Here is a 244583-nt window from a genome sequence, read left to right as displayed (position 1 = left end):
CTACGACATGCTTTACCTGCATATGGTCTGATTTGCCGTACGCGCATTTCGACAATTTTTCGACTTTTTTTTCGACCTTTTTGCGTTTGCCAACTTTTTTTCGGACCCTTTTCTACCTTTTAGGGACCTTCTTACTACTTTAAGACACATTAAATTTGCCTTATCTAATTTCTAGGTTCTTTTTACGACAGCTGTTATCCTGCATGATGTTCTGAATTTTGCCGTTTACGGCATTTTCACATTTTTCGACACTTTTTTTCGCACGTTGGGCCGCTTTTGCGACTTTTTTCGAAACCTTTCTTCTACCCTTTTTACACCTCTTGCTAACCTTTCAAGAAACAACAGAAATTGCCTATCTTACCAATTTTTTTTAGGTCTTTTACGACATTGGATCCTGCCAGTATGTTCTGATTTGCCCGTTTTAACGGCTATTTTCGAACATTTTTCCGACTTTTTCGACCTTTTTGGGCTTTTTGCCAACTTTTTTCGACCCTTTTCTACCTTTAGACTTCCTGTGTACTTTCAAGGAAATAAATGGCCTATCTCTACCCTAATTTTAGGTTTCTTTTACGGGAACATTTGGTTATTCCTGCCATAGTCTGATTTGGTCGTTTTACGGGCCATTTTCGACATTTTTTCGAACTGTTTCGACCTTTTTGGCCCTTTTGCAACTTTTTTCGACCTTTTTTCACCTTTTAGACCCTTCTTCTACCTTCAAGACACATAAATGCCCTTTATTCATACCTCATTTAGTCTTTTACGAACATTGCGTATCCTGGCATATGTTGATTTGACCGTTTTACGGCATTTCGACCATTTCTCGGAACTGTTTTTTCCGCCTTTTTGCGCTTTTTTGCAAAACTTTTCGGACCTTTTTTCTACTTTTTAGACCTTCTTTACCTTCAGACACAAAAGGCCTTTATTTCTACCTATTTTAGGTCTTTTACGACCATTGGTCTCATCCTGGCATATGTTTTTGATTTTGCCGTGTTACGGGCATTTTCGACATTTTTCGACTTTTTTCGACCTCTTTTGGGCTTTTTGCCAAACTTTTTTCGGACCCTCTTTCTACCTTTTTGGGACCTCTTCTTACCTTTAGACACTAAATGCATTTATTTCTACTTATTTGGTAGGCTCCTTTTACGGACATTGCGGTGTATCCGTGGCATTTATGTCCGATTGCGATTTTGACAGGCTTTTCGACATTTTTCGAGCTTTTTTCGAGTCCTTTTTGGGCTATTTGGCCAACTTTTTTCTACTTTCTACCTTTTTTAGACCTTCTTTTCTTACTTCAAGACACTAATGCCCCCTTTATCTCTCTACTACTTTAGGTCTTGTACGACATTGTATCCTGCATTATCTTCTATCTACCTTTTCAAGGGACACCATTAAAATGTCTTATTCTACCTACCTTTAGCTCTCTTTTACGGACATGTTATTCCTGCTAGTAGTCACTGAATTTACCTTTCTTACATAGCGGCTATTTTCGACATTTTTTCAACTTTTTTTCGACCTTTTTGCCGGCTTTTTGCGCCAACTTTTTTCGACCCTTTTCTACTTTAAGACCTTTTTGTACCTTTCAGCGGACACATATATGCCCTTATCTAACCTATCCGTTTTAGGTTTTTACCGACATTGGGTTATTTCCTGCCCATAGGTCTGATTCCGTCTTACGGCCATTTTCGACAGTTTTTCGTACTTTTTTCGACCTTTTGGCTCGTTTTGGCCAAACCCCCTTTTTCTATCGACAAGCTTTTCTTCTACCCTTTTTAGACCTTCTGCATCTACCCTTTCAAGGAATCACTAAATTGCGCTTTTCTAATTCCCTACTTAAGCCGTTCTTTTACGATAATTGGTATTCCGCAGTTACTGCGTCTGATTTTGCCGTTTTACGCCGATTTTCGAATTTTTTTCGAACTTTTTTCGACCTTTTTGTTAGGCTCTTTGCAACTTCTTTCTTTTTTCGACCTTTTCTACTCTTTTTAGGGACCTTCTTCTTCTACCTTTTAAAGACACTCCATAAATTGCCTTATTCTATTTAGTCTTTTAAAACGACATTGCCTTTTATCCTGCTATGTGCTGATTGCCATTTTACGGGATTTTTCACAGTTTTTTATCGATCTTTTTTTCGACTCTTGGTTTGGGTCCTGTTTTGCCAACCTGTATCTCGAACTGTTTTTTATACTACCTTTTATAGACCTTCTGCCTCTACTTTCAAAGAACACCATTTAAATGCCTCCTATCTTTAACTACTCTAGCCTCTTTTACGACATGTCTATCCATGCATATGCTCTGATTTGGCGCGTTCTTACGCCATTTTCGACATTTTCGGACTTTTCGACCTTTTGCGGCTTTGGCCAACTCTTTTCGACTCTCTTCTACTTTTTAGACCTGTGCTTCTACCTTTTTCAAGACACATAAGTGCCTCTTTATTCTCCTATTTTAGCGTTTTACGGACCTATTGCCGTTATCCTGCATCATGTCTATTTGCCCCGTTACGGCGATTTTCGACATTTTTCGATTTTTTCGACCTTTGGGATTTTTTCACACTTTTTTTCGGGAATCCCTTTTTCTAAACCTTTTAGACCCCTCTTCTACCTTTAAGACACAATTAAATGCCATTACTATTCCTACTTATTTAGCCGTCTTCTTACACACTTTGTTTCCTGCATATTGATTTCTGATTTTGCGTCTTACGGCATCGACTTTTACGACCTTTTTCGACCACCTTTTTGGGCCTTTGCAAACCTTTTTTTTAACCTCTTTTTACCTTTTAACCTTTCTGTACCTTTCAAGAACACCCATAAATGCCTTATTTTCTACCTTACTTTTAGGTCTTTTAACGACATTGCTTATGCTGCATATGTCTTGGATTTGGCCGCTTTAACGGCATTTTCGACATTTTTCGACGTTTTTAACGGGCGGACCCTTGCGGCACTTCTGCATCACTTTGTGTCGACCTTTCTACCTTTTTAGACCTTTCCTTTACCTTTCAAGACAACATAAATTGCCTTATTCTACCTATTTTACGTCTTCTTACGACTTGGTTATCCTTGCCCATATGTCCTATTTGGCCGTTACGGCGATTTTCGAATCATTTTTTTTCGCAACTTTTTCTCACCTACTTTGGTTCTTGTTTTTGCACTTTTTCGACCAGTTTCTCTTACCCTTTTAGACCTTTCTTTACCTTTTTCAAACACGATAAAAATGGGCTATATATTCTAACCTATTTCTAGGTTCTTTTTACGACATTTGGCTTTATCCTTGCCGCATAGTGTCTGATTTGCCGTTTACGGCATTTCGACATTTTTCGACTATTTTCGACCTTATTTGGGGCTTTTGCAACTTTTCGCACCTCTTTTCTACCATTTAGGGACTCTCTTCTCTACTTTTTAAGGACACATAAAATGCCTTATTTCTACCTATTTTAGGGTCTTTTTACCGGGCATGGTTATTTCCTGCAATGAGCTTCTGATTTGCACGGCCTTTTAACGGCATTTTCGACATTTTTCGACTTTTTTTCGGACCTTTTTGCGGCCTTTTTGCAAACGTTTTTTCGAACCTTTATCACTCTTTATAGACCTTCTCTCTTACCCTTTTCAAGACACATAAAAGCGCTTTGATTACCTATTTTAGCCTCTTTTTACCGACATTTGGTATCCCCTCGCCACTCATGCTCGACTGGATTTTGCCATTTTACGCCAATTTTTCGAAACATTTTTCGACTTTTTTCGACCTTTCTCTGCGGAGCGCTTGTCCTTTTCTGGCAAAACTTTTTTGCACCTTTTTCCTACCTTTTTAGACCTTCTTCTACCGTTTTCAAGACACATAAATGCCCTTATTCTTACCTACTTGTTAGCGCTCTTTTACGAACATATTGCGCTTTATTCACTGCCATCTGTAGGTCTGATTTTGCAAACCGTTTTACGCTATTTTCAGCATTTTTTCGAACTGTCTTTTCGACCTTTGGCGCTCTTTGGCAAACCTTTTTTCTGACCGTTTCTTACCTTTTATATGAGAACCATTTCTCCTCTACCTTTCAAGGACCACCATTAAATGGCCTTAAATTTCTCTACTATTTACGCTTTACCGAAGCCAATTCTTGCATCCCTTTCAGACATCGCATCTTGTCGTTCTCACCCTGATTTGTCCTTTTACGGGGCCCGGAAGTGCGAACGATTTTGTTCACTGTTTATCGCAACCCTCTGTTTTGGGTTTTTTGCAGAAACTTTCATCGACCTTTTCTTACTACCTTTTAGACTCTTCCTTCTTACGCTTTTAGACCACATAACTGCCTATTCTACCTACTTGAGGTCTTAACTGACATTCTGGTTTATCCTGGCCCATTATTGTCTGATTTTGTGCCCGTTTTACGGCATCTTTCGACAGTTTTTCGATTTTTTCGTACCTTTTTGGTGTTTTGCCCAACTCTTTTTCGGAACTTTTTTCTACCCTTATTTAGGACCTCTTCTCTAACCGTGTCGCGTCGACCCGACGAATATCCAGTTCGAACTCAAACTGAGGCGCAGGGGACCATACACAGGAAATGGACCACAAGGACAAGAATTCACCCTTCAACAAACAGAAAACAATTAGATAGCCAACAAAAACATAATACTGATAGCCGGCAATTCAAAAATCAAACATGCCACACTTTCTCACCAAGAAGCACAATATAGATCAAGCGCGAAAAAATATTCCAAACATAACAAAAAAATAGAAAATAATAAATAAGGGACAAATCAGCTGCCCTTGCTGCACAGGCGAGTACTCACGTCAGCCGTCATATAACAAATACAACACCCCGCATGCCCATCTGCGGGGTGACAGCTTTAAGAAAGTCCGACTTGAAGCTGTCCGCAGAGCAGCCAGCCCCGACCTCTGGCCTTGCATTGCCCGTCTAACGGACGTACCCCCACCCCTTCTCTCTTCTCGTTCGCAGAATGCGTATCGATTTGGTTCTAGCCGGCCCATGCCGCCTCGGGCTTCTGCTCGAATTTCTGCCCCCCCTCTAGCGGTGTCCAGTCGAAAGGCCTTTCCGCCCACACTGTGCAGCTCAGCGGGTCGCGAGTTTCCCTCGCCCAACGAGATATTTGATGGATCTGCGTTCAGCGGATGCGACGCTCTGAACACGATGTTGCGAGCAGGCCAATGCGAAACAAAAGATGTGACAGACTACACCTGGTGGACACGCAAAGGAAGCAGCCGGAAAATAACAAAAAACAGGCTGGGATAAGAGTTATGCAAGAAAGAACACGAAAAAATAAGCCCAAAACGGCCGCGATGTGTCAGATCGGCTCGATTATAGAAATTTGTGTGCAAAAACTCTGGATTGTCCATGGCCACGCGTCCCAAGCGCACCGTCGTTACTCGGATGACGGGACTTACCCATGACGTCAAAAGAAGCGAAAAAGCCTTTAAATACCGCCATCAGGAAGCTGTTGCGCCGCCGCGCAAGACGTACAGACAAAGAGGCCCGGGACAAAAAGCGTGAAGGCAACAACAGCCTAACGATGGGCTGCAGTTGCCGGCCTCGTATGCGAGCCATGCACAGAGGATGACAGGCACAATCGCTGACACGCCGACATTATCCCCTTCCTATGAAGCTACGCGAAGTTCAAAAAATCACTCGCCGTGTCAAAGATTGAAGAAAGAGCCTAAACTTGGAAGAAAAACCACCCACAGAAAAATATCCCCAACTACGAAGCCGCACGCCCACAAAAATACTGAACAGAACTCTCAAAACTTTCACTCTATTAAAACCATGCAAGCACGCTCCTGTAACCGCTTGTTCTTGCCCGGCAGCAAGGAAAGCTAGAAATGGGGGCTTCGGGAATGACACGTCGCCTAGCTAAAAGGACGACGGGATAGGGAAACAAGCGGAAACGGTCAGTCTGAAAGGGAAAGAACGACACTTGTCTGCTCAGGAAAGTCTGCCTTCCATGTTGCTCCTCCCCCCTACGATGGCCTACCTGCAGACGAGAGTCGCTTTGCTCACTTATTGCCGCGCGCACCATTGGCCCTTTCATTGACAACATGTGCATCTCCTGTTCCGTTTCCAGCCGTGAGACGTCTTCGCCGCTTTTTCGCCGCCTGGGCCACACCCTTCTGACCATTAACCGCAGTTGGCGTTCATTGGACCACAATCTTGTCGAGGCTTATTTCCTCTTTCCAATTCCTTCCTCCACGTGATTCAAAAGCATTCGGGTTTCTTCTCTGTTCTCCTCCTGTGGTTCGCAATTCAAACCTCTGAAGCACAAGTCCTGTATTCTATCCGTCCTGCTTTGTTTTCCAATTTCTTCATTCGCTCTTGCCATTTTCTTTTACGGCAAGAGCGCCATTTTCCTCCAGCGCAATGCGGGCCCTTTTCGAACTACTGCCTGGACAATCCCCATCTGAGCTGCCAAGCCTTTTTGTACTGCTTAAGCCAGCCATCTTCCTTCACTTTGTGGTTTCATCCTCCACTCTCTTCTCTAAGCCTGCAAATCCTTTGCCAACTTACTCGCCGCAAGCTTTACTGCTTTGCTCTTTGCTTGCGCACCCATCCCGGAAAGGCTCCGCCTTCCATTCTCTATCTTAGCACAATGTCTTCTTAGACTCCTCATTCCAGCTCCTCACGCTTACCAGCGCGCCCAAACATTTCACGCCGTCATACCTTGAGCGTTCAGAGGCCCTGCCCAATTCCCTTCCAAACGCAGTTTCGCATCTTCTCTGCCTGACGCTCATCTTCTAAGTCTTCTAGCTCTCGGCCGGCGCTGCGAACACCTACGCGGATACACCTCCTCTTGAGGATTCATCGGGTTGCACGTCAGTTCAAAATCTTGGTTTTATTTTCCCTAACTTCCCTCCCAACTGATCACGTTCAATATCTAACCCTCAGATATATTTTTTCTTCAGCCTCCTTTGATTTGTGCGTGGCACGTGTCGCAAAGACGCACAAAAGCGCCGGACATCTTTGAACATGCCGGCCAGTAAAACTCACACCAGTATTCTTGGTCCGCGTCCCCTTGCCCCAACATGTCCCACCATGGGCCTCGTGGGCCACACTCGATAGCACTTCGTGCCTTAAAGGCTGGGGAACAACCAACTGTTTGTGATCCTGTCCCCTTCCTTCCTATGTAGACCCGCCACCAACAGTCTTCTTACGCCAGGAACGAAACTCTCCCCGTGCCTCGCTGAGATTCACCTGACCGTCTCTCGCCAGCGGCGGACGCGTTGTAAAGTGTCGTCCTGTTCCGCATTTGCGCATTTCTTCCCTGGCCCCACATGAAGCAACTCTACTGCACTCCTTGTTATTGACACCTCTCATCCCATGTTCTTCCGTCAGCTGAGCCCTGTCTGCACCAGTGTTCGAGCACCTGCCCTGCTCTCTTCGATACACCGGCACCTGCAGTTCTTCGCCCAGCCTCTCCTGAGTGTGTTACCGATACCACTTCCGTCCACAAGCCTGGGATGAGCGCCTCCTCTGCTTTCCCACGGGTAATAGGGGATTTCCAAATTAGACTAAGCCACTGGGCGGTACATCGACCCTGAGTTTGCATAGCGTATCAGCCGTTTACGACCCGTGAGGCATGGTCGGGGTGATAAAGGTTGCTCCGATGCACAGCATGTCTGCCCCGTGTCTCGCAGCGCATGGCCCAGCTGGTGTCACTCGAACGGCCTTTCTGAAAACTGGCCGTCTTTTACACTTGGGTGCCACTCTGTACATAGTGCTAGCCTTCCCTTCATCGATGATTTGATCGTTCCGTATTGACGGCCTCTTTTGTTGTCGGCGCTCCAGTATCCTGCTCCACCGTGGGCAGTCCTTTCCTGATATGCCCATTTTTCGCAATGAAAAACAGGTTTGCGTTCCTGGCTCTGGCCATAAGAGGAATGACGATACTCATCTCGTCGTTCCCTTGTGCTCGCCGCATTCCGGTGTTGGGCATGATGTGGTTAGGTGTGCGATGCCACCGGCAGCTTCCCTTGCCTCCGAGAACTGCTGGGCCAGAATTGCCGCATCTTCCACGCTTTGGAGTGCTCGCTCGCGGATGAATGTGGCTAACTCGAGGGGCACGCCGTTCTATAAGCTGCTCCATTAGTATCAGTCTCTGAGATCTTCCACTGTAGCGTCTTACCGCCAGCTTCAACCCCAGTGTTCAAATATAGCCGGGCCCTGGCACATATTGCGGGAAGGTCTTCCCCCTTCACGCCTTGAGGTCACGAAGCTTCGCCTGTAGGTTTCAGCTGAATTGAAACCTGGTCAGCAGGGCGACTTTCAGTTTTGCGTAATCCTGGGCGTCTCGTCATTAAAGCCCCACGCAAACGTCCCTGCCTTCCCTTTGAGTATAACATTGCCAGCCTTGTCGCCCATGAGCTGATATCCCATCTCTGCAGCTTGGCCACACCTTCAAACTGGACAAAGGTAGGTTTCGAGGTCATCCTCCTCCTCGAATGGCGGCATCTTAAGGCGCATCGGTTGAAACTCCACGTCTAACGCATCTCGCCTCTCGCCATCGCTTCTTATTTTGGCTACATTCAACTCGTTGCAGAGTTCCTGCATCCGAATTCTTTCGGCTCTCTCACCCTCTTCCCGTCTGATCCTCTCCTCCCTTTCTTCCTGTCTGATCCTATCCTCCCTTTCTTCTCGCCGGGTCCTTTCCTCCCTTTCTTCTCGCCGGGTCCTTTCCTCCCTTTCAGCCTCTTCTCGCCGGGTCCTTTCCTCCCTTTCAGCCTCTTCTCGCCGGGTGGCGAACTCCACCAGTTCCCCACCCGTCAGCCCCGCCTCTCTACCAAGGCGCATATACCCTTCTAGCACCGTTTCCCCGGACTGACCTTCGGGCGACGCAGACCGAGAAGGTGAAGCTCGATGTTCGGGCGACGCTTCATTTTCAACCTCGCTGCTCGAAGCCACATGTCCACGCGTGCGTGCAGCCACTGCCCCTCTCCCCCTGGCATGTTAGAATAAAAAAGGACAAATTTAACCCGAACAAAACTTCGCGGAGACGATCGGGCAAACGTTCTTACCTACCGTTTGAGCTGTCAGATCAGACAGAAAGGACAGCCCACAGTTCCAACAAATATGTGAAATACCACACGGGCCAAACCCGCGCAGTCCGCCACGTCGTCGCAGCAACAATGATCGACCGACCTGATAAAAACACAAGAAGCTTGGATGAGCGTGCGAAGATTCCACACCACCAGCCCGCCCGGCCCCGATGGAAATGACACAGCCGTACAACCTCACACGTTGCGCACAGACTGCGCACCACACTCCAGCTAAGTATACGGACGCTACAAGACAGGACAAGTCCACGCTCAAGGTTCGAGGATTTTAGGGTAGGGTTGTTATACCCCGCATCTCCACCATTTGTCGCGTGACCGCGACGAATCCAGTCGAAAACTTCAACTGAGCGCAGACCATACACAGAAATGACAAAGACAAAATTTACGTAATAAACAAAACTAATTTAATAGCCACAAAAATAATACTGATAGGAATCAAAAATCAAACATTCCACACTCTCACATGAACAAATATAGATCAGCGCGAACAATCCAACAAACCAAAAAATAGATAAATTAAAATAAGATAAATCAGCTGCCCTGCGCACAGGTGAGTCTCAGCCACCGTATAAACAATACATCACCCGCATGCACTGCGGGGTGACAGTTTAGAAGTCCGTTGAAGATGTCCACAGACGGCAGCCCGCCCTCTGGCCTTGCTTGCCGCTCTAAAGACGTACCCCCACCCCTCTGTCTTCTCGTCCAGATGCGATGATGTGGGCCGGTCACTGGCCACGTGAGCTCCTGCTCGAAGATTCCTGCTCTAGGTGTTCAGTCGAAAGCCTTTCCGTACACTGGTGCAGCAGGGTCGCGAGTTCACTCGCCGATGAGATGATGATGATGGTGCAGGTGGACGCTCGACACGATGTTCGGACAGCAATGCGAACAAAGATGTGAAGACACGGTGACACGAAGGAAGAGCGAAAAAACAACAACAGGTGGAAGATGAAGAAGAAACGAAAAAATAATAAGCCCAAAACGGCTTGTGGCAGATCGTCGATACAAAACGAAAAACTCTGACTGTCATGGCCACGGTCCAGCACCGTCTGTTACTTGATGACGACTACCATGACGTCAAAGAAGGAAAAAGCAAAATGACCGCATCAAGGAAGCTGTGCGCCGCGCGCGCAAGACGTAAGACAAAGAGGGGACAGAAGCGTGAAGAAAACACCTAACGATGGGCCAGCTCAGTATGGGAGGCATACAAGGATGACAGCACAATCGCTGACACGCGACACTTCCACCTCAAGGCGATTTCGCACTATGGCGGAGGAGGGCCAGGGATTTGCAGGGGAGGGGAAGGCTTTTGAGAGGGTAGGTGACGGTGGTAAGGAGGGAAAGGGAGTGGGAGAAGGGTTGCCGTTTGTTCGTTTTTTTTTTCCACAGATGTTTTCTACTGGTGTTGGTGCCCTTTTGCCATCGGAGTTGCTGTGCTCGTTCTGTCCTGGGGTCCCGGCAAGTCTGCAGTGGTGGTGTACTATCCGGGTTGCCACATCCTTTTTGTTGCCCTATTTCTATATCCTAGGCTTTTATTTGAGGTATTACTTTTTCTTATGCTGCCCGCTTCCCCCTCCCTCCTTTTCTTTCATATTCAGATTTTTTCACCTATGTATATAGAAACTTATGAAGGGTTAGGCTTTGGCGTTTTCTGAACTATTTATATGAGTTTAGCATGCGGGTGGCTTGCCACCGTTGTTACTACTAAGGTCAGTATGGAGTGCAATATGTCTTTTGGTGGGTTCAGACAGTTGTACTGTTTAAGGCCAGCCAGTGTGTTATTTAAGACCTGACTTGATACCTCTCTTTTCATCTTTTGTTTTTCATGACACTCCAAAAGCACATGTGGGGTGCTAAAGCCTATCTCCACATGTGCATTGGAGGGTCTTTATAGTGTAGTTAGATATTCTCCGCTAAGCCTCATTCTAGCTATCTTGGGTTGGTGGGGCCTATTTGCGCCAAAGAAAAGTAGAGTATTACTGGGTTGTTCGTCTAGCAGTCTCCTAGTTCCTTTACCTTCACTTTTGTATTTCTCTTGCCACCTTATGTTTATTGCTGGTTTAATTGCTATTCTTCTCTCTGCTGGTGAAATAGCGACGTTTAGGGTGGTGATTGTAGGATTGCTAGTTTATAGCCTGGGATTGGTGTTGGCCCACGGGTGAAGTTTACTTCCTGAAGCGCTATTACATCTGGAAGATTACTTTTGATGAAATTGAATACTTCATGTTTGTTACTACTTAGCGCCCTGTAGTTCCACTGCATAAACTTCACCTGCGTGTTATCCATTTTAATGCAATAGTAGGTGCATTAGTCCTGACAGGGTTTGCAGCATAGCTATCAACACTGGCATTTCTCTTTCTTTTAGGTTCTTATTTTTCATGATCTTGTTGCTATATTCATTTATTTTCCTCATTAGCGATATGACTACAGTTGAAAGATTGTCACTGGTCTCTGCGTATTTTGTCGAGTCTGCTGTCTCAGGTGGGTGGTTGTCCTGGTTATTGGTCATTGTCTTTTTTGATATTGTCTGGTTTTCTACGTTGTGATCAGTTACTGGCTCTGTCACGGCTTCTTCTATGCGCTGTGTGGCTGGGGCCCGTTCTTATGATGGGGCTGCTGTCTGGGTGCCGGCGAAGGCAAGGTTTGCTTTTCCTTCGTGGGCTCCTTAGTGGGTGCTGTGGCCTTTCTGGTCCAGTACCTTTCTTTGGACGAGTTCAGAGCGTCTCTGTACGACATCTGGCCAGTTGCGCTGATCTGGCTGGCTTGTCTATGGATGACCCTGCAGGGGCAGCCTCCATATCGAGCGCTGTGTCCGGTGGTGCCACAATTTACACAGGCAAATTCCTTGTTGTCTTGGATTGTACATGATCTAGTATCATGTCCCTCGCCGCATCGCCCACAGACAGCCTTGAGTTTGCAGTTGAATGCGACATGTCCAAATCTGTTACAGTTGTAACATTGTCGTTCGGTCTGATTAAACTGTTCTACGCTGTAAGTTTGGTATCCTATTTTAACTGAGGAAGGCGTCTCGCTGTCTTGGAATTCGAGGAGGATCGCCCTACTTGGGGTAGTTTTGTTGTCCTTGGTTCTGAGATTGAATCTTTTCAGAGCTCTAACTTTAGGGCCTTTGTTATTTGCTAGTAGTTGGTTAATTTCTTCTAAACTTTCTTCTAATGGGATGTTTTTAACTACGCCTAATCCTTTTTTTTTAAGCCACCAGCGAAAGGCGAAATGGAATCCAGTGGACTATGTGAGCCAACTAGACGACCTTGACTTTGCAGACGATCTGGCACTCCTGTCCCACAGCCACCGACAGATGCAAGACAAGTCATCAGAGATCCAGTCAGCCTCGGCACAAGTGGGGCTGACACATCCATAAGGGCAAGACCAAGAATCCTGAAGGTCAACACTGGTACTGTGAAAGAGCCAGTCAGGTTGGATGGTGAGCCGCTAGAAGAAGTGACGCCTTTACTTACTTCGGGAGTGTGGTGACAAACAGGAGGTGACAGAACGCGGATGTAAAAGACGAGGATTAGCAAGGCAAGAGGCGCATTCATCGCAGCTTAGAAGGGTCTGGAAGCTTCGGGAGCATCGGCTACACGACAAAGATCCGTCTCTTCAACTCCAACGTCAAGTCAGTCCGTACTATAAAGGAGCAGAGACGTGGAGGACGACCAAGGGCACAACGAAGAAGATCCAAACGTTTGTGAACCCAGTGCCTGCGTAGAATCCTCAGAATTCACTGGCCAGAGAAAATACGCAACACCGACCTGTGGCAGAGAACAAAACAGCAGCCTATGGAGGAAGAAATCCTCTGCGGAGAGATGGGGTTGGCTAGGGCACACCCTACGGAAGCCAGCATCCAACATCACGAGACAGTCGCTGACATGGAACCCTCAGGGAAAGAGAAAGCGAGGAAGGCCGAGAAACACCTGGAGACGGGACCTCGCCGCCGACACCAAGCTCACCGGACTTGGATGGGGGCAACTGGTGACGGTAGCCCAGGACAGGAGGCGTTGGAGGACTGTCGTCGATGGCCTATGCACCAGGAGGGGCCTAACTAATCCTTTTTTTGGTCTGTCTTTATAGGTGTATTCCGCCCTGGTTGATAGCATGTTACTGCAAACCCTAGGAAGGATTTGAGAGTTGTAGCTTCCTGTTGCTGGTTTTTGTTCGAGCAGCCAATGATTAATTTGTTTGATCTAGCGTTTGGCCGTATTTCCACTACTTTGCCTATTTTGTTTTGGACCTCTGTGGTTAGTTTTACAGGGCCAGCTGTTACTATCGCCCTGTTTTCCTTCTGTACAGGGGCAATTACTATGGGGAAGTGTAGCTCAGGCACGTTACCTTTCCTCTCTTTGGGTGATGGTTTAGGGAGGAGTTTCTTTTTCCGGTTTTTACTCACTACGGCTTGGAATTTCTTCGTCCGAGTCTGTGTCGGGGTCATCGTCTTCTATGATGTTTTCGAACTTTTATTGTTGGTCAGTCTCAGTTGCCAGTGAGTCGTTGCTCGTCTCACTGACAATAAAGTCTTCCTCAAACGCCATGTTTCTTTTTGACAGACTTCTTGTTACTATTTTAGCGCAATGGTCATCTTTAGTTTTTTTTGTTTGCTGAGGGTGGTCCCCCATTGCAAACACGTGGTTGCTTAAGGAAATTTAATATTTAAGTACAGGTCACATTATGTACTTTTATGTTTTATATATATATAAAAAGAACAGCTTATCTTTTAGGGAGTACTATGCTTGAAATTTGATTGTACTTTGAGATGTTAATTGGTCTCTGAAATTTACTTATTAATTTACCTATTCACTATTTATGCAATAATTCTTTTAATAAAAAGTAAGAAATAGTAATGCTAGGGCAACAGCAATAGAAGTCACTCACCGGTGTTCTCCACCACCCGACTGTGCCTTGGAGCAGTCGACTATGGCAGAGTTTGACCACGTGCTTCTGGATCAGACTTGCTGAAGTCTCGATGAATGAGTGTGTCTGCTTGAATGCTGATCGAATGTGCTGTCTGCTGTGTGAATGCCTCGAATGGAACGCGTGGGTCGTCTGGCCCTTATATTGTGCGGCGCCTGAGAGTCGGTATATAAGGCGAAAAAAACGCCCCTGCCGCAAGCATTCACAAGCAGCGCTGAATTGCTCGCTCTCTTGTTTACTTCTCGCAATTTACTGACGCTCGCATCACCCGGACCTGCTAGAGCAGCTTTACAAAGCGCGCACAAGCTGCCGATCCACCAATCAAATGCAACGTAGTTTACGCGCTTTGGCCACCAAGCTGGCAATGTAACCTGCATTTTCCACCGTACTGCGTGCTTGTGCGCGTTCGTGTGCCTAAAAGAGACAGACACACACAGAAAAAAAAAAAGAGAATACGAACTATTTTTTCTTAAAGAAATCAAACGATTCTATGGCAGACCAAAAAGAAAACCATTTGATGGGCTAAAAGCCACTTGCTAGAAATTGCTGCTTCTCTAATCAATATTATGATGTGACCCTAAATGCATACATGGTGGTAACAGCTAGGAGACGAAAGCCGTCAGCACTACTCAACATTTTAACCATTTGCTGGCATACGCATTACTACTAGTGACCACTTTTCCCCAAACAACAACAAAAGCGTGACTGTCGTGCTGCTGGTGGAACATGTTTTTTTCATCGTACTAATGTAATGATGCTTTGTCATGTTGAGTGAGCGTGCCTGTCCCCAGTGCGCTGTCGGCACCTACATGTTTGTCTATACTTTACGATCTCTTTGTGCTCATTTATTGCTTTGCTACTTTTTTGTATCTTGTCAATATAGTCTCAAGCGCTAAGAGCACGCTCCTTACGACCGTGGGGCTGCATTATCTATATAACCATATAGATAACGTTGTTGAGCAAAAACAATAATGGCGTAATCAGCAACACTCCTTTTGTTAGCTACGGCCAACATTAAAGGTCTAGGTACAGTCAACCAGCTTGCAGCATGTAACCTGATTTCTCTTTGCGTCTTATGTGTGTGCACGTTTCGTTTACTTTCAGCGTCTGCTGGTTATGTTTAGAACACCACTGTTAATCATTGATGACCTTTAATGGGCACCCCTTGCATATACAGTAAGAACGGCGAAAAAAAATTAGCTAAATGCATATACGGATAATAATTTCAATTAAAAGTATTACACACTTAGGATTTACTTATGATGAGATATAGAGTGCTAAATGAGCTCACCGTCCCATGATCACAGTCACAATAATGCTAAACAATGCTATGCGGTGTTGGCTTTCATTTATCGCGATAATCCAACGCATCCTCGTTTCCTCTTGGTGAGTGAGGTGTACACCCCTGGTCCTGCTGCATCTTACTACATTTATAAAGATTTTTTTGGGGGGAAGATTATCTCACCCTGCTTGTACAAGTGCCTCTTTCGATCTTTGTTTACTTCACACACTATCTTATCCCCGCAATGCACGCCACCAACACGATTACTCCCCTTGGTTTCGTGCCAGATATCGCTCATTGAAATTGACATCACGCTAGATTGACGTCATCCAGCATTGTCGTCACGGGTAGAGACGTTAATATAGATTAGAGGAGTTTGAATAATAATAATAATAATGGGAACGTACAACGACGCAGCATCACGACCGAGATAGCTCTACTCTCTGAGCTGACCAGTAAAGATAACTGAACGATATAACAGCCAATAGACAGTGAAGTACGTATATACACCGAACAACATAAAGATAAGGTACAAGAGTAGAACGTAAAGAAATGGATGAAGGTATGAAGGGCTGTAAATACTATAAACAGTGTAAGGTGGAGTCGTTATATGATGGTTAGCATGACATACAGTATTGCCAGGGTTAGTACTTTGTGAACACACGAACTAAATATACTCCTGAAAAAGGAGTGGTGAAACGGCTTCAGTCTGAACACACCGCCGTGGAAAGCAATACTGCAACAACGACACACAACGCCATACTTGACATTATATTGTACCCGGACTAAACACATTCAACAGAAAAGATCGAGGCCACGGCATCATTTAAAACTAACAACACTGCGGCCCTAGTGCCAAATCAGTCCTTTCCTCTTTGGCTCTCGTTTGTCGGGTGCATTATCTAATATACATCGCGTTGTGTCCTTTTTTCTTTTTCATCCATTACACGACCGCACTTACCCGACTTTGTAATCCAAAAAAGATCCTCCGTTTTCCATAACAAAAGGTTTTTTTCCTCTGTTCTGTTGCTCAGCTCAATGATCTTTATATGTGCTTCTGCTGTACCCCAACTGCTGATGACGTCACATTTGTTCTAATGATAGACGTTCATCTTTCACGCAATGATATACGTACGACATGCTCACATAAGTAAGTAAATTTAAAGACATAATTTATTTACACACACACAAGTACTATGTCTATTCTAACCTATCTACCTAGCCTACTAAAACCGAACACTGAACTCCTTGGGGTGTGGAAAGAGGGGAATTGAGTGACGTGAGCCGCTTTCCAGCGGGACCAAAGCACTTTGCGGCAAAATGGAAACTTCCCTCTGACGCAGGTGATCTTGCTGCTTTTCCAAGAAAGACCAGTCACTTCAGAAACAGGTGGTAGCATTGAATTTTGCCTGCTATTTATACAAAAGTATTTGAGTACCACGTCACCCGCTGTGTTGTCGTCTGCCTCGCTGCGCCGCTCGCGCAACCGGGTCTAGGGTAGAAAGGGGTGCAGGGTGGATCGAATAAACATGACTACGAGACTATATAGGGTTCAGTAGGGAACCCAGTATTCACTGGAAACACGTCTGGTCTTACATCATGTGACCGTCATGACGTCAACGGTCTTTAACAGTGACTGTGTGATGTAAGCGCGGTTATACCCCCCCCCCCTGCTTCGTTGTTCTGACGGTCGCCTTGGCTACGTGTACGCTTGTTTTGTGAATAGAACAGACGTGCAAACCCACACTATAGCTCTATCACCACTCTTTCGTGACAAAGGGATTGATGTATTCATGAGTTTCAACTCCACAGGATGTTTTATAGTGATATCGGTCTGTTAGATAAAGTGTTTAATATGATCATTTGCAGTTAATACATACCAAAGAACTGGCTTAAAAAATAAAGAAAATTAATTTAAAAGAATAACCTGGTACAACAAGAAAACGCTACTAGGCTAGTAAGAAAATTTTATTGACTACACTTCACTTTGACATTCGCGCGAACGCTGGCCGTGTAACGGGACGGAGAACTTTATGGGACATAACTGCGTTTCGCACAAACCTATGAGCAATCATCGATCACTTAGCTCGGAGCGTAACGGGACAGCCCAGTGCACATGTGCAGTTGCCTGCCTGTAGTAGGGCCCTCTATTAGCCTACAAGCTGTGCAGATTGGTTGCGAAATGATGGTTGGATGTTGCCATAGGACATCGATCTAAACGAAAGACCGCCATTGTCTCGTGTGAAGGAAGTTGTCAAAACAGCGTCTGTATCTCACAATGGCACGTACCAAGCAAACCGCTCGTAAATCCACCGGAGCAAGGCGCCTCGCAAACAGCTGGCCACCAAGGCCGTCCGCAAAAGCATCCCATCTACAGGAGGTGTGAAGAAGCCCCATCGTTACAGGCCAGGCACTGTCGCTCTTCGTGTAATTCGTCGTTACCAGAAGAGCACAGAGCTGCTGATCCGCAAACTGCCCTTCCAGCGTCTGGTGCGCGAGATTGCACAGGACAAGATCGATCTGCGGTTCGAGAACTCTGCCATAGGTGCTCTGCAGGTGGCTTGCGAAGCTTACCTGGTGGGTCTGTTTGAGGACACCAACCTGTGCGCCATTCACGCCAAGCGTGTCACCATCATCCCCAAGGACATGCAGCTGGCCCGCCGTTTCCGCGGTGAGCTCTGAAGTGTTTACTTGAGGGAATCCCTACTAGAAACCCGTTGCCATTTTGGTAGACGTGGTCGAGTAACAAAACAAGATAACAGCTACATACAGACGTTCTGACTTCGTTGAGTCCTAGAAGAACAATGGAGCAGAACCAGAAAAAAGACAATATAGTGATTATGCTATTTGTTTCAATGGTGTCGTAAAAATGTAGATTTTCAGAGAAAATCGCGCTAATATGCTGCATTGATTCACACGGAGTTGACTCAGAGTCGAAATATTAAACTAGAAGTTCGTATTTTTTTTCGCTGTCAGCACACCTAACAATCTAGTTGTAATACTTTACAGAGGTGACACAAAGTGAAGAGATACTTGTTACTATCCTGCACCCTTTGTATTATTTTCTCACTGCAGATTTGGCATCCCGTGATACACTTTGTTGATTGTTGAATGAGTATAAATTTTCCCTCTTGCGATACATTTTCTTGCATTTTTATGTCCTTTAATTTTATCTTCTCTGTAGTATTTCACATCAATTTCTTCTCATTGTGATGCTCCCTTTGATTATCATTTATGCCATTTGTTGGTGAAATGAGAGGGTCTGGAATTTGCAATCTTTGGGATTGCATTATCAGGCATATTTATAGCTGCTGCCTAATATGCTAAACATCATCAAATGTTGATTAGCATTAACTGAAATCTACAAATGAGCTAAGGAAGGTGAGATAAATATGATTCTGACAGATTATCACTTAGAAATTAATGCTTCTGTGAAGTCTTAATTAAAACGTATGGCATGGAATATAATTTTAATGTAATTCCAAATTCTTTTGTAAATTTTAAACTTAGAACTGCCTCATTTTATCCTATAACCCCAATAATTGATTTTATATGATGGTCACATCCAGGTGTGACAATATATTGTCCTGCTACAAGTAAGAATTTGTGAATTTTATTGTTTGTATTCATCCTTCCAATTGGCTCAGACTTCATGCAGGCAGCATGTGACACCTCATACTCTTTCAATCAGAAAAATACAAACATCTGTCGTGTCTTTCCAGTAAACTTATGCTTTTCCCAAACTAAAATTGATAAACTCTTTTCTTGTTCTTACATGCCTCTTCCTGGAAGCTCTTTTGTACCTGCAAATGAATTTTAGTATATAATAATAATCATTGTCATATTAATGACATAGGGTTAGCAAACTGATTGAGTGAAACAGATGATGTGATTATGCTGTTTCGTATAACTCAGCCCCCTCCTCCACTATTGTGGCTAGTGTTTGGACCTGTAAATGTACATTTATTTGTATGTATGAAAAAGTTAATGTTTGTATTTACTTTGGTCACATCCACTTACACGTTGCTACAGTCATTGCACCTAACAAAGAATAAAGATGTTTCAAAGTTTATTACATCTAATTGTGCCTCAAAGCTTATTTATTCCATAAATACTTCTTATAACTATCATTTTTTTCTATTCACTTCTTATTTTGTAACTTATATGATATTGTTTGTGTCACATTTTTTATATCTTGGTTTCTTTGTGAAAACTGAGGCCGATTTCACGCAGCCATTCTTTCCTTCATCAGTTGATTTCTAAATTCCTCATCTTTATTTTCTGTGTGTGTTTGACTTTTGGTAGTATCTTTCAAGAAGCAACATAGAAGAAGTAAAAGAGGCACGTTCACAAAGTCTACCAAAATGGCGATTTCCCGACAACCTCTAGTTTGATGACGTCACAACCCTTTCAAAACACTTCACGATGAAAACCCTAATATTTTTATTATTGTAGTTAAAGTAGCAGGGTGTGTTATTATTAGGAATATCTAGGGATCTTGAGACAATGAAAGATAAACAGAAGATAATATCCGAGAAAATGGTAGATATATAAACAATTGGGGTTAATATTTTATTTTGTAGAGGCTAATGAAGGACTGGGGATTACCACTAAACGTAGCTCAAGGGCTAGCAGTATTGCACTGGAGGCACTGGACAACAGAAGCGACTTGACACCACCATGAATCTTTAAACATTTTTGACAACATTTAATGTATGCAAATGCAGATTAGGACATCGTATATATATATAGATGTATACCTTGTATACATATATTCATACCGGAGCTATGTAAATATACACAAAAATTACCATTATTTAACCACCATTTAATCAGTAGCAATCAAGCTTATCGGATAAAATTTTTATAGAATAATATACATTTATTGTATAATCATTGTAAGAGAGATACTTGTTAACTTTGAAAATTCAAATGTGAAAATAAGTTTGAGTTTGAAGGATACTGGTGTGAACATTTATTATTCTGTTTTCCTACCTATACAGTTATGCTATTTGCAGAATATTAAAAAACAAAAACTAGTCTGTGGTCTTCTGCACCGATTGCTTCAGTCTATTAGCATGCTCTGCTCTTGTCTATTTCAGAGAATTCTGATGGAGTGTACAATCAGTCCTCCGACTCAAATGTACTTTTGTTTCTAGGTTCAAGATTAGTAAAGCAAAGGCAGTGCTCAGACAGCATTAAAACATCTTATAAACGTTTCAAAAAACGCTAGCATGGTTCTAATAACGTTAAAGTTTTAGATGAAACATTTATCAAATAAACATTTTAGCTGAAACATTTTGCAAACATAATAGTGGAATGTAGGTTGGAGTAGGGATGGAGGGTAAGGCAAGGAGAGTTTGTTTGCATCAAACGCCATTCAAGTTTCTATTAGCAGTTTTTGTTTGTCTCGTTTATTGTTTAAATCAACCGAGGGACTATCGGATTGTTATCCATGCTCACATCGGAGAAGATAAGTGCCTTAGTGCCTATATATATGAGTGAGAACGTAGCTCTAGAAATACGGTAACGTTGAAGACAGCAACTGCAGTCAGAATATCAAGTAAGCCCTTACAGGTATGGCGACATTCTACACTGAAAGCGACTTGAACTCCTTGCTATGTTGCCAAACCCGAATGTCATGGAAAGCCGGACGCTACTGTCGTCCATTGCGTGTGTTACATGTCTCAATCAGAGACAGAAAAACACTCATCATAGCAATAGGTCCACAAAGACTAACCAAGGAAATTAAGAGAACCATAGCGGAGATAGAAGAAGTACGACCTATGGTCAAACAAAACAAAATAATACTTGGATGCAAAAACCAAATCCAGTAAAACAAAGCCAGCGAACTTCAAGAGTTCCTATTCCATACACTGTTACATCCCAGGACAAAAAGAGAACAAGCCAAAACAGAGAAAGGTGCTGGGAGTGATTCCGAAGTGTCCGAGAAGACAAAACCCTAGACTCCCTAAACGAGATGCTAGCAGAGACTGAGGATGCTGGCGTCAGAGCATTGAAAAATTTCAATGTAAAATCCAAGGACAAGACAACTCCCAGCACAACAGTCCTGTTGGAATCCAGAGATAAAGAAACATCAAGGTCGTTCAGAAATGGTTTTCAGGTGTATGAGGTATACCAATTCAACCAGACCGAACGATAATGCTACGATTGTAACGGCTTTATTCACATTGCCGACCAATGCAAACTGAGAGCTGCATGTGGGCGCTGTGGAGGACCACACGACACCAGAATATGCAGACTAAAGGACTACCAGGAGTTTGTCTGCTCCAAATGCGGACAACCCGGACACAGTGCGAGATATGGCGGATGTCCACACAGGCTGATTCACAGAAAAGCCATGCAGTCTGATGAGCGCGACGCGAAAAATGTCCTACAGTGATGCACTAAAGAAAACTTTTGGAATCACAAGGAAAAGCAACTTACAAAGCAAAAAAAGAACCAGTTCAGGAACCAACAGTGGAAGAATAGACAGCCCCAGACCAACCCACCACATCAGAGACTCCCACCGGATAAAATGACCACACAGATACTAGGACAGCAACAGGACAGAAACGCAGGGTTGTCCATGGGACATATTTTTCTGTCCCGTCCCATCCCGTCCCATGGCAATTTATGCCTGTCCATCCCGTCCCATCCACGGGATGTTTCCCATGGGATTCCATGGTATTAACAATCTATGGACAACACTGAAAACCACTTTTTCGGCTTTTGTTCTATAATTCCTGCTACTTCACATACAATAGATGATTCAGAGGAAAGATTTAAATCTTGATGAATGAATAACAGTAAATTTATTTTGCAATATCAAGTATCGACTACCATGGGAAATACAAATGTGTGCTGTCCCATCCCATCCCGTCCCATGGGACGTTTCCCATGGGATTCCCATGGGATTCCCATTCCTATGGACAACACTGCAGAAACGCAACAAAAATAACCACCCACAAACACTGGTGACAAGACGACACCACCAAACAACCTCGAGCTGCTGACGAAAGAAATAATGACTCTCATGATAAAGATAAACGACTATGTTACCCACTTTCACACATCAAAGACATACAGACATTCGACACCGAGCTTGAAAGAAATGCTAAGCACGCTCTCTGAACTACTGACAATTGTCACTAAAATGTGTAAGCAAGGTGTAAGACTTTTACAATGGAACTGTAGATCACTAAACTAATAACCCTACAAGAAATAAACTTCACTAAACAGCCAATACAGATCCCAAACTACAAATATGCCCCCAGTATAATCCCCCAATATATAAATCAAGACCCAAACCACATAAAGGAGGGGTAGTACTCTACATTAAAAACAAGTTCACGGCCTCGGGAATAGGTCAGAAACCCATTGCATTGACAGCCAATTACTACTACAAGATTCAGTGTCTTCCACCAGACCAGCCAGTCCGACAGATTCATTTACAACCCCACAGACACAGAGCAGGCCGCCACACCCCTCAACCCACCATGCAACACATCCAAGACATAGAAAACAAAGAAACAAACATAACAGTCCCTTACACATCCAACAGCATGCAAACACCACCCTGGACACTTCCACAACCAAAGATAGACTTTGACCTCACAAACTATATCAAAGAAAAACACCAAAACCAAATGTGTGGATAATTTAGTTGATATTGCCCAAACAAAAGTTAAGCTAAGAACCACATACAAAGACTACGCACAAATACAGGTAGTCCTCGACTTACGACGCTGATCCGTTCTACGCGGCGACGTAAACCGAATTTCGACGTAAGTCGGATCATACGTTCATACAGTACTGTACCATAATAACAGTACAGTACTGCAAAAACGTAGCCTATCCAAACACGTATCCTAACACAGTACCCTACATAATTATCAATAAACATAAGTACAGTAAAATATTGTGCAGTAAACTACGCTTTGTTATCACTGTCGCTATCATAGGAGCAGATCCTTTCACATGTTCAAGGATGCGATCTTTATCCTTGATAATCGTAGCGACAGTCGAACGACTAAGTCCTACTGACCTGCCAATTTCTGTTGCTGTTTCCCCCTTCTGAGATTGCCTTATGATATCCACTTTATTTAGAGTGATCGAGAAGAAGAAGAAGAAGATATCCACTTTCACCTCCATGGTGATGGCCTTCCTTTTCTTTGATGCACTGTTATCAGATGAGTCTACCTTTCGTTTGGGAGCCATAATGAAGGGTGTTATGGCGTGCAGGAGACTCGTTTTCTTCGTGTAACTGTACTGGACTCTATGACTTCCGCCGTACGTGGAATGAGGCCCACGTACAGTTCGACTTACGATGCTAAACCTCGTAAGTTGGAATGAGCGTCGTATAAAGAGTCGTAACCACGAAACGACGTAACTCGAGACCGTCATAACCCGAGAACTACCTGTACATGCTGACGGATCTCACCATCCAGAAACACACGCAATGGGATTAGGAGTTTACTATCCCAACATTATCATCTCCAGCAGAAGCCCAAAGCATACCTCAATATTCACAGCTGAACTAAGTGCCATAAAATGAAGAACACCATGCAGCGACAATACCTACTAATATCTGATTTGCTATTTGCACTCCAGGCACTGAAAAACAAATCATCCAACAGATTAGACATACATATAGTATATGTATATACATATGTCAATCATAACAAAATTAACCAAGAAAATATGGACATTTAATTTCTTTGGGCTCCATCTCATTTAGGAATAAAGAAGTTGATAAAATAGCTAAACTGGCAACAAAACAAGAAACAAACCTAAAATCACCACCCTAAGCATATCTATTTCACCAAACAGAGAAAAATTGGCGATAAAACCAGCAATAAAAATAAGGTGCAAGAGAAATATAAAAATGAAGGTCAAGGTACTAGGAGACTGAAAGATGATCACCCTTATCACAATCTGAAATTCTTAAAGTAAAATAGCTCTAAACCAGTGATGCCCAACCTTTTTCGGCCTGCGGGCCATATCCATTTCGGACAGCCGTGTCGTGGGCCACTTCACCGCAAAAATACAAAAAAGAAAAAAAAATAGAGCAGATACCATTTTTTATTAGAAACAAGTTGTACTTACCATTAATTATGTAGTAATTAATGAGATATTTGAAGTTGTTTTCCCGAAACCAACTTCTGAATGTCCGGCCTCATCGTAGAGACACCAAGTCGGAGCACTGAATCGAAATGTTCGTCCATCGAAAAAAAGATTGGGAAACGCCCCTACGTGGGGATAAATACTTCTTCCCTTTTTTCGTTTTTTTTTTTATTATTACTAACATGCCGATTTCCTGCACTGTGGGCAGAAGTTTCGCGGGCCGGATGGCACCGCGTCGCGGGCCGGATATGGCCCGCGGGCCGTAGGTTGGGCATCCCTGCTCTAAACAAACCAAAAAAGCTAGAATGAGACTTAATGGAGAATATCTAACAAGATACAAGGACCCCCTTCATGTGCATGTGGGAATAGACTAAGCCCCACACATGTGCTGCTGAAGTGTAATGAAAACAAACTAGAACGGGAAGAACTGTGCGAAATCACTGCAAGGTGGAAGCACTTTCCCTCCAAAATCAACAACAGCGATCGAGTGTCTCGATCGCTTCTCGGCCTTTTGCTGAGATCAAAGTGTAGTATATCTGTTTTTATCAGCTTAATATCTGATACGTCCTCCACTGGAGGACTTCGATATGAAACGAAATTTTCATATTCCTAGTGATATCAAAGAAAGTTAATGAACTCAAAACATGTGAGACGGGGGTATGCCCTTACGGCTTACGATATCTGTCTAAGTATTCAGCCGGATCAAATGAAGTGGCTAAAATTGACATCAACTGTACCTAGAAGTGGGGTAAGCTTTCATATCTCAAGTCAAACTTGAAATTAGTAATACGTCTCTGTAAAAAAATGAACTATTGAATACTTAGTCATTTTATTTATAGAAAATGTTACGTGATTCGATTACTTGGAAAAAAAAACTTGCGTGAAACGGCAAAGTTTGTTGAATGTTTCGCTTGATGTTGAGCTTAAGCGATTGTTATATTTCATGAACATTTACAGATGTATTTGTATGGTTTAGCAAGGAAAAATGAAACACTATATAGAAAGCTTTAGATCGAGGCATATAACTGTTTTAAGATAATTGGATCAGTCACATAGTCCATGTTGAAATCAAGGGTATTCATCTTATAAAAGCCAAGGTGAAAAAAATTAACACTATTATATTTCCTGTATCATTTAATGAATATTATAGGAATTTGTGTATATTAGCAGCTATTATGTAAATATGTATGTTGTAAAACAAAAATTAAAATAGTGATGATCGTTTGGGACTGGTATTTAAAGATTCTAACTGATGAACAGCCATCAGGAACAGTCCAGAAAAGATACATGTAATATGAGATCAGATAAAATGAGTTTATAATGTAGAGAAAATTGCAAAGTCAACTGTCAGAGTAAAAGTGAAACCAAAGACTGTACCGAGAAGCCTTGTAAATAACCTACGACTCGAGTTTGGATGACTGTACGGATGTCCTCCCTAATTCTATGGCCAGATGCACAGGACCTCCACAATTTCTTGAAGAGGGGCATTTCTTCTCATCAGTTTGTTTTTAGGCATCTTGTAGTTTTTATATCTGTTTTCTTATTTACTGGAATTTTTCCTGTTTGGCTTTTTTTAGTTAAAATTTAAATAGGGGTAATTAGTTTTCAAATTTTTTTCTTGTTTGCGCTTTTGCCCTAACAATCAAGAGCGAACTTTTATGGGGAGAAATATTGCCTACTTATAAACGAAATGAAAACAATGTGCAGTTGTGACAGTAAAGCACAAACACTTCTTCTGGAAGCTTTATTTTCAGAGAGATTTTAGTCATGAGAGGGGAGAAGAAAAATAGTCCTTGAATTTCATCTATCGGATTGAAAGAAAGTAAAAATGTTTAGTTAGCAAGAGTGAGGATTTTAGATTTTGGCATGTCTTGCAAGTGTACAGAACTGGCTGTCAATGGTAATGTCACAGTGAAGAACAATAACTGGGTGCAGAGCCTAAAAAGAACCGTAGATTTAACACCTCCACAGAGAATAAAAATAGAAAAAGAAAGTTGTCTTAATTGACTTTTTTTTTTTAAAGATTACTATTCACTCCACTGACACTGCGTACTTCTTCTTGTGTTGGACTTCATTAATCTGTTCATTTCTGCAATTTTTTTTATGCATCCAGTCTTATTCTTTCTCACTATAATACTCCTAGAATTTCCTCTCTGATAAACAGTTGTGTTTAAATCATCCATAATTATTGTAATTATGTTAATTGGTTGTAAGACTAAGAAAAAAAAGAGTAAATCAAATGCAGCCAGGAAATGAAGAAAAAATGTTTTAAATATACGTCCTGATTTCAAAGTAAGAAGAGTGTATTTTAAAATTACACACACAAACCACTGTCAACTTAAGCCTGAATGACCAAGTTTAGTTTTAGTTTACTCCTCGTTGCTCCTTTGAGGAGCATAGGGCCGCAACAATACCTCGCCAGTGGACCCGGTTTTGGGCAGCCCCATTCAGTTGGGCCCATGTGGTTCCGACATCCTTTGCCTCTCTACTGTTCTTTTCCAACTGAATGACCAAATCATCTAAAAATGTCTGAAAAGTCGGCTTTACATATATTATGTATTTAATATATTAGTGTTATTGTTTTTCACACTAGGATGCTTTAGTGACATGCAAGTCTGAAACTAGTTTTTTTAACAGTATATCTGTGTATGAATTAAAACATTATGCAAATGATGTGTGGTTGAATGGCATTTCATTCTTTATGACTACCTGAGAAAGTCTGGGTCCTCCCAAAAGAAGTCTGCATTCAAGCACACATCTCTCACTCTCTACAAGTATATTTTACATATCATTCTAATCAACAGTTCCAATATTACTTTAAACCATCTTCATGCAATCAAAGAATATCTTCTTCCTGCTTCAAAATTAGATGCTGTATCACAGTTTGTAATGTCAGCATAGTACGGAAGCCACATACACGTAAAAAGCTCAATGGAAAAGGAGGATTTTGCCTTTGCCCTTTCTCTTTTTATTATAAAATGGTAGAAGAAATAAGCTTAGAAAGAAACCTTTAGCAGGGATCACTCAAACTAGCTGGGACCTCTCAGAAATAAATAACAATTCTTATATTGCGCCTGGTTTTTACTCACCATACATCCACCCACCCACACACACACACATGTATGCGCATTCAAAGGAGTCTATCTGTTAAGTGGTTGACACATTCACATTAGCACACTGTCATTAATTTTTCTTGAGGCACACTTACCAGAAATGCAACAATAAGTGTTGAATATGATATGAGCAAGGAACAGTAAAATTATCAAGAAATCTGTATCTATGTAAACAGCAAACAAGCATTTAAGAAGCACCAAATGCTTACATCAGGATAAAATTGTATGTGTGTATATACTATCCGTCCTAATCAGCACAAAAGTAGTCTCTTCTCTGAAGGTTTTAATTCTACCCATTTTCACACACTTGGCATATTTGGCAAAGAGATGGCTATGTCTTTGTGCCGGAATGTAGGAACCCTTGACTGTCTTCCACACCAACTGCTTCTGTAGACAATGTATTTGATCTTAAGGCAGGATCAGTCTCAGGAGAAATACTTCCTGCATCACTCTTAGGAAGTAAAAGATGTGGTTCTATGCCAAAGACTGTGCAGTCTGGTATCATATCTTCCAGAAGCAGTACCATCAATCCAATGTCTTTTACATTTGGCAGACTGCTCAGTTTCAGACCTCGTAGTTTCCTGGGTTTAAAAAAAAAAAAAAAAAGGATACATATATATCATGTAGATAGCAGGCTCCTAGAATGACTTCCTTTTTCTTCATTTTTTAAAGTGCATTTTTATAAATGTCTAGTTTTGATGCTTATAGCCCAAAGGTAGAAGCAAAATTCATTTAACTCAAAAACCTTGTCCTTAAAATCTACAAGATGCAGCTGCTCACTCATCCATCTTAAGATTATCTGCTCTAAGCAATGCCCCTATTCTTTTCTATTTCAGTCAGAAAGATTTAAACAAACATTTCTTAACAAATTCTGACAGGTTTATTCTAGTTTCAATGCAGGCATGCACTCATTCAACTATTTTTAAAATAAGAAATATTTCTTCAAACATACATAAAGTTTTATTTTTAAATTGTTGTGAAAGAGGGTGAGTAAGCAGATGCAAAAAGTCAGAGAAGGGTCAAGGTAAAACATTGCTCATAAAGCTTAAGAGATAAGCATTACATTTTAAAAGATACTAATTTATTGTCTTTTGCTCTGTTAGCCATGTACATTTACAATTATACTGGTAACCAACCAAACACCTGGGGGAAAAAAGCCATCAGAATTGGAATTTTGTACATAGATTTCCAAACTGTAAATGATGTATCCATCGCGCTTAGTCATCAGGTCAAAGGGAGATAATTTGGAACAAGGAAAACATGTTCTGCAAACCTTTAAACCCATGTTGCACCTGTATTATTTTTACTGCCTGCAATTACAAATCAAAAATTGTGACTCTTACTTCAAAAATTAGAATTTTAGTCAATCCATATGCAAGATTTTGCTCTACCTCTACTCCCTTCCTCCCAAAGTAAAAAAAAAAACAACACACTTTTGAGAAACCTGCAATTACAATGTTTTGCTCCATTAACCTGCCTCCTTGGTACAGATCGAGTTATCTAACAAAACTTACCTCATATGGTGTAAGCAAGCCAAACCATTTTCTGTGACCTCATTGCACTCACTTATGTCTAAAAATTCAAGAGTGTCTTGAAACTGATAAAGTCGTGCCATGCACCAATCACTGAAATTCTGGCAACCACTGAAGTTAAGATACCGCAGTTTTTCAAGTCAACTGAAATGTGAAAGATATGTCAGTGGTCTTGCTAACTACTTGAAAAAAATTTGTTAATTTTTTGTGTTCAGAAATCCAAAAGACTAAACTTAAACATAAATTGAGTGAATTATAAATACAAACAGAATATACCTGGCAATGTCAGCATGTGTGCCTGCATTTTAGCCACTTAATCAACATAGGTCACACTTTTGGAGACAAACATTAACAATCAATATGCACAACGCAACATCCTTAATGTTCTTATGGTGTTGTATACAGTTAAGGAGAAAGAAAACACACCAGATTAAACAGGCAGGCTATGGTAGCATGATGGAAGATGTATGGTCAAGTCTGCTGGAAATACTGTTCACAGTTTATGACAAAAAGAAGACTACTATGAGGGAACCTAAACAGACTATACAGCAGGATCATGTATTGGAACACAGTCTACCTGGATACTTGAAGAGCTGAAATAGCCTCCTATTAAATGCTAATAAAAAGATTTAGACATACCAATAAGTATTTTATATATTGTGAATTTTGCACACTGTTCAATTAAGAACTTCAGAAATCTGTTTATGTGATCACTTGATAATGCAAAATTTTCCCTAACAAAAGTAAAAGAAGAATAATTTCTCTAGCTTTCTGGCCTTTATACAAACACTATGCTCACAACTGAAACCCCTTATTCTTACTTTCTACTTTTACAAGTTCAAAGTCTTTCTATATACTTTTGTGCTTAGACATTTTCTACATTTTTTTCATGTGATTCTTTCTTAAATTGCATGCTGCATAAAACCTCAAATCATCAAATTACACTAACTTTTCGCACAGATTTGGGACAGGATGAATATTTGATGTACATGTACCAAGATGTGAGAAATATCCTTATAGATAACATGATTTCAAATCTGATCATATCTACTTGAACACTATGGAACTAAATAGAAGCAGCCTGTGATCGTCACAAATATACAGGTTAAAGGAGTGATGCTCAGCCATCTATATCAGGTATCACAGATATACAGTTCATGGATAAAACTGATTTTGAGACAATATTACATTTAAAAATTTTTCTGTCATAAAAATCAGTGCTACTCACTCATATTGTCGAACGCGACATATGACATTTCCATTCCAGAAGCATCAATGGCCTCGAGCAGCATATTAGGAATAAAACGATTGGGTAAATACATGTGACCATCTTTATCTTGTTTGAACCACTGATCCCTTCCAACAAACTTGACTTTTGCACCTCTCTTGACCATGAAATGGGCTGTTGCTAAATCAGGACCCAAAATGCTGTGGCGTTCTGTAATAAACCTTGATGGAATAATAAAAAAAATTTAGAATGGTTAAATGATCAAAATCTTGGTATCTAATCTCAATTAGCGGCCCGGTGGCGCAACGGTTAGCGCTGTTAGCGCCTGTCACCAATACAGTGAAGGTTGGCTGCCCTGAGTTCATTTCTCGTCTCGGGCCCGCTGTTCTTTCTCTGCAAGTGGCATCTGTTTACAGGGCTGGCCGCCCTCCGCCAAGGACGGTCCCAAGCCCGGCTGAAAAAGAGGAGGGTTGGGCGTGGGGCCAGCACCCCCACCCCGTAAAACAAATCCTTGCTACCGAAACATCGACAACAGTTAAGACTGTAGTCGATGGCCTATGCCCCAGGAGGGGTGAAAGGGCCTAAAAAAAAAAAAAAAAAAAATCTCAATTAAAAATGCACATAATTGTCTTGACACAGGTATGCTTATATTTAATTTATATAAACAATTATTATATAGCAGCAGTAGTACCATTTTTAGTCATCTAATCAATGGTGATTTCACATATTTTGCAATGAATTTGTGAAATATAAATCTTTATCATAAAACAGTGTTCAATGATAATGCAATTACAAAAATTTAAAGTAAAAGCAGTCAAGTCCAGTATGACAAACTTACTTGTGATCCTCTTTCAAGGCCTTCCATTTATTTTTATCAAGAATAAAAGAAATATTCTTTGGGCTCAAGTCAATTTCCATGTGCAACCACTCCAAAATGTGGCGAGGCACACCCTCCTTTTTGCTGTAAACCCATTTCCAACGTCGTGGTACTTGTGACTGTATGAGGCACTGTAGGGTTAATGCTGCCTGCCATAGAAGAAACAGCTTTGCATTAATATAGTAATAGATTAATAATAATTAATAGAAGACAAAAGTTATGATTCCCCAACAATTGAGGATTCACAATTTGTTTGCAGATTCTTGCAAACTCGAAAACATAAATACATATCTCTTCTTGATAATAAACAACACTCCTGGAATGATCTTTCTAAATATCTTTAAGTCAGTGATTTTAGAACTACCCTTACAATATTCTAAAAGTAAAGCAGTGTGGCAATGTGGTTTATGTGTGGTTTAGGTGCCTGACCAAATCCACACTGATTCCCACTAAATTTGGCAGAAATATTCCTTTCACTTATAGGTAAGTAGAAAGACGTTTGGTTAGTGTGTGTTGTATCAGTGCATGTTTATTTTTTATGACTATTTTCTCCATTCTAATAGGTCACCACTGGCTCCAAATAAGAAAAAGCAATGCCGAAAATATTGCAACATATTTCTTATACACAGATACATAAGACAACAAGAATATAATTATAGTAGAGGTACTAGTAGTAGGGAATGCAGTTAGCGTTTTCCTAGGCCTCGCGGTCACTTGAGTATTGTTTGGGTCTGAGTTTCATACTATATTTTACTGTCAAAATATGCGTAAAATAGTTTCCGAATGCTATCTAGAGAGTTAAATGTTAGTCGGAAGTGAGTTCCAATTTGCAGCAACTCTGTGAAAAGTAACATTTGCGTTTGATAGTAAACTCTGTATATCAGCTTTGACAAAAATTGTAAAATTGAAATCGGAGTAAACTATATAATCTTTGATATGAGGATGCACTCTGCAAAATGAATTAGCTTGTGTTAACATTAGACTCCACGGTACAGACCTTGGTCGACCTCACGAAGGCCGCCATGCTTGCAGTTTGGGTTGTTTCCCTTTGAGCCGCTTAGTACTCCAACAAGTGACCTGGGTAGAAAATAAAAGAACATATTAATGGCAATGGCAACATTTCATAGAGCCATACAATATGGAGAGTTTGAGGAAATGCCAAAGATAAATATTTCTCTCAATATCGGTACTTTGCAATAAAGCTAGTTTTCGTTAGTATTTTGTTCGTACAAGTGTTTTCGTTTGTCCCAGCATGATCATGGTGTTCACTACAGTCTGGGTAGATTGCATTAATGCTGTAGTTAGCATGTCTTTCCATCAAAGATTTAAAAATCTGTGCTAATTATTCTTTAGTTTAAAATTATAGCATACCATATATGTTTACCATCTCAGCAGTGTGTAATTTAAGACGGCTGGTATGCCTTTTAGCTGCTTTAGCAGACGACGCATATTTCTCATCTCTGCTTAATTCTTAATTCGTTGCTTCGATTTGCTTGTCACTAGAAAAAATCTGCACGGATATCAGAACTGAGATATGCAGCCAAAGTTGTACAACAAACGAGACCATTCTGGGCCTGGCTTAATTCCGTGTTTAACAAGTAAACTCTTGACTCCAATTCTGCGCATTGACTTCGATAAGTATCCTTATTATTTGATTTGGTGATTTCAATTCATTGGGACGTGCACCAGTAGTATGGGATAGGGAAACGACAAACGCTGATAAACTAGCTAGACTGGCAATAAAAACAAATGCCAATCTTATTCTTAAAGTCATCAACATTTCTATTTCACTAGCAGAAAGAAGAATATTAACTTGGTAAGAGAAATACATGCAGAGATAGAAGGCAAAGAAGCCAGGAGAATGGTATAGATAACCGTCCAGGTAGTACTCTTCTTTAAGTGAAATAGGTCCCACCAATCCAAAATGAGACTTAATTATAAGCTTAAACTAATTATAAATTAAGACCCTCGTAGATGCATGTGTGGTGAAAGATACCTGACATGTACTGTAGAGGGTAATGAAAACAAGAAAGAAAAGAACTGAGACAGGTCTTAGACTGGCATTTATCATTAACAGCTGCCTTAACCCACCAAAAGACCTCGGGCATGATATGCTGTCATGAGTCGTAATGATAGTGACAAGCCATCCCCACTTTTAGATTAATATAATCGAGTAGATAAAGAGTACAAACTGAATGACATATCCTCTTGAGAAACAATAAAAGTAAAACAATAAATAAAATTATTACACATAAAATGATATGACTGCTAGTATAGCCTAACCATCATGGAAATAAATTTAAAATTTATAAATAAATGTTAAAAAAAGTAAAAATGGGTTTTTTCATTCTTCCATAATCAGAATTATAACCAAGTACATGTTAGGGGTAACTAAGAAAATAAAATAAAATCTTAAACCAAAAACTATACATAAAAATCTATATATCATAACCAGTTAGACCAGTGATGCCCAACTTTTTTCGGCCTGCGGGCCATATACATTTCCGACACGCGTGTCACGGGCCGCTTCACCGCAAAAAAAAAAAAAAAAAAAAAAGAGCAGATACCATTTTTATTAGAAACAAGTTGTACTTACCATTAATTATGTAGTAATTAGTGGGATATTTGAAGTTGTTTACCCGAAACCAACTTCTGAATGTCCGGCTGCATCGCAGAGACACCAAGTCGGAGCACTGAATCGAAATGTTCGTCCATCGAAAGAAAGATTGAGAGACACCCCTACGTAGGGATAAATACTTCTTCTTCCCTTTTTTTCGTTTTTTTAGACCTTTTTTTTAATTACTAACATGCCGATTTCCTGCACTGTGGGCAGAAGTTTCGCGAGCCGGATGGCACCGCGTCGCTGGCCGGATATGGCCCACTGGCCGTAGGTTGGGCATCCCTGAGTTAGACAATAGGCATAATTAAAAACAAATTCCTAGGCTAGGAAACAGGAACAGTGCAGCATAGGGATCTGGCAGCTAGAACAGAATGCGACCACTGGGAACTTGGACCCAATAGCAAAGAGCAATCAGTGAAAGAGGGCGTCACTTACATTAACCAACACCTGCAGGAAAATGTACCAGCAACCCTTTCCTCTTCACCTTCATGACTTTCCCACAGACTCCCCATATCTTCCTCCTCCCAAGAGTGTAAAATTGTCTTACAGGGGAAGCACGTACATCCCACCAAACCTCAACAGCAACAATACATATGCACAAACACAGGCAAACACACACATGTGGTGGATGAGCCATAAGAGTGGCCTGACCTAGGGCAGTATAGCTGACTGCTCAGCAACTGTGTGTCCTTGGCATTGATTGTCTGTGAGCTTAGTGGTGATAGCTAGAGGGGAGAAGGTCAGCAGGAGGGGTTTCAGTGGGGCATGGCTGGAAGACTCATTGGTGGCTGTACAGTGTGTTCTGAGTTGCTGGGAAACTGTTTCTTTGCTGGTACTGTTGATAGGACTGGAATAAAACACATGGACCCTTGATCGTTTTATGTTGTTAAGAGGAGTGGAAGACTCTATCACTCCCACCTGTTACACACCATGATACAAGATTACAAGAAAAAATGTGTTTCAGGGTAGATGAAGAACGTGTCAAGGAAGTTGGGCCTGATCGTGCCTGTGCAGAATGGCTTCTACGTAGTGGAGCAAGGGTAAAATGGATGGGCATGGAATACTGGCACACAGACTACAACTCTCTCCCTCCAAGCAATTTTGACCGATACAAGATAGAGGAGATTGATGCCACTGGTTCATCTATCATGGGAATTGGGTTTCCACATCTCAGTGAGTAATAGAAAGGAATGTAAGGTTGTATATTTATTTAGAAGCATTACGAACATAAAGAAGAACAGGTGACACACACTTTAACACTGTCAGAAATGCATGCTTTGTATTGTGCACACCTCTCCAGCAGACCCGGTTTTGGGCAGCACTCCACAGTTGGGCCCATGTGGTTCCGGTGTCCTTTGTCTCACTCTGCTGTTTTTTTCCAAGTCTGCTTTGGTCTCCCAACTTTCGTCTTCCCCTGAGGATTCCAGTCAAGTGCCTGCCTGATGATGGCATCAGCTGGTTTGTGCAGGGTGCGTCCTATCCAGCCCATTTGTGCTTTGTGATGTCTTGACTAGCAGCATTCTGGTTGGTTCTTTTTCACATTCTGCTTTTTTGGAGATCTTTTCAGGCCATCTTATTCCCAGAATATGGTGTAGGCATCAGTTGGTAAAGAACTTGTTGTTGATGTTGTTTGTCACTCTCCAGGTTTCAGAACCATACAGTAGGACAGCTTTCACACTGGTGTTGAAGATGCGAGTTTTACTGTGGAAGGATAATGCTTGGGAGTTCCAGTTCGGGCATAGGCTTTTGAAAGCATGTCTGGCCTTGTTGATGCGGCTTTTGATGTCATTGTCTGCTCCAACGTCCTTGTTGACGGTGCTCCCCAGATACACAAAGCGGTCTATTTTAAGGATGTTCTCTCCTTAAGTTGGATTGGAAGTTCCTGCTTGTTATTGGTTCTCATCACTTCAGTCTTCTTTCTGTTGACCTTTAAGCCAGTCTTCTCTACTTCATCTACTAGCTTACTCAGTTTAGTTTGTGCATGTTGTTCCTGATGAGGTAGGAGACTAATGTCATCTGCAAAGTCTAGGTCCTCTGTTTGTTGAAGGTCCGTTGGATGCCGGTGTTGTTGTCTTGGGTTGTCTTGTGTATAATCCAGTCTATGACCATCAGGAGGATTGTTGGTGACAATATGCAACCCTGTCTTACACCGGTCTTCATTACGAAAGGTTCAGTGAGTTTGCTATTGTGGATAACTTGGCAGGACGAGTCTTCGTGCATCCCCTGGATAATATTTATGAGCTTAGGTGGAATGCCATCAGATAACGTCCCTGTCTACGCTGTCAAATGCTTCTCAATATCTACAAAAGTTATATAAAGAGAGCAGTACATCCTACGGTTGTTTCCCTGTATGGAGAATAACAAAACAAATGCAGTGTAAATTAGTAGTCTTAAAAACATGTCAGTATTTCTTAATGTATTGTGCATCAAGAAGTAACATGCATTATTCTGTTTTTGCAGAGGGACTGAGGCATGTGCGAAGAATAATTTTGCATGACTGCAGATATCTGTATGATGATGCTTTGGAGTACTTGCCTCTAGTTAAGGATACTCTACAGTACTTGCAGCTCAGCAACTGTGGAGATATCACAAACAGAGGTCTTGTTCCACTCACACAGCTCAGGTGAGCTAATACAGTTTCTTCCTAGAAGGCAGCACAGTGTCAACAGACAATAGTGGTTAAACCTTTCAAGAATCTTATTTGAAGCTTCTTGCATATGACTTGTTAATTGCTGCTGTATTGTGATTTTTTTTTTTTAGGTGGCATGCTTTAGAGTTTCAGATGATTACAGGTTTGAGGGGACTAGCTGTCCGAATTGTTTTAGATTTTGTTACTTTTCGAATCTAAATTTTGATTTTTGAGTTCATTGTTGGACCTGTTGTGATCCTATTAATGTGCTGGACTGTGTTTCTTGATCATAAGATTTTTTTTTACTTCTACATCTTCAGTTGATCTGTTGACTAACTGTTCTTCCACATTGCCATTTTCATCTCAATCCAGATTCTTGTTTGTGCATGTTGACAGCGTGGTTAAACTTCTTGATGACTTGAGGCAGCAAATTGTCTACAGCTTGTGTGACCTGCGAAAGATTTGATCTGTTCTTTCTAATAATTTCTCTGATGATAAACAATTGCAGACCTAAACTCTACGTCTCTGACAGTGAAATTTGTTGCCAGGCCGATTAAAAAAATCTGATGCTGATGCTGAAAAATGCCAACTTGTTTTTGAAGCCTTTGACCTGACTACTGTACTTTAAGTCGTTCTTTCCAAAACTAGTGCTGGTTAAGTTCATAGATTCAAGAATGACAAGAGTGTAAAGACAGACAAAAGTTATGTCAGACAAATCGGTAACAAAGCATTGTGCTTGTTCCAAATCTCAACTGTCTGATTCTCCACCAGCAAATAAGCCTTATGACTTCACCTCCCCACCTCTGTCAGAAAACATAGTGAAGGTCATTCTCAACATCAATGAGTCATTATCAGAAGTGGTCATCATAGTTTGACAGTGTGGCCTGTGCTTATCACCTATATTTTGTGATATGCAAAGGTCACAAAGATATAATCACAATGCATCTAGCTTGGCACTTCTCTTTTGTAACTTTTTCAGTCTTCAAATATTGAAATCCAAAAACATATTTCATCAACATCAATATATTTTAAATCTAAAAAATTTAATTATTCATGTTTGAACAAGCAGCTCTATTTCAGGTGAGGTCAGTGTATGATTTTTTTCTTGTAGTGCCTTGTACCCCAAAAGCATTTAAAAAATTGTACATTTTATCATTTTGTTATGTTCTCTGAAATTTTTTTTAAGAAGACTCATTACGCATGACTTTCCTATTAACTGTTCCTGACGTGTTATTCTCAAAGCTGCTGGTGTGATCAGCAGATCTTGTCAGTTTGCATGTAAGCTCAGTGATAATTAAATTGATTGCAACTCGGAAATTAATTCACAGACATATAACTGGTCAGTCTGTCAAATACTAATGTAATCTGAAAAGAGATTTCTTGTATTTGAATTTTTCATATTACGATGCTAATTTATTCCTGCAGATCACAGTAAAAAAGCAGTTTAAAGTAAATATTGTAACCTTTTTTTTTTTTTTTCAGCAATCTGAAACAGCTTATTTTATTTCAACTTCCGGAGGTAAGAAACAGACAAGAAGCAGAATGGATGCTACAGAAAGCCTGCCCAATTGTGAAGTGAGTTTCTCAGAACATCGACCTATCCCAGAAGAACACAAATCTTAAAAATATTTGTGTATAGTCATGCTTATCTGGAAATCATGACTTAGGGGACTGAAATAGCATGCATTTTTGCCTATATCAGCAGGTCAAGCTTCTATGTCTAAGGGGTTTGACTGAACCTCACGCATAAGATGGAACTAATTTTGCAATATTTTTGTATGAATACCACAGAAATTTTTTTAAATTGCCTTACTAATTGTACATCATGTTTGCTGAACTGGAACAGGATAGCTGCTCATGCTTATTGATATGGCTCCATGGATAGAGAAATAGATAAAAATGTTTTTCTAAAACAATGAAATATATGTTGTACTAATGATTGAGCAAAAATGTGAAATAAAACATTTTTTGTTCAAACGTGTTTTTTTTGTTTTGTTTTGTGTAAAGGACATTCTTTACAATAGTGTGATAGCTTTAATAGAAAATTAACAGATGAAATATTTCACTATATTCAAAAACTTGCAGTTGGGAAAAGAAATTTTAATGGCTATGTATGTTTTAGATGAGTATGTATTTGCAGTAAAGTCTGCATGAGAAGTTTGCATTGCATCCTCACCACCAAACCTTCCTCTGTCATCAGCATCTATGATGGTGATGAAAATATCTAGTCCCTTAGCCATAATTAGTCTTAGGGACACCTGTCAATATTACCAATTAAGTTTCTTGGTTCTCTCCCTTTCTCTAGGATGCACTAAATAAGATGCGTCCACTCCTGTATGTTGTTTACCTTTCCTTCTACCTGTAGTGTTCTCTGCAGTATCATCTTTGTAAGTCTTGGTTGTCTCAAAATGTGCCAAAACTGTTTTACCTTGAAACTTTTCACTGGAAGTCTTCATAAGTCTAAACTATTTGTAACTGTTTGCATAATTCCTTTTCATTTTTGATAATGTGATCTTGGTAGGAGATTTTAAGAATCCTCCCATAGGATCTCCATGGACTTTTTTCTCTTTCGTAAATTTTCATGATGCAGATTAAAACATCTTCCGGTAAAACATCCATCCTTGAAGTACATAAGTGCACTAATTTTTACATGAAGCATTTGAAACAGCTACTTGTCTTGGGGAATTATTTTGTTAAGATAAGTGTGGATAGTAAAGAATGCATAAAATTAAAGAGCTCTTGGATCAGTCATGCAATTTAAAGCCCCCTTTCCCTCATTGAAAGGGCTTGATCTGCATGCATGCAAGTGCCTCTCTTTTCTGCCATGTGCTTTTAAACTATACAGGTCATATGATCTATAACTTTAGATCATACATTTTCAGGAATGGTGATGAAAAAAAAAAAAAAAAAAAGAGAAAACAAGGAGTGATCTACTGCATAAATCCACCAAAGAGTAACAGCAAGAAATGTTTTGCTTCCAAATTGATCAAACCCCCTTCCCATTGAACTGGGTAGTATTGTTTGAATCTCTTTCTGTTTTAATAAATCATCCCAGACTTCTTAATTTATCCGGCAGTCTTTATTGGATATAGTTCAGCAAAGATGGCACCACTACATCGGCATTATTAAACAAGCTCATTATCTGATTTATCTTCTTATCTGGAAATGTTAGCCCAGTATAATGAGCTTTCTACAATGTACCAAACTAAAATTCTGAATGGCTTTGGCAAAGGAGAAGTAAAACCAGAAAACTAAAAAAATGCAAGAAGTCTACAAGACTTGAGACTGGCACGGCCACTTCGTATTACACAGTCCCATAATTTGCTGTGATATAATTTTAGTCTGTCTCTGTGATAGACTGAAATTCATAGAATTTAAGATACGTGACTACGTAATAAAAGGATAGAGCGTCAGTCTCAGTCCTCTAGAAAATGGGTATCGACAATGGCAATAACAAGTGTAAAGAATTTCCGTCGATTAGTCAAGAAGATAAATAAAGGGTTATGATCTTCGCCAACCCTTTACCACAAGCTATACATGCGAGAACAGGGGAAGATAATTCTAGTTTCTTTTCAAAAGTTATCCCGAAACATGCATCCGGTTTGTGATTACTCGGGTGGTTTCTAGAAATATCGCGTGCTTACCAACAGCGCTTAATACAGCTTTCAGCCTCAGAGAAAGCCAGTGCTGTTGTTGAGCTGCTGTGAAAGAAAATGGCAAAGTGGGGTGAAGGAGACCCACGCTGGATAGTTGAAGAGCGTCCCGATGCGACGAACGTGAATAATTGGCACTGGTAAAATATCCTTTTGAACCGGTTTGTTTTTGCAGTTGATGCAATAAAATGAATAACAGTAAAAGGGATGTGAACAGCAGTAACAGGATATATTATTGCGGAGTCCTAGGCAGAGGCAAAAACAGGGTACCAAATGTATAAATGAAAACAATTATGAAGAGGGTTTTTTTGTCTGTAGACCAAAAACTTTTTTTTTTGGACACAATTGCCAGTTAATTTTCTATAATTTGATATAAGTGCTAAATCTATAGCTAAACACAGTGCCGATCTTTTGTTGTTTAATTATCTCTGATCAGTGTAAAAACTAGTTAATTTAAGTCACAGCATACAAACATGCAAAGGCTTCACTGAGTAAATGACTACTGACATACAGTCGTAGAAATGTTTATTCAACTGGTAAAGTACCCAACATGTTGAAGACTGATAAAACTATCAATATTTCAATAACTATTTACATTATTTGGTTGAAACCACAAAATGATTAAAGGGAGGAGAAAAATCTATATTTTGACCTTTTTCAGGGTGGAGAAAGATGCCACAGGGTGGTCCAGGGACAAATTGAAGGACTTGTTCGTTGGCCTAAAAATTGAGAACGAGAAAGGTATGTTTCTTTGAAAGCATGCCATATGCTTGCACCTAGTGTTAAGCTATGTTTTGCCAAGAATTTGAAAGCCAATGTTTGTTTTAAGGAAGGCTGGAAGACATGAGTCATGATGGAAACATTAAAATTTATAGTGTGCCTGCACACATGCAGACTTATATGTGTGTGCATTTTAAACTTTTGCAAAGTGGTAATATTTCTAACAAGTTTAAATTTAAGAAAACCTGATAATTTGTGGCAGTTCATTTTTATGTGCAGGTTTTTGTGAAATATTAGAACTTACAAAGACAGAAGGTGAAGCTTCAGCAAACAACAGAAAAGCAAAACTGATCTTTTTCTATGAATGGGTTATTGCAGGAACTTGGGAAGGTAGGTCACAGCCTGTATTTTAGAGATTAACTGAAAGAAAAATGGTTGATTCAAACCTTACTGACCATTTCAGTGGCACTTTTATTTACAGTGAGGTTACAGTGTGCATGTTCTGCGTAGGGACATGCAATCAATTATCTGTGGAGAAATAAATTGCATAGAAAGTCAAAGCATAAAGAGTAGAGCAAGTGAAAAAGGATAAGGAAAGATTCCTCTGAGTTTCAGAGAGATTGAAAGAAGAATTTTTTTTTTAAAGCACAGTAAGCTACCAGAGATTGGTATCTGAAAAGAGCAAGAAACAACCAAACTTTTAATGTCTAATACTTTGGATAGAATAAATGGGTTTAATAAAGAGATATGGTAAAGTTTAAAAGGGCTTCAGCTATTCAGATAGACCACAGTTATATGCTGTAGCATTTTTGCATATTGTAAATACAAGCACAAAGTGGAAGCCAGTGTAAAAAAAAAGAGCTTAGGTGGTTTCTTAGGCAGTTGAAATAACATGAAATTAAAATAGTCGATGTAGACATTAAAATATTCGATAAAGTGAAATTTCTGACAGATTGATAAAGGCATTCACATTCTTAAGGTTTTGTTCAGACATTGAATATTTTCTGTTTAGTTTATTTTGAATTTATTTATTTAAAGGCATCCAAGTTTTAACTGTTTGGTGAGTGATGGCAAAGATTTGGGAGAGCTGAAAAGGGAAACAATGCTGTCTCGATCTGTAAATGTGGGATTATGTGAGCAGCTGTACAGGAGCCTATAAATAGTTATGGGGATTTCCCTAGCATTAAACAACCTGAGACATACAAATGAAGACCTCTTTTGTTGAGGCAGAAACTTTGTATTGAGTAGCCCGAAGCACTATTTAAGTGTATATATCTTGATAAATACCATTTTTGTTTCAGTGTAACATCATGGCTTGTATTTATGAGAAACATTTACTCAGCCTGTTAGCCTGTATGGTAGATTAGCCAACAAGAGATTGTGGCTCAGACCCCATACTCATAATTTGTGGACTTTGGGTAGACCTTCCAAATCATTTTACCAGCCAATATTTTCCCTGAGATGTCCACTGTTGATAACCTTCTCCATGCTGGCACAATTGTGACAGAGATTGTGACTGATTTAGTCTTGCCAAAGTGAACCTTGAATTATTCTAGACCTAACAAATAAACTAGACAGATATAATAGCACAGAACTATGCATTACATACTGTTTTCCATAGTTTCTTGCTTGCTTTTTCAAATTAAAAAAGTGTTTTTCACTTTAAGTGTAAGTTTTCCTCCTCACCCTTTGACACAAAAAAGTGTTTACCATAACTTCATTTTTCATGAATTCCTGCTACACCATATGGTTAGGTAACTTTACCTCCTAAGTGGTTCATGAATCAGGAGTTTTCCTGTTTTCTTACCTATGTTTAGTGCTTTTGCTCATGGGTAAATTGCTGATGTCAATGAATAAAAGCCCATATTTTTTAGAATTATGTAATAGATGTATGTTGATTCATTTGATGTAAAAGAACATTTGCTGCATAATGACTTGTGTATTTTCAGGTAAATTAACAGATAGTCAGAAAAAGATTAAGGGAAAATTTGAAATTCCAAATCTTAGCGAAGAAAATGAACCTTCTGAAATTGATGTAAGTAAAGATAATTTTACTAAAATGCTTCATTTCTGTGCGTTTTTCCATTTAAGTGGAGTCACGGCATTCTCTTTTGCTAAGTTCTATCAGCATGGCTTTTTTTCTTGCTTTTTTTTTAATTAGGTGGGGATGGGTAAGTGGGTGGCTTAAGCATTTGTTTCATTGGTGAATGGATCAGGTGTCTTATGAATTCTATATCGGTGATGAATTTCTTTAACCATAGTTTTTATCATTTGTTTTACACTCTATGGCTACATGAATGGATCTTCTCTTGTATTAATTATATTTGAAATATCATGTCATATTAATCATATCTGACATAACTTGTTTGTGTGTGGACCTGTAAAGGACTATTAATGGTTTTCTCCTCCCCCAACTGCTATTGCAGATAATGATCACAACAGAAAAGGAAACACAGGAGGCATCATTAGTAAAAGAGATAATGAGGTCAACTGGAGTAGAGATCATTCGAATGCAGATTGAAAAATATATCAAAGATCTTAAAGATGGTATGATAACCTAGTTTTATAAGACTGAAGGAGAGAGAATATGTGTGTGCATGTGTATGGATGTGGGGGAGATGACATATTAGTGTTGTGTACATATTATATATGATATTTGCAGGGTATCTTTGCGCTATTTGAAAGGTCTAGTGGGGTTTAAAATCCCCCCTCCCCCAAGTGACTGGGTAAAATTCAGTATAAGATACAATAAAATCTCTTTATTGAGAGTTTCCTGATTACAACCTATCTTAGTTACAGCCCAAAACTTTTTTCACGGACATCACTATATAAGCACCATCTCTTTTACAATTCTCCCCAACCTGACTTGGGTGGTACGGTGGCGCAACAGCTAGCACTTGTCGTCAATGCAGTAAAAGCTGTCCTGGGTTCAGCTCTCGTTTTGAGCATGCTGTTCTTTCTCTGCTTGTGGCATCTGTTTACAGGTCTGGCAGCCTTAGTTGCTGGTTCAGCATAAAACACCAGTTTCTACCCCCTCCAAACTTAAGACCCACAGTTTGTGCTGTATTACCTTTTTTTGTGTGCAAAAATTGCATTTTGAAACAAGTATATTTTAAAATAGCCTACTTCTGGCTGGCCGCCTCGCTTACCCTGTATTATGATTTTCTGCAGAAATATGTATAATAAGAACATTTTGAAAGAGACTGCTTGTCTATGGGTCACTTGTCATTTCAGCCCAAACCATATCACTCCAGTCATAGTTACAATATAGTCCCAATACCGAAAGTCAAATCCATCCAGACTCAAAAGATGAATCTATCTCCAGTGACGGGAGTAGCTATTACCGTCAAATATTATCAACAGAGCTATGTGTTCAAATAAGTTCAGCTTCCATTGTACTAAACAAAAATGGCCACTCTGGATACACGTTTGGAGAACAAATCACATGATGGTGCGTAACATGATTTTCTTTTAAATCTTTTTTAAGCCTTTTTTGTCATTATTCTTTATTTTGGAGGTTCTTATTAAATGTCTATATGCAGATGTTTGTTTAATATGAAACAGGTGTTACTCCTCAGGCATTCATTTAGCCTGGGCCTGGTTGATTTGACTTGGGGTGCTGGGACGATGTGGGTGATGTGGTCATGCTGGAGTTGATTTGATTCAGGTGGGAGGTCAATATAGCTGAGGTGATATGGGTTTTGGATGAAATGATTATGCTTCATAAACATTATTTTGCAAAAGTATCTGTCTTTAAAAATAAAATTATCATGACCAACTCCTTTATTGAAATTTTTTTGCAGAAATCATGTTAAAAATATAAACAGTGCATTTTAAGAGTCTTTGTGAACCATGGTACATACGCAGTGATTGCTCTTACTTGGAGTGAGCTACCCTATAAATCGCCAATTCAGCCTGATGGCAGAATAAGCAACATGCACAGAACCAGGTCAATTGTGTGTCATCCCATTTATACGCAAATATGCCGAATTAACATGTGGTCTCAGCACTCCCATTAGTTGTGTCCTTCATAATGTAATCCATGTACAATCCTGGTCTGTGATGATGACTTTTTTTGTATATGGTTTGTTTCTAAGCTTGTATCTCGAGCTTTACCCAGTCATTTGAAACAAAATTTTGCAACCCACTACACCTTTAAAGTCCCCTGTGCAAGACCCATCATAATTATAATGGATGCTGAACAGTGTTATGACATACATCTTTTCAGTTTTTCTTGGCCATTTGTAAATAGAGTAGAACATGTAAGCCATGTCAACCTTTTCAACCACTGACATTTCTACAAAGAATAGCAGGTTTTTAGTGCCTTGTAGGTAGTTGCAGATGGTGCAAGTTTTTTTTTTTTTTTTTTTTAAAGTGCTCTGTTTGTCTACTTTATGCAGAATTTTGTTTATTGTTATTTTGGAATGCTAAAATACTATTTCGTAGGCATTTTCTTTTTAGTTTGATTCTTTCAATTGATACAAATTTATTCAATTGTTTAATGAACATATTTTTTTTATTTTTAGAGTACAGCCAAGGCATTATCCTTCCCTCTAGAAATGGTAACATTGCACCTGCTGTGGTAGACACCAAAAACAAGGAGGTAAAAAGCCTGTCAGGCATGAACGTTGTTTTCTCGATGAGCCATCAGGGCTGCATAGCAGCTATCACACCTATGAGAATATTTTAGTTATGCATAGGCATTTGTTCCTTTTCTGAGGATAGGGTATGGGATGTAAAATATTTTGTGATATTTAAACTGAAATCTTAAGTTAAAGTTGATTGTACCTGTGATTTTATAATCTGTCCTTATGCTATTTTGCCTCTGCCTCCATACAAGTTGGAGTCTAAATCCTCATTGCTTAACTGTAGAATGTAGAAGTTGGTGAAATAAAATATTAAAAAAAAATTTTTTTTTTTTTTAAGAACACTGCCAAGGCAGAAATGAACAAGGTTGTGCAGACCTCAACTGGAACATCAGGCAGTTCTGCTGGAGTTCGAATCCCAACAACCACAGTTACCATGAAAGAGAAATTTAAATGCACTTTAGCAGATTTATATCGGGCTTTGACAGTCAAAGGGGTGAGCATCTGGAAGTATGATTGTTGTTCCCCCCATCTCTTGGAAGAAAAGGGAAAGCATAAATAAAAATTTAATGCCATATGTGCCTGTATTTTGGGAGACTGTTACATTGTTCAATGTGCCACTGTGTTGCATTAAATGGGATAAATTGTGGTAAATTATGATCCAGATTATACTGTGAAACATTTCTGATCGTTCTTAACTTATAAATTTACCATTTAAGAATGTTATCTTTTGCTATCTTCTTTTTTTTTTTGTAATTACATATTGTGGGCTTGTTAATTATTTTGAGCCAAAATCCTTCCTTTGACAGCTTGTTCAAGTGTACTGTGGCAGTGACATAGTCTTTGAACCTGCCAAGGGTGAACGCTTTGTGCTGATGGGCGGTAATATCACAGGGGAATTTATAGACCTGGTATGTCACATTGCATAACATTTGTTTGTTTAATGTCTTCATGGGCCCCCACCCTCCACATTTTTTCATGTCATTGTTGTCGCAAAATGAAATATTTATTTGCATTGTGACTGCTATTTTGACAATCGCAGTTTCTGTTCAACATTTCTCTTAAATTACTTAGAACAGCTTTTTATAGCAGCTTTTCTACCTTTGATAGTATTTTTTTTTTTTCTTTTGTCTACAGATCCCAGAGAAGAAGCTGTCAATGCGCTGGAGAATGAAAACATGGCCAGATGAACACTATTCTGTGGTGACAATAGAATTAGAGGAGGCAGATGACTGCACAAGACTGACACTTAAACAGACAGGCATTCCTGCTGGGGAAGTGGACAGAACGAAGGAAGGGTGGCAACTCAATTTTTGGCAACGTATCAAGCAAGCGTTTGGCTTTGAAGCACGATTATACTGACAAAGTAGATACTGAAAGAAGTGATATAAGTATAGTTAAATTAATGACCAAGGATTCCTGGTACCAGAATGGTTTCCATGTGTGTAACCAAGTTGCAGCATGGTTCCAACAGGCAAACATCCACTTGTCTGAAATTCATGAATAAATTTGTGACCTCATTGATATGGTTTTTATCATGAAAATTTTGCTTGACTGTTGAATTGTTTTCCCTTCCTGAGAAACATGCGGCAGCACACATTAAACAAGTGTTGAGCAAAGTGCAACACATCTGGAACAGTGTGAACATTTTGAAAATAGTTTTTCTCTTTGTCAGAAAGATAGCAAAAATTTATTATGAAGAGATATGAATAAGACCCAAGGTCATGCAACTGGAAGACTTAATATATTTATTTAAATTAAAGCACCAATAAGTGGTTGTCCCATGTGTGCAGAAGCTAGGACTAAATCAAGATGTGCATTTTTCACAGAAAATGTTCATTAAATATGTAATAACATGCTATAGAACATTATCTCTTACAGAGTAAACTGTGAAAATCAGTAGTTAGTATGTGGGTGTGAGATAAGACAAAGGATCGAACTATGCAGTAAGAATATCTGAACTGTTGGTTTTAACTTTAGGAAGCCTTTAATGTTGGCAGTCCGAAAGACACTCAACACGTGGCACTGTTGTGCGACCTTTGATCATTGCATATTAATATAGCAGCAGTCAGAATCATTCAATCACCACCGTCCAAGGAGTTAAAATCTTCAAACTTGTCAGGTTTGTGGACAAAATTTTCTTGAAAGGGTTTTAGGGTGGAAACAGTGACAGGTGGCATTGAATATGTAACAGCTTTAAAATTTTGTAATGTTCTGTTGCACTCTAACATCTACCGCACAATGCAAATAGCTGTAAGGCATACCTAGACAGTGCTGTAGCAGTAAAATTAGGCCATAAAAATAGCCTTTACACTCAACATATTTGTTCACCCATGCAGGTGATATGAGAACTATTGTTTTAATCAACCAGCTGGCAGTTATAGCCTGTATGCACTGTCCACTTGAATTCGATGTTTTTTTGGTTGATGAGTCTGGAGATCTCAGCTATCACTTAATGTGAACCCCATTTCATGATGGAAGAAAGAATGTTTAATGGTTGCAGACAAGACATGATGCAATGTTCTCCCCTTTCCAATACATCGAGGGTTGGCGGTCCTGGGTTCTGCTCTCGTCTCAGGCACGCCGTTCTTTTTTTGCTAGTGGCACCTGCTTACAAGGCTGGCTGCCTTGCCATGATACAGCCTTAGTTTTTGGCTTGGCATAAAACATCAACCTCACCACGCTTTCCAACTGGTCAGGATCAATGGAACAAACACCTCTCAAAAGCCAAAACAACAGCAGAAGAAGTCAGGATGTGTTGGTTTATTATGAGCCGATGAACAGCTGCAATAGCACATACACGCCAAAAGGTTTCACTCTATCATCTCTCTCATTTTAGCATATCGGACTCCTCTTTGCAGTAGAGAGCTCTAAAGTGATGAAACAATTTACACAAACTGAGGGAATAAAATACATCAAATGATCAGCTGAGCATATGCTCGATTTTAGGTGGGGGAAACAAAAAGATCTGCCCTCAATGTTCTACAAATGTATTAGGAGCAAATTGCATGCACACAGAATTATTGTAACCTAGGACCTAACACTGGTGTGTTTTAAACAGTGTTAACAAATATTTCTCCTTAACACAATGCTGGGAAAAAAGAAAGCCCTACTGATTATATCTTTCATTAGACAACCACAACCTTGGATAGATAATGAGCCTTTATTTCAACCATTCATCTGCCTTTGGGAACACTGAAAGACTAAGGCTGGGGGTGTGGGGGAGAAATACGACTGGATAACATTCTTTGAATACCCTTCTCTCAGGTACCCCAAGCTTGTGTTGTGAAAGTGTTTCCATCATCTTCACCATAAATAAAAGTGCCCATATACTTAACACATTGCCTATAAGCCATCGTCACAAAAGGCACTTTTATGAATAGAAAGAAGATACGAAATTTTGTACAATCCCCCAAGTACAAAAGCAGAATTGATGTTAGGGCTCCTGATGCCATACTTCACACTGTGGGCTCTTCAGGGAAAAACAAAGGTCAGTACCACTTATCTAAAACTAATAGACTCTGGCTGGTTCTGCATGAAGCCAATTAACCACCCTATTGGAACTGCAATGGTGATAGTGACAGTATTTGGAAGATCCTTTCACTGTACTTTTTTTGTGAATTGTCAATGCTGCATACATTTTGTTTTCTTGAACTACTAGTTCTTGGCCTGCTTTCATTTCCAACATGAAGAGGTGGGTGCCAATTTGTTCACAATCCATGCCAGTTAAGGGGACTGGTGGTGTTAAAATGGTTATCTGGTGGCTTCATCCAGTTCCATTACAGTACACAGGCAGGGTCTATCAAGCAGTATTAGCTTAATGGTAACCACAAACTACTCTGGATACTAATCATGCTAAAAATATACTTGGGTGCTAACAGTGGCAGCTCATTTCTTGAGCCAGTGCTTTAATTCCAAAAGCTAAATAAAAGATGCACATTTTGTAACCATAACCTCACCGAAGGAGTTTTGCAAGCCTCACTGAAAGTTCACCAATGAAATAGTTATCCTATGAAACCACACTTTCTGCAGGTGAAACATACATAATAAACATAATTTACAGCAAATGTACATGTTCATTCTTTGCCAGAGACATAAATATACAGTCTGAAAAGTTCACTTCAAGCAGCACAAACTTTGATTTTTTGGTGGGGGGTAGGGATACACACTCAAGAATCCAAAATGCTTTACTCACAAAAAATGCAGAGACAGTATAGTAAACCACAGCGGATTAATGTCTACAACTTATGAGGCACAGTTACTTCAGGACAAGATTGCAAGAAAAGCACATGACGGGTACTTGTGTAGTGATCCTATAAATAACACCAATACTTTTTCTGTGGAAAAAGTCCAATGCTTGTTTCCATGCACATCTCACCTTATCTACTGTACAGCATCCTTTAACTTCACTTTCTTAGCCAGCATCTATCTTTCACAAATACAAGCGTTCATACATAAGAGCCTGTCTGATCCATCGACAGATTTATTTCTCTAAAGACATTGTCTCTAATGCAAGGAAATGTTCAACAAACTGGTGTTATACTACTCTTCTCTGCAAAACACGAAAGACAAGGGCTATCACTCTTTTTCTTTTCATGTTTAAGTCACATTATATAAAACAGTGTTAGAGCTGCTTTCTCTGTGCTTGAAAAGTTTATTTAGTGCATAATGTACACACAGGCATGGCCATACACAGACCACGAAGCATCTGCACAGGAAATCTCTTGTACAACATAATGTCAAGTGATCAATAGTGGTTTATGGTGCAAAATGGGAATTATACACATATTTTAAAAAGCTCACATTCTGCCTCTCAAAATATCCCCACAAAATAACCCTTTCCAAAAACAAAAAAAGAAGTAAAGTTGATTCATTTGCTCCTCTATAACTTAAACATGAAAGCAGAAAAAACCTGACTATTTGTACTCCTATCAACGCTTGGTTTCAAAGCAGTCACTTGTGGCTTCCTATGCTGATGATTTTGTGAATGAAGGGCAGAGATCAAACTGTGCACACGACCTGATGACCCACTGTGCTGCTTTGCAAATCTGTTATCATTCTGTTTGCTACCAATGCAAAACTTCTTATAACCCCAGGAAGAAATTTTCTCAGTATTTTCTATCTCTGTTTGCAATCTTATTCTTATTATTTGCAGACACTTATATCTCAACCCCAAAATATTGCTCCTTCTTTCTCTTCAAAACAAAGAGAAATGAAAACTTGTTTTTCCTTTAAGTTTTAAAACAAATTTTGTAACTTTTCAAAAAAAAAGTTTATTTGAAGGGCAAATTCCCATATGCTAGCGGTCTAAGGGACCATGAATTTCTTTATTCAATGTCTGTGCAGTCAGAGCCTCTTGACGAGAGGTGTGAATGTCCGCACCCTTTAGCCATGTCTTCTTGCATTTTGCAGTGTGGCTAAGGGTAGGTCATGTGGAAGGCAGAGCTCTGCACTCCCCCTTTTGCTACACTTAACCTGTACTGAAAAATCAGATGCCCATTTGCTGCTAGGCAGATTTTCCCAGCTGCTGACCCAACCAAGTCCCACTACCTAGAAAACTGCTTTTTGATGCTTACATTTTAATTTTTGGTATTCCCATGCATCAACAATTTACTCATAGACAAACATTTGCAACCATATTTGCCCAGTTTATTTACAAGGTCTCTAAATTCTGTGTTCACTTTGGTTTGATTTGCTACCTGCAGCTAGCAGATTTACCCAGCCTGGGTAAATGTGTTTCATAAATACAAACCCTGAAATACTAATGCAACATTGTGGTCAGCCTGCTCTGACCACAGACTTCCAAGGATCTTTGACAGTAGCAGTAAGATGATTTTGCCAGGTTTTTGCATATGGTTGTTCCAGTTGGTCTTACAACATATTTCTTTTGCATTTGCAATATCTATAAAGTTTTCTATCGGAAGGAACAATTCCTACAAGAAAGCAAACTTTATATCTGTGTGGTCTTAAGTGTCTCTTTCCAAGATTTACTTGCACTAAACACTTAAGAAAAATGATCCTGGGAAAAACTGAGAGCTAATGCTTTCCAAAATACAGTGGGGAATCAAATTAAAGTTCTGGAGCCAAAGGCATACCAACATTCAACCCTAACATAACATGACAAAATTCACACAAAACAGTGAATCAGTGGGTCAGCAGCCAGTGATGTTGGGAGAAGACTGATGCTGGCCTTTTGTCAATGGAATGCATCAACCACAAGGGCAGATGCCACAGCGTATTTCACAAGATGCTTATTCACTAAGCAAGTTCACTTAATTTGTGTTTCTTACCTGAACAGAAATTTTACATTTTACTCCAGCACATTTGCTTGGGCACACAAAGAAATAATATCTAAATAGTTTTAATAGCTACAATAAAGACAGAACAAACATTAACAAAGGGGGGGCATATACAATCAAGATACAGAGGCTCAAGGATCTTGTACAAATATCTAACAGTCCCTGCAATGATGAGATGATGAATGTGCTCAAATGTATTCTGTAATATTCTGACTAGCACTTATGCAGGGAGAGCGGAAAAAAAAGTTATCTCTCCCTATTAAAATCAGGGGAAGAGGAAATGGTGGTCTTTGTGTACTCAGACACAAGCTAAAACACAAAAAAGATGTTTCTTGATATTTAAGGGCATTTCAAGGCTTTGAGCAACTACAAGCCATGCTGCTTGTTTTTGTGCTGTAATCACCCAAAAATACATCAAGTTGTGGATGATCCAGCAAAGTCTTTATGATTAGTAGTACAATGAAGTGCTCCCCGAGAAGGGCAAAGCATGCTTAACTGTAACATCCATACTATATATTATAACCTCACATGATAATGTTCTTAAGATTTGCTTGTGTCACTGAAAAGAAATACCCGCTTTATAATGTCCTGCGAAGGCAACAGGACCCCCACCTTTTGTGCACAGATAACTGCCACATTGACACAGCTCTTTAACATCACAACCACTTGGTCACAAAATGTGGCCCCCATTAACATGCTCGAAAGAAAGGGGCTGCCACTGGCTGCTATAACCCACTCACTCATCAAGATGTCCTTTCCAAAAAGCCTAGTAGAGTCTCAATCAGATAAGCCACCCGATCAAACATGTCACCATGGTTACGGCTGCTCACAGTGCCACTGCCTGATGTACAGATTCCTTCTTCCCCTTCCATGCTGGTGGCAGCTTGATCTATTGATCCTCCGGAGGAGGTACTGGGGACAGGGTCTTCAGGCGCAACATCCGGTTGGCTACAGGCCCCTGATGGGGAATGGGCTAGGTCAGTGGGGTGAAGTGCATGACCTCTTCCACTGGCTGGACCCTTCGATGTTTCAGAACTCTCTGGACCCGGGCTGTGTTCTTCACTGGACTGGCCTAAAGGGGAACTGGCCAGTGGTTGTGGGCTAGATCTAAATGGTTGTGAACAGCTTGACTGACCACATTCAGGCACCTCTCCTGCACTGGGGGCAGGACTAGAGGCGCTGTCTGCTTGACAATGTTCCTCTTCTTTAGCCAGTGGTAAAGAAACATTCCCCTCCTTGTTGCTTGGCTTCTTTTCTTTCAAAAGTTTTGGTCGCTTTGGGAAGGGTTCGCCCTCCATAACTGAAACAAATATTTGTTTTTTATCAGTTCACCCCCCAACAACTGAAAACAAACGTTTGTAACGTATCAGTACCTAACTCTACATGTCCACACAAGCCTGCTTTGCCGGTCCATATAAGTTATCCATGAGAGGTACTTAATCCTTCATGTTCACATTTGTTTTTGCCTCTTCAACACTATTATACTACACCTATTCCATTTCTGTTCTCTAATCTCTTAACTCTTTGCAGTCTACTTGAACATGCACAATTGAAAAACCAAGATTTAGCAGCTGAGCAAGAAACTGCAGAGATTTCTTCAACCAGATGTGTTAAAGTCAATGCTATTAAAACAACAAAAAAAAAAGTTTCCATCATTTCCTCTTTGTTTTCCCTAATTCAACAGTTCTCTACCTGCACACTCACCCTGCGTGTAATGATACGCTGCCAGTGCTTGGTCTAAACTCTTGTATATAAAACTTCTATTTGTCCTGTCCAAAATTCAAACTTTTTTCCTTTTGCTTATTTTTCACCTTCACCACATCCTTATTTCTACAATATTCTTGTGACAAGATACCATTTTTGGTGGTAAAATTCCTTTTCTTTGAGTACTTACCAGGTGACATAACTGGAGTTCTCCTTCCTAGCTACTTTAATTCCAGCTGTCCAATCCTAATTGGTAAAAGTTTACCAATGAACAGGGAACACCCAGACACTTCATTAACAGGCTAGATGCTTCACACAACCATATGAGAGGCACATGGGCATTTGTTTTCAATTAATTCCTGCCAGAAGCTTTTCCTGTCAGTGTCTTCTCTGGTGTGTGGGCATTCACGTGCATGTACCTATATGAAGAGATCAGTGCTCACATGCCTAGCAGAACTGGCTAGACAGGATGCAATAGGGGTGTGATTTGGTTTAGTCTGTGTGTTCCTTGTTTACATGTCAACTTTGGCCAATTGGGAGCAGACAGATGGAATTGAGGTAGCTAGTAAGGTAAATGCTACAGTCATGTCATTTGCTAAGTACTTGAAGAAGAAATTGTGTATCTACAAAATGTCTATTGTTTTTATGATTACTGCACTCTTGCATATGCAGCAAACAAAAAATGTCCTCAACCCTCCCTTGTCTTTGACCTAAGGCTACTCACAAATGGATGCTTCTCTCACAGACTTTAGCACTTCCACATGATGCTATTTTCTAGCCATCTAGCAAGTGAACCCACTATATCCTACATTCTAATAATACTATCCTAAAACTGTTACACAGAAATATTATTTTACAGACAAATCTTACTTTTCTCTTATATAAACTGAATAACTCTGCATAATGTTTATCCTAAAACACTTCAAGTCTGACATTTTGCCCACATTGATGACATTTGTCAATCAGTCTCAAACGATCACTTTTCCTGTTTGCCTATGATCATTTCTCAGAGACCAGATAGTCTGGAAAGGGTGGGTGGGGGAGCAAGAACAAGAACGCGGACACTCACTGAATTTTAAAGCAGAAATTTTGTTTTGTTGGACCAACCTTCAGATCCTACAATGCTGGAGATGTGTCTTTTTGTGGAAGCCTCATCGCTTTCATCAACGCTGTCACTCTTCTGCTCTAGTTCCATCTCTCCACCAACTGCTGGTGTAGACCATACCTCCACCGACTCAGATGCCTCACTCACATCTACGCACACTACCTCTGATTCAGAAATATCCATCTTAGAGACCAAGCATTCTCCCTGAGACTCGCCTGAAGTGGAATGGGCCACTTCACTGTCTTCAGCCATACCAGGTGGACCACCCTCACTCCCAATGGATAGCTTGGCCCCAAGTTGCTGATCACCCCCAGGATCAACACTGATTTTCTTGTTCCCAGCTACCTCCACTTCTATTCCCAGTTCAGAAATGTCATTGTGGAGTTTGTTTCCCCCTCTAGCCTTTTCTTTCTCCAAGCTCGACCCACTATCGTCCTGTAATCTGGAATCAACAGATCCCTCTGTCATACCACTGGAGGCCTGCAGTGATTTTCCACTGGAATCAGGACTTTCTTCTTCTGAACCATCACTCTGAGATTTTGAGCTGTCTGCATCAGTCTGACAATCATCAGCTTTACTGCTAACAGTGTTCACACCTCCCTGATGCTTGCTGGATTTTAAGGCATCGGCACCCATGCTAGCCACAGCAGCTCTCTGCTCAGCCTGTGCACGCAGCTGTTGCTGCTGGCGGCAGAACCGCAGGATGTAGCGCAGGCTTTGCTGCAAGACTGGACTAACAATGTTGGGATGCTGTACTGAGAACATCAGCAACATGGTGCGCACATCCTGAAGAATGTAACAAAAGCATCAGAGAATGCACATGACAAACAACAACAAAATATCATGTCTAAAAGTAATGTGTCAGAATTTACAAAAATACCTAAGATGTAAGCTCAAATAATTTCTTTCCACAGCCAGTCTAGCAAGTTATTACTAGCAGCCCCTTTGAAGACAAATTGCCAATAGCACTTACCATTCTTCAAAATTGTCTCACCACAAACAAAAAAAAGTGAAACAATGTTGGGCACCTCATAATGTTGCCTGCTTTGGATTTCTGATTTTAAGGGCCACGTGAATTAAATAAATCCTACCTTAAGAAGTAAATTAAGCACATACCCCACTGATCCTGTTGAAAACTGATATCAGTTCTTTTTCAGAGCGGGTATTTTCCAGGGCTGCCTTATCGGCAGCAGTGGAGGCAATGAGACTGTCAATGAAAGACCGTGTCTGGTCCTGTAGAACCTGCTGGTGCACCTGCTCCAAAGAAAAAGAAAGCCTTTTGTTCTCTTTTCTTAAAATATTAATTTTATCATAACCAGCTAGCCTGCATTAGTGAAAAATCCATAAGCTACGCTGTATAAATGTTATTTCTGGCACAAAGCTATTTTTCCATATAAGGTGATATTTATGCTCAGCTTTTATCCATGTGCACGCATCCAACTCATGACAGTGCAAATAGACATCTCCATATGCATATTTCAAATCTCAGTTTTATTCTTATCTTCATTGCCTTCTCAGCATGAATCATTTAAGAGATTATAGCTCACACAGATTTATGTTAAATGATCTGTCACATTAATGATGTGCAAGCAAACTGCCATCATACAACTGACCATGGCATGGGCAGTCACGATACTAAATGATTGTACCTTAGGGAAGAATTTTGTGAAAAAAGTATAGATGTGAGGGTTGTTTAGGGACTGGCGCTCATCCATTAGCACTGCCTCACAGTAGTTAATGAAGGGGCGAGACTTGCACAGCATCTGCACCAAGCTGTGATCAGGGTCTGCACTCTGTTACAAAAATTTACATCGACTGTCAGATGACGATACATGACAAAACAGAAATATCGACATGGCAAGGCATGACAACAAGTCATGTAATTTCATTATCAACAACTTCAAGAGGATTCTAAAATATATTTTCACGTTTTGTACTGTAAATCCACATTAAAATGAGCATCTGAGAGCTGTCCACAAAATCAGGTTAGACCAACCAATTTCTGATACTTCCAAATGCAACAAATTGGCAAGATGCTTAATTCAGTTGTTAAAAAAGAATTATTCATGACAAAATGAGCTCTGAAACTATTAAGGGATGGTTTCCTTATTTAGCTATGTAAGTTCAGGTGAAAAGTGATGTATTTTGTCACATGACCAGTCATGAAAAAAATACACAGATCATTCATGATGCAGCCTTTGTCATGCACATATAAATGTATAAAATAGGGAGTGAGTAAAGTGATCATGGGTTTTATTAACAAAGAGAAAGGACAACAATGGCACTTACATCTGAATGGTAAATCTCATTCCAAAGCTTGGGGAAGTATGGGGAGTGAATGGCGACACCCTCATAGGCAACCATTGCACCTGAAGACAAAAGCCAGCAGTCCATACTTTTAGCATTGTGGCACTGAGCACCAATATCTGATTTGACAATACCCTCCTCCCAACCACCTTATCACAAAAATTAATCTGGGTAGCTTGAAAAATTAACTTCTCGCACGTATTACCAGAGCTTGACATATCAACACATGCATTCAAACATAATGTGGTGGAAGAATATTCATGCACACATAATCAATTGAAATGGCCTTGTCTAAAAATTGTAATCAGAGCAAGCGTATCAGCAGAAGCAGCACCTACCCAGATTGATAAGTGGCTGAGTGAAGCTGCTGATGTTAATGGCCAGACGTGACACAGTGTCTATCAACTGATGGTAGCTGACAAAGTAGTTAAACACCTGTGCATCATAAGCCTCATCCACACCCTGAAAACAACAGACAGGTTTCTTTTGAAAATGACTTACAGAAAACTTCTCAACATCCCAAGTGCACCCTTCCACACAAACTACAGCCTTCTGAAGGAATATCATAGATTTTACAAAATTAAAAAAAAAAAAAAAAGACAGAGAGAAGCATCAATTGATAAACTAAAAAAAGTTAAAGCATGCAAGATAGTAATCAAATGCACTGGCTGATAAGGTCACATGGAAAACACACATCAAAGGCAACACACATATCAGAACCAAAACAAGAACAAAAAAATATCTAATATGTCCCTTATGACCAATAACAGGACTTTACAAACAAGGTCCAAATGAAGTCTTTTCATAGGTGATCGTGTTCCACCTTCAGCAAAAGCCGCATTTTCCTGCAGAAGATGAACCAAATGACCTCACCTTGGCAGCTTCCAGAAGGCCTGGGTGAAGCAGCATCTGAAACTGGGGGCGGGGAGGACGAATACTGGATTTGCTGAGCAAAGGTTTTTGCCCTCTTCTTGGAAAGTATGGCCCAGAGTGGACTACAACACAAAAATGTATGAGTCAGTAATGTATGCAAAAACTTTGAAAACATGATTATTCTTACAACCTTTAGCTTATGTGTATGAGCAGTTATTTCTGCTAAATTTGCTAATAAAAACTCACATGAAATTACATTTTTGTGATGCTTTAGTTATTTTGCTATTTAAAAAAAGAAGAAGAAAGAAACAACTCCACCAAAATCTGGTGACCTGAAGTAGACATTTTTGCCACAAGGGGGATGATCACTATAAGGAAAGATCTCCCCACCTGCTCCCACTGCCTGGGTAAAATTTAAAGTTTCACGAACTTGAAAAGTATAAACTTTTTCAACATTTACAGCTTCAACATGTAAAAAAGGTTTAAAAGTAATCAAATATTTACATTTAATCATTAATTACTTTTGTATTCAGCACATATATACTCACCAAGTGACTCTTTGTGCTGCCCAAACTTTCGTGCTGCAGTAAGAAAGTAAAAGATAAACATAAAAATACCATGATGTGTCACTTAATGCCAACATCATCTGACACAATCCAGATAAAAAAGGAAAAAAGTGCAAAAAAAAAAATAATTAAAAAATCAAAAAAAAATTCCAAGTTTGTCTTGGAGATGAAATTAAAATAACCAGACAGGAAATGGGACGAAAAAAAAAGAAGTGAAATAACCACAGAAAACAATGAACTGAGACCTTGGCCTTTGATTCTAATACCCAGGTACACATGTATTTGAAGTATTTTCCAAAACAAATCATAAAATTGTATTTCCAAAATTTTGATACAGACTTATGCATAATCAATTGTTTCTGTGACGTTTAGTCCGTTTATAGTGAATTTCAATGGTTTCACACCATATAAAAATGAATGAACAAAACTTATGATGACTAAGGACTTAAGTGTCAGAAACAATTAAAAAAAATTGCTAGCTGCCTTCATGTGTGCACTCATCATCCTTTTTGAAAAGAAAATTACATCTGGAAAAATTCAAATTTACAAATTATCATCTTCCTATTCTGTGTTACAAGATGTAACTCTTTAAGAATGTGATTTATCTAGCCAAATGACTGAATTTAGTTTTTTTAATGTAATTTTCTAGTAAAAATGATAAAATAGGAGAGACACCTGTGGTCTGCCCAGACTTAATAGTTGCTGATGGGGCCAGACATATTTGTCTTGCCTGGTCTTGATGAGTTAAGAAACAGCCAGGCATTCTCACCATTATTTTCTTGAAAAGCAGTGTGAGCCTGTGACAGGAATGGAACCAATAAAGAAATCATCTCTGGCTGTAAGGTGAGCACCATTTGCTTCAGTACATCTGTAAAAAGTCCAGACAATCTCATACAGTTATTGATGTCCTTTAATGTGGAACAGTATAATACTGAACAAGAAAAATACAACACATGTCACCACAAATGAACTGTCAGGCTCATCTGCAATGCAAGGATGAGATAAAGCTAGTTCCCCTAGAATGTATGAAAATACCCCCTTTTTAAAACTAATAATAAACAAATTATGGGGCAAAACAGATATCAACTTTTCCTATTTTCCTGAACAGTTTTGATAAATCCAGAAAGAACAAGTCCAATGGAATATTGAAAAAATCTTCTACACACAGTGAAGCACAAACTATGTCCTTCTCTGACAGCCTTGTCCTGCAAGTGGCAGATCTAAATGGTCACACATTAAGTAGAGATGAATAATTATTACTCATGGTGATGAGGCAGCTATAATGCACTCAACAGCTCCAGAACGATAATAAAGACAGAGATCTAAGCTGTTGCCTGATCATGTGCTGCTGTATGACCACAATGTATCAGTATAAGCACAGACAGCCAACCACGCATGTTCGAAAGCATAAGAATGAGTTAATGTTTAATTTTCTAATGCTATCCAAACTATTCTGACAAAGAAGCACGTGATACCACATCGACAAAGCGTTGCAATGAACCACAGTAATCACCATCATTTAAATTTTTGTAAAGCTAAGCAATGGATAAAGGTCAGGTATGAACAAAACGTTGAACTGACCAAAGCAGATCTGCCGAACTTCAGGCGGAGTGTAGGAGTTGAGAAGTGTCAGCAGCTTCTTTACAACCTCCCCACGTTCCTTCCAGTTAAGTAAGAAATTTTTAATCTCACTGGAACTTGGTGCTGCAACAAATGAACAGCTAAAGGAATCAAGATCTTCCTTCCCCACTTTTCCATAACAACAAATCTTACCTACATTGCATCTTCTTTACCTTAAAAGAAGAACGAAAAAAAAAATTCACCCCATGCTCAAATGAATGCATGCAAAATTAAACAGCACATTCTACAAAACCATTACACCCTCAGCAAAAAAATAAGGTAATAATTTTCTCAGATGGTATAATATATAAAAATGCACAATGTACATTTCAGCAAAGAAATTGTTTTATTACAATTTTGTTCTGCACGTGTTGTAAGACTGATAATACCTATTAATGAATTAGTGGCACTAAATGTAATTTAATACAGAGGGCATGCTAAGGTTTTGTAACATTTACCTTTTGTGTCCATGCATTCTCGGGCTGTCTTGAGAACTTGCAGCAGTAGAGTCAACAGGTCTATGATATCACCCGTCACATGACACGCTGTTGCTTCATGGTACATTACATGAAGAGTGAAAAATGACTGCACAGAAATCAATACTGCACATTGTTAAAAGGATAAGACATTTTACAAGCTGAGAAGAGAAATGCAACAAGATATGCTTACAGTACAATCTTCAGAAAGAAACTAAAATAATATGAAGACTGAAGTAAATGACAGAACATTAAACTTGAAAGTGTGTACTAGCAGGCATCAGAAAGAGAGTTCAACAGTTCACCTCTGATAGAGTCTGCAGGCCATTCTGGTAGATCAGGAGCATGCACTCCTCTGTCCCATCGATGAGAATCTTGAAAGCTCTAGGAGAAAGTCAACAGATGCCAATCAAACACTGTCATTATTTTACCTCCACCATTTTTAATCATAACTACACAGCACGAGCCATCTCTGGGACTAAAATGCTGCAGTGTGATAATGCCAAATGGCCAGTTTTTAACTCTCTAAAAATGGTACACATGGCTTATGGCTTTCTTCCTCTTGACTTAGTTCTCTTGCTCATTGTGACATTTGACTCAGTCTATCCTAATTTTCTTACAACCCCACAAGTAAGCCCTGTGTCTCTACTTACGAGATTAATGTCTGCCAGTGGGTTCGAGCCTCGAGGTCATGGATATACATGCAGATGGTGGTGCGGCGGAAAGTGTTCACTGCTCGTATCTCTTCCTCTGAACTGTCCGCGTAGCGTGCAGCCATCAGCCGCATCATCTTGTACAGTTCATCCACAGCCTGTTTACATAATACCACACAGTAGATAATGCATGTATTCTCAGATATGCATGTGCGCTTATGTAAAAACAGATGTAATAAAACCTGCCATGTGTAGACCATCTAATAAGAGTTTAAAAAAAAACCAACAACCTTCCCTTCAATATCTTTTCAATTGTGTCTAATATTTTTGTAAATACATGCTGATGCCTCTCTGATAAATAACATATTAGTCTTTCACTGAACTTGTCATAAAAATGCTTTTATTCTTTCTCATGTCCTATTTTTGATGTGCTGTTCCTGGCTTTGAAAATGTGGGAACCTCTGACAAGCATTCACATGTCATGTACAGACATATCCTCATTATAAATATCTCAGCACTGCACATTTTGAGTTTTTCTCACGGGATCAGCCTCTATCATACATAAAGAGAGAAAGAGGAGGTATGGTGGGGGTCCATATCTTGATGACACAAGAACTGTAGAAAAACTAAAAATTTTAAGATGGAAACTTTGGTTACTTCAAAATTAACTGATATATTGTTGCATATATGCAAATATAAACTAATTTAACTTAAGCAACTTGTTGATACCAACAACCTGCGATGTCATGTAACAATATTTTCAACATGCAAAATATCACCAGTATTCAAGAGAGGTGCCTAGAATGGCTGCTACTCACAGCAGTGTACTGTGAAGGATAGGGTGTGATGTTCTTGAATGCCCACTGAATGTTCTGATGCTGAGCCAGCTGACGTGTGAAAGCTCGAGAAAGCTGACAGCAGATTCGAAGCAAGCCATAGTACGAGGGGAGCATACAACGATTAAACATCATGATATCCTGGTCCTCATGGTCAGCCCTGGGGAAGACAACATGGAAAATGGATCAATACAAGTCAAAAGCTTGTAGAGAATAAAATGCATCAGCTTTTAGAGAATAAAATGCACCAGCTTTCAGAATGATTTTAAATGCATCCTTCTCTGGACATGCAATATTAACAGCATATCAAACAAAATATTTGATCTAAACAGTTTTTAAACTGAAATGTTAAAAGAAGTGTACAATAATCTAGTCTGCTGTTAATGGCACACAAAATATTACATCAGGACTTATATTAGCATCTTAGAGACTCTCTTTTGTATACAAGCATGCACCTACACACAGACACACTTTCTCTCTCATAGATATAAGTATGAGGAATATTACACACAAAAATGTTACTCACAGAATATAATTGAAGGCAATGTTTTTACAGACATGTGGATTAGAGACAATCAGCTTGACATTTTCAGGGCAGTCCACACATACTGTGTACCAGAAAGTAAGAAGTGCCTGCAAAGAAATAAAGCTGTAGATTATACACTGAAAACTGCCGGAAAATTACCAGCCATGAAAGTTAAAAAAAAAAAAAAAATAAATAAAAATAAAAATAATTACAACAAATTACATTATACTGGCTGCTTTTTATAGGTAACTAGGGAAATGAGTTCTATTTAGGTGTGTGGGTGGTGGGGATGGGGATGGAATTAAAAAAAGACCAAGTAATTTGAAAAAGGAAAAGAACGAATTTTAGCAAAGATTCAGGAGCAACGATGGCATTACTACTGTATGACATTCCACTTTCTCCACAGAACCTTGCATACACAGCACACGAGCATTACCTGCTTGTTGTGGTGCATGGCAATCTGGGGTTCCAACAGCTTAGGTTGAAAAAGTTGCCACAAGTCGAGAAAATACTCACTGAACTGAAATGTTCATATATATGTATATATAATCAATATACTAAGCGCAAACACAAACATGATTCTCAAAACCAATGTAAATGCACCTAAGTCCGTGTAAAGTTATGCAAATAATCCCCCCCCAGCTCGTTTCATGCCATATAAAAAATGAAGTTTTCCTTGGAGCTGTATTTTAAATGGCTAAAGAGGAATTGTGCCTCTAAGCTCCTGATACTGGGTTGTTTGGTAAAAATAAATACAGACTCCACTCACCATTAATTTCTCAGTTTTTGAGATGACGCAGAAGTTCATCACTGTAAAGTACCATACCAGCTTGGTGGTGCCATGCACCTGGGGATCTGCAATAAACCAAAACACATCTCTCCATTATGTGATGCTCCCCTGAACCAGAAATGTTCCCTATAAAATATTTTTGGGCTCCAAATTTCAAAATAAGCATGAATTCATTTTTGAAAGTCATGCTGTGTGGTTTATTTTCAAATCAATGTTTGCTATAGCAGTTTATTATTGTCAGGATGGTCCCGTTATGCTGCTTGTTGCTGAAAACTCAAATTAAAAGGGTTACAGGTTATTCACTAGCCTTTGATTTAGAAAAGGGTAATGAGAAGTCTGATTAACAGTCATAAAATTCCTCAGATCTGTGGTTGGCTGCCTATTCCAGCTTGACAGCATTAAGAGATTAAGGTACACTTCTTCATGGAATCTGAGCACAGATCAAGAAATTTTTTGCTGCAGGGACATTCATGCCTATAATTTATCTATTATTACCAGAAAGTATTTGCTTACACAGACACTTCAACAGCAGACAAAACGTGCTCCAGCTACAGACTGACTTACCAACATACAGTCTTGCTCGTGACAGCAGACTCAGCAGATGTTCATAAATCTGAGAATATCAGAAATGTTAGCCAGGTTAAATGAAATGAAGGCAGAGACATCATATAGTTATTATTATAATTAACTGTTAAAAACCCCCATTATAGTAGTTGCACACATGTATATGCCTGCTATTGTACACTTACCATTTTTGAACAAATCTCAAAATACGTACATTTAACTCACATTTCCCCCCTCCCTCCACTACAATCAGTTCATAAGCCAAACTGAACCAACCTCACTTTATGGCAGGCTATCCTTAAACATTAACCCACCTGATGTAGAGCCATCTGTGCATCTGTGCTCATCTGTTACAAAATTTTATAGAAAATATTAATTAGGTATTCAATTAAATCAAATCACAAAAATGCAACTTTTCTGAAGAGTGTTGTAATGCAGATTAGATGTGAAGAGGTGTGCTTGTGAGTGTTGCAGGGGGAGTTAAATGAGTAGGTGATAAATGACTCAGATTTCTAATCCTTTAACTTACTAAGCACTGGAACTTTATTGCATAATTCTGTTATTACACTAATATGGAGCGAGTAAAGGTGACAACAACAGTCATATGCAGAGCTCAGAATGTTAACTACAACAGTCTCCTTATGTGATGTTTCTTGTCCCATATTATATCATTGCAAGGAATGATTATGAAAAATAAAATGAAGCCAATCACATCAACTGTTAGGACATATAAAAACAAAACATACCATTATCTCCTTGTGTGCACTGAGGTTGCGACCAGAACGGAAACTTTGACGGAATTGATTACAAGGCACAAGAGCTACTAATAAGTAAGCAGCAGCTGTGGAGACCAGAAAAATGATTACCATTACTAAAAGATATCATACTGTGGATGGGTGGAAATCAACCAAATACTAAATCCAAGAACTGATAAATATGAGATCCAGGAACAAAAGAATTTCTACCACATGTGACAACACAGAAACTAAAATGCATTATGTTTAGTTTGCTATGCATTTTACCTTACAGACAATCTTCTTCATAAATAATAAATGCAAAATTTGTAAAGTGCATACTCACACACCTAAGAGCATGCTCTTAGCGCTTAAGAACAAGAACGAAACATGGACAGCATCCAAGGACAAGATAAAAAACAAACAAAAAAACTTATGAGCTATAAAAGAATAAACAACAGTACTAACAAAGAATAAAATCAAATACAGAAAACATAAAGAAGAACCAAATAACAAGAACAAGAGCTAAGAGTAACATGATATTGCAAAAAGAAGGGTGTGAAAAAGGACTAGCATTATGGGAAAGGTTGTTAGGAGCAATGTTTACAGAAGAGGTGCGTTTTCAGTGCACATTTCTGGTGATAGGAAGAGTAAGAAGACGATCATCAGGCAAGGAGCAGAGTTGTCTACCTGGGACTTAAGGGAGGAGCAGTTTAGAGAAATAATCAGGGCAGGTGCAAGCAAAGAAATAAAAACAGCATGGACAGTTTGTACTGGATGCGAGAACTATTCCAATGTAAGAGGCTACCATGAAGATCAGAATGTTTGCTCCATTCTATGGAGCGAGAAAAGGGTTGATCTCAGCACTTACAGTTTCTGACACGAACATTATTGTGGCTGATCAGATAGTGTTCCACCCAGCCATCCATCTGGTCCAGTGTCCAGGCCTGTGCAATCTTGTTACGGGTCACTTGTGTTGTCAGCCACTCCAGACATGGCTGTGGCGCAATTTTTGTGAGCTGCAATAATCACCTAGAATAAATACTAAGTTTTTCACAAAGATGGTGAGTTTCTGAGTAAATATATGCAAACAGTAAACTAAATATGTTGTTTGAGCACCTTTAATAAAAAGTGCATGGTATTACACATGCATAAACACACACGAAATTAAGGTTGTAATACAAAAATACCTTTCTTGTGAAAGATATTGCTGAACTATAAAAAATGACCTGATGCATATAATGATTCCCTTTATGCCAAAATATGGCAGCTTTTAAATCAACAAAATACTAAACCCCTTTTGATCAGGGCTTTAACAAGTTTTGTCTTACCTCCCAGAGACGATGAAGAACATACTGCGTATAGGGTGGCATTCCAGGTGGTCCCCCAACAAACTCTACTAACATGGATAGAAGCTTGAAAAATGGCTGTGCATGCTGATAACAGTCCACACATGCACATCCAAACCAAACACACGCACACACACAAAAACGTGTTAAGATCTGACAAGTCAGCATAATAAGGAACGTTCAAAGAACTAAGAAACTACTAAGCAAAATGTCTTGAAAATATAAAGCATTAAAAGCATGCATGTCTTCTTTGAGGCATTTAAAATATTAAAGGAAAAGTCAAGTGATTCAGAACGTTAGCATTTACCATTTAAAACATACTTGCTATTTCACCTGCTTCTTAGACATGTGTCTAATATTCATTAACTAACCTCTGGACTCAACTTCCTGATTGCACTGAAGATCATGTTCACAATCTGCAAATAGATGAGTATATATAGATATAAAGCTTAGCATTATTTCTAAAACCTTCCTCCCAGACTCCTAGAAATCTTGTCTGTAAAGACAATCCATGCTGACCTCACCAGTCATTTCTTCTCACTTTAAGCTAGCAAATACTCAAATTGTCAATTTAGTTTTCAAAACATAACACAATTAGCTATTTTAAAAAACTTGGGATTATGTATATGTGATTAGTAATGGGGAAAACTCACAGCCATGGCTAGAGTATCATTCCATCGGGTAAGACTAAAAATAAGGTTGCACGTCTGGCGAATGTTAATATTGTCACGGATCTGGTTGACCAGGAAGGGGAAGCCCTTGCTGCCAATGATAGCGTTGTAGTCACGCTGGCTGAGGTGAAGCTGTTTTTCGTTGGCCCTTGACTTCTCCACTAACAGGGCTGTCAGAGCAATCATCTTTTCAAGTGATGTAGGTCGATACGCCTCCTCTGCCAAAGTCAACACTTCCTCTTCTTCTTCCTCATCTGAGAGAATTTCCACCTGATGATGCAAAATGATAGGTCGTTACTGACTCACATCATCAATTGCTATAAACATCAAATTATTCTTGTCATGATTTGTAATTCAATGACACAGAGTGCAACTATTACTTTATAAATGAGTGTTTTTTGATGCTGATTTAAAGAATGAGTGAAGTCAGTATTTAAGAACACTATTCACTGATATGCTTTTCTAATGCTTGACACTTACATAGCTCTCTCCCTGAGCCTTCTGGCCCATATAGAAGGAAACCATGGTGGATATGGCATTTATGTTGATCAGGAACATGCATTCCTCCTCCCCATTCTTGGCAAACTCCAGCAGAAAGGCAAAGTACTCTGTCAGATGCTTGCTGTGTGGCCGGACGCCATGTTCAATCTGTTTGGACAAGTAAATGTCAAATATTAGAAATTTATTTGCAGGTCACTGCTATGGTTTTAAAGTCTGTTGCATAACAAGATTTTTCAGTAAAAATGATAGAATTACAATGACAATGCTGATAGGAACAGAGCTGTTCTTGTGTAAATAATTATCATTTTCCTCTTTCAAGAGAATGCAAAAAAAAAAAAAAAAAAAAGTGAACAAACAGCAAGTTGAGGACTCTCATACTAAGACCCATTGCTAACACTATGTACTGTTAGTCTCCTTACTAAAATTGCTGGATAAAAGATGTTTTGTCTACAGTACAATGACCAAAGACTGATTAAAGACATCTGCTAAGGTACTATGACCAAAAGCTGACAAATGAAAACTATTAACAGCTCCCACATAATTACACTGTAACTATCTGCTGACAATCATTACTCACAATTGTCAACATCTTCTTGACAAAGCGTGTGACACAAGAGCGATTACCCAGTTCCGAGACATCAATCTCTCCATCCTCCCTGTACAGAAATATATAATATTACATATAGCTAATATGATGTAACATTACATATAGCTAATATAATATGTTACATGTAATAAAGTGTTAACATATTTTGCGGAATGAGCATGCAGAAATACTAGCCTTTTATGAAGAAAACAAACAAAAATAAGGCGGCATCTTCAAATATGAAATCATTTTACCATAATTTAATAATCATGTTTAACATGAACAGCGTTATTATTTTTTTGACACCAACACTATTTAACACATCCTTTCCAATGTTTCACAAAACCATTTTCTGATTAGACTGCTGATCAAATAGATAATCTCTTTACTAACCCTGCTACTATTGGCTGCATGTACAGATCCACATGCTCGTTTCTTAGTTGTGTAATAACATGAATGATGAGTCGTTGAAACATCTGTCACCAAAAAAAAAAAGTCACACTTACAGCAGTTGTGCCAATACCATGCAAAATATAGAAAAAGTGTTTTAATAAACTCATGTGTTTTTAAGGAGCACAACGTTTTCCCTTGAAAACTGTATCACTATTTAACAAATGTTCATGAACTGAAGGCAAGATTGACAAGCACAAATATCAGAACCATTAAAAATGGTTTATGCTGATTTTAAGATACCTTTTGGTAAAAAGAATGGTTCAACCGAGGGAAGGGAGGTGAGGGTATTGTCAGGCCAGATTGAAACAATTAGTGAAGAATAACCACTAGGGTAACCAGCACTTCTCTCCATGGGTCAAACCATTCTTTACTGCAGTAAGGTGTAAGTCTGGCCTTTAAGTAAGAGAAGGGGGGAAAAAAAAAAAAAAAGAGCTATTCAGAAGCTCTTCATCTTTTGCTCCGCCAACCACGTTGGTCAATTACTTCCTCAAGCTTCCTTCAAACCCTATTCAGCTTTCACTAACCTGTCGCACCACCTGGTTTGGGCATTTGATCAGAATCTGCTGTGGCCACCAGTCATCATTAGCCATGTGGTCTAAGAACCACTTCAAAATTCAAGAAGGAACATACATGAGACACATAAATCACACAATATAAATGCTGAACAAATAATAGATGAAATGCTTGAGGAGACAAGAATACATAATACTTGATGAGCACATGACTATTTACCACACTGCAGAGGAATTCATCTATTCACTTATACATATATATCTGATGTGAAACAACAAATGTGTTGAAACTTGTGAAGTACTATAACTCCAAACCCTAAATATTTAGATCACAGCCATTAGGAGCAAATTAGCCCAGTCTGTCACTTACTTCACAGGCAGCATGGCAGGAGTTAAACTGTTTGGTCAGTAGTTCAATCCACTGCAGCATGGTGGGCTGTCAACACAAAACATGCACTCAAAACTATTTAAGATCAAAGGCACTTGCTGTTGTAGCTCAGTTAATGAAAATGCATGCCAATTTTGGGATTTTTTGTGGGGTGGGCGGGTAAGAGAAGACACACAAAGTAGGGGATGGGGGGGACATAAAACATAAAGGGAAGGAGGGGGAAGGAGGGCGAATGGGTGGATGGGGAGGGCAAGAGGGGGAAAGGGGAGAGAATTCAGAATCTGGGTTATCAAGGAAATTAGGATTCCTAAAGAAATTGTTTTTACTGGAATAAACTAGTGCAAAATATTATCTCAAATGTAAATTTCCTTTGACCGTTTTTCGTTTTCTTATCATTCTTACATTTTTAACACTTTTTAGTAATATTACTGACAAGCTTAAAGCAAGGCAGCATAATGGATGTTTATTTATCTATATTTTCGGTCTAAACTTTCTGCTCATGGTAATAAAATAGACAACTTAAAAAAAATACCTTTTCTTTTGAATGAATCAGAGTCTCAAGTACAAACGATGTTGACAGCTGAGCTGCTTTAAGGGATATAGTCTGGTGGTCATCTTTCGGCAGCTGAGTAGGAATATAACCACACACCTGCCACATAAAACTAAACAAACACGCACACACATGTATGTCTGTACACTTTCTGTGATTTGTTACACTTGTTAACCAACATTTCTCTGAAGCATTTACATAAATAAAGAAACTAATGATTATTGTTGCTTTGGTGCATTAAATGCAAAAATTTTTAAATGTTATATGAAAATCTTATACACTATAGTAAAAATCTTGTGTTTACAAACTAGAAAGGACCACAAAGCCAGGACAATACACCAATGCTCAGCCCTTCTCTATCTAACAGTTCTAGACCTTGTTAATAATCAATGCAGTAATCTTAAGGTATTAGACAAGGGAGGGACAAGGAATGGTGTTCTTTCACAAGCAATGGACAAATATTTTGTATGGGTGAGCATAAGGTAAAGCAGAGTGTAAACTGTAACACATTTGTAGAATATCACTCAGAAAAAAAAATGTAAACATACGCAAAGTACGAATGTTCAAACAGATTTTTGTCCTGTAGAAACTGCATATTGTCCTTCCAAATCCACTGAAACATACAAGAATGCAAGTGTTAATAAATATACTAATTTAGTAAAAAGAATAGAAAAAAATGTAACTGCAAGAAAACTATTTGTAGTATGTATACCTACAGATTGCCAACTCCCTATGGTAGATTCTGATTGCATGCAATACTAACAAGACAGAAGTCCACCAAGCCATACAGCTTCTTGATGCTGGTGTGTGTGTGTAGTGAATTATGACTGTACGTGGGGCTGATTGGTATGTGGTGGTGGTGGCAGGAGTGTGTAATAGTGTTGATGGTGTTTTTCTATGCAGGTTTCACACTAGTAACTCTAATACTTTTTACACTTGAGATCTGACCGAGGTGGCCACAGCTATTTACGAATTGCACCATAAGAAACCTCTCTGAGCCCTGTGCATGGCTGATCAAGCCACTGTTTTCTTTTTTCAAAGTTTATCCCTATCAAATGAAAGGAAACAGATGAATATTTTTATATACATTATTACAGAACATTTTAAGATCTGAAACTGATGTATCAGTTCCTTATGTCAAGTGAAACAAATCATCAATAACTCACTTCTGCAAGCTCCTTTGAAAGGTCGAAGTTAAACTTGCACTTGTCTTCAGTTTTAGCTTCTATGCTATTTTTCTGTGGCAGACATCGTTCATAGAACAGCATGTAGGCACTGTTGGTCTACACAGAGAAGTTGATGATGGCTAAGTACATATTCCAGAACAGATGCCATGTTTAGAAATTCCTGATAAAACTCCACTCAGTTAACTGATACTGAAAAAAAAAGTCAAACTCACCTTTTCAAAGGAAAAGTCCATGAATTTATCAGTTACAGAATCATAGGTTTTACTCTGAAAATAATAACAAAAAAAAAAAGGCATGAATAATGTAAAGTGCATATAACGGAAAATAGGACACTGAGCACAGATGGAGTGTAGGGGGTGGAGAAAAAAACAGAAATAATATTCCTCAACAAAAAGACCATAACAAATTTAATTAGGTAACCTTTATCCATGTGAGATTTTCACAAGACATTTCACAAGTTAACATGCACAAAAAAACATTTGACAAGTATATTACATCTCAGTCCCTTGTGACTTACTGTCATCTCCCCACCAAAGCACTCCCCTGCTATTTGGCCTGGATCGAAAGGTTTCACTTCTGCATCATTAAACAGGAACCTGCAAATTCAAAGGTGAAGAACTGATCAGGGCTTCTGCTAAGGCTAAATTCTTTGGGGTCCCAGGGACCCCTTCCTCAGATTTCTAAGGGGTCCCAGGCTAACTCTAAGGGGTCCCTTTACAATGTAGAAAAAAAATCAACATACTTTGTTCAACTGCCTTTCAGGCACACAAAGCACTGTAATGTCTAGTCAGAAACGGCGAGATTTCTGTGCCATGATGTCTGTGCAAGCATCTGTGATGAGCGTATGCTCATTGTACTTGGGGTGCTCACTTTCTTTCCGTTTCTAAGGCAATGAATTTAACCACGATGTCAACGACATCTTTGAAATAAGTTAAAAAAGCTGCACCTGGTGGTGGATGGGAGAGGATGTATGAAAGTATGAATGCCTCAGATGCCATCAGTCAAGAGGAAGTTCTCGACCGTAACCTGGCAATTAATAAGTTAGTGAGAACTAGAGTTGTAAGAAACATCAACGAGAGGTGGCACGTTGCTAAAAGTATCAAAGTTGGGATAAAAAAACCTGGTGCAAGGTAGAAAAGCGAACCTCGGCAAGACGTGACGCCCACAGCTCAGTGACATTCAGTGGATTCTGAATGTTACGTAAATCATGAGATGAAGGGGGATCGAAGCTAGGTGTTTGAAACTGTACAAATAAATGAAACGAGTTTCAGTTGCAAACTATATTTAGCAATAAAACGCCTTTCTCAGCCGACTAGTACTTTATGTAGGGTCCAAGAAAAAGTGAGGCGAAACGGCTTCTATCTGAACATACTGTCTTTCCTTACATCTTTCTTTACTCATAAGAGGGGATAATAATATTTAATACTTTCAGTTCATTCCTCCTGATGACTGACCTAAAGTACACCTTGGTTTGAGTCCAATCTTTGAATTTTTACAAATGGCCAACAATTCACGACTGCAACATAGCGCCCCCACTGTGTCTTTCTTCGCTTATCTAACCCGACCATTATGCGATCAATTCAGTTGTTTTTATGTTTGTGTCATTTGCGCTGTTCATTCTTCTCTCCTTTTTAAATTCTAGTTTTGTTTGTTTGTGGAGAATACAGTCAGTCCTAACCACGACAGAATGTTCAGACAGAAGTCGTTTCGCATCAACGCTCAGACCCTACCGCAAGTACTGGGTGAGGGAGATGATTTATTGCCAGGCTAGTCGGCAGTGCCTGTGATGTCCACCCCGCCTTTTGTCCGGGTAGTAATTGAAGACGACTGGCCGATGGCAGTCCGCACCTCGTGTACTCCTACCTTCCCTTGCACGGACGATACCACTCACTTCCCCCCGGTGGGAAGATATCGGCCTTTAATAGAACTCTTCTTGGTAAGGGAAAACAAACTCAGTGCAAGGGAAGTTACTCTCGCCTTGCAGCAGACGACAACAATAGGTTGGTCTACGATGTCAGACACTACACCTACTCAATTTTATATCTGTTCTTCGCCCAAATTTGAAGGGGTCCCCTGGGACCCCATTGATGAAAATTGAAGGGGTCCTCCGAACTTTTAATGCGTACTGTACGCAATTTTCTGCGTAATCAGAAGCCCTGACTGATAATGCAGAACATGAAAGAGAAGGTGTTCTTTGACATGATGTGAGAGCAATGTCTGATCAGTTTCAACTATTACCTATGTCACCAGCTACTAATAAATATTTCAATATTTAAATGAGATCTTTAACCACATGCTCTTATTTTAAGTGAAAAATATGCTTTCATTGCTCAAGATCACATTTTTTTGAAGAAGTGAAGGACGGGAAGATATTTTAGACTGACATCTGTCATTCATGTGCTAGCTAGCAAAATTTGAATGAAAGAACCAAGGAGGCACCAACCATTTATCCTGACCACTGTCTGTCGGATGCAGGCGATCCCGAATGAAGCTATAGTAATGGCCCCCATCCGCTGTGCCTGTGTGCACTGTTACACCCGTCAGCTCATACTCATAGCTGCTCTCAGCATCCTCGGGCATCTCACTCTCAAAGCCGAAGTCATCTGTGTCACACTCTGAAATTATGACAATGACAATGATCAACTTTCTTTGTCCCAGTAGGCAATTAGAATATGGGAAGGTGCTCTAGTTACAAGTAAAAGAAATAAAAGTAAGAATAAAGTTCATTGCAAGGCGCAGCATTAAAATTAGCAATGAAAAACATAAGGCAAGTGAAAATTATATATATATAATATAAAACAAACAACTTTATATCAAGAATAATCATGTGTGCATCTACAACATCAAACACACACCACTGTCACTTCATATGAGAATCAGCAGCTGGACCGCAGATGGCACAAATGATTTTAGGTGTCTATTACTTTTACATACTGGCATGGAACAACGTTTACCTGAGCTTAATAATACAAATTCTCTCGTTAGTACAAGTTCAGGTTATGACAGCTATGCCTGACAGATTCATTCTCAAAGGTAAAGTCACGTACACCACACTCGTAAGCATTGACTATAGACTTCAGTTGCATAGCTTTTGATGCTTGTTAATGCCAAATGTGTTTGGCTCTACAACAATATAAAATGCTTTCTGTCTCTTTTTAAAAATGTTATTAAATTTCACTTTAGCATACAGATAAAATTACACTCTGACAAGACTCTTAATATTAATTCAGTTGCAACTCAGTCTTCTGCCTAAATTGACACAAGTTGATTATAGGTACTCCAAAATGAGGAAGCTGCTGTGACTGTGATGCCATTTCAAACAAAATCCTGCACCTTCCAACACACTGTACATTTGTATTGTTTTGAACATCACTCACTACATGGAAAAAAATTGTGGTATTTTTTTTTCTGTCAAATGGTGAGATTTATTTTAGGACTGGATGCTGGAAAACCTGTTTAAGCAGCAGATGAAGTGAAGACTTGCTGCCAGGTGTGCCCTTACAATAAGGAAAGAGGCCGCACATAGCAGGCCTTATCAGAGTGCAAAGTCTCAAGGCTTATTCAGAAGATGCATTTTGAAGAAACTTCATGCGCCACCATTAGGTCAGCTCTGTTGGATCAGATCAATTATCACAAACTTGTCTTGAACCAGAAAGGTGCCTTGAAGTATCTGGGACTGCATATACCCACCCCACTGAAGTCCAAAATGATGATCTTGAGAGTGAGAAATCTGATAACACTATCAGCCATGCTGTTCACCTTTTGTAGCCAGCTAGCTGTTTACCGTAACCAACACATGTACCATGATGGACAGGTAGTAAGCATTTTTTTTGCCTAATTCTGCAGTTCTCCAGTTTTTTTCAAGGACATCAAAGAGAAATCTATTTGTCTAAGTACTTTCATTTTGCTCATAAAAAAATTCCCCTTGGAACACCTACTGACAAATCTAAGGTTCAGCTCACCTTTTAGTTTGTCCGGGCCCAGTAAGTTATGCTCCATATATGGACTCATGTCGAGTCGTAAAGGGAAAGAGAAGTGCGTGTTCACCTTCTCCTTCATCATCGTCACCATATTGAATGTGTAGCGCATTGTATTGAAGCATAGTATTCGTGGCAATCGCCGAAAACATGCCCTAATAAAAAGACAGAGAAAGCCAGCCCTAACTTACAGTTAGCACTAATCCATAAACTGAAAAACAGGAAAGACATTCAACAAATATTACTTTTAAATGAGCCCTTTCATTTCAAGAAAAGGAATAAAAAATATTTAAAAACACTGATGACATTGAAAAGTTTATGAAACAAATTTACACATTGCTGCTTGCAAATCAGCACTAAAGATCATTAAATACTGATCATTATCAATAGTTGAAATTTGAATTAATGCGAACGTAACTAGAGTAGAAGGAAATAGACATCCTAAACATGATTCCAAACCTTTTTTCTGCACGGACTTTCTTTTGACACTTGGAACAGGTGTACATGTTGTCACCCTCTAGCATATCTTTCACAGTTACTTCATCAAGAGACTCCTGCAGACCAAAAACCAGTTCATCTATGAACAGCATCAAGCATTTGTCACTATAACCCAAAAATGAGTGAACAGAGACAAAAACTGAACAGGTATGGAGTAAAATCTTTACTGGTGTTGAAGCAATAAATTGCAATTCTAGCATGGTGAGAGATTCCAGCCTTGTAAGCTGATGCCACATCTTGGGACAGTTTAGAGTGCTGGTCCAAGATCTCAACCCACCCCTTCCCAGCATGTAGGTAGGGTTGTAAAGCACATTATATTCCACAACTGAAATCGCTTTAAGTTGTAATACATTTTCACTGGAAAATCTATATTAAAAAAATAATAATCAGCATATTTATGAGTGAGAAAGGTACCAAAAAACTTACAAATAGGTCTTTCATGTCTGTCACTTGGCAACGGACTGTGTAGAACTCTTCAAAAGTCCTGCTCACATGAGGACAATCCTGGAAAAGTGTTAATAACAATTGAAAACAAAACTAAAAGCAAATGATACAAAGCCAAAGACATAAACAAAATCGTTTATAAATAAAGAATTCCTAGTGAAAGCGAAGAACATCTCTATTAAATTCTTCCACCAGACTCCTTTTCCTACCAAAGCCATCCTACAAGGGGCTGTTTGACCCCTCGGCCGGCTTCACTTGTCTTGTAGTGATGCCGAGGCAAAGTCAAATTTTGTTGTACGAGAACAGTGGCACAGGTGAGGCAGTGCTCTCCATTTCCTGTCCCTTTCACTGTCTCTCGAAGTTATCTTTCAGAATGTAGGGCTTGTAATAATGAATACAAGAATGTGGCATATTTAGTATGGCTCTATTGCTTACCAATGAAACAACATTGTTGGTGATAACACCACCAAACAGATCCTTGATCTTGGTTTTCTGTACAAAAAAAAAAGCAACAACAGCAAATGTATAAAAATTGCCACAAATATTGACTTGAAATCAGAATGTTTAACATTTATAGACATGTTGTTTTGTAATTGCGGTTCTTCACTACCACTGACACCTTATAAACAGGATCACTGACAATTTATGGTCCTGATTTGATGCACTAAAAGTGACTGGCCACCAGTCCCACATTAACATTCCAGGTAAATAACCGATAAACAATATCTGATGCCTTATGTTTAAGCCTTTGTATCCACACAAAGAAAGAGTGTTTATATGCATGCATGTGATGGGAGATAACAAACAGATAAAAAGACATATAAAAGAAGTGCAAAGTACCTATAAGCTACTACAGATGGCATGCCAGCAGTTAGACAGTAATAAGTGTCTAAGATCTTACTTATAAGATGACCAACTGTCTTATGCCTCAACAGACCAGTATTATCCCAGAAGACTCATAGACTATGCACTTCTCACACTTAAACAGACCACCACCACTTCACAACACCTACACACCTTGCTCTCACAGAGTTACACCCCATTCAGGTCAATCACACATCTCACTTTTATAGACTTATGACCTGCTCATGCCACTCACATCTTGCTCTCACTGACACAACCTAATCACGTCACTCACCATTTCAGGGGACATTTCCTCCATCTTGGTGATGAGGTCTGTGAAAAACTCAGTCATGTCCTTTTGTTCACCTGTGTTTAAAGGCTGTTTATCCATCATGTATACTTTGCAGAAACTCTTGGGATTGTAAGCTTTACGCTCACTTTCCTAACAAAAGAAAAAAATGGCTTTTAATACTTGCAATATTGTTTTTCTAATAAAACACAAGGAAGTTAAAAATTTGTTTTAAATAAAGAACATTCTTCAGATTAAAACATATTTACAAATTAAAACTGAAAAAGCTGTTTTTAAGATGTTAAGGATTTCTAAAGCAATACACAGAAATTTCTAGTGTCCATGCATGAAGGAAACAAACATATTTTATTGACTGCAATACTTTAGTTGAATTGTTACTTTGCAGTTTATTCCTCTACCTGAAGGTAAGCAAACATCTTCTGTAGCTCCACCAAAGTTCCTTCATGCTTTGTATACTCTGAACACTGAAAATGATGAATGAATTAATCTACTTTGTGCAACAATGAATCACACAAAAGAATGAGAAAATGACTTTCTTGACTGGAATGAAGATAAAAATTGATCATGGTTATTTGCTGGAGACACTCTTTAACCCTAGCTATGGCGAAGTTATAGTTTGCTTGTCACCAATATGGGCCTTAAAAAAAAAAAGAAAAAGAAAAATGTGACTCAAGTTGTGCAGTTCATAACAACTCACTCTCACAGTTGTTTACTCATTGCTGATTATTACAAAGCACAGATGCTACGAAGTTCTGCAGCTGCTTTGTCTTAACATAATAAACATGCTAAACACCAAATGATTAAAAACTGCAGAAATGATTTTTATCTGATAGGCTGTCACTGATGAGATGTGACTTGTCAAAAGGAAAACTGCCACAAGGACATCAATTACAAGACTAAGGTGACAATAATTTCATATCAAGGCCATAAACAGCACACCATATAATTCCTGAGTCAGCCTGAGCATATGTACATACTGATCAACACAAATTTTTTTTTAAGGTCATCTAAGCTCAATCCCTACTCCCCCCCCCCCCCCCACCACACACTGAGAAATTTTTTGCAGTTTTATTGCTATATGTGTAGATGTAGATATAAACGTGCAGTCTTATTGCTACATGACTGTTACCTTAAGTTACAACAATTTTGCAATTTCATATGCATACATAAAAAAATTGTCTTCTTTTAAATGGATTATACAAGGGTTTTAAAATTTTTCCATAAAATTTGCACATTCAAAGAACTTAATGAAATATTATTTACTTTCAATCATACAACAATGGTGGGCACTTGACACACAAGTTACCTTTGCCTGCAGGACAGACTCTCTAGCCTGTGGAATCATGTACAGATGTTGCATGCAGGTAGCCAGATAACACGTGGCTCCCAGGTTAGTCAATCCTACATAACCACACTTAGAGCGTCCATCTTCATGGGGCCAGTAATCCCACTGATAGGCAGCATGCGAATCTGATAACATTTGATCACAAAGATAAGCATATCTAAGCAACACATTTAAAAAAATACAAAAATATAACATTTAAAAAAAATCTGCAAGACTGCCACTAAAACTATAGTCATTGTGAATACAGCAATAATTGCAATAAACTTTACCTTTGCTGTGCTGTGACATCATTTTCAAATGAAGCAGATAATAATTTTCTTTGCAGCCTTTAGACAGTTCCACCAGCAGATCATAGCCTGCGGTGCGAGAAGCATGACTCTTACATCGTGGGTAGTATCTTTTTGATGGTGAAGGCAGAGCAAACAAACACTGAAATGTCTCCTCCAGCAGAGCCTGCACAAAGCCATAGCATGCTTAAGTGTGCAGAGCTTGACATGTAGCATGCACAGAAGCATTCACTGCCTTCCACACTTACTATTCTGCTAATCATAAGCCATCTGAACATCAGGTTCCCATTTCACTTGACCTAAAGGCCTCACCAAAACGACTGTTCATCTAGAAGGAATAACACTGATACTTTTCTCAAATGAGGGAAAAGTGAAAAGTATACAATCTGTCCTGCAAAGTTTATATGCATGGTGAGAGTGTCTACAAACTTGGGTGTTAGTACTTTGGATTACCACCAGTCACTACAACCAAAAAATCATGACACATTCCATTATTTTCACATCCATTGATGATCTTATTTCCCTTCCCACTGAAAATACTTTTGATATGACATTCCTTTTGTCTGCACAATTTGGTAATGTGGAAAAGAAACATGCTTAAACCAGCCCTTACCCTGCCTTCTGGAGAGTTCTTGAAGGGTGGGTTGTGTTTCAGAATAGCGGTGCAAAGGTTAAGAAGGCCGCACAAGCCATCATCCTCCTCGTAGCCTTGTCGTGTCTCATAGTATGGTCGGGTCACGATGTGGTTTGCTAGCTGTCCAATCAAGCTGTCAAAGTCCAGATTTGTGTCCTACGGCAAAGGAATTTAGATTTAATTCTCAGAAGTGATAGTGAACTTCCATAAACTGAGTGCTGATACAACTGAGATACGCAATAAAGGCAAAACAAGAATCCATGATAATCAGACACCTTAACTTTGTTCTCCCTGGTGCACTGACTCAGCAAAGCTGTAATGGTCTTAACTGGTATGTTGGCCTACCAGAAGCTTCCAAAATAAGGCACCAAGAGCAATGTATTATTCAGGTTTTTCACATGATGGTGTGCGAACAAATTATAACACTGAGTTTTGCTCTTAAAGACTGCAACATACCAACTGAGAGCTGACCTCTTCCTTGCCCATGGCATCAACAAAATGGCAAATCAACCAGAAGTAGTTGCGACACCCAGGCCCAAAGGGTTCTTTCTCCTTCCCATCAACCTGAAAAATTGAAAGAAACTTAAGAAACTTTTGTTGTTATTTTTAGACTTATTACTCTACTTCAGAACCTCCTGCACATGCAGGAATTCTCAATAGAGAACAGAGACGTTAGAGTCCATGTGCCTCTCACTCTACATGCAATGCTTAAAATAGCCAACAAACTATAGAATAGCCGAGAGTTCTGTGGCACAAGTTTACAAAATGATAAGACCCACCTCACTGTTTTTCTGTGGTTTGAAAAGCAAAGCATCCGTGATGAAACTTAAAAGGCAGGACAGGATAGGCTGGAGAAAACCATGGCCATGCTTGTTGTCAACTGTGCACCCCAGGCACAGGCGGTACAGGCCCATGCATGCCTCTTTACGCACGTACGGCTGAAGACAACAAAGGAGATACAGTATTTCCACACTTCTGAGAACACAATAACAGTACAGATGAGCTAAACAAATATACAATGAAGCTACACGACAATGACAAAACTTTAAAAAAGATAACACCAGTGACATACAGAACATATACATTTCCATGCTTGACTAGTTATGAATGACGTTAAGATTAACATCAAAGCATTAACCTGAACAATTATTATACATTTTAAAAGCTTATTTTACAAAAATTTAAGTTACATTGCAATGCACAATGTACTGTTAAACATTTCCTGTGTAAACATTTCTTCTCAATGGAATTCACTGCTTTTCAGTTTTAAAATAACAATATCTCCATTCTATATCTATTGTGATTTCATCTGCGATTACAGAATTCCAAAACACAGTAAAACAAATTATATAGTAAAATGGCCTAGCTTTATGCCCACATTGTAATGGAATGGGACGACATGGTGGAGTTCCTCTGGAGAAGTGGCTTCAGAACTGCTCACCTCGGGGGCCTCAAGGGTAAGGCGTTTGAGCCAAGCTGCCAGGTTTGGTGCTGCCACCAGCAGATCCAATACCTCATCGCATGAATAAGCAAGAGAAACTAGCAAGGACAGTGCACAGCGCACCACTGCAACAACAACAAATTCCAATCAGTTGCTACAGCATGCTGCAGTGTTTTATGCTTGTGCATTGATGCACACTAAGTTGGAAGGACACAGTGTGTAATCCAAAACGGCTTAATCTTCCTAAATATTCAAAGTTGTTCAAACCAGAATTAAGTAAACCTAACTAAACATGACCACTATCTGAGGATATACCAGAAGTCGTTATTAATTTATGTGCAATCATGTGCTAATTTTATTTGCTGCTCAAAACAAATATTCTTAATCATTCATGGTCACAAAATGGTCTGCCTACCTTCAGCTCTTCCCCAGGAGCAAAGGTACAGCTGATTTGTATCGCTGGAAAATGCACGTTCAAGTTGTAAGCAGTGAAAATACAGCATTGTGCATTTAGATTTCTTGATGTAACTTCATCAAAGTGACAGGAAAATAAACTGTGGTGTACTTAGAACTATACAGAATTTAATTAAATGCAGATAAATATCAACACAAACAGATGTCTGACAGAAATCAGACCACCATCCTCCCCTAAAAAAGGGAAAATGTGCAGTTTAAATTAGTCTCTATGCTTGTGTACAGAAGCAAAATCTGCTTTCACTTGTATGTCCCAAGCTAAATTATAAGGAAAGCTGACCATTGACCATGTATTTGCTGAAAATGAACAACATTGAGATATTTACTTACACTGGAAGGGCAGCATCGTAGAGGATCTGCATGAGAATTTTCAGAACTGCTTCCACGTTCAAGACATTAAGTGTTGACTAGGAAAAGAAACAAGGTCTAGAGTTTACTGACCATCATATTAAGTGCCTATGAATCATCAATGTTTCCAATTTCACTCCAGATCTACCTTACTCCTCCAGCTCATAACATTCAAAAAAAAAAAAAAGGGCTGACATGAACATGTCTGACAATACAAAAAAGATGAATAGATTATGTTGTGACAAAGTAAGGAAAGCAGTCATTATAATAGCATACTGCTAGCACTCACTCTGGTGAGTCTGGGGATGATTATTTTTTCCTGCATGCCACGGATCTTGCGAATCTTCTTGCGAGGGGAATCGTGCACATCGTTGGCTTCTTCTTGGCTATTCTCGACATCCTGCCGTTCCACTGAAAACTGTGTGATCAGCCGCAGCAAGTATGCCAAGCACTCTTGGTTCCACTGGAATAGGGAAAAAGAACTCCTGCATAATAAGCCCTTTTGATGCTGGTGAAAGCAACCTCCATGCTTTTCCCCCCCACTGATGGTGAATATGTGAGGAGAAAGCCATTCTTACAGAACATTAAGCCTGTTTCATAAACAGTCCATATATAATGGGAGTGCCCCTAGAACAAAATGCTGCTTATCTCTTAACTTTACCTGAATCCAAGCATCCCCTTCTTGAGGCTGTAGTGTGCCATTCATAAAGATACTTAGAAGATGTGATAGTCCACCTTTGGCCACAAACTTGCAAAAAAGGACATTACAGCACACAATGAATTATCAGCAGGATGTATCACAACTTCATAAACTATTAAAAAAACAACAACAACAAAACAAACAAAAAAAAACAGGCAGCAATGATTTCAAGAAAAAAAAATTCTTGTTTGAATAGAAATGACTCCTCAAAGCACTAATGAGATTAAAGGTTAGAATTCTATTCATTAATAAAATTGATAATATGTGTACACCCTACAAATATAAGCAAGTGGTGTCCTTCTCTCATCTCACCTTGCTGCTCCAAGCAGAGTCTGATGACTGTGTATTATCTTTGTCGGTGTTTTCTGAGGCAAAAGCCAAAGCATCCCCACCACCTGTTCTCACCTACAATCAAAAATCATCAGAAAAATGTCATGTCACGAAAGGCATGTACTATATCAGGCACACTATACCAGCATTAATTTTTGTTTCACTTTAAACTTGCACATACAACTATTTATTTATCATTATCATTTAGCATAATGCATCACATGTAGAGATTGTGTTTGCCATGTATTATAAAAGTTTGGATTTTTGGATTAACTATTGTGACGAAAATAAAACTAAACAAAATTAAGATAGCAGCATGAAAGGTAAGATTGTTGACAACTCACCAATGATTTTTTCCGAGGCTGCATACCATAAGCCAAGGCCTCCACAATCTGTAAGGAGTAATATAGGCGATGGGGGCTGTGAGGGGGAAGCAACTTCTGCCAGTCTATGTTGCTGCTGGCATCCCCACTGTCTGATTCCTGTCAATGACCAGTTGAACATTCTAAACACTGACTCTCCTTTCTGTCAATGACCCAGTTCAACATTTTAAAAACTGTGCTCATTCAGAAAGTTGATCATTTATGATTCTCCTTTCTGTTTGTGACCAGTTCAACATTCTAAATATGTGATCATTGAGGAAGTTTGTAATTTTTTGCTTTAAAGCTTACACTAACATGGACTTGCACCAAATCTGTCAATCATGTAAATAGCAGAACTTTCCAACGTCTGCCCAAATCAGGACTTAACTATTGACAGGTATCTTAATAAGCATGTTAAGCATTTTGCTTTTATTACCTTCATCATTAATCAATACTAATGTGTACCCTGTGACCTTTGATGTCTGTCTAGCTCCCCATGTCACTGTCTTCGAGACCTCATCCCCTTTCTGGGTACTTACCATATTATTGACAATATTCTAGATTCCCCCCACCCCCAAACACACGCTCACTGGATCACTGATGATCTTCTGAAATCCCTCCACATGGCTCTCACTGGTAGGAAGAATCATGAGTAATTCCCACACATTACGTGACAGACGTCGTGCTTCTGCCTGAAGTCGTGCCTGTTCCTGGCTCTCCTATTTGTGAAAAAAAAAAAAAAAAAATCTACTTCTTTATACACATAAGCACACATCAAGATAGATTTTCAACAATGAAATGAGACAACTACAGTTTATGGTAAATGCAGTGCTCTTTGCAAAAGCAGAATGTTGTAAAACAGGCTAAAATAGGAGTAGCAGCATGCTGTCTGGAGTTGCCAGGAAAAAGACAGTACAAGAGTTACTCATGCTCTGCAATGCAAGAAACAAACTGTAAGCAGATTTTCATTGTTCTGCATTTGCAATCAGTGCATTCAGATTCACATGGTTATCATGTCTCTCTCTTTCTAGTGCTTATATTACCTAAGAAATAACATGAAAGATACACACAACATCTACATATACAAGAGCACACACCAAATCTTGAAGCTCAATTGACATGTCACTGAGTTTTTCAAGCAAGGTGAACAGGTTGTCAAAATGTGGTTCCTGCAGAAGCAGCACCATAGGCAGCTTATCCCGGGCTGGTACTGGTAAACATGATGAAGGCACAGATCCATCTAGCTTTTTGGGTTGCCGACTAGCTCCCACTGATACAAACACCAACTGAAAATGCACAATGAGGAAGTGCCAATAAAGAAGACGATTTCGGAAATATCTTGCCTATTTGTCTAACTTTGGATGTTAAAGGAAAAATAATGTTAAAATATACATAGTCTTCAAACCCTAAGCCACAGCTTTGACAGAAAGCATGCACTAAAAAAATTAAATCTGTGAATTTCCAACAAAATCTGGATTAGCTTTTCAGTGATATTTTTATTGATGTTCATAGACCACTGATAATCTTAACACTGGTCCTGACAAACCAAATAACAGGTAAATGCTATAATAACTTTGAGAATCTAAACTAGAATTTGAAACCTCACCTGCATGTCCTTGAACTGCAGTTCGCATAGAGTTTTTTCATCCATATCAACTGTCAACTCCTGGCCCAAAGTGATCATGCGGATTGGCCCATCTCCCAGCATGGCCCCAAGTATAGGTGATAAAAGCCCATGCCCATGGTGGCTGTGAGCAGAATCAAGCTGTTGTCGTTGCTGCTGCTGCTGACGCTGAAGAACCTCCCACCACCTGGTCACCTCAGCACGCAGCTCAGAAACTAGGTCTGTGGACAGCATGTCCAGCTGTGTCTGGAAGGGTATTAGAATATTTGAGCACACAAATTGGTTTGGCCTCCCTCTCCCCTTGTGTATACCCTTTATTTGGAAGATTACAGCATTTTAGCACACAAACTGCTGTGGTCTTCTTTTTTTCTTGTATCTTGTGTCTTGTTATTAAGGTATTTTAGAGAAATTTTTTTTTTCCAATTTTTATCCTCCCTATTTTTATCAAGAGATTGAAAAGTATGTGACAAGCAGTGACGATGACCAACTTTATTAGTCCCCACTGGGCAATTTAGACATGGGAAGGTGCTCAGTTACAATATACATGAATAATAATACTTATAATACACAATAAGCTCTAGGTGAAAAATATGAGCAAGTTGGAGAAAAGTGTGAGAAATATGAGCATGTGGGAACATGTGAGCAAGTGACACAATCTTAAAAAAAAAAAGACAACAAAAAAACTTACATCAAGACTATTCAAATGCACACATACAACATCACACACAACTGACAATTCATCTGTGATTGAGCAGATGGTACAAATGATTTATACTGCCTATTGTTTCTACATACATGCATAGCATTTACTTGAACTTAATAGCACAAATTCTCCCTTTAGTATATGTTTAGGTATTGATAAAATGCGGGAAACTTTCCTATTTGTTGATCATAGAAAGAAGCTAAATCTCTTTGTTTAATATCAATTATCTTAGAACATATATGTTGTTCAGACTATTACTGTCATGGTAAGACAGACTGCAAAAGAAAAGCAGCATGCAAATGAAAAAGACAGAAGACTCAATAAACAAATGGTAGAAATACCCCAAGATCGCTTTGGTAACTGAAAAACTGTTTAGCTTATGCAGAAGGAACATTCCTTGCTGGCCACGTTTAACAATATATTCAGTGTTCATAGTCCATTTGAGCAGATGACTAATAGTACTTCCAATACGGAATCTTTAACTCTTTACATTAATACACACTTGTAGCCATAAAATGGTCCAGTTCTGTAATGGTAGAGGCAAGAACAACTGTCAAGGCTTCCTGCCAAGGTCAACACCAATGGTGTGATTAAAGGATTTTTTTGAGCAGATAAGTTTTTTAAAAAAAAAGTTTACAGTTGTTAAAGTCTTCCTCTAAAAACTAAGTTTACTTAGCATTCAGCGAGGATCACCCTCCGGAACCATCAAAGAGCATACAATTGTCAAATTCTCATGTCCTAGAAATCTTTGCATAGGAAGTCGCTGCCTACTACTACACAGGAAAAACACTACATCAACCTAAAAACTTAAAAAGACTAACCTTTTCTGTAATACCAGTGGTCTGCAGTAAAATGCGTATAGGTGATGAAGTCTTGTCTGCTAAGTGAGCCTGGTGTGACACAACACCTTTTCCATCCAGGTGCCAGGTACGAAGGTGGAAAGCGTAGCGACGCCGAAACATCTCTAGATGGTTCTTCAGCAAAACAAGGCCTCGCTGCATCCTCATAAGGTAACGTGCTGGATCCTGGTGAAAAGATTTAAGTCTATCCTTAGTGAAGCCATTTTACACCCAGTCCATGTTCATCAAGAACAATTAGCAAGATCCCACAAGCAGTACACACTTCATAAATACATTAATAAATGTATTCATAAATACATCAGTACTATGTCTCCATGAGCTATATGGGCAGCTTTTAAGTCAAATGTAACAAATAATAAAATACTAAGTACTGTACACTTCAAGCTATGAAAATGCTACCATCAGCTTTACAAGTTCAGATGTGTGAAGAAGGGACGCTGGCAAAGGGGGTTGGGAGAAGCGGGATGAATGGCAAAAAGCTATTTGCAGCTTACATACACACACAAGCCTAAGTTAATTCTTCCAAATTATCTGGACAACAGTTCGGCTTTAAGATTTTACAAAACAAAAGTCACAGAGACTAGAAATTCCACTGCAATGGAAAATTCCACATTACCAATTTTAAAGATTGGTTCATTGATCTAGGGTGGATGATGTTAACGACTATGGCTGCTAAAAGCCCCATTGAGGAAGTTTGGTTAAAGAGCAGTTGTAGTCTCTAAGCTCCTAATAGTTGGGTCATCTGGTAAAGCAAGCGAAGAAATAGTAAGTGTTAAGATGTACCTGGTACTGACCTCTTTGATTTTGCTAAGTGTAGCCATGAGGCTAGCCATGCAGCGGGAGACAAACATGTCCTCACGATCAAGGAGACCAGCACCATGGTTGATGTAGTAGTTGTTCAGGAACTGAGTGGCTGTCATGCTCACATCTTTGTTATCTGCCTGAAGTGCTATTCGCCATAACTGGTCCATACCGCACATCTACCACAGAATTGATGGGATTGCTGGAAGGAAGACTTCTCTAATATCTTACTTATCAGTTCTGCTTGTGCAGAATTAAATGCAACACTAGCTTAATGTTTTATTTTGACAAGCTACTGACTGTTCCTCTCTCTGCAGTTTCCCTGTTATTAATTGCTACCATCTGCATGTTGATGGCATGAGAAAACAAAAACAAACAAACAAACAAACAAAATCCATTCACTTCACAGAGGATATGCTTTTCATACTGCTTTTTTCTTAAACAAAATGTCTGCTTGGATGTTAAAATAACAATGGCCATGCACTATATACTCTACAGCAGTATTGCTAAGATAGCCTTTTGTCCTCAACAAATAATAGATCAAAATCTAAACATAAGCACTCTCTGCTATATTACATGGTCTGTACTACTATGGCTAATACAAAATACTGACTTTTTCCCGACCTTTCCTGGATAAACTTCATTCATCCAGTCCACACACTGATACCACAAGGATATTTCAGAACTTTCAGGAATAATCCATACATACTTCTATTTGTCCAAATGTACAAAATTATTCGTGCACTTTTTAGCATCACTATGGAATACCACAGAAAACAGAATTGGAAAAAAAGCTAGTTATAGTTGTCATTGGCAATGATTTTTCTGACAGGAGTCTTTCATGTCTGCTGTTTTCTATGGGACTACAAATGGTATCAATACACATGTTCGAAAGTTTTCCCTTTTTTGCTGCAAAAATCATTTATATTTGACTTCTTGAAGTCACAGCAAAAAGTTATATATTTTTTCATCTGTAAGCCACAGATTATTAAAGTCTGCTCTGTCAACACAATAAGAGGATGATGATGTCAGAGCAAATGGTGAGTCAAAGCAGCAGGGAAAGTTATTCTACAGCCACAGGTCAATTTCCAGCTCATACAGAAAAACAAACAAGCACATTTAATCTATATATATATATAGTTAGTGCTTCACAAATTTAGCATAATCAATTTTCAGCAAATATTTTTTACTTTTCCCTGACCTTTCACGGCCTTTTAATGAATGTCTTAAAATCCTGACTTTTCCAGGTACTGGAAATCATTTTCAAAATATACTGATTTTTCAAGTTTTTCCTGACCTGTATGGACCTGAATATAGCAACATTCAGACTGGTTCAGAATGACCCTACCTGGTCTTCCGTCAGCTGGGTGTTCAGAGAAGTGTTAGACATGCGTGCCAGGTGGGAAAGATGTTGGAAAAGATTTAAGCCAATCATTGTCATCCTCTCTGGACTCAGCTGTGGTATCTGTATAAATATTTTTAAAAAGTTGTGACTTTACAAAAGATGCTTTGGCCCCTGCAGTAGCAATAAAAAGCCTTCTGCAAAACTGAAATATAGATCAACACCAACTATATTACTTCTAAAGTTTAATTTGTGTATTTAGTCCAGGTTTAACTTTTGGGTCATTCATAGTACTCTCCTCCAAACATAGAATACTTATAAAGGCTATTATTAAATTCCTTTAAAACCCCAACTCTTTCTGTAATCCTTACCTTTCCTTTTCGCTCTTTTTTTAATATTTTCAAACTTTTTTCATCGCCAAACAGACACTGCATATTTTATTCACAGTTAGGCAAGCTTCCTGGTGCACACTTCATAGCCCACATCTGGGTTTTGCCATCTCTACCAACCATCATATGCAAAAATGCACATATAGGCTAACCCAGAAGAGCACCTACTGAGCACCTACCAACCCCCTCCATCCCACGCACGAACACATGCTTGCACTCCACAAAACCACTACCTTTTCTAAAAAGATGTGTCTGAATGTCTCTAGACCCAGTGCATGGTGGTCTTTGCTCTTGGCCTGGTTTAAGAACCATGAGAGACAGTCATCGCTGGAGGCTGGGTCTGTGGCCAGACACTTCCAGAGGCAGTCCACCTGCTCCTGGTTGAGTCCTGTGAGAAACATTTGCAAGTGATGTTACTGTCAAATACATCAGGTGCTGTGAACTATTATGCTTTCACAAGTAACAGCAACAATGATTTTACAGCAATGAGTTCACTGTTCTACTATCCTGGAGCTATAGTTAGGAAGCAAGGGTTATAAAGCCCCAAGGAAACATGGGAAAATATAGCTGTAAATTTATGTCCAAACCCCACAGACTTTGCTTTATGCTATGTTACCCTGGATATATTCTTCACTGCTTTGCAACTTAGGGGGTCTGGGGTAAAGCAACACCTGCAGGGTCTAGACACTGCTTCATAACAACAGAGACAAGACACTTGTCCTTGATTTCACCATGCCGTCCCATGTTAATAACATATCCCTGCTTTAAAACTATGGTCCCATTTGGATAAATATTTTTATCTGGCTTGAAGGCAAGAATGTTTCCTTTTTGACAAAACTGGACTGTTGGACCATACATACATGCAACAAGACTTAGAAACTTAAGCTCCCCTTACCCCTAACTGGGCTGGCTGTCTTGCCACAATATAGCCTTAGTTGCTGGATAGGCATAAAATACCAATTACCCCCACCTCCCCCTAACTGAAAAAAAAAAAAAAAACATGCTTACTGAAATTATCTGGTGAACCCATGGAGGAGAAAACATACGTCAGGAATGTAAGACGCACTTGTACCTCTTCTCTGTAGCTGTATCTGGAAAGTATATTAAACAAAAAAACCCCTATTATTACATCAGAATTGCAGCCCTATGCTCCACTGGGGGACACAACAAGAATTACATCAGAATATCTGTGAAAAACATATTTCCCATACAATTATTAAGGGTCCTTAGGAAACTATTCCAATCAACTGACAAGAAAATGACCTACAGAGAGCTAGCTGGCATGTTGTCTGCCTTTCTGTGTTCTGTGAAGTGCACCAGGTCATCGAAGAAATAGTTCATCATTTTCAGCTCCAAATCTGCCCACCTGCATTATACAAAGAAGAATGTAGCAAGAAATCTAAAGCCTCCATCTAATGCACAGCCTTCTCACTTCAACCCCCTGAAAAGCTGCTTATTATAACTTTCTCAATTATGTGGTAAATATTTACTTTCAAAAAAAGAAAGAACATTCGTGCCAGAATTTTTCGAATACTTACAAGATGACAGAATGCGGGTCATTGCCAGCTCGGTATGTTTGGAAAGATGCAAACAATTTAGGAAGCAGACGTAGTGAAACAACAACCGATCTGCAAAAATACAGTACATTTGTGTCTGATCATCTCTTACAGACATTTTTCTTCATGAGAGGAACATGGGAGACTTGTGGTATGGCGTCCCTTGTCATGATTACATGGCTTAAATGAGAGCATGGAATGACTGACAAACACTTCACTGCAGTTAAACAATAGTCAAATACAATTAAAGAGAAGATCACTTTAAATTACAAAACAAAACGCTAAGGCATGGCTGGGAGAGGGAATCTTTCTGGGACTGAATATTTTCTGAGACAAGCCACCAAAGCATATATGACATGTTGCTATTTTCACAAATGCAACATCATTTATTGCCAGTCATAAAATGCCTTTATTCATTCATAGATTCAGAACTGTAATACAGCTTATTATATTCAGATAATGCCATTCCTAGCACTATTATTATATTTTTAAGTCCCTTGATAAGCATATTATAAACTGCTCTCCCTATCTGGGCATGATCCCAGAAGACTTTTGTGGGGAATCTGTCAGAATGCTGTCAGTTTGCCCTGCATCTATTGTTTTGTATATTCTTCTTGCTTCTTGGCAGTCTCGTGTTGATTCTACTTATTGCTTGACTATCTGCATTGAGTCTATTTGTCTCCCAGCAGTCTGTGCTGATTCTGCTTGTTTCTTGGTACTGTGCATGCATTCTTGACTGGACAACATTCTTTTGCCACAAGCCAATTTTCTTTTTTACTGTATCTTCTTCAAGAAACCATCCCCACTTCAACTTATTTGCAGTATGATCAATTTTTAAAGCTGTGGAAAAGTTTTGCCTTTTCCAAAGAGTCAAATTCTGTAGAAATTTTTAAAATGAATTTGAAAGACCACTAAATCTATTTCTGCAAGGAACACAACCATGATAACTATTCCTACTGGTATATTGTAGCAAACATGACATCAAATCGCCTTTCCACTTTTATAATTCCAAACCCCTGGTTGTTCTTAATCAGAAGCAGTTTTATTTTCCACCCCAGATGCCCTGGATGGAGAACTCCCGTCCATGGCTAACGATATCCCTTACCTGTGTTTGGCCATGTTATTGATGCAGGCCTCAATGAACTTTGTCTTGATGCAGCGGTCCGTGGAGAAACACACAAGTGAGTATAATGCTTTTTCAGCCTCTGCTGCCAGGCCTTCTGGTAACAGATGCTGTTGGTGGGAAACGAAAATATTGTCTTGTGTGAGTCAAAGAATAAGAATGTGTTACGGAAGACATAAAGGAACAGAGAAAATACATAGAGATGAAAAATCTTAAAACTTACAGCAGTATCTTCTTGCACAAGGTCCCAAAGCAAGGTGTTGCCTTGCTTACATACATCATCAAAAGTGAAATCTGAGTTGGCAATACTGGACTTTTCCCTTTGTTGTGGACGGTGATGGATCACAGCTGAGAGAAAAAAATGTGTAACATTTTAAATTGTTCTTTATTTTTTTTTTTGCTCTCTCCATGACAAACTTAAGACAAAGAAACAAAACAGCCTAAAAAACTGAAACATATAGATTTCAACGGGGCAGAAGAATGTTCAAATAATAATTTAAAAAAGAATCACTAAATGTTCTCGCCAATGCACATTAAAGAGTACTACCACAACAATGAACTACCAAACATACAATAATTCCATACAACTTATAAAGACGTACAGCGTGGAAGATGGGAATGGTACAAAGAGGCCATGGAGGAGAGGTGCTGGGTCATATGTGAGCCACTGAAGTGAGCATGAGCGTTAATCTGGGACAGCTCTTCTTCGCTCAATGCCTCCTCGCCTTCAAAGTCAGCCATGTTCTTCTCAGACTTGGTGCTCAGGCGAGAACTGTGACAACTGCCATCATCTGGACTTAGAATGTCCTCTGCATAGTCACTGAAGAAAGAAGGACTGTTGTTGGACATCAAAATATTACAGTGGCAGCTGCTTTGGTATTATTATAATATTAACATTTGAACTTGAATATTGCATTTCCCCATGTAGAGGCAAGCTCAATGCACAGTGCATGAAATGCAATACAGAAATTAACAGTTAACCATAAAACAAAGAAATATAAACATAGCAAACTGACAATGAAGAGCATGACCAAAAAATGAGGGATTGTAGTGCAAGTGGAAGTGTCTGCTGGATCAAGAAAAGCATTTATTAAAAAGGTGGATTTTGAGGATGGACTTGAAAACTCTGAACTTAAACACAGTTCAAAAAAGGAAGAAGCAAAGAATTCTAATAGTGAGGACAGAAAGATGAGTGTTTAAGAATTTCTCATCTGATGCTTAGTATAACTATAAAGGTGGAATGTATCAACTGACAGGCTGGGATGCAACACTTTCTCTGCTGCATCAATGTTACATTTAAAGCAATTTTAACTGTTAGTTAACAGACCAGCATCTGACGTATAGGCACTGCCTCTGTCAAATGGACTTCAGACCCTAAGTCTGGATAGTCACAACACTACCACAGATGTTAATATATTCACAAATATTTGCTATGCTTCAATTTCTACCTCAAAATGTAAGTGTGAATTAGTTGCAATACCGAGGAATGAGTGCAAGACTTGTTCTTTCATTTGTTTCTGCATGTATTGTGCCATACAGACCCCATAAATCAGCCAATACTGTTCAGTAACAAGTGGTTGGATTTAGGCCTTGGACTTCAATGTTACTATCATGACTGGAGCGGTCACAGAAGAAATAATACTGAACAAGTGTTGTAAGGATTTGTGAGTGTGTGGGTGTGGGTGTGTGTTTTTGTGAATATAGTTTTAGTGATGTTTCTTATTTAGTTGGGTTATTTACATGGACTGTAGGTGTTTGTGTGAGATGATAGTTTGAGTGGAATTAAGTTTTTATTATGTTCTTATTATAAGCCAGGTCAAAATGCCTGATCCCCACCAAAATCATCAAAAAATGTGCTGGGTTGATTTTGCTTTTGCCTTTTAGCTGAGGACTGTTGCTCACCTGACCAATGGAGCGCCCAGCACACACAGCTTGTTTTTTCTCAATTACAATTACAAGTGTAATTGCCAGTGAGACACCTTCAAGGGTTCAAGAGCTATTGTGACCCTTTATCTCCTATGATTATGTCATCTGGTGAAGTCAAAGAAAGAAAAGCCTCTACAAAAAAGTTTGAAAGAAAAGGATTTGGAATAATCAATGAAGAATTAGAAGAATTTAAAGACTGCTCCTACCTCTGCATCATTCTGTTTCTGTGTGAGGATTGCATGTGCTGAATGAGGGAGGAACAGTCATAAATCTCCTCAGTTTCCACAGCTGGCTTGCTGCTTGGACTCCCTTGTCCATGACGGTGTGGAGATCGTGAACATCCCAAACAAGTCCCAGTGCTCTCCTGCTTAAATGGGATAAAAAAAGAAAATCCAGCTGCATGAAAAAAAAACCTGAGATCACTGAAGTTCATTATGAAAGAGACAAATACGTATCACTCAACAGTGAACTGTAACAGAAGATTTATATTTAGTTTTGGAGAGGACCTGTGATTTGAAATTTTTGTTCTGTGCAAACGAAGTCTTTATGTACTTGTACTACAGCTTGTGTTGCAGCTAGTTTTGGGTCTACCTGTCCACTATCTAATCGGTAAATTTCCACACTTAAGCTGAGAGAAAGGGAGACTTGGAAAAAAAAAAAAAAAGAAAAGAAACAAAGCTCATCCTCTGATGTTCATATCCTTCTGTACTTGTTCGGAAAATAAGGATAAATAGAACATTTCATAATTCAAATCTCTACAGTCCAAACATGGTTAATGTCTAAAATCTATGAACTCTCATCACCATCACAGATGACCTCAAGGTGTAACTAAGTTGGAAATTAAAGCAAAATGAGGTGGGAGGCGAAGGTAAGATTTATGTCTCTGACCATCAATCAGCCTCTCATGCCCCAGAACTCGAGCAAAACTAAAGCAAAAGATTAAGCCTTTCACCACCTTGTCTGGCTTCAGACAAACGACACCTTTCATCCCTTGCTGAGCCAATAAACATTCAATGAATACCTATATGAATATATATTCAGCAATCTTTTTTATCAACCCAAAAAGAAAAAAAAATTGAGAAAGTCACATCAGAAAATCCAAGGGAAAAAGAAAAAATGAGAGAAGAAAAACTGAAGATACAAAGTTCAATCAATACACAGTCTTTTCTTCATTCAATAAAGTTTCTGCATCATATGAGAGAGTGGCAACATTTGCTTTTCTGCTTTGGATTTTGCCGTCAGTAGCACAGTTGTCAGGTATGACATGCATTTATCCACAAAAATCATACTAAAACTTTAAATAAAAATAGAAAAGGCACAAAAATTTGCCAACAGCTCTGGGCAAGCCCATGGCATACCTGCATTTCTTCTGCGAGCTGCATGAGGGGAAGCTTGCTGGGGCTTCCTTCACTAGTGCTGGCTTCTAAGTGGTCTCTGTCTACATATTCTCTCTCATCTTGCGAGTCTTCATGGTGAGGTTCTGGTCCCATGCTGACTCCCCCTGCTCCCTCCTTGGCCAGTCGGTTGCGGCGATGCTCGGCCACCTGAAGCCCCAGTTTCTGCCGCAAAGCAATGTTTGCTGCTTGCTGTAGCAGGACTGGGGAAGCCCCCTGCTGCTTTTGCATCTGTGACAAGAAAATGTAGAGTGGACAGTGCATTCAGCACACGAGCCTCCCATTTCTTGTGCATGGTATGGTTTAATGTCCACCATTGCTGTTAGCAGACCAAATTCTACTTATGAACATGCAAAGGTAAATTACTCAATTTTCTGGTCATGCATATAAGTAGAAAGCACTGTACTTTCCCAGAAAATATCTACATTAAAAAGTCTTCCTGTCAATTACGGTGGTCCAATTCTATACCAGTAAAATTCTTATCACCATGACTGGATTATGGGTCATGATTTAACATAATCCTGGCATCCTACAATTTCAGTAGTGTCTGTGTATTTGATGCTGAACCACTGCTGGACAAAGCAAAGTGTGAATTAGCCTGCTTAATGTGTGAAAGAGTCTGGCATGACCTTTCTGTCTGACTCTTTCACCTTTAACTGTATGCTGGCCAAGAGAAGATTTATCAGTTGCTACTACTGTCAACAGTGACTAGATCCTGAGCAACTGAATAACTTCACGTCAACACCAGCCCTCCCACTAAGACAGAAATAATCAAAGCTATCAAAAGCATGAAATGTGGCAAAGCAGCATGCCCAGATGGCATACCCCTAGAAGCATTAAAGGCAGACCCAGAAACTACAGCAACAATTTTACATCCCCTCCTACACAAGATCTGGGAACAAGAGCTAGCACCAACAGACTGGAAACTAGGCCACCTGGTCAAGTTACCGAAGAAAGGAGACCTCTCTCAGTGCACCAATTGGCGGGGGATCATGCTGCATTCCATCTCCAGCAAAGTCCTGACAAAGGTAATTCTAGAGAGACTGAAGAAGGCACTAGACAAGAAACTGAGACCAGAACAAGCAGGGTTTTGCCAGGATAGGTCATGCACTGATCACATTGCCACCCTCCGCATCATCACTGAGCAGTCTATCAAGACGCAGTCCTCCCTCTATGTAACTTTTGTGGACTTTGAGAAGGCATTTGACAGAGTAGAAAGGGATGTCATCTGGAGGCTGATGATCCATTACGGCATTCCACCTAAGCTCAATAACATTATTCAGGGGTTGTACGAAGACTCGCCCTGCCAACAACAAACTCACTAAACCTTTCATAATGACCTGGACTTTGCAGATGACATTAGTCTCCTACCTCATCGGCAACAACATTCATGAACTAAACTGAGTAAGCTAGCATAGGAAGCAGAGAAGACTGGCTTAAAGGTCAACAGAAAGAAGACCGAAGTGGTGAGAACCAACAATAAGCAGGAACTCCCAATCCAACTTCAAGGAGAACACCTTGGAAACAGATCGCTTCACATATCTGGAGAGCATTGTCAAAAAAGGATGGTGGAGCAGACGATGACATCAAAAACTGCATCAACAAGGCCAGGCATGCTTTTAACAGTCTATGCCCCATCTGAAACTCCCAAGCATTATCCTTTCGCAGTAAGGCCTGCATCTTCATCTTCATGCATCTTCATGTTAAGGTAATGTGATTGTATGGTTCTGAAACCTGGAGAGTGACAAACACCATCAGCAGCAAGCTCCAGACCTTTACCAACCGATGCCTACGCCATATTCTGGGAATAAGATGGCCTGAAAAGATCTCCAACAGCAGCCTGTGGAAAAGAACCAACCTGAATGCCACTAGCCAAGACATCAAAAAGCGCTAATGAGGCTGGATAGGACACACCCTGCGCAAAGCAGTTCACACCATTGCCAAGCAGGCACTTGACTGGAATCCTCAGGGGAAGAGAGTTGGGAGACCACAGCAGACTTGGAAAAAAACAGTAGAGAGTGAGGCAGACATTGGAACCACATGGGCCCAACTAAAGGGGACTGCCCAAAACCGGGTCTGCTGGCGAGGTGTTGTTGCTGCCCTATGCTCCTTGAGGAGTAACAAGAACTAAACTAACTACTGACAACACCTTTCTTTGAGTACTGCGAGTGTATACTGTGCATGAACTGAATAACTGATGAAATACCCTCGTTTATGTGGAATGAGCAAGACCTGCAATTCCTAACACAAATCAAAATAAAAATCTCACATCATCAAACACACATTTTCTGTACCTGATACTGGCGTTTCATGTCATGCAGAACTAAAGACTGTTCATCTTCCATTTCCTCGAAGTCTGAGGAGTCATCACTGTCACGACGGTAGGAATGTTTGAGATGAACTAGCTTGGCTTCCTTCATGAGTTCCTCGTCATCCGTGTCCAGATCAACCTCAGAATGCTCCTACCATAGTCAAGTTAAACATTTAATAGTTTACTGCTCAATGGTTTATGTTGTTTGGAATTTAAGATTCCATTTTTTGTGATGATTTACCTCTATTAAAATTGAGCCTCTGTTTTCAAGTAAACACAAGACATGATGTAGCTCTGATAAAGCAGATGCAGAAAAAATCCTGTGGCTAGCTTATAAAGCTGATGTACACATGCCCTTTGACTAAGTGCTATTGATTGTGATTAAAAAACAAACATTTCTTCAAAATTTCTTGCTTTACCTTCCACCCTCCCCTCTTTTTTTCTTAAGCAATAAAGCCTACACAAAAGTACCCAACAAGAAGCTGTATGTGTACCTGGCAATGACCACACACTTCCAGCTCTGAGCTGTCGTTCAGTTTCTTTTCCGCAGCTGCCAACTCTTCAGCTTTTTGCTGCTCAGCCATCTTCTTGCTTGCTTCTGCCAAGGATGCCATGCGGACTTTTCTGGCAATCAGACGTTCCTTTACATGCTTTGAAATGGTCTTCTCCTCTTCCTCCTCCTCTTCTTCTTCCTCTTCCTCCTCCTCATCATCCTCGTCATCGCTCGGAGTCACTGCACTCATCACTCTCCGTCCCCTGCACGTTAGGTGCACAAGGGTGGTGAGCTGCGGAATGTTTGTGGAACTTGTGTTCAGGGGTTATTTTAGCCACATCCACTGGGTGATCGCCCTGTTCAACAGTCACAAGCTGTAGGTGAAGGTGGTGAGACTTAAGATAGCACAACCTTCAAAAGTGCCAGGGTAACACAACCAGCAGACAGAATTACTGGCCACTTCACAAAAAAGCAAGCACCATTCACAACATCTGACAAAAACAGGCTGATGCTATGCACACCATACACCCACCCAACTCCATCGAAAACGATGTTAAGGGGCAGAAACAACTGTGTCTATCCTACATTTTTAAAAATAAAAATAAAATAGGTTAATAATTTTGTTTAGCATGTTTAGAATCTTTTATGCCCAAAATTTTAAAAAAAGAAAAAGGGGTGAGACTTTGCTGTTTTTGCAGGGAGAAGAAAGCTTTGCTGCAAATCATGTCAAAGCTCTCCTGAAGAAACTTAGAAAGGGGCACAAAATGTTGGCATCTCTGACCTGCATGCTATCCTCACTAAGGTCAGACGGTACGCCTAGGCTACTGTCAGACCCAAAGCCGTCGTTAGGCAGGTGGCGGTGGTGGGCGCAGCACTGCTCTTCGCTTGTGCTTTCATGCCCTTCCCTCTCTTGCACCCCCATACCCGCTCCACCTGCTCGCTTCTGTGGGAGTGAAAGTAATATGTTTGACTTGTCTATGCTGTCCACCAGTCAGGGACCCATTGAAGGAGATATACACAAAGATCACAACCTATGCATTCTGTTATTGTATAAAGGAAAAAAAAAAACATGTTTTTTTTTATACTGAATAACAAATTTTAAAAAAAGCAGACATACTGGTTACTGATTATGCTGCACAAGATAGTGAGGAGCCCAGTAAAACAACAGCTGATCATTAAAAAAGAACTAACCAAAAAAGAGTACAACATCAAAACCAGACAACAAAATTAGTGACACATAAAAATAGAAAAGCTGCAACATGTTAATGCAAACAGCATGTCAACTTTCTTCATAAACCAGATGATCTGAAAATGAATATTGTTAACTAAACCTCTGAAGTAGAATGATAATATCCACACATTTAACATTATTATTTAACTTTCATCAAGCAAGAAAAAAATCCAGCAATTCTTATACAAATACGTTTTTAATTTAATCACTCTTCAGATCTTTTGGTAGTTTAAGGGGTAGGGGGTTAAGAGTTTGCACAATGTGTATATAATTTGGAGGACACCTGCATCAAGTCTTTGTCTCTCCGTGCACCGACACACATTACCCCCTTAGTTTAAGTATCTTCTATTTACATTTTTGTTACGTAATAGCTTAAGTCACAAGTGTAGCATGCTAAGTGATTTCAAAATTGTCACCTCTTTAAGGAGTGAATTAAAAAAAATAAAAATATGAAAACAAAATTTCTGATTCTTTATGTAATGTTGTAGAGAGATTAAAAAATGAAGGGTACTGAGCTGACTGATGAAATATAAAAACAGTGAACCTGATGACTTAAGTAGATCCAGAAGCAGAGCATCAGCTTTGATATGAAATTACTGACACTGTTGGAGATGAACATGGTTAAAACACAATCTTCAGCTTGAAAAAGAAACTCTTTAAAACTGCAAACTGTCTAAAACTCAAATCTAATAAACAACATACAATATTTCTACCATAATGGGAACATTAAAGTAGCATAGTGACCTGTTGTATGATGAACTAAAAAACATTACAGAAATGATCACAAATTTTCTTTTCCCTTGATGCCAGGTGAAACTGTAAAAGAACTACGCAAAAGTTCCCGATAACACTCTCAAGATATATAGATATCTCAATTTTAGTTAAAAGTTTAAAAAAATAAAAAATAAAAAAACCCCCATTAAAATAAGTGAAACAAACATGAAAAGCCATTTACATTTTACATAAAACCATTTAGATTAAAAACTACATTTTAGAATTTTTTCTTCTCCGTATTATTTTCCAAAGATTTCTGCTGCATACACTAAATGCACCATGTACCACGAACTACTATTTGATCCTGTAGAGACTAGTCGAAATGTTTTCAAAAGTCCCAATGTTTGCACAGAATGTCTTCATGTTGTCCACCTCCTACATCCCCAAAACCAAATCCATCCTTGACCAAAACATGACAAATGAGATATCCTTACAAAATAATAAATAAAAAAAGCACGAATTTAAATAAGTTTTGAAAAATAAAAAAATACCATGTGCAAAAATAAGCCAAATGTGCATATAAAGATATGGTTCTTCACAGAGATATTCCGTACCCACAAGCACCACAGCAGCTTTCTCACCTTCTTTGGCAGCTTAGGGCGTGGTCTCTTTCTATCGTCATCATCAGGCCCACTATCTGTGCTACTTGTCTCATGTTTGTCTGTTTTACCTGTGCCACAAAAGATAAATTACTTCCTCACAAATAAGGCAAAAAGAAAACTCTAGTAAATGATGGGATTTGAGGGTATAGGGATAGCAATGTAATCATACAATTCTGCAGTAGAAAAAAAATGACATCAAAAACATTTAAACTGTTTCAGTACATTTCCTTTAGCACACACACACAAATTGCAGTAAAGCAATTGCTGTGAGGTGGCATAGAATTGTTGCTAGATTCCTCACCTTTAACATCAACACCATCATGCTTGAGGGCTGTGTATGACACAAGATGTGGTTGCAACTGTTGCTGCACAGCTGCAACATGCACATGGCTGTGACTACTCAGACTCATGGCCCAGATGCATTTTGTTAGTGCTGAGGCTAGATACAGAGTCTGTGACAAAAAAAAAAAAGAGGTGGCAGGGTGAGGAGACAAAATAGAATATTTAAACAAAATCAAGTAGGTTTTCCTGGTAAAAAGGTAATATGTATTTTCATAGAAGAAATACTAGACGTACTGCAGAACTATTGTATGAAGTACAGCGTTTACTTTTTAATCATCTTCCCCCTTGTTTACACAATGGAAAGAATATATGGGGCAAGGGAAGGTTTAGCATTAAAATCAAAGTAGAGTGCAATTTTCAATGAATTGGGTTGTTGGAATTGTCATGACGTATTTTCCTCTTTGCTATGCAAATGTATTTAAATAAAGAGCAAATATTGGTTAATGATATATGGCCCATTTTGATTGATAACATTTTTCCATTTTTCAGTTATATTCATAATTCCTCATTCATAGAAGGACCTGTCTTTATCGGCAAAATATTGAACAAACTGTTGATTTAGGGTCTCCTCTGAATTGAGCATTATAACCCACAAGGAGTTTTGAAGTCAAAATCTGACAGCCCATTTAGGCAAATATAGTCGGTGTGGCATCTTTATAATCTCACCACAGTGACAGCATAACCTTCCTCTGAGGAATATCTGCTTTCAATATAGTTTGAAGAGAACTGTCATGTCGGGACCAAGACCCATCTTTAACGTTGTATCCAAAATTCAACCAACTTGCTAAATTTTGTTACAGAATGAAGCTATAACTGTCAGCTGTTAATTGATATGCAATAACATAGATGCGAACGACTCTAGTACTTCTAAAAATCAACAAGCACTATCTACAAAAACGCATCATGACTTTTCTGGCAACCCATTACCATCATTCTACTTTGTGATAATATTTTCTAGAAACCCTGCTGCATGAGCATTCGGAACTAAATGTCCAAAATGACAGAACGAAGATGAAACTGCATGATCTGGCCCATGGCATGCTGGGTAAATCTGGATAGGATTCCCTCATCTGCCGTAGTGCAAATAGTAATTTTTAACAAAAAACTGTTAATATCACCAGGCATTCAATTTTCTTTTCAATGACACTTATGCAAAGGCTGACCGATTCTGTGTGAGCTGACGGATCAAGGGATGACACCAGCTCCAGGAGATGGCGGTTAGGCTGCAGTTCCAGATTTTTGATGAGAGGAATTAGGATATCATACACCTGTTTACCGCAGTGTTTCAACTGTCAACAAAGCAGAAGAGATGTGAAAGACATGCACATGAAATTACAGGTTTTCCAACCCATCTCTGAATCAGGTATATGCAACATTAAATGGAAGATCATGCGTGAACATATGCGCACACACAGACACAATCATATTAAGTAATTTTTTTAAAAGTTATGCTCTTTAAAAGAAAAAAAAAAAAAGGGAAAAAGTAACCCTTTCAATTTAAAATCTGCATGTCTAGTTTTTCTCAAAACTAACCTGACTGGCTGCCCAGATGCAATCAATGTGCTCATTGGTGATGCGTCCCTCCATGGCCAAGAATGCCAGAATTACCTGACTTTGCTTTATTATCTAAAAATAAAAACACATTATACCCAGAGTAAAGTAATACTGTAAGACAGGAAGGTCATTTCCAGACTCAACACCTGAAACTGCCACCTATGATTTTACAGCCATTTTTTTCCAAAGCACATTTGTGTCAAGCATATTTCAAAAACAATGAAAAATTCACAAGAACTGGTCTTTACCCACCTCAACATGCAGATTAGGACCAAAAATGTGTTCCACTATTTTCTTGTCCAACAGCCATTGGGCAAGCTCATCACCAAATCTGGAATTTTTAAAAAATACATTAATTCCACCATGGTGTTTGCGTCACCAAAATCACTTCCATATCTGTCATTACATATGGACTGAAGAAAGTGACACCAGTGACTTGTTTGTCTATCACAGTTATAGGGCTTATTTCTGTTGTCTCTTATACAAGTTGACCACATTTCATGTATGCCACTGAGGTGGTTGCCTTTAAGGGCAGTGGCTCTGGTGAGTTCATACTATAGATAAATCTATCAGAAACTTAAAATTTAATACTGTCAGCAAAAAAATATAATGTAAACTGAGATAAAGCAAGGAAGACAAGACTGTTCTCGTTCCCTAGGGAAAGCTTGTGGAACCAGGAGATTAAAGAAAAAGTGATGACTTTCAATGAAGGACTTATAGAGCTGAGAATGACATTTTCCAATATCATGCACTATTTCACCTGAAAAAATCTTAAACGCTAGAATATTTTGGAAATTTCAGTAATAGCAAAGACAACAACATAAAGACCTACCTCTCAGCATCCACTACACTCTCGTTGTTGCAGCTCTCATTATACATGTTTATTTGGTTCTGTAAAACAGGTCAAATTTCTACATAAGTTTTTTGAAAGTAGTCCATTAGCAAAACGAAGACAAACTCAATCACATCTATCTCTAAAGGATATGATCTGCTTTTATGATACACAACACCACCTAAGAGGTCAACATGTAAGGCCACACCTTTTGGCAAAGTTCTGTTTATGGACTGGGAACTTAGGCTTACAGTGACACAGAAGAAAGACGTGCATGCACGTGCCCTCACACAAAGTGGCAGTAGCAAAGCACACAACTGCATACAAAGGTTTAAAACAAAACTTGAAATGTTTCACACTTGTAACTTTTCTTATACACACAACATTTTTTACACTTCATTATATCAAAACAACTGAAGAAAGTGATTGTGACATATTTAAACAATATAAAAAAGTAGTAACAAGCCACTTACATTGATCTGGGTAATTCCTGTAAGGCGGATTGTGAGAGTTGAGCATGTGAAGTACTTATATGCCAATGCCAGTCCCTCACGATCAAAAGTAAAGTGAGTGTCCAGAGGCTCCTTCACAGCCGCCCACATCAGGTCAGTCATGCTGCGGTTGCCAGCCAGCCGCAAATCAGCATCAGAAAGCCGACACATGTATCTAGAAAATACAACATATAAAGAAAGCAAAAGCATGTGTACATTAAAACACATGGGGAGAAAGTTGTACGATGAGTCAGCTACTAAGGCCAAGCAGCCAGGCATGTAAAACAGGTATGTTTAACATGTTGGCAGTTTAAAATTACAAGTTTGATTAGTCAGGCATGTGGACGTGTATACCAACAAAGCTGCTGAAAAACACAAGTATATCACCTGAAAGATAACTACAATTATACTATGGATACATTTTTTATGGTACTGAAGAGTATGAACACAAATTTAATGTGACAAAATAAATTCTCAGTAACAATGCTCCATCTGCAGCTCACATATTCTGACATGCGGATTTTAAAGACAATATTACAAATATGCCAACAAAAGCATATTCCTGGACATACCTGATGACAGACGAGCGTAATGGAATGATATACTGCAATACTGTGGGTATGTTCATCCACATTCTCAACTGAAAATGTACAGAATAATTTTACATTTACAAGCATATCTGATAAATTCAGATCATCTAATAAGCATTGAATAAAGCCACGCAGAGTCAGGCAAAAGATCTTAATGCCACTAAACACTTTGCATCAGTCATGTCAAACTGAGGGTCCCCTGAGCACCACATTTGTGTTGTCTGGAGAGCCACACATGACTACTAATTTCTTTATACTTAAATTTAGAAACATACAAATAGTTTAGTGGCTAGCCACTTTGATGAATGGAAAGTAATGAATTATTTAACAAAAGAAACAAAAAAGAAGAAATTTGAAATGGCAACATAGACTTTTATGCAACAGCAAAAAATACATTGTACAAAAATTACCACAGTTCAAAATGAAAATTTATTAATGACTATTATTACTGTTTTGTCCAGAGACTTGACACCTCATTTTAATGACAATTTTTGCTACGTCTGACCGAATTGCCTGTGCAGTTCTGACTTTCATCAGAGATGAGAGGTGTTGATCAGTCTTGTTATCTGAGAAGTGTTTTTTTATTTCACAAAGGAAAATAACTGTTCACACATAGGTAGAACCAAACAATGCCATAGTCCTTGTGGCAAACTTCCTAAAGTTTAAAAACTTCAGGAAGGTACGAAAAGACCTATATAACAGATTTTGCCAATCGCTACAGTGTCTTTTGTGTGCGTTGCATGTGTGCTTACAATGGGCTGTTGCAGCCTGTGGCTGTGTGTTTGACATGCCTGCTTTAGATCATATTTTCTATACTTTTGAGCTACAAATCTAACCAATCTTAAAGCAAAAACCATTATGGTAACATCTACAGAAAAGAGGCATTTGAACAAGCAAACACGTTAAGAGGAACCCCACTCATGACAAATATCTGCAGTACCTAACTAGAACAGTAAGGCATGAACAAATATTAAATATGGAAAAAACACTGCAACTATTCATCCCCAGTCTGATGACCATATGCTCTCTATCCCTGTCAACAGAACAAACCCACATGGTCACTGTGCTGCAAAAACAGTGGAACTCTCTCCCCTTCCATATGTGCCAGCTACCCACAATCAAATCCTTTAAGCAAGCACTACAAATACATCTGCTCCAATAGCATTACTTCTTATACCAATCCACATAGCTGTCAATAGTTGTGATTATAGTCAAACGAAAGTCCGCCTGCTTGTCTTTCTTTGCAGATTTATGACACTTCATCCTTATTGTTTATTCCTTGACTACCCTTTGCATCATCTATATTTAACACTCTCCCTTTCCATATCCGCCACCTACCCACTACTGAATCCTTTCACGTGTACTGAAAACACAGCTCTTTCGTAAAAATTACTCTTAACAACCTTTCCCATAATGATAGTCCTTTTTTCCATACCCTTCCATTTTGCAATATCATGTTACTCTCAGCTCTGGTTTTTGTTATTTGGCTCTTCTTTGTGTTTACTGTATTTGATGTTATTCTTCGTTTAGTACTGTTGTTTATTCTTTTATGGCTAATTTGTTATTTGTTTTCCTGTCCTTTGTGTGCTGTCCATGTTTCATTCTTGTTCTAAAGTGCTAAGAGCATACTCCTTAGGAGTGTGAGTTTGCCCTTTACAAATTTTGCATTTATTATTATTACTATTTATTTTTTATTGCTTGTCTACATTGTTGTTTCTCCTTCCATCCTTCATATTCTGTCCACGCCTTCTACTTGTCTTAAGCACTGAGTGCATGGTCCTTCATGAGTGTGATTATATCATATAAATTACATATTTATTATTATTAAGGGACTCAGGGCTTTGGCCTCTTTGAATAAATGTTGCTTTTTTAAAAAATAAAATATTTGTTGCTTGAATTTGATAGGAGTTTTCTGACTTCAAGATTTTCCTATGGATTTACACAAGTAATAGAAGAACAAGAGCATGGAAGTACAATTAAATGGTTGTTGATGTTGTTAAGAGGAATTTCTTCTAAACTGTATGCTTGGGGACCTCCTTTTTTTTTTTTTGTTCATCTAGATTTCCACTCCTTTCCCAATAAATGAACCAGCTCTCTTTTATGTAGATTTACATAAGAAAAATAATGAAAGTTCTTTCTTACTTAAGGTGAATAACATTTATGCTGGCAATATTATTCAACTTTATAGTTGTGTAAACCAGAAACAACTGTCCAATGGGGTGGATGTATCTACCATGTACAAAAAGTACAGGTACCAGCAGCAATAGCACATAAAGGAAAGCTAATTTGGTTCCCTCTCTCCTAACCAACCAAAAAACCCCCAAAAACAAAAAACAAAAAAAAAAAAACTACCCAAGCCAAAATCTTACATTCATGATAAGATCTGGCATAATTTAGAAATAGTCTTACATTGGCAATGAGATTGATGAGAAGATGAGCAAAGTTAAAAGGCAGAGTTTCTGGTACAGCATTTTCAAAGCACTGACGAAGAGCCTGGATGCCATTGCTATCACACAGGAAGCAAACATTTCGCAGAAGATACAATGGTGATTCGGGATCCTGAAACAAATATATTGAATACCACATACAATGAGAATGGCAGTTAATAAATTGCAAAATTTATTGAAGTGAAATACAAACCATTTAGTTAATTTAATTCATATATAATGTACAAGAATAATTCTTCCCCTTTCTTATAGTTTTTTGTTTTGTTTTTGACCAAACACAATCTCTTAGTCCTCCTGCCATGCCCAAAATCCCACACAAACTACATACCCTCAGTTCACCTATTAGCAAGTAGTTTTTTCAGAGGATCTTTTCTTATAAGACCAAGATCATGGTGAACCCTAAACTTTTGGCCATTTTAACATCAGCCTTTTCATATCAATGTATGATGGTCTTGCTGCCTGTATCTGCAGCATTACATCCAGTAATTACATGACAGTAGGAAATGCTCAGGTCCCTGCTTCTATGCAAATATCAGCAGCAGTATCCACAAAAATAAGTAATCTACAATATTTTTAAAAAGGATCCACTACAAAGATGACTGCTGGGTCTCACAGGCATAAACGAAACAGGTTTTTTCTAGGTGAGAAATTACTGTCATCAAATTTTATGGACAGTAATCCTTCCATGTAAATTACACAAGAATACTGGTATTAACTTAGCACACTATTCCAAAAACTCCCTTATTGCAAGCATAGAAAATATCTCTAATACACAGATGTCTATTCTCCTGGTGGTACTTTGCTGGCTCAAGGTCCTCCATCCCTGTACAGGTTTTTTAGGGCTAGGCAGGTAGTAACAATAAAATAGTAGGCATATAGATTTTTTTTTCTATTTTCTTCAAAGAGCAGCTTCAGAAACTTGTAAGGACAACTCTTGGTGGCTTTGTCAGTGTCATTTAAAAATTCACACTAGGGTCATTTGGTCTTAAGAAGTTTGTTAATGTAGTCATCTTCTGGGAGTCCCTTTCTCACATGTGAATCTTGTCTAGATTTGGAGGCATCTTTAGAGGCAATTTTATAACTCATCATGAGTGTCAATGAACTTGTCTTTGAGATGGGTGTTTCAGGGGAATGAGAGAAGAACCACTAAATTTAATGTCTTTCATTGATCTTTTGATATGCATAAACTGAAAATAAAAATTACTAATAAACATTTTTTAATTCTAATTGTATTCTGTTAAGGTTATTTTTTTTGAAAAAAGAAAAGCATAAAAGAATCAAGATATCCAATCAACAAAGTTAATAATCCACTAAAACTAGTATTATAAACAATAAAATTTGAGAGTAAATGAAATAGAATTTAATCAAGCAGTCCTCAAGAAAACTCATAAAATTAAGGAACATAAAATGATAATACAGACACACATGCTCCACCCATGTTCAGTCTCCTACCCCACCCCACAATACATAATATAGTAGCCAGGAAAGAAAAATAGATTCCTTCATGAAAAGTTCTTTATAATATGTACTTGCTGTTATGTAAATGACATAGGGTGTCCAGTCGCTTAATCCCCAGACACTTCATCCCCGACACTTTATCCCCTAGACTTTTAATCCCCAGACACTTCATCCCCGACACTCAAGAACAATTTTCATATCATATTGTTGAAGAAAATTAAATTTACTAGCTTATATGAACTTTAACTAATGTTGTAGATGTTCAAATGACGTTGAAGTTAATAGCATGATTTGAATTTCAATTAAATTTTTTGCTGACTTCATAATTTTTATAGTTAAGGATTTAGTTTAGGGATTAAGTGTCTGGGGATTAAAAGTCTAGGGGATGAAGTGTCTGGGGATTAAGTGACTGGGAACCCTTGTCTAGATATGAATGTAAAAATTGTAACAAATTTAACTACAATTTTAATGTAAATATCAATAATTAATATATTCTCCAAACTGGACATATTTAAATGAGTACACCTCATTAAAAAGTTTTAAAATTTCTGCTTCTTATCAACACTATCTTAAATCTCACAATTAAAAGCAATTAAAAATGGTAGGGGTTGGGAAGAATGAAAGATGTGAGAGAGTTATAAAAATTGAGAAAAGGAAGAGGCATGACTTAGATTAACTCTCCAGCAAAGTTAACTATTTTCTTGCATATCTAAATAAATTATAAGTCCTATTATTTTTACACAATTATTTTTTTAACATATAGACATTTTAATTAGAAGAAAATAACACCACAGCACTTTCTAACAGAGCAGACTATAAAATTTTTCTTCTTTTAGGAAATGTTAGAGAACGTGCAGGTGGGAGCAGAGGAAAGAGGATGCAAAGTCAGGTTAAAAAAAAAAAAAAAATACAGTACCCACAAGATGTTGATTAAAAAAAAAAAATTGCTTTCCTCGTTCTGATAGCAGTTCTCGTACCCTCTCCCTTATTTAACCAACAATTTAAAAAAATTGAGGACTGCTTACTGTTAAAGCCAATGGTGAAACAGACCTACAACACTACCAGTACAGAAAATGCCGAACAGTTGAATAGTCAGTGACTAACAAGCCACAAACACCAGAAGTTACACAAAATGTCTAAGAATACTTAAAGACAGAAACATGCTTGAAGACTGAGAAAGGAAAGTGTTAAAACTTGATAGAGTGGGCCACTCTACTGCTCTACAGTGAGCAGAGCAAACACAGGAATACATGACTAATGAGTATGAAGATTGTGTGTATATATATATACATTGACAAAGCAAAGAGAGCCAAAAACTCACAGCAATTTCACAGTAGTTATTCAGAGCACTGGTTTCATGTTGTGAGAGCTCCTGGAAAAGATGGCATTACATGCCAAGGTAGTAATCACAAATGATGAATTGCGATTATAAAATCCTAAAGTTTACAAAAACATTTTGCCTGCTATATGACTATTATTTTGAAACACCTCTTGATGAATAAAGTGGCAATCAGAATTTTCAAATTATGACATCATGCCTAATGACTTTATATCACCGATCACACTTTACTTTAAAAAGTGTGGTTCACTGAATCTGTCCTTAAACTCACCTATACCAAAGAGTTACTACTGCTATCTTTATAATGTAGCAATAATGATCTCACAATTAGCTAACAAACAGAATTCAACAGCAAATACCATGCTATACTATGAGCTGCTATAGAGAACATGGTGGTAATAAATTAACAAATATATTAATATTAAAAAAATAACCATAAATGTCAAAGGTGTTGTGACAGCCAGTACTGAGAACAAAGATGTCACAGATGTCCTGTGACAAGTCACCATATCCCAGCATTTTCCATCCATTCATAAGCTGCAAGAGGTTTTTGGGGATACCCAGGTAAAACAAAAACAACTTTAGGTAAAGATTTGAACCCCAGATAAAATTAACTGATTTTTATTTATCAACAGAAAAAAGTACACATTAATGTATATGTGCTACTAGTATTACAATTTGACCACAGATGTCAAGAAACTGCTTTAATTTTTAATGGTTTCCCCCCCCCTAAACTTTGCCACTAATATTTGATAGCAATAAAAAATATCAGCTTTCATGTCTGATTTATTACAAAATGTCTAATGCAATGAGACCTCCAACTTAATTTAAGTTTTCTGAGTCCCTGCAAACTCTCTACATTTTGTCTCCTTTGGCAAATTTTCTTTCTATGACTTGGAGGTTTTTTTGTACATGATTTATGAATGTTTCTATTTGACTGGAAACAATAGCTGTCCTCTGTCTTAGTTTATAAGCAAGTGTAGATTTCCCAAACTTAGTCATACACTACTAATTTTGTGACTTTATATGAATACGGAACTTCGGCAGCCTGAGAAATGATGAAAAAAGGTGACCAAACAGACTTTTTATAGTGACTGACCTCTTAACAGTTTGGCAGATATTTAACTTCTGGGGGTAATAGTGACTTTTCCCTAAGGAGAGCTCTGCTGTCAGCTGAACAATCATTACAATATAACTAAAATTAAATCTGAATCTTTTAGGAAATGCATGGACACAACTTTCAAAAATGCATGTCACACGTTCCTCTGCTCGTCATTACAGGAATATTTTTTGTCTGAACATTTACTCTGTTTGACAAATGTCTCTAAGTGAAGCATTTTCCTATTCTTTTATAATTAATTTTTTTTTAAAACTACCCCCTACATAATTAGACATTTAAAATGGCTATTCACTGACAAGAAACACACCACACAACATCAGTACAAAACTTTTCCTCTCTCAAGCACATCCTGTAAATGACTTATGATGATAGATTATATTGGTTGAGTAACTTTCCTAACTTAAACAAATAAAGGCATCAGAAATAAACTAGAAGACAATAACTGAAAATTGCACTGACAAGGACATGGTGTAGAAATTTTGATAAATTCTTTATTTATTAACAGGGACTTAAAGCAGCTTTGCCTTCATTCAACAGACTGTTTTCCTTGTGTCAAATAAAAAAGCTTTGATGTCAAGTACATCATGCAAAAATAAACAAAATATTTAGTTCGAAGACACAGCAATTAATTGTATGTAGATAGGTGATTTAAGAACCCTGCCTCAATGTAGTTTCTGAAGCCAAAGAACCTTCTAAGCACATACTTTTTCAGACTGAAGGAATGCAGTTTATAATGTACTGGCTTTGTCATAAAAGTCTTTTAGTCTATCCTAAGTCAACAACCCCTGTTGCCCAGGTTGACATGAGATACATGACATTTTGAAGCCCTAAGATAAGACAGCAAGTGCCTGCAGATGGTATTTTAAGTATACATTTCAAAACTTTCACATGAAGATAATGCATTCTGTGGACAACAAACAAGGAGAACAGCATAAACCATTTAAAGCTGTTCAGTTCTTTGTCAAAATCAATTATTTACCCAGTCCACAACATTCTTTTCCAGTGTAAAAGCTCTTTTTGATCCGATTCAACTTCGAACAAAATCTAAAATTATCTTTCTTTTTAGATGGGCGGATGGGTGGGGAAGTGTATCATCACTAAACAATGCTCCATTAAAGTGTCTCACAAAGAAAAAGGGAAAGACATCCACAAAGGATACATACCTCAAGAGAGTTGTGCACAATATGTTTGTATGCTGTATAGGAAGGGAAATTCATAAGGAAGATCTTGGTGACCAGGTGAAGCAATTTTTCTTTCTCATCTGCACTCCAGTGTTCCTCCTTTGTTTCTTCTTCCACATCCATCTTAGACTCCTCGCACTCTACTTCCTCTTCTTTAGTAGTCTCTTCATTTTCACATTCTACCTTTGCTCCATCTTTGGATCTTCCACCAGCACCTGCAGATTTTTCTTCTTCTTCTGTTGGTGGTACATTCTGTCGTTCTTTGGCAAGATCTTCTGGCAATGTTTGGATAAAGCGAATAGCCACTGTCAAAATAATCTGGATGATATTGTTAAAGCGTTCAAAGTTTTTGAAGTCTTTGAAGCAGCACATACAATGCCTGTTTGGAAGGAAAAAAATGCATTTGGTGAATACTAGAAGGCTTAACTGTTCAAAAAGAACAGGAAGACAAAAGAACAAAACTTTGGTGCATCCTAGAACTAAAAAACACCAAAAGTAATCCTCAATGCATATTATAGGACCTGTAAAATTTATAGTTTCATAATTCTTACGACAGTAGCAGAAATGGCCCCTAAAAACCTTGCAATGATGGTTATTATTAAGTTAGGCAACATTTTGTTACTCCTCTATATGAATGATCAGGCTTCTTCTAATCCTTTAAACTTAAAGATTAGTTGAAAAAATAATGCATCTCAAAATAATTCAATAGCAATCATAATGCCATCACACATTCCTAGCAAAGACAAAGGATAATAATGAGGATTTATTAGACACCTTTCCAAAGATTTGCTCATAGTGCTTTACATAAATTATACATAGAATATAAAAATTATGTTTTCCCATGATTTTCACCTCTGAGGCCAAAGTGCTGTAAACTGGATAACTGAGTGGATTTCTGCTTTGGTGAGTTGCAATCCTCCTGCAGCATGCACACGGTCATCATCTGCAAAGAAAATTTCTTTAAAATTTAAAGCAAACATATCTTATATACAGCAAGACAAGATTTTCACAAAACAATATCACCTGAAAACTTCTACATGAAAACGCTTACCCAATGGTGTTGCAATATTTTCAAGTGTTTTGATATTTTACAACAGCCAAATTCATGAAGATTGTAGATTGTTGGCTAGCCACTTCTTTTACAAAGTAAGGCTATAGTGTTCTATAATTTTACAAACTGAAGTATACAAGAATCTGGTTGTGGATACATGTACTTAATAATAATAATAATAAAAAAAAATGATAACACAGCATCACATATAGGAGTGTATCCCAATTTTATATATAAACCTATACATTCAAAAAGTTTAAGTTATTTATAATTTTTGTGATATGCTGTGAAATGACATTTATGTACAGATATTTAGTACATTTTAAAACAAAGAAATAAGATAGGTTGTTTAGATGAAAACAGAATGTTGAACTTTAAAAAAAAACACACAAAAAACCCTATCTGTATTATGTTAATAATTTTATGCAAGACCTATTTAAGGGTGGTTTTTTTTAGCCAACTGAAAACAATTAAAAGAGAATTTTTGCACATACTATTAAAAAAAAAAAAAAAAAGCAAAACTAGTGTTAAGAGTTATTTTTGCAGAATATTCCAAATTCTGGTAAACGCACATATATCATTTCTACTTTACATACGTTGCATATTTATCAGATCATTTTAATCGTTTTACTATATGTTAGTGTCATTTTAGGTTTTGCACATTATTTAGTATGAGTTGATAGGCTATTATGTTGGTCTTGAAATGTTCCAAAAATTTCCTCCCCAATCCCCCAAAAGATTTTTGCCTTAAGTCATTTCAGCTTATTAACAGTTTCATAGGAAACCAATAGTCTGTTATGAAATTTTCTTCTCAGGCTAGGGGGCAGTTACCTATCCTTATGTTCTGCTAAATTTTGCATTTTCTGCACTAGTGATGGACATAATTTTCTGTAAAACCAAAGTGACTGCCACACCAGATAGTTTTTAGATGTGGCCTATAAAATATTTTCCAAGCAGTGATCCCCTATGTTCCTGATCACAATCGACTGGGTGATGAAGCAAGCCTGTTCTGAGCCAACTAGACGGACTTTGCAGACGATCTGGCACTCCTGTCCCACAGGACAGATGCAAGACAAGTCATCAGAGATCCAGTCATTACACATCCACGGCAAGATCTCCTGAAGGTCAACACTGACTGTGAAGAGCTCACCACTCCTTTACCTACCTTGTGTGGACAACAAACAGACGGCGGATGTAAGACGAGGATTAGCAAGGCAAGAGGCGCAGCTTCTAACTCGGGAACTTGCAAGTCAGGGAGCAGAGACATTCTTGTGAACCAGTGCCTGCGTGAGAATCACTGCCAGAGAAAATACGCAACAGACCTGGTGGCTCTGCTGAGTGGAAGCCAGCATCCAATGTTCTGACATTCTCATCCGCGACTTGGGATCTGTGATCCCCTACTAGGGCACATCCAACCCTTTCCTTCTGCCCATCCCAATTCTTCTTTAAGTCTACTGCCACCCAGTTAAGTTGCTATTAACGGTTCTCTATTGAGTCAGAACAATGGCAGGGAAGCTCTGTTGCTCACTAGACATGGATATTTCGGACACTTCCTGCATCGCAGCGCAACACGGCTCGGAGACAAGAGCAAATGGAGAGGCAAACAGTTGCAATAAGACAAAGTAACACAAAATAATAGCATATTTACATTTTGTTTTAATATTTACATCGTGTGATCATCTTCTGCGAACACTTATTAACAAGCTAAGTTGCTACTTGCTCATTGTAACTCTATTTTAAGAATGTTTATTTTTGTCTGACCATTGCAGTAAATGTTATTTTTTTAAAATCTTTTTATCTTTTGCTATTTTATATTAAGCTGTAAATCAGGTTTTTTTTAATCAAATATTTTCGCTTGTCTCCGAACCACATTGCGCTGAGATGTAGGAAGCGTCCAAAATACTAGCGATCAATGGAGCTTTGAAGCGAGCTACACAGTGGGTCCCTGCCATCGTTCTGACTCGCTAGAGAACTGGTAAAAGCAATGCGAACCGGGTGCTACCGCACAGGCATTGAAATTTTCCCAGCTACAGGTCCAAGCAGACCTTAAACCATCAACTATCTGCTTTCTGCTGGAGCCATATATAATTTCAAGAATTCTTGTGAATAGTTCTTGGCATGCTTATACTGTATCTATCCAGGAGTGAGATGCATAACATGTCTTGGAAATATACAAGAATAGCATGACAGTTATGTCTATGGATGTGTATGATTACATTCAAAGTCATATTATTTGCATGTATCTCATTTATTATTCACTATTAACTGTAATTTCAGATTAAGGAATACAGTGGAACCTTGGCTAACAACCACAATCTGTTCTGGAAAGTTGGTCGGTACCCGAAATGTTCAGTATCTGAAACAATTTTCCCCATAAGAAATAAAGGAAATAGATTTGATTGGTTCCCAGCCCGTTGACTAGCTAATATATGAAAGTTACAGCTAGGCTATATAGCAGCACTTGTCCCTGTGGGTTTCCTTTTGCAAATCTTCGTAGATTTGCAGCGCCTTGTCACAAATGAATGACTCATTGATACCAACACCTTCTGTTTCTCGTTTATATACACAAGCAACAACTTTTCTTCTTCCATTATTTGAGGCCTTTGCTTTGTTAAAGTACTCACTCCTTTCAAAACATTAGCTTCTTTAAGACTAGATTCTCGACCGACATGCCATATTTGACAGCGATGTCTGACACATGCATACCTCCTTCATACTTTGAAATCATTTCCTTTTTCAATTCAATTGTTGGCCGCTTCCTTTTCATTACCTTGCTACCATTGCTCTTAATCTTCTTTGGAGCCATGATGGAGGGCTATATTATTAAAATAAAGCACAAAAATCACTAAATAAGAAGGATGTGCACAGATAAAGATAACGAATGACCGATTGTAACTGTGTCTTGAGCGCAAGTGATGCTTGGTCTGAGATGCTGGTTGGCCATGGGTGGGTGACATGGCTGTTCGGTATCTGGTACAAATTTCTGACAAAATTTTTGGTCATTATCCGAAATGTTCGCTATCTATGGCCGAGGTTCCACTGTAGTAGTAATTCTCAGCTGGTGCTTTACATATACTTTCTTTTGCTAATATTGTTGACATTTAAGCAGCATTTTATCTATTACAAAGTTTTTTAAATTACAGTTTGTTAAAAACTGTACATTACATTAAAAATTTTGTCATTACATTACCTACCGTCATTTGCGAGTTACTCTGATGTATTAGCTTTTACAGTGAAACTTCAAATTCTGCTTTGTACCAACTTACAAGCGAATGAAAATGCTGCAAATTGATAATCCCGATATTCATTAGATATTGAAACTCTGTATGAGATTAACTCACACAACAGCTTCTAGTTTTTCAGACGCAGGAAAACTCATTCAGGAGATGGTGTGCAAGTAAGCAAGAACTTGCACAGTTGCTTTTGCAGACCACTTTTCCTTTGTCATTTGTGTAAAGGTATTTATTAAACGAATCATGATAATATATGCACGAGTGCGAAATAACAATAAGACCGGGGTATTTCAGTAACACGCAACATATATCGAGCTTTAAAAGAGAAGAAAACCCCTCCATCTAAGTAGCATTTTCTTTTATTTTTAAACTACGAGATCAGAAGGCGCGCGAGTTCAATATTTACATGTCTACTTACGGTTCTCCAAAAGAGCAAGCACCTCTGCACAAACATCACACATTGTGCTAAGTGGATCAACACCAGAAGAGTACTACTGCTTCTCAAACTTCTTCAAACTGCAATTTCGAGTCCGCTAAACAAATAATTTTCTCTCCATTCTACCTCAAGCATAGTATATAATCCGCCATGTTGTGACTGTGATTTCGAGGAGCAAAAGTATTCGTTTGATTTCTTCAAGAAAACATTTTTTGAAAACCATTTAAGGAAGCTTTCTGGGATAAAGTTATTTTCCTGGAATTTCATTCAATTTATCATTTAAAAATTTATTAAAATTCAATGCTTTTCTCGTAATGTCTCGCCATCACTATGACATTAAGTTGTTTCCCCTTTACTGCGCAATATCGAAGTTTGGTGGGCAACCGGATTTGTACGGTGTTTGGTGGAAACGCTTCGTCACTTCGAAGGCAAAACATACACGAAAACACGTACATTATTTTAAAGCATATTTTTTTATTATTTGTTAATAATTATATTTTTTATCTGTTTTATTTGCAGACAATTTCTGCATACGATCAGCACAATCTCGCCATCGCTTTATCACGGACGTTTACAGATTCATGGCTTTATTCATCTCCTAAAGGGGGCAGCCAATGAAATATTTCTTTTAAAATGTTAATGTAATGCTGACAGATACAGCAAAAAGTGTCGAATGGGACATTGCATACATTTATTTGCCACAACTGCAGTTGTAACGTACTCAAACTTCCCAGCATGACTAAACGTCTCAGTTCAAGATGGATTAATAAACATATTTATCAAAACAAGCTCAAAGCATATTGTGAGTTGCATAATTCTGCTGTCGCAAAATGCCAATCGAAGATTCACATGACCGATATAAGCTTTATTTTTTCTTCGCTTCATGACGAGTCGTTTGGTTTCGCTGCTGTGCCTTCGAACTGATATTTTCAAAATATCATCGAACGCGAAACATTCGCGGAAGTTTAACTGAGACGTTTAGTCATGCTGGGGAAGTTTGAGTACACACAGTTTATGCGCGTCAGTTTGTCAATGTGGCATAATTTTTGTAACTATTGATTACTGTTTTCAATTTAATGATGATTTTTATTTAAATCATAAATTTTGACCTCATCCTACGAACGGTGCAAGAGAGAGTGAGAGAAAATAACAGCAAGGGACATAATTCGTCCATCCGCTTAAAATATTTTCAGCGATTGTATCCCTTGCTTCATTTCTTCACGGTGTACTTTTCCAAGGGAGTTTCCTAGTCACCTAGTCGTCCTAGTGGATAGGACAACGGAGTCTGAACCCTACGGCGCGATACCAGTGCGGTCGTAGTATATAAAGTTGCGAAATGGATATCTGAGCCTGCACAGGAAAGATAAGGCAGCGGAGAGGAGAAAGGCACCGCTTTCACAAAAGCTTTCCCCGAGATAAATGAGAGCTCTTTTACCTACACGAAATTCTATCTGTTGCCGTGAAATTTGAATGTGTATATTTGAGCCCAGTTCTCCTGTAGATACAGTGAGTATAGCCGCATTCATTCGTCCTTTGACCAGTACCTGTCGTACAGGATGGAGAGCACACGGACAGAAGGGACTCTTTCCTATTTAAAAAAAAAAATATATAAATATGTTGGATGTGTTTCTCAGTACAACACTTTGTGGAACAGATTGTTGGGTTGTTAAATTTCAAAATGAAAACATCACCCTCATTTAAGGAGACTGTAGGTAGTCCTGTAACCTTTCGGTCTTAGAGAAGTGAGATCCGGCAGGGCCAGGTGAAACCTCAATTACCTCTTGGCCCTTGCTGCCTTTCCTAATCCTCTAAGGGGTTAGGTGTCAATTTAAAAGCTGGGTTAGGAGGGGGAAAATATTAAGCTCTAGCGAGTATCGAACTGGTTTCCACACCTTTGACCGTCGACTACGGTGCTTTCATCACTTGGCTAGCCGCATCCTAGGGGTGATATGAAGACAGAGAGAGACCACGGGCTCAGGTGTATGGTATGAACATCCATGCACTCTGCATCAACTTAGAGAACTACAAACGTTTAACGCGCTGACAAAAAATCACTAGTTGAGCGCATTACAAATCTCTCCAAATCTGAGTGAATAGCTCCCGCCCTTCCATTATCTAAATGCAAGCTTACAAACATCATTAAAAAAAAGTACAAGTCAACAAAGTCGTTATGAATATTTAGGAACATGCTTTATTAATATATATCAGTTCTCCCTTTGTTGTAACATTGACACTACACATGCATCCATTTACGTTTGTTTAATGCTTCTTTTCGTTCATAGCAATGTTTGCCTGCAGGTAGAGAGTGTTTAGAGCACTAACTTCCGAACCCAGACCCGCGCCGGTTCGACACCTGTGTAGCGCAGCGAACTTCTCGCAGTCGATTCAGCTGTCAGAAATGGGTACCTGACTTCACAGAGGGTGGGGGAAGGGGATATAAAACAGTGAGAGGTAGGACCGCAGTTACCAAATTTCTGGCCCCGAGAAAAGTAAGGTCTCTAACACAGTTCAGGGGACGACTTTTACCTTTCCTTGGGTTGGAGAAAGGGTAGGAGGCTTACTCACTAACATGTTGAGGATGTACTATTTTGGAAATCAAAACAGTCCTTTAGGGGTCGAGGGGGGTACACACTCCATTGGACCTTTAAATCAAGATGGAATTGTTGGCATCGCTGACGAGTCATGCTGTGGAAAGCCCTCCAAGAAAATTAAGAGACGCGTCACGTCGAGAGGCTTCCCAGGACTTTCTTCGGGTCTTTCTTTCCTTCGCTCTCTCTCTCCCACTTCCCATTTTGCGTTCATCGTGGCACGCCCTTGTGTGGTTTCTTACGAGCAGTTGTATTTCAGGTAATGAGGCAATCGTATTTCAGGTAATGAGGCAGTGCGCTTTCAGGTAATGAGCAAGCAGAGGGTCTCTCGAAGAACTAGAAAACTAGAATCGATGACATTCCGTGGAGGCGACAGATCCTCTTGAAGCGATGCCCAGGAGTGAGTCACGAGCACCGGATGACGAAGATTTAAAAGAGCATTTCAGGTAGCTGAAATGAGACAATCGCAGGTTTTCATACGAACTCAGAAGCAAATACAATTGCTTGTGTTTGTTAGTGGGGGATGCATTAAAGGGAGGGCGGGTGGTGGAGAAAGAGTCGGGGGAGGGTTAGTTATTTCTGTTCGCAGTCTGTAATGCTTTGAAGGCTACTCCCACTGTTTCAAGCACCCTGAATTCCTGGCGTTATCATGTAGTCAATGTAAAACTATCTTTCAGACTACTTTCTCCTCTTTCTCTTTTAATGCTTTCTTGGTGAATAGTCCTGAAACTGATATTAAAGAGTGACTTCATTGGCAGGTGATTACAGTTTGCTGTATTATGCCCTCGAGACATCGGGTCAATATTAATGAAATATGATGAATGTTGTGGTGAAGAAGATGATGATTTTCTTATTTGTATAAAACAGTTGGAAGTGCTTTTAGTAATATTTTTTGTAAACATATTTAAACTTTTCATTTTACAGTTGATAATACTAAATAATGTCAATGTTCCACTCCTTAATTCTAAGGATGTCAAAAGAAAACTTAGATTTAAAAGACAGTAGTAAACTTGTTTATTTTTTAAAACCCCAAATAACTTAATTCTTACCAGTCAAGAGCAAACAGACACACATACATACGCGCACTTCGCTCATAGGCTCGCGCGCACTCGTGGACATAAGATATGTGAAGGAAGGGGAGAGCGGGGGAAAAAAAAAGAGGAACCTGAGTACTAAATAAACACGCGAAATGCAAAGAAAGATGAAAAACTGATAGGATGCAAATATATACGCCATCGTTAAAACTTTGTGCATTCAGCTGCGCAAGTCGTCTATCGGTCGATGCGAGAAGTATCTTTTCTAAATGAACTCTGGGGTCGAGAGTCCGTCGGGCTCCAATCCTATCATGCATTAGACTTCGGAAAAAAAAAGACAGCGCGCGTCCACCTGAAAAGCAGGCGTCGGTTGGCTTAAGCTGCTTTTCTGAGTCCTTTCTACACAAATAAATACGGAGACAGAAAGACAGAGATACTCTCACCATGTTCACTCTCCTTCCCCCCAAAGGACCGAAAAAAATCAAACGACTGCTTGTGTGAAAAAGCCAGAGGGAATTATCATGAGAGACAAGAAAGGCCGAGAGAGAGCCATGCAGTGAGTCATTTCAGCTGGCTGTTAGTCATCTGCCGTGAAGCACGACCGAGCAGCAAGATAAGGGTGGGTGTGTGTGTGCGCGTGCGTGCGCTTGCGAGGATGTGGGCGTGCAAATGCGCAAGTAACTACTTTTGAAGTGGTCCTGACGTCGCACGCCATTTGAAGCGTTCTGCGGCGCAGCCATCTTGCTGTACTTCGGCCACAGATTATGCTTCGGCCTATTATACGATTGATGGGAAAACTGTTGGTGTGTGAAAGAAGGCCTGTCATGAGCAGTGTTCAGCTGACTAATCAGATCAAATCGGACATCTAGCACTGCCTGAATCCCTGCAGCCTGCTATTAGCTACAGCTTTTTAAGACATTGTTGGTGTCTTACAGAGAAAAAAAAAAGCGGATTCCGAACGTTTTTCTAAACATAAACAAAAACCCCGTTGAAGATTTTTATGAACATAAAAGTAAAGACATTTGATTACTTTTTATCGCATAGAGTGTCCGAAGTTTGGTACCACCAGCTAGTAGTTTCTCAGCACTTCTTTGGTAATACATGTTCTACAATGGCAATCGACGGCAAAGTAGTAGTAACATCACCCGAGCGTCTTCACTTCTGGTCGGGCACGCTTGGAAGTCGGGTGCGCACGGAGGTTGCGCACAAGGAACTTTCTGATACCCTTAGTGCTGCGACCTTTCTTCGCTAGCGAAAGCTTGGTCCTCACGTGGCAAAGACTTTATTATGAAGTTGGCGGACCATTGTTAGTTGCCAGACTTGATCATGTATGTTGAATGACATTCGGGGTACATATGGCACCACTTGTAATCGTAAATTATTTTCCCAGTATATAATGTGACTGAGACTTTTCTTTAAAAGCCACTGACCAAGACCGGGCCCCCTTGACAGCCGCGGCCCGGGTATTATTATACCTGTTGACTTTTCGATGTGGCAGTTGTTAGAACTCTAGTTAGCTAGCGCTGGCATTCCCGCTGGTGGCACTCCTGGCTGGCTGACTGTCGTTGTCTTGCTCCTCGTGCTTCTGTCCAGGCTCCTCTTGCCTTGTTCACTCCAGCCCTTGTCGACTGGCTCTCAGGTTTTTCTCTGCCCGTCGTTACAGCAAAGTTTATATATATATTTAATATATCGACTATGATTAACATTATCTGTATATTTTTCTTGGGAAAATGGCCAGAATTGCGAAAGAAACTAACAAAACAAAACAAGAAAAACCTAAAAATGTTGGAAACTATAAAAAGATGTGACCGTGACTACAATGACTTCTGATAGCATCGAACCTTTTCTGAAAACAAAATAGCTTTAGGTATTATTTAAATATACATTTGAAATGTGTAGGCCGATAGGTAGTTTCAAGGGAGAATGGAGAGTGGCACACCAAAGTTGTGTCAGCTTAGCTTTCTCTTAAAACAGTTCTATATTCTAGTCGATCCTGTGTAATTTTGTCTGTTTCGTTAATATAACACTTCTTGTATGTATAATATATTGTAAATGCATTGTATATAATGTTTATACGATATTTGTTTGGTGTAATATCAACATGATAAATGAGGGCTTGTTTTCGGAGGCGGCTAACAAATCGGTCTCCGAGCAGCGATATTCTATTTTTAAAGTTCCGCCTCTCTCAAATAAAGACACATGTTCTTATGATTTTTAAGTAGCCGCACTATAGCAATGCAAATGTATAGTCTCATGTTAGTCTGACTCATGTAATACGACCCCCGTCCCCACCTGCCTCCACAACCTTCCACGGGGAAGATATCTGTACAACGTCGGCACAAAACCTTTCCACATACTCCATTCCTCCCACCCATCAGCAGCGTAAAGTGCGTACCAGAAGTAAAAAAAAAATATATATATCGCACTTGTCCTCCAGTCAGTAAAGATAGTTGTAGCCCTCCCGCACTCCCTCCATCACCGCTTCTACTCGCACCCTCCTGGCTCCCGTCAATGACGCGGCAGCTCGCGTTAGCTGACGAATCAAGCAATGAAAGTTGAAGACTCTCGAAGTGAGTTAAGCTGGGAGGAGGGGTAAAGAGGTCACCAAGGGTCTTAACTACCGAGGGATGACTACTCAGCCTCTGCACATCTGGCATCACAACGTGTGTGTGACTTGAGGCCTTATTTACATGGGAAAATCTGGAATCACATCCTCCAGCTTGGCACGTGCGATGAGAAGCGAGAGCAAATAAGCGAGAAGAGTGAGAGAGGAGTCATCACACACAGACGGCGTTACACGTAGAAATTAAGGGTGATGTTACTGTCGTTGCTTTTCAGAACAGAAAACTATGTCATCCAAAGAATATACAGTCAAAACTAGACTGTTTAAGATGCAGTGACAACTTGGTACGGCGCTAATAACAAAGAAAAAATTACTATTATTTAAAAATAATTATAATAAAATTATTCAAATTAAATGTTAAAGCATACGAAGAGCGGATTTTAAAAAAAATGTGGACTAAAAAGTCAACATTTGCGGCCTTACACAGCATACGCAAAAGTTTGAACTGAAATACTAACAAACCGAACACGAAGTCTGCGGGCAAAAGCAGTGCCTAAAAAATAATTGACAAAAGTTTTGTGGGGCTGGGCTTGATGGATCTCGTCGCCTGCGACGATGACAGACACCACAGATTGAAATCACCTGTTAGCTGCGCATATGACATAGAAATGTTTCGAGTTGCTGTGCATATTTCCACGACATCACGGCATGGTTCATGTTCCGCTTTTAGAGTGTTCTCGAGTTTCAACGACCAGCAGCAACTACCGACGTCCGTTTCCTGCAGGTGGCGCTGCAATAAACGGCTCGCGCCATGTTGGCAAGAGAAAGCTGACTTAAAGGCAGAAGATTATCTTCTCACCAAACATTCGCGTAACAGCTGGGCGCCAGCCCTAATGTGACAAAATACATGCAACTGGAACTACTTATTACCTTCGAAGGAAGGTTTCGTGCACGTTTCATCGGGTGCCTGCAAAGCTTTTCTGCTGCTGCGCCGGGTGTGCACTGCGAGAGTGGGAAGGGGGAGGTAACAGCGTGTGCTGACGTCCCGGCAGGTCTCTGACTGGTTCTCTCCCCGTTCTGAACTACTATTGAAGAGCTGTCGTATAAATACTTTGTTTATTTTGCCATTCTGACACTTCACACAAACGAAGTGTAGGGATCGGGTGAACAATTCGCTGTCCAATTTAGAAAAGATTAAAAATCTTCTCTCTCTTCCTTGACTCTCTCTCTGCGGAAAAAAATGTCTGTGCAACATTAATGAAAGAAAAAAAAAAAAAAAATCAACAAAGTACTTATTTACCTGGTGTTGTACCCTTTTCACCTTTTTTTTTTTTCCAAAGTGAATGAGAACCATTTTGGGGTGCTCAGGGTCAGTTAGAAGGAACCGAGGTATGGTGGTGCAGTGTGATGAGGCGTGAAAGTGCTCAGGGTTGTCATTGATGTGCTTGATCAACACGATGGTGGGCAGCAGTCCACGGTAGAAGGGAAGGGGTGCTTTGGTGCTTGGTTGGGTGAAGGTGTCTGGACGGCAACGCCGCGCTGATGTGTATATCTCAAACACAAATTACACCTACGACTGTGTAAGAGCAACCAGTCTACTACTTGCGGTTCTTAAAACAAATTAGTCCAGTACTTGGGATGGTTGGAAGCCACTAGTCCAGTACTTGGGTTGTCTGGGACCTGTGCAGTACTTGGTCGTCTGCAAATAAAAGTTTTACTGGTCTTTCAGAGGACAACATTTCATCTTTTTCAAACGACCGAGAGTAATACTGTTAATGTCATTTTAACCGTGAAAATTCGTCGAGCGTTTAACCAAGTTTGTCCATGTTGTGTGTAAAGGTCACAGAAAACAAGTGGCTTGCAAGTGGGAGAGTGTGAATGTCGACAGATTGGCACTTTGGTCAACATGCTGAGCTAACATGACTTGTTTGCCAGTGCCTTGCCAGTAGTTTGCCAGTACTTTGCCATTTCATTTCTCATTACAATGGCACGTCGGAGGCCTGACGCTTCGTCGCTTTATCCAGTTATAAATCTCCTATTATAATAAACTGCATTATTATAATCAACGCTACCTCTAATGGAGAGATAGGAATGTACGCTAATTAGATGTAACGGTGCACATTGGTGACGTCATGCGATCCCTGTGTGCGGTGACGGTTTGACAACATAAGGAAGGAAGGGCGGTGGGATGGAAAGTCATTCAGCACGACGAGAACAACAAAGCTGTGTCCTTATGTAGACCTTTCAAGTCAAGCAAGGGTCAAGAACGCACACAGTCTCGTCACAGGCAGACGGTAAAAACGCTCTGACGTTGGTGTTTACGAAAGTCGGTGGAAAAGTGACACAGCAGTACAGGTGATGCTATTTTGACGTAATCATCCCACGGTAAACAACAATACTCCCACGATTGTTGCGCTTCTTGGCACAGGAGGAACACCTCCTCAAGGCTGATAACCGACAACTTAAAAAAAAACAAACAAAAACTGCTGTTCCTGCATTTCCCAGCTTACGTAGGTTTTCCCCTCTTGCACGGCTGCGATGACGTATGTAGTGATGGTGGTAGGGAGAGAGGGAAGAAAAAAAAAAAAACAAGACGTGGAAGAACGGAGCGGCATAGCTGGTTGACTGTTGATGTGCTGTTGTATTCCAGCTCACATCTCGCTCACCTAGCTTTTACACCTGGTGACGTTGCTAAACTCGCTGATGCTAAACTGAGCGGGCTCTTGCAGGAATATCCCAGTTGCAGGTAAATTTAGCCCTCTCTTGTGCACACCCGTAGTAACCACCACCCTAAAAGCGATGGGGAGATGGAGAAGAGGAAGAAGAGAGAAGGGGGAAGAGAGAGAGAGAGGGTTGAGTCATTTCACGAAGAATCCAGTGCCAGTCTCTCGATCTTTCTCTCTTTCTTCAATTAAAAAAAATTATTATTATTTGCAGGGGTGTTACAACGAGGTCTGTGTTCTTCCATTTCCACTTTTGGCACCAGACCTGGCGCTGGAGAGCAATCGAGAGCGAGGCCAGACTATGTCACGTGACCGGCATGTGGGACTGCGCAGGTCGGAAGAGGAGCATTCCTGACCGATGGATGGCGCGGAGCAGAGGAGGAGGCTGCGACCAAAATAGCTCCCTGGGAGCATCACCGTGGGAAAATTGTCTCTGCCAGGTCCTGCCGTAGGTTCTGCATGCGCCCTGGTGCCAGAGTAGATTAGAGAGGGAGATAACTTTCTTTTACTTACTTACACTTGCTTCCACCTCCTGCTGCCGATTCTCCAAATCTGCCAGGCGCAAAACGCTTATTTTTATTTTTCGGTCGGTCGTTGGCTCATACGGCATCTGTTCGACAAAACCATGGCTGTTGAGATGATGTGTGTTCCGTGGCCTCGTGCCTAACTGGCCATTTTCCAACATGTGTGGGAGGAAGAATAACAGTTTTTGAAAGAAACGACTTACGTTTCAAACGTCTCTATTTAAAGCTCTCAACTGAGAAAAAACCCATTAGATTTGCTACAAATACAGCAGAATTTCTTTATTATTATTGCTGTTGTTGTTATTATTGTTGCTGGCGGTGTTGGTGTGTGTGGGTGAGAGAGAGAGAGAGACAAAGAGAGAGTACGATAGATATATGTGTACATATGTCGGCGAAAACTGTGATTTCTGCTCTTTAATGAATCGACGTACATGAATATTTTGTAGCCATCATTCTGTTCATTACATCTACATTGTGGCATAGAGCTCTCAGACACGCAAATAATCATAAATTTCAATAAATTACTCTTCATAGGAGCTTGGGATCAGCCCTGTATCGAAATTTGCCATTTATATTGGAACATGCATATTCAATCACTTGTAATCTAACAGAAATTTGCTACATATTACACTACTGCAATAAAGTAGAAAAGTTTAATGCACTTTAGGAAATGAAAGAGGGCAATTGAAAAAATAATATATGAATATATTTATTTGTGAATTATACATTAAAGGTTCTCGTAAACTATTTTACTGATGTTTGAATGTAAAACAAACACTTACAAATGTACAAAATACTGATGTCAAAGTAAGGAAACTTTGATTGTATCTCTTTTGATTTCCCCTATTCAATCATTGGATTGATTCATTGTTCTTTTTAAGTCAAATCAGTTTGCTTTGTTGGTCCGACATTGTCAGGCGGTTTGACTGCAAAATGATACTCAGCTTTAATCATACGGTCTTTTCTTCTTATTGTTTGTTTGTTTGTTTGTTTTCGTTTGGAATTTGCGGGTGGCCGCTGTCATTTGTGTTGCTAACCCTGATGCAGTGTGATGCAGGGGTTCGTTTGCATTAGCTTCGTTGTCTGTAGCCATTTCCGGTGATGCGCAAACTGCAGATTCTCTTTCTTGGAAGACCCAGCTGCTCTCCTCCCTTTGCCGCAGACACGATTCCACTCGCTCCGCAGAAACGCCATTTAAAGAGTTTTAATTTCAGCAGCTGCAAGCACTTAAAATTCTTATGCCGCTCGCTTGTTGTGTTGAGGTCTGTTGGCCTGCACTATTTTTTGCTTTTTCTCTCCGAACATGGAACAAGCAGTCAAGCTTTCAGGGAATCTTTAGGCAGACTTGGAAAAAAATGTTTTGACGCTCCTTTTCCATCTTGCCTCCATCAAGTATTGTTAAATTATATCAAACTCGAGCGCACTCTCACATTCAACAGAACTCAATCCTGTCTCTCAACTAATTGCTGGCAGTTCCCCATCTTGGATTTTTGAAACGGTACGTCAAGAAATATTTAGAAGTGTGCGCACTGAAAATGTAGTCCTCTGATTCTTTATTTGATTTAAAGTTATTGAACTCAAGTAATGATATTATTTTTATCTTCAATTTATATTTACACGTTTTACTTGTACATTAATATAAATTTTTATTAATATATATTTATTAGTAAAAATGTTCAGTTTGTTCATGTCTGCGAAGTTGTGAAAAATCTCTTTCAAGCACCCACGCACTCATACACATTCGCACACGTAAAATTTCTGCGACAATAGTCAAATACAGAGACAATAATCATTTGACTTTTTATTATTAATCAGTCACATTATCTTACAAAACCACAGGCCATAATTCTCACACTCCACGGTACAAACATGGTAGCAATCGTACATCATCACAAGACGTTTGAATGAAGAAAAAAACTTTCCCTTTCTTATAGATGATTAATAATAGTCACGTGTGATAATGATGATGAGAATGATGAATGCGTGTGGTCGTGATCGGGAAGCAATGCTGGAGAGGCAACCAAAAAGAAGAGCAAAAAGCTGCTGAGACAGGACCAGTATTTTACTGTGCAGATAAGATGCATCATGACAAGCGGACATGAAACACCTGGAGCTGGTAGGGGGGAATACGCAACAGAATTCTAGAGAAAGGAAACCATTTTGAGAAAAAGAACAAAAATATTCATGAGCATGATATAGCAGGGATATAGAAAGGAAAAAAGATAATTGAAAGTACAAAATAAATAAAATAGTCAGTGCCCAAGGTTACAATAACGGGCTCACCCTGGCCACGTGCACTGACATGAAAGGGCGCAAGTTCAAGGGCAGCTCGAACTTTTTGACAGGAGGCAAAGATTTTGCGTGACTTAGTGCATTAACGGACACTGTGTATATAAGGACAAAGAATCGTAACATTAGACAAGCAGAGATGAAGCAGCCACAGGAGCAGAGATGTGGAGCCCACAGCCTTACAGGCCGACAGGTGAGCTGCAGGGAGAAAGTCCGCTTCCGATCTCTAAATCAGGTTAGAATAGATGTTTAAGACAGGGTTAGTGTTCGAACGCTTGTGTTTGACTGTTAGCGAGTGTTTGAATGAATAAAATGTTTGGATGGGTTATGGATTGTTGTCATTCGCTGCTTATCCATGCTTACTTATCGTCCTTTCCTATCTATCCACTTTCTGTCCTTCCATATGACTGAGCATTGCGACACCCAGAATATCGGGGAAAGAAGCATCCGTTTATGTCTGGTAGAGAGGCGCCCAGCTACATTCTTTCCTTCTCTCTCTTAAATTCTTATTCTGTAATCGAGGCACTTCTTCCCTGTGCGATAGATCGAGCCGGCTCCAAACAATTAGTGGGGTTGATACCCTGGAAACCGATTCCAGTGCCAGAAGTCGTCCCGTTAAACAGTCACAAGCAGGTGAGGAGCGAGGCAGACCTAGCATGCAATGCAACTTTCACTCTCACAGCTTGTGTCCTCTGTAGGGTTCGTCCACCACGCCCCGCTCTCCTCAAACTGACCTCACCTAGCACTAGGATGATGGGATGCAGTGGCTGTGATGGACAAGCGGACACCTGTTACACTAAACATGGCGACGAAATGTTGGTGTACACCGCTTCCAATGCCAAGCGACACATTCGGGTAGGTGGCAAATGTCAATGAATGGGATGCTGATAATTCACAAACTAGATGAACGAAATACGACTGGTCCATAATGATCCCATACAAATCGTGTACAGTACGGTCACACGTACAAACTCGTACAAAATACGAATCCAATAAATAAATATCTATTTACACTTGTGTTCTAATACTTCCTCATTCTTTGTTCACGTCGCCAGCACAGCTTCTAAATAATATTCTGACCCGTTCAGTGCTTTTTTGGCGGCCACCATGCAGGAAACTACCGTCTGCGCAAGCACATCGTGGTCACGTGCATAGTGGAGTTGAAATGGTTAACGACGCTCGTGATTACAGTTTGAGGTTAACCAATGACAGCAAGAACCGGGCTTCGTTTTTAAGTCCGATTCCTGCCAGAGTAAGGCAGAGCTGGTGATTATTGGGACACAGGGGTGAAGCCATTTTCAGAGAAGATATTGTTGGCGGCTATGTCAGGCAAGAATGTCAAAATTAAAAAAAAAAATAAAAAGACATACGAATGACCAAATTCACATTTCTGTATAAAATAATGAATAATCATTGCACAACCTGGAGTGGACCAGCCTATCAGGTGAGCTTACTTCAGAACGAAATCCCAGCTCTCGATCTCTAATATCTAAAACATAATGTTTCTTCGTGACATTTTGGCTTAATTATTCTGATACAAATCATATCTGCGCTGCTGTACTCTTGAATTAATGCGATATATATATAAATAGTGGAAACATATGGGAACGAAACCTAATGTAATGCTGAAGCACATTTAACAATATCTCTAAAAACCAATCTCTTTAGCTGCCTATAACCCTTTTAATGAAACTGTATTATATTTTGCTCCTATATACCTGCTCACCTTCTCCAGTAGGCCGTAATAAATTTGTCAGAAATAGTTGGGAAGAATGGGTTTTTTGTCAACACAAAAAATTTCCCCCCAAATACACCAACCGCCCTACCTCCCTCTCCCAAAAAAAAAAACAAACAAACAACTCTTTTAGGTCTCGTCCCTGAATTCTTTCGATCTGGTACTACTGGAATGCGATGTCACATTAGTTGAAGGCTCTACAATCGCACCAACTTCCCACATCTCAAGGAACCTCTCCCCCCACACCCACCAGAAAATCACTGATGATCGTACAAATAAAGTTACACATATGTATTACGAAGTATACATTATGTCAGTATGTGAAGTCAAGGAATACACAGTGCTGTCGAACTACAATATTTTTAGACCATGATGAGGTTTTCGACAGACCCAGAATAAGCTATATATCTCACAACGACTCGAGTAACCACCAAAATGTATTGTTTGTCAAGAAAATAGAGAAGTATGTTGATATGCTAGACCAATAATTTAAAAAAGTCATCTTCGAGGACATAGTTTTCTTGCCTTGTGACCTAGAATAATACCATAATATTTCACGATACTAGTGACCTCAGGAGTGCGGACACACACACATACACATCAAGTGCCTACAGTGAAACAACCACGATCGGATTAGACTGATTCCAGAAGGTGCAAACGATTATCACTCCATATAACTGTAAAAAAATCATGACAAATATCCACATTTCTTTAAAAGAATCCAGACCGGTAACACAGAGGAGGGAGAGGTGGGAGGGAGTATAACGTTGTTTACGTGATGTACGTCCGGTCGAGACACTTTTTCCAAAAACGCTCATCGGCATCAGACCCATAAAGACTAATATGTAAATACTTCACCATCGAGCACTAAATATGCGCATAAAAATGACATTCATTCGTTATACCAAAAGATTTATGTAGAAAGTTCTATATACCACTTTCAATTTGTAGAAATAATTTAAATCAAAAACGGGTTTTCTTGTACACAACCACAAACATAATTATTGTATAAATAACTATCTATTCCCTTTCTGTCAAGAAGGCCGAAGGTCTGTACATGCTCCGACACACTGGGAGCTGGTGGTATGGTGGGGGTTGCTGGTAAGGGAGGGAGAAAAGGGGAATCCGGGTGTAGCGATGTGAGGCCGTACTAAATAATATTGCACACTGCATTCCCTCTGCATCTGACACATATCTCTGTCTCTCTAGTGGCAGTTCTGTGTTTGGGCAGTTCATGTGCACGCACGCATGCAAACACACACACATACACACTTATACAAAGGCAGGGCCACAAAGGCACGCATAAACGCACACACACACACATATTTTAAGTTTCCAAGTTTGATTTTCCTCTGAACAGGGCATGGTTTCCAGACGAGTCAAAGGGGAACTCAAAAACAGTTTCAGGGAATGTAGAACGGGTGTTTATTGTTAGCCTTTTTTCTTTTTTGCAAAAGTTTTGATCCACGAACCAATACCTGGAAGCACCGCTTCCAATATGGCTGCCTGAGAACAGTCCTCCAGTCGGTAAATAAAAGCTGAGTCGGCAATGGCAATAGAACGTGCGAGAACTTCTAGCATAGTCTTTGGAGTCAGGTATGGCTGTCAGCCACTGAATGAAAAGGACTGTTATTTTAAAACAAAATGCCTAGACAGTGCGTTGATTCCTGAGAAAGGTGAAGGCCGGTGTCGTTAATGTGAGAGATAAAGATAAATAAACAGCGACGACTAACACTTTGCAGACGATGTCGCGATGAAAAGTCGGCTGTGATCAGAAGTGTCATCAGTATGATCTCTTTGCATGCCAACAACGGCCTCAGGAAGTGACAGCGATGAGGGTTGACGGTGAAACGGCGATGGGAAGGGTGGGGAACCAAACTGCACGCAGCCAGCGGACAGGGTCTCGCCACCCGTGGCGACCATTTTTTGTGTCGGTGTGTAAAGACCTTTGGAAAGTGTGAAACCAGCAGAAGAGGTGTAGTAGACTCTCCCTCTCTATCTTTGTCTCATCCTCTCCAAGTCCTTGCATCATCTGGAACACGATCACAACTTTTCCACTGAAATTTGCTTTGAGTTTCAACGTTCCTAGAAATGTTCACTTCACCAAGTAGCATCGTTTTCCAGTCTCTGTGATTACATCCGGGCACCTTGTCAGCTGTGGACCAAGGTGTATCGTGCTTCTCTCAGTTCACTCCGATAGAAGGACGTGAAATTGTGAACGTGTGATTTTGCTCAACGCAGAAAAAGTCTTTGTAGTTTGCGGCCGAAAGGTAAACTGTAGGAAGAAGGATGACTGCCCACTCCCCAACCAAAAAAATACACCCAAAATTAAGATACCTTCAGCGAATCCGACTCAAGGGTGAAGAAATGATCCAGAACAAACTGACGTCTGCGAAAATACAGAGATTCCGTTTTAAGTTTTCTGAATATTTTCAGGTGGTAAACGGGTTGGGGAGGTGAAGGCCGCAGCTAGGCCGACGTCACACGGTGGACTCGAGGCCCTGCAGACGAGGATTGAGGATGCGGGGCGAGTTGCCCTGGTTGAGGTCCTGCTCGAATTCCAGCAGCTGGCCCATGAAGTTGAAGTTGGGGCAGATGATGGAGCGCTTGCCTTTGACGTATTTGTAGGCGTCGCTCATGGCCATCTTGGTGTGCTTGAGGATGTAGGCGATGGTGATGGTGGCCGAGCGAGACACACCCGCATGGCAGTGAATCAGCACGCAGGCGCCGTTCTGCCGGGCATCATCTGTAACGAGAGGTCAGAGGTTAATGACTGAAAACAGTAGATAGGAAGATAAGACAACACAACTGTAAGACCTTATCAAATCAACACAAGCAGTAATGACGAAATAATAATTAAAGAACAAATAAAAACAAAGATGACATTTAATGAAATTAAAACCGATGAAGCTTAACGAACAAAAAATAAATTAGAATATTCTTTTCTAAAATCAAATCTGACAAAAAAACCAAACAAAACAACAACAGTAAAAATAAAATAATCTTTAAAAAATTTGATGGTAAGGGCAACTAAACAAATATATATAAAAAGCTACACACAAAAAACTCTGAGAAATAACAGACTTAGAAAAAATTTAAAGAGCAAAACCAGGTGACAACGAGGCTTGAAATTCAAAGGAGTAGATTATTATTTATTTTAACATTGTATTTTATTTAACATTATAATTGTATGCAAGGCTAAATAGTAACAGGAGATGTTTCTCAATAAAAAGGAGGAGGGTGCTGGGAGGAACTGGTCTCCAGGCTAGCAGCTTCTGCTCCTCGATCAACACCTGCTCGTTTTAGTTAGCGGCGCTTAGCACGTCACTAAGCTGTGACGCATCGCTCGGGCGTCGTCACTCCTAGAGGCGGCGCTGACGGCGGCTTTGTGCTGGCTGGGCCAGCCAATCGCAAGCCAGGGGGGCCAGCGCCTGGTCGTAAAAGGCAGCCAATGATCAAGAGCTTTACAACCTGCCGCTTAACTACTCCTGTTCCAACACCTGTGTAATTGTAGCCGTGAGTCACGAAACACCACCAGATGCTCGCGACGACCTGATTTTCAAAACAGCACAAAGCCGGGGTGGATGGAGGAGGGTATGAGGGAGAGAGGAGGGTGTGGGTGGGGCGCGCCATTATCTTAACGGCTTTTGTACAACAAACAAGACAGCAAACGGACTGGCACACGGCAATCGGTGGAGGATCTGAAGATGAAGATGCTACGCTTCCAGTGCACAGGTAACGATCGGAAAGCGCGCGCAGGGGGATGAGGTGGAGGGCACCATGACAGAATCAGTGCGAGTCAAAAGCGCATCGCTCGAACGGTGAGCTAAGAGTGGAATCAGTGAACATTTCTCCGTTCCACCTCCGCACACACACCGCCCTATCAGTACCACTTTATCGGCTCCAGCACGTGATGCAATCACCTGCTGACCTACATTCTGCAAACAGGTGGAGGGGTGGGGAAGTGGCAGAACTCGCGAAGATGGGGTGGGGGGGCAGTGCATGAGTTTGGAGTAATGTCTTAAAAGTTGTGAACAGTTGGTGGGAACTATTCCTTCTTGAAAGAAAAAGAACCTGATCGGCCAGCAGTGAATAAACAGAGATATAAAAGGATATGCCAGCTGATTAAAGGCGGAAACTCTTACGGAAGTGGAGGGCAGAACGTCAGAGCCAGACATTCCAAGGAAATGGAAACCAAGGCTCGCGAGAAGCTGAAAAACATCGCAAGGGTGACGCAAACCGGAAGCGGAAGATGTACCTTAAGCATTCTCTGCCAAAAGCGCTTATTTACATCACCTTGACTGTAAGTGTATGAAACGGGACCGCTTTCAGGAGCTCCTGCCATTTGAACAAAATGCAGCTGCAATAAAAACGGTTAATGAAAAGGGGCAGCAGGTCACCCGGAGCCTTTCTTGTCGAGAAACTTCTCTCTGAAGTAGTCGTGATCTCGGAAATTGTAGGGACCGAAAATAAAGAAAGAGAAATAAAAGAGAATTGGGAGGATGCGGGAGGAGAGAGTCCGTGAAACAGACAAGAGACCAAAAGCGGGATGAAGGGGGCGGAACGGCACGCGCGAAGACCATGCACGCACGCGCTGGCGAGTCGGGATGAGTCATGCGGTACTCAGTACCTGTTTTGGCAGCTGGTTACCAGTTCGCCAGAAAGAGGCCTCTGTCAGACCCAGCTCCAGCAAAAGTTTCGCTTCCCATCATATTCATCATCAAGCACTCCCTCCATCTCTCTCTCTTTTCCGTTCGCTCTCACAAATTTAAAGGACGCGCGTGAAAGTCCGACTTCCCGTCCAACCACACTCCACGCATTCACGCGCGCGCATACATTATATCTCTTAACATACTAAGCGCCATCGGGTGGAAGCCCCACCCTTCGACTATTCTTCCGAACGGCTCCTCTTTCCTGTCCCAACGGCAGTCACCAATCGGTTGCTTTTCAGCTGTCAGCTCAACAAAGACATCATCCCTGCACAGGTAAAAGCCAGCGCCGGGCCGCCTCCCGCATCAAGTCGCCCTTCCCTCGACTCCCAACCGACACGTACATTGTGTTTCTATGACAACCAGACACGGCAACCCCCGCACACGCGCTAGCGCGAGCGAAGCAGAAGCGAGGCGAGGCGAGGCCAGCTCGGGCGGTGTGAGTCACAGGTAAGGTACGGTTTACCTGGCCACGTGCAAAAGAAGCGGCCTCCTAATCCATACATGGAACAAACACGGCCTAGCTGCCCGATCTAAGCACACGCTCAGTTTGCAGATGGCAAGCCAACTGGGAATCAATGAAAGGCTGTCTTGTTCCACTTTGCTACCCGCGCACGCGCGCCCGCGGGATCAGCCAGTACCCAGCTTGACACCGTTTAGCCTCATTGTTGCTGCTTGGCCGCTTTGCCAGGCGTCTTAAGGCTAGGCACCTGCCAAAAAAAAAACTTTTACGTTTCACGCGATAGCGCGGATTTTTTTGTATCAGCTATTTAGCCCTTGACTGAAGGTTCAAAAAATAGTTTTACTGCACTTGTCACACCATCGGTTGCCATGGAAACAAACCAAAATGGCGCCCAAACAAACATTTTAAAAAATACAAAACTTCGTCAATTTTGTGAGTAGACTCGAACTTTTTATTGAAATAGTTACTTAAAAGACAGATCTACATTTCTATGAAAAGAGATTTGCAAAATCGGCTTAGGTTTTTTTTTATGAATTTTTGTTGTAAAACACTGTGTTAAATTTTAAGAAATTTTGATTAAAAACAGTATAACTACCAAACTACTAAATATTTCTTTAAAATCGTTCATAGAAATGTTTATATATGTATGAAGAATTACTCAACCAAATTGCACGACTATATCTCTTGTCGATAAAAAGTTTTGTCCTTTTGAAGTAAACAGTCTGTACCCAAAACAAGAAACTGAGAAAATGAGGAAAGAAAAACTGAAAGTTTAGTAACTACTAAACTACTAAATATTTTTTTAAAGCGCCCTCATTTAAATGTTGACATGTATATAAAGAAACTCTCAACCGAATTTCATGACTATATCACATGTCAATATTAATTTACAAGCTTTTGAACTAACCAAGCTTACCAAAACAAGAAACTGAAAAGGCAAGGGAAAACAAACCAAAAGCTTAGTAACTACTAAACCACTAATTAGTTTTTTTAAAAGCTCTCATGGATATGTTAAGATATGTATAAAAGAAACCTTCAACCAAATTTTAAGCTGTAGCACATGTTAATATAAAGTTATAGGGTTTATAAATAAACAAACTGTAACATAAAAGGAACGGAAAAAGCGAGAACAGAAAGTTCAAGCTTAGTAGCTTTATTTTATCTAAGCCTTTCATGTAATTTACCTGTTGAATAAAAACTATAACCATCTTTCAATGTGTTACTACACATAACTTTAACATTACTAATAAAATTAATTATTTTGTTCATTTTTAGAAAAGTCAACATGGTTGTGTTGTGTACCCAAATGCTGACTTGGCTTCAGAGAAATACACAGTAATAAAAACAATGGTGTTTGCAAACATTGAGCAACACAGTTATAGGTTTAGTTAGTTATATAGAAGTTCAGTGTCCACTAGCTTCATGGTTTTATGCCATCTATGGTCTTTTGCTCTCTAACATTTTGTGATGCTGTCTCACATATTGCTTTCAATTTTTGTAAGCATCTACTGAAGTAGCAGCATTAGTAGGAAACACTCTCATCTTTCTTTGCCTTCAGTTGCAGAGTGATGAGATGAACATCAAAATATAATTCTTTCATTAAAGAAATTATTTCAAAAGCTTGTAGCAGAGTATAACCTATTCTTGCGGCCCTATATGCTCCACTGGGGGGCGAATAGGAATAAGAAGAAGAACCTGTTCATGAAATCTAGAGATACATCCTTTAGTGTACCAGAATTTGAGCAGCTGCTCATGTTCTGTTCCTCTGTATGCTAGGATTATTTTATGAATTACATCTGTAGTCACATGGATTAAAGATGTTTGATTTTTGTGGATAGGTGGTTCTTTTTTTCTGTCAAAAATTTATGGGAAAAGCACCAGCTGTCTGGCCTTTTAGGGGGCTGACAATGATGTGCTCTCTAGACACTGAATGGCTACAAACTTGACTAGATAGCAGTTTTCATTCTATTTTTTAGGAATGTTATTCATAATTGTCTTCACACATTCTGTTTGTGACATTTGGTCGGAGAAAGACAATCCAATCCCCACCCAACCTTTGTTATCTGTGCAAATGATGTAAGCTCTGTTTCCCTACATTCCAGACAAAGTACATAAATAACTAGCATTGCAAGTTGACTCAAATGTGTAAATGTTCACATCTAGTCCTGATTACTACCGAGCTTTGCAGCAGAAATGAAAACTTCGCTTTATTTTCAGCTCGCTTACCACATGACTGTTGGTGATTTCGACAGCCGAATTCAGTTCACTAAGTTACTTTTTTTAGCCGCTACGACGGTCTAAGAATGTCCACGTGGTTTTTATTCTTTCGCACGTGGTATTGGGAGAAGAAATGAGCGTCTGACAGGCACAATGAACATTTAATATTAACGTTAATGTCCCAGAAAGAAAATACCCCAGCATTAGCTTTGAGTTACTCTCGACCTTGTTTACATCCGGAGGCCATGACAGTTGCCTTGTGGGATACCCGAACACTGCCGAAGAGTGTTCGTGTGACCTATGACCACGTCGAGGTCGGCGTTAGTGAATTCTGATTGGCTATATGCTAAGTATGTTACGCATGCATCCATATAAGGAAATTTCCGACCCTTTGTGTCGTCTAGAAAAGACCTCGTATCATAGCGTGGGGCCTTCTATGGGCCTTGAACCAGCCTTTGTTTGAAAGTTCATTCAGTGACCTTTCGACCGATATACGATGTGACGATGTTTCGCACGTGGTCGAGTGTGTTGCTATGTCCCAAACATTCTCTATTCTCGCTAATTCTGCGCTCGGGAAAAGTAAATAGGATAGAAGTAGATGTTTTCATTGACAAAATAGACATATTTCTAGATTGTTTTATGAAAATCCACTCGGTGAGTGAATAGAACAGACTTTGAACTTTCACAATATGCCATAATCTCAAAATGGCTAAATCTTAAAATTTTCGACAATTTTTACCCAGGTGCTTGGCCTTAACAGGATTCCTGCAAGAAAAATCATTCTCAGCTCTCAGTGTCACCGACTCGTGACAAGAAACGGTTACCGATCTGAAAGAATCACACCGTGCTGTATATCACCAACCGCTTCTTCATACCTAGTTCTCTTTTACTACCTACTTTCACTACCTACGGAACACACTATTTGTATAATTACCTATATCTTGCTTTTCAATCTAATGGTTACAACTTTGAAAGCTTTCATGCAGGTCTTTCCTTAATCAGTGTGGGATGGTCGTTACGAATCCACCCGTAGAAGGACAGGTATGATATGAGATATACAGGTGACTCGTTTTAAGTGAATACAGACACCAAAGAGATTTAGGAGAGGAAAAGGGAAAGGATCAAAAGAAACCACTACACACACTCCTGTACTGTGTGCGCGATGTACACGTATTCGTACGGGTACGTCTATGTTTATGTGTTCGCGCCCTCGCTGGCATTTAAGTGAAAAAGAAGGGAGGGGTATGTGTATTTGTTTCATTTTATTTCATTTTTAAACTAGGAAGAAAATCGATCTGGCAGAAGAGACTAGCTCTTGAAGGAATGGGAACGTCAAACACCACTCATGCAGGCGATCTGTGGAAAGGTGTCCTGCGCACACACACGCGAGGCCAGGGAAACGAGAAAACGCCCTTGTACACCGAGTGATTCACCGGCACAAGACGTCGACGCGCAGGGAGCAGCGCCGTCTAGCGGAGCCACTCGCTTTTGTTGGACATTGCCTCCCCTCTCCCCCACCCCGCTAAGCTATACTGTTCACTGGTCTTTATTTCTGTAGGTATTGTTTAGTACTTAATTCCCCCTCACCATGCAGGTCCTCGTATAGCGCTGCGTGTACGTAGCAATGCGAGGTGGGCGAGTGGATGCAGACTCAAGACGAACTACCTCCATCTCTGATAAGTAACTCGTCCGGCGCAATCCACCTCCCAGAGATATTTTTGGTCGGCAGCAAAAGCTATGCGAAAGTGTGAGGTACGCATACATACAGTTTCAGCATCGAAAATCGAGAAGTACAGAGCGAGAGAATTGACCGTGTTAGCACCAGACCGGTAAACGTGGGCAGAAAGTCACATCGCATCCTTCAAAATTCTGACAACAGGAAACAAAAACGTCCTTATCAACATCCTGGTCAGTATAAACAATGATGAACATTTGCTTCGTCAGTGTAAATATAGAGTAACGGCTCTTGGGAGTGCACGCGGTCCACTGATAGGGATCGTGACGTCATCCACGCCAGAAGAAGGATACTCAAACAGCGGCCATCACAAATCTCTCTTACGTCCGTTAATAATTTTTTTTAAAATTCTAGTAGGCTGTAAGCAAGCCATTCGCGGTTGCATTGGCTGAATGTCCGGCGAGCAGTCCTTCAAAAGAAATCGCGATAAAAATCAATGGCGGTCGCGGCCAGTCCTCAAACTCGACTACTGCCCGGCCGTCGCTAACCACGCTAAAACAATGGCGTGACCTCTAACCCTGCGCCTCATTATCGTCTCATCTGCATAACTATGACAGTAATCACGGATGACTCAGCTTCATTCTGACGTCACAGTCACTAACCAGGAAGACGATGCGCTTAATTAGTGACAGGAGAGAGGGGGAGTAGTTGGGGTCTCGGGGTCAAAATGGTGACATCCTATAAGGGAGGTCGGTCTCGAACAATACTGGACAGCAGAGTAGGGGGTTGGGGTGGGTGGGGGAAACACGCTGACCAGAAGTATTAATGGACGACGGATGTAGAGGGGGGGGAGAGAGGGAATGTGGGATGGAGGGACGGTTAGAGGAGGGCTGAGAAGGGGAAACGGACGTAAAACTCCGACCAATTGGGTTGGCGGTTGCTGACTAAAAATGATGGCCGTTTGAGCAGATCAACGCACGAACGATTCGTAACTCTTTCTCTCTCGCCCGCTTCCCTCTTTCAACCCCTATACCCCCTTTCCCTATAAATAAACTGTCCGAACAACGGTGAAATAGCAACTGTCCTCACTTCGTCATGGCTGTCCAGAAGGTCATTAATATCTGCAATCAATCTTCCACAACAGGAACTGCAAACACATGGTTAGCTTCCTATAAGAAGGCCTTAACCACGGGTCATCACATCCGCGCCACTAACCCCTCCCCTTCCGCCCCTCCCCCAGCGCTGATCTTGCAATTGGTTGCTAACTGCTCAGCTTGCTACAGTGACAAAGGGAGAGAACCACCATTCATCCCCAAACGGGTCGAGCGTAATCCTTTAACATCGCATTAATTTGAGTTTTTCCTCACGATCCTTTTCACAAATTTGTTTCTTTCACGCCAGACTGTTCAAGAAAGAAAGAAGTGATCAACCAATGAATGAAGGAAAGAAGAAAGGAAGAACGAATAAAAGGCATCGACAATGAGTGACAACTTTGCTTCACTCAATAATGATGTCGTATAAGAAACGGAAAGTTAGATATTTAAAGAATTTCCTTTTAGAACACATTTCTTTTCCTAGAACAGGATCTGGTTCAACAAACACCGAGACCATGTCATGGATGACGAGTACCTGCGAGTTAACAGCTGTATCCCTAGCAACAGCAACCTTGTTAATCAGGTTTGTGCCTCGACATCCCCATACCTGTAAAATTACAGGTTACCTATCGGAACTAGCAGAATTCAGCAGCAGCCAAAATCAAAGCGAAACAAAAGAAACAGTAAAATAATAAAATAAAATAAATGTTTGTAAACAAAACTACAATAACTACAACAACAATAACGTAGAAGCGACGTAGTTAAAACTGACTTACCTATATACTCGATGGCTTCCTCGAAATACTGTTTGAGATTCTGCTGGGCACTGTCCGAAGCTGGGATGCGTTTGTAGCGGATGCCGTGCGCATGCCAGTACTGCGGCACGTGAGCTGTGACGTTTAACACGTAGGTAATGTTGTGACGTCGTAACCTCTCCAGTTCGGCGGCGTCACGTTCGTTACCTGCGACAACAGCGCACATATACAATGAAAATAAGAGTTATTTCCCTTCTCGAGGAGAAAAACAAGAAAGCAGAAGATAAACACAGTAAGTAATATGATAAATATGAGTTTAAAAAAAAGATAGTGGAGGATATAATGATGAAATATTTGTTCTCGGCTGTTTTTCAACACGTGTTTGTGTGTGTGTGTGCGAGTAAGAAAGTAAGTTTCGTACCGAGGTAAAGGAATGGAAGGACCTGCGAGGCGGTGGCTGTCTCGATCTCTGGCTCCATGGTGTCATTGGTAGGACTACACAAAGGCCGATCGGGAACGTCCTGCCGCCGAGCGCTCCAACACAAGTCCGGATACTCAGCCTCGAACTGCTTCATGCCCCCTGCAAGTGCAACACGCAAACAGCATGAACAGACTGATACACATCCTATGACGTCTACTGAACAAATCTGGCAGCTAACTCTGCAACCGCCAGACAACTACGCCTCGCACAATAGGCTGGTCTGGTTCCCACCCTCAGACCCAAGTTTACACTCGAGGAATAACGGGGGCAAATCAAACTGTAAGGAAAAGTGTAATCTACAAACCACAGCCCATACCACCTCTTTCGAATTTTAATTGTATATCTTGTACATGTATGTTTATGTTAGATATTTTCTGTCGAGGTATCTGCCAGCAGGTCATGCATGATAAATTGCAGATCATTGTCGATAGCAATAAGAACCGCAACTGCTGTCCCACAGCTGCTGATACATTTTTTTAAACTTCACTAATTCACTAAGTGAATGACCTTGCCTGTTTCATCTGACCAACCATTTTTGTTGTTGTTGTTGTTGCTGTTCCCTCATCTGGAACCACTTTACCTTACTCAAAACCTACAAAAGTTATAAAAGATTTCGTAGTGAACAGCTACATTCGCAGAAGTTTTCTACTAAAGTTATGAGAATCAGTTATACCGGAAGTTCTCTCTTTTTCTCTTCCCAGTTCTTGCTACGTCACAAAACTTCCCGAAAGTGAGTAACTAAATTTATAGCGAGCATCCCTCTTGAAACTGTCGTGTGAAACGCCGGGTTTCTAAGAATGTACGGGAAGTGAAACGAAGTACTTATCCCAGCTAACGTGTCGATAAGATTGCTTGTATCATGTGACAGCCACACAACACGTGGAAAAGTCGCCCTCTCTGTGTTTGTGGGGAAATGGGGTAGGTGTTAACGTCTTGGATCTGCGACAAGGGGGGGTAGGTTTCTTTGCTGGGAAAAGCAAGCATACCATCATAGATTGTTGCACTCACACAACCCTCTCTCTTCCTGCTGCGTACAAAAGGCAGAGAAATGGCGAGAGAGATGATGTTGAACAGCTGTCGCCCAGCCTTGAGCTCCATTGTAAATAGTGATGATTTATAAATGAATCACCTGTTACACACGAGTTCTCACGGTAGACTGAACACGCGCACGCCCCCACAACACAACTGTTTGAGACGGTCCCCTTCATGACTCTCGTCACAAGAGGTGAAAACCGTTGGGGTACTGGCTCTGTCCTTCCCATAGTTTTGTCACCCACGTGGTGGGAGACCCGTCGCTCACACCAAGCAGGGAGCGGTTGACATCAACTACTTTGTCATCGCAACTTCCGGAGTCTGACGTCGGCCTGGTTAAACGCCCTCGGTGCCGTCAGCTTTCTAGTAATCGCTTTGTTTTCCTTTCTTCCTGATAGCTAAAAGGTTGGAGGAGGGGCGGGGAGCAGCCCATAACAACTAAGCGCGAATAGTTTAGTCTTGGTGTCGTCCATGTCAAGTTCACATTCTTAGAGTTTCGACACGCTTAAATTATTAAAACCTACAATCCCTCCATGTTTGATAATGCTAGGATTTGTACACGGACCACTCCCAATTTCAGAACAAGATGACTCGAAAGAATGAACGATGAATGCCTAATGATAAATTGAAAAAAAAAAAAAGAAACAAACAAAAAACTACTTACACATCAACCTTTAAGGCAATAACTCCTAACCGGATAAAACGTAGACGAACACTTGACACGCCCTACCGTAACAAACGGATTTTCTCTTACTATCCCGTACTGTATATCGGTATTCTAGAGTTTTAAGTCTTGGAAACTTCTTCGACAGACGAAGTTTCAAGACGACGAGCGTGAGGAAAGGAGCGAAGGGATGGAGTAGAGAGAGAGAAGGGGGGAAGCCGTTTCCGGTGCCGTTCAAGAGGTCAGTCGGGACGGGACAGTGGAAGACGGCAGCGTGCATGCTGAGCCAGTGACTCACGGGCCCACAAACCGACGTCGCGTGGTTTCGCAGCCCTCCACACCCCCTTGTAAGGCCTCCTCCCCATAACAACACACCTTCGTCCGCCATACCGCACTGCCAGCAGATGGACAACAGACGTGACCGGCTCAAGAATTTAGTCCTGTGTAAACAACTGTTAAGCATTCTTTCAGAAAATAAAGAAGTCCAGATTCTGGTTGCTTATTGCTCTTCTTATTTATATATAGTCATCCATTCAGGTAACGCTTCTTACCTGTCTGTATTTGTACCTAGTCAAAGATGATTTTTCTACTTTTAATCTTAAACAAGATTGCTTAGTCAAATTATTACGCGCGACAAAAAGTTTATGAAAAGTTTAAAAACTTGTAACTACACATTGAAGACTCGACTTAAAATCAGGAAACGATTTACTTGATGATGTTGTGAACTGTGAGGCATTCAACAGACAGTTTACATCTACGCTTGCTCTGGAACTTAGTGCAAGCAAAAATTTTTTTTAGGAATCGCACGCGCAGAATCTCAGCGCCCACTTGAACGGACGACAAAATGCAGGTCTCCACAGACGCCAAGTCATCTGCGAACCAGTCACGTGGAACGGTGATGAGAAGATGTCAAACAGTGCCGAGTACTCTGATTTTTCCTTAATTGGACTCATTCGAAAATGTGTGACTCTTTCAATCTTGACATGATCATGAGAAGTGCTGCACAGACAGGCGATAACAAGTTGCACTGGTTAGGGCTAGCTGAGACCGCCGTATGAAGCATGTGAGACAGCCGAGACACACCTCTCTGTAGAGTACAACTGTAATCTCACAATATGCCCCCCCCTCTCTCTCTCTCTCTCAGAAAACAATGAAAGGAAAATCAGATCAGGAAATTAATAATGACGCAGTCACATAAAAAAGTACCCGGCGCAGTTGCAACGAAAATAGTAATGCCCGCGCACAGATACCCCGAGTGGAGTTGGGGGGAATCCAAACCGTTCGTATCAGTCTTGGCTCAACAAGTGTCTTCCCGCTAGAGATTTCTTTAGCGGTTTGGGGGTTGGAGGAGAGTCGGGATGGAGGGGAGATGCCAAGCCAGCCAGCTTTGCCTCAGCTTCCAAGCTAATGAATGGCGCAGCCAGGAGATGCCACCATTTTACGTCCACACTCTACAACTTCGTGCACTTTAGTAAACAACCGTCACACGGTCAAAGGGCATCGCTACAAGTCTTTATATAGTCTCGACCTGCATGCACAGTAACCACAGCCAATAAAACAATGGATACAGTGCACCTGACTTTTAAAAAAAGCACTGGGTTTTATGGTAGTGGTGGGAGGTAATACGACAAGTCGGTGAAAAACAATGTTAACCTCTTCAACTTTTCTCCATTAACTGTGTCTACTGTTGTTCTATAACTAAACTGCTAGTTTACAGGTCTACTTATGCCCGTTTCTGTTGGGGAAGCAAATTTGTGTTAGTATAACATGACATTCTCAATGTTATAATGTTAAGTATTTATCATAATCACACATCCATCATTTATGCAACATTCCTCGATCGTCTTGACAACACCTCAGCTAACAGCAACCCAGCATATTATATTCGTTCTATTGTTATCTGAGTCGTCCCATAATTCCATACTGTGAAAAGACTTTAGTGGGGAAAGGGTCGGGGTCAAGAGTTCAGCTGAGCTGTATTTCCTAGTTCCGCATTGATACTTCACAGTCCCGCTATGACGTAGGTCCGTGGAGTAACCACCACATCTGCATTACATCTGCGTGTGCGCACGTCCGTGTGAGTGTGTGTGAGAGAGAGAAAGAAAAAAAGAAAGAACGAGTACAAATTGCGTATATTAAGAAAGGGTTTGTTCAATCTCATGAAGGGGGACTTAGTGCGTATTAGCCTTTCATTCCTTTCCTTGTTTAGCGGAAGGTGGCGGTAGAAGGGGAGGCCAATCGATAGGCTGGTAGTGGAGCAAACATATAATTCTCCGCAGTTGTCTGCCTGTCGCCGTCCTGCAAGGACAAGTTGACGTAAGCTGTCCTGAGCTAAATATAGCACAGACCTGCCGACAACAACTCGACGCCATTGCTTTTCTCCCTGAGCACCGAGCCTCTTGTCTGTCATTTCCAGCTACACTACACTTAACAGAAATCTGCTTGTTATTACACTATCTTTTATTTGAGCCGTTGTTTAGTTTAGCGGATAAGTCAATAAAGTAAATAACAGAAACAATTTGTTGTCGAAAAGGAACTGAGCACATTTTTTTTTTTGGCCAAAAATTTCGGCACAATAATAATTGGAAAATCTGAGGTCAGTGTTAGCTGATGATAAACTCACACGAATTTATAACTGAAGCATAAAGAATTGAATAAATGCTTGCCTACAAACACAGGGCGGGTGTGACTTGAAATAATTTATTTACTATTGGGAGATAAAATCCGACCCTGGCGATCCACATGCTTAGGCTTTAAAAAAAATAAAACACCCTTAAATATATGTGTTGTGAAGACTATATGTTTGAGGATTCTCAATGAAGGATGGACAGATAAATGGATGAATACACGTCCGAGTGATTTTGGCTGTAAAACGAAACTACGCATAAATGCGAATATTTATACTGTTGATATTCATTTAGAAAGTAGTCAGCCAGGGAGGTGGTGGTGGTCATCTAGAAAAAGGGAAAGGGTTTGTTTATGTGAAAAGTTCTAGAATGACAAGGACAGAAAGTGTATGCCGAACCAGCTCGCCAGGTCAGCGGCACAGACTTATTGGATATATATACGCGCTGTGCACGGTGTCCGCCGTCTGCTTTCCACGTGCCACAGGCAGGCAGGGCTGAGTCATCGCGACGAGAACAAAACTGGGTCACTGGCCTACTTCGCCGGTTGCCGTGACTAAACAGCAAGCAACGTATGGTATAGGTCTGCTGGGCAAACGCTCTGTGTGTTGTTTACACAAGAGTCCTTGTCTCTCATACGTAAACAATAAACCTCACTTTTAAAAATGACTTACACGGAACGAAAACGTTTTCAAGCCGATCAACACAAATAAACAACAATAAATTGAAAGAAAGTAAAGAAAGACGAAAAGGAAGAGATGTCTGTTTCACGATTCCAGACCTTTCGAGAAAAGTAAAGACGTGGGGATGCTTGGTCTTGGTCTCACCCACAGGACTGCCGACAAGGTTCAAGCGAAGTTCTCTAACTACCCCAAAATTAATAAAATAGAAGGATGCTAATGAGATGAAATAAGGCAAAGAAAGTCGTTGAGAGAAGCTTGTGCATACGTCATATGGCTGGCGTTTGAGACTTTCCCATGCAGCTGACTGGGGCCCACACCCTGTCTCCGGTATTTGCTGGGTCCGCGCGCGTGCGGTTCGTGTCACGGATTTCCTGAGTCTTAAGCGCGGTGCCCACGTCACGCTCCTTAACGCTTTCATGCAAAATCCGTCTGGCGAGACAACTTCAGTGAAACCACATAGTCCACTCAGCAGTTGGCTTAGGAATTTTTAATTAAAGGCGTCAATTAAAAAGGGTTTCACGAAAACTTTGATTGCAAAATGTACAACCAACAGCTGAATCTTTTAGAAAATGAAATCCGGCGAAACTTTTCAGTTCAATCCAAATCTTTCCACAAAAGATGACTGGTTTTGGTTCACTCTTCCTGGTAAAGTATTTACAGTACATCGGGACCTTACTTCATTATTTGGACACAGTTTTTGGCCAAGTAAACAGCGCTGAACAGGAAGGAACCGAAATATGGTTGTAAAAGCTTAATTAATCATCAAGGACCAATCATCAAGCAACAGATACTTCACTTCCCCTATGACAGAAATTACTGAAACAATCCAAAGGCAATTAACATAACAGTAGGATATGTGGCTGCCGCAAATATAAATTCATGTATTTGTTGGTCCACAAAACTTAAAATCGTTTCAGGCGATAGCCATTGTCAGAAAAAAAATTCGTAGCAGCGAGTGGACACGTGGACAAACAGTCCAATGAGAGAACATCATCCACACTGTATTTCTCTACAGACCTGTAAGCTAATGTGTTGGTTCCTTCTTTCCTGCTTGATGTGTCCAGAGGGGAGTGAAAGGAGGGAGGGGAGTTAAAGACGACGATGGACATAGACATGTGTAAGATGGGTGATTTGTTCCTCATCACATCTACCTGAACATTGATATTGCACGTCCATACCTGACAATACGGCAAGGTCAATTCCTACTCAAAGAACAAATGTTTAAATGTCAGGAAAGTTGAACTGTCATCGAAAACTGTAAGAGATGTTATTTCATGGTATACTTATTAAGAAAAGGTATTTTAGTACAATTCTTCACTCTTTAAAAAATTTTGCAGTCCATGTTATTATACTCCTTATACATGAAGTTTTAGCAAATAATGATGCTAAAATAATGATGCGCCTCTGCTTCACTGATGACAGTTATTACCCTGACAGTTAGGGACTCGCGTCACCCAGGTGATGACGAGTCGTCAGCACGTGATTATGCATAACGTAGGCATGCGTGCGAGCGCGAGACCTTCATCATCGCCGGCATTAATCTGTACCCACGTGTAAGCATCACCATAGGAGGCCGCTGAGTCATCTGACACATCTGCTCCACGATAATGTGGTACGTGTCAGCAAGAGGGTCGACGACCAAGAAGCTGGAGCGGATAGATAGGCAGCCAGACATACAGACCGACAAAAAGGACAGACTACGAGCTATACACACCTAAGCTAAACGGTTGTTCAGAGTCAGCTGAGTTGACAAGAATGTGAGTGGTGGTGGTGGTGGGGGAGAGGTTGTCTGAAGTTGAAACTCTTTGTCTAACGCGATATCAAAGCTGCACTGGCGGTTGAATTCTACTTCTACTTTACATGCAAGAATCGCATTTCACATTTTATACGAGAAATCGATATTTACATTTACTGATCTTAAACTCTTATACATACAAGTTATTGTCAACATAAACGCTTGGCTAGGGCTGGACCACACTTTTTCGCTGTTACTCGGTGGAACATACATAAAAGGTAAATAAAAGAAGACTTTGTCACCCTTCTTGTTAATATGTAGAAAAGCTCTGATATAGTTATTCATTTGCCTCTCAGGTAAATAAAGTAGGTACTTTTCATCAAGGGTTTGAAACGACTTTTATGTCAACTCTTCAATGTTATAGTAGATAAATGTAAGCCTAGTATTCTTCAGATGTTATAATACATATTCATTTTATGTGAATGCGGAAACGTACGTCAGACATTTTTGCTCGACTGATGTCATCCGCTAGAGCTCCTCCCTTTCCGCGTGTTTGTGTGTGTGTGTTCGCGCGCGGGCAAGCATAGTTACTTGTACACAAGTAGGAGAGGAGGAAGGAAGAAGGAAGACGAGGCAGAATAAATAAATGGGAGTGGGAGGGGAGTGACAGGTAAAGCTCACCTTGTAATACCGCTGGCTGCCGACCCTCTCTGAGCAGTGTTGTGAGAACGGTGTGTAGGGCGCTCTCCCCGTCCAGCTGGTCTTGACCATTGCTCCGGCCATCGTACAAGACGATGTCACGCGCATGCTTGCGCCGGAAGTGGTCCTTGCCGTGCGCGGCCAGCAGGTCCATGACACCCACTTTGCCCTGCTGCAATCGCCGGCGGTTAAAACGGTCAGTGCAGCTGACGTTGACCGCGCCTTGCACGTGATGCAGGTTGTAGTCCAGGAAGGATCGACAGTCAATGACCAGCACGGTCCGGGCCTTCCTCAACTTGGCTGCCAACTCGCCCGCGGCAATTGTCCTCACAGAGGCCGGAGGGGTACTGGACACCTCCACCAACTCATCGGGGCTGGCGTCGGTCTGTTTGTTCAGGCAGCTGCTGCAGCCCGTGGAGGTGGTGGTGTTGGCGATGTTGGCAGTGTTGATAGTGTTGTCGGAGATCTTGTTGGGAATGTCCAGTATGGGAGCTGTCAGCAGCTCCAGTCGGAGCTTCTTCTCACCACGTTCCCTGCCACTGGGTGTGGTAGTCAGGTCCAGCTTGAGGTCGAACCTTCGTCGGGAAGCCAGGTGCACTCTAGGTGGGGTCAGGATGTCAACGTCGCCCGATTCCGGCATTGTGCTCACCTCTGGACTCCCCGTTGCGGCCAGTTCCTCCTCGACCTCTGACCTTTCCCGCTTTGGTACTCTACAGTATCATAACGTCCACCATCGGTCAAGTCTGCTTGCGCGAGACACACAACAAACCGCCACAGGGCTCGACAAACAATAATACTGCCCTCCCCTCGAGTTCTTACCTCAGCAATGCTTGCAGGCGGCCGATGGAACAATGAAGTTAAACCGTTGGCTTGTTTTGGTTCTAGCAGCACTGCGACAACAGAGCGCCAGCACACTTAGCTGGCAGCAGACGAGAGAGAAAGACGCGTATAGCTGGAGGCTCTGACGTCAGCGATTCTCGGAGTATCCAAATGGTTGAACGTATCCGTCGCAGCAGACGACAGTCGAAGAGAAGACTGACATCGGAAAGGGATCCACTGTCGAATGAAAAGGTGATCACACACTAGCCGAAAAACTACGACTAGCGGGTTATCGAAGATGACGACGATGACGCTCACTGAGCGAGTTTTCGTTCTCTCCTCTCTCACAACACACACACGCCAGTCGCGCGCAGCCGCTATGAATGAACTAGCTCGCCCTCCAGCCTGCGCACCGCAAGCCAACAAGCGATGAGATCACCGTTTCCAAATTTAGCCGCCCTGGGACTCTCCTTGCGCGGAGCCGCTGCGCACAGGCTGCACCGCGTCACAGGCGGTCAGCGCACGCGTGGCACGTCATACAGCGAGGGTAAAGTGGGGGGAGGGGCGCGCGAGGCGCGTGTTACGTCCCTTGTTGCTAAGGGGCGCCTAAAGCGGTTCCTCTGATAGCTCACAGTTTTACGAGTTTACACCAAATCTCATAAACACACGAAGCAAACCCAACTGACTACTTTTTTTTTAAAGTTCGGGTATCGATGGTGTACACTTTTATTTGCTGTCTATCGCTTCAAAACATGACGACCACGCAAATTGTCGGTTGACTAACCCTCACGTGCTAGTCCATGCGTCAGCCGCATGACCATGAGGCGGACGGACGAGTCACTGGCCGACATTGGACAGTTACGTTCCACGTGGCTTCGTGAGATAACATGCAAGCTTGTGGTACGTGGCCTAGCCGATTGGGAGCCAGACTTATATACCCTTAATCTCGTAACTCACAGTTTACTCACTGCGGGCGCGAGCGTGAGTAAACGAGATAACACGAAACAGGCGCGCGCTCGCGATGGCTGTCATGCGAGGAAGGTGATTAGCCTCGTTAGATATGATTCGCCCGCGTGCAGTATCTGCGTAAAGGTTCTGAGCTACGTTACAGTAACGTTCGTCCACCTCCACCCCACAAAGACACCATCCATAAACTGCGGAGGGCAAATGGGATTTACGTATTCAACCCAGTCAATACCAGAATGAACGCATTTGACGGCTGTAATTTAAGATGTCTTACTCATACGCATTACTCATACACCTCATCTATGGATACGCAATATTGCACCAAGACTTACCTGTTTATGTAATTATATCTTGAATTTTGAAACTGCGAAATATACAACAAATAGAAACATAGCACTTCAAACAAGTACACTAAGTTTGAATCAGTACCTATAATTTTAAGCCTCGCACATTAAAAAAAGTTCTTGCAATATATGTCCTCGTTTTGTGTAAGGCATGTTTACACACCATCAAATAGTCCTTTTTTCTTACAGGGATTGCCTTAGCCATTATTTTTGTTTTACAATTTTATAGTTATTTTTTGGTCACTCAAACATTTCGGGTGTCACGACATTCAGCAAGTAAAGAAAATATTTTTCTTGGTTTTTTTCCTTCAAAATTCTCTTCACTTGTGTTTTTTCTCATTGTGTCTGGTATAATTTATGAAAAGTACATAAATAAAATAAAAAAATATTTATAAAAATGTCTTTCCCGATTTTACAAGCATCAAAGAAGTGCTCTTCACGCTAGTTTCTCGCTGTATCCGGAACATGTTGCAGTCATAGCGTGATTTCCCGATTGTTGAAGGAAAAAGGAAACACTGTGTGTTTGTTGTTGTGTCCAGCTCTTCAGATAGAAGCTAAAGTGCTGCTCTTGTTGTTGACATCGCAGTACCACGACCATCAACATCACGTGGGTGACGTTTCCGCCTTTTGCAGGAAACGGACGCCAGTTCGCTATCTCGAGCATGCACAATGCACCAAACGGAGACCAGCTTGCATCGAGAAGCTGATGTTGGGTGTTGGACTCTACGGAGCTGGATGTTCCTGTGTTTCATTAGGAGGATTCGAACTTGTCATCATTGGAACGATGCTTCTTCAGTAGCTATGAATACCTCACTTCATTTTGTACACGCCCCATATGACTTGAGCCACCTGGCACGCATATACGCCTTCCCACCCCCGACACACACATACCTTCCGAAGCAGGTAGGTATTGGTCATCAGGGGAGCAGAAATGGCAAAGGATGAAGCTACGCCGGACGAGGTGGTTGGTTGTATGGGTAGAGGTGGAAAGTTATTGGGGAAGGGGTGATAAGGACAAGATAATGGTCAACGGATTATTTGTGATACGGGTGAGTCATAGATGAAGTTCACATAACGAACAGTATCTCCAGACAGGACAATGACCGCCTTGTAGCCCCTGAACCCCGCCTCGCAGACGTTAGGCACGTGCACGTCCTGGGGCCTCCAGCTCCGCACGTCTCCTGCAAGACAGGCGTGGGAAAATCCCGCTGTCATGAAAAGAACTAACAAGTCCCTCACTCTTCCCCCTTCTCTGCTGCTTATACCCGCCACACCTCTTTATCTCTCTTCCATCCACTCCCCACTCCCTCTATCCACACGTACGTGTGTGTGTTTTGTGCGTGTGCATGCGAGTTTTATATTTGTGTTGTTATAATTTTTCGCTGTATTTTATTTTCGATGTTTTAAAATTTCTTAAAGGACAGGATAATAACTTAGAATTTCTAGACTTATACACATACACACAAATCCTCTTCACAGTACTCGTCATGCTGTGGTCTTATCCACCAGCGATAACACTGATGGCGTAAGACGATAATGTTATGCAAGACGACCCTCTCTTCTTGATATGACCTCGGACTCTCGGTGTACCCAGCAACGACAGACATAGTGAATCTTTGTACTGCATTTAGATCGCAGCAGCTGTTGAAACCAGAAACTCTGTAGATGTTCTTGTATGAAATATAGATAGATGCATTGTTCAAGCTGTCCAGCGAAAAATGTTCAAAAACCGATTATAACTTCAAAAAGGGAGACTATGGACATTGGACATCTTCTAGGTCATGAAACTAGGTCGCACCTGGAGTGAGATCACATGTAGGGGACAAATTGTGTATATCTTGCTACCCCTTTCCTACCCTAACGATTATATTACTTGACGATGTTGGCCTATTCTCATGGTATGAAGCCACCTCTGGGTGGAAACATTTTCTTACCAAATAAACCAGATTTCCGTCGCCTGCTAGGAACTGTAAGGAAAGTGTGGAGTGTTAGGTCAAGTGAAGCTTGACTCAGTGGGCGTCCAGTCGGGGTGCAGGTGGTCAGTCTGTCAGTCTGAGTTCCTCTGATCCCCAACTAGCAGGGAACTCGCCTGAAGGCTGAGCTCTTTAGCCCTGTGGGCGCAGGGCCTGCTGTGTATCTCCAGCGAAAATAAGATAAAATAATATTTGCGAGGTCTGCACACCGCTTTGCAGCTTTGGAGACAAGACACTAGCCCTTGGTTTCTCCATCTTGAACTGCCGGGCAACATTTCACCTTGCTTTAGAACTACTTTTCCAGGTGGTTTAGCAGCTGCCGGGTCATCGAAATCTTTGGGTTGGGTGCACAGTAACCCACTAGTTCGCAGCCAGGGAAGTAGGAAAGTGCAAGAGAAGGGAGGAACAGGAGAACCCGGAAAAAACTCCGACCCCAATTCATGTGAGTGTGTGTTCACATAGAGTGTGAACACTGTCAGCTAAACTGATCACATTGTATCAGGATTTAGCTCACTCACAGCTTCGCTTGTTTCTGTTTCTGAAACTCCGTGTTGCGCGTGTTTCTGTTGTTAGTCGAAGCTTGAGTGCGAGTGCATTAGTTTTCGAGTACCGCAGAGCTGTGATAATACCCACTTCTCTTTAAGCCCTTTCCCCAAATTCCGCGAATTTGAATTAACGGCAAGGAGATTAATATATCGATCACTTTTGTTCACTTCGTTGAACAGTCGGTCGTTTTCCCTGCACAGCACGCGACGATGACTGCGCATGTCAGTGACCAACGGCTGATGGCACGAGCGCATCCTGTGATGAAGCCTCCACAGAGCATGTCACGCATTCATCTGCCGTGACGTCACAAATTGGGACGGTTTACTCATCCTATCCTCTTGCCTGCTGAATATATGTAGCCAGACACGACAGCACACTCGCCAAACGAACTGTCTGCTTCTTGTGTGTGTGTAACAGGTGTTCACGGTCTGCTACAAAAAAAAAAAAAAAAAAATGCAGATAGCTGTCTCAGGAGAATCTCTGTGGCCTGTCGATGTCTGTGTGGGTCTCTCTCTCTCACTCCATCAACAGATGGCTTTTCTCACATGCTGGTAACTGCGTTTATGTGTATGTAATCTTTTTCGTATATGAGAATGGAAGAGATTAAGATGATGTAGAGATCACAAACAAGACTAAATCCCAGCAAGCACCCTTCCGCAGTCGGTAAGAAGCTGATGGAAAAGAAAATCTTCTTAACCCCCTCAGTCGTCGACGAGGATAGAGGTTAAAGGTATACTCAAGGCTGTGATAAGACTGTGGTGACGATCAAAACGTTTAAAAATTATATTTAGTTACGATTGCAGTGCACGAGAGAAATGCAGAAGAAATAAATGATTCGTTTCTCACTTTATTACCACTTATGAGCACTATTTCGGTTACCGATGTTTATAAAAATCGAAAATATCCAGTGAAATCGACCGTTGCGTCCTTCTTCCGAGTAACCGCGATATAGTCCAGAGACGGTTAGCAGACGAACTTGTGTGACGTAGGACCACGACGGACAGAAGGTGTCAGTGATCATTACTATGATTTGAACTCGTGATCGGGATGTCTCGTTAGTTGGATTAGTGATATCCAAAATTAACAATCAAGATAGGTATGAGTAATGTCCAATCACGAGTTTGAACCAATAGCATCAGCTCACACTGTCATCGACTGGACATCATCGGAGGACGAGGAAAATGTTGCAGCAGTCGAAGGACAAAGCAGGTAGGACTAATCAAGTCATCTTGTGTCCACAGAAAGAGAAAGTGAACGAATGCTTTAGATTCAAGCACTTTAAATAAACATAATGCACTCGAACTCCTTACACTGGGCGTTGCTGTTAACGAATTTACTTCATAGTGTATTTAAAGAATCAAATTACATTTGGCATGCTAATTATTTCCTTATGCACACACACACACGCACCGGAATACTCACATTGTATGTGATAATTTAGGTTTTAAAGCGAACTTTTCAAAGCATAGTTTTAAAAAGTATAGAAAACTAAGCAGTCTTGATCATATGTCATAAGGTCACGTGACGGAGAACGACATTTCTTAGAAGAAAACGAAAAAGTCCCTTGTAATTTCTCTTATTAAACACAACATTCTACAATACCTTCAACTTTTCACATGACCAGACACGAAAGTAGACGAGATTCTAACCAGCTTTATTTTGCCTTTAAATTCCCTTTAAACATGACGCTGAAGGGACAGACAAGGGTAACAACAGGCAAACACCCATCACCATCAGTCAGAAAGACCGGAGAACTCCACAGGAATGACTGGAAATACCAGAAGGGCTTTCGGAACTTAGTCACTCACCAAAGAATCAGATTTCTTAGAGAAAGGCAAGACTTTGTCCTTGACACAGACACACAGCCACGAAAGACGGAGCTGGAAACAGTCATCCACCTCGGAAAGAGTGTAAGGGCGCTTTCAGCTGGGTTCAAAGGTCAAGACGGAAAGGTTCCTTTGCCCGTGACTCCACGTAGCGTTCCGCTGGGGGTCAAAGGACGAAAATAATGGTCGCCATATGGTGCACTCGTTCAAGGGAGCGTCGCCTTGACAACGCCGCTTAACACATGTGCTCGTGCTGTACCTCCGTCGGCGAGGTCTGGAACCTTTCTCTCACAATCTTTCAGTTTGTTGCTGAACCGTGACTACGACACGTTCGCAGGAACGATGGGGAAGACGACCCCTCTGCCTGTTGAGGAATATTTGATCGTTGCAATCCTAGAGACATCAACATAAACAAATAACAACAACAACAACAAAACCGCAAACTTTTAAAGGTGCTTAAATGTTTAGTTTGTAGTTAGGGGCAGCACTCAACACACTAAGCATTTACACGGAGAAGTCAGATGAAAAACTCCTGTAGCACTGCATACAACAACAACTACAAAACTTTGTTTATATAGCAACGGTTGTAGAGTTCTTATGTTACTTATTTTTCAGTAGTGACGCACACACATAAAGCCACCTGCAATCTAGTCAATGATCAAACAACAACACTGCGCGAGCTCCGACTCAGTCCACTGACTCACGCCCACGTAAGTTCGGTTGTCACGATACCGGGAAACAGTTTTTTAAGACACAATTAAAGTGTCCCCAAGCCACCCCAAGACGCAGTACTCTGAACTGAACGCACGTGTGTGTTCACTTCTTCAGTGATCCTTCCCAAGTCACATTGGCAAAATCAAGAAGACATAATATAAGGGGCTTGAAATATCCGGTTTCGAGAAGTTGGAGAGACTTTGTGTCTGTCAACTTATAGCGTACAGCGTAAAGAGAGGGAAGAAAACAGTGTCGCCCCGGGTCGTGACCTATCGAGCGTGTTAACAAGCTCTTGTACTGCAAGCAAGTTGTTGCTCGCTCTCCGAGGCTCTGAGTCAGCCGGTGTTTGAGTGACGCTTTCGATAACCTTGCCTCTTGAAAGGTCGTCCTTATAAACAGATTAAAAAAAAAAATCTGACTTTTCTCAGAATGTAACCTGCTACTTTTCTTTAAGTTTAAATCTCGTCTTTCCCCGAACGGACGAACTCATGAATGTAGTATGCACATCGTCATGCAGTATATACACACACACACCTACATACACCTGCACACACACACATACACTTTTACACACACCTCTCTTTAACGCAAACACGCACGCACGCACGCGTACACAGACACGCATGAAAGGTGCTCACGACCATCGTTTTACTATCATCATTTAACTAACATCAGAGGCAACACCGAGGAAGATTAGAAGATGTCAACAATATTGTGACAGTTTTTTTAATATTATTATTTTTTAATCTGTGTTGTCTGCGCAGCGAACAACTGCACCTGGTTATTTACAGCTAACTGCCGCTACCTTTATCAGCTGCCCCCTCCCTCCCCTGTCAGCCTCGTTTGTTTATCATCTTGTCTAAAATATCAAAATGCAAGTTCTGTCAGCGACATGCATGGCTTTGCTTCACTCATACAGTGTATCACTACGAGTAATAATGATGTGTGTTTTTAAGCTAGAGTATTCTTGTAAAGTCTCAAGCAGACGGTAATTTAATTAATTTTATCATCATCATCATCATCAGCTTTTTTTTAAATATTGTAAAGTGTAGTTGGGTGTACTATCACGCGCGCACGAACACACACACACGCATCCTAGGGAAATGGGTAAAGTTCTAGTCCCCATTCTTTCATTTTCCTTGTTTTCTTCTCTTGCTCAAATTTCCACAACTTTCCCTGCGATGTTTATCTGCTCTTGTAAACATCTTGGCCACAGGATCGAGGTCAGTTCGCTGTTAGGGCGCACTCGGGTTCGTCGTGGCCTCGTTTCGCTCGGCAACCTGCACCTGCGCGCGTGCAGAGTCAATGAACCGCTTCCATCCTCAAAGAAAGTGCCGGCTCTGTCAGGAGGCGCCATTATTCTCACTTGGACGCACCTAACAAACCGAGGTGCGCGCTCCCTGCCGCGGAAGTACGCCTACCTGTACCTACGCCGCTGAGCCAGCGCGGCCCCAAGGGTAGCCGACGCTCGATTTCGGTGACTCACCCGCTTTGTCTCCCACCTGTGGCCTCCCTCTTTCTCTCTCCTACCTGTCTCTTTGTTTCCTAGCCTGGTGCCGCCCTTGCAACCAACCCCCCTCACTGCTACCTGCTTTTGTTTTACGCTACCACGTCACCAGTTTAACATGACAATACCCCCCACCGCCCAATACACACACACACCTTACCGCTTTTTTTTTAATCAGTTGAAAAATGTACACACACACGCACGCACGTCAATAAGTGTGCGCTCAGAGGCACTCGCGGACTCACCTCACCACACACACACACGCACAGCTGAGTGTAAACAAAGTTTTTTTTCTATCATTGACAGTGGCATGAGCTGAACAAAGATGCACGCAGCTTCAAGCTTTTGTTTTCCTCTAGCAGTCATTCCTGTCGAGTTGTCCGTCCTTTGTTGAGCGAACAGTCATCGCAAATCCCGGAGTTGATAACTTTTCTACCCTCGTCACAGCGGCAGGACCCCGTGAGCGCCGCGCAGCCGCCGCGCCCTTGTTACCGGGGTCATGGCAGTCGGCAACAGAGTCAGGTGGCGACAGGGATGTGAACACTCCATCCATCGCTGGGAGGATGTTTGGTGCACAGTGACGTCGTTTGGGGGCCCAAAGTGACGTCACACGTCAGAACCAATGATATCGCGTCAAAGAGATTCTGACGATGTCGGTGGTGGCGCCATAGACCAATGAAACAAATGCGAAAACTTTTCTTTGTAATTTCTTCCTTTTTTTTTTCTTTGTTTAATGTGGATCATTATCACAGATTATCATAAAATTTTTAACGAATTTCTATAAATTTTAAATTCCCTTTATCTCTCTGTTTTGAGCGTGTGTGTGTGTGCGCGCGCATGTGTTTCATGGGATGATGCGTTTTGTTTGGTGTGGTGTGTATACACGAGTGTACGAAAAAAAGAAAAAAAGCAAGGACAGTGAGAGACAGACACAGAAAGAAGCAGCGAGAGAGAGAGAAGCAGATTTTATACATCTTACAACAGTGTAGAGATGCACGTGCACAGTCATTTCGACATGGCGGCTGCAACAAAGAACGATGGGCAAAAAAAAAAAAAAAAAAAACGAAAAAAAAAGTGGGGCAAAAACCAATGCATCTTAAAGACAGTGAACGAGAAAATGAATGAAGGGAAGGACAAATTATTTTTTTTGCTGAAGTCTCTGAAGGTTGCAAGATTAGATAGCTTTCTCCTTGTTCTTGCCGATGGAGGGATGGAGTTACTGGAGGGAGCTGGGATGGGAAGCGATATTTGTTGGTTGTTTTTTGTGAATGGGAACGGTCCGAGATGCACTAGTATCTAACGTGCCGTCTGATTAATGTCCAACAGTGACTTACACCTAGGGTGGCCTGTTCCAAAACTGTGATAGAAGTGTTATGACGGTAGCTCTAAGATAAGGACTGGGAGGAAGTGTGGAAGGCGAGAAAAGTGGCGAGAGAATGAAAGAATAAGAGAGCCAGAGAGTCAGAAGGTGAAACAAGATAATAAACAGACCTCCCATTTCTAACCTAACCCATTTCTATTCATAGTGCATATCCGTAAACTTGCAGCCATGTAAACATTTTATACCTATCTCGGACACCTAAGCCCGTGACTCACTGAATCTGACTCACGCAGAGATATTCTCGAGAAACCACAGACTCGGCGAGAGGAACAGAGACATTGAAACAGATGAGGTCGCTGTTCTTTTTTTCGCTGTTGCTGTTGCTGAGTGCAGTAAATTGATGCTTGACGCAGCAGCTGCCTGGGACGGTCCGTTCTCACACATGCAGCTGCAGGTCTGGTGTCTATCATGCAGCTGCTCCAGTGGCCCATGACTGTCACCTGTTGCCAGCTGCAGCACTAAGTCCACTTTGCACACAGATGCTTTGGGGTCCATGCTTGAAACTCAAACATGAAATGAGGTTTAGTTTGGTTTTTTTTTTGTTTTTTTTTTTTTTTTGTTTTTTGTGTTTTTGTTTTTTTTTTTGGTTTGTTAACAGAAAAATCGAACCTCAAAGCTGCCAGTTGCTGGTCGCAACAAATCCGTTGCTTGGAAGCGATGAAGACAACTAATTTAGGATGTTTCTGTACACGAAAGAGATTTAAAAGAAATCAAGCATTAAGAACACAAACTGTTATCTGCATTCCCGCTGGGTCAGCACAATATTAGGTGATAAAGAAAGTTCGATCCACCCACGGGTCTCGAACTCTCCGCACACACCTCGGTGGCGCTCAGAGTGTTGACAAAGACGTGGCACCGTTCAAGGGCGACAGTGAAGGCCACTGGGCACTGGCCTGTCCTTGTCTGGACCCGCTGTTAGATGTCCTTTCTTTGCCCTCCAGTCGTCGAAACTAACGACAAGTGTACATTGTCCTTTGCCAAAGGCAGGAAGCATTAGCAAACAGACCTCCCATATTTTTAGATCCCATGTGACCAAACGTTTTCCGTTCGTGGGAAGAGTAAACTGTCTTTGACCCTTCATGGGAGGGGCTGTGCGACACTGGGTCACATCACGACTATATCCGATGTGTGACCAATAGTCACAGCATGTTAACGCAACAGCTGCAAACACTATATATATATATACACACATATGACAGAGATACACATCAACACACACATATATTATATATATATCACTCTGTGGCATTAGCCAGGCCCAAACACTCGCGGTCCATCTCCCGGCACCAAACTCCATGGCTCATCCCCCGGCCCCGTAGACTGCGCCTATTGACAGTTACAACAAAAGTAAATTACTAATACATATCTATGTCTTTAAAAAAAATACAGGAAAAAAAATCAACTTATAAAAAATCTGATATACACAAAAATATGAACACCGCACCTTTGTAGGAAGACATCCTCCACTCCCCTTCACGGAGTGTCCCTCCACTTGCCGGGTCTCCTTGGGAAGCGAAGCGCTGGCTGCGAAAAATAATTATGTTGTCTTCCCTTCTTCTCTTCTACTATCTAAGGAAACAAAAACAAAATAAAACAACCTATTAATCATACAACAGATGTGGCTCAGACACCCTCGCTGTGCTACCTAGTTAACCTCGTGTCATCCCTCTGTGACAATATAATTATAAATAGTTTTTGACAGCGGTTAGAATTACAATTAGTCGCTCCGATCCAGTGATCTTAAATTATTTTTTATATATTCAGGTTGCACTATAACATAGCTTGTGAAGGCAACAAGCAGCCACCTTTCTACTCTCAATGTCATATAAATACAAAGAGGAACCTACCTCCTCAGTTTTAAAAGTAAAGAACTAAAACAGTTTAAAAAAATATTAACGAAAAATGAGAAATATATAGTGGCAGGGCATTCTAAATACCGAATCAGCCTCGCTTTGTGTATACCATTATGACATCTTGACGGTTTCAAGCAGACCCAGCAAGGGTTTATTAATTAGTTTCAGATGAAAGTTACAGTTGAGCGAAACATCACATTTTTCCGTACTTCAACAATATGTGTGAGATATTTCAAGTATTTAACGGTCTTTCAGATTCTTGCTCACAGTAATTTTACCTTGTAAGTTTTTTTTTCTGTCGAATATAAAATAATATAAATAATATAAAATAAAAAAAAAAAGATGTGAAAAGAGATAAAATAAACAACAACAAAAAAGAAGCAAGGAATGGAACCGAAGAATAATGAGTGACAAGACAGGAAAAACAAATCTGTACAAAAACACATCTAGCCCCTCCACCACCACCAACACACATTGAAATGATGTGAGATGCCTTTGTCAAGTAAATAATGCTGAAAGGTCTGTACGAGGGTCATACAAACAGAGAAGCCGGAAGGGAGGAAGGAAGATTTTAGACAAAAGGAAAAAAGAGACAAAAACAAAAACAGGAAGATCTCATCAAAAGCAAGAAAGAATTTGCAGGGGTTAAAGGTCAAGACTGGAGTGTTGGTATTGCTCCACATGCAGGAAGTGTGCGTCGCACGTGAGCTACAGACGTTGTCCATTACTGTTTGATGGTGTGTTGTTTCACTTTTTTGTTGGTTTGTCAGATAATTCGTTAGTTTGTTTGTTCGTTTTTTTTTTATTTATTTGTTTTGTTTTGTTTTTGTTTGTTCGCTGGTTTGTTGGCTACTTTGTTTATTTACTGTTTCATTGATTGAATTGTTTTTTGTTGGTTGGTTTGTTTGCTTATTAGTTTATTCGTTGGTAACTGAAATAGCTGGTTAGTTGAATTATTTCTTAGTGTGCTCCTTCGTTCGCTGGTTCGTTCATTTGTTTTCTGTTGTTGTTGTTGCTGCTGCTGCTGCTGCTGCTGCTGCTGCTGTTTATTTAGTGGTAAAGTGCTCTCACCAAGCGATATTTCTTATTAAAGTAGTGGGTAGGTGGATATGGCGTGGTGAGAGTTCCCATAATACTCTTGATCATGCATGAATGAAGGATGTGTTGTGTCTTGTCGTACGTATGCGTGATCTAGTCTGTGTATGACAACTCCCAACATGCCGTATCCATATCTCGAGCCCCCGACGAAAAAAGAGAAGCAGAAGTTGCAGTCCATCCGTCAGATACTGCGAGCTGTTGAAGTGAGAAGGACACACATTACGGGGGTACCTGACTCCCAATTCCACTGAGTTGTTCACCAGAGTACTTTAGTCACAGAATCAAACTGACTTTCATTCCACTACCGGGTGGGCTCAAGTTGCACGAATCCTATTAGCTGGCTCACTGCACTGGCAAATATAATATACCCTGGTCCGTAGAATAGAATGTTAATAGAATAGAATCAGTTACAAAAAGGTGTGAGCTTGAGCTGGTCGGCGGTTTGTAAGCTCGTGTGGGTGTTGTGGTGGAACCCAACGACATAAAGGAGTTGTAGTAGAAGATTCTGACGACGAAATATGTTTCGATGTTTGTCCCTCTCGCTCTGTAATGAACTCACCAGAGATCATTTATGCGAGGACACGGTAACCGGCTTTCAGATAACTTGTCCATATTTTTTAACTTTCTTAGTACGGTTTGCTTAGGATCTTTTTTTTTTTTTCTAGTGGATCACTTTTGACGAATGACGCATCCTCTTAAAGGGATACTAAAGGGAAAATTAAACTGCTTAGAAACTCGTAAATAGTAGGATAAATTTGAATCTCGTCTACTTTCATGTCTGTTCATGTGGAAAAAGTTGAAGGTTTTCAGTAGAATGTTGTGTTTAATAAGAGAAATATCACGGGACTCTTTCGTCTGCGACGACGAAGTCTCGTTCTTCGTCACGTGACCCTATGACGTAAATGGTTTCCATAGTGAGAACCATGCCTCGAGAATGTGCTGCACCCGATTGCCACGAAAAAAATGGAAAAGATACGATATTGTCTTTTTCATCAGTTTCCGAAAGACAGAGCCTTACAAAAAGAGTGGGTCGTACAAATAACAAGGCTCGATCCCACACGTTTGGGAGCCCAGAGAGTGGGACATGTTATGCAAGCATTTTGTTGACGAGTGCTTTACTAGCCGGACCCGAATGTCCAAACAGTTAGGTTTGGCCTTCAAGGCACAGCTTCTGCCAGATGCAATTCCGACAATTTTTCAACACAATGAAAGTGCTCGAAAAAGAAAGAAGGATCTATCTGACAGACGAGTTTCACTTGCCAAACGACCACAGCATAAAACAGGTCAGTGTCAGTGCACTGTCACTGTGTTACAAAATGCACTATTCATTATTGGTAGATAACATTACAATATACATCTATTAAAAATACATAATAATAAACGTGTTATGTGGTACTTATATAATAAGCGGTTTCAGTAGGTAAAAATTCATAGTACATGCATAATAAATTTAAAAATGTCAGCATCAAAACTGGCAAGTTTAAAAGAAATGATTGTTGAAATCCTTGCCCTTGTTACATTTTTTTTTTAAAATCCATGTTTGCTTTTTATAAAATGAAATATTTTTAAATTCATATTTTTGAAAAAGACAGCCATTTGTTTATGAAATCTAAAAAACAATAAAATACATGTGAAAGGTATTCCTACATAATGAGCTTATCAACAATAGTAGTGAATCTATGTGCAGTACACTGCGGAAGTTAGAATTGATATTTCAACATTTGAAAAATTAGAGTAAATAAATGATTGTGTTTTATGTTGGATACTGTAAAGAATTAAAAATAATAATAGCTTGATCACATGGTATAATCATACATGTTTTATTTATTGTTTTAATGTTTTGTGGAATGATTAACTTTATAAAAAACTTTATGTTCAGACTATGACGAGAGTCAGTCACAACAGACAGTTCAACTGTGCTTAAATAAAGAGGTCCCAGACCCAGACCTCAGCTCCAATCCTGAAAGGTAATGGCCACTTTTCAGTTCTTTTTTCTATTACACCATCTCTTTTATCTAAAATTGGCATGAATTCCACAGACTGGTGCCAGATATTTTCTTCTTATAAGGATATTCAAGGCCAAAAATATGCGCAGTTTTAAACACTTAGATAAAAAAATAAATTTTATATGGCTTTTGTAAAATTTTCATGTGGATAATTTTTTTCATAATGAAATGAAAAAGAAGGAAATTGTGTCTATAAATGTCTGCTAGGTGTGATCCCTGATATGGGAGTCAGAAAATGAAAACGACACCTCAGAGTGGAATAATTCAGCAGTCAAGGAGCACCAGTAAACAAAGTTTATATTGCAGTTACTAACAAACAGTCAGTACTTGATAGTTTATATCAGAAACATGCTAGCACAAGAATTTAAGCTGATATTTAGCTATAAAAATGATTTATGGTTTTAACTATGATTTTAGTCTCGATATTTGTCTCTAGGAATTCTAAGAAAGATGAACTGGACACATATCCCTTCCTTGAAAAAAAATTTTTCATTCACAAAAAGAAGTTGGAGGAGCTGCTGAGTGTCTGCAGGCAGTGTAGCAACCCCTCTACTATCACAACTATAGACGAGTGCCGCATAGAAGTCAAATTTATAACCATATGCCAAGACAGCTCCTGTGGCCATCATTACTCCTGGACATCACAGCCACACTCTTTTAGGCTTCCTAAATGTTCAGCCTTTGACAAGTACACAAACACACATTTGTCTCAAATTGTCCACTTGGTTTATTGGAATCCATAACTGTGCAAGAATTAAGAAAATTATGACAATATACATTGTTGAAACTATTTTTAAATGCTTACAGAGCAATCAAATGAAAAATTCACATGCAGTGGAACTTGAGGAATTAAAAAGATTAAGCCACATGTCTGTATATTATGTGAAAAAAAAAATCAGTTGTCACACAGTTTTCCTTGCATTATTATTAGTTTTTAAGAAAATAAAGAATGAAAGGTACATTCAGCACCAAGTATTTCATAAATGATGTCTGTAAAATAAAAATGCCAGATGCATGCAAGATTTGTTTTGAACATAAAAATGAAATGTGTCCATACCTGAGTTTGAACAAATAAAAAAAATTTAATGTTAATAAAGGGAAGATCTTATTTTTCAATTCATGTCAGATACATGAAAATATTTTTAGACATATGATATGAAGTGTGTCCAATAACTGGATTTGGATAAATTATAACAATTTTCATGCTGTATAGGGAATATTTTCTTGACAATTCACTTTTAAGCTTTTACTCTACATTTTTTTATGCTTCAACATTTTTATAAGATTTTTCTTTAAAGTGCTTTTTCTTGCATTCATCCTTTTAATTTGATGTTGCTCAGACTAAACTTTGCCTATAAATAAAAAAAATGCTGGTACCTTGATTGAAATATCACTCACTTGTGTGATTCTGTTTGCATATAGTCTTCTCGCAATCTTTTTATATTAATCTACTTTTATTAGCATTATAGTGGAATTCATAACAAACCTGAAAGAGCCACTTATAAAGTCATTATGTATTCAGAGCATTTCTCTCAAAAATCTGAAATGTAAGCATTTATATATGGTTTGCCTGCAAAGTGGCTAAAGCACCACTAAGACAATAAGAAATAGCCTTCATGGCTGGTAATGCACGTCTGGTCCTCCTCTACATTATTTTTAATTTGTGCATAATAAAGGCAGATTTTCTTTCTTCATCTTTTTGTTGTGGCCATTCCTCACAAATGCACCAGTCTGAAACTGATAAATGAATCTATGTACACACATTTAAACAACAAACATATAAGTTAAAAGCACAGGCATAATAACAGATAAAGCAAATGTCTCTGCTTGAATTCTATGCATCGTTGTTAAAAAAGTAAGTCGTTAGTCGAATTATTCAAACTATATCCCCCAAAAAGGCTGCAAATATTGTCTGTTTAAAATATTTAAACACAGATATTTCAAAATATTAATTTTGAAACTATCCTTAGGAAAGTTCACTTTAAAACCCAAATTATAATATACAAGTTGTATATTCCGGTGTGTGTGTGTGAGGAAATAATTAGCATACCAAATGTAATTTTATTTTTTAAATACACTACGAAGTGAATTTGTCAACAACAATGCCCAGTGTAAAGAGTTCGAGTGCAATATGTTTATTTAAAGTGCTTGAAGGTAAAGCATGCGTTCACTTTCTGTTCCCGTGCACACAGTATGACTTCTATAGTCCTACGTACCTGCTTTGTGCTTCGACTGCTGCAACATTTTCCTCCTCCGCCGAGGATGTGCAGTCGATTGTGAGTTGATAAAAGTGGTTGAAATTGGTAAAATTGAACATTACTCATGGCAATCTTGATTGTTAATGATTTTGGAGATCACAAATCCAACTAACGAAACACACCGATCACTATCCTAGCAATGACCACAGACACTTCCTGTCCTCTTGTGACGTCACAAGAGGATTTTCCTCTTGACCGTCTCGGGAAGCTATCGTGGTTACTCGGCGGAAGGACACAAGGGTCGATTTCACTGGATTTTTTCGATTCTTATAAACATCGGCAACCGAAATAATGTTAATAAGCGGTAATTAAGTGAGAAACGAATCATTTATTTCTCCTGCATTGCTGTCATGCTCTGTAATTTTAACTAAATATAGTTTTGAAACGTTTGACCGTCGCCAGAGCCTTATCACAACCCTTTAGTATCCCTTTAAAATGAACACAGAAGACACCATTCATGTAGGACACAACACAGGACCTGTCACAGTTCACTGCACGAGTTGGGGAGAGATGTCAGTAAACACGCTTTCTCAGACTTTGCCATAAATCTCTATTTTTTTTTTTTTTTTTTTTAGGAAGGCTCAAATTAAAATTTATCATGGTTTGCACCGTGAGGAGCCAAACAATACCAGACTTCGTCATTCACAAGTTGTCATCCGCTTTGAGAAGTCGAATAAATTTTCATCGCGCAGAAGACATGCTTTGGTGTGTTAATAACATCAAGTGCAAAAAGGCTTAACAGTAAACAGTATATCTTGTTTCATGCTTGTTTATCTGTTTGTGATTTTCTTTTTAAATTATGTTTCCACTAGCATGACTAGACAAGTCGGTAGGTATCATCCCAAGAACAACTGTTTGTTGCATTCACTTCTTATTTACACTCGCTGTCTGTCTGACATGTAAAGGGTCGTGTTCGACACCTCAGGTAGGCAGACATGTGTAATGGTCTTGTGTTGTAATTTAATGCTGCCTGAGTACATGGGTTCCACTCCATTTGGTCTTTTCTTTAATGAAGGTGCAGTCTGTAGAAGGTAGTGTGTACCTGTGTACTGATCATAAAGCCGATCTACCCGTCACCTGCTGGAATCCCCGTCTGTCGTGAGTGAGTCCGCCAATTTTTCCTCCCAGGCAGTCTTCTTCTTCTGTAACAGTTTTTTTAAACCTCATTATTATTACTTGTTGGATTGTTTACTTGTTTGTTACCTTGTTGTTTTTTTGTGTGTATATTTTTGTGTTTTTATTGCTTGTTTCATTTTTTCTTTTTTGTTGTTTTTTTATTTACGTTTCTTTTTTATTCCTGTTTTATGTTGTTTGTTAAATTTCCTTTTTCTGAACTTTTTTTTTTAGTTGTTTCATTTTTTTGTGTGTTTGTTTCTTTTTTTTTCTTATTTTAGATTTATGACAATTGCGTTTGGAAGAAGCAAATGATCACATTTAATTATTTTCAATTATTTCAGCACAGAAAAAATATGTAAGAAAAAAAAATTGTTGTCTGTATGAGGGATTTTTCCATAACTATCTCTACATTACCTTTTTTTACCCTTTTCTTTTGGGGTTGTTAATGTCCGTCCGTCCGGCCGGGTGGCCTAACGTTCTGTCGTACCATCTGTCATCCAGTCCTCAAGTCCTAAACACACACAAGTAAAGGAGTTTCCCCGACAGGTTCCATCAAGCGTAGAGTCGTCCAAGAGTATAACACACCTATCGCCATGGAGCCGCCTTCTGTGACACAGTGACCCGGTTACTGGCAGTAACAAACCCACCTACACCTCACCTGTACCTCATGCTGTGCAACTGTCCTGCGTGGGAACATACCTGCTACCTGTGGTCAACCAGTAAAGTCAATCCTAAAGGACACGGACAGGTGTCACAGTGCAGCAAACGGATATGGTGGCTTCAAATCGTGTCTCGCCATTTTCTGTCGCGGGAGAATGATTTTCAGGTGAGTTGCTACTCGTATATTTTCAAGTGTGCTCACTATTGTTCGAATAAGACAAGCCAAGTGCGAGAAGTTTTTTTTCTTCGTGCAGGGAGTATCTATCTATCATGCGAGCGTGCGGGTGTATGGGTACCAGCTTGCATACCTTTGTATGTGGATACGGGTGAGTGTTTTGAATTGAACGAATTGTCAAATATCTATGCTTCACCCTTTCCTCGTGCATGAAATATATGTCTGTGTGTGAGAGCTTGCTTCACTTGAGTGAATTCTATTACAAACCTGGCCTTCATCAAGTGCAGGGTGGCCTGCCTCGTATTATAGGAGGCGGACTACTTTCAGTATCAGGATGTAGACTGTGATTCAAGCTTCACGGACACCCGTGACAAGGGAGGTGCCGTGTGTAGACTGACCTTGTCTCGACTCTGATCAAACCCGGATACAGTAGAACATGTAGGATACCCGTGTCTGTACAACTTGTTTCTTAGCCACTTACACCTCATTTCTTGTTTGCCAACAAAACGCAGAGAGTGTCAGGCAAACAGACAAACCCTCGTCCATCCTACTTTTCCCTCTCTCCACACACGCATACATACAGACAGCAGAGAAAGAAAGACAAAAACGAGAGAAAGCAAAAACGAAAGGAGAGAAAAAGAAGGAGAAAAACAAAACAGAGAACGGAGAGAAGATTTATTGTTTTTTAAGGGTCAGCACTACACTTTCACTACAGCAAACAAACCATAAAGCACCACATCACACTTGTTACAATGAGGACGACAGCTGGGAAGGCGAGAGAATTTCGAAGAGGCAAGAGAAACGAAAAAGCTTGTAGTAAAATTATAAACTGTAAGATGTAAAATATAAGATAGCTAAGTTTAATTATAGTGAAATATTATGTGAACTCAGTATGATCGTTCTACGTCATGAACGCCGCGCGCACGTCACTGTTGTGAAGACGAGGGCGTAGCATGGGGTCACCGAGGAGTTGAATGAGTTTTATGACTTGATTTAGAGACAAGGGACAATAAACAAAGACAGGGGTGGGGATCTGACCGTACCTTGCGCAGGTCGCAAAGACAATAAAACAGGATGTGTCAAGCGTAGTCACCTCTTGCATGAGGTATGACGATGGCTGAGGGTGAGGTGAGGTGTGAACATTGTCATGTGCATAAATTTACACCTGGGAATAGTCTTAGCTAACACGCTCAATCTAAATAAGGCTTATCAAAATTGTCTGTGATGCATCTGTAATGGGAATAAATTGAAACTAAACAAAAAATGAAGGATGAAGAGCGAGTGTGTGTGAGAGAGAGAAAGTCAGCTCGAAAATAGTAAATACCATGCAAAACGTTTGAAAGAATTCCTTCAAAGAAGTGAAAATGTTATCTGAGAATATTGGTTTTAATAATATAATACTTAGCTCATACTAAGAAAAATATGAGGCTTATATTAATATTTCCGTGAATGTTGTGCAGTGCACCCCGAAAACAGTGCAAAACAACTGTGTCCTGCTAATTCAATTTCGATGTAACCAACTAATGATGAAGTTTGTGTCAGGTCCTCGACAAAAGGTGGGGTGTGGAGGGTATCGTCATTGCAGAAATAATAGGCGGTCTTGTCTGATTTATTCTGTGTGTAAATATGTCCACTGTTGTGACTTTTAAAGATAGCTTTTGTCCGGGTAAACAAATTATCCTTCCTTCCTTCTTCTTCCCCCTCCTCCTCCTCATCATCATCATGTGGTGCTTGGGATCGTCGTTATGGACCAGACCTGGTAACACAAAACTGTAGTTAAAAAACACAAAAAGGAATTGAACCTGCGACCTATTATTTCAGGATGTGACAAGATTCCAAACACAAATGCAGCCGGTTGTTTGTGAGGGCTGCGATGGGGATAGGTGGAAAGTGTGTGGAGGGGATGGGGAGTACATACGGGAGTCGACGTCATCGCAGGTGCCCCCTACCCTCCCTAACGTCCAGTGTCGTTTACCATGTAAATAACAGGCACCGCCTATAGATTCTCACTCCCCTCCTACCCTCTTCTCCCCCTCGCGAAGGTGAGTCAGCGGACTCCGTTCAACTACCTCTCGATGACTACTAACGAGCTCACGGCAGGGCGTTGATGAGAGGGAGAGGATACAGTAGCCAAAGGCAGGAAATCCTTGTCGGGGGATAATTTTTTTTCTTTCTTTTTGAGTGGCAGTGGCGGCGCACGCTTGCCGTCCGTGCGAGCAAAGGCCTCTGTGCAAGCGGGCATCCCCCTTGTCGCTCGCCATGTAAATAAAGCGGTGACGTGTGCGGTCATGTGATCACGGGGGGTAAGGTCAAGGCCTTGGCGACCTTCCACCCCAAACCTCACGACCACCCCAGGCGCGCGAGTCGATTACCGTAGCAGACGTAAATAAGGAAATGACGTGACTGGAGGGATCGCTCCGTCTCCAGGCGGTCTTTGTTTACTTTGTGTTGTTGTCAAGCAAAAGTTTTGAGGGGAGGAGGAGAGGAGGGTGATCTGGTTTTCTGTGCGATAACAAAGAGCAAAGAAAGATACGCAGTCTATAAATATACGTACACAGGTATACATACAGCTGTATATTTGTACACACGGTCCATTCTGACTTCAAGGCAAATGATGTAGTATCTCGGTCTGTCTCTTTACAGTCAAGCTTTATCTCAGGGGGGATCTCTATCTATCGCTCGTCCTATTTATGCCTGGGTGTGTATATTCCTGTATAAGTGCATCCTTGTTGGCGAGGATGTGTAAATGTGTGAGAGGGAGGGAGAGAAAGAAATATGCATGTGAAATTTTATGAAGCAGGCCTTCGGCTCAGTGAAGGGGGCAAAAATATTCAACAGCAATAAAACAGCAGAATAATGTCTGAATGCATTAAATAGTTAACAAATAATTTAAATTTTGATTTTTGAACTCTTCATAGATGTAATTTACTATCATGAAAGTTATACTAACATTCGCTACATCGACTAATACAGTCTTACAAACATTAGCTTCATCGGCAGATACTATCTTACTAACACTGGACAAACAGAAAGCTTCCAGATAATGGATATTTTTAAAAGAACATACTTCTTTCTCAAGTTACTGTAACTTGGACAGAAAAAACAAAATTCAATTTCAGTTCCGTAACACTGGATGAAAGAGATGTGATAGAGACATGATTAATTTTTGACTAGGGTTAACAAAACACAAACAATTGTCTTGAGATACGAAACGCCGAGTCAAGAACGAATTAAAGCACTTCTAACACTTATTTGTTTATACGTGCTCAAGCATGTGCATAAAGAGAAAGACGATTTAAATGTTTGATAAAAGAATTTAAAAAAATTGTTTTCAGTTTTAGTGATAATTTTGAAACTTTAGTTAAATTTCCACACGAGTCTTGATGACAGTTATCAATACGCCTTTGCTTAAACACTCTCAAAAAAAAACAATTTACCTCCCCCATCTGGGTTTTTCTACATAAAATCAAAGCCACATTATCCACCAAAAAGAAGAGAAATGAACACTTTCAATGATGTTTAAATCCGTCTCCGGTTCCCATGCCTCATTTCCCATATGCTAACAAAGGTGAGATTTGTGCATCTAACAGTTTCAAAAAAATACGGACAAGAATACTCACCATGAGCCCACAAAATCCGTAAAATAGTTTGGCTTGACTCGCAACATCCTTAAAAGCGTGAGAAAAAGATAAAGATGTTTTTGTAAATAAATCAGTTCTAGATATTTGCACATATTTACAACTGTTAACTCATCACTTCTTAAATGCTTTTCCTCCCTCTGCGATAAGTAACCCCTGCTGTGGAACGCAAGGATACTGGATTTCTAAGTGTGTATGTGTGTGAAAAAGAAAGACAAAGAATCCCTACGTTTCTTTTTTTTTTTTTTTTTTTTGTTTTGCTTGTTTGTTGTTTTTTTTTCTGTTTTGTTGTTGTTGTTTTTGGTTTTGTTTTGTTTTGTTTTTTTTTGGGGGGGGGGGGGGGGTTGGCTATTAATGGCAGAAGTAATCGCCTGATTTCAGGCATTTATTTTCCAAGAGAGAACCACATGAGTTCAATAATGTAAAATCTGTATTTGAATCTTAACATAATCAGCTGTTATAGAGTGCTTGTGCAGTTGTCTTCGAGCGCTTGAAGAGTTTTTCCAAAGAACTCAAAGCGTGCTACAGTCCTATGAACAAGCTAAATAAAGAATTGAACGTCTAGTCCTTTAGAAAAAAGTTTTCCTGCCCACAAACATGTAATGAGATCCCCATTTTGAGCACAGCAATATTTAGGGTATTTTTTGCGATAAATAAAGCAAAGGATACAAGAGAGGAATATGGAGGAGCGGCATCGTCTTTCAAGGGGAGAGAAGTCGTGAGGTAGGTGGCGCACTGCACAGGGTGGCTCGTGGGTTAAATGGATCGTAAATATTGCTATAAAAAGGGTGTAGGGAGAAGAAAATCATTATTACCTTTTTTTCAACATATTCCCTACCCCCCGAATTATCCTGTGAGATAAATAAAGTGTTATCTTATCAAAGCACTGAAGGTGTGCTGCCTGAACAGGTTGAACATTTCTTGACACAAACAAACATGAAGACACACTTATAACGACAAACCACGAGAGATATACAACCATTTCCGTGAATAAATGTTGTCGCCTATTTAGCGACGACGAAGAGCAGTTTATGTTACTAATCCATCCTATCATAGGAAGTTATTTTTCTTGCGGCTTCAGCAGATGATTGCACACCCAAACATTGTTTTGTCAGACAGTCCACTTGCAGTGCACTTGTGTTTGACGGTTTGTCAATATTAACCGCTAAAGGGCTTCCTTCCTTGTTGACCTGGTAACAGAGCCGTTATGACGTCACCGAACTGTTTACTTTGATCACGCGCATTCACTTTCTTGTATTTGTATTAGGTCTTCGATCTAAGCAGAGAATTGAACCTGTAGGGTCAAGATGTCTGATTAATTATGTTTCCTTATTTGACAAGAATCCGAAAGGTATGGCTGATGTAAAGACAATTACTGATAGTTAAACACAGATCACGGTAAGTGCTAGGCAGTTAGTAGTAATAATTAAAATGCTCTAGGCAGCTAAGTAAAATAGGTAGATACAATTCATATACAATTATAATCAGTTTTATATCAGAGTTATATTTAATGGATGGCATAGATAGTTACAGTTAGTGGGCAGTGATACACTATGTAAGTGTGTAAGAGCTACAGTTAATTGCCAGTAATAGGCAGATTAATGGAATAGGTAGTGACAGTTAATGAATACTTATGGACAGCTAGATGATTTGTCAGTTCTCACGATGCTGCCTGTAGGATACGGTTCATAACTTTGGACAAGTCGTCGTATTTCATCCTCTCCATCTTTTCCTTAAGATGAGTTGAGTTGATAACGAGGTAGTGAGTGAGAAGTCTGAGATTCTCCGCTTCAAAGTGCGAAGATAAGATGAAAAAAAAAAGGAAAAATGTTCATAAAATACAAAAAGTTAAAGGTGTTTTAAACAGTTGCTGAGACAGAAAAGTAGGACACAGGTCTGTATTTTTTCTAGCTATTGCTATTGCCTTATTTTACCTAAAACAAAATTTTTTTCAAATTACATATCGCGTATTTTAGATGGACGTGCGGGATACTGATATTGGTGAAAAACATTTTTTTAAAATCCCTTAACTAACAAACATGGACCTCAGATGGGAGAGGAGACATGACTTAGAGAAAAAGGGCGGCGGACATAAATATGGGCGAAGCGATAATATTGAGAAGACATTTTTCTAAGTAGCTAAAGTAGGGTGGGATTCACAAATTCCAAGAACAACCTTTCTCAGAGTACATTTCAAAAAGGCCAGAGGTAGGGGTTTGTAGATACATAGGATCCGTCCAGTTATTCACCCAAACCCCTCCGCCTAGCCCCTTTCTTTAACCAATAACCTCGTGAATGGCTTTCTTCTGCTCCTCCCTCTTTAATGCATGTCAATAATTTGAATTTTTTAGTAAACAAAAACAAAACAAAAATTTAGACACCCAGTCATCATCCCTTCGCGAATTTTCTCCCCACCCCCACCAACAACCTACTTCACTGGGGATTCTATTGAGACTTTGTCGGGACCCGTCGCCTTCATCAAGCTGCAGGACTTGGGGAGGGGCGGTGCTGAAACATGTCTGCACGAGCTGATATTAAGTATCCGATTACGAAACCATTTTTATCTGTTTGCCCGCTTGTTTACGTGCGGCAAACTAACACCTCCTCCTCCCCCCACCAAACAAAACAACAAAACAAAACAAATTGTCCTGTGCGTGTCTGTTTTCATGAGAATGCCTTCGGCTAAAACAAGAGTCGAGAATGTTGTCTCTTCCTATCACTGACACATTGTTACTTTCATTTTGTGGAATGTTATTTGTTTTTTGCAATTTTAGCAAGTTCCTCGTATTTCATTCATTTCAAGTCCTTCTTTTGATCTTCATAGAATAAACGAAGTTTGTAATAAGATAGGAAAGTTTGTGATCTCCCCTCTAAAATATAAAATTTTGCTTAATGGCATTATTGAGTCACTTTATTAATTGAACCATATTTTTTCTTTTTAATAGAATTGATACAGGTCGATAAAACAGTATGAATATTGATAATTTATCTTTTGTTCTAAAATTAGTCTGGCTTTAAGGTAATGAGTCGAGGAATATGATACAATAGATGTTTAATTAGAAAATTAACAGGAAAAAGGATTTCGTATGTCAAAGACACACTGAAAGACACACACACTGTTAGACAGACAGACAGACAGACAGACAGACAGACAGACAGACAGACAGACAGAAAAACAGACAGAAAAACAGACAGAAAAACAGATAGACAGGTAGAGGCAGAGAGAAAAAGAGAACTGGTGCAGTTTTACTTAGCAACTGTTAAAATAATTCACATCCCTCCTCTTTGTTTCAAGCTGCCGCCATGTACCAAAAACTATAAATCACGAAATAAATGACAATAGAAGAAATCCAGCAGTTAATAAACTCTGTTTTTTCATGCTGTCCTGCGCTGTGCATCACTTTCCTTTTGCGTCAGGTTTCGGGTTGACCAACAGACTTCTGCTCGGTACTATCGTCACGTGACGCTTACCTGTCCACACCGAGGTCGGCAGAAAGTGCATGGATCCTCCGATTCCACAGACTTTGTTCACAGGGCTTTAGAGGCGATGCAGAAACTTAAAGTATAGCAGGGTATTTTTTTAAAATGATTGAATACTCACTCCACTGGCATTCTCTCCCCGCCTTTTCCTCTTCTGTCGTCAAACCGTTTCCTCCGCGTTCCCTCCGCTCGCATGCCAGGTTGGAAGAAAAGATAAACTAAAAGATGGTGAGATGCACAGGGTTCAGTTCCAAAAACACGCAAAACCTAATCGTGTCTCCCCCTCCTGGTACAGCCCATGAAGATAGTCCCGGTCGCACATCGCAGCATTATCGTAAAGCGGAGGTAATTGTCCTCGTCGCCCTGAAATGAAACAGCAAACAAATGTTGTTGCTGTGGTTTAACGATTCGCAAGTTTCCCCTGTGACTCCACTAAGTGGTCCTGACTGTCAAGCTGACTTAGATGTATGTGAATCGTACTTTATAACTTAAAAATAGAAAAGCGAGAGAAAAGCTTTCGCTTCGATTCGACGCTTTTTCCTAAAAGCAAGTTCTGTATATATTTAAATAATCTATCAAAGCCGTTATCTGTGCTTGTGTTTCAGTTCTTTGCCAGTCGCCGCAGTATCGTGTCTGTTGCTGATCTTGTATCACGCGAAATAAAATCAGCTCATTGTTGATTTTTGTTGGTTTTTTAATTTTTTTAAAATTTTTTTTTATTTATTTATTTTTTCTTTTATTTTTTTTTTCTTTCAGTACACTGACTTTTTTCTGGGTATATGGGATGGAAGTAGAGTTTTCGTTTAATAAGCCTTTCTAAAAGATTTCCATTATAAAATGAGAAGGGTAGAGAAACGGTGAAACTCGAAGTTTCGCTTCGTGCCGTGTGCCGCACGCCGCGTCTTGATGCGAAAAGCCTTGCCGCGTGCCACGCGCCGCTTCTTGACGCATAACAGCCGCGCGGCAGCATCTACACGTGGCCTTTCCGTCACTCTATACACCACAGACCGTCGCATCACGTGACCCGATGTTGGCGTTTGCGGGGTAGGTTGGTGGGGTGTAGCAAGGGGACGAGGGGGGATTGCGACGTGGTGGGGGTTTCCAGCAATCGCCATGATCTCTCGTTTGCGCGCGGAGGGCGCAGGACTGAAAGCCTCGGGGTGTTGTTAACTATCTCCAATAAACCCCCATCAGTCATATTTGGACGGTGTAAATTAGTGCGGAATCGACCGACCGACTGCAGCGGTAAGGTGAAGGGTAGTGATGGTGGGGATGGGTGGGAAAGTTGATGTGGAGTGCGGGAGGATGGGGATGTGCCGTAGGGGTGAAATGGCAGTCCCCCCTTTTCACACAAAGCCTCGGCTTCCGATAGGGGGGCAGTAATGAGACAACTTGCTGGAGATAAAAGAAACTGACGGAATGCTGGAGGGGTGTAATGTTATAGGGGGAGGGGTGCGTGGGGAAAGAGGCAGGAGGTGCGACGTTAGTGACACGCAGCAAATAAAAATATAGAAAAACAAACACAACAGGGGTGTGTGTGGGGGGAGGGGTTGACTGGACGTTTAGAGACGACGGCTGAAAGGCGAAAGGAAATGAAAGAAAAAAATAAATCAAAGACGTGTTTCTACGACAGCAGTGATTATCCTCCTGCTTGGAGGATAAAGACAAGGGGCTCAATTGTTGCTCGCTGGGTGCTAGCAGTGAGTCACAAGCGGTGGAAAAAACACACACACACAATGTCACATGAAACCAAGCCGACTGCTGTTTCTCCATGGTGACACAGCCAAGCATTCTTCTCCGCCAAGCTCCATGCAGCGGGCCTCAGGCCGAGTGCCAAAGTTTACGGCCGCCGACCTCCATGCAGCTGACCCCAGCTTCTTGGCCGAGCGCCAAGTTCAATGCAATGACGTCAGCGCCACTGCGGTGGTTAAAAAAAAATTTAATGAGGTGACTTATTTACCTGAGGTATTTACGTTGACAGGTTGTGGCAGCCTCGGTCACCCCTCCACCACCCCTACCCGACCTCTAGATCGCAGGCAATGTCCCGGGTGCATGTCACCAACTTACCTGCCCACCTGTCACCGGATGAAACTGGATCAAGGCAGTTGCGGCTGAAGGCCGATAGTGTGATGGCTGCACAGTTAATCAATACACTCCCCTCCCTTAATTACATATATAATCATATTGCATATTGCTGGGGTTCTGCTGCCAGAGCCAGACCACTCTACTCAGACCTATACTACTCTAAGTATATCTATATATCTATGTAGTCTTGCTGTATATTAACTGTCGAACGTTGGTGCCAGAGTACTATTAAGCCTATCAGCAACAGATCCACGAGGGTCTTTGAACTCCTAAAATAACCGCCGAGTGACTTCACGTGCTACCGAATAACGGTAAAATAACACTTAGGACGTTATCGGTGTGTAGGTGACGCAAAGACCTACATTTGTACCTGAAGTATATTCGTCAAATGGAATTGCGTCATTGCGAAAAGTGTATGCAACGGTTAGTAACATACGTTGTTTTATTTTTATTTTTTTTTTACCCCGTCCGTAACTATTACTATTTTTATATCATCCAGGCCGCGTGATCATCTCTCATCTGAAAAGTGATGTAGATGTCATAAAACGAGAACGCTACAAGATTTTCTAGAAACATTGACGTCTTGTCGAACATTTGTTCAGCACGGCCCAGCGATGACGACAACGATGATGATGATGACGACGATGATATGATAGCAACGACGATGATAATGTGATAATGACAATGACGATGATGGTGTCTGCGACAGTCCTGGCTGCTCCATTCCAAAAACACTTTCACGGATTTACTCGCATCGGAAAAATATATTTGTATAAACGTGTACTACATTATGATGTTCTGTATTGCACTTCACGCATATGTTCACCCACAGGCACACCAACACACCAACACACACACTTTATGCATACCTTTATCTCTCACACACATCACTCACACGCTCTCTCTCTCTCGAGTTCACTACTGAGTCACTATCGTAGTGGCCTACTTTTGTCTTATCGCGATTGCTCTAAAAATAGAAATAAATCCAAAGTAGAGCTAGGGGTGGGGGGCGCTTGGTCACACGTGTTTCAGTCCCCTTACCTCGCTGCATGAAGGACACACATCCACACACGTAACCACACACTCTGCAGGTCATTTGCCATCACTGCCAGCCACATGTCGACACAACCATCACCATGGAGTCGGCAAGTATAGTACAGGGAGGATGATGATGATGATGATGTAGTTTTATAGCGCGCCAGTATCCGCATCACAAAGATGCGCTCAATGCGCGGTGATCCCAGCAGCCACCAAACTGCAGGTCAAATGAAAACTTCAAAAAAGTTTAAACAAGTGAGTCTTCAGATTTTTCTTGAAAGATCCAATACTATCAGACTCCTTGGTCGAGAGGGGAAGCGAGTTCCACAAAAGCGGGATAAGAATAAGAACTTCACTGTGCGATGTTGTCAGTCTCTGACTTATTTTTTTTTTCCAACAGCTACAGTATTCACAACCTGGACTACTCATAGAAACAGGTTGACAACTTATTAAATAGTTTGGAAGATCAGCCTCCCACCAGATTGATCCATTTGTATCACGCATGATTTGTGTCCCCTTTTTTCATCAACCCATCAATTATCGCCGATTCACTGTTCCAACCTGGTTCTCTCCCCCCCCCCTCTTACTCTTTTGCATAGCTTCTACCACATCAGTCATGTTGTCGCCACAGAACTGTTGACATAGAAAAGTGTTGGGCGCAGGAAGGCAGCCATCGAGGGGACAATGAAAGCATTAGGTCGATTTCCTGCCAAAAGCGAGGACACTTCACTGTGGGCCGTTATTCATTATCACACCTGCATCGAAACGTCCGGTGCTGGAGTTAAAAGGCCAGAACATGAATCACAGATTGATGACAGCAGCCAGAGCGATCAAGCAAAGCGCCCAGGCTGTTTGGAGCAGCCATGGAGACAGGACAGCTTCCGGTTCGTGAAGAGCGGGCAGGTCATGGACAAGGACCGTGCACCGTGGTCAGTGAGGCGGACTGTGATCAAGGACTCCGGACTGAATTGAAAGGATCGATTTCTTTAAGAAGTAAAACAAAAACTGAAATGACGTGTTTCATTCGTTAAGACAGTTTCTGTGGGGAAATATACTCTTGACAGAGAAATAAACGATATTTCATTCTTTTTCTTCTTCTTCTTCTTCTTCTTCTTCTTCTTCTTCTCTCACTCCCACACTTCCTAAAATTTTCCGTGACGAAGTTCTTCGACGAGGAATAAAGCACTTATCATAAATGATCTCAAACGGAACAGAGACGAAAAGGAAGAATAGACCATGTAGGTCAGTTAGGTTGTGCAAGATCGCAAAACATTTGCAAAACAACGGACGTCTTCCCCCCTGCATGACGTCACCATCTCGTACCGCGAGGGTCGGTGGGAAGGGTGAAGGGTGAAAGAAGCCATTGACATCGCGGCGGTAAATCTTTCTTTAAATAGAGACCTATGGCGACACCAACTACCGGCAGGCTACAACCGTCTAACTCAGTCATGTCCCGAGTTTATCGAGTCCCACTACTTCAAGAAAAGAACTATTTTATAGCCAGAGAGAACAAATTGCAAAAACTCCTCTCTGGGCGCCCCATACTTTCCCGGATGAGGGCTGTGTGTGGTTTGAGGATGTAAATTAACTGGGGTAGAGAGCGGAGAAAGGGGTGGAGGGGAAGGATGTTGATGTGAGCAAGGTGGCGTCCCTTGTATGTTTAAAAGTATGTTGTATGTTGGGGTCTCGTATGTGTTTTGATAAGAATTGAGTACCTGGGCGACAATCAAGTCCACAAGGACCTGTCCTGCTGCTCACCGACCGCATCACCACGAAATCGATGGCCGTACCGCTGACGTCACAGCAGCGCGTGCGGTGTAATCCCTCCGCGCGGCACGACATGTCAATTCTCACCTGCGCGCATCACGACAACAGAGTCCTCCCCCAGTCCCCACCCTCACCAGGTTCAGCAGCGGCATCGCTAAGCTTCTCACCGCACAGCGGGCTCCCCTTCCCCCATCTTTTCCCGCCACCAGCCCCCCCCCTACAACAACTCCCCCAACACTTCCTCTTAACCTTGTTTTATCCGTCCGCACGAACTCACGAGTCCGTCTGTTCGCCCCTGCCGGGCACAGAGCCTGGTCCCCCATCCCTCAGTAGTTGTCACAGGTGGGTCGACTGCCATGCTAATCGCTTTACGTGGATTAGAGCAGATATAGAGCAGGTCGTGATAAGAAGGTGGTAAGTGGGGTGGGTGGGAAGTCAGCTGAGATTGTGACTAGCGTGTATTACCCTAAATGATGACTTGCCTAGACGTTTTTTAAGGAATAACAACTCTGCTGGGAATCTGACATGATATCAGTTTGTTGGTTTAATTGTAAGGTCACTGCTGTTATCTAGTGATGGCGATTTTTCACCATAAAGGTGAGAAGAGGAAAGTAGACAGCGTGAGAGGAAAGAGGATGAGAGTGGAGTACCCGGACTACTCCTGACCACCCGTGACTAGGAGCCACGAAGATAAAAGAAGGACGAGCATGTTTAGACGAGTGTTGTACGATCTTCATGTATCAAAGTGTTCAAAGACTTTTGTTCACATTAGTAACTAACTATGGAGGAGAAGGGGATGAGGAGAGATCAGACGGTTCGACCGCTGGCAAGTAGCGTGACGATTGAATAGTCTACAGTTTTAATTTCTGTTATAGTCGTTTGAACACCAGTGTGTTTGTACTCTTCACCAACTTCTGTAAACCCAGCAGGAAAAGCACTATTTGAAATCAGCCTGAACACACTTCTCGCCTGGAGATTTATTGAAGCAAGAGCAAGTCCCCTCTGAAAGACAAAATCAGGAACTGAAGGAAAAGCCTGTTGTTTTCGTAGTTAAAATGCAATTCCCTGACTCCGTGTTCACTTTTTTCACCAGGGCATCTTTGCTATCACTTTACAACCACTGCTCCAGGAGTAAAACATCAGCAAGCTCTGTACCTCGCTTGAAAACTTTGAAAACAAGACATTTCCTTGCGTTCCCCATGTTGCCCCAGGCCAACGATTAGCCTTTGTTTCATAGTTAAGGTCCCTGGTGGTAGACATGGACTTATGAGTTCAAAGATACATTAAAGTTCAGAAGAAAGTTAGAAAGCCGTCTTCGACGACTAAACAAACTTTCAGACCAACCTTATTATATATATCGTTAATAATTATAATAATTTTAAAGACCCAGACATTTCATTTCTTTATAATTAAATTCCTAGTAAATCAAAAATTTGTTTTCTCTTGTCTTAGATGGGTCTATAGGTTTAAGTATAAATTATCTGTATGAAATAACCCGGTGACTAATCAGTGCTTTTTTTCTCATTAAATTCTGTCATGCAATCCTGCCACACTGTTTTCTACATTTGTGTTGACCTGGTATCAACTTCTCCCCCACCGCCACCCACTTCCATTACCTTCCCTTTTATTCTTTTTTTAAAACTTTTTTTTCCTTCGTTTTTACCTTTTTTTCTGTTTGAATGGGAAGGCGAGAGGGAAGGGGTGAAATTAACTAATGCTTCCTGCGGATGCTTGGGATTCTTCGCAAGCTGAGCTCGTCCACTGGGAAGTGAGTAATCGTTTCTTGAGTTTCAGATCATCACTTTGCACGCAGCTAATAGTGACGTCATTGCTTTTTGCTTGCCTCCCCTGGGGTGCTCTCGAAAAGTGGAAAAAGGACCAAAATAAAATTAAAAAAAAAAAAAAAGAGGAGGGGGAGCCCCCGACAGCGCGCTGCGTTGTTTTACTCGGCGTCGCAACACGCGGCTGGCGAGGAGATGAAGTTGAAACGAGCCATGGGAGGCTTGCTTCGATTTCTGCCGCATTTCTCCAGAGCCACGGCCGTGTCAACTTTCGCTTCTGGCAGCAATTAAACGGCCAAGATGGAGGCGCACTCGCCGCCCATTCCTCTACGTGGCCAATAGGTCGGCTTGCTGGCCGCACGCGTGAAGTGGTCTTCACACACACACACACACAAAACACCCAACACAAAACAACAAAACAAACAACAAACTGACCCCACACCACAGACAACTGAGCTGTTGATTGTAAGCATCCCACAGAAAGTGTGCAGTTTTTTTTTTGTTTTATTGTCAGCCCTAGCGGATGAGGAACAACAATATTAACTTGCATGCATTGGGACGAGATCCGCGTGTGAAAACAGCAAGGGAATGATTAAATGTGAGTAATGAGTGGAGGATGGTAATAGGAAATGAGTGAATGTAGGTAATACGTGTGCTATCAAAACAGGAAGGAAATGGGTGAACGTGGAAGTTTTGGACTACAGTTGGGTGTATGAAAATGAAAGACAGAAGACAAAATAATTTTTTAAATCTTTAGAATAATTCATTAAATGTTAAAATGTGGTTGATAACACTCTTAAAGATGAAGAGATATCAAGGGAAACAAAAGAGGTAGACAGCCAAAAATAACAAGATGTGAAGGGGTACTAAGTAGCAGGGGAAGTAGCAGACGAAAAGCGATGAAAAGGAAAGAAATAAAGAACAAGAAAATAAGTATAAAAAACGTAAGGAGGAATGAAAAAGAAGGAAGACGAAAGAAAGAAACGAAGAAAGACATGACGGAATGAAGACAGAAAAAAGGAAGGAAAAAAAACAAAGAATAAAAGGAAAGGAGGAAAGAAGGAAGGAAGGATAAAATAAAGAAAAAAAAAGAATTTACAAAACAGGTTAATTACGACACTAGCCTATTACACTTAGTTAAAACGTCCAAGCTGGTAAAAATCTCAGGTAAAACTATGCAGAGTATCTCTTCCAAAGTCAGGTATTTACCATAAAAATAAATCATAACAAAACAGAGAACGTATTCTTGCGCGAGGAGTGGAAACAAAGCGTGCTTGAGAGAGATTTCCTGCCCATGATTTTGGATCTGTTTTTTTTTTTCAGGCATCTCCCCCAGTAGCCTTCGAGAATAAGCCCCCTGTCTGCTTCTGAATGTACACTCAGGCATGCTGGGAAGGGCTAATTGCCTTTTTCCATATCTCGGTAAATAAACGGGCATGAAGGGTAGAGAGGGGACGAGGGGGAAGGTAGGTGAGTCTAGCTGGCATAATAACAATGGTGCAATCTGTCCAGCTGACCAACCCTGACTGGTTCATTTTAAAAAAGCAATCCACTACCCATATCACTACAGAAAAGTCCATTCCATTCATAGACATCAAAGTGCAAATAAGTGTCCATGTAAAATGTCACATTGGAACATCGTACACTGGTGTTGACAAAGCTCCGTTGCAGGACCTGAAAGCCAATCTAAGTAACGGCCAAGGTGACGTCATCACTGCTCCAGGGTGAGGATGTCGGCTTCTTTTGAGCGAGAGAGGACTTAGAGATGAGAAATTAATAGATTAATGAACTTAAAATTAGTCTTTTAAGACAGAGTGTTTGAGTGTTTTTAAGCATGTTAAATAAATTTGCAAGTATTAAGATTGGCTAACTCATTCACATGATGATAATAATGATGATATACATCCCCACCCACCCCACACACACATTCTCACACACACACACAGAACCTGGGCAGAAAAGGAAGGCATTTGTCACCAGACCGATAGCTGAAAAACAATTCCAACGACAAAACCCAAACCCTCGTGGTGTTTGACCAGCGAGCATGACAAAAGGTGTTTTCACAGGTGCAGACCACTCATTCCGCGGTTCCATCATGTGCGGCCGCAAGGCCAGGTCACCTCCTGCCCACATTGTGTCGCTGTTGTAGAGCAAGGGTCATTCATCGTGAAGAACACGTCCCCACACGACAGGTTGTCCATGGAAAGAAGAGTTATCGGTTCCTTGCGCTGGAGTTCATTTCCTTGGCCGGATTACTCGAGGGTGTTCCGTCATACACGAGGCTGATCTCTCGGCCTGGGAGCTTGGGCGTGACTCACAGAAGAAGCTCTGGTAAATTTTTCTCCTGCAGCTGTCTGGAGACAATGCGCTAATTGTGCGTCTTACGGTTTTTTCCCCTTCTCCCCTATCGCAGCCTCTTCAGTGGGCGAGTAACTCGGGCTGACATCTTTCTCGCGTGCTGCTCTCTCTCCCTCCAAGCCGCCCTCGTCAGGCCTGGCTATTGTTGTCAAGGGGTGATCAGCAGGACGCTGGTTGCTGTGCACATTGGTCAAGTACGATCTCTGGCTAAGAACTCCAAGGTGAATTTTAACGATGCCGAGCTTACTCATCGAGGTTGATGAGAATGACATTTAGGAACTTGACAAGACAGCGAGAGGCATTCTCTCGTAATTCTGAGAGATTATGCAACTCATCGAGACAAAATAGCGGCAGGAAATAAATAATGTCAAGAAGAAGATGAAAAGATGAAGATTGCGATACCGACAATTCTCCAGAACTCAAAACCATCATTTGTTAATGCTCCTTTTACCGGCCCTCTGTCACAGGCAGGAACAATGAACACAGCATGGATAAATAAATAACATATATATACAGTGTAAGAACATTGGAAAATGGAGATATATTCACATCTGTGTTCATATAAAACAGGATAAATGAAATATCGCTAAATCATTCGCAAGGCTTTGATCCTGTTCACTCAGTAGTATCTTTACAATAAAATAAAAACTTTCAAACTTTCCAGTAAAAGGAAGGCGGAATGTGTTCTTATTTATTTATCTATTTTTATTTGTTTCAGAAGAAGATGAATCTCGACGAAGCGCTAAGAGCTTGTTGAAGACATCAACAAGATGATCCTCATTTCTTACCTGTACATCACTGAAGATTATCGTACCTGCTCAATCTTTTCTTCTTGTGAAACAAATTATTGCTTACTCTGTGCCGTCTGTCGACATGACTTTATATTTATCTTTGAGTGATAGTTAATTAGAGAACATACTTCTAATGCACCTGAATCTTTAGCGAAATTGCACAGAAGAAACAACTGAAGGAAAGTAGAGATAGACAGAAAAAAAGAAGGCAGCAGCTATTCAATTATTTTGAAATTCTCGGTAAAAACGTTCACTACAACGATCCAGGAGTCTCAGCCAACGTCCGTGCTACAACTGTGTGACCATGCACGAAAATCATGATCACACAGAGACATTCGACTTTCTTCTGCTCTTTGACCTCGCCACGGGCAGTCCAAAGGTCAATTACTTCATGGTTGACCCCAGATCTCCGTCACATCTTTTGCCAAAAATGAACTCTATCAAATTCAAGCAGGTGGGTCGCTTGGTCTTTTTTTTTTTCTCGCCCCCTTTCATAAATTAAAGGGATTTCTTTACGTGGGATGCCTTCACATGTTTTTATTGGATACGAAGGATTTGGGGTTTTTTTTTCTGTAGGCATGCGGATACATTCTAAAATATCAATGAAATATCATTTCTGAGTAAAAGCTCGGACGTCGAAGCCGAGATACGAACCCACGACACAGGATTGTGACTGTCGTTGTGATAGGCGACTGAAGCCCCGTGTTGTTCTCATTCCATACTTTCAAAACAGTGTGCACTAGGTATATGGGATAATAGTAACAGGGGAGCGACTGAGAAGTAGGTTGCATGCCTTCTAAATACTCAAAATTAGTTTCTATCTTCGGGTCATCAGTGCGCTTGATCAAAGCTGTGCAAACAACTGCGAGCTAATTTTTGTTGTTCTTTTCTTGCTGTTTTCTTATTGTATTGCTGTATTTTTGTCGTTGTATTGTTGGTATTTTGTTTTATAGGAATTTTTTTTTTGGGGGGGTGGGTGGGTTGGGTTGATGACTGACGAGCAATGACATGCAGAGCATTATCGCAATAGTAATCGCTTCTGTTGTCCTCATCGTTTGCTGCCCACTTCAGGTGTATGTTTATCTCTCTCGAACAGTTTGCACGACACGGAAAAAAATGGCAGAAATAATGTTTTGTAATTGATTGTCTGCAGCTGAAAGATGTGAGCGCCTACCGCCCCGTGGTTCTCAACCACTGTCTGTACATCATTGGCGGCAGAGACTGGAACACGGGTACCTACCTGGCCAACGTGCGCAAATATGACCCGCGGGTGAACCACTGGAGCCAGGTAGCGCCCATGACACTGGCCAGGTGTCGCTTTACAGCGGTGGCCCTTGATGGCTACGTCTACGTTGTTGGTAAGTTGAAATTGTTTTAATATTAGTTATTTATGATGAACATGCATGTGTGAGTTTGTGTGTGGGAGGAAGGAGGACAAGGACTGAAATAATTAGCGTCCACATATAATGTCGGACTGGGGAGCAGTGACGTGCAAGTGACCCATGACTCATCAGACACATTTTTTCCTGGGCATGAAAAAATCAGCAATAAGGACCTAGCTATCTTCACGACTTGGTGCATATGTTGAATCACACGTGTGGGATTCTGGAGGTAATCAGGCGAGAGTGGTCCCCTTCACGCCAGCCGCTTGTGTGCTGTGCGGAAGAAGATGGCACAGAGGAAGACCCATTACCACAGGCAGTGGCCTCTGCACTGGGATTCAAACTCTGCACGTTCTGGCCAGTCTTCCAGAAGGAACGTGTGCAAACCCGCGCTGTTTTGTTGTCGCACTTGAATGGAGCCTTTGAGAATTTGTCGTCCAGTTTTAAATGAATTGCAAAGATATTCCTTCTCCTCCGTCTCTCTCTCTATCCCTTTCTTTCTCTGCCTACCTCTCTTCTTTCCGCTTGTCTCACTATCTTTTCTCTCTCTTTCATCTCTTTTGTACCTCTCCTTGCGTCTGTTTCACTCTCATCCTTCTACATCTCTGTCTGGCCGTCTGTCTGTCCTGGGCTGTCCTCAGCTCTTGTAAGCAGTAATCGGCTTTCCTGGATTCTTATCTCGTCCTGGCAATCTCCTTTTTCTGCAGGTGACATCTATTTACAGGACCCGCCTGGTCTCCCGTGATACAGCCTTAATTATTATTGTATAACACCACTTGCTCAAATCTTTGTTTCTTTTTTTCTCACTAACCTTTCAGCTAACGAGTCTGTGCACCCAGACCCTAACATGACCTCTTGGCTTGCTCTGAGTACAAATATTTATAATGTTTCGTGTTTGGTTTTTGAAAAAAATTGTGTCTTGTGTCTGAAGCACATGCTTTATGGATGTCTTGAAAGAGCATTGAAAAGTCAGGCTGCATTGTTTAACATTTGTGACTCATCGTCTTTGTTGCTGGTGTCATCTTCCGGTGATAAGCGCCAGGAGCAGTGGAGGAGACAGTGGTTCGCTGTGTAGACACGGGAGCAGAAAGCTCATAAATCGCTGGCAAAATTAACTATTTGCAAGTGACAATAGTTCCCATTATTTCAGGGGCCGCAAATCGCTGGAAATAAAGCCATCATAACATACATACATTGTTCTCTCTCTAACAACCTGCCACTCGTCTGCTCCGCCCTTTGAAGGCCGCTGTGTCCATTAATATTGTCAGTCGTTAAGCTGTTATAAACAAGCTGATATCAGAATTCAGAGTTCTGGATTTTATCATGGTTTTGAGCTGCTCTTATTGGTGTGCATCAGACCGGTTTGTATTCTCGAGACGGCCATCCTTCGCGTGCACAAATCATTAATTCACAGAATCTTTGATGTGTGTTACTAACGGGTCCATTCTGATGCAAAATGGCGAGGTGAAGATGGTGGACTGACGCCCCCTTCTAAAACAAGCAAACAAACAAATAAAACAAAAACCAAATAAACAACACAAAAATAAAACAAAACAAAACCCAATAAACAACATAAAAATACAGTAAACAAAGAAACAAAAGTACGGAACAAAAATCAAGAAACAAAGGCCAAACAAACCAAGCAAACTAACAAATAAACAAAAACCAAATAAACAACACAAAAATCAAACAAAACCAAATCCAATAAACAACATAAAAATAAACTAAACAAAGAAACAAAAGTACGAAAACAATCAAGAAACAAATACCAAACAAACAATACACAAATCTCACAACAACAAAAATAAAACCAAGAAACTAAAACGAGTAACATAAAATAAATCAAAACCAAGACGAACAAAGACAATATCGAAGAAACCCATCTATTATCCTGTAAAAGCCACTTGTACTGTAAATAACTGTAAAACACATTTTAACTGTATTTTAACGAATGAGATTTTGTAAATATAACCGAAGGCAAATCCTGAACAGTTCAATCATTACATGTTAAATTTTCTTTACCCAGTTCTTGACAAAGGTATTAACTGACTTATAAAAGACATAGATTATCAGTACCAATAAATCGTGAATGAGGCAAATTTCTTGTCTGAAATGAGAGGCCAACAGTTGTCATCTCTCTGGCGATGATGTTTTTATTCTCGGCTATATTTCATGGACTGGTCGAAAGAAAGATCGTGTTTTCTTCTCTTTCTTTTGACTAGTCTTCCTTGTTTATGCACGTGACACAAATATCTTTTGCAGATGTATTAACAACAAGTAAGGGTAAAGTCCATCATGACCATTGGCAGGCCTGTCTCTGTGAGAATATTAGTCAGAAAACTAAAGTCCCTTTCTTGAGAGGTCCCATACAGAGTGCCGCACATTTTTTTTTTAAATTTGAGAACATGAAAAATAACATAAAGCAGATAGACTTTGCAATATGTTGCTTGTTAAGAAGAGCCTTTTCTGTCCTCTTTGCTGTCTGTCCCGAGACAGCATTGCTACACAAATAACAGCGACCTTTTTACTTGAGGGGGAACATAAACATGAAACTAATTAAATTCAGAAATCACAGACAGGCAGAGTATTTAATTGAACTGTCTACAAAATGTTATTTATGAGAATGGTGAAAGATTAAAATTTTGTTTATTTAATTCAAGTCAGGTGAACTCGGCACACGTGGCTTTGATGTCTGCAGGTGGCGAGACCTTCAGCTCCAGGGTGACGGACTCCGTCGAGCGCTATGACCCTTCAGCAGACCAGTGGACGGAAGTGGCCTCTCTGCCCCGCGCACGCGCAGACCATGCTTCCTGCTCACTGGGTGGCCGCATCTATGTCTCTGGAGGCATAAGCAATTTGAAACACCAATGTTCAAACGTCTTCTGGTTAGTGCTGTGTTGTATATCTTGTTAGTGCTGTGTTGTACATCTTATTGTTAGTGCTGTGTTGTACATCTTATTGTTAGTGCTGTGTTGTACATCTTATTGTTAGTGCTGTGTTGTACATCTTATTGTTAGTGCTGTGTTGTACATCTTATTGTTAGTGCTGTGTTGTACATCTTATTGTTAGTGCTGTAGTGTATATCTTAGTGCTGTGATCTGCGTCTTTTGGTTAGTGTTGTTTTCCGCTTGCAGGTATTCCTTTTACATCCTCTTTATTACAACAACAGCAAGGTTATGATCTCAAACGACAGCACAAAAAATGAATTAAGGTCATTAACATGATACTGGTAAATTTTATCTATTATCAATTAAAAAACAATAATCAGTAACTTGATTAATTTTTTTTAAAAATATACGCATTGCTTACATATTAATAAAGAAAACTGTAAAGTCCAGTAGAATAACTTCTGTAAGGGGGTTTGAGTCAGTAGTTCGCCGTGTCTTGAGTACGACACGTGCAAAACTGAGCTGAACCTTCTTCTTCTTCTTCACCATTCGACTCATCTTCATCGCCGTTAATTAATCAGGAACTGATATCTGCTGGAGACCTGTTGCGTGGGTAGGTTAATGAACAGTGGGTTTCCGCCACAAACCTCAAACAAGCGAACTTTTGCTCCACATCCGAGGATCCACCAATCCCAAGCTACAGAGCCACCGTGCCAGACACCTATGGCCTGTAGACTATATATATATTTGTCTTTCACCTTTTCCTTTCGCTACGTCTGTGACAAACTTTCTTGAATCTTCGGATTTCGGATATGTTTCACTTCCGGAACACGATATCGGTCTGTAAAATTGTACTCGTAATATGTCACTTAATTTTGACCGTTTGGAATTTATTTTTAGTGCACTTACAGCATTCACAGACACATGGAAATTTCCGAAAAATATTTCAAAGAGCAACTTCAGAAATACAGATTAAAATGAGTGTGTGTGTGAGAGAGAGAACAATGTGAAGAGCTAAAACATTATGCATGTTTTATAATGGTGCGTCATCATCTCTCTCTTGTCCTTGTCTTCTTTATAATTTTCTTCCTTCTCTAACGCCCATAAAACTTGAGATCGCATTGAGAATTTCGGACGGGGAGGTGGGAATGATGGTGAGGTGAGGAGTGGGGTGGGGGTAGGTGCATGTCAGGAGTCATTTCCATCTTCAAACGGCAGCAAGAGCTGTGAATCCGCTCGACAGCCGATCACCCCGTCATTCCCCCTCACTACCCACCCACCCGGCCTGCCACGTTTTCATCATAGAAACCAATCAACAACAGCCTTTAATATTTTTTATAACTCCTTCTGACAAAATCAAAGACAAAAGCAGAAAATAATTATTTCCAGGCTTGCTTTATGCCCTTTTATTAAGCAGTTGGCGTAATGGTCAGAGATCGGTTAGTGGGAAAGTGAAAAGAAATGGCCACGGCCAAACGATGAAAGCGTTAGTAGCCAGGCTAACCGAGTTAAGAAATTTGAGGTGTGAGATATGGGCACGAACATTGTTGACGCACGCGCGCACACACACAAACACACAAGCAGCGAGTGCGCGCTCGCAAGAGGACACAACACACTCGCACACTTACATGCGGGTGCATGCACATCTACACTCTTCCTTACAATCATGTACACACTGACACACACACCCACACCCACACCCACACCCACACCCACACACACACACATACAGAAAGAAGAGACTGGCAGTGCGTGATGGCGCGTGTTTGCGCGTGCTTGTGTCTCGCCCCCAGGGACTAGCGGTGTCACGACTGGGATCGAACACAGTCTTAAATGTATTTCTTGTCACGAGACGGAAGTCTTTTTGATTTTCGAGGGAAAGTTTTATGAGGTGAGGACGGGGAATCTTAACTGTCCAGGCGCGCATTCAATCCAGTCCATACAAATTAATTTTTTATTGTTTGAATAAATGAAATATAAGATAATGTTGCGCGAAAAAGAAAAAGATAAAATGATAATACAGATAATGATGACAACGATGTTAATAATATTAGGACATGACTTTTGCAAATATTTCTGTTATAAATCGAATATTTTTTTCTTTGTTTTTACACACACACACACACACACACACATACATTTACTCCTCTTTTTTTTTTTTTTTTTTTTTTTTGCGTTGTCACTAGTAGGAGCTTCATTCGATAATAATTACTCGTTAAATAATCGAGGTATAACTATCTCTTTTTGAGTTGAAAATTTACTTTTAGGTGCTCGTCAGATTGTGTCCACTTGAAAATGTCATATCCCTTGTAACACGCCTATCGGCATTCGTCAGAAACCTCTCACGCACACGAACGCATGCACGCATGCACGCACACATATATGTAGAAAAAAAACTACAAAAAAAGACAAAAAGAAAGAAAAACAAAGAAACAAATAGTCGGTATTCGTAAGCCACAAACAAATTGAGTTCCACTTTAAAATGCATTAAATAATTAATGATCGCTTTGGAAGACTGTGTTATCTCAGAAAGAACAACAGACGAAGTATTAATTTATTCGAAAGGAGCGATTACACCTAATGAGTCTCGACACGAACTGGATCCCTTACATAATACATAGATTTTGATAATGTTTCTGAAACCTGATTTAAACATAATACAAATTTAGAAGGATAAAAAAAGATTACTCCTTTAGTGCTTTTAAAATAACATACAGTTTATTTGCTTGCTTGCTTGCCTGTGCGTGTGTACGCTGTCTGCTGGCATAAATGCCTTGTTTGATTGTTCTTGTGTGTGTGTGCTGCAACCACATCAACAAAGTCTGGATTAGCTTCACTTTCCACTGCGCTGGCCAGCAACCTGTAGACTTATACATGTTTAATTTATTTCGCGGGATCATTCTCGTTTTGTTTTTTTTTAAATCGAATCTTTCACACTCACTCAAGCAGAGTTCTTTGATTGACATGAATAGTTTTTACTCGACAAAAAAATGGCGAGAAAAAAAAAAGGTGGGTAGAAACTATAATTCAGGTCCATAACAGACGATTTTAAAGCAGAATATCTTATCTTCGGTGGCAGCCATATTGTGTTAACGGGATCAGCTCGCTGCCGGCGGTAAATGTTGATTGGCCGTGGACCTAAAGGTGTCACGATGATGGCAGCACCTGCTCGTCACGACCCAGCAGTCGCCTGAAAGACCATCAGGCCAATCGTTTCCGCTGCGCCTGTCGCCGGGTATCCATCCATGCATCTGCACAGCGCTCGTCTGTTGATTGGCTGAGACGGGCCCACGTGATCAGACCATGGGCGACTGACCGCACGAGGGGGACACGCAGGCAGCGACAGCTCTGCAACGAGCGCTTCATCCCGTGTAGACCAGTAAAATAAATTAAAAAATAAATCTCTCGTTAACTTCTTAATTTCCCTTTTTTTCCGAAGACGATTTAGTTAAAAATTTCAAAATTTGCGAAGTCGACATTACCGGTAAAAATTCGATATCCAAAGTTACTCAGAAGTCATTTTTGTGACAGCAGACTGTTCCCCCTCTAGGCGTTTCTGAGTGTGTGCGTGTGTGGGGAGAGAGAGAGAAATAATCTGTGTGTGCTTTTGTTTAGTGTGTGAATGTTTATAGGGGACAGGGGAGTGGGAGGGTCGGGACTGCGCTGAGTGATGCTACAGGCCACAAAAAAGCAGAAAAGCCGATGTAAATAAAACGTTGGTTGATGCACCAACTAAACATGATATGGATTTTGATTGTCACATCATAATCAGCTTCCTTCAGCAGACAGTTCCGGTTCGGTCATTATCAGGCAAAGTTGACATCATCAACCTCCTCTGCAGTTTGTCAATTCTAAATATTTGGTTTTGAGAGGAGTGGGAGAGGCATTTGTTTTTAATGTCCATAAATGCAGAAAGTGCGACCTTCAGCGTACTTACAAATAGCAGAAGTAATAATATTAATAACAGAGTACGATTAATAATATTAATAGTAACGATTTTTATAGCGTAACTATTCACATAGGAGAGCACCCATCGCTCATGTTAGAGTACAAATAGACAACAGTACAATAGTATAAAGGATTCAACCAAAGTTCTGGAAAACATTGCCAGCTGTGGCTTTCTTTTCGCTCACCAACTTCTGTTCTTGCGATTAAGAATAACAACAAGCTGCCAAGTGGCCAAATTATTTTTACTCTCATTGCGCTTGCCATCTACAGCATGCCGACCACCTCACCGACAAGGACACTTGGGGCACTGGACACACTGTCGCCCACAAGTGTTGGCCATTGCAGTCTGTTCTGAGCTGCTCTTCGAAATGGAGTGTACGGTCGGTGGAACTTGTCTCTCGTGACTGGCATTGTAAGAGCAGGAGACTGGCTGGCTGCGGCTGACATTGCCTGGGCAACAGTAATCGCTCTAGTGAGTTCGAGTCCGTTTTCTGGCAGTTTCTTCTGTATTCTGTGTAAAAGTTCACAAAAGAAAAAAGATTTCTAAGAGCTTCCGGATGAAATGCAACTCACAAGTGGATGACAATTTTCTGAGCTCGGCTGCAAAATCATCACATTTTCGTGTTCATGCTCGATTGTGAAATGTGAATCTTTCTGCAGCCATCAAAGGCTTGTGTGATACATGCTATCAAAATGTCATTAAAGTCTTGCTGTGCTTTTGCTGGGGTTTGTCAGGTGAGCAAATGATCGCAACAACAAATACTTGGCACTGGCGACAGACAAAATCTCTTTTTTCCCCGCAGTTCATTTGCTTCAAAGTACGTATTGAGATATAACAGTCTTCTACCGAAGGGTTGAACCAAAGAACGAGTCCTTTTCCAGTCATGTTAATCAGTTAATGACACCAAAAATGGGGAATCTCACAAAGAACCCCACTTTCCCCAGGAACAAGTAACATTTAAGCTAGAGAGGACTGTAATTACAAAGATATAATCACAGAAGTTAACGGTGTAACATGTAGAGCATGAGTTCTGGATTCTCGTCGCCAATGAAAAGGATTCAACAAGAGGCAGAGGGCCGCCATTTTTAATTATATAAATAACACCTCCTCGAGGATCGTAATTCAATTAAGTCGTATGATACACTGATGTCGTTTTGTATGCTCGCCATGTTCCTTAGCTTCACTAATGTTTTAATAGAAGGATCAAGAAAATCTACATTGTCATGTGGTAGTACTAGGAACAGTAAATGTGAAAAACAAAGTGGCGCTGACTTCAAAGCTTCACGCTTCGCTGAAATCGAGACGAACCTCATTCGCACGGTTGGAATTTCTACAAGCCAAACCCTCTTGTTCGGCTCATATTTTGGGAAAGTCTGAAAGACAAGGCTGGGCATTCAAAACCAAGTATGGGTCAATGAGGTTCGCAAAACATTCCTGTTTGACTAGTTAGCGCCAGCGGGACTGTACCCATCGCGTCAGGCGAACTGAAAACCGGAAGAGGTTTAACCCAGTGACCTTTAAGGTCAATGCATGCATACTTTTCCGCAAACGGAAGATGGGTTTGCTAAAACACTCAGTCTCATGACGAAGGAGAGGCAACAAATATCTGTACAGGACAGGAAGTGAGTAAAACAGCTGCAACTCACTGAAAAGGCAAATCAAGTGTAATACATCACTTGTAGTTTGCACAGACACGCATGCGCGCACACACACGCGTAGTCACGCGCACACCACGCATATGCACATACACGAGTACACAGAAGCGCACTCATGTGCTCAGTCAACCATATCAGCCATCAGTCATTCCAAAAATAGAAAAAAGGGGGCGGTGTGCGCGGGGAAAAGCCCGCACAGTCTAGAAACTGTTCACGCGCACTTTTATGATGGAAGCAATCTTCCGAAACAGCAGACGACAAAAGACTCTTAATTCAAAGTGGTTTTTCACAACTAAACAACTCTCTTTTGTTCTCCCTTTGAAATGCCGGCACGTGGGGGGGGGACGTCTGCGAAGGAGGGCAGGCCTAGGTATGTAACTCGTAAGACAAAGAAAGCCCCGGGAAAAACGTGTTCATGGCGCATGCCAACTCTTCATCATCTTTCCATGTCATCGATCGACGATGCATCACGATTAACTTTTTTTCAAATGTTTAAAAACTGCATTTGGATGCTCCATTGTCTTTCCTAGGAAATCTACCAATACATACATGCAGGACCGGTGTTGGCGCCAGCGGGCCCTCTCTTTATGAGTCATACCTTGCCGAGCGGAAGTCCGACTTTTCCAGACCATGAGTGACGCGACGAGGTAGTAACCGTCTTTTGTTTCAAAGCCGGAAGTGTTGTACCCCACTCCCCTGCTTGCCCCCTACCCGCCCCCTTTGCCAGTACTCCTCCCGTAGTTCCTCCGTCCTTAACTCCCTCCCCTCCCCCTCCGCAGCCGCTCCTCCTCCCACCCGATCCTTTTGGTCCGCCAGCAATTAAGCGACTTGGGTAATCGCGCAGCTGAAAACAATTGCAGGGACCCGGATGATGGAGCAAGGGAACTGATCGATAAGGTGGCTGTCGCCGTTGTTGTTTGTTTAGAAGCGACAGCCTACGGCTCGTGCGACAACAACAGAACACGGAGCGATCTTGTTGCAGAAGAAGTCACTAGGGCACTCTGGCAACCACTTGGCATCCTGGCCTGCTCGGAAATCGGATGCCGATGGACCGATGTTTAATGAGCACTACACAACGCCGACTGTGTGTTTAAGAATTTGATTGCTTCTCTCTCTCTGTCTCTCGCACTCTTCTCTGTGTGTGTCCTCTCACTCTCTGTGTGTGTTTATGTGATTGTGTGCGTACGCGTACGTGTATGTGTGCGCATTATGCTAACGTATTTTCGCATTCCATTGTGTCAAAGTTATGAGCAATTGTGTGAGTTTTTATGAGTTTTATATGGCTTGTAAGAGTAAGGGTGTGGTTCGATACAAGAACATGCTTTTGATGTGTTTAGCTGACCGGCTATGTGTTTGATGGTCAAGTGGAGCCTAATTTTTTTTCTGACGACTAAATAAAGCTCCGTGTAAGATTATGTTTCCCCAAATCTAGACAAATACCCTTTAACTTCCAGTCACCTACTTATAACATCACCGTCCACCGAAAGAGAAACTTGAAAAATGGTTGTCCACAAATACACCTGATCCAAACTCCCCCATTGTCTGTAAACAAATCTTTGTAAAATTATGATGTCTGTGTTGCTCAAACATTATCTTTACACAGTTAGTACAAAGGAATTTTGCACTACACGGAACCTTTAACACCTGTAGGCTCAAGCTGTCCGTGGCAATGCAAGAGTCTGTGTCCAGCGCTGCATCATGGATGTGTACAGGTGGAGTCTGCCGAGACCGACGCTTAGTCTCTTACGAAGTCTCCGCTGTTAGTCTCGGCGAGCCTAAACAAAGAATGTGAATAAACCGGAAGCTTTGTCATCTAATGCCTCGTTTTAGTAGTTAATCTGAAATGTGAAGAAACCGGAAGCTTTGTCGTCTAATGCCTCGTTTTAGTAGTTAACTGGAAAAAAAAATCGTCTGCTAGCAGTCCAGTAATACAAGTTCGTGGCTGCATAGAGTATAGGCAATAATTCTTTTAAGCGACCTCTGGTGTAGGAGTCAGTCAGTAGACCATATTGCGAGAAACCCTTCAAATACTTGGAGCTCAAAGGTATGTGAGCGAGAGAGAAAGCGAAAATGAAGTTTTAATGTTTCCTGTCTTTACAGAAGAAAAAATAAATTTGCGTTGCTAACAGCGAACGGGTAAAAGTCGCAATCCTAATAAAATCATTAACTCTCAGCATTCTAGGGATTGAAACATTACCCGTGTCCTCGTTCGAAAAACCTTTTAAAAGGGAGCGAACTCTAAGCCTGTTCCAGCATTATGGAGTTATCCGACTCCCACAGTACAACGGGGCGACAACCAGAACGCGGTTTCGCTAATTGCGCTGTTGCTAAGGACTCGACAAAATTACTTTTCCGTTGAAAGAACAAGCTGCATGATGGCGAACAAACGTGGCTAGGATGCTGCTTAATGCATGGAGGACCTTTTCCCTCCCCGACAAACATGGTGGAAGTGATGGATAATAGCTGTTCCACGTAGTTAAGTGCGCACTAAATTGTTGCGCGCATTCTTAAACGGCAGAGAGTCGGTCTGTCGTCAAATGTTCTTCTTTTATGGTTTTCAACAGAGATTATTTGGAAAGAAAATTGATTAAATGATTGCGCATAAAAATATTTTGACAATTGCGTGCAAAAATCCCAAAGCATTTGAAAGTGAAACACAATTCGGCAAGTAAAAATTAAAAAAAAATAAATTTAGTAAAATTGCTGCTTTGCATGAAGATTTTTTTTTGCTTGTCTCTGTTTCTGGGATCAAAGCAGAGTTATTATTTGAATTCCTGAAGACATTTTCTTGTCGTTATTCCTCTTACCCTTAGACAAATGTCTTTTTCTTTGAGACTGATCAGGGGAGCCGATGTAATTTATTTAATTAAGCGTCCAAGAGCAGCAGAAGACTCGGGTCCTGCTTAACTGGGCGGCCTCAAGGTTGGTTAGTACAAACATGGTCGACAAGAGGATTTAGCCGCACCCGAAAGCTCTCATAGCGCCAGACACACGTCCGAGGTAATGTTCCAGGGGGCATGACTGGTAATGGTAGCTGGCAGGAAGGGGGAGTACAGTTGTCACCTGCTGAGCTGCACGGTGACAGGGGAAGGGGAGATAATTAACAGCCTGCGCAATCAACTCCAGCTCAGATCGATGGAGATTTGGTCAATGAAGCCTGGATGGTGCCCGGGGTTCCCACGTGCTTCCACCTGTGGCAATTAATGAGAACCCCCCCTGCCCTAAATGCGGCCCCACTGCTGGCCGCCCACTGCTTCCACCGTTACGCTTGGCCTGCCTGTTGATGGTATCGTGGTGGGGCATGAGAACGACTTTAGGGCTGCCAGTGATTACGAGTGCACGCAGAAGGTAATTAATAAGCTTTGACACCGACTGCGTGTACTCACTGGTACCTGTATGTGTGAGAGAGAGGAAGGGGGAATTAAAATTAATCTTCAGACAGGTATCATATCTTTTGAGCAATCGAAGTTAATTACAATTATTTCTGAGTAATCGAGTCAACGATATTTAGCTATTTGATAGTCTGTACGAATATCAAATGTGTTTTGCACGATCGATTGATCAGTTCATATTTTCCTTTAAAAAAATAGCTTTCTTTTTCATTTTATTTTATAAACCACTAACCGCGATACCTGACGTCGCTCGGGTGATTGTCCGAGCACAGAGAATATGCGAACATCAAAGATCAAAGGAAGGGGAAGGTAAAACAAAAAACAAAACAAAACAAAACAAAACGCCTGCGGTGATGCCATCATGCGACTTGTTTACTAGAACTCCACCTCATCCTTCTCTCTCCCTTTGTCTTTCTCTCGCTCACAGGGGACCCTCTCAAATTACGACCTTGTCCGTTGATGACGTATGCTGAAATTTTTTGTTTGTTTGTTTGTTTTTAGAGCCGACAGGGACACATTGAAGAACAGTGGAAAAAACACGAAAAATGAAGATGCTTTATTATTAACATTTTGATATTAATCTTCTTTCCCGAAAGAGGATTTCAAAAGACATAAAACATGGAAAGAAAAAAGAGAGGGCATTTGAATGTATCTTCTCACTCAGATTGACATCTTACGTGGAGCTCTATAAAGAATCTGCCAGGACTTTGTTGCATTGAAAAATTCATTTTATCGATATTCTACCTGTGCATTAATTTAAAAAAAAAAAAAACAGAAACATTCGTGGTGAAAGAAAAAAAAAACTGATCACAACAATGCACTGTGTGGCCAAGCTCTTCACTGGTGCAGGCGGGGAGGTCCTTGCCCTCCTTCTGCTTGCAAAAGTGCAGTGGCTCCCTGTCCTCCAACGATTCGATTATAAACTGTCTACCATTTGTTTTCATGCCATCGATCACATCATCGATCACACCGCTGCTCTGTAGCTCAGAGATATCTTCTTTGTATCTTAGAAATAGTCTTTGTTCCTTCCTTGTCTCTACGCTCTTCATCTGATTATCTAACCTTCGTGATTCTCCGTCCAAACCGAAAATTCCGGGACAACAATCTTTCTCTCATCTTGACCCAGTAGACTGGAACACGATTTCCTTCATTCAGATTCTGCAAACCACTTTCAAAAAGCCTAAAAAAAAACCTGTTTTTTTCCGATGTGTGTACCGACTTCAACAAGGACGCCCCTCTCACCCCAAAACACTTTTCTGTAAAATCTTGTGATTGTTCCAGTGTATATGCTAATCAGACGAATAAAAGTATTTCCGCTTGAGTTTCCCCACATTATTATTATTTGAACATCGAACTTTTCTTTCCATTATTCCTCTAAAAGCTTTTACATTTCAAGAAAGAAGTAGAAGCCATCCTCTCCTCACCCATTCCTCGGGTAGATGGACCACTACACTCATTGTTTCTGTGGAGGCCACTAGGCTATAGAGATCTTTAACCTTTCACTTCAACTGTGATTTTTTCTTCTTTTTCTTGACAATACCTACAATTTACTTCTCCGTTTCTTCTCCTCTCTGTCATACCTTTTCTTACTCAAATGTTTAGCTGAGTAGCCTTTGCTTCTTATTTCAAATTTTAGCTGTTTAATATGCTTTTCTTATTTAAAGTATTTTTTCCATCTTTTTTTTTTTTTTTGCCGAGAACTGTCTAGACGTAGAAAAAAAAAAACGAATTATGCTAACACCATCACCCTTGTAAATAAAATATTGCCATTGTTATAACAATTTTCTGTCTGTCTCTGTTCTGTCTCTGACGGTTTCGAGGAACGCGCGCGCCTGACATGTGACATGTTCTCGGGGAGCAGTGACGTGGCCATCCTGCAGCGGGAAGCTCTGGATCCGGCTCTCGGGGAGGAGAAGGGATGGGGTCGTCGATGGCCTAACGATACAAAGTTTTAGTCCAGAACTTTAAACTCTCTCTCTCTTCCTTTTCAACTGTGCCGCTGTGAAGGAATCGTTAACATCCAAGCAACGAATGAGTAACCCGGATGTTAACGCATCAAAGGGACACATGAGCAAGAAAATCTAAACGGATAGCAGTGTTCACTCTTTTTATCCTCTCTGTCACTACATATCTTTCTGTCTCATCTGCATGCATTTGCATGTGATGGGAAAGGGTGTTGGAGAGGGAGAGAAAGTGTACTTTAACACTAGAGAGCTACTTGGTTAATGGCGTCTTCATGGCAATTATGATGACGCCTTTGAAAAAAACGTCTCGATTGATTTTTATAATTTTTTGACTGCCCTATAATAATAATAATTGTATTTGTAGAGTGCATTTCCCGGTGTGGATACGAGTTCAGCACACAAAAGACTACGAACGGACCGACAGTCAACGATCGAGAAACATAAGCATCAACATGAAAAAAAGGTTCACGAACGAAGAACTTAGGAGCTCGTTCGAAATATGCGGTTTTACTGCGCTGTCAGATTGGAAATGGAAGGTTGTGGGTTCGAACTAGCTACTGAAACTTTCTGTCCAGCGAGCACAGAAGGATTAACTGTCATGTAAGGAAGACTACAACAGATTTCGAAAGGAATAGGTTTGGCCTTCCACATGCTGTTGCCGTAGACAGGGTGAGCTACTTTCGGTTTACAGCCACTGTGTCTATTAAGCTACAAGACTCCTTTACTTCAAATTTTTCAGTTGATCATCATTTTCATCATAATCATCATCACTCCTCCTTTTATTCCTGCCGATGACAACAATGGTGATTTTTCATAACCAAACTAGTACTCCCACTAATATTGCACAGCTACTGCAACTACTTCACTACTTCATTTACATTTATTGCTGTTGTTTATTGTCCTCTTTCATTTATTTACTTGTTTATTTTTCGGCTGTAGCGTCCACTGTTCTCTATCTCATGTCCTCAGTCGTGCATGTAACACTTCTGCGGATGCCTCGACTGCCAGCTGCTCTGACCTGTCGATCAGATGACGAGAACCAGATGTCCCCTGCGGAATCTGTGTATGTTTGGTAACAAAATCAACTCCTGACAACTAAAGCGCGAATTGTTTGAAGCAGGAGTGACCCGTAAAATTCGTGTCCTTGTTCAGGGCGCAATAAATAGGATGAAGGCTTTTGCCGACCGACAAGAAATGTGGTTCGTCCCGCCCCACGGGCCGGAGTACGGGTTTTTTTTTCCCCGAGGGTTGTGGGTGGGGGAACGAAGCTTTTATTTTTCCTCCTCCCTCTTCACCCTCACCCCTCTTTGACTCCTTCTTGTCTCATTCTTTCTTTTTTTATGTCATGCCTCTCAAGTCACGACGAGGTCGACCGGTCAAAGGGCACGGGAGTGAGACATAATGGCAGATTCTTGCACTGCAAATGTGGCAGCTTTTGTCTTGCGGGTGACGTCATTCTAATCGACTGAGTCAGCACGGCACGCCACCTCGCGGTGCAGCTGGTCAGCGGTCCACATGGCGACAGCGGGCCACCATCTGGTGCCGCCATGCCCTTGCAGGGGTAAAGGGTTAGGGGTGGGGGTGAGGGAGTGGCTGGCCTAACGGACTGCTCCCTCCCTGCCTTAGCGTCCTCCCCACCCACCACCATCACCAACATCCCCACCACCACCACCACCAACCTAGGTCAAATTCTTCAGCAGCAAGATGCTGAAGCTTTTCTGACAAGATGGAAGTTTTAAAGTAAGACCCTTACACGAGTGAGTTAGCAAGCACCCACGTTGTTTCAATTTTGTTTTGTTTTATGTGCCACTACATCCCCTGATGCAATGTAAGCTGATTTCTATGCAGACTGTACCCAGCTCTGCTGACTACACGTGACATACCCTGATGACTAGACCCGACACACCCTGCTGACAAGAAGCCTGGTGTGTGTGATGCATTCCCTGCTAGCAAGATGTGAGTCATCTCCATGGTTTCTCGCAATTCCGGTCAAACATGGGGTAACAGTCGTATCAATAAACTGACCGTCGTCAGCAGACCATATCCGTTCGTCACATCTTTATACTTGAGTTCTGTGTCACCTGTGTTGACCAGTGGAGTCGTCTGGGTGTTGGGTTCATTCGTCTGGTGCCGTATTATGGGATACTCCACTTGGAGCTGTTCTTGCTCTGGCTGGGTCCTGCTTGTTTACCATGGAGACTGCGGAGGACACAGTCTACATACCTGTGTAATTTTCTTATGTTGTCACCTTATTTTGACTTCATACCACGTGGTTCAATCTTCATCCTTCATCTTTATTTATCATCGTCTTTCGTGTTACTGGATTTGGAGCATCTTGAACTTCTCCGTAGGACTGGGACATAGCATTATCTAAGCGAACTTTTTTATTATTATAATACAGCTTGTATACAGACGATGTATACAATGTCTATAACAATATAGCTAGCTAGAAAAAAATTGTGACAAAACGGAAGAGGAAAATATCAAACAATGGTACTAAAAGTTGGAAAAGTTACCCCAGGAAAGAAAAGGTGAGTTCGACGAACTCCAAGAAACGAACATTCAAACAAAAAAAAATCGGAGACTTTGCAATTACACAATCGCAAAATCCTTTGATCGCACATTTCGCGGTCGTCCACCTCTTGACACGATGTAACGAATTAGCGAACGAAAAGACAGAGAGAAAAAAAATCAAAGCCAGCACACAGGCGCCGCCACGATGCACAGCATTTGTCCCCCTTTCATCGCCCTCGTTGACCCTTCTTGTGAGTCGGTCAGCCACCCCCGAGTCTCTCAGATCCCACCCACTCTCTCTCTCACGCTCTCATTAGCATATTAGTCAGCGTGATGAAGAATTAGTACAGTTCAGTGTTTAGAAGTCGTGACTGGCTCCCCCATCCTCCCTCCAGCCCCCCACCCCGTCACCGCCTGACGATAACACGTGACGGTGAACCTGGGTGTTTGCCCATACTCGGGGTGGGCTTAGTGCACTCGACATCGGAGCAGAAGCTGGTGGTTCCAGGCTTTCTTTAGTGGTAAAAATGGCAGAAGAAAGGATTTGTTCTCACCCGTTCATACTCTATACTGTACTCTATGCGTCGAGAGTAGTCGAGGTACTCCCACCCTCCTGTGTCTGGATCCCAAAGTATGTCTATCTTCCCGTTTCTGCAGGAACAGAAAAATAACAATAAAGGAGTGATTTATGTAGCGAATAATCAAGCTTATGAAGGAGCATGCTCTTAGCGCGCGAGATAAGGAGACATGGATAGCATGTGAAGGTTGGAAGGATAAACAAAGTAAAAGTAGTAAAAGACAAATACCGGAGACATAAAGAGGAATCGGGTCACAAACAGTGAGGATTGAGAGTTTTGTGAACCTGTAGAGAAAGATGAGCAGGCTGACTAGTCAAGAGACAAAAAAAGGAAGGAAAGACGGACTAGCATTAAAAAAAATGAAAGTGATCCCCATGCAAGAATAACACCAACGGCGATGGAAAATGGCGGTGATGGGAAGAGCGGCTGGCCTCACTGTCTTCTGATGACGAAGGGCTGAAAGATCTGTTGAGGAAAGAACAAGTTTGGCAGTGAGCACGTGTCGGTGTACTCCGAGTGTTGGATCATGAATGATTCTTCTGTTTCTCGTTTTTGTTTTCTGGGAAATCAGAGCAGACACAGTCAAGCTGCATCTGGTAATAAATTCCTACCTCATGTCTCGATCTTTTCGAGTATCACACAGATGACTTGTGCAGACGTGGGTGTGTGTGCGCGTGCGTGTGTGTAGGTGTGCGTGTGTGCGTTGTGAGGAAAGGAGAGGGTAGATAAATTGGCCGTATCTCTGCTTTTAATCGCCGGGGGAGAGCACACCTTTGGGATATATGTGTTTCGTTGTCTACTCCTGTCAAGAAGGATAGAGAGTAGAGCTCAAGTGTCTGAGCTTTCCACACATACACCCGTTTCTGGGGGATTCTACGGAGCTTATTCTCTAGGGTACTTTACTACCCTAGGTTGTAAAAAGTGTATTAAAACGATTATTTAAAAAAGCAGATTTATAGTATCTTCTAAAACAAGAAAAAAAATTCTGAAGAGACAAGAAAAAGCGATTAATAAAAAAATTGAAGACACATGAGCCACACAGACAAACGCTTAGACACGCTCGCACGCGCGCCCGCATGCAAAGAGATACACGCAGACAGACACATCCACACACACACTCTAAAGCAGCATTCCACCACACACAAAAACACGCACGCACGCACGCACGCACAGATACGTGCACGGACATTATTTTATTTTGAACACCTGTATATACAACGGGTTTATCCTGGATGTGTTTTCTCTGGAGAGCAAGCCAACATTCACCTGTGAGTAATTCACCTGTCGTTTCACCACCAACACACTCAGCAGAAAACTACTCAGAAAACTACTCAGCCTCTTCTTGACAACATCTGTCATTCCAGCCTGTGACTTGCCTGTCATTATCTTTGTTATGCCCGCGTTGGGTTACAGTATTGCTGACATGGTATTGACCACCAGAGAAATGTGAATAGTACAAACTTTACTATTCAAGTTTTCTGATTGACTGAACGATTGATTGAACGGGAAGATGGCAGAAGCTATTTCTCGTTATAATTCTATTTTTTCAAATGATTGGGTTTAGTTTATTATTAGATGCTAGTTTTTAAAATCTGAGCAATGAACGTTTTTCACTTTAAGAAGTTCGTTCCTCTTGCTGATCCAATGTACGAACTTACTGGACTGCTGGCAGACGATTTTTTTCCCAGTTTATTACTATAACGAGGCACGAGACTACAAAGCTTCCGGTTTATTCACAGTCTTTGTTTAGGCAAGCCGAGACTAACAGTGGAGAACTTCGCAAGAGGCAGACAGACAGCAATCCACCTATACACGTCCATGATTAAAGGAGAAGAGTTAAAGTCCCTTGCTGTTCTGTTGCCTAGCATCTCTCCTCGATGCCTTGCCTTATCTAGCCACCTCGCCTTTACTTGTCCACAAGGATTTCCTAGCTTATACGAAACTCGTCTCTGGCGCGTGGCGTCTAACGCTGCCAAATGGACTGCGGACAGTTTGCAGATGGCAGCAGCTAGCTCATCTCCCCCACCCAAAAAAAAAAAAATCAACAGCAGTGATGCACCATCAACGTCAGTTCAACACTCCAGCGGGTTCACGAGTCTGTCCCACGAAAAGCACGTGCGAACCTGACTTAGCAATCTTGTCGTCACGGTGGCACTGCGAGTAGCAAACAGCTGATTACTCACGCCGAGACTGCTAAGGGGTTAATTACTGAATACCTCTACTTCTACCGACTGTGGGAGACGAGCACCCGCCCCATCCACACACACACCCCACACACACACACCTCCAACCCTTCCTCCTCACTCTATGGCTGACCCTTGTAAGGCCATGATACCCTGCAAATTCCCTTCCTCCATCCACTCCCCGTACCTCCACCTCCCCGGAGAAGCGAACGTCCACCAACATCCGGGCGGCACCATGCTCGGCGGACCTTCCGCAGCGTTGCGTTTCCTCCTGTAATGCGTTTTCCGCTTGGTGGCGCTCGTGAGTCAAAGACGGAGCCGCCGCTGGTGTTTACGCGTCGAGCGCCCAACGAGTGCTCCAACGCTGCTGGGCGCAACTTCCGTTCTCACGTCGAGCAGCGAACGCTGGGGCCGGCGGACTGCTCCCTGTGGGAGCCCCTTGTGTGCTGGTCCCATCCCTTGTCCGTCCATTGAGCACTTTTCTTTTGATTGAAAGACCATTATTACGTCGCAAGTAACAGATTATCGCCTCCCGTGAAAGAAAAAAAAAAGATGAGTAAGAATTGTGAAATGGTTGTCTAATGCAGAAATAAAGACATGATTATCGTGATTACCATTATGAGGTCAGCAATTTGTACCCAGCGAGTTCTCAGTGCCTAAATAGATGCAAAGAATTTGAAAGAAGGCGGCATTCCAATACAACTGGGATGGAAACCCTTCGAAGTGGACGAGTATCGGTGACGGTTAATTGTTGTTGGCTGGACGGTCAGTCGACTGGCAGTCGCTTTGGATTATTCCGCTTGGCGGTGATGTGGAATGACGTAGGAAGACGAGATAATATGTTGGACATATTAAAGAGCTACGATTAAAGCTTGGCCTGAAACCACATCGCAATACAAATTCAAGGCAGAGCAGGTCACATGATTTCATAATCTTATGTGAAGCCAATGAAATCGTGCCATTCGTAAGTTAGTAGATGGTTAATCATAAATGGCTCAATTTTGTTTAATATCCCAGACAGATGGCGATTGTCTGTGACAAACACGGGCATAATCTCACAGTTAATCAGTAAGTGCACTTTTCCTGGGTTGAATCATCTGAATTAATACCGTTACATGAACCAGCAGAGAACTGCTCGTTTGCCGGCAATGAGTCGAAAATAAAGTTAGTCGCCAACGTGCAGGCCATGCTGTAAATGTCATTTTCTCAGGTTCTTAGGCCATCAACTGGGGGGCAGTGGAACCCACAGTTTCAATTAGTGAGAGCGAGTGTGAATTTTACACTTCAATGCAAATTATTTTTGTGCCCATCTTCATTTTCGTTAAGCAGGTTATCGAGAAAAAATCCATATGCAGGTGCTCAGATTCCAATATAATCGTGTCCTAGGACACCCACATCTCACTGTATGAATATGTAGCAGGTTACAAGAAGTGCCCCCGACCAATTTGAAATACAACGGCTATAAAATTACATCATAACAAAAAACAAAAAAGTTTCTGTTATTGTTGCTGTTGTAACTGCTGAAGTCCTTTTGTTCTGTTGTTCTTCTTTTTGATCTTTTTTAGAAGTTATCTGACGCCAATGCCGTGAAGATGGCGCATTCAAATCTCGTTTCGAGAAAACTATTCTTTCTCTGTAACATCGTAACATTTTCAGATGTGTATATATAATTATACATACACACTAAATATTTACTCACATATATGGTTACTCATATTCTAATACAGCTACATTTTTATCTGCTGACTCGACCCAAAACACCCACAACCTTCTTTCTTTTCCCGTGGTGAGTCTTGGGAATGGAGGGGGGTAGTTAGGAAGGGGAAGTTGTTGACGTGTTGTTTGTTTTTATAGTAAGCGACGATTCCGTCCGGTGTTAGAATACCGACCAACACTTCATGCCGCTGGTATTGCTGTCTGATCACACAGCGTCAGCATGTCTGACGGGCTGGGCAGTGGAGTGGCGCTGCGAGACTGGGAGTGGCTCATCGCTTCCCCCGCAAACCCTGATAACACCGTGTGAAAGGCGGTTGTCTTGGGATTATCTCTGTACCCCTGGGAGTTTCGTAACGTGCGCAGCTGGACCATCCTGGCTGTCTGACTCAAAACCAGCTGCTGACGAGGGATTGTAGAGGTGGCTTTCCCACGCGCGCAACATGCCGTCTCAGCTGTCTGCTATCCAACGTCCGCCTTGTTGGCGCATGAGCAACTGCTTGATGATGATGATGTGATGATGATGATTATCATTATTATTTCACGCCATACATTTGCTTGGCCATGGCCAGTAATGTCACTACTATTTATTACAATTTTGAGATCACTCGCAACGATTGTTTAGAACAAAATATAATTTGGGTGTGCAGTTTTTTCCTCTCTCTTAAAATCAAACGGTCAGAACGATGAGGTCTGTAACGAGAAACCCGCTTTATCACTACAACAACGGTGGCAACGGTAACAGTGATGCAGACTGCTGCCGTGCAGCTGATGGTGGTGATGATGAAAAAGGAATACGGCCGCAGGGGTCAACCAACAACAGCTGGGTCTGGGCGCTTTATACCCACGGACACAAGCTCGCTTTTGATTGCTGCTTTTTTTTTTCTGAGGGACAACTACTAACCTTCACTTCATAACTACGGCTCTTGTGCTAGTTTGCACGAAGGAACTTAAATTTTAACTGCTGGCCTGCTGAGACTTGAGGAGGTAAAGAGTAGCGGGAGTTGTTGACTTTTTTTTTTTGGTAGTAGTAGACTTCTACTCCTTCCACTCAACCTCCAAAGCATTACCCATGAAGTTCCTCATGTGGAACAAATTTAGAAATTTTCACATTTTTTCTGAAGACTGGAGGGAAAACGACTGGTTCGTAACAGCAGTCCTATTACTCGTCTTTATCTCTCTTCCTTTCCCTCTGTCTCCTTCCAACACTTTCTAAAAATGTCATTACCACTCATCATGTAGAAAAGATCAAACAGCTTGACTTTATCTTCCCCCAACACCACCCCTCCCAACCTCCATCATCAACCTCTCATCCCAATTCATTGTAAATATTTCAAGTGTGTTTGGAATGCTGTCCGCAAGGAAATTATTTTTTGAGGGGAGAGGGGTGAAATGAGGTGTGGCACAGCCACGTGGTCATTCGTTCGTGCGACTCTTGCCTAAGATTCTTTTTTGGGCAGTTGGTTTAGGCAACATGGGGGCTTGTTGTGGCTAGTTAACATCGGGGAGGTGTTCGGACACGCTCATTACCGCATTTCGCCGCCATTTGTGCGCTAGTCACAGAGCTCGCCTGCCATTGGCTGCAGCTCCGCTCATTTGATTGGTCGACAGCAGGACGACCGGCGGGCTGCGTCATAGCGCGGGAGGGCGCGTGCCGTGTGGCGTGACACACTCACACGCGCGCGCACACACACACACTCTCTGAGCATGCGCGTGATATGAAATCTATTATGTCAGCGACTAAAACTTTTATCACGACGCCTGCGAGCTCGCGCGCGCGTCACCAAGCGAAGTTGTGGGTTGGAACTTGTACTAATCTTTGGCTGCGAGTGAGTCACTGGCTTCGTGCGTCTCGCGCTGCTCCTTGTCTGCACGTGCATCTCTGTGTGTGTGTGCTGAGAGATTATAGACACGTATGTGAAATTTCAATATGTAGGCCAGAGTGTATGCGTGTGGGTATGTTTTATGTGTGTATGCGTGTGTGTGAAAGCACGTGCATATGCTTACATGTGTGTGCGTGTGTCTGTGAGTCTGGATGTGTGTGTGTGTGCGCGTGCGTGCAACTATTTCCCATCATGCATGCTTCCACTCTTCTTTAGCTTTGCCGAATGTTTTATTTAAAAAAAAAACATTAAATCATCTGCGGAAGCTTGTACAAGTATAGTTCACTTTCCTAAGGTATTAAAACCTAACATTTACCTCAAGTTTTCTTTCTAGATAATTTTTTTAATAAATTATCCTTTTTAACCTTTCAGCTTATTGCCGACTAATCTTTCCTCCTAATATTTGTGAGGATGTTATTTTCTTGTGGGGATTAGACTTTTTATTTACTGAGGCATGTCTGTTCTTTTCCCTGTTTACACAAACATCCCCTTTTCACTAACACGCACATGCGTATGAAAGCAGTAACTACATCAAAGAGGATGTCACCAGAACTTCCAATCCCGATCATCTTTGCCTTGTGTAGAAAAGCTTAAATTACAAAAAAATAACTCAGTGGCATTATGCCTTGTTACCTTGTCCTGTTTACCTTCCCATGCAGCTAATTGACAGTTAGCTGTTTGCTTTGTTGAGTTCTCTTTTCTCGCCAAAGTTCAAGCTAGTGTGAAAGTGAATAACCGATTCAGTGACTAATTATCAATTAGTCATTGAAATTCAAGGCATTGAGCGAGAGCGACAGTCAGTACTCGGCGGCGGCCAGTGACAGCCTTGTGATTGGCGCGCGTGACTGACGTGACCACCACGTGACTCATATCCACACCGGCAGGAACAAAGGGTCCTCCGGTTCCCTTCCCCCTCCCTACACACACACACTCCTCCTTCCATACATCACACTCTTCCTTCATGCTGTTAATCCCTTTCTAGCTTTTCCTGTACCTTACCCCTCCCACCCAACCCGTTTATCGTTTAAAACCTCGCGATCGCTTCGTTCGCATCTTCTTTTTTCAGTTTCTTCAGTTTTCCTCCCTAACCACAGACGTTTAAAATCCTTTCACTTATCTTACTTCATCAGACTGGAGATGTTCTAGCACAAACTTCGCGTAGCTTTGTGTACCACCCTGTAAACGTGAACAAGCCCACCCCTCAAAACAAGAGACAGCAATATTAAAAAATACTCTCGACACCAGAAGCTCACACTTCAAGCAGCCCGTGTCGGGGGAAGTGAACTTGTAAACTCAGATAAACCCTACAGAAGATACACGAGATGTTTACCTGAATCATTCTTTGATCGAGAAAGCTGCAGGTAACCGAACACTGCATGCTGTGCCGATCGACTCCGCGCGCACTCGCTGACCTCGCAGGTGCAGTAAGTTCACGGTGACGTCATCGCCAGCCTGTCGCTGCGGTCACGCACTACATAACACGGAAAACCTGTTCCGTGGCACTCACGTGCTTCAGACTTGACAGTTTGCTAAACAGGCATCAGTGAACGCATCAACACTTTGTGGACTAGGTCCAAGCAGCAACTGAGTCAGGGCTCGGCATCATCCGAATAAATAAATAAATAACAAACAAAAACGCCGTTAGGAATGTTTTGTCTGACGTGGAACTGACAGCAGTCACATGACTCGTGTTCACAACTCTTTCGTGGAAGTAGAAACGATGTGAAAACCTGTCAAACAATCTACTCCCTTAGCATATATTTTTGAGATTGAAAGAGGAATAATAAACAACTGTTTGTATTAGAAACTTAGTGTAGTGTAGTGGTTAAAACACTCACTTGAAACCACTGCAGTGAGCGGCTCAGGGTTCAGATCTCGTCTCAGGACACTCTCTTTATGTTTCACCTGTCCGCAGGGCTGAGCGTCGGGGGTTATCTCGGGGTACTCCGGTTTCCTCTCCCCCTCCCCCATAGTGCGAAATCGCCGCAAGGTGAAGGCACTTTCTTTCTAAACAAACAAATAACATCTGAGAGGCGACCTTCTGTGAACTTTCTTAACCACGTTTGACCTTACGCGATGTCACGTGTCTTCATCGTTAATGATCGTAGAATGTTTTACAGAGTCACTACTCGCTTCACTCAATCTTCCTATCAAAATCAGGAGACTGGTTTACCAAAAACAACAATTACAACAATAAAATAATAAATATAAAACACAGTTCAATATCGTTAGGCTAAGATATGCCTAATCAACAAATTTTTCCAGCTTTCCCATTGGAAGAGGTCTCTACAGAGTAATCGTAAGCATGTCATTCACTATTCAGACCGTTGTGTTGTTGACATCATCCTGTGCTTAACGATGTTTACAGGGGTGTATCTCGAGAACGGACTTTTTTTTAAACCCAGATGTGGAGAAAATTGTTCTGAACTTTGCCTAATTATCAGAAAAAAAATTACTACACCCCACTACACTTTAAAACTGGTCACCACAAGTTTCGAATTTGTTGAGCCGATCACTTACTGGCAGAACCTCTCTCAGCTACTTCTGCTCACTACAGACACTTTTGTAATTTCACAGTAACCGATGGGTGGCCGCCTTAGAATTTCATATCTCAGCAATGAATAAATTAAAAAAAAGAAAATTTTGTTTCTCTTCAGCTAAAGCAGTCAGGGGTCTTCGAGCTGAAATAAATAAAATAAACAGATGAAAAAGGAAAAAGGTTTTGTCTCCTTGTTGTTGCATGCGTCAAGAGCCTCCATACTAACATTTAAATTTGCAACTCAGTCTCTGATACATCCTACAAATATTTGTATTCGTTAGTCCAGCTTTCCTGCATCAGGTTTACAGCTGTAAAGTAAAAGGCTTTACAGGTGCTTAAGAAAATTAAGAAATGACGGAGTGCGATTTACAAGACATGCACTGTCATAATATAAAAGGAAACGAGCGTTTCGTGTGTTTTGTGAGGCAATGGGCGGCAGGTGAGGTAAACACGGCAGGTGACTGGACTTCCTCCTGCTTTGTGTAGCTGGACGTCTGGGCACGTGTGGGTGGGGTTGACAGAGGTCGACAGAAAGGATAGCCACGTAATGCCTTCTTCATTTCTAGTTTTCCTCCACTGACTCATAGACATGCTGTGCTCGTGTTTCGAAAGTGAAACTTGGAGGGAGAGACGGCTGACATCAGTGTGTGACTGCGCGGTGATAATCATCGACATATGGCCGAAACGTTTCAGTTAGGCCAGATTAATCACCCTTGACGAATCAGCTCCACCTCCTCTTTCTTCACCGCAGTACTTTTTGCAAAAATTGGAATTTTTTTTTACGAACGGAGAATAAATTGATGAGGGTCGTGATAAGCGGAATAAAGAAAAAAAAATAGAGAAATGTATTTAGAAAAATGAAAAAGCTCACTTGTCAGCTAGTAACTGGGCTAACCCGTTAAATAGGGAAGACAATTCAGATGAAGAGTGAAGACCAGGCTGATAAAATATCAACAATATATATACTTTTTTTAGATATTTTGCAATATAGCCAAAAAAAGTACACAGACATAATTGTACACACAGAGAGAATCAAAGAGATAGAGAGAGCGAGAATCAAGAAAGAAGAGAAAGAGACAGAGAATGAGAGGAGAGAAAGAGAGAATTAAATATTTATTACGAGACCACTGACCTACGCGTCCAAAGTTGCACAAGAAGAAAAGCAGATAGCAGGAGAGAGGTGGGAAGGAGGGAGGAAAATAAACGATAAGACAAAAAGAGAGAGAGGGGAGAGAGACCGCAGAGAGCACGACTCGCCACAATGTGTAAAGATGAAAGTGCTAAAAGGAAACTCAGTCTTTCATTGTCCCTCGCCCCTGCCTTGGATTTATCGCCGTTCATTACTTGATACGCGAGAGTATTAGAGATTTGAACCCAGTTCCCCAGCATCGGGAGTATCACATAGATTAGCCTGTGTAAGACGATCAAAGATAAGAGGCCGCCTTCTCTACAGCTAATAGTCCACTAGCATTGATGGATCAAAGGCAGGATGAGTAACACAAAGACACGAAGTCTTTTTTTTTTTTTTTTTAAATTGGTTTTATCCCGACATCACGTGCCACTTCTATTGTGTCCTTGTATGCATGTGTGTGCGCGCGCGTGTGTTGTGTGTGTATGTGTGTGTACAATACTGTGATGACTGGATGTCCTGGGTTCAAATCTCGTGTCTTGTGCGCTGTTCTTTCTCTGCGTGTAGCATCTGTTTACAGGGCTGGTTGTCTTTACCGGGGTATAATCTAGATTCTATACTACTAGCTTGACTTAGAAACACTAAATTAATGTAATGTGTATGTGCATACGTACTGTAGTATGTTTGTACATGTATTCGCATCGATGTATGTGTGAATGTATGTATATTTATAAATGGATAAGCTGAATAATCCCTTATAGACACCAGCCAATAATACTGTCACAACCAGTGTTAGTCTGCTTCACCTATTAATTATATATATGTTATATATTAAGCTGGCAAGGCACTGTTACTGCATGGTAAGCTGCTGGCGATTATAGACCAGGAACTTCAAGAGCTAAAGCCAACATAAGAACTTACTTTTTTAGGAAAATATTTGTTAACTGCGTCTCAAAGCAGAGGCATAACTCCGAACCGACCCCCACCCCCACCCCACCCAATATGTAATCGGGAATTTCCGTACTGCAAACACAATTGAGAACAGTGAGGGAGGAAACAGGTTGGTCAAAGAGTTAATCGGGAATTTCCATTACTGTGCCCCCTTTTTTTTTTCCTTGTAAAAAAAATCAGCCTGATCAACCAATCAGATGCGACTTACTACTTCATTTGACCGAACGTGAACAACATGTACTGTTAGGTAACGGTTCAGCGAGGTATACAACAATTTTGATGACATATACTGTCTTATTTTTACTTATGTATAAGGAAACACCTATATAGTAGCCACGTTGTACAATAAACAGTATTATGTCGTTATGTCGGTTAACTGTTGCACGAATCGGCACAAGCAAAGATCAGGTCTAATCCTTCTTATCTAAACGCCACATCATTTCAAAATTGTCCGTTAAAGCAGATTAACGATATATATTTTTTTAACAGATCGCGTGCGTATACAATGCATATACCATGAATATTTATACATGAGGGATTACTGTTGTGAATGTTGGTGTTTATCTGTGTGCGACGTTAATACTTGAGTATATATAAATATTGTTGATAAATAATAAAGTGTGAGCTTAATGTATCGTAATCGTGTTAACCACTTGCGCTAGATCGCTCTCGTGTGAAGGCAGTCTTTGCCGCCTTGATATCTTTAATAATAATAACAACAACTGTAGTTATTATCTTTATTATTCCACAGAAAGTACAGTCTGGCCAACATAGTAATTTTTGTCATAATTGTATTTATATCTGTGTTGCCTACATATTAAAATAGTTTTATAACTATTAAATTCTTTTGTGGTATTGTATATGAAGACGCCGTAGTCTCTTATGACCGAAGAACATATTTCATCAACCTATGACTTATTTGTCTGAATTTAATTTAAGAAGAAGATTTTTTCTGACTGTTTTAATTTTAATTTCTTGTATTTATATTAGGGGTATTTTCTTCAGAAAGAAACCCACTGTTACAAAAATTTTAGTATTCTTGCACACACTCACAAACACACTGAAGTGCAACTGCACAGACATCCACGCTTTCTCTCTTAACTCCACCCGCCTTCCCTGCAACAATAAAAGTCAAATTGCCTGCGTTCCTCCTGAACTATTCAACTACAACAACTACTTTCTTTCCATGTTGAGAAAACAGACCCCACGCCAGGGGACGATTAAGGGAGACAATTAACTATTGATAACACTGACTTAACTTGGCCACAACCCCCAGCTTCGTGACTTATGAATAATTATTCAGTTTATTCACAGAAAACTATCGACCAGCCAAGCCCCCACCACTTCTGAGATAACAATTACTTGTGGGCGATGACTATTTGTCCCGGTCAATTATTAGTCAATGTATTCATCCTAATGTTGCCTAGAGTCGTGGATTACTCTCACTTCCCCTTCTTTTCCCCTCTGTTTTATTGAGACGAGGCAATATTTTGATTCTCATTTTCGATGCATTCGACGTTTGTTAAGGGATTAACATAAAATATTGTCCAACAGAGGAGTCTGGCGACCAGTCACGTGTCTAGGTCAGTGAGTTCAAAGGTTGGTGAAACCGAGCACAGAATGGGGAGTTGGGGGGTGGGGGGAAGAAAGAAAGAGAGAGGGGGAGACATCTGTCCCTCGCCACCCATTGGCTGAGCCTTGTGATGTCACCACGGACGATGACAGCGACGGCGGAAGTGATTTAGGTGAACACCAGCCACATGACGATAGAGGCGAGAGGACAGAACGGGGCGGTCATGGTGGGTGATGGTGACACTGGACGAGAGTGGGAGGTGGAGGAGGGTGGGCGGGAGGAGAAGAATGACAACGATAGAAACAAGGTAGGGGAAAGGGGAGGTTAGTGTTGTGTGGAATGGTGTGTGGGGGTGAGGAGGGTAGTTGGAACTGAAGGGCGGAGGGTCTGGGGTGCCGGCGATATGGTGCGGAGTTGTGAGTCACTGAAGGTCTTGATGGCAGGGAAGGGTGGGGAGAGTGGGGTCAGTGCAAATTAGGTCATCATCTTTTGATTGTCATCGTCAGGTCATTAAATGATGGAGCACTGTGCACGTCCATGCTTCGTTCTGATTTCGCACTCACCCACCACACCACACACCACACCACCAGACACCCCCTCCTCTCCACCTAGAGAGATCACGAAATATACTCTACTGTCAGCAGTTTCACTTACCTTTCCAGCATCTAAACTCTTAACTCGTTGTCACGCCTCTCGTCCCAAACTCTGTCTCGAGAACCGAGTGCCCCTAAAGTTACCCCGTAGTTACAGATCACATACCTTCATAATGTCTCCACCCTCGACTGTTGCCTAAACATACATGTAAGTGAGGGATGGAGGCAAGGTAACGAGCTAAAATTGTATTTTCGTAAAAATTCTTCAGTGGAAAAGTCTTTGTTAACGAGCAGACATTGAAGATCCACGGTCTGTGTTAAAAAGACTTTTTAAGACTTTTAAAGTCAGTCTTTTATATTTTCTTCTTTATCACGCTGCATGGAAAAGTATGTTTACGAGAGTGAGGAACACAGGTTTATTGTGCACACATGTATCAATCAACCGAAAAGCAAAAGTTGTTTGACAATGTGGTGGGTTTGTGTGTGTGTATAAAATGCCGTTGTTCTTTATCTCGTTACTACATTATTATTGTTGTATAAAACACATAAATATACAAATATAGACTATAATACACATAGGACACATAAATAGACCAATACACATCGAAAAGCAAACATTCAGAGACACAACAGCACAACATCAATGGTGCAAAATCTTATAATATTTTACCTGGCTTAAATGACAGTCTGTTGGTGACATAATAGTTACCGCTCGTTTTGCGCGGCTGAAATATATTCATCTCATGTAGATGAAGACTTGGTATAAATTGACTTTAGGCCAGACAAGTCCTCTTCTATTTGACGAAAATTTCAATTTTCAGCCATTTTGAGATTATGGAATATTATGAATGTTTAACGTGTCTTCTATCCCCTCTCCTGGTGTTTTTTTTTTTTAAATAAAACTATCTAGAAATATTATATTTTGTCACTAAAAACTGACTTATTTTATATTTGTTTTTGCCGAGCAAAGAATTAGCGAGAATAAAGAATTTGTGTCACTGTGTCAAAGTCTACTTGATTGACTTGCCATACAATACATTATAAAAGCTTCAGGGGATCATTCTTTAATTGCTGAGTACAGTTAGAAACATGTTTTCATTCATAAAAAAGAGGTTGGAATAAAAAAGATATAAAAAAAACAGGCGGAGCAAGGGAAGATATGAAGAAAGTACAAAACTCAACTTGTGGGCATTCGTAGCATTCTTAGTACCCCGAGGAGTTGTTGTTTTTTTTAAATGACGGGAAAGCTAAGTAACTGTCGGATGGCTTGAAGAGACGCAGAAAGAGATGGATAAGAGAGGATGATGTGGAAAGTTGGAGGGGTGGGGTGGAATGGTACTGCGGGAGATGAAGTCAAAGATCTGCATGGGTGACTCACTCAACGGTTCACCGAGGAGTGCGGAGGGTGGGGTGGGGGAAGCACTGATGCGGGGAGACCGCGGCCTCGGGTCGTTGCCTTACTGGCTTTCTCATCCCCCAAAACCACCACCCCATCCCTTAACCCCACCCCTTCCACCTTCTCTTTCAGTTGGTGCGTTACAAAAAAAAAAAAAAAAAAAATTACAAACGCACATGCGGTCCTACGCTGTTGTGTTACAGGAACCCTGTCTTTGAAACTTTGGGTTCCCATGCTGGCTTTGGCTTCTGTGCGTCAGCGACAAACAACTCAGGGGCGAGGACCCCTTTTTTTCCCTCCTTTTTGATTGGTCGAAAGCACCGCAAGGCCCCTCCTGCGATTCCTGCTTAGTGAATCAGAGGGGGTTGGCTCTTTTGTGTTTCGAACACCATACCAAAGGCGATCAAGGCTGGGTTAGGAGGAACTAGTACAGCCCAACCTCTCCCCTCTTTCCCAGGACATTAAATCTTCATTCTTTTTCCATTTTTAACTTTTAAAAAAATCTTGTTTTTTTTTATTTTATTTTTTATTTTAGCGGTGCACCGAATATTTGAATCTTGCATGTCGTTCCCTTAGATATATTATTCATCTCCCTCCTCTACATAAAGTTAATGTAAACACAACTGAAGCAGAAAGTATAATGGATCAAAGAGGGTTAAATGTTAATTCACTTCTAAACTCTAGCAACTAAATGTTATCCATCCAACTGATCGGCTTGCGTGAAACATAAAAGCGTGCTCTTGTAACACTGAGTACAGAAAGTCAAAACAAAGAAAAATAGAACGAGAGACAGAAAATAAAAACAAATAATAAGAAGAAAGAAGGAAAAGAAAAAAAAACTAAAACACAACCGCAATTGATTTAACCTTTTTTGATACAGAGAGGCGGTTGGCAATGACTGACAAGAACGTTTAGAAAGCCAACAGAGTTCATAATAAAATTAAAGGAAGTTGTTGATTGTAGTCAGTGAGTCACCCTGGTGGTAGGTGCTAGGGGCGGAAGGGACAAGGCAGGGGAAGGGGAGGCTGAGGAGTAGAGTGCAGGGTCGTGGCGAAACAGGAGAGGACGAGGACGAGGCTGCCTCATGCCCCAAAGCCACCGAGTTACCCAAGACCGACTCACGCCGACTGGCTCCGATGAAAAGTCAAGGCCCTTCGGTGACATCGGCTTCCTGCAAACGTCCCACTACTCCCTCGACCGTAGCCAGAGACTAGAGTGATCTCCCTTTTGTTACGACATTTTTTTTTTTCTTTTTCTGCAAAAAGCGTTCTGTCCTCGGCATCGATCTCCATCTTTGATTTGATCCCTTGATTTACATAAAGTATCCTTCATTCTTTCTGAAAGCAACTGGACCATCCAGGACATCGCCGCATCTTGTACTGTTGCTTCACATCTCGCATGTCTCCGGGTTAGTCTTTGAATTTATTTCGTTTTAGACTGTCAAAGTAAAACCACTTCTTAATTGAAACAACTGTCGTCAAACATTTGACAAGTTTGGCAAAGTTGTGTATGAAGGTGACAGGACCACCTTCAGTACTGATTTGAGCGCAAACATTTGATTCCTTGGAACTTAAATCAACATTCAGACTTTTTGGCCAATACATTTGGCACTTTTCGCGGTTAAGAACGGCCTCAAGTCTTTGTCGTTTTCGTCGTCGTCGTCGTCTTATCTGTCGCTGTCTTCCAGTCATTCGCCGAGTCGTCCGCTCCACTAGCTGTGAGTCATGGCTCATCACTCAGTGACGGCCGCTATGGGCCAGCAGACGACAGGTCGCTGCCAGTTGTCAGGTCAGAAGTCGGTCGGTCAGCTCCATAGAGAAGAGCGGGGGAACGAGGAGGAAGAGACAAAGCTCAAACTCCCTGGGCTCAAAAAAGTGATTGGGAGAGTCAGAAAAAAGAAAAGGGAGGGAAGCCGTGATTAGGGTGCAGGACATGAAACAGCCTTCTAAGAAATATTATTCAAAAGTTAGAGTTTGGGCGGATATCGTAATTATTATCATCAAAATTTCAGATGCTTTTAATAATGAGAGCTCGCATCCATCGGTATATGCTGTTTTGGTTTGTTGTTTATAATCTGTAATGTTTACATCATTTAACGAGACTGATAAGCCTTCATCTACAACATACTAATAATCATTCATCTACAACAAATTATTAATAACAGCCTTAAACTACAACATGCTAATAATAGGAAATATTTTAGAGACATCATGCTATTAATAAGAAACTTTTTCAGCTACAGCATAGTTAATTAGGAGCCTTTATCTACAACCTTATATTAAAAATATTACTTTATCTACATTTTATTAATATCAGAAATTGAACCGCTATCCCTAGCATACCGACAATCTGATATCCACAGCTTCGAGACTCCTTCCAGGTGTTCTGCTCAATATGGTGCGCTGAGTGCTAGCAACCAGATAGATTACTGAAGCACTGTTACCAAACACAAGCTACACATTTATTGAAAAAAAAAATTTCTTTTTTTTTTGGCTCTACCTGAAGGAGAACCATCTACGATGGGAACACTTACCGTTTCTCTACCTGACTTGCAGTCCGCTTTCTCTTTTCACGGACTGCTTATGGTACGAATGCCAGAGAGAGAGAGAGAGATGGTTGAGGGTGGGTAAACAATCAAGGAGAGGACTACGTGAGTCAGATAACAAACATCGATAGTGAGAGAAGGCACCTTGTCACGACTGCCCTACGGTTCTTAACTAGTTACCGTAGCAACCTCATAACTACCTAGGATTAGTCTTCGCTACCAAAGTAAAATATTGGCATCATTATTGTCGGAAGCATGAAAGAAAGATCTTGTACGGGTAAAAAAGAACTGATAAAGCTCTGCTCTTGTAATCAAAACTCTCTTGGAAATTTTTTCAAGCGCGTCTAGGTTCTGCACTCACATATGCCACTAAAATATGGTGTCTTGCAAAATAAGCAAAGGAAATAAACTAAAATATATATATATTAGCAAAGAAAAGCTTTGCTGTTTCTAACATGACAATCTATATCGAGATGTGTACATGTTTTTTTTACAAATATTAGAACCCGTTTAAAATGCATTAAACATTAGTTAAGGCTGCTTCTGCAAGAGTTTAAGCAGCATTAACATTTTAGAATTTAAAGATTTGAACCATGAATCAGAATACAAACAATCCTGGCACATATAGAAGTAATTAGCAAACAACTGGATTCGACCATTTAAAGGTGTGTGTGTGTGTGCGAGAGATAGAGAGAGAAAAAATAGCAAGGACGAGTTGTTGAGAGGGGCCGAGGAGAGGAAGCACTCATGAGTCAGATAACAAACATCGATAGTGAGTGGAGGCAATAGCAGGCACTTAGTCACGACTAATAGTCCCGAGCTTCTCTACTAAACAGTCCATCGCATGCAGACCAAGCCGCCATTCAGACCTCAGAAATGATTCTGAGGGGAGAAAAAGCTTTAGAAATCAGCCTTTTGGCATTTTCAAGTCCTTGCTGCAGGACTGTCGAGTGCTCTTGTCCGTAAACCACGCGCGTACATGTAAGGAGCCTTCCAATCAAAAGGCCCGGGATCGATGACGTCATCCTCGTGCAGTACGTTAACTGTGTCCGAATCAGGACCTCGGGACTGACCGGTCACGGCTGCTGCTGCTGATGATGATGATGATGATGATGATGATTTGGCGGAGGATGAGGATGATTGGTTTATGACTGCAGTGTGATGGCTTCTGTGCACTGAGCTTCTGGCTCTGTCTTTCCTTCCCGCCCACACTGCATGGCAGTACTGAGCCATCTTTTATTCAGTCCATCATTTTATTCCTCCATTTTTCATTTTCAATTCTCATCTGACTGTAGTGTTCATTAGAGCTAACTTTATTCATTTCCTACTCCCGTGTTCACATCCCGACCTCAAAGCTAATCTGAGTGTTTTTAATAGTTTCTATCGGCGCACACTTTTCTACACATACAGACTGTGACGAGTGCAGAAAAGGTAACCGAATCCTTACATTGTTAGAAAGTAACCAGGCTGGAAAGTAGGGTCAAAACTAATGTTTGAGTAATAATTATAGCTGGGGTGTAACTGAATCGCTAACGTACAGAATCGACTAATATTTGACAGTGTAACACTATGGTGAGAATAGCTGACAGTAACGAAAGGTAATAACTGGTGGTGTAAGGACAGACAAGAAAAATAGTAACTACCACCCCCCAAATATATCTAACCAAACAACAGAAAGAAAAAAGAAGAGCTAAGAAATAAAGATAAAAATAATACAAATGAAAAAGACAAGAAAAGAAGAAAATAAAATAAGGAAAAAAGAGAAAAGAGAGTAAGAAGGAAAAAAAGACAGAAAAAAAGAAATAAGGAAAGAAAAGAACGAAGAAAGAAAACGAAGAACAAATATGAAAGAAATACACAACAAATGATAAAATGAAAAAAAAGTAAAGAAATTAGTTTTGCCAAAATGTCTCGTCACGCGACCAGTTTCACAAAATGGCGACAGCAACGCTTCCTTACCATGTGAAGTCCTTTAGTGAATTAGGATAAACAAAAGATAGTTCGTTTACAACGAATTCAACGTTGTTTCTAAAATGTGTGAAAACGTTAGAGACGAGACGAGAGAAAGACATCCTCCTACAGCAGAACCAAACTAATCAACTAATTTTAATCAACTTTCCAGACCTAATTTTAATAACACCATTTACTCCCTAGATTGCCATTCTTACAATATTTTTTTACCCCAAGAAATTTGATTGACGGTTCTCTGAAAGTGATTTTATTATGTAACTGTTACTGAACTAACAACACCACAAACAACCTGGAACTGTCCTTAAAGGTCTGGTGGCCTTCAGTATTTCTGTACCAGTCAGTAGCTACAGCTCGGGGTATACTATTTTACCTAATCTGAATGAACACCATGCTTCCGTTCTCAATAAACACACCTACAAAAGTTGAAGCATGACGTCACATTAGCCACAGTTACCTCTAATTAGCATATGGTCCTAGCGCTACCATTGGCTGGAACCTTGACAACGCAACATATGCAATCTGTTAAAACAATCAGCCCTTCCGACCTTAAATGCTGCTGGCAACACGTCCCCCTCCAACTAATCCCAAACTGTTTAACTACAAAATATTGGTTTTATCATCACATTACTTCAGATAATCCCCAACTGTTTGCCCTGTCGTCAAGAAATTATTCACGCGATGTCAAGGGGCATTTAAGGCCTCGTGGCTTTGTGTGGGTAAACAATACAGAATTTTTAAAAAAAAGACCTAATTAGCATATGCAGATTCCCTCCTGACCGTCTGATTTCCTATTGAGTGGATGATCTGTCTAAACACGTAATCTGCTTTAAAGAAGGGAAGGAGGGAGTGATAGAACTCAAATCGAGACTGGAGGTGTACGTAACTGCCCCAAACCGAAACAAAGCAATTCTAGAAAAGATTTTAAACAAATAAATAACTCTCCGTTATTTGACAAATGTTGCTGCCTGACTTTCTGGTGAGTCACTGGAGGGTCGGCTGTCACCTTGGTGCCGGCACAGAGGAGGAAAACGCAACGCATCGCATGCACACGTGCGCGCGCGCACACACACACGGAACATGCAGAGTGAAGGTGAGAAAGTGAGAGAGAGATTAGAGCGGGCCAAAGAGGAAGAGACAGAAGGAGAGTGGAGAAAGAGCAGGTCGCCGGTAATGAGATTTAAGCCTCGCAGACCTCAGATCGGCGCCCGCCACGTTGGAGATGCACGCGCATTGTTTCACACAGCCAGGGGACACTCGTCCGGGAGGACTTGACTCGCAGGCTACCACGTCCTCCTTCATGTCCACTAATAAGCTCAAAGGTTACCTCCCCTGCCGCGCCTTTTTTTTCCTTTCATATCCGACTTGCTAAAACTTTCATTTTCCTTTTTTCTTCCGCACAGGTCTGTATTACACTGTACACTTGAAACTCTTCAGGTGTGTCCAAAAGAGAAGCCATCCATGAACAAATCAATCTCGGAAGAACACGTGACCCTGAGTTTGTTTATTCGTTTCCAAAAGTGTCATATAAACCTGAAAATTCAGCAGAGGGATTGGGGCAAATTCTTGCAAATTTACTAACACCGGCCAGGAAGCTGTTACATTTAACTCTTTCAAGCCTGGAAACTCACCATCTTAAGGCAGAAAAACTGAGTATCATAAAACTCTTACTCCCCGTTGCCAGGAAGCTATCAAAACTCAGCTCCACACAGAAGTTTAAATAGTTTTAAGTCCACAGAGAATCAACAGCGACAAAGACCAGGAAGTCCATAAACTCAGAAATTTGAAGTCAGGGCCGCAGAAAGCCAGTACCGGGCCCCCACAAACCTTCCGAACGCCTTCTGTTAATCTTTAATTGTAATCATTAGTTGTTCCAGTATGCTTACAAGCTTAAGACTGGAAATGTCTACATTTAGTAAGGTAAACAAACGTTAGGAAAAGTGCACAACTTTGTAGGGTTCTTTGTCTTTCGTTTCTTCTGATAATCCTCACACCCATCCCTCTTAAAGACTCACACCCTTCCGGTTAATATCCATTACAACTCCCGACCTTTACTACAATTCTTAGAAGGTTTGTTCTACGGACAATAGAGCTCATTAACTTTTAATCAACTTTTAATCAACTTACATAAAGATCAGTCAAACGCACAAAAAATCGAAAGTAGGAACTCGAAATTCAGTTTTTCGTAGCGACACAAATTTTATTAAGTGAATTATAATACTAAGGTAAGTTTCAAGAAACACATAAGTAATGTCCTTTACGATAGACAGGACTCAGACGAGCACAGGACAGGACAGGACAGATTTCTTTTGTCGGTTGCCTGCTTCGCAAGCCCCGATTTCTGAGACGACTGAACGTCTTGGGATGATTTACGCATGCGCATAAAGACAAAGTTAATTACCACTCTGTAAATCATCTGCACCATTAAACAAGCTGTGGACGACAATTTACATGCGAATGGCGATCAGGTTTTGCTGGCAGTGAAGAGACTTGAGCGTTAACGAGACGAGGCGTATATAAACAGGTTTAATAGTCATATCGTCTTCACAATAAACCGAGCTGTGGACGAGTGTTTACATGTAGTTGGCGATCACAGTTTGATGGCAGTGAAGAGACTTAACAAGGACTAAACAAGCTTTGTCTTCCTCTGACGCCACCATGAAAAAGTTCTGATCCTCACTGTTTGCGCCACAGCAGTTATAAGTTAATAATTCGTTCTGTTTTGTTGGATGCGATAACAGAATGGTCGTGCATGGGTGGACTGCTGTCTGTCTGCCAAGACCAAAGATTAGCGTCTTGCGAAGTTAGTCTCAGCGAGCCTAAACAATGAATGTGAATAAACCGGAAGCTTTGTATACACCTACCTCGTTTTAATAATTAGCTGGGGAAAAAAATCGTCTGCCAACAGTCCAGTAATACAAGTTGGGAATAACAGTGTATGACTGGTGCTAATACTGTATCAGGATGTTTTGACAAGGGACTTCTGGGTAGACTAATGTAGTTGTATGTCCGCTAATGGAGAAGTAGGAGGAGAAAAAGTCTCACTCTTAAGTGACTCCGGGAAAAAAATAAAATCAAGCTTTTTAACACCTCTCGCTTACAGGCTGCACCACCAGGGGCACAGTCGTCCCCACATCAGTCACATACATTCCTCTTCACTGTCAAAGTGGTATTGCGTGCTAACCACTCTTTCCCTAATGGCAGATATACCCAGCTATCTTCATACCTCGATGCACATACTTGTAAACAGTCAAGCAAATCGGTTTCCAGCGATCTTTCAACATGATAGCGCTGTCTAGTGACCACACTTCTCTTCCCAAACCTTTTCCCTGCCGACCCACCTCACTGCTCCATTAGACCTGGGAATGGTATATTGCAAACTTTAAATTCGATTTCTCTTCGTGTAATGCTTTGGTATTCTTTTTTCCAGATATTATAATGAAAAGAAAAAAAGTTACTGAACAGTACAAAGACCCCCCTTTACAGTCGTGCCGTCCCTGACCTTCCCCACACCCTCTCGTCAAACCTGGTTGAAGTTTCTAAAAAGTTCCCTTAGAAGCTTTCGGCATCTTCAAAATCAGCTTTGAAATTATTTACAGGTTTGCTGAAACCCCAATGAACTTTTATTTCAACGAGGGAGATTTCCTGTTTATCTCAGCCAGCTCATCACAAACCTTGAGACAACAACATTAAAAGTCCCCAGTTCCTTGCTGCTGAGTTCAGCACATCATAACTTTTTTTTTTCAGCAGACTGCCATTAAATTGCAGACTTAGAAAATAATAAAGAGTTAATTCTCTTTTTGTGATTAAATTTTCTTTCTTTTTCACACACATATACTGTCACACTTTGACTACTTTACTTTACATCCTAGACTAATACACTCATACCTTCTCTAATCGCTCTTTTTCTGTGAAGACATCACCCGTTACTTCCTTTTTATAGCTTCTCCTACACATCAGCCGATTCAAAAAAAAAAAAAAATAAATAAATAAATGCGTGTGTGCGAGTGCGTGTGTGTGAGAGAGAGATTGGTGAAGAGGAGGATCTGAAGGATGAGTTCGGCTATGACACTTTACTGGAAGACAGAGAAACAGGGGGAGCTGCATCAGAGGGGTGACAATCCAGGGTCGATGTCAGCAAGATTGATAAGGGCGCTTCGCTTCATTGAATATTATTGAACACCTCGATTTGATTGATGCCCCTGCGAAGAAGGCGTCGGGCGTAATTCACTTTGCGCGCATGCGCCACTTGTCCTTCCGCCTGGCGCGGAGGCGTTGAAGGGAATGGGAAAAGGCGCACTCCTCGGCGAGGAGTCTGTCGCTTTGTCTTAAAGAAGAGGGTTCGATTCCAGTCATTGACATTTTTTTTCTTTTTTATGTCTGATTCTATTTTGGTAAAGTCAAAGACAGCGAAGCAACAACAACATAATACTGGGTCCGATGTTGACAGCACAAGGATATTCTCTCGTACTCTTTCCTGCACATTTCATTCCCTTGAATGTAACTAGGGGCTTAGTGGTGAACATTCCAGACTGTTAAAGGAAAAAAATGGCGTTAGATGACAGGAGACCATTAAAACAAGAGAAAATGTCATTTTTGTAGAAAAAATCGCAACATCTAAGAATGGGCAAAGGAGAAGAAGGAAACTGATGGGCTGGAGAAGTCAGAAATGGAATTTTAAAACCGCCGACTTTGGCCTGGTTGACAGCTTGCTTGATCGGTTGGAAAAGGGGTTCTACCTAAAGGTGATTTCAGACCGTAGGTAGAAGAGAGATGAAGACGGAAGAACCTGGAGTACTCTGAGAACCTCCTGTCCTCCCACGACCAGCCCCTTAACAGTTTGTCACATAGTGCCCCGATGCGAGATCTGAACTCCTAGAATTTTCATTTTCATTGAAGACAAGAGGGTCCTTTACTCATACCCTACTTTCATCGCCCCGCTGATGTTTTCGTTGGTTTTTTTCTGATTGTTTCGGAGCAAAATTTACAATAGGTATAAAAATAGTTTGATGATAATGTGGGTGTGATCGCGCGCATGCGTGTTGGCTAGAGGCTCTGGCTGCTACTTGGAAAATCAACTCTGTCGTTTCTTGTTCAAATTGAAGTGGTAGATGAAAAGTTAACAATAAAATCACATTTGGTTCGTTGTTGAAATCTAATACTATAATATATAATATGATCACTCACTCACCCACGCCATGTTCTCATTCGCTTGTCATCCGTTTCCTTGCAACTAGAGGGGAGGGGAGAAAAAAGTGAAAGACAACATCTCAAGGTCCGACCGTAGGGTTTAAAGGGGACCCCTGCGGGGGTCTGCCACGGGACTGAGTCATCTGCTGTGATCAGTGCCCAGCTTGTTCGAGTTCTACTGCTCCATTTCTTTTGAACTGTTTGATTGAAGGAGATTAGTATTTCACAGAGTCTCATTGGCTAACACTCGTCTTACGCACCATCTCATTGGTTATTCTTCCCGAAAAAAATAGTATTGGGGGATTTGCTGGCGGGGAGATGGGGAGTGGCAATGTGCGCGGAGAGACAGGCAATGGAAGTGCTGTTAAGAGCGCAGGTTTAGTAATCAATTTGTGTAAGAGCATCGCACGATAACTTAAAAAAAGGTCGTCGCCGCAGGCAAACCTCGTAAAACGAGGTTGACGAAACTCTAAATGGATGTCTCACCCATTTACAGAACTGTTGCCGAGATTTCTTTTTTCTACAAGAACTCTTTCAATCCATCCTTCTCTCTATAACACACACACAAACACCACTTCCACTTCTGTAGCGAGTATTGATAACCTGAGGATTCGTTCCTCGGCTTCACTCCGATGTTGACGAACATGTTGTCGCGTTGTTTGACGCTTTCGTGACAACTTCCGGGAGGCCTGGTCCTCGCGGTCGCGTGCACATACAAAGGGTGGCGTGCTCAGATCACAAAACATGCCAGCGCGTGCGGAAAGTACGCCGTCCCCACCCCACCAACACCCACCCAATGAATCACCGTCTTCTTCACGCAAAACGTAGATATTAATATTTACAATCATATTTAAGAATATAAGTTTTATCTGCATCTGATGTATTAAAAAGCTGTATGTATTTTTGTTTTGTTGTTTCTTTCTTTCCTTTCGTTACAAGTCTCATAGCAAAGTTCGGGTTAAACAAATAAAAAAAGGATTTGAACCTAAAAGTCTGGAATGAACGGTCTCTTCTTCCCTAACAACAGCTTGCGACCCTGGCTAAGGGGGACGAAACATATGCATTGGGCTGTGAATTCCTTTCAGCAGAAGATATGGACATTTGTGCCTCCCGTCTGCTCCTGCAACTGGCAGCTTGGCATAACGCAGCTACAAGTTGTCATGCGCAGTGACAAGCTGTTGAAAGACGAGCGGAAATATTGCTCCGAGGAAATCAAGTGCACGAAGAAGCCGTAGATTTCCAGAAAGTTCGTCTTTTAAAAGAGTGTAAAGGGAGGGGTGGGGTGGGGTTAGGTTAGGGGGTGGGGTGCGAGACTGAAGAGTGATGTGTCACCGGCTTCTTCGATCAGGCTGAATGCGAGCGGAGGGAGGATGCTCGGGAGGTGGGAGGTGGACAGACATCAGGCGCACGGGCCTGTCATTTGTTCCTCCCTCCCACCCTCCCAGGAGGGAAGCAAGCGACGCAAGGAGGGCTCTTCACGACATCCTGGGGTCGAGCAGCAACAAATGGGCGGGCAAGATAACGCTAATCGCCCACCGTCTTGCCGGGTCCCCAGAGTGCTGTCCCCTGATGGCGGCTGTCCAATAAGGCACAAGCGCGCGGGGCTCGCGGCGCCATGCTCCAGCCAAAAGGTTTACGGGGGCCTCCCAGTCAAGCCGCAAACATCCTTGATTAAGGGAACGCTTGCTTTTGTTTGCTGGGCGTTAGGCGTTAATTACTGCTTCAATAAAAGCAAGCCGGTGACAGCTGCCACAGCCTAAGTATCGCCTGATGAGAGGCTCGGGTAACACGTGGCAAAGTCCACTTAAGAATGGGATTCCCAGGAAGTCGAAACATTATGCTTTTTGTTCTTTAGACAGTTTATATCATGTTCCTTTGATTAATTGATTTTACATCAAAATCTGTTTCTGTTTTGTATAACCTTGAAGTATAAACATTAATAAACATTAATTTATGAAGCAAACCTTCAGCATTTCTCACTCCTTTCCTAAAAAAAAAAAATCAAAAAGGAAAAAAAATGTAAAATTTTTTGTCATTAAAATTCTTCAAACTTCTGAACCCCTCCCTCGTACAATTTCTCACATCAATCTGAATAATTTCCATGGCGACACTTCAGTGTCCCCTGGCTGAGTCACACGCATGATGAGCAAGCGCTCCTGCATCTCCCAAAATCCAGCATGCCATCGGGCAACGGCACGTTAAATTGATTAATAAATCATCTCTGATCCCTGAGCCCTGGCTATAGCAACAAATTCTTTTGCCTCGCCCCTCCTCCCACACCCACTCGCTCTGCACCCCTGTCTCCCTCGTCGTCTTCCTCCCATGCTGCCGAAGGTACCCGCGTAGGGCCGAGTGCTCACACTGCGCCGGCTTCTCGCAACTGTTGAATGGCCGCCAGAGACGTGAATACATCTTCGTTAGCGTCCCTCATCCCATATGTTCTGGAGACAAAATCGATGCACTTGATGGCGCGCGCTTTCCCCAGCATTGATTAGTCGCCCTTGGGCAAGCAGCGCCCCCTACCACAGCGGAGCAGCACTTTCCCGCGCGTTCGCCTCACTGCGTGCAGCTCAGCTCGTCTCCGTGCACCTCGACCCCCCCTTCGTGATTTGATTATCGTCCGTGGACAGAGGAAAGGGAGCCGAAGGTTTAGGTAATCAAATGATTTACTGCATTGGCTCTCTTTGTGTCCAGGCCAGATGGGTGTGAGGATCGGATAAAGTGGATTTGGAAACAATAAAGAACCGGATCGAATCTTGGTCTCTCTCGGTCGCCGACGCCTTAAGCCTGTTTGTAGTTAAAACACACTCTGATCGCCTGCCCTGCACGTTCGGCCAGGAACAGTTTAGTTTGCAATCTCGTAAAGGATGTTTGCGCATGCGTGATTCAGTAAAGGCATGATGGCCCTAGATTTCGGAGAAAAAAGGACTTTCTACAATCCTTCAGATCAAATGATCAGATGCAGCCCACCATCTTCAGCCGCCTTTTTTTTTTTTTTTTTTTCTCGTAAAGAAAAGCAGACAAAATAGACGATGTAGGAGTCACATGAAATGAGAGATAGTCGTTCTCAGATAAGGTGTCAATGACTTTTTCTGAGGATGTTGACAGGCTTATTATCTGAAAAACTGAGACTGTAGCGAGGACACAGCATGCTGAAAAGAGACAAAACAAGAATAAAGCAGGACATAAATGGTTGTGATAACGCCAAAGAGTGGACCATCTTGATACCACAGTCTATGTGAGCTTTGGCAGAGAGCAACCATGACGGAAAGCTCGACCAGCTGCTTCGTGTCTCATGTCTTATGTCTCATGTCTCGTGTCTCATGTCTCATGTCTCATGTCTCATGTCTCATGTCTACCTTCCCCGACCAGAACCTTGACGTAGGTCAAGGGTGTAAATTAAATCTCGAAAAGGGAATCAAGCGGATAGCCTAGTGAATCGGTTTTCAAACTGTGGTAGGAAGGTATGACGGGTGGTCCGCTAGCACCATGCTCAAAAAAAAAAAAAATAAAGCGTATATATTTTTTACCGGGGCTGTATGTTCCTGTCATTTTAGTGGGTGGAGTCTTGCATGTGGCCAATGTCTTGGTTCAGGATATGAAGCCATTAAGCGGGCGCCAAGACTACTGGGAGCCACACCCTTGTAATCCTGATTGATAGCACTCTGAATATTTACTCCATGTATCCTGCGGGTAGGTGTGGGGTCTGTGGAGGTAGTGACCGCCGGTCACCAAGAATTAAAAGTTTGTCATAGTTTCCGCTCGTCTAGACCCGTCTATTAGTATTATTATAGACCTTTAAAGTGGTATTATTAATATCTTTACGTAGTATTACTCTATACCTTTAAGTAATAGTATTTATTATTATTCCTATAACATGTGTTTGACCTGTAGGGTGTACGACCCCTTTGACAACACGTGGCGAGATGTCACTGAAGGAAGCGTGATGCCTTACGAAAGGGAAAAACACAATATGGTTGCAGTCGGTTCTACCAAGATCTTCTTTATGGCCGGTACAGTGTTGTCAACCTTAACTGTATTTTCTCGTCTTCATCTATCATTCATTTTAAGCATAACCAGAAATACGACGATGATAATGAAGACGACGATAACTACGACGTTATTGTTGTTGATGATTATGATGACGTCGATGGTGGTAGTTGTAGGTTCATTATTATCATCATCTGCTGTCATTACGAATAATACGATATCCATAGAGACACCAATGACGGCATACACCATCATCATCATCATCATCATCATTACAACAGCCACCACCATCCTACACCACATCATCGTGCCGATCGTTATCATCGCTGTCAATGGCCATCCGTTTCCTTCCTGTCCTCTGTGCTCGCGTTTTTTATACTAAAATACAATGACGACCTCCCATGGTCATGAATAACCACAAAGACACAGAAGCTCAAGGCATTTGACAATAAGTCTTTGAAAGTAAAAGCTTTTTACAGATACGACCCCACGATCTGTCCTTTGATGTCTAAGATGTCCACTCATAAACAGACTAAGGTAGAACAAAAGTAGCCTCGTCTATAAAATACTAAGAGGTGAAATTTCCCGAGACTTTCTACACTATTTTCTACCAAAATAACAAGGGTTGGCTCAAACTCAATACTTCTTACTAAGAATTGTGGGGAAAAGCATCATTTTGCTTCTTCTGTTACCCCCGTAAATAAAGATTTGTCATTTGACAACTCTCGCAGGACGAGGCTTTGAGCAAGACACCTTCGACGAGAAGGACGAAGCAGAGGTCTGTCACTTCAACGCTGATGGCCAGCCTGGAGCCAAGCCGGGGGCCAAACCAGTTTGGGATGTGAAGCACCCGGCCACCTTACACCCACACTCCAACGGTGCTGCTGTTCTTCTGGGTAAGGACATACAAGAGCGGGGCCCATTCTGGCTTGGCATTTGTTTTGTTTATTGTTGTTTTGTTTTGTTTTGTTTTTTGGGGTTTTTTTTTTTTTTTTGTTTTGTTGTTGGGTTTTGGGTTTGTTTGTTTTGAGTGACGAAAAATAAAAATACTTGTAATATGTCAAAAACACAACTGTCACCCTAAATCTTGCGAGATGACTAACACTTTAGTGCTTGTCACCTCCTAACCTTCTCTTTTAAAAATAGGAGACCTTGGGACCTTCCTAATGATGGCTCGAGGATAGCATCGGACTGTCTCTAACGAACGGGTTTTCCTTCGATTCAGTGGCCAGCGGAGGCGGATTTCATTTTGGGAAAAAGAAAGTGGGGGCAATTCTACTTTAGTACTTCCGGAAGCGAAAGAGGCTGGAAACGCTGTGCTATCTTTAGGGTTTGGGTCGCCCCCAAGGCAACGCTTGGTACAGGTGTATCGGCTAACACCAAACTGATCTTTGTGGGCGACACCTGACCCACCGCCTTGATTGAAGGACAGGCGAGCTTCTTCCACGAAGTGAGTGCGAAGAATGGGGGAGGGCTGCAAAGTCGTGATTAAAGTTGACCTCGACAGTGATGATGTCACGACACAGCTGACCTACTTCAATCGCGAGTCCCGCCTGTACAAAATTCGGGTCTGGACTCTCTGTGTGATGTTCGACACGGACGACTGGAACTAGCTTTATAGCTAGCAGTCATGTGTTGACATAGCCCACACACACACACACACGCACACACGCACACACACACGCACGCACACACACACGCTTTGCTTTGCCTGCCTAGGATCCTACAGGAGACCACAGTCGACAGATTGATTGCCTCTAGGATGGGTTGGTCTGTAGGTGTCTTGATGTTTGCTCAGATAACGGACACACCCATCCCATAATTTCACGTTTGGGCCGCACATGACCAATTAGGCCAGGAGACCATAATGCGGGCCACCAACATCCATCAGTTGACGGTCCCACCAAATAGCTGCAGGCGATGAGTAGCTAAAGCTAGCCTGAGAAGATGGGCACGACCAAATAGTGAGTCACGCCAATCAGGAGCAAGGCGTGTGCCTCGCAGCGATAGGGTTTAATCCCAGCTGTGTACGCAGGCCATCAGCACCAAGCTTGAATTTCCAGTTGACTTTGATTTGGAGTATATCGGAACGCATCTTCATCTGTTTTCCTGTTCAAACTAGAATTTCCAGCATTTTTTTCTTAGAAGTTTCAAAAAAAAATTGTTACAAGCTTACGCGAATCGAACATGAATTTAAACCAAAATTTTTTCGTGGAAAATGCATAATGAATTTATTTTATGAGAAGCTGAGGTGAAAGTGCGGCCCTGTGCTCCTTGAGGAGTAACAAGGACTAGACTACAAGTGACATTAATTTAAATTCGTGTTTCTGATGGCACTGAAGGTCGTAACCAATGTGAGAACTTGTAGCATGCGCTAATGTTTCCCGATCAGTAAGATCTTTGTGATATGTTTTGCCCATACTTTCTTTGTGATATGCTTGTATCCAAAACCCAGATACGAATCATTTTCAAATTAGGTCGTGTCTCGTGTACAGAATTTTTCGCTCAGATTTAGTACTTGAATATATTTAAATGAACTAACTCCATTTATATGAAAATAATTTTGGACTTAAGTTAGCCTTTAAGTAGACCATTCAAACTCCCAGAATAGTTCTTAGTGGTGTAAGCCTACAGGTATGAAGGATAGATCGTGACGTCACGATTGTCCAGACATGCCTCATTGGTATACGCTGCCCTTACGGCGTGTGAGGATTTTGTATGGGTCAACTGCTGTTTGTGTACAATATCAATTTCTCTATACCTCCATGGAGTAAATGAATAAAATTGTCTAAAACAAACTGTCTATGATCTTCTTGAACACACTGGGCTGAGCCCACTTTATTGAAGAAAGAATGTATTTGGCACTACCGAGAACCTTTAACTTGTGAACTGTCGTGCAGGTCGCAATATCTGGATGCTGGGCGGCCTCAGCTTCACGAAGGGCGTGCACGTGCGAATGAGCAGCTTTTATGACGTCACACGTCGCCGATGGCGTGACGCCTTCCCGCTGCCCAAAGGCAGCTTCGCTAACGTCGACTGCTGCCTGCTGACGGTTGGCGTCGACAACAAGGCGTTCTCCTTCGCCGACAGACTCATCTACGACCGCTGGATAATGTGGTGATCGCCGACAGACACAGAGACAGGATCGTTGACAGCCTCAACTGAAAGTCGTAGAAACAGTCGACAGGCTCACGTGACAATGGTCGACAGGTTTAAATTACAGTCGTTGTGATGGTCGACAGGGTCTAATTACAGTTATGACTATCGTCGACAAGATGTCTGCAGCTTTTTCTGATTCTACTCACTAACGACTTCTCAATTTTGGAGACAATGTGGGAGGAGAGAAAAGTGGAGAGGAGGAGAGATGACGACGCATGCTATAAAAATGAGATTGATCACATGGTGTGATGATATAATCATTTAGAGTTGAATGTTAAGAATATGGAAGAAATGATTGTTGACTTTAGTAAGGACTGGTGTATTTGACGAACCTACTTATTAAAGGCGAGGTAATAAGAATAGTGGCGAGTTACACATATTTAGGCAAATTATTAATGAATAACTTACTTGGAAAGCTCCTGTAGAGTTAATAAGAAAGTGTTTCAAGAAGCTGAAGTCTTTTAACGTGCGTTTAGAACTTCTAAATATATTTTACATTTCTTTTATATATAGCACCATACCTTTCGAACTAGTGTGCCGGGGGTGGGAAGACTGCTAAGTATGACATGCACAAATAGAACAAAAGCATAAAAAAAGCAGGACTGGTGGCTGGGAAGGGACAGAACGACATAGAGACGATGTATGACAAGCTTCTGGTTCACAAACTGCAATTTTAGGCAACGACTCGCACTCACTTGGACATGAATTTGACATTAGACGGGTAGAGAAGAGTTGCTAGAGCTAGAAACACACATCATCTGCACTCAGTTATCCCGGCTGCAATCCAGTTAACTCCTGAATAGGACACGCACATGAATGCAGATGACCAAACTATTTGCTTCCCATCCCCTTTCCTGGAGTGTCCATTTAATAATATTAATAATAACAATAATAACAATAAGCGTGTGCTTGAGACAAGGAGGAGACATGAGCAGCATACAAACGATTAAAAGAGAAACAACCGAGCAGACAAGTAATAAATGACAAAGAAGACGCAAAGAGGTTGAGGAACAAACAGTGAGAAACAGAGAGTATCATCTGAGGGGAAAACAAGCAGGTGGACTAGTGAATAGTTACACCGATGTTATACTGTTTTCCTGTTTTGGGGGGTAATAGGGATGTGTACAGATTTTTTTTGAATCATTTAGAGGGAGACTGTACGTGCCAGCTTAAATAAATTGGATTTAGGCAGTTTGGGCAACGAGGTATCCTCTTTAGTTTGTTTTATTTTTTTTTTTTTAATTTTGTGTTTATGTTCAATGTAAAGCGATGTTCTCGTGTTACCGCTGAGAGACAAAACTATTTCATGAAAAGGATTTATAAAGATATTTTTTCATTTTTTAAATTAATGTTATTATTGTTAATATTTCATTATGTCTTTTAATTTTATTGTTAAGACATATTATGTCTTTGTTCAGTATCGGCTTTTTTAAAACATTTCTTGAGAGAGCTACAACAATAATGTTTATGATGGAACGTTCTCTTTAACATGAAAAAATATTAAAGAGGCTAGATTTTCTTGCATTGCTGAGGTTTTGATCGTGTTTAGTAGTACTGATGTTGCAGTAAACAAAAACACACATACACACAAATGTGAGGTTGTGTCGATGATTTTTCTGGGAACTAGAAAAAAGACAGAGAGTCGCAAAAAATTTTTGAAAGTTCTTTCCTTTATAACCCAAAGGACTTGGCCTTAAATCTGACAATATCTCTGGCGTACGTAGAACTTCGATTTCTTTTGGTTATTTGAACAGTTGGTAGTTCATGGCCATTACACACTGAGGCAATAAGCAGAACGGGGATATGTTCAAGCTCTGGGCCTGATTTCTGTCATGCTGTAGGTTTCAAACAACTAAATAATATTTTCCAGATACTATATTTAGGATGTGCACGAGGCTATAATAGGCAATCCAATATTAACCCGTCCCTTCGATAGAACAAAAAGGAAAGGCAAAGGGAGATAATATGTAGCCCAAGCTAGACCCAAATAAGCTAGTTAGTTCCCTTGAGTTTATCTCTGATCATTTCGCGCCCGCTTCTACACTGATGTGAATGTGTACAGACAAATCGACATGTTAGTTAAACCCTCATTAAACGTCACTCATGTACTCTCTAACTCACTTTCACACACCTGATAGTCCAACGATCGACTTGTGATAAATATTTGTCGAGGTTTGACTCACTCCAAAACACTCGTCTCTAGCAGTCCTTCATTCAGAATCTTATCTCACGTCCTAGTTCTTACACTCTCTCCGCAAAACAGGAACAGATTAGTCTCCATTGTTATTATATGTTCTAAGGTATCCATAAGAAAGAGGACAAAGGGCAACCCGCATGCAAACTACTAATTCTGATCACGTCCTGAAGTGCTTCCTACCTCGATATGTGCCCATGTAAATCATATAATGCCCACCTAAAACCAATCCCCAACGCTACTTATCTGTTCCAGTTACCATCCACTTGACAAACTCTTCTGGAAGTGATGGTCGACCTCTGTTGACCCATGTAAGTAATTACCTCCTGTCACCATGTTCACTGTTCTTGTGTTGCAAGTTTCTAATATGCTCGTTTGTACAGCTCTTTCGATATATATATATATGTGAAAACTCTCGTAAGTGGGAAACTCATTATAATTGTCCTAGAGGATGATTAAAGTTATATTCTAACTCCCTACTATTAATTACAAGATGTTTGTGACCTCTGGTTGAGCAGTGGCGTAGGAAATGTTCGGCTTTCGGGGGGAAGTGGGGTGGGGAATCCATGCTGACAGTGAATGACGTTCGTATTTATTCGCCCATTACGAAAATGAAGTAAAAATATTAAAAAGAAAAAAAAGAAGCACACACACACTTTTATTTCAACTGTACTTAAAAGAATAAAATATTGTCCCCATAGGTTTCGGTATTTTTTTTTAAATAAAAAAAAAACGGTCAGTTGTGAACTATTACCAAAAGCACCCTCTTAACTTATTTTGTTACCCTCGTAAATACAGATTTATTATTTGTCAGTTGTCAGTTGCCATTTCCTTCTATCCAGTTCCTTTACTTTTTTTTTACTTTCCCCCCTCAAAATCTTTTTTTTTTAAGTTTTTTTTTTTTTTTTTTTTTTTGAGGGTGGGGGCAACTGCTCATCTTACCTCCCTGGTTCCTATGCCACTGTCGAGTAGTTTGCATTATATCCTCACCAGTATCAAAAGCTGCCGACAGCAAAAAACTGAGAAAGACAAAAAATTGTATTCATTGTCGCAACTCATGCTGCAATATGATTTATGTCGTGTAGTAAAGTCCCTTGTTTCAATAATAACCATTTGAGTGTCGCCATTTCTGGGAATTAGAGCGAACAAGAATGGAACAAGGATACTTGAATAGGACAACAGCCTCTTTTGCTTCGTCCGACAGCTGTAAAATTTAATCCTCTTCCCGACGAATGATGCGATGCAGAAACTGGCGAGAAGTAGGTCTCCCACCCCAACCTCCCGTCGCCCAGTCCAACACGAAAGATAAGGTTTGGGATCAGTCTACCTGCATAAGATGTTATAATCGGTCCAGTAATTATCATCGTCAGACAAACTAATTATATCATTCGTATATGTGTGGCTGTATGTATCGCCAGCTAGCTAGAAAAGATAACATATATGAAACAGAAAAACTGCATCTTCAAATGGGTTGAGGAGGGGAAGGATGTAGCAAGTACACAAATACGGGACACCAACGAAGACGTCTCACAAAATAAAAGACAGAACACTTCGTTTATGCCAAAGCATGAGCTTCCTTTTGATACTATCAATACTATATTAATCAAAGTTTCTATTGAGTTCTTTATCTTCTTTCAAATTCTTGAGTTTATTTTTTTAAGTGAACAGAAAATGTTTTACTCGGATGCTGTGCTGCTCCTCAAGCGATCATAGCATGCCATTCACCTCCCGTGACAAAGATCTGGTGTCAGCAGAAGCCAGGTGACCAGGCGCCGTTGAAATGACGCGGGTTGGCGTCGTTAACGAAATCCGTGACGATGCTGGCGTGCATCGACTTGCTGTACTCGTCCAGTCGTGCCTTCATGCGCTGGAAGACGTCGGGGTGGTGGGCCAGCACGTCGGTGCGCTCCGAGGGGTCGTTGTCGATGTCGTACAGGGTGTAGGTCTCAGGGTCGTGGCGGGAGTGAGCGGGTTCGATGGTCGTCTCGTTGGTCAGTTCCGGGGGAACGTACCAGCCCTGAGGGCTGCCTGGGAAACCCTTGATCAGCTTAAAGTTCTTCCAGCGCAGAGCAGAGTTGTTTTTAATGTCGTTGACGTTGTACACGAACTCTTCGCGAGGACCGATGCTGCCCGTCAGCAGACTCTGCCACTGGCTGATGCCATCGATGCCGGACAATGAGGAGCTGTTACCGCCTCCAGCCTCAACCAGCGTAGGGAACCAGTCGACGATGTGAAACAGCTCCCTGTTGGTGTAGCCGCTCTTCTGCAAGATGTAAGGTGCGTGGATAAAGGCCGCGGCACGAGTACCCCCTTCCCAGATGGTGATCTTGCCTCCACGAAGTGGCCAGTTGCTAGCCTGCGTCGAAATGGGTCCTCCATTGTCGGAGGAGAAGACGATGAGAGTGTCGTTGTACAGACCTGTCTCGTGTAACGCCGCAGTCACGTTAGCCACCGCTTCGTCCATGGCGGCCGTCATGCCGCACCTCAACTGACGGTTGCGCTCCGGAATGTGGCTACAGAAGCGTTGCACGTACTCTTCGGGAACTTGCAGTTCCTCATGTACAGCCTGGAAGGCCAGGTACATGAATAACGGGGTGGTAGGATTGTGCTGCCGCAGAATTTTGACAGCGCGGTTGGCGAAAAGATAGGTAGAGTAGTGACCTTTCGCCGTCCAGTCAACCTCCTCGTCATCGCGAAAGTCGTAACCGTTGCGTTGGGCAGTGTGTTCGAAGTAGTCCTCCGCTGCGTTGTAGTATCCGTAGAAGGAGTCAAAACCGCGGTCGGGTAGGGGTGTAGCGCCAGTTGCAGTAGCCCAGGTGCCATTTGCCAATGGCATGAGTGGCGTAGCCCAGGCTCTTCAGTGTCTGCGGGATGAGGGTGAACTCCACTGGCAGGTACTCCGGATGGCCGGCGCTGATTCCGCCTTGCTGCATACCGTAGCGGTATGGGTACTTACCCGTCATCAGGGCCGAGCGAGAGGGACAGCAGCTCTGCAGAACGTAGGAACTGTCCAGCACCACTCCCTCTGCGGCCAGACGGTCCAGGGTGGGGGTGTGCATGGCGGGGTTCCGCCACCCGACGTCATTCCACCCTAAGTCGTCCGCCAGGATAAACAGGAGGTGGGGTTTGGAAGAGGCTGCATCACTTGCTGCAAGTGCCTGCAACTGCGACTAGAAGGATGATCTGCGGACACATAATTCTTTCTGTTTCCCCCTTCAGATCTGTCCGCTTGCTATTACATGCCCTCGCATTACAGATTAAATACGTTCTTTCTATCGCCAATTTTCAGAAAGTTCGGCCTTAACAGTCACTCAAAACCAAGCGATTTCTCTGTCCCGTTATCTTTAAACATGATACTGATAAGCACATACGCTTCTAGGTTATGTCTAATGACATGCAAAAACCTCAAATTAAAGTCTTGTAGGCACACCCTTCAGCTCCGTGCTCGGGAAAAAAAACAACAAAAGTATCGATTTTCACTCAAAGGAAAACAAACAGGATATTACTTGATGACTAGTTTATTCCCGACATTATATAATTATGGTGTTGGGTATTCCACTGCATGGTAGGACCATGGATGTGTATATAGGTGGACTGCTGTCTGTCTGCCAAGACCAACGCTGAGCCTCTTACGAAGTTAGTAATTAACTGGAAAAAATCGTCTGCTACCAGTCAAGTAATACAAGTTCGTAGGAGGACCGCAAAGGGAGTAGGTGTTGGGATAAAGGAGTTAATATAAAATGAAAAAAAATCGTTAAATAGGTACAGCTTGATTTTAGGAGAGACTTGAACTACAGCAAGTTCTCTACTCTCAAGCTTTGTCGGCTACTTAGAACACGGGTGGGAAACATTTTTCTCTCAAATTAGATAATAGTAATATCTTTCGCGAGCCACACAAAATTATCTATTTAAAAGTTAATCTGCACTATTTGGTCAAGTTATAGTTTCGCCACTGTGTGTTAACACAATGTATTTTACAGTCCCAACCAGCCTGGCACTGCTGTCATCTGAGTCACTACAATCCACATTTTTGTAACTAGGTTTGCGAAAGCTATGATCTGCCACTGTGAAAAGCACAGTTAAAACTTGTTAATACGTATACAACACAGATTATTTTAGCCTCCAGAATCTGTGTTGCATGTGTATATTTGACAGAGTTTACAGAAGACATGTGTGGTTTGTCTTTCCGTTTCAAAACTATAACGCACAAATGTCTAGATGAGTGCATGAGTAAATCTGGCTCGCACGAGAGCATCTTCGCTGAAACTTCTAAATTTTCAGTCCAGTGATACTCATATGCAAGGTATTTAGATAAAGAAAGCAGACGCCTTTCGGACGAAGTCACTTCCATATCATAAAATATGAATACTGGGTCACAGTAATACATTTATAATTTTTATAACTTATAAAGTAAGGTGGTGTGTATTTTTAGTAGCAATTAGTATTCAATGTTAATAACATTCTCAAGTCACAAAAAAGGTGGAAGTTACTCTGAGCAACTGAACCCAGTAAGCTGAGAAAGGTAATAAAGTTGACAACAGTACGCATCCGATGCTAAAAGGGAGGTAACGCCTAATAGCTTTAACTGAACGGTTTCGGACTGGAGCTACGTCCCTTTAACATAATTAATAGGCTATTATTATATATTAAAAGTTATTTATTTTTACTGCCTGCAGGTTTTGTCTGCTATTTATATTTTGTTAAATTTGTGTTCAAAGTACTCCAGAACAGTCCAATAGATTGTACTCAAAGTCCATTATCATATATTTTATATTATTATATTTCTATTATTTTAAGTGCTCGATCAGGATAGTCACCCAGTTTTGAACTTTAATTTTAATTTCCACTTTTTATCATCATTTAAGCCTTATTTTTAAGTGGTTTTTTTTTTTATCTCTGTGTGTTCAATAAATAAATTCTTGTGAGACAAGTTACAATAAAAACATTAATCGAGATATTTTATTCGAACAATTATTTTGTTTCTCTCTCTCTCTCACGCACACACACCTTACCAAATCGAGAAATATGTTAAAGGGAATTATTATGCTTATTAATATAACTGGAAACAAGAGCTATGTCTAAAAAAGCAAGTGCATTCAATAAATATAACAGTAGACTCTGTTGCCCTCTTTTACACTTCAAATTCGGTATTCTGACGAATCTCTTTTTTACCGGCCTACACTTGAAATTCAAGACATGGCTTATACCGATCCTTGCTTTGCAAAGATCGACTTCAAAGACCGGTGCTGGGGGTAAGGGAGTATTGTTTTTGAGACCAGCATCCACTTTTATTATGTTTGTATGTTTCTCTTTTTAGTAAAGTGCTTTAAGCCCGCCTTTAATGGCGAGGAAAAGCGCTCTGTAAATCAACTCTTCTTTTTCACCATCATAAGTCATAAGGTATCGTCAAATCACTGTCAGTTGTTTTCTTTATGTAACAAAATACAGCTATGATAGGCTGTAGTGAGATCTAATCTCGTCTCAGATACTTGTTCTTTCTCTGCATGTGGCATCTGTTTATAGGGCCAGCTGCTTTGCCGAGAAACAGGGGTGACATGTTCTCTGGGTGAAAATTCGTAGTGTCAGTTGTGACACAGGGACAACCTTCAATACAGGTTTTTATCTGTTTCGTGTTCAGAGATAAGGAAACAGAAATCGTGAGGCTACGCCTCCATCTTTATCCTGCTTTTCTAAGCCTTGCCTATAAAAGAGCCCAAGTAAGCGAGTCAGGATCTGTTGCTATTTAAACATGAAGTAGCATGCCCTCAACTGTGTAGGGTAAAAAATAGCCAGACATGCATCTCCTGTGCATCCTCCTTGCTGCAACAGTAGCAACGCTTGCTGCAGATGCTGCAGCCGTTTCCAAACCCCACCTCCTGTTTATCCTGGCGGACGACTTAGGGTGGAATGACGTCGGGTGGCGCAATCCCGCCATGCACACCCCCACCCTGGACCGTCTGGCCGCAGAGGGAGTGGTGCTGGACAGTTCCTACGTTCTGCAGAGCTGCTGTCCCTCTCGCTCGGCACTGATGTCGGGTAGGTACCCCATACCGCTACGGGCTGCAACAAGAGGGCATCTCGGCCGGCCACCCGGCCTACTTACCAGGCGAGTTCACCCTCATCCCGCAGACACTGAAGACCCTGGGCTACGCCACTCATGCCATTGGAAAGTGGCATCTCGGCTTCTGCAACTGGCGTTACACCCCTACCCACCGCGGTTTTGACTCCTTCTACGGATACTACAACGCAGAGGAGGACTATTTCGAACACACCGGCCACCGCGACGGTTACGACTTTCGCGATAACGAAGAGGTTGACTGGACGGCGAAAGGTCACTACTCTACCCACCTTTACGCTAACCGCGCTGTTCAGATTCTGCGGCAGCACAATCCTACGACCCCACTCTTCATGTACCTGGCCTTCCAGGCCGTGCACGGTCAGTTGCAGGTTCCCGAAGAGTACGTGCAGCGCTTCTGTAGCCACATTCCGGAGCGCAACCGTCAGCTTGAAGTGCGGCATGACGGCCGCCATGGACGAAGCGGTGGCTAACGTGACTGCGGCGTTACACGAGACGGGTCTGTACAACGACACTCTCATCGTCTTCTCCTCCGACAACGGCGGACCTATCGAGATGGAGGGTAGCAACTGGCCACTTCGTGGAGGCAAGATCACCATCTGGGAAGGGGGTACTCGTGCCGCGGCCTTTATCCACGCGCCTTACATCTTGCAGAAGAGCGGCTACACCAACAGGGAGCTGTTTCACATCGTCGACTGGTTCCCGACGCTGGTTGAGGCCGGAGGCGGTAACAGCTCCTCATTGTCCGGCATCGATGGCATCAGTCAGTGGCAGAGTCTGCTGACGGGCAGCAGCGGTCCTCGCGAAGAGTTCGTGTACAACGTCAACGACATCAAGGAGACTTCAGCGCTGCGCTGGAAGAACTTTAAGCTGGTCAAGGGTTTCCCAGGCAACCCTCAGGGCTGGTACGTTCCCCCAGAGCTGACCAATGAGACGACCTTCGAACCCGCTCACTCCCGCCACGACCCTGAGACCTACACCCTGTACGATATCGACAACGACCCCTCGGAGCGCACCGACGTGCTGGCCCACCACCCCGACGTCTTCCAGCGCATGAAGGCACGACTGGACGAGTACAGCAAGTCGATGCACCCCAGCATCGTCACGAATTTCGTTAACGACGCCAACCCGCGTCACTTCAACGGTGCCTGGTCACCTGGCTTCTGTTGACATCAGATCTGGTCACGGGAGGTTCGAAACGTGCTGTGAGCCAACAATACAAACCGAGCGAAATTATTCTTCTTAGATTAATTTAGATTGAATCAAAAGCTAATTAAACAAAAGCTTTTAAACTAATTTTTATTTCATGATTAAATTAGATATATACTCGTCAAGCGTTTTTCTTTTAGTGTTTATTTGTATATCTCCTAACCCGCTTCACTTTCTTAAAGATGCGTTTGTTGTGACTATATGTAGCGGATTTTGTATGGCGTTGTTGTGTTTATTGTTTTTTAGCTGCTTTACATTTGAGTTCTCTCTCTCTCTCTCTCTCACACACACACTGACGCAAGCACACAAATAATAGCAGCAGCAGCAGCTAGACCACATGAAAAGGAAACAATACCTATGCTACCACTTCGGAATGAGTACGGACAATCTTTTACTCTGTGATTTGCTCTCTGATATATTTCCCACTCAGTCCTCATGTCTCTTAATCTCCCACATTGTGTCAAGACATTTCTGACATTGCTATGTCATGAATGTTCAGTAACAACAGCAGAATGACTCGGACAGCCATTTCTTTTATGCACCTTTACGCGGTTCTGAACCGGACAAACATTTGACAAAGTTTTTACATGACGGTTACATAAACAAAACTTTGCTAGACTTAAACAAAGGTTCGTTCATATTTGCACGGTTATCAACGGCATTTATAGATGCTTGCTTCAAACTTTTATTGTCAGCATACACAGCGACACAACTTTGAGATTTATTTGCGTCTCGTTTACTCTGAATCCCACCCTGCCCCTCTTCTCCCATTGGATTGTGGGTGACCCACTACCTCACCTTTTGTTTTCGGTCTTATCTACACTACGAGAATTCGGTCCAAAAAAAGAAAAGATAAGATGGGTGTGTTCTGACAATGAATGCCCTCGTACGACTATAATAATGGTGTTTTCACTTGTAAGCCGCACAAAATGCAACCCACTGACCCTTCAAAATGTTTTAATCCAAGTCTAAGTGGTTTGTTGTATACACTGAGATAAATGATAAGCTGAACAGGCAGCAGTCTAGCAGTAGAAATAAATGATCGCAATCTAAATAGTATTTAAAATCAGAAAATTCCTTAGTTATAGCAAAGAATTAAATCACAATGAAACTCTTGTGTACATAGACATAATTTAAACTTAGTGCCCATAGACATTTCAACGGTATAACAACATTACAGTCAAGCTCTATTGTAAAATACATTACAAACTTAAGTCGTTACACCGTTGAACATTATTTCATTTTCTTCATTTATTTTATTTTACTGAGTTTTTAAAATTCTTTTGCACTTAAAATAGACTATTTAAAAATATAAACCAAACATATGCCCATAAGGTAATAGTCATTTAATAGTACATCCATCAGCCAAGCAAGCTGTCCAAAAGCAGTATATACACAATCTCTTATCAGTTCTTGTTCCAGTCACAGAGTTATCTAAAATATTTCCTCCACGTTTGTGCTTTTATCCTCTTGTATCTGAAACTGCCCATGCTTGTGAGGTGCGTACTCTTAGCATTTGAGTTAAACACAAGACATGGATAAACAACTGATGACTGATAAATGATAATTAATAAAAGACAAATATGGAAAACGCAAAGAGGAATCAGGTAACAAGAACTGAGAGTATTGTGATTTTGCAGAGGAAGACTAGTAGGGAAGGTTTGAACTGTGGACTGTCGTTAGGAGCAATGATCATGGATAGCGGATGGCGAGGATCTGACAT

The 244583-nt window shown here is 40.9% G+C and overlaps 8 protein-coding genes and 3 pseudogenes across 13 annotated transcripts; 6 read left to right on the top strand and 5 right to left on the bottom strand.

Moving 5' to 3' along the window:
* The first annotated feature begins 17409 nt into the window (after positions 1-17409).
* On the top strand, positions 17410-19316 carry LOC112571001 (histone H3.3-like). The gene is given in 2 exon segments (XM_025249781.1): positions 17410-17565; positions 17568-19316. Coding segments are annotated over 2 exon segments (402 nt in total). The 5' UTR covers positions 17410-17528; the 3' UTR covers positions 17933-19316.
* A 5555-nt stretch (positions 19317-24871) lies between these two features.
* Positions 24872-24988, top strand: LOC112571373 (annotated as a pseudogene).
* Positions 24989-27298: 2310 nt separating this feature from the next.
* On the bottom strand, positions 27299-32173 carry LOC112570410 (distal membrane-arm assembly complex protein 2-like). The gene is made up of 5 exons (XM_025248826.1): positions 32124-32173; positions 31088-31275; positions 30250-30470; positions 29004-29163; positions 27299-28070 (listed from the first exon to the last, which is right to left on the bottom strand). Exons 1-5 carry the CDS (start codon positions 32148-32150, stop codon positions 27821-27823), a joined length of 846 nt encoding a protein of 281 aa, XP_025104611.1. The 5' UTR covers positions 32151-32173; the 3' UTR covers positions 27299-27820.
* Positions 32174-32291: 118 nt separating this feature from the next.
* On the top strand, positions 32292-38356 carry LOC112570999 (ATP synthase subunit s, mitochondrial-like). The gene is made up of 5 exons (XM_025249779.1): positions 32292-32405; positions 32630-32724; positions 34711-34919; positions 36207-36369; positions 37858-38356. The coding sequence occupies exons 1-5, from the start codon at positions 32379-32381 to the stop codon at positions 37952-37954; spliced, it is 591 nt and encodes a 196-aa protein (XP_025105564.1). The 5' UTR covers positions 32292-32378; the 3' UTR covers positions 37955-38356.
* A 1587-nt stretch (positions 38357-39943) lies between these two features.
* On the top strand, positions 39944-46856 carry LOC112570997 (activator of 90 kDa heat shock protein ATPase homolog 1-like). 2 transcript variants are annotated; one of them, XM_025249776.1, is made up of 9 exons: positions 39945-40168; positions 40690-40769; positions 41028-41138; positions 42698-42783; positions 43175-43295; positions 45275-45351; positions 45675-45830; positions 46144-46245; positions 46472-46856. In XM_025249776.1, exons 1-9 carry the CDS (start codon positions 40089-40091, stop codon positions 46694-46696), a joined length of 1038 nt encoding a protein of 345 aa, XP_025105561.1. In that variant the 5' UTR covers positions 39945-40088; the 3' UTR covers positions 46697-46856. The 2 variants fall into 2 exon arrangements, with proteins under 2 accessions (XP_025105562.1, XP_025105561.1); XM_025249777.1 differs by lacking the exon at positions 46144-46245 and having other exon boundaries at positions 39944-40168.
* A 1226-nt stretch (positions 46857-48082) lies between these two features.
* Positions 48083-99774, bottom strand: LOC112570991 (ubiquitin carboxyl-terminal hydrolase 34-like). Of its 4 annotated transcripts, none has more exons than XM_025249761.1 (71): positions 99686-99774; positions 97101-97455; positions 96590-96757; positions 94260-94526; positions 93108-93268; positions 91578-91795; positions 91199-91323; positions 90958-91085; positions 89835-89924; positions 89564-89662; positions 89305-89387; positions 88530-88684; positions 87914-88030; positions 86559-86744; positions 85726-85929; positions 84184-84447; positions 83675-83863; positions 83168-83296; positions 82560-82697; positions 82198-82290; positions 81847-81933; positions 81475-81648; positions 81168-81244; positions 80779-80822; positions 80301-80488; positions 79702-79860; positions 79379-79486; positions 78902-79078; positions 78271-78454; positions 77963-78126; positions 77055-77120; positions 76642-76788; positions 75939-75995; positions 75486-75563; positions 75021-75115; positions 74547-74716; positions 73028-73199; positions 71102-71180; positions 70797-70850; positions 70564-70680; positions 69946-70010; positions 69380-69509; positions 68830-68895; positions 68472-68552; positions 67888-67970; positions 67486-67564; positions 66888-67055; positions 66390-66677; positions 66108-66152; positions 65719-65823; positions 65259-65406; positions 64400-64494; positions 63968-64000; positions 63654-63702; positions 63069-63154; positions 62736-62819; positions 62300-62406; positions 61756-61933; positions 60938-61095; positions 60590-60668; positions 60267-60393; positions 59770-59892; positions 58958-59056; positions 58171-58203; positions 57623-57744; positions 57088-57211; positions 56732-56811; positions 56092-56235; positions 55559-55696; positions 54445-55228; positions 48083-52933 (listed from the first exon to the last, which is right to left on the bottom strand). In XM_025249761.1, the coding sequence occupies exons 2-71, from the start codon at positions 97347-97349 to the stop codon at positions 52377-52379; spliced, it is 9918 nt and encodes a 3305-aa protein (XP_025105546.1). In that variant the 5' UTR covers positions 97350-97455; positions 99686-99774; the 3' UTR covers positions 48083-52376. The 4 variants fall into 4 exon arrangements, with proteins under 4 accessions (XP_025105546.1, XP_025105545.1, XP_025105548.1 ...); XM_025249760.1 differs by lacking the exon at positions 99686-99774 and adding an exon at positions 97881-98020; XM_025249763.1 differs by lacking the exon at positions 99686-99774 and adding an exon at positions 97881-98020 and having other exon boundaries at positions 80364-80488.
* Positions 97821-115805, bottom strand: LOC112570409 (ubiquitin carboxyl-terminal hydrolase 34-like). Its single transcript, XM_025248825.1, has 13 exons — positions 115763-115805; positions 111913-112003; positions 111043-111439; positions 105925-106074; positions 103498-103565; positions 102908-103100; positions 102435-102493; positions 101855-101933; positions 101582-101674; positions 101212-101337; positions 100008-100158; positions 99686-99774; positions 97821-98042 (listed from the first exon to the last, which is right to left on the bottom strand). The coding sequence occupies exons 1-13, from the start codon at positions 115803-115805 to the stop codon at positions 97821-97823; spliced, it is 1761 nt and encodes a 586-aa protein (XP_025104610.1).
* An 11193-nt stretch (positions 115806-126998) lies between these two features.
* LOC112570995 (dual specificity protein phosphatase 10-like) lies at positions 126999-149301 on the bottom strand. The gene is made up of 4 exons (XM_025249771.1): positions 148050-149301; positions 140571-140729; positions 140171-140356; positions 126999-131982 (listed from the first exon to the last, which is right to left on the bottom strand). Exons 1-4 carry the CDS (start codon positions 148705-148707, stop codon positions 131717-131719), a joined length of 1269 nt encoding a protein of 422 aa, XP_025105556.1. The 5' UTR covers positions 148708-149301; the 3' UTR covers positions 126999-131716.
* Positions 149302-161286: 11985 nt separating this feature from the next.
* Positions 161287-234936, top strand: LOC112570996 (kelch-like protein 9). 2 transcript variants are annotated; one of them, XM_025249773.1, is made up of 9 exons: positions 161287-161678; positions 166374-166460; positions 166976-167300; positions 184175-184701; positions 185401-185605; positions 188328-188514; positions 230127-230245; positions 230954-231118; positions 233123-234936. In XM_025249773.1, the coding sequence occupies exons 4-9, from the start codon at positions 184552-184554 to the stop codon at positions 233341-233343; spliced, it is 1047 nt and encodes a 348-aa protein (XP_025105558.1). In that variant the 5' UTR covers positions 161287-161678; positions 166374-166460; positions 166976-167300; positions 184175-184551; the 3' UTR covers positions 233344-234936. The 2 variants fall into 2 exon arrangements, with proteins under 2 accessions (XP_025105558.1, XP_025105557.1); XM_025249772.1 differs by lacking the exon at positions 161287-161678 and having other exon boundaries at positions 166216-166460; positions 167021-167300.
* Positions 234937-237322: 2386 nt separating this feature from the next.
* On the bottom strand, positions 237323-238411 carry LOC112570408 (annotated as a pseudogene).
* Positions 238412-241605: 3194 nt separating this feature from the next.
* LOC112571004 lies at positions 241606-242982 on the top strand (annotated as a pseudogene).
* Positions 242983-244583: the final 1601 nt, after the last annotated feature.

Source organism: Pomacea canaliculata, linkage group LG8 (assembly GCF_003073045.1).
Source record: "Pomacea canaliculata isolate SZHN2017 linkage group LG8, ASM307304v1, whole genome shotgun sequence".
NCBI lineage: Eukaryota > Metazoa > Mollusca > Gastropoda > Architaenioglossa > Ampullariidae > Pomacea > Pomacea canaliculata.
This window is presented reverse-complemented; position numbering and strand designations above follow the sequence as displayed.

Excerpts from the sequence above, each read along its gene's own strand:
- LOC112570410 (XM_025248826.1), bottom strand. The coding sequence starts at position 32,150 with ATGGCGGCCTTCGTGAGGTCGACCAAG. Across the intron at positions 30,471-31,087 it reads GCCTTGAAAGAGGATCACAA|GTTTATTACAGAACGCCACA; the intron begins GTAAGTTTGTCA and ends TATTCCATCAAG. Across the intron at positions 28,071-29,003 it reads GCTTGCTTACACCATATGAG|GAAACTACGAGGTCTGAAAC; the intron begins GTAAGTTTTGTT and ends TTTTAAACCCAG.
- LOC112570999 (XM_025249779.1), top strand. The coding sequence starts at position 32,379 with ATGATCATGGTGTTCACTACAGTCTGG. Across the intron at positions 32,406-32,629 it reads TGGTGTTCACTACAGTCTGG|AAAAAATCTGCACGGATATC; the intron begins GTAGATTGCATT and ends GCTTGTCACTAG. Across the intron at positions 34,920-36,206 it reads AATTGGGTTTCCACATCTCA|AGGGACTGAGGCATGTGCGA; the intron begins GTGAGTAATAGA and ends CTGTTTTTGCAG.
- LOC112570997 (XM_025249776.1), top strand. The coding sequence starts at position 40,089 with ATGGCAAAGTGGGGTGAAGGAGACCCACGCTGGATAGTTGAAGAGCGT. Across the intron at positions 40,169-40,689 it reads AACGTGAATAATTGGCACTG|GGTGGAGAAAGATGCCACAG; the intron begins GTAAAATATCCT and ends GACCTTTTTCAG. Across the intron at positions 43,296-45,274 it reads TATCAAAGATCTTAAAGATG|AGTACAGCCAAGGCATTATC; the intron begins GTATGATAACCT and ends TTTTATTTTTAG.
- LOC112570991 (XM_025249761.1), bottom strand. The coding sequence starts at position 97,349 with ATGAGTGCAGTGACTCCGAGCGATGACGAGGATGATGAGGAGGAGGAA. Across the intron at positions 85,930-86,558 it reads CACTTAGCAAAATCAAAGAG|GATCCAGCACGTTACCTTAT; the intron begins GTCAGTACCAGG and ends TCTTTTCACCAG. Across the intron at positions 84,448-85,725 it reads CCACTGGTATTACAGAAAAG|ACACAGCTGGACATGCTGTC; the intron begins GTTAGTCTTTTT and ends ATACCCTTCCAG.
- LOC112570409 (XM_025248825.1), bottom strand. The coding sequence starts at position 115,805 with ATGTGTGATGTTTGTGCAGAGGTGCTTGCTCTTTTGGAGAACC. Across the intron at positions 102,494-102,907 it reads CAGGAATTACCCAGATCAAT|AACCAAATAAACATGTATAA; the intron begins GTAAGTGGCTTG and ends CCTGTTTTACAG. Across the intron at positions 101,338-101,581 it reads GCATCTGGGCAGCCAGTCAG|TTGAAACACTGCGGTAAACA; the intron begins GTTAGTTTTGAG and ends CTTTGTTGACAG.
- LOC112570995 (XM_025249771.1), bottom strand. The coding sequence starts at position 148,707 with ATGCCGGAATCGGGCGACGTTGACATCCTGACCCCACCTAGAGTGCAC. Across the intron at positions 140,730-148,049 it reads GCAGCCAGCGGTATTACAAG|GGGGCATGAAGCAGTTCGAG; the intron begins GTGAGCTTTACC and ends TTGCACTTGCAG. Across the intron at positions 140,357-140,570 it reads CCTTCCATTCCTTTACCTCG|GTAACGAACGTGACGCCGCC; the intron begins GTACGAAACTTA and ends CTGTTGTCGCAG.
- LOC112570996 (XM_025249773.1), top strand. The coding sequence starts at position 184,552 with ATGCACGAAAATCATGATCACACAGAGACATTCGACTTTCTTCTGCTC. Across the intron at positions 185,606-188,327 it reads TGGCTACGTCTACGTTGTTG|GTGGCGAGACCTTCAGCTCC; the intron begins GTAAGTTGAAAT and ends TGATGTCTGCAG. Across the intron at positions 231,119-233,122 it reads CGGTGCTGCTGTTCTTCTGG|GTCGCAATATCTGGATGCTG; the intron begins GTAAGGACATAC and ends ACTGTCGTGCAG.